Source organism: Drosophila bipectinata, chromosome 3R, assembly GCF_030179905.1.
Source record: "Drosophila bipectinata strain 14024-0381.07 chromosome 3R, DbipHiC1v2, whole genome shotgun sequence".
In the NCBI taxonomy this organism is placed as follows: Eukaryota; Metazoa; Arthropoda; class Insecta; order Diptera; family Drosophilidae; genus Drosophila; species Drosophila bipectinata.
Window position 1 is genome coordinate 18,911,733 of NC_091739.1, and position 272,462 is coordinate 19,184,194.

Consider the following 272,462-nt stretch of genomic DNA (forward strand, 5'->3'; position numbering starts at 1 on the left):
CAAAGGCATTCACCCCTTTTTTGGGAGAGGGCACGGTCAGATGGCAATTAAATAATTTGCGGTCTGTGTTCATCCGAGGCGTAAACTTTTCAAAATGCTTCAAGAAATAAATTAGCCAAGTGGCTGCCTGACCGCCTGAACTGGAATACACAAAGTGCACAAAGTGCCCACTCCATTCAGTGTTTTGTGGCAATTGAAAAACTCCAATTAGCCCGGCCTAAGGGGGTCAGGCTTATCTTTTGCAGCAAACTGAAAGAGTATCTCTACAAAAAAAGCCCACTTTGGACCGGCTCCCACAAATGGCAGGCAATAAATCAATGGGCTGCCGCACCCAGGCCCACAAACACTATCCATATCCCGAACAAGGGCACATGCCCAGATTGTATACCGCTAGTATCCTAGTTGGTCATCGATTTAAAAGAACGAGAATATTGAGTCATGTTCAACAAAAAGGCAAATCTTTTCACATATTTTCTTTCATTCAAATTTTTTAATTGGGAAATCAGTACCTTCTTATCAACGCTTCAAAATTACGAATTTTTAGTTTGTGGGTTTTTTTCTTGGTTTTCGAAAGCTATTCGATTTTCACTTAGACTCTCATTGGGGGTGACTTATTGATAAAAAATATTTTGTATATTTTGAAACTCGGATTGACTGTATACATGACTATATTGCGGTAAGTATACACATATATAATCTATACAATATATGGTATAAATAACAAACAAAACTTCACAGGTTTGCCTAATTTATTTCAGTTGAAAAGATCTTTTAGTGATGGAAGGCACAACCCCAGATCGAATATTATCGCGGACCCTGAACATTCTGTGTGGAATGTGCAGGTCTTTTTTCCAGTCAAACGATGTCATCTATAATATTGGATGTGGGCATTTGTTCCACAAAACCTGTCTGAATACCCGGCCTTTGAAACACCCTAATTGCCCACAATGTGGCAGACCCAGCAATGGATCACAACAAAGGATTTTTCTGGCATTTGAGGAACCCTCCACTGTGGACGAAGAGTGTCTTCCCTACAAGTGGGTGCCTATGAAGCTCGGATCCAACGCTGATGGCCAACTCCCTCCCGGAGCCATAGAATGTGGCACCGACGACGAAGGTCACAAGGCATATGTGGCCCGTGTCATTAAAGGTCAGGAACTCTTACCGGCGAGCTATGTTCCCACAAAGCAAGCCGCCCTGGCAACCACCTGCCAGGTAGCTTATTGGCTTACAGAGGACGTCGAAGTGCTGGTACTGGAGAATTGTTATCACAAATGGGTGGCCGGCCAGTTCGGAAGCTATCCTCTAGATGCCCTTGAAACTGGATATTCTGACACGGGCGATGTAACCTACACGGGTCGTGCATTTTTTAAAGGTATTCTAAGAATGGGAAAAGTTGATCCCTCGTCTAAAACGATGTCTGTCGCCCACAGGTTCTAGTGATCTGAGGTTCTAGTGATCACTGACCAGGAAAACATCGAACAAGCTAGCCTAAACGAAGAGAATCATTCTTATAAATGGATAAGATTAGATGTTGAACCAAACGCACTTCCCTCTTCCAACCAGCTCCCTCCCGGAGTCGTACAGTGTGGCACAGACGATGAGGGTCACACGGCATATGTGGCGCGCGTCATAAAAGGGCAGGAGCTTCTACCAGCGAGTTACGTTCCTGATAAAAAATCCGCTCTAGCATCCACTTGCCACAAATCCTATTGGCTTACGGAAAACGTCGAAGTTCTCGTACTGGAAAACTGCGATCACAATTGGGTGGACGCCCACTCCGGAGAATATCCGCCGGATGCTCTCGAAACTGGATATTCTGACACCGACGAAATAACCTACACGGGATGTTGTTATTTCATGGGTAGCCTGAGAATCGGAAAGGTGCATCCCTCATTTAGATTGATGTTCGTCGCCCACCGTGCTAGAGAAGAATGCGTCTTGCAATACAAAGTTTTGGTCCTCACACCCCGCTATCGTTAATCAGAGCCACTGAACCCTTAAATATTTCATAAACGTGTATATTTTCCAAAAGATTGAATTTTTGAATAATCTTATAATCTAAAAATAGACAATATTGTTTTAAATAAAATTAAAAATGTAATTCCACTTGAAACTGATTGCTAGGCATAACAAAATATTGATTCATTATAAAAAAATTAATAGATGGTCTTGCTTAGAACATTAACATTTTTTATATTGTTTTCTTCATAACATTTAATTTGCGCGCATATTCCACAGGGTGTATCAAGCGCACTGAAATACGTCAACACTAGATGGCGCTATCAAGACCATATCAAGAACGATATCAAGACCACGACTGTCGATAATTCCCGCAGAAAAGCTCAGACTTTTGAAGTTTCAACGAATTGGAATTTAAATTATAAAAGCATTCCGCTTTGGAGTTCATAGGAGTCCATATCTTTGGAGTTGGATGTTAAATGGCAAAGATATGGCCTCATATAAATTCCTCACAAATTTTAAAAGCGAATTAAAAGCATGGAAGGGCCATATGGGCCACCCAGTGGCGGATTTAACAGGTGGGCAAAGGCGCGCTTGCCCACTGGGCCCCCCCGACGAAAGGCTTTCAGGGCCCCTAGTGCTGAAAGTTACACCTTCGGTTTCTTTTCCACAAATCTGCATCAAAATCTGGGAACAAAATATTTTTAAGATTTTTTGTCAAATTTTCTGGGCTGTCCCCTTCAAAATGTGCAAAATGCATGGGGAGCCCCATATGACCCACTGCGAAGGCCATATCTTAGGAAATATTCATCCGATTCTTGAGCGGAATACCTTAAACGATTTGTGGATCGATTCTCCATAAATCTGCATCAAAATCTGGGAACAAAATATTTTTAAGATTTTTTGTCAAATTTTCTGGGCTGTCCCCTTCAAAATGTGCAAAATGCATGGGGAGCCCCATATGACCCACTGCGAAGGCCATATCTTAGGAAATATTCATCCGATTCTTGAACGGAATACCTTAAACGATTTGTGGATCGATTCTTCATAAATCTGCATCAAAATCTGGGAACAAAATATTTTTCAGATTTTTTGTCAAATTTTCTGGGTTGTCCCCTTCAAAATGTGCAAAATGCATGGGGACCCCCATATGACCCACTGCGAAGGCCATATCTTAGGAAATATTCATCCGATTCTTGAACGGAATACCTTAAACGATTTGTGGATCGATTCTTCATAAATCTGCATCAAAATCTGGGAACAAAATATTTTTAAGATTTTTTGTCAAATTTTCTGGGTTGTCCCCTTCAAAATGTGCAAAATGCATGGGGACCCCCATATGACCCACTGCGAAGGCCATATCTTAGGAAATATTCATCCGATTCTTGAACGGAATACCTTAAACGATTTGTGGATCGATTCTCCATAAATCTGCATCAAAATCTGGGAACAAAATATTTTTAAGATTTTTTGTCAAATTTTCTGGGCTGTCCCTTTCAAAATGTGCAAAATGCATGGGGAGCCCCATATGACCCACTGCGAAGGCCATATCTTAGGAAATATTCATCCGATTCTTAAGCGGAATACCTTAAACGATTTGTGGATCGATTCTCCATAAATCTGCATCAAAATCTGGGAACAAAATATTTTTAAGATTTTTTGTCAAATTTTCTGGGCTGTCCCCTTCAAAATGTGCAAAATGCATGGGGAGCCCCATATGACCCACTGCGAAGGCCATATCTTAGGAAATATTCATCCGATTCTTGAACGGAATACCTTAAACGATTTGTGGATCGATTCTTCATAAATCTGCATCAAAATCTGGGAACAAAATATTTTTAAGATTTTTTGTAAAATTTTCTGGGTTGTCCCCTTCAAAATGTGCAAAATGCATGGGGAGCCCCATATGACCCACTGCGAAGGCCATATCTTAAGAAATATTCATCCGATTCTTGAACGGAATACCTTAAACGATTTGTGGATCGATTCTTCATAAATCTGCATCAAAATCTGGGAACAAAATATTTTAAAGATTTTTTGTCAAATTTTCTGGGCTGTCCCCTTCAAAATACCCTTCAATGTACCCTGAAAAAATTTTGCCCACTGGGCCTTTTTCCTTAAATCCGCCACTGGGGCCACCAAATCTTCGCCATTACTGATCCGATTTCTAATGAGAATGTCTTAGACAAATTGTAAATAGATTCTTTATACATTTTAATCAAAATATAGAAACAAATTGGATGTTTATTGGCCTTCGCTGGGGGCCATTACATTCATTATTAAATAATTTTAAACAGGAAGCATCACTCTATGTCCAATTTGTTTAAAAATATAAATTGCTTGATGTTTGCCCCTTAAAAACTTAAAACAAATCACACATGCATAATAATAAAATAAATAAATGGAAATTTCAATAAGTTTTTGTCAGTAACATTTTATTTTTAATCTAAAACTAATGAATTAAATAAAGAATATAAACTATCGATCTATACCCTCCAAATACGGCTTGTTAAAACAATTGAAAACTTATTCCTTTATTGTTCACCCACATAATAATTTGTTTATTCAAATTAGAAAAATTTGCGATAATAGTTAATATTACATTTACAATTATTCGCTTGACTTATGAAGATCATGTTCGATATCTGCATAGTGGAGCGGACCCTGCACTATTTACACATTATTGCATATTTATATACATAGATATATCTGTAGATCGTATGTATTCGTGATTATGCGGAGCCTATACGTATGTTGTATGTGTATATTTATGTATACGATTAGTTAAGTGTAAGTATGTGCAGTTAAATTAAGTTAGTTTGTATGAACAGTTTACAGTTAGGTCTTAGGTCTAAACGTTTTTCTATTCATAGAATTTGTATTTGCTTTTGCATTTGTTAACAAGGTTTGGTTTTTTCTCCTGTGAATTTTAATCAATTTTTAACTTTTAACTGAACCACTTGTTTTTGGGAAACATGAATATATTTTGAAATAAATTAATGAGAAACGAGGGCGTTAGAAGTTGGTTGAGGGCGTTTTGTTGGTGGCTCAGCCACATATAACAATTGGAACTGAGAACTCAATACAAAGCAGGATTGCAACAACTTGAATTCGAGGCGCTTTATTGTTTTTGAAACAATAGCAGCCAGTGCAACAGCAACAGAGCCGCTGCTAATGCACAAAATCGTTGGGAATATAGTGCTGCGGCTCCACGATCACGCTGGTATAATGGGGCGTGGCCACCACCGCCGCCGCCGCAGCAGCTGCATTTACGCTCTTAAAGCTCTCAGCAAAATCGCTGACCACTCGCTGTTGCTGCTGCTGTTGTTGCTGGTGGGGCATCGCATATTGCTGCTGTTGGTATTGCTGGTGTTGCTGCTGTTGCGTCTGCAATCTTTGCTGCTGGTGCTGTTGCAGATGCTGCTGCTCCAGTAAATGTTGCTGTTGCTGATGCTGGTGTTGCTGCTGCTGCTGGGAACTGTTGTCGGAAAAGTAGCTCAATTCGAAGTTGTGGCTGAGATCGCTGTAGGTTGTTTGGGAGGGCGACGTTCCGTTCACAATCGAGGCATTGCCGGTGGACAGCTGGCGCTCGCTCTCCGAGCTGCTTGAACAACTGTTATTGGAGTTGGCCGAGAAAGGACGAATCATTGACGTGGCCACGTCCACTGTGGCATCGTACTCATAATAATAGTGATTATTGTTGTTATAGTACAGGTTTCCCGTGGTGGTATCCGGGTATTGCATTTCCGTGGAGTAAACTCCAGACGACGAGGCGGACGCCGATGAGCCACCGCCCGCACTGGAGGCGGTGCCTCCGCCCACTGAACTGCTGGAGCTCACCACCAAGTCGTTGAGCGGCGGATATAGTTGGGTGTAACTCAGGCTATCGTGATCCATGCTGGCAGATTGCTGGTGTTGCTGCTGCAACTGGTGGTGGTGCCACACTCCACCGCTGTTGTTGTTACTGCTGTTGTTGTTATTCGTGGGCACGGGCGTCACAGCATTCGGTGGCTGCAGTGGCAGCTCCGGCTCGAAGTAGGGATCCAGTTTGGGACTCGCACTGAGGGCCAGGCTCACGGGCGTTCCGGGCGCCGTCACGCCGGCGCATTGTGGCTGGACCACAACCACCTGGGCGGGAGGCGGCACAACCTGAGCCGCCTGGGCTGCCTGGGCCGCTGCCGCCGCCTGAGCCGCTTGGGCCGCCGGCGAAATGGGCTCTCGCTTTACCACGCCCGTCTGAATCTCGTTCAGCACCAAGTCTTTCACCTCTCGTTCGCTCAGCACGTAGTTCACGCTGACGATGAAAACTTCTCGCGAGGATCGCGAGTTGTGCACTAGGGTGGCGTACGACTGCACCCACACCCAGCCGCCCCCCTTGGTCAGGAAGCGGTAGTATTTGGTGGTCACTTGTCCTTTGTACAGCACTGCAGGAAGGAAGGAACAAGTTAGAAAAGTTGGAATATGTAAACGGTTTTTGTTATCTTACGGATTTGATGGGAACAGCGCATTGCCATTATGTCCGCGGCGTGGATATACTGATACAGGGTCTTCTCGATGAGGTCCTGCGGCTCGTATCCGGTTAGCTGCGATACGCTGTAAGCAAATAAACAGACGACATCAGTTTGGGGTTAAGTTTTGTCGGCTTGTGCAAACACTGAATAATGTCCATTGGTGTTGCCTTTTGTCGCTAGTGGTGCTACTGGTTTATTTGCCAGCTTTACTTTTCCCGTCAACTTCAATTCAATTATGCAGAAACAACAAAAATGAATACAGGCGACCAAATCAGCCCCTGGAGTCCTTGCCATTTGGGGTGGCTCGACGACAGCCAGAAGGGGACGGATATATAGACGGCATCATGAGGGTAATTGAGTGACAATAATGTCAGACAAAGTGGGCTGGTTTTTTGGCCCGCCAGGCACTTACACAGCCTCCCCTCCCCCAGGTGGCGTCCTTTGCTTCCTTCCTTCCACACAGGACAAAGGAAAAAATCAAGCTCAAGAGGGAAATGATTTGTTTTTCTTTTTGTCATGTCGTCCCCGTCGTGTTAACCATTTCCTTGTCCCCATTTCTTCCATTTCTCTTTCCCTTTTGTTTTTTTGGTACTTTGAAAACATTATCTTTCCGATGGGGCTGCTGGTGGAACTTTTTATCGTAAAAAACGAATTCTGCGGCCCGTTTAAATATTTGCCTAGTGTCGAATATACAGCAAACAGGCAAGGGATACTTTTAAGGACCTTTCTTGTTTTTTTGATACAGTTAGGAAAATGTTCTGTCAAATGTTTCCCCTTTTAAAAAATTCTAATTTTTACAGATATCTCAACTTACCGAGCATCGAAGAAGATCAGTTTCATGTCCAGCTTGGCACGGAACATGAACATGTTTTGGTGCAGCTTGATTTCTGTGATGGCGGATGAAGGCAACGAGTGTCCGACGGCCACCAGGCCGAGATTCTGGATGAGGCTTCCCTGTCCATCACCGCAGTCGGGATAGATCCGAGCCTTAAGATAGCCAGAACAGTGTATCACCTGGAAGATTTGTTAAAAAATTGAATTAAACTTTTGCTCTGAAAGTAGTGAAATAGATGAAGTTTTTACCTTAAAACCAGAGGTGGTGAGACCGGCATTCCTCTTGGCCAGGACACACTTCATGCGCAGGAAGAAGGTCTTCTCGATTTCGATGGTGTGAGAGCCACGATCGTGGCCATAGGCGGATGGGTGCTGGACGCCATTGGGACTGCCGATGGGCGTGTGCGTCTGAGCGAGCTGTAGGGAGTTGAGAAAGGCGGCCTGTGGCGTGAGTTGTGGGATGGCACAATGGGATAGAGCAGTACAGAAAACAAAGACAGAGACAGAGACAAAGACAGAAAGAGACAGGTGGAAGGCAAACATTTTCAAATGCGCCGGGGATATGTTTTCGAAACTGATGCTGTACTCACTGGATGCTGGTGCATGTGCGGATGCAGCGACAAAATGGCATTCATCTCATCCTGATCGTAGCTGTGTATATACTCGAATATCGAGTTGCCCGTCAGCTCCACCTTAAAAGATACAAATGAAAATATTTAATTGAGATAAAATTATACTTTTAATATAAAGCTAGGCTAAGCTTGCACCGAGTGCCAATTAGTGAAGAAAATGCAAATGAATCCGCCTTTTTTTCGCCAGAAGCCACAACACTTCTGGGTTTCTCCAAACGCCCCCAATTGACTTGCAAATTCAAGTGGCCGACAGGATTCAAAAAGGCAACGTCAGGTGTCACCAGGCACCGCCAAATTATGCGCATAAATCAGGACGAGAGAAAGCCGAGACTCACCTGGCTGAGACCCAAATGCACCGAGGCCGTTTCCGAAATGTACATGATTTTGCCATCCGGAGCCACCACAAAGATGAAGCCGTCCAGTGTTTGCAGGAGATGTGAGCCCAGTTCCTTGATGGTGGCGCCACGCTGCATGGCCGGCGAGGAGCCCCAAGCTTCACCGAGTCCTGTAAGACAATATTTGAACATAAATAATAATATTCGAATTTAAGAAACTTCCCGCCTGTCCTAATAAGTTTGCCAAAAAAAAAACAACTATTGTTTGTCATCTGTCCGGTGTAACTTAATTCGCAAAATTCCCACCAATAAACCCAGAAGCAAAACACGCCCTACTTGCCACTGCTGACGTCTAAATATTATTCCCAATTAAAGTCATCAAGCTCCGTAGGTGGCCCATTCACAGCCCACAGCTCACCCCCGCCCACTGTCACACATCCCTCCCACTGCCACCCGTCCTGGCATGTACTTGTCCCATGTATTGTCCTGTACATACACCGAGCACTTCCTTGGCCCGGCCGGATCTCCTTGTTTGTTGCCTATTATTAAAATAATTATTTCAATAAAGCCAGAAAAGAAAAGCACAAAACGGTCGCTAACAATGGGCTAACACCCACCTCCACCCTCCGGCGAACAACCCTCTTCGCAGAATCGCAGAAAATCTTAGCGGCGCACACTCGCATGGGGAAAATCGCATCCAGGAAAGGGAGAGGACTTCCAGTGAGACTCTCGTTGCTCGTTGCTTTTTGAGTGAAACAACAGCCGCCATTGTGTTTTAACAACTCCACCACCCCACTAGTCAGCCAACCACCCACTCTACCCCCCACTTGGCCCTGTTGTTTATTGTCTGCCCATTGTTGAGTGGTTTTTCCCTCGGTTGTCGGTTGTCCCTCGGAAACATATGCTTTAAACAAACATCGCCGTTTAAACTTGAAAATTCTTTAGTCGCGTCACGATAGGAGTTGCGAAAAAAAAATAATAATAATAAAAAAACAAAGGACTGTGTCCTGCTGCGAGGATATGTCGAGGTTGGATTATAATGAGCGTGGCGGTCGCGTGGCTGTCAAACATTCCGCATCATTTGCCGTAGCCGCAAGGCGTAATTCACACGAGATGAAAAGCCAAGGCGGGCGACAAATTGAGCGGCAATCAAGTGAGTTTTCCGGAAGGTTTACAAGCTACGAGTTATACGAGAAAGGAAAAAGCTTACCATCGGGAAACACTTGGCGCATTTTCAAATAGGATGTGGTCAGCCGGATGACGGAGGCCTTGTCCAGTTGCGAAGTAATCGCCGCCGGCAGTGGCAGTAATTTGGCCAATTCGCAGAATTCCGTATTTTCCTTTTCACGTCGCGTGCGTGCCGCATTTTTGCTTTTCTCCTTCATGGCACACGTTTTGGCTATATCTGTAAATTGAAAACAAAAAATTTGGAATCAGGATTTAGCTTACAAATCAAAAAAAGGAGTATGTTTTATATCGAACTCAACACCAACCATGCAATCTGCTTTCGTAGCAATCCTTGCGAACCCTGCGATGGTTTGTCATATTTCTGGTTTAACTTTTGCGAATAATCCTTAAATTTTTGGAAATGTCCTAGAACAGGTCCTCAGAGCACTTGTCCCTACGATCACCTGTGTGAAACTGAGCTGTTTTCGTCCTGGCCAAGCAGTTTTAACAGTTTCCGCACCTCTCCGAAGAACAGATCCTTCTTCCTGCTTCTTGCTACCTGGCGTGGCACACTAACTGGCTATTGGCTGAACTAAATTTTACCTGTCGATGGCAATTGACTTTTTGCAATGTTCCTAATTCGGTTAGATCCTGAATGCTGAATGGCAAACCGGAAATACAATAGCAGTTGCCATCTCACTCGACCTGACTCCTGCATTCAACAGGTTGACTTTTGCCGACCACAGGAGTTAGCCTTTTATCTGTATATATTTTTGTGTCTGTATGAGTACATAATAGACAAATGATGGCCCACGCACACTCACCCAAATACACACATAAGCATACTGAATACTTATATATATATGCACATCCAGGATGACCCACAGCCAGAATCTTGCCATTGATAGTTTTCGAACGTGATTTTGGCGCATTTCTGGCAAAATCTAAGCCATGGGGTCTCCTGCTGTTTTATTCTCCATGCCGACTTCGATTTTTTTGGTCTGGGAGTTTTAAAGAACTTGGTCATTTACCTAAATTTGCCAACGGGCTAAGAATTTGCACGTAATTACAAGTTTATTGACATAGGTCACGTAGTCTTAATGTTTTTGTCTTAAATTTGAAACTACTGAGAAGAGTTCATGAAAAAAGGTATAAAAGGTATCTTACCTTAACAAAAAATGAACTTTTAACTAGTTAAAAAATTTTAATATTAATAGAAACATCTAATTCTACGTTAGATCTTAAGTATTTCCAACAGACTATCCATATTGGGAAACTAGAAAATTTCGACATTTTTTCATAAATGTTTCCACAAAAAATGAAACATTTGTCAAAAGTCAACATTTGAGTGAATTGCCGGCATCCGTTACGCATTTTCAGGAGCAACAGATTTGCTCAACGATCATAATCCTAAAGAGCGTTCGGTACTAATCCGCAACGCAAATGTGACAACATGCGCGACTGAAGTGAGGTCTCTTCCGATTTCTCTATCTCTAGCGGAATACTGAGAAAGTAGGGGCGAAACCGAAAGGCATTCCGCGATTTATATAAATGCGAACAGGAGTCGAATCCAGGGGGTTGAGCAGCCTGTGATACAGAAAGTGCTGCTAATAGCATAGTTTATGGTCAGTAAGTGGGTCAAAATTATTCAGTACATTTCCTAGTATTTGAAACGACCATTAAAACATTTCATAATGTCATAAATATAAATATATCCATTGATATATCAGCATCATAATTCCCATCGTGAAAGAACGGAAAGAAGAACTTCAATTGGCCTTAAAAGAAATAGGAATAGAAATCCATTCATTATCATAAAAAATATTCTCAATGTATGATTAAGCATAATTTTTGCATTATTTATTAAATCATTTCATTAAAGATATATTAAGAAAAAGTACGGGGAACTTATTTAACAACTGATTTATTCTTTAAAAAAAATCCCCAAAGTTACTCCAAACATACAGAATAACAGAGAACTCTTTTTAACGAGCGCCTTATTGCTCACTTCCCGGAAAGTGAATAAAAACCAAACTCATGCTTTGACTGACGTCCCAATGAACCGGATCCCAAACCAATCCGCACCACAACAATTCCCCTAATCCCTACAGCCAACTTGACCTTAATCTTGTTACAGGCAAACATCAAACTAAAAACAAATGGGTAAAAGTTTAAAAATAAAGTCAACACAATAATTCACACTGAACTTGAACTACAGACCGTTGAGATTCAGTGAGAATTGTCGGGGAGTGAGGGCGAAGTGAAAGAAATCACATTGGGACAGGTAAGCAGATTCCCACGCTTCATGAAACACTGGGAACTAGAGAGTCCATAAAGCAATTAACAGGACACTGGACGCTGGGCCGATACTAATGTGGGTGTTGCGGGCGAGGCGCTGTGTCCTGCAGCCTCCTCTCATGCGGCGAGATCTGCTGCTGCCGGAGTCGGAGCTGCCTTTTCCACAGGGACACGATCCACAGGTATGGATATGCTAAAAACCCGCTGTCGGTTTCTCACGCTTGCGCTAGGGAATTTCCAATCGTCCGATTGATAACTAAACGGGAAAATACAGCACATGTCCGGCACGGAAAGTGTGAGAAACTTCCGAGGCAGTCAGGTACAACATCCGACAGAGACACGGCAGAGATTCCCACACACATTCGGACCGTATCAGGTGAGAAGCTGTTTGCGGAAAACTGGCCATACGTTTTAAATGTGCGCAACATATGCCAGGACCAAAACGATAAGACCTCCGTTGCGCTGTTACTGCCAAAATATATTCAGCCATTTTCCACTCCCACTCCCAGTCCCAGTCCCAATCCGAATCTGAATCCCTACCCCACTCAGCCATCCGGAGTACTCTTTGCTCTTTTCCCGGTGTTTTTCCAACGCACATGAAGTTTTTATCTTGAAACAACAGTCGACGGCGCGACACTGAAGGGGCAACGGCAACAGCAACCTCCCTCAAATGGGTAGCAAATTTTAATGCTCAGCTCGCGCTTAATTTTCGGATTATAACCCGTAAAGCAAACAGCGACTAAGGACCGTATCCGCATCCGGAGTCGGGAGTCCCGGACTCACTGCCTCCGAACATTAACCCAATTTCAATATGCTTTTTGATTTGTTTGCGCGGCACTTTAACATTATCAAACAAAAGTTTATGCAATCCAAGGGGTGTTTTCATTAATATATATACTTTTTGTCTGTGTATGTGTGTTTGGGGGGTGTTGGGCGTACGTTTTTAATTGCCTGCAATAACAAGTAACGACGGTCATAACAACAACAACCAGTGGCAGCACCAGAAATCTCAGCCAAGAACCAACAAAAGCGTTGGCTTTGTTTTCGGTCGCCCAAATCCGCTAATTGCGCACAGTTGTCGTTAATTTTGCTGCTTTTAGCCTTTTATGGCGCCTTAATTTATTCAGGGAACGGCCTATTGATTAGCATTATGGTTCATGGGCAAAGAATTAGATGGCAATGGCTTTTGGGGATCTAAAAATTCTCAGAAATAATCCTATTTCGTCACAAATGCTTTATGCTTTGCTAAAACTTTTAGATGTTTTTTTTCAATTATAATACTTTAAGATACATTATTATTAAGAAACATAAATTAAACTACAAATTTTAAAAGTATTAAAGCAATTAAATTATAAAATTTCTTAAAACCCACGACTGCCCCTATAAGTAGGCAACATTTCATACGTTTTGAGGGTTTCAGAAGGATGTGAAGAAAAATAATAATATTCCTATGTCAAAAGTGCTCAAAATATAAAAAAAATATACATTATGTCAATGTATAGCAAATCAATGTACATATGATTTGGTAAACAATATCATTTTTAATAAAACTTTGACAAATTTTATTTAAAAATATATTTTCTTTTTGTAATTACTTTTTATATTAGCAAAAAAACTTATAGAAGCAAAAAAATACCATCATAGTAAAACTCTTTATTAATAAAACCAAATAAATTGAATACATCAATTGCAAATACAAAAATAAACAGAGAATAAGTATTTAGAGCTATGCCTTTGTAAATAAAGGCTCCACTTCACCGCAATTGCAATTGCATTTATTTTATATTAATCCGACAAATTATTTTGTACAAATTTTTCATAAATCAGAAATAAAACAGCAAGAACCTAAAAGCCTCCGGGCAAACAGTGAGCCATGTGGGAGCTATGGAGTGAAAGCAAATAAATCCCAATCGATCCGTCGGACCAAACCCATAATCGTAATAATAATCAACCAACACATCATAATCATTGTTTTCATTACACTATATTTTCAAAAATAATTATGCATGTATTTTATTTGTATTTGTTCAACAAACATAACCAGAGCTCCCGGTTCACAGCATTCGGTTGGTATTATAGTATGTGGGGAGTGCTATGGGGCTGGGGGGGGATGGCCAAACAGCCAGAGCAAATACGCAAAGCGATGAGGCGTTCAAAATGCGAAAGTAAACTTTCAAATGGAATAAAAAAAAATATCAACAACAGCAACACCAAAAACACTAAAAACAATAACACTAGCAGCAACAAATACGGCAGCAGCGAAATGTGTACCAGCAGCACCAGCAGCAGGAGCGGCGGCACCAGGAGCAACAACAATAGCAACGGCCAAGCTATAAATACGGAAAATCTCGGAAATATCACGTAAAATCGATCAACAATACAAACTTGCAACCAAATGGCCGATGGGCTACGTAGGCCATAGACCGACAGGGTCGGTAGAATGGTAACCGAACTGGTTCCCATTCCATTCCACACTCTTTGGAAAATCAAACAAGTCAAAATGCTGCACGCCGACAATATTCTAGGGTCAAATCGATAATCATAATATGATACCCTGTATAAATAGTTTTAAAAAATCTGCAGACGATTCTATATATAAAATAGTTTTAGTTTTTTCCATTTATCCATTTAAGTATGGATTGAATTAGAGATGGATTTAAGAAGGAACTAACATTCCATCAATTTTTAAAAAATGTCGAATTTGATAAAGAAAGAGTTTATTTAAATGGCAGTTTTTGCAAAAATTAAATTGAAATAAATATGAAGTAGCCCAATTTATAAATTCCTTCCTATAAATTTCATTGTTAATTCTTCAATTAAAAATTCCCCAACGAAAGGAATTAAATAAAAAATACACTATACTATATCAAAAAAAATAAAAAATTTAAAACCTATTTTTCTCACTGGACTAAAAGTGCGATCTCACCTACGCGTAAATACCCAAACACCTCCATTATCACTTACATTATGAGGTGTAGTACATGGAACTGGACTTGCAACCGAGCCGCGTTCCCTTTGTTGTTATTGTTGGGACTGTTGTTGTCGGTACGTGATGTTCACCATAAATTTGAATTTGATTTTGAATTTGGTCTAAAACAGCAGCAATAGCAACAGGGAGCAACAGTAAGTCGAACAACAGTGATGTTGAGCTGCCGGACTTGGAACTCGGGCGAGAACCACTGATGGTGGACACTGAATAAATATCCACTTGGAAACTAGCAAATAGGGCTAGCAGACTGGAACAACAATGCAAATATGTTACAACATGGTAGTCCAGCAAATAAGCCAAGTGTCCCCCAGTCGGGATGACAGGCAGTCAGTTACATAGTCTAATTAAATATTTGAACTAGTTATTCAAAAAATAAAGTTTAAAGTAACTTTTAGAAAATGCTTTTCCTAAACTGAAACTATTTCTATATTTAGAAGCTATCGTAAAAATAAAGATTACTTTGGATTGGCTGTTTCATTATTATTGACTGTTTTAAATCCATATCGAAATGGTTCGGAAGCCAATCTACAGCATATTTATTTTGCAGTTGACGATACCATTTTTCCGCTGCAATAAAAATGCAACAACAATATAATAGCAACTACAACAATGAATACTGCGGCTCGGTCTTACGGCTGGGCGTAAAATGAAACAAAAGTACGGTTGGAGAAAAATCAATACAAAGTCACGTTTTAGAGAAAATCACGTTTCATTAGATACCTATGGGTATACCGAACCAACACACACACACATATACTCTGGAATATATACAAAAAAAATATATATTATATAGTTATTTATGGACAAGGCATTAACATTCCATTGTGGTTATAATTTAATTTTATGTAACCCAGAGCTATAAATTAAAATTAAAACAAATTGTCAAATTGCTTTCGAAACTAGTCAAAGCCAGACACATTAAATGTCTCTATTTGGGAAGTACATAAGCGCAGCACTTTCACAGAAAAAGCTATGAATATATAATATCATTTCTCCTTGGCTCCACAATCTCACCTTGAAATTTACGACTCTTTTCACTTTATATCCAAGGCTGACACCGGAGTGGGTCTGGGGTAGGTTAAAAATAGTGGAAATATCATTTTTAGGGGATGATCAATGGCGTGACAATGGATTTTTTGGAGTTTTCCCCCAAAAAAAAGCGTCCACAGAAAATAAAACCCCTAAAGACTTTAAATCCGGCCAATCAATTGGTTACCCAAAATGGTGCTGAAAAGTCTGAGATTTTCTTATTTTCATCAAGAGATTATAAGATTGGAAAAGAATTTTTAGCAGATAATAAAGTGGTTTGTAATAATTGGGAGTAAAAAACGATATACGAATAAATAATGCATAATTCCAGCCACCATTTAGTCTTTAAATAGCCAAAATTATTTACCCTTAAAGATCTGATTGTGTCTGCTCACTTTAAATATTTTAAAATGATTTACAATATGGCTCTGCAAGTATAAGCTCAAATATTTAAAAAATGCATAATGCATAATTCTCTTAAAAAAAAAATCCCCTTTATTTTAAGGCATCCCCATGAAATTAAAAAATAATTTTCCCATTTACCCAACTCGAAATTGTTACACTATCAAAGCTGACGTGTTAGTTTGAACAATTCTGCAAAATTACAGCATTAAGCGGATTTCCTCACTAGAAGTCAAACACACACATCGACATGCTAACACCCATACTCACACACAAGATAAACACTCACCGATGAGGGGCAAAAAGAAGAAGAGCAAACACCCCTCGAAGACGAAGACCCTGCGTGCAACGTCCATTTGTATGTGTGCATTCATCAAAAAATTTACGAGACAAAAGAATTTAAAAAGCATCAAATCCTAGACGAGACCAGAAATGCACAGGAAAACGAGCACAGGAACAAGCCAGCCACACACACACTCGCACAGAAAACAAACACACTCGGGGAAAAAACAACAATAAGAGGTCGGAAAAATAAGAAAATGGTGTCTCAGTCCCTTTCCCAGTCTCTCAGGTAACATTTGAGAGACATTAGCAGTGGAGCACAGTGGTGCGGTTGCTGTCGATTTTTAGACCAAAATAGATGCGGCAAAGGTCGCTGACACTTAAGAGGATGACAAATGTCTTTGGGTAATGTTTTGAAACTATCAAGACGATCGTGTTTTTGAATGGGATATGTAAATAAAATACCTATGCTTATTATGCATTCAAGTCTTACATGAATGGGGTTTCCCATACATATAACATGTTTAAATATCCTTTTATTCTTTAATTTGATTTCAATTATTTGTAACAACAGTAGCCATGCATTGAAATATTATATTTTTAAACAGGGTTACGAAAGAAATCGAACAACAACAAGATACTAAAGATATTTTTACTACTTATTGTACACCTATACGTATACGTGATATTTATCTACATACTTTATTTTACATTGATGTTTTCTGAATTTTAAGCATTTGAACATTGTTTAGTGATAATATATTTTAAATGGTATATTAAAGATTCTCTTTTTATGCCTTTTTATTGGGATAATGAATCACATCTATTGTTTTACAGATTTTTAGTATTAGGTTATGGGCACAGTGTGTTTTTGTGTAAAATGGTTATAGATTTTTATATAACACTACTTCTTTTAAAAGCAATATAAGAAAGGGCAAAGGTTTCATAAGGAATTATTATAATATAGTCCTAATAATATCCTTCTTCATACACACATAAAAGAAATGTAAAAATAATAGTCCCACCATACTTCATTATCTTTATTTACCAACATCTTAATCCTAATCGTTTCTAATTAAAGTGATTAATAATAGATCTTTTTGGGAAAAACTAAAATGCATAACTAAGAAGATATCTTAAACTAGCCACTGTGCATCTTGCGGTTCATTCACCGACCATTGCAATACGGCTGCGCTACAGCCGCCGCTTTTTTTTTCTATTCTTCGGTGTAATGGCTAGGAAAGGGGCCGGCCTGGGAGATGGGGGAACCAAAACTGGTTTTCCAAGTCACACCGAAACACACACACTGTCGCAAATAGCCACCCTATCCGGCAAACAACAACAGTGAGCCAGAGCGAGAGCGGAAGAGCTGCGAGCATTACACAAATACACACACAAATGCGCAGGCAACAACATTTTCTCATTGGCTGTCTCACACTCACGCACACACACACAACCATCGAACCTGGAACGGCAAACTGGAAGTGTTTTTGTTTGTGTTTGTATTTCAGTTTGAGTTTGTATCGCGCCTCCGCTCCGCCCACACACACAGTGGCACATAATTGTTGTGTGCTTGTCTGGCAACGCCTTAATAATTGTTATTTGAGTTTCATTTTGTTTTTCGATGCCTTTGAGTGTAAGTGCGCCTGTATATGTTTGTGTGTGTGTCTGTGTGCTCCATTAGCGAACATTTCTGTCGTTCACGTTTAAAAGCTTTCTCTTTCAGCCCTTTTTTGTTAGGGGGATTCATTCGCTGTTGAGTCCTTTTTTGATTTCTTTTTCTGACAACCCCCTTCTTTCATGCTCCACCAACACACGCACATTTGGCTCTTCCGCTTGTCAAAATTCAATGTCAGTTTTGTCACTTCCGTTTGTATTGGTGCTTAGAATTTCTACACGCTGCGTGCGAGAGAGAGAAAGGGGCTTTCCCCGTTTTATATGGGCGCCATATTTTTTCCTTCAGCCTTGAGTAACTCGTAAAAGTTTGATCTCGTTTCCCCCTTTAAAACGTTTTTATGCCGACCATAAAAATGTAACATAAATTTATGATCCTTTTTAAAATGTACTCTTGTCCGGCAAATAAATTCATCCATAAATACGCACCCAAGCAAACTAATTAAATGCCACAAACAAATTAAAACTTAATGGGGACTTAAGTCCCAACTTATCTCAAGGATATAAAATAAATATTGACAAATTTCATAAACGGGGTGAATGAATTCAATTCTAAAAACTGAAATCCAAATATTTAATATTACAAAGAAAGAAAATATGTCATATCGCCTCCTTATAGAGCATATCGTACAAATTACTACGGAAAATGTAATTTAATACTTTGCAGGCACCGTACCAACTGCACTTTGCCACAAAACGGAGGCGATTTAGTTTGAGGCAACAAAAAACAGCCAGAGAACGTGGCCAACCTCCTCCCCAAAAGCACCATCCTCGCACTCCTCTCATGTCGCCTGTCGCCAGGGCAGACAAAACAAATCATTTTTGGTGGCTACCGTATGCAAACAAAAAAACCAAGTACCCAAAAAAACGATGAAAAACAACAGAAGCAAAAAACAAGAATCCCGGGCACAGTAAAAACAAATACAGTGCAGCTGCAGAGCACTGACAAAAAAGGATCAAATAAGGCTTATTTAGGAAAGAGTCTAGCCCATTTATGGAAGAATTTATTAAAGATCTTGCCCAACATCCATCATCAGTGTGTTGTGAGTTTTAATACTTCAAAATTTTGAATAATTTGAATACATCTAGGAAATAGTTTTTTCTTCTTTATCTCGGAGAAATAAAATATAGATACTCTCACTTAGGCCGTGAAAAAATATCATGTGGATCATGATCTTAATTTCAAAGAAAAGAGGATTCAATGGATAAAATACGGTCTAACTTTGCCGGGTTTCTGTAAAACTACAATGCCTTCACAACCTCTGTAACACTCTTTGTAAATATCCTGTCTATGATCATATGATATTCATATAATTTGAACACATTTTCTTTTAAGAAAAATATAAAACTGCACAATCACTTTATATCATTGAATAAATATTATATTTCTTACTCATATTAAAAATATTGAGATTTGTAGTTTAAAGAATTAATCCAGAGTTATTTTTTGCCGTGCAATACAAGTTAGTCTGCTGGCTAATTATTACTTTTCGGATCCATCTCATAAGCAGGCTGCTGAAAGTGCAGGCTGCATCGCTTGAGGGAAACTTGAGGGAGTTCGAGTTCAAGATGAAGTTGCAAAACGTCCGCGAGATCGTAAATTATGCCACATAAAACGCGCGCGAACGACAAAAACAACAAAGACGGACAACGGCTTGGTCACTGGGTGCAAGTGCGACTTGATCCAACACTAAGCTGACCGCAACTAAAACGCTCCAACCGCCAGCGACGACGTCGCTGCTCCGCTCGCCACTTCGCAGCTTTTCTCCCGTACTACGATTCAATGGGTTCTCTACCGTCTCCACTGTCGCCGTCACCATTGTCGTCTACCGTCGATTGGATGGAGCTGAGCAAGGCAGAGCAGAGGTTCCAATGTCGCCTTCGCCGCGGACAATGTCACATGTTGGTGAAAATAAACAAACAATCACAACGGCCATGACTTGTGCAGCGTTTGCAAAAAGTGTTGCATTTCACCCGAATCGCAAAGCAGCCACTTTACTTTCTTCGCGACATTTGCTGAGCTCGGTTAAATCGGAGGGCGACGCCAGTGCAGCCCAAAAATAAAAGTTATCCAAGCCCACCGTTGACCCCTGAATCAGATATATCTAAATATATAAATAAGATGTAAGCAAAAGTTTAATCAGCACTTTGTGATGTGCCCTTTTACGTTCTTCATTCATTGATTGACTTACAAATGTGTAATGATTTATGAAATAATAATATAAATTGAAAGTAAAAGATTAAGAGATCGGGGTTTGAATAAAATATTACCCAAAAACAAGTGCATTATAAATATAATTATAAATTTGAAAGATTTTAAAATGTTGTATAAAATATTACGTATACGCACGATCAACCTTTTAAAGTAAAAGTAATACAGAAAAACCACTTGTAATATTATAATCTAGAAACACTATCTGATTCAATGTTTCCTTGGAAAGGTGTTTTCATTTTTTTGGTTCTTATCATAAATATGATATATTATTATTCATGTTTGACCTCTGGATCTCATGTATCGGATATGTAAACAAAGCTTTGATCAGCACATAAGTTATGATTTGCCAATTAGTGTTGTCATCGTATCGTAGTACTTTTGGACTTTAAGCGTTTCATTCATTGATCGATCACGAATAGTACGAGTAGGGAGTATCTTTTGGCGCTTGTCAGCCGGCTCTGTGGCACGTGTTGCCGATAATGCCTTTTTCAGCTGCCCAATGTTTGTCTCTCATAATATTTTGGCTTCTTTCTTTGGCTCGGGTGCGATTTGTTTTCTGTTTGTTTTTTTTTTTTTTGTGTTTTTTTTCGTGGTGTCGATGAGCTAATCGCGCAAGTGACGTTCACAATTTCTTGCACGCGCAGCAGAATTTTGCCCTCAGCTGCAACGCTTTAATGTTGTTGTTTCTACGTCTGTTGCTGTTGCACTTCAGCGGCAGCCGCAGCAGCAACATATTCCACTATCTTCGCACAACGTGCAAAAATTTAAAATATTCTTTTTTATTTAAAATCCCTCCCACTGAAGATAGTTACAAGAAGTGATTCACGAAAGTTGGCGCCTCAACAAACTCAGCAAAATTGGGAAATTTAAATGATCTTGACATAGAATTTGAAGAGTTTATAGAAATATTGGTAGTCTACATTTCTTTAAGATCATAAAAGAAATTTAATACCTACATACCTTATACTTAGCCTGACCTAATCATAATAAACATTCCCATGTAAAGACTGTAATGTGGGATAAAAAAATGATTTCTAGGATACCAGTCTAGGGGCCGAAAAGAATCATCCCTCAACTTTACATGCTTACATGTCAGTCAGGCCCTCAGATCTAGATGAATATCTCAAGACGTTCGCCGATCGCGTCATAATATGCACACATGATTGTGCACATTGGACACACAGAGATTCCCATATTTTGGGCACAAAAATCTCTAACCCCTTTCCCGCAAACACCAGCAATCGAAGGAACAAAAAAACTTACAAGTTTGAAGCGCCAAGGAGGACGAAAACGAACCTTGTATGCGGGCTGTGTTATCCGATAGCAGAATATCAGGACGAAGGACGATGACAAAGGATCGTGGGTCTTTACTATTACCCAGCACCGACCACCGTTGGAAACAAAGTTGCATCTGAGATCGAACAGATTCGATATCGGCACCGAGACGTGATCCAAACAATGGGCACAGGACATGAGACAAGGACTATCCCAAAAACCGAAGACTGTCACTCTTAAAACTCTCACTAAACCGAGGGGATACATATGTGTAAGTGCGAAGAGGTCGTGTTGGTGCATAAATTAAGCCATAAACAAATAGTTATAAAAATTGAAAATTATTTCAAATATATTTATAATTTTGGGTGTGAAAATTGTTCAACTGTTGCTCCAGCTGCCGGCTACGCTTGAGTGCCACTCCGTAGAGCGCCTCCTCCGCATTTACGGAAGCAGGGCGACCGGAAAACCCCCGATCCAATCCCGGATTCAGAGAGTCAACCGATTGGATTTGTGGCAGACATAGTGGCGGCAGTTGGGACACCTAAGCACTTAAAGGAATCGGAACAGGGACGGCTGTGCGGCTCAATTACATTGGCGATTGAGCGTGAAATTGTAATGCATGATTTGATTTCACGTGACAAAGGGACATGGACTAGACAGCCAACAGAACACATGGCCTAAGGGATGCACTGAGGGGAAAATAATCTAATATTCTAATACCTAAAACCTATTACGAAAAATGTATATTAAAACGAATCAAAAGGTAGTTTCTTTAGGTACTTAATCACGAAAGAAAAGTACGTTTTTGATTTTTAAACTTTGCATTTCTTAAAAAGGTTTTCCATAAATTTTAAAGCAAATACTACATAGTTCTGATTTCGTTCCAATTGTTCTTCAAATATGTGTATTACAATATTTTTATAAACTATATATTTTTTTTCCAAAGTGCCTTGAAAACCATACTCTTATGACTTTGAGAAAACTCTGACATCCTCTCGAGACCCAAGGCTCGTTTTCGAATTGGACACACCCGCTAATTTGCTTGGCGCGCGACACCTTAAGGATGGATTGGAGCTAAGCCTGGAGCTGGAGAGCTGAGGGACCGGGAAACGGGAGACCCGTCATGGTCACTTCTTTTGGCCAGCAACCAATGTTCAATGTCCAAAACCGGACCGAATTCTCGTTTGTTTACTTGCCGTGCTTTACGCCCTTCAGTCGGCACTCTCTTTCTGCCTTCCTGGAAGTATTATAGTAAATTTCTCGCATATCTCTCGTGTGTCATTGTCGCCTGGTCAGCGTATCCATCTCCGCATCCATATCCATCTCCAACTCCATTTCCATATCCATCTGCGTTTCGGTTTCCGTTCAGGCTTCTACCCTTTGTCGCCCCCTCTCCCATCCCAGATTATTAGTTATTATTTTTGTCATAAATGCAAATTAGCTATGCGCAATTTGCATATTCTACATTAAACCTAAAATGCGTACTGTCTCGGCACCAACTCTTGTTGGTTATTGTGAAGACCTCGTCTGGAGACTGGTCAGTAGTGTTGATGCCCGGATGTTGGATCCCTGACTTTTGTCCTACATGGGATATATTTTGGGGTTCATGTGATCATTTTTTTCTTAAAATTAAGTTAATATTTCTCAAATAAAAGATATATAGCTTTTCTTTTTAATATAAGCCTTACTTTTCGAAGATTAAAAAGGTTCTATAGGAAAATATAGTTTCTTTATGAAATATAAATGAAATTCTCAAAGTTTCAACGAAAGAAAATCATTTTAAAAACTTGAAAAATTATTTTTAAATTTTAAAAAGTTTCTGTAATAATCCACCTTGAATTCATGAAAAATTCTCTTTTAAAACTCCATTCCTAAAATGGGCCATTGGGGACAAAAATACATCGTTGACTTTTATTTTATGAGAACTGCAACGGATTCTGTAGAAAACTTTGGCTGATGACCACAGCGTCTGGGATTGGGATTGGGATTGGGATCAAGAACCGGGAACTTGGGACCTGAAGAGGGAGTATTTTTTAGTGCAATTCGATTTGCTGCTTTTCCCTTTTCATAATTATAAAAAGTCTTTCAGTTATTTTCGTTGGGGCCCTTGATATTTGCATTTGGCAGTGGGGCGTTACGGGTTTATGTGTTTCTGGGTTTTTTTTTCGGGGCTATATTATTTCGTTTTATTGTTATTGTTGCTAAACAATAATTTCTGATTCTTGGGTCCGGGGCCAGAGCAAAAAGTAACCTCCGCCGACGGCATCGACGGGTTGTGGGAGTCGAGTTACAGACTGTGTGACATGCCCTCGAAGGCTATGACGATTCCATGCTCCATGGGTTCTTTGTTTGCCTTTCATACATATGTTTTTTCTTTGATTTGTATTTCCCATTTATATTTCAAATGCTTTTTTTCCCCCGATCGACGCCTACAACAATTCGCATTGAATTTCACTTGTTCACAATTTTTTTTTTTATTTTACCACGACATAAGATTCCTTGAAGAGTTATGAGTCATCTGGGGTCAGGATTGGGGGATCCTTTTCATCGTGTCACTCACCTCTGGCAGCTATCCGTTTTGCCGCTGGTATTGTTGCACCTTGGATATATCCTAATTGGAAAAGCTCCGGTTAGGCGGGCAACAAACAAAATAAAACGCTTAAACCGAAGATTGTTAATTGCTAGCACATTTTTCTTATAGATTTCGGAAAAAATTAACTAAATGTTCTACGGCCGAGCGATTTTTATATTTTTTAACGGAATGGGGCTGGGTTTTAACGGGCCCGTTTAGTGGAATATAACTACACTCGAGCAATGGGTTTTGATGTTTTTTAAATAGTTATTTGTTATTGGTTGTATTTATTTGTTAATTTTAATTTTTAAACACTTTCAGGCACGATATATCCAGGATGGGATACTTTTATAGGCAGTCGTCGTGGACGCGCAGCTGAACCAGCGAGCGGGCGGCGAGCGAATGAGTGACTACTCAAATGGACCGAGCTCAGCCTGCCTGCAGTAACTGGGGGCAGAAGCAGCCGGAGCCAGACCAGCAACAACAACAGCAGCAGCAGAAGCAGCAGCCTGCCTGCCAAGTGCTGTGGAGGCGCGACGAGTGCGCACGCACACACAGACACAGATACACGACCAACACGACCACAGACACAGATACGAGCGCTCAGATACAGATACAGGGAACCCCTTGACTGGAAGTGGCTGCCTTGTTGGTGGTGGCTGAACATGCAACATTCCAGTCGCCTTCCCATCGGCTAGCCTGTGTGCGTGTGTTATGAATGAAACGCCAATGCCACCGGCCCACCCCGCCTTCTGCGTTCGAGCACCCTCCCCCGCCCACCTAATCATCCACTCACGTTTCCGACTTGCACACGTGAGCCAGAACGGATCTGGCGGAGATAGACGTGCTGCGCATGTGCGTGGTGTTTGGAAAGGTATTAGCCAGAGGGATCTATATTTTAGGCGTGATTCAAAAAGAACACCTTTAGAGGGAACTTATAACATGCCAGGTATATACCAGATATAAAACAATAGATATATTGTATCTTTGAAATAGAAACCTGTATCTTTAGATCCTTTAAATCCTCTCTAAATAAATTTGAATTATTAAGTGATGTAAAAAGATTTACTTTAAAGAATTTAACTATTTTGTCAACAGCGACCTTATAAACCCTAATCTTGTACCAGAATAATCATACAACCCCTTTTAAATACATCTTATATTTAACAACAATTTTGATTGTGAAAATATTTTTGTATTTTATTAAATAAATTGTATTAAATAAATTTAATTCATATTGAAAACTAAAATTTAAACGGCATTTAAGTAAGCACACATCAATAGGTTACCAGACAAATGCCACCAACAAATGCGATGAATTAAAAATGTTTAAGATTTTTATTACATGCGTAACTAAAGCGCAACTTTTAAAGAGCGCCGACGCCCGCCTAAAACAATTTATTCTTTTATTTTCTACATTGTCAATATTTTTCGCGAGAAAACCACACCGAGAATCTCGAAATAGACGGGAAACCAGAGACGAATCAGACTCCGAGACAGTCCTTTTGGGATTAAGCGGGATACATGGTATCAAAGTTTCATGTACAATAGAGAAATTCGGTTGATGACATTTGCTCTTCATATTCATATATACATATGGTATACCACTTCAATGCATTCGCGTAAGGTCCTCAACAATCTTGATGACGTCCTCCACATCAGCACTCTTTCGTTCCCCGTTTAATGTTAGCTGAAAATAAATATTATATTAATTGGATTATAACAAAGTGCCATAGGAGCCGTAAAAAACATACCTCCAGTCCCTGCACTGCGTCGCGCATCTTATCCCGACCCAAGTCTAAGAAGCTCTCAATTAAATCCCCATCGATGAATCCCTCGCTTGGTTCAACTTTGGTGTTAATTTGGAAATTACGATAATATGTGTGCTCGATCTTTCCCACCGACTTAATTATTTTCTTCAGCCGCTCTTCCAGGCCGTGCAGAAAGTCGTAGAAGTCCTGAGGTATCTGAGTTACAATACCGATAGCTCCATTGCAGGTTCCATAAAGTACACATCCATTGATCGGCGTGGTGCGTTCTCCCACATTCTGCATCACCAAAGAGCCGTGGCGGAAAACGTTGACCGTATCTCCCAGATGGAAGCGAGCAAGCTCCGGCAACAATTGGCGCTCCTCGTCAGTTGTGGCCGCACTAAGAGATTTAAATCCTCATGAAATATTTATCATAAAAAGTCACCTAATAATCATACCTGTCCTTTTGGCAAACGAATAGATTACCATTCGTCTCAGATCCCAGGAACGTGTCATCGTCCAGAATCTCTACGGCTCGCATCCATTTGGGTTCACAGTCTCGGGCGATTTCTACGAAAATGCCCTCCATCTGCTTGTGTTGCAGCAGAGTAATGGACCGCATTAGGTCTCCAACCAAAATGAAATCTCCCTTGGCCTTTAAAAATAGAGCAGCGATCATGTTCTGGATGTTGCACTCCATGCGCAGCTCCTTTTCGTTGGTCCACTCGTATAAGCGCACAAAACTGCCAATACCCGCCAGTACTTTGCCATTAAACTCAACCAAGGCGTAGCAGGTGCCATCCACTTTTGTTTCAGCCACCTGGGTAAGCTTGTTGTCGTGGTAGTGGAAAATAATAATCCTGCCCACCTTCGGTTCCGGTTCATCGGGAATCACCAGCGACGTGGCCACGACATAGTAAGTATTCGGATCATCACCCAGCTTAGCCGACATTAAGGACGAAATGGTTTCTGGAGCTACGAATTGGTGGGCATGCAGAACCTCAAACGTATTTTGATCGATCACCAAGAGATTGTGGACATCGATTTCCTGACCCACTTCGGCATTGGTTGCTGTTGAATTTCCAGTACCAGGCTTTGGTAAGATATTCGAGCTGTAGGTAATATTTTGTGCCTGCGTGGAGGCACTGTTTCTCAATGGCTTCGTGCCACCCCTTCCATGGACGTCGATACGTAATGTGGACACTGCAAAAGTTTGGGACGCCTCCTGGTATGCGATTCTCCGCGGTCCCTCCCCCAACGGGACCGTTCGAATGTGTAATTTTTGGATCTCATCAATGGTGCCCAAAATAACAGAGTTTTTGGTGGCCAGCGCCAAACTATCCGGATAAGCTTGAGCATTCAGGGAGCACATGTGGTTCACCTCCTTCAGGTTGACATTTGAAAAGACCAGCTTGTGGTTCGATGAGTAGATCACCGTCGGACGATCTGAGCACGCAAATACATTTGTGGTCGCAAAGGAGCGGAAAGTGCGCAACGTGGTCGGCTGCGTGCCCAGCGTCACTTTCTTTTTGTCCGTCAGCTGGCCGGTGGTCTGGTCCATTATGAAATAATACATGGAGCCGTCACCCAAGGCGCACAGCAAATAGTGGATGCCTTCAAAGGTGGTCATCAAAATGGAACGGGGAATGATCTCTGCAATTAATTAGTTAATAAGCTATTTGTTGATGTCTAAATAAAAATATCCTTTACCTCCGCTTAGCTTTTCGGTATAAATGGTTTCCAGATCGGGTAGAGACAAAATCACTGCCGAAATATCTGTCCACAAACCCACGGCCACTAAATCAGACTTGTTTTGCGACTCATCCAACGGTGTGATGTCCAAGCAGGCAACCTCATAGGCCAGAGTCTTGCGCGACTTTTCCACCAGCTTTCCATCCTCAATGACAATGTAGAATATATCTCTGGCTGAAGCCACCACTATCTGGGTGCTGTTGCACGAAACGACTCCGATGGATCGATCTCCCTCAGGGCGCCACTCGGCCGCCAGATCTTTCGTGGCACTCCTCACCAAACGCACACTATCTGAAGTGACTTGAATTATCTAAAAAGTAAGATTTATTTAGAAATATAAGTTTTTAAGTATATCAATGAAGAACCTACCTGATCGTGTTCCACGTTGGCGCAAAGGAACGTTTGCAAATCACTGGCAAATCCGGGTATTTCGGTTTCCTCCACCTCCTCCCCGGACAGTGTGAGAATTCTTGTATGTCCGACAAAGGCCAACACCAGCGTGTTTTCGTAAGGACTGTCATCGATGCCCACTTTCAAAGACCACATGCCTTTAATTCCTGGCAAATCGATGCAAGCGTGCTCCTGGATGCCAATGCCAATACGGATGATTCGGAGGGAACCGTCTTTAAAGCTTCCTGAGCATGTTATGATCTGGCCTTGACCCTGACGATCCAGATCCACCACTGCAATATCCAGAATCGGCGCCAGATTGGTGAAGTTTTCCACCGGTATGACATAGGAGCCATCGATAGCATCGGAACTCAGACGCACCAGCTGCGAATCGCCATGACGAGCACCAATATACAAAAATCCATTATCCAGATAAGTAATGCACTCCGGTATGGAGATCTCGCCCAGTTGCTCCACTTTTATATCCTTGACAGTAATGCCCTTGGACGTTTCAGAAGTTCCTAAGAAGAGCATGTAAAGTTGGCCATCCATGTTTCCCAAAAGGTACCGCAATCCCTTGCTGTCTACCCTAGCATAGCAGTTGATGGTGCTCTGTCGGAAGGTCAGTGGCGCAACAGCGTGGTAGTTGCTACCATCGTGGTAAACAATTGATTCCCTCCCAATGACAATAACTCCACCGATGGGTGACGGTACTGTGATGAGCATGGTTGCCTCCGTCTCCACGTTGTCCTGTTTCCAGGCAATCTTCATGAATTCCTTCTCCCGTAAGTTGATCTCGTGCGACTTCACATGCCGGCCGTCGTTGTCCTTGTGAATCACAATGACCGTAGGATTCAAACAGCCGTGAAGAAACTCCACATCATAAACGTTCAGTTCGTCCATTCTAATAGAAAATAATGTGATTTCATAAATCTTATAATCTCCGTTATAGGAATGAGTAACCTACCGCAAGTTGGTGGCCTTTAGCTCGCTAGCCTCTTTGTCCATCGGTATAATGGTGAACAGGCCCTGATATAGGCACATTCCGATTACCCTGGCCTTCGGGTCTATGGCAGCAATAACACCTCCTTCAGATGGAATTCCCACAGAATCGGAGACGTTTCCATTCGCTTTCGTCACAACGGTAATTACATCATTAACCATACGGGCCTCCAGGATCATAACATTGTACCGGCGCGTCAGGATGAAGAGCAGGTCCTTGTTACTATCGGGCGGCCGGAAGTGGCGCATAACGGCTATAGTGCCATTTATGTTTATCTCCTTGAGGGGACGTAGTCCCTCCGGAGTGACCAAGTCGATTTCGACCTGGTTGTTGCGGGCAATGACCAGATTGAGGTCCGTGGGCGAGGTAAAATTGCCTGAAATTAAGAATTATAATTGTAGCACATGCTCGTTTGTAACATTCGTCGAGGAAGTTTGTGGAGGGCACCACATTTTCCCCGCGGCTCCCTCACCGGTCAAACATGCAACGACTGCTGTCGGCTTTTGCGCTGTAACCACGTAGTGATGCGACATGGTTGCTCGCTTCCACTTGCCCCGCTAGTTCAAGTAGCCACTAAATAATAAATTAATCCGCTTGTAAGCGTAATACTACTGAATTTTCACTTTTATCTTCCAACGCGGTAAAAATTCCCTGACTTTCGCACTCGGCGTTACTTTACATTTTCCTGGTATCTGGCAACACAACGAGGCAGAGTCATCGCAGATGCATTAACTATCGATAAGTCTGTATACTTATTTCATTATTTTATACATGCAGATTTAGGCATTTTTAAGAAAATATTTAACCATTATAAACAAAATAGTTTTTTTTTATATTTTATGTAAATATAAAAATATCATATAAAAGTGTGCCGATAGTGCCGGTCAGGCCCATCACTACTATCGATAACAGCCATTGATGTTTTGACAACTCTAGACCGACCGTGTTTGACGTGTTTTGTGTCATAGAAAATTGATTATAGTTGATTTTTCGACACTCTAGCCAGGATATATTTGTCTATATTATTTGTTGAACCGTGTAGCGCTGTGTTCCCGTTGATCCCCCGTTTTCCCCGCCCCCGGACCTTTGGAGAAAAGTGTGTCGTAAAGTGCCTGAAATTTGGATTGAATTCGTCGTGAAAGAATCATGGCGAGACTTACTAAAGTCTTCAACACGGATGATGATGAATCCGTGGACGTTGGCCGTAGGAATTTGCCGCTTGTGGCAGGCGATAAATTAATGGTGAGAATCGAATTGAATTAAAAAGATTTCCACCGATTTCCGACGCAGACATATATGTAAGGCCAAGATGACTGCCAGCAGAACCAGCACACACACTCGTCCACATAAATGTCGCTCTGTGCGTGTGTGCACTTGGTCCAAAAACTTTCATAACACGCATATATGTAATAAATTGACTGCTGTCTCTCGTTGCCTTTGTGTGAGCTTTCGTCTGGGCAATAATGCGTATCGTAATTGAACTTGATCCACGATTCTGCATCAGCTGAAATTGCAACTGCCGCACCTGCCACCCACAACTCCCCTCTCGCTCTCCGCTCCCACTATCTCGCTCGTTTGCTGCAGCCGCCATGTTTTGTTGGAAAGTGCACAAAAACAACAATGATGAACATGGAATGGGGTGGTGGAGGGGGGAGTTGTAGGAACCTGTTTGGATGCACTCTCACCGTTTTGAGATCTGATCTCTCTTCGCCCATATTTTTAATATCCTTTTCTTAATAACTAATATCCCCATCTATGCTTATATTATCAGCTGATCTTCCATAAACAAATAAAAGTATTATGTTTGAAATTAAACCTCACCTATTCTATGGAAAAAAAATGCACTTACCATACAGTCTGATCGTGTTACTTTACCATTAATTGAATTCGAGTAGTGTAAACAAATTAATGAAATCGGACCTTGATTGATTCTTGCAGATGCTTATGGACCTGAACAGCAAAGGCCTGGTGATCGACAGCCCCGCCATCCGAGGCAGAGATCTGGAGGAGTTCTCGCGCAAGTTCAAACTGCTGACAGAAGCCGAGCGGCGTCAATCGCTAGAGATCGACTGCCCCAGCTTCATGGCTGTCCTGAATCAGTGCGTGCAGTGTGTCGGCTGTCGGCGGCGAGTGGAAAGGCTTTTCCATCAGTTGACGGAGTCGGGGCATCGCACACTGGATCCGCTGGAGCTGCGACCTACCGCCACGTTGAGCATAGTAGAGGAGAAACTAAAGACTCCGCAGGCACTGGGAACGCTGCTCTATCGGCATCACGAAGTCCTGAATAACCTGCTGGACAACAAACTACGGAATAAAACGCGCTGTGTCCTTCACTCTCTGGATGCCTTTCGGGCCAAGCCCTTTTCGGAGACGTGGCGCGAGGTGTGGTCCGCCATGAAGAGTAACTGCCGCAACGAGCTAACCATCATCGAGACCAAGGAGCTTCACGACGTGCTAGAGAACTACCTCAAGAAGCACAAGTTCTGCTCAGGATGCCGAACAAAGGTAAGCATCAAACTTAACCCATTCCTACACGGTAATAAATTTTTTTTCTTGAAGATTGAACGCGCCTACAAAATACTCATTGGCGAAATCTCGGCCAAGGAGAAGGGATATGCGGCGCAGCTGTACGCCCATATCCGCAAATGCGTGCCTGACCAGCATATCCATGTTAGCACTAGCAAAATCGAGTTCCTGGACGCGTTAATAAAGAGAGCCGAGCCGGAGGTGAACGGAAGCTACTCGAAACTGCGCGAAAGGCATGCCAAGACTCTGGAGATCGCGCAAGAGGAGGTACTTACCTGTGTGGGTATGATCATGTACGAACGGCTGCGACGCATCTATGTTAGCCTGCGGGAGGAGGAGCGCGCCTGTCAGGTGCTGGCCGCCGTAGGCGTCCACGCCCTCTGTCGCAGCTTCGACACGTTTGTGGAGCAGAAACAGGGCATCAGCAACCTGGAGCTACTCTACCAAGAAATTAGCCGGGCTGAGCGGGCAAAGCAGCTCAAGCGCGAGCAGAAGAAGCTCAAGAAGAAGAAGAAGAAGGACGAAAAGAAGAATGCTCTGCACCGTCAGTGCGAGGATGTCAACGAGGAGGAGGAGGACGAAGCGAACGAATCTGATGAGGAGACGGAGCTACAGGTAGAGAAGCTAGATCAGGATCAGGATGAGGAGGAAGAAGAGCACGTGGAAGAGCATTCTGAGGGAGCTGAGCAGCACGTCGATGATGGTATTGTCATAGAGGAGGCTCCTCCCACGGCCAAGCCAACGAAATCGAAACCGAAGAAGCAAGCGAAGAAAAAGAAGTCGAAAGCTACAAAGAAGCCTGGAAACAAAAACTTGAAACTGGGACGAAACCTGAACGACGATCACGATCACCTGGACGTGGCCAGTTGCATCTCGTCGAGCGTCGCCAAGGCAAATGAAGCTGGTGACAACTGCGATGCGTGCCTGGCCCCCTTGCCCAACTGCCCGTGCGAGCAGGATGTTCGCGACTCGGGGTACGGTAGCGATCCTACCTCGCACATCAACTCGCGCACCTCCAGCGCTGTTTCGTCGCCCGAGGGATCAGAGGTCTCGTGCTCTGACGGGTTCTGTAACCACGACGACGAGGAACAGCCACACGGTTCGGAAGCTGTTTCCGACAGCTATGATTCCGAGTTGCTGCTTTACGGAGACCAGTCGCAGTTGGAACACAATTTTTCATTGTTGCAGATGTGGGTGAGTACTTGAAGGGGAAACAGGCAACTTCTTTAGAATTTTGTCTCTATGCTCATCTAATAATTTCTGATTACTCTTCCAGGACGACTTCAATGACTACGACGACAAAGAGGATGAGAGCTATTACATTCCCCAGGAGGTGGTCCTAGCCTTTAAGTGCCACCGCGAACAGGTGCAGCGCCAGCGGGAGCAGCTCCGCGCCACCCTTCGCGCCAACTTCGAGCGCATGTGCCTGCAACGCGGAGTCCCGGCTTCTAAGCTGGCTGCCCCCGCCACGGCTGGCCTTTAAACGCATTAAACCGTTGTAGTTATTCAGTCGAGCGTGGCGATTTTTATAAAAATACGCCCGCATGCATTCAAAGTACATATAATTTTTTGTTTTTGAAATAAATGAAGTATACAAGTTACAACTTAAAGGTAATTCTATTTAATACAACTAGCAATTTCGGCACTCCTCGTGAAAAGGTTCCAGAGTGCGCAAATCCCGCCAAGTGGGAGGCAGTCCGTGCGCTACGAACTTCCCGCACCGTTTACAGGGTTCCAGGAACAATTTGATGTGACTGTTGAGCCACGTTACATAGCTCTTGACAGCCAAATCGGGCAGAGTGGGTGAAAAGAAGTGCAACATGGCGGAGTGGGCGTGCTCCTGCACTTTTCTGAATACCTCGTACCGGGATTCCGCCCAAAGATCGTCGTGGTCCAACGGCTCGTCGAAGCCTTTCACCGTCACCCACTCGATAAGCACACCCTTGAACACAATGGCCGCCTTCATAACGTTGCTAATGGTCACAATGGCTACCACATTCGTACCGAATGGTCGGATAATCCTATACGAAGTATGCGCCGGAGTGTTGATCTCGCTGAGTAATTTCTCTATGTGGCTAAAGAATAAGGGATATGAGATATGTCCTGGTAAAAGTCTTAAGAACTTACTCTGGATCATTGTTAAATGAGGAGAAAGGCAATCGTTGTCTTTTCTGAGAGCAATAGTTGTATGATCGTCTAAGGGTGTTCTGGTTGAGATTATTGAAGGCCAGGAAACTGTGGTCGTGCACCTTGTCAATCCACTTGTAGCTGTTCACTAGCTGCGGATATAGGGCCTGCCGGTCCTGGGAAGTCTCCTGTGCTAGATACGCCGTGTTTCCCAAGGAATAAGGTGTAGGAGGTACTTGCAGTCCATTTATTAGCTGTTCCACTTCACTGAAATTAAGAATAAGACATTTAAAGGAATTCTTGTAGGCTTAAAGTGTAAATACCCACCGCAATTGCAAATTAATAGCTCCAAATCGTTCCTGAAACTCATGCACGAACTTATTACGGCTCTCCTCGCCGCCCTCACCATCTGTTCCATCAGCCAAATGCTCAAAGCACTGTTTAACATTGGAACGCAGATTCTTCACAGCAGTTAGGGTAGAATTTAGCTTGTCCATGGCTCTAATCTATTTATTTATCTTCGGCAAAAAAATGTTTACGTTTTTGCCAATACCAATAGAGATGGTTTTGTATTAAGCGACATAGGGAAAAGTCCAGCCCTATTTGCAGTATTTTACTATCGGCTTCGAAAAATACCGAAAAGTATAAACATCCAGTATAAATATTCCAGTGACGGTCACACTGATATCAACAACCAATAACCAATGCCATTCGATGCTCGTCTGCGATTCTGAAAGATTTTAAACTTTAAACCCGTTGATTAGCGCACAAACACAACGTCATCATGGGCAATAAATCATCGCTGTTCCTGCGTAACGAGGAAATCGCCCAAATACAGGAGGAAACTGGCTGTGAGTACCGTAATTGGGTGACAGTAACCTTGAGACTCCCTACGACATAGTTCACCCGCTCAAAACAAACGCGCACTTGGATATAAATAAACATCTTTTAAAGTAAATATGGCCATGGGCAAATATCAACATAGCACCCAAGTGCTAAAATAATTTCTCCATTAAAATCTTTTCAATTTATTGCCAAAAATATTCCATAGCCTCCAATAATATAAAACCTTCCACATACGTGTTCTTCAAAAGAATAATAACAGTTTATTCAGAACTGCATCTTCATTATATAAACTGGATATGCACAGACATTTTCCAGCTAAAAGCAATTTCATTTTAAATGCACCTGCACTTCCCGCATGACGTCATTAACAAATGTACACATATCGCCCAGGGGGCGGGGGCAAAAGTCGACTGCTATCAACGATAAATATATTGGCTGGCAATTATATTGTGTCCGCGACCGTGTAATTTCAATATTTCGGCCGCGATAAGGTGGCAATTGAAATAGCCACTGCTTTGGAACTTGTATCCAATGTTCGACCAGCCTAGTATCAGCTAAATTGATAAGCCCGCTCTTATCAGGCAGTCTTTATAGCAACTAATTTGGCATGTGTGGGGCGTTCTTTAAGGCAGGAACTTGTTTTTCTTTATGTAATTTAATAAAAATACTTGTTCTATTTTAGTTACTCCCAATCAAATCGAGCGTCTTTACTCGCGTTTCACATCGCTGGACCGTAATGACTGCGGCACTTTGTCACGAGAGGACCTCATGCGCATTCCTGAGTTGGCGATCAATCCATTATGCGAGAGGATAGTGCACTCCTTCTTCGCGGAAAGCAATGACGATCGTGTCAACTTCCGCCAGTTCATGAACGTTCTGGCCCATTTCCGGCCGCTGCGGGACAACAAGCAGAGCAAGCTGAACAGCCGCGAGGAGAAGCTAAAGTTCGCCTTCAAGATGTACGATTTGGATGACGATGGCGTGATCAGTCGGGACGAGCTGCTCTCCATTCTGCATATGATGGTGGGAGCCAATATCAGTCAGGACCAGCTGGTCAGCATTGCCGAGAGGACGATTTTGGAGGCGGACTTGTGTTGCCAGGGCAAGATCTCGTTCGAGGATTTCTGCAAGGCGCTGGACCGAACCGATGTCGACCAGAAGATGTCCATCAGGTTTCTTAACTGAATTGGTTTTGGAGACCAGGGAACTAGCAAAGGAGCGAGCTTTTTAGTCAGTGTTTACCAAATAGATTAGGATGAGGTCAGTCGAGGGTAGTGGCGGTGTTTGAGTGAAGTCTCTGTGGATTTCCAGACATAAGATGCGAAAAAGGTCTTTGCTTTTGGAAATTAAATGGATTTTTATGTAATAATTTAACTAAATATTATTTTGTGGACATGTTGATTGAACCACTTAATATTTAAAATATAATTTTCTAAATGAAGTAATATTTTTTGAAAAAATCTTGAAATAAAAAAATGGAAACCTCTAAGAACATAGTTCCTGGCCATTATTGTTTTATAATCTTTTAAAAGTTAAATGCAATATATTGTTTTGAAATCCGAACAGAAATTTCACGCAAGTGCCGGCACAAGTTGTATTATTTGTTTTTATGGAGAAACGTCCACAATTTTTGTTATCTACTTGTTTTGTTCCAATAGAAAAGTCATTCCGCTATAAATCCTAATGGCATTTTGTGTTTAGCTACTTTTGAAATAAAAGCCAAGATGAGTGACACCTTAATTGTTGAACATAATTTGAATATTTTATTGTGTTTTTTTCAGACGATCATGTGGAATAAATGGGTGTATATCTGTAATTGCATCCAATTCCCGAATTGGTGGATCAGCGTTATAGTTTCTATCTTTATTTTCGACAAAATAGACCGCAGACTTGGCATCCTAACAATTCATGTGGTGGTGGAGACGGCCAACTTCTTGAGATGCTCCATGAACAGCTGAAGCGACACATCATCGGTTAGCACTGGGGCGCCTCCATCCTGTCGGGAAGAGATTCAGAAGAATTAGTAAGATGATGAGCGGGAGCGGGACATGTCTAGGATAGGCTGGAGGAAATGAGCGAGTGGAACCAGCACCGGAATGTAACCAAAACCAAAAGCTTTTAGGAAAACATAGTACATAGTCTACCCATCACAGTACAAGCAAAATGTTGAACAAAGGTACTACCGTGGTCTGACCAATGGACGGCTGCGCATGACAGAGGATCGGTTACGGAAACAGGTCGAAAAACGGATACGGATAATACCATGAGAGAAACAAAACGAACACAAAACGATATTAAAATTGCGATTCAATGTCACCTGAGGACGCGCTGCAAAGATCGATAAACAAAAAGATGGCAAGCTCTGGGCTTTGACCATGGAACTCACCTGCCCGTAGGCGTACATGTTGTTGTGCGTCTGCGAGGGATTAACCTTGGAGAGCAGGAAGCGCGCCTGCGAGCCTCCATGCTCTGTATCAATGTATCGGGGCATGGGGAAACGAGTCTGCAGGATCTCTTGGGCATCGTCCACCGGAGCTTGAAGCAGCTGCTTGAAGTTCTCATACTCCGGCATGTCCTGGTATTTCAAAGCGCGCCATTGGGCGATGGTCTCGCCGTGATAGATCAAGATCTGGAAGAACGTGTCCATCAGCAAGATCCGATCCGCTTGGATCGAAGCCGTGTCCAGCAGAACTGGCTCCGGGGGGCCGTTGAATGAGTAGCTGTAGAGGATCGGCTGAATCATGATTAGCGACTGGGTGAGGTCCTCGCGCATAAGCATGTGTCGGTAGAATGTGGTCTCGTCGGGCGAGTTGTTGAAGACCTGCAGGAACTGCGAGCGGCGCAAATGGTACATGAACTGCGGGAAAAGGCTAAAGTTCTGTGACAGGCGGAAGCTGTTCGGGTCGTCTTTCGAGTACTCGCCGAATTTTTGGCACTGTGAAGAGAAATTCATATTTTAAATAATGAAAATTAAATATTTTATAAAGCTACTTACCAGGCGAATGAGCTGACGATCCACCCAACGCAAAATATCAGGACCTTCGTCTGTCTCGGCGCGGTAGACGACCATGCGGGCCATGAGCACGGCGGCTGCCTCCTGATCGAATCCGGCGCTGATGTGGTGTATGTTTGACGTGGCATCTGCCCAACTATGTATCAAAAATAAAAAGATTAAAGATAACCCAAAAACACTTCACAACTTCACTCACTTTCTTGCTAAAGTAGTGACCCGAATTCGCCTTTGGCCGCTTGGATGCTGATACTGAGTTATGAACTGTATGCAACCGCGTCCGCCTTGTGGTATTGGGGCCGCATGCTGGTTGACCACCTCAAAGAAGTAGGCCACCGTGGAGCTTGGGTTCAAAGTGCACAGCTTCCATTGCACCGTATTGCCCATGCCGATCTCCACATCCGACACCGACGGGCTCTTCACATTCAGCGACACACACGAGCCAATCCCGCCGGAGATCTTTAGCTCGCGCGAGCACTTCACTTCCAGCGTAGCATTAAATGCCATTTTCAGATCGTTCCTACCGTCTCGCGCGAACACGCGCTGGAATGTCTGCTTAAATAGCGACGAGTTAAACGAATCGCCCATAACCATATGGCCTCCGGTGGAGTTGCACAGTTGCTTCATCTCCAGCAGTCCGGTTTGATCCAAAGCACATGAGTATATGTCCACACTATGGCCATTGGTGGCGGCTCTCAATGCCAGAGCGTCGTAGTGCTTGATGGCCTTCTTCATGAAGCGCACGTTGTCCTTGTGGATGTCGTGATGCGAACGGATCGGGTGCTTCAGCTCGTCGTCGACCACCTGGCCGGGGCCCTGGGAGCAAGGTCCACCTACAAAGGTCATTATGCGTCCGCCCGTGTTCGGGTAGGTGCACTCCAGCAGACCTACTGCTATCGAAAGAGCAGCGCCCGTGGAGCGCAGGTAGCGTTTGCCCTGCGGCACCGGCCAGGGATCGCGCTGCAGTTCGCTGAGCAGATCGCCCAATGCTGTATCGCACTGGCCGATCGGCTGCAGGAAGCGATGAGCTGGCGGCACAGGGGCCGCCGCTCCAGCCGGCTGACCGGGCAGCTGCTGCTGTTGCTGCGGCCCCGGAGCTGCTCCGCGCCCGATTCCCAGCATATCCTGCACCTGCTTGGCGGTCAAGTCCTTAGTTCCCCGGAACACGTAGCTCTTAGAACAGCCCTCGGCACCCAACTCATGCACTTGGATCATCTTTCCGAAGGTAATCAGGCCGACCAAAGCATTCGGGGGCAGAAGACTTAGCGACATCTGCAGAGAGTCCTTGAGAGCATCTAACTCCTCCTCATCCATGCAGGTATCCACCAGGAAAATAAAGACTGGCGGCATTGTGGGCGCCCTGGTGATGGTGTACTCTATGGTGCTAAATCCTGGGATAAGCTCCGCAGGCTGGTGCTGCTCCGATATGGCGGCATATTGAGGGGGGAACTGTAAAATCGGTTAATATTTAGATTAATTCCAGGAACTGAAATAGTGAGGATCTGAATCTGACGATTATCACTTACGGGATTCCGCTGGAAGCAAAAGTTGCACACCCACAACTTGGCACGGTAGTCAACCTGGCACAAAGGATTCAGAATGGCTCGGCAGTTGCTCCTGGTGCACAGAACGGGCTCATACTGGATGGGCGGTAGGTCGGGGCGTTCCTTCAGCGGCTGATACAAACAGGCCAAGGGAACTACCAAACGACTAGCGTCAATGCGACTTGATGGCCATACGTTCCACGTCAAACGCACGCCGTCGCGATCCTCGTTCTGTTGGATGAACTCCTCGTAGGTGGTCATCTCGCGAGCACTCGATTATCCTAGGTAAATAGTAAGAAAAACCCAGCTGAGTAGCTGCTTATTGGAAAATCGGTCGGCAGGCCACGTCACGGATTTGACAGTTAGTCGTGACTAAGGGTCGTGATTTCGTTGGCACTCACGCAAAAATAAAAACAAATCTGCACTATGTTTTGTCTAATTCAAATTAACTATGATAACACTACAGCTAAGATATAATTTATCAAAACCTACGAATGTTTAAATCTTAAGCCCAATGTAAAAGTGAATTTTGATTGTAAACGTAGCAAGTCAGAGAAGGTATTTGAAAGCGATACTATCGAGTCAGGTGTTGGACCTATATTTAAATCAATTTATATCAAATTAACAATTTTATTATACGTAGGGATAACATCAATGATAAATTTCCTATTTTTATTAGTATTTAAATAGTAAAAAATTAAATTTTCAGTTAGATTTTTTTAAAAATAAAAAGTTTTTATCACAAACATAAAAATATCAGCTTAATCACTTTGTTTTAAATGTAATGTATTTTATATGTTATATATTTTTTTTGGCTTTTGTTTTTTAAATCTATTTGTTATAAAAATTTAACTTAATTTTTTAATTTAAACTTTAATTTCAATAAAAAATCTGATCGATATATCGATACGTAGTTATCGGTTGCATAAATACATCCCTGGTGCAGCTGTTTACTCGGCGTTGTGTGTGTGTGTGTATTTTTTAGAGTAAGATGGCGACGAAAAAAACGCGTCTTATGTGAAAAATGCAATCATAACAACTCCCGTTTTATGCAAATAAATGTGCGCTAATTTGAAACAGAAACATTGAAAAAGCAGTGCTAAGCGAGTGCCGAGTGCTTTACATGTGAAAGTTTTGGTGCGGACTGAAACACAACGGCAGCATAGTGAAAATGGCCACAAATATGTATCGAGTCGGAGGTGAGAAAAATTTTCCCGTACTCGCTTTTCTATCATCTTTCGTTATCGGCGCCGCCGTCTCACAGTGTGTGTGTGTGTTTTGTGTGTGTTTTGTGTGTGTGAGTGTGTTGTGTCTGAGAAGTCCCTCTACGAAATAATGAAAGTGCATTTTAATTGCCGAAAAATCCTTATCACTCACATGGACCCCTACTTGATCCATTTAAGGGACATCTTTAGTAGCGGAGCTTTACTTTTTCTGAAAATTGAAATGCTCAAAAGTGTAGCAGCTGCAGCAAGTGTTTTTGACATGTTCCTTCCGATAAGCCTGTGTGTATGTGTGGTTGTTCTCCAGGCAGTGGCGTTAGGCAGCATTTTTTCGGAAGGGTCTCCCACAAGACCCGGACCCAGAACCTGGTGCAAGCGTAATGAGAACGAAGTAGCATTGCATTTGCCGAATTGGGATGCCCCAAGCGTTGTGTGTTTGTGTGTGTTTGTGGATAAAGTGTATCTCTCTTTTTTGGGTGAGCCGACCGCTCTGTTGTGTTTTCTTATGCTAATGAGCATTTTGAGCAGCTCTACCCCCATCTAGACCCCCTTCTTACGCACTTTTCGTCTTCCATCCCTCTTGCTCTCATTGCGATGACGTTATTGTACGGTGTCTTCACCTGCTTTTCTCAAGTCTGTGTCTCAGTGTGTGTGTTTGTGTGTGTGTGTGTGTGTGTTAGTGCTTGTTGAAAATGCAAATGAACTTTAAAACGTAAACGGCTAATTAACAGAATCAAAATAAAAATAAAAGTATATCTTCAAGATTTGTATTCCCTTTTTTTAAGAGTTTTTAATGCTCTCAGAATTGTATATAATATAATGTCGCCATCAGCGCTTTTTGTTTGCCATTTTTAATGGCCACGCACACACGTACAACCGTAACCATGCTTTCTCGCTGCGTCCCCACTTTCTTTTTCATCTCTCTCCATCTATTTGTCCCCCCATGCCCCCTCCCTGCATCCCGAAAAACAAAAAAAAAGGACTTTTATTTATTTATTTCTCATTGGATAATGGTTATAGTCATCAATTGATCCAAATGGCCATAAGAATACCATTTTTTTTCTCTGTGTAATGGTCAACTACAGGTTCCGCTGCAAATCTTTTGGATTGCCGTTGTTACTCCTATAGTTCGGTTGGTTGGACGGATGGATGCCCACATTTGTATTTAATTGAGCAACGCGCATAGCTTTAGACTGTATTGGTAACTGTAATTAAGCCACGTTTAAACGCCTAGGTGTGTGTGTGTGTGTGTGTGCGTTTACCTGTGACGTAGGCTTACTAATGAATGGAGTTTTTCTGTTCATCCCCCCATTCGTTCTTCTGACCTCCCCCTCCCATTCTAAAAGCCGTGGCTTGTTTTGAGAAAATTAATTTATGTATTCTTTTATGCTAAACCAGTAGTTTCAAATTTATTTTTTTTCAGACTACGTCTACGTTGAGACAACGCCGAATAGTCCCTACTTAATACGACGCATCGAAGAGCTAAATAAAAACCAAACCGGCAATGTGGAAGCGAAGGTCATGTGCTTCTACCGGCGTCGCGATCTGCCCAATCCGCTCGTCCAGCTGGCCGACAAACATCAACGTGAGTATACCCCTTCCGATCCTAGCTCCAAGTCCCCCTCCTCCTTCCATTCCTCCTGTACCTGTTTAATGGTTTTTTTTTTTTTGGTAACAAAGTGAGGTTAGGTTTCTAAGAGTCGTTGTTGTTGGTGTTGTTGCGGCCTTCAAACAAGTTACAAGTTGAAACCCGATGAGAAGATCTGCTAGGCATACTGACACTCCAGAACACCGAAAATCCAAAAGGTGCAATGTGAAAAAGTCGCCCAAACCATTAGTACACCCAAGCTTCCAGTCCATCCACCCATTCAGCCCATCCAGCCCATTTATCTGAGCAACCACCCACCACCCACCGCAGTCAAACATCCAGAGCAACAAGAACCGCAATGACAACAACTGTAAAGGCGGAGAGAAAACGGATTTCGTCCAGTATCCGTCGCATCCACATAAATAGGCAGTGGAGCCTCCATAAAATGAACTCGAGATTTTAGATTAAATTATAATTAAATATTCGGGTTTAAGTACTTGAGGGTTGTTTTAAATTAGAACTTGTTTTTATTAAAAATAAGATATATTTGTTTAATGAAGTGCCCCTTTTATGAGGTGAGCTGCACTGTACCCCCTCTTGGTGTTGTTGGTGGAATGTTTTTGGGTTGCTGCTAGGCGGCGCCGGCGTCAATGTGAATGTGATACTCTCGGTCTCGGCTGTAGGTAGACTTGCTGTCTACCTCTGAAAAGCTGGCTCACACACACACACACACACATAGCTACGCTTTACTGTACTGCTGTGTGTGCACCAAAATTTTCAAGCCAACATTTTTTGGGGGGGGGGCTGGGGTATGATGGTATGGAGCAGAGTGTGGAGCAAACTCGAGCTACAGCAATGTGGCACACGCAGAGAGGCGCGCTTTGCATTTGTGTATACATACACATACAGCACCTTCACCCCCCCGCCCCTCCCATCCAACCAGTACCCCCCACCCCTTCCACAGAAAAATAAAATAAAAATAAATATCAAAAAAAAAGAACACGCTCTCCACTCGGTTGAGTTTTTGGCTTTGGCCGCCACCCACTCGAATTCGATACGTGACCTAACGAAAATGCGTTTTCCGTGGGTCTGACCTAACACCCCCAACCCCACCTTCACCACCACCCCCAAGCACCCCTCGACATGCGCCAACAATGCCCATTAACGCAACCCCTTTTTGGTCTTTTTGGCCTTAACATCACCAGTCCGCTGTCATCTTGGTTTCCTTTTTTTTTTTTAAATATTATTATTTATTTATTTATATTTTTTTTTTGTTTGGGCTACGAGCGAGTTTTGAATGCGTGTGCCACCTTTTGGCAGGCCACTTGCTAATCAGGCATTCAAAATTAGCGCAAAAAGTCTAGATTTGTGGCACAAGTGTGCCGATATTCCAACCCCGAAATTTTCAACTGTACAGCCACGGTCGCCGAAAAGTATCTGAAAGTATGCCGAACTAAAGATACTCTTTGGAGGACAAGTATGCCGAGTATGCTATATAATATAAGGATATTTTCAAGTTCTATATTGTTTGGAAGTATCTTTATTAATTTATTATATATACTAAAGTATTTTTAGTTTAAAATTCCCCATTCATTGTCGCTTTGTTTGTTTTAAAAATAATATTTTATAGCCCCGCTAATGCCCAGGTGCTAATCGGCAAGTCAATAGCAGGCCTTGAACTTCTCAGGTGAGCGGGCAGGGCAGCAGGGCATTCGATAAACCACAATGCTCCGAAACCGGCCAAAAGCAAACAAATCCCTCTGCAACCGCCCCACCCACTTTGGGTGATAGTGTGTTTGTGTGTGTGTGTCCTATCTATAGTCGCCGAACAGTCATCCACCCGGCCATCCCATTACCCCTGCCATTCAGCTGCTGCCGCTTCCTTTTTCATCCTTCGGCGTCCGAAACAAACACAAATACAGAAAAACACCTACGGTTCTGGCTCGGCTTTTGGCGTTGCCTCTTTTCCTGTGACTCTGGGATGCACCCACGCCCCAATTTCATCTTCTCCGGGAAGCGTACATTTTTTAATCAGCTTCTGTAAACTTTCAGAGAAATCATGAGGGAAACTGCTCTGTTCCACAAATTCCAAAAAAGATTACACATTTTTTAGAGAAGTCATCAAATAAATATGATTATTTTTTTTTAGAAGGGGTATAAATATTTATAACTACAAGGGGTATAACTAAAACTTTGTTTCTAAATAGTTAGCTATTTTTAGTTTTTTAATTTATGACTTGAGCTCTGTCAACGTCACCGCCCCTCTTAGCAAACAGACCTCACTTTCAGCTGTTTTTTATTATTTAAGTTTTATGTTTGTAAATTAAAAATACATTGTAAATAAAACATATATTTTAATCAAATGCATTTAACATTAAACATTAAATCAATATTCATATAACGCATCAGTGGCCACCGCCGAGGACTCACCGCTGGCGACCAAGCTGAAGAAGACCTGGCTCCGCACACCCGTGGGCGAGGAGCAGGCTGCCCAAGCTGTCCTCGACCCTTCAATAGGTACACCCAGCTCCGGCTCGTTTTTCAATCGTAGTCACGTAGTCTGAACTCTATCCGGAATGCCACTCTCTTTCAAGTAGATAGATTCTACCCGTTGTTCTCATTCATATTTTCATTTCAACTTTTTGTTTAACTTTAAGTAGTAATTAATAGATTTATAATTAGTAGTTCTTTTGGTAGATAAATTATGGATAAAAACTAATCCCATCTATCTTGTTACAGCTGCCCTGGATGAGGAGCGCACCAGCCCGACGCAATCTTCTGGAGGCGGCGCGGGTTCAGCGACTGGAAATTCCGGCAATAGTACCAACAGCGGCGGCACCACCAACAACACCAACAGTTCCACTGCCAGTGGCGGTGGAGCTGGTGGTGGCGGAAGCGATGCCGAAAAGGGTGAGGCGCTGACTAGCAAGCAGCGCTATCAGATCAAGCACCGCGAGCTGTTCCTGTCACGCCAAGTAGAGTCGATACCCGCCACACAAATACGAGGCAAGTGCTCCGTCACGTTGCTCAACGAAACGGAGTCCCTGCAGAGCTATCTCAATAAAGACGTGAGTTGGTAGTAGCCTTCTAAAAGTGCAAGGGAATTAGTTAATAATTGAAATTTCTGTATTTATTAAAACCCTATCTTCTCCATTAATTAATTGCAGGATACATTCTTCTATTGTCTGGTATTCGATCCGAATCAAAAGACGCTGCTGGCGGACAAGGGCGAAATCAGAGTAGGCAGCCGCTACCAGTGTGATATACCCGCCAAGCTCAAGGATACCACCACGGACGAACGGAAGCTGGAGGAACTCGAATCGCTGGTGTGGACGCCGGAGCACAGCCTGACCGATCGCAAGATCGACCAGTTCCTTGTGGTCTCCCGCTCCATTGGTACTTTTGCCCGCGCCCTCGACTGCAGCAGTTCGGTAAAGCAACCTTCGCTCCATATGTCTGCCGCAGCGGCCAGCAGGGACATCACACTGGTGAGTAACCATCTTCGACAGTAATCTTCTTAAATATCTTAATTATTTTTCTTTTATTTTAGTTTCATGCAATGAATATTCTTCATAAGCATGAGTATTCGATTGAGGAGGCCATGTCCTCGTTAGTTCCTTCCACTGGCCCGGTGCTCTGTCGCGATGAAATCGAGGATTGGAGTGCTTCGGAGGCAAATCTCTTTGAGGAGGCGCTGGACAAATACGGCAAAGACTTTAACGACATTCGACAAGATTTCGTAAGTACCCCACTTAGGCTTCAAATTATATGATTGAATTGCTGCTAACATTCCCTCTGTTTCAAACAGCTGCCTTGGAAAACGCTGAAACAGATTATTGAGTACTACTACATGTGGAAGACCACCGATCGGTATGTCCAGCAGAAACGTGTCAAGGCCGTGGAGGCGGAACTGAAGCTCAAGCAGGTCTACATCCCGCAATACAACAATAATGGAAAGGGCAACGGAGCCGCCGCAAAGACAGGTAGTGGAATCTACAATGGCACCACCAACGGGGGCACCGATCTCTCCAACAATGGCAAACCCTGCGAATCATGCGGAGCCACCAAATCATCACAGGTAAGTAGAAACAATAATTAAAGAGAGTTTTTATTAAATGTAAACATTTCTTTTTACAGTGGAACTCGGTCAGTAGTGGACACAGTACGTGTCGTCTGTGCCAGAGCTGTTGGGAGTATTGGCGAAGATACGGCAGTATGAAATCGGCGACCAAGGGTGATGGGAGCGATGCTGACTCCAAAAAGAAAGGATCAACGACTGCAACCACACCGACTTCTGCGGGAGCGGGTAGTGGAGGAATGCCCACCACAGTAGTTGACCTTAACGACGATGACAAAATCAGTGATCTAACCAATCGTCAGTTGCACAGGTACTATATTCACCATTATTTGATTCCTGATTCTTTAACTTAACTTTTATCTTCCATGATAGATGTTCGATTGTCAATTGCGGTAAGGAGTTCAAGCTGAAGACCCACCTGGCCCGCCACTACGCACAAGCGCACGGCATCGCCATCAGCTCTGGATCCCCGCGACCCATTATGAAGACGCGCACAGCCTTTTACTTGCACACCAATCCGATGACCCGGGTGGCACGTGTAATCTGCCGCAATATCGTCAAGCCGAAGAAGGCGGCGCGGCAAAGTGCGTACGCGGTCAACTCGCTACTGGTGAAACAAGAATGTGAGTTTACTTTTCAGTCTCTCAATCCACAAATACTTACTAATTTAATATCTTCTGTAGTTACGAATCGTATTAGTGGAAAATCACAGGCGGAAATAAAGAAACTGCTCCTGCTCAAGCCCAAGGATCGTGGCAGCGTCACAAAGATTGCCAATCGTTTAGGTGCGCCGGGCAGCGGCCCGCACGAATGGCTCGTGCTGACACCGAAGGATAAAATGCCCCAACCGGCTGTCGTCTCATTCCCGAAACCCCCGAAAGCAGCTGACGGCAGTCTAGTCTACGACCGAGTGCCCAACAAGTCCCCCGACGTTGTGGCAGTGCCGGCTGATAAGGAGCTCACCATTATTCCAACGCAAGCCACGTCAACGATACGGAAGCGAGCGCACGAAGAGCAACTCAATGGCACAGAAGGTTGTATTCAAGATGGATTTTCTTATAAGAAGAGGTTTGGTAATGGAAGGTTTCCTACCGTTGCAGTTACTATAGTTCCCAGCGGACCGCCTGCCAAGCGACCGAACAAGGACCCCATGCCCTCGCATTGTCCCAGCCCCGAGCAGTTCGCAGCCATGATGGCTGCATCCGGACAACCGCTCTCCAGACATCATGTAAGTTTGGAGATAGTATTTTTCCCTTTTGTTGTTTAATAATTTATTTAATTTTTAGCTTAATGGCAAACAAAAAATTGCGCAAATGGCAAGGGGAGGAAACGGGCGAAAACAGGTCATCAGTTGGATGGATGCACCCGACGATGTTTATTTTAGGGCCAACGAAACACACAAGTGAGTCATTGCACATCCATTTGTGAAAAATTTCACTAGAAAATGACTTTGAATTTTTGCAGAAAAACGCGAAAAATACTCTCTGCCGTGGATCTGCGCCGGGCGGCGCGGAAACCATGGCGCACACTGCCCATTAAGCCTGCTGCCCCCGAGCCTAGTAGCAGGCCCATTGAATCACAAATCGTCATACTGGACTGACCGTCGCCGGCAGACACATCGGTTAAATCTGCGTTAGCAGCAGTAGCAGCAACCAAGTTGTTTTCGTCTTCAGCAAACAGATTCGAGCAGCAACATCCTCCATTTCCATACACCATGGATGCACTGCTTAACTAGTAAGCATTCTCTGGTTTAACGGGCTTGCCATGTACATACTATACATCATAACCCGGAGCAAAAGCAAAACCTAAAATAGAAACAGAAACAGACCGAATAGGCATTCAACTTAGGATCAGTGTAGTTAGGATCAGCCGCACTGTATGACAGCAAGAACCGATAGCAGCCACAAAAACCAACCACTTTATTAGCGCTTAAATAGATGTCTTTTTAAAAAGGAAAACAAATAGTAAGATAATGAGTGTTAAGGTCTGTAGTAAACAGTAAACAGAATGTGGAAACAAACAAACAAAACAAAACAAAATATTTATAAATATTTTATATATTTTTTTAAATTTAAAATCTCAACACACACCGATCGCAAAAACATACACACACCCCAAAACACACTCTAAGTACACTTTTACTTTTAAAGTGTAGGCCTCAAAGCATGAAACTCAAATGTACGTTCATTTATCTTATATATATATTTTTTTAGCCTAGACAGCCTTTGCATTGGTTTGTTCTTTTTAATATTTGTGTGCATGTCGAGATATACATATGTTTTCTGTCGTTTTAAAGTTCCACTTAAAAATTCCTAAGCCTGTATACCTAGCTAAGAACCAGATACGTAATTATGAAAAGGCCTCCGTAAGTTTTAAATAATTTTCAGCCCAGATTTGAAAATGCATTATTAAAAGTCATACATACATGTTTGAATGCTTTAGAATTGAAAAGTAAATAAAATTTTAATAAAAAAATTTGTTAATAAATGTGACGTGCAAAATTATAACGAAAACGAAAGTGTACAGTAAAGGGTAAAGCGTTAAAATTCGAATAAAAATGTATTTTCATAATTTATGTAAACAACAATCGAAAGTGAAAGTTCAGTAATTTAAAATAGCTATCCACGCATACATAATTACAACCCACACACACACCCCAAAATCCACATATAGAATATTATTTACGCATATACATACATTGATAGGAGTCTAAGCCGCAGATACATTTAAAAATGTATCCATGACATGGTGTGTGTCAACTTCATAGATAACAGAGCGTGTCTAGGGCGGAGAACCGGCAGAGGAACATACAATATACACAGAAAACCAATAAAATTAAATGATTATGATGAAGATTCGATTGTAAGCCAACATATTTTTAACTTAAAATATTAAGCAATTTTGTAAAATAAAAAAAAACAACAACTTCAAATTAAAAACAGTTAGTTAAGTGAAAAGAATGGATCGAAAGCTGCAACAAAATTTGTCAAATACAGTCCCCAAAAACAACAACAACATGACCCCTGCTAAAGCCGCGCGATTGTTCTTAAAAAAAAAATCAATTGTTTTTATTTCCCACACTCTTACTAACTCACATACCATTAATTTAAACAAAATATTAGTTTTTTTTTTTTACTTGTGACTGGCAGCGAAAACAGCAATAACAACAAAAAACAGAGAGACAAGCAACAGAAGCAAATCAAACAGAGCTATATACATAATTATATACCTATATATATATATTATATACAGATATACAATATAACAGTACATACAGTGCGCATTGGATAATAGCAATACGCATTACAATTTTTACAGAGCAGACACCGATGACCGATGACGATGATAACGAGACGCGAGACCGAGCAACCGAAAAAAAAGTTTTCCAAATAAAGTTTTAAAACTAAACATTTTTCCTAAAAATATGCAAACATCTAAGGATTTTATTTACGTTTTTTTTTTGTGTAAAATTAGTTAACAAGTTGCGGAGGAGCTTCTATTCCGAGTAGCTGGCAATGCACAAGGAGGCATTAGTGCCCCCAAAGCCAAACGAATTCTTGAGGGCGATGCGACGATTCTGGTTTGGAGACCACTCCACGGACTTGGTTACCACATCGATGTCCACATCCAGCTGCTCTATGTTGATGGAGGGCGGCAGCTTGTTTTCCGCACAGGCATGAACTACAAACAGTGCTTCCAGATTCCCCGAAGAGCCCAGCAGATGCCCGTGGGCTCCCTTCGTTGAGGAAACCCTCACATTTGAGGTATGATCACCGAAGACTCGAGAAATAGCATGGGATTCGATCCGATCGCCAGTGGGTGTAGAGGTGGCATGGGCATTGACATAGGTGACTTCCTCAGCACTGATTCCTGCATCTTGGATGGCCCGCTTCATGGCCAGCGTAGCTCCGGTCCCATCTTCACTGGGGGACGTAATGTGGTAGGCATCGCCCGACAACCCGTAGCCCAAGAGTTCCGCTAAAATGGGTGCTCCTCTAGCGCGGGCATGCTCCAGTTCCTCGAGCAACAGCACTGCCGCTCCTTCCCCCATCACAAAGCCATCTCGGGACTTGTCAAAGGGCCTGGAGGCTACACCGGGGCTGTCATTAAAGGCGGTGCTCAGAGCCCTTAATCTGCAGAATCCGGCGATGGATAGAGGATCTATGCAGGCTTCACCGCTTCCGGCCAGCATCACGTCAGCATCTCCATTACGGATGAATCGCATGGCGTCGCCCAAAGCATGAGCACCTGTTGCACACGCCGTTGAGACTGAGTGGTTCGGTCCTCTGAGACCATGTCGCATGCTGATGTGGCCACATGCCATGCTGGGCAGGAGTCGGGGCACGAAAAAGGGGCTTACTCTGTTGTAACCCCTTTGCAGCTGGTTCCAGGTGCTATAAACTTCCGCAAGATCAAACATTCCCATGCCCACACAGACGCCGAAGCGTTCCTTCTGTTCCTCACTCAACTCCTTGGGATTAAGGCGTCCGGTGGTCAGCGCCTCCTCGGCCGCCAGTACCGCCAACTGGGTGGCTGGGCTCATCAGCTTGATGTCCGACTTGCTCAGGTGTTTGTCCAGTTGAAGAGAGTCCTTTGGTATTTGTGCAGCCACCTGGCAGGGCAATCCCTTAAATTCTGGTCCCAGCTTAGAGATTGCCGATTCGCCGGCTAGGATGCGACGCCAGGAATCCGCCACATTGTTGGCCAGCGGTGTGACAGCTCCACTGCCGGTAATCACCACCCGTCGGCGGTGGGAATGTGTTGAGGTTGAAGAATAGCGCAATGGAGCCGCTGCCACAATCTTAAAATTCTTCAAAAAACTCATGTTTATTTGTTAAAATCTCGCCGAAAGGAACTTAAAAAAAACTGTTAGATAACAGGTGCTTAACAGCGTCACACTATCAGCGACATAGAAAAACATCTGTTATTGAAGATGGCCCATCTGATTGACGCGCGAAAATTCAAACAAAAAGTGCTGCCCATAACAAAACTAAAAAGTTGTTTTAAGAATAATTTACTAACAAAAAACTTTAATAAAGTCGGTTTATGTGTATGAAAGATTTATATAAAGATTGAAAATAATGAATTGATTTTTTATTAACGCAAATATATAAACTTGAATAAGTTTTATAAAAACTTTGTTTTGATTTCTTTCCGCTGTTATCAGCTTTGGAATTATTTATAAAACAAAAAATATATATATGTACATACAATTTAGAAACTATTTCACAATTTTTGTTTACAGCTTAACTTAATTTCATGTCAAAATCGAATAAAGGGGCTATAAAATAAAGGGAAAAGTGGAAAATATCTAATTATCTTTCCTCCCATTTACAAACTTATACTGTTTTTCTTGATAAGAAAGCCGGGCGGACCGGTTTTCTGTGTTTTGTTTTCGAGAGAGCATACACAATCATTTATAGGCTTGTGTATAAAGGTCTTGCTCCGTATCATTCGATTCTCATTTGGTTTCTGTTCTTCGCCAAGCAATGTCCACAAAATGTACGGAACGACGTGTTTAGTATACAAACACATTCCCTGCCCGATCTGAATACGAATTCCAAGCAATTTTGATAATTATTTGTGTTTCTCTCCAGCCTGTTGCCACGGACCGGGTTACGCAACCCCCCTGGATGCCATGAGGAGTGGCCCCCGGGAGAAGCTCCTCTACACTGTCACCGTCCAGCCCAATCTGGATGAGCCCCACGGCGACTATCTGTCCACAGTCGATGTGGATCCAGAGAGCCCCACCTACTGTCAGGTAAATAGAAATCAACACAAACACTTTGCTTAATTGAATTAGTTCTACTCAAGTTGTTTATGTTTTTTATAATAAATCAGTTGCAGATTAAATGGAATTTTAGTATAAAAAAATAATAGATTATAGATTTTTTACTTTTCTTTTCTAATTTTACTTTTTTTAGATTGTTCATCGCACATTTACAAATCGAAAGGGCGATGAACTGCATCACTCTGGTTGGAACGCCTGTTCGAGTTGCTATATCGTGGACGAGAAAGCTGATAAAATTCCCAAGAGAAACCGTTTAATTCTACCATCTCTGAATTCCGACTTTATCTATATCCTCGATGTGGTGAAGGATCCACGCAAGCCGGAAATCGTTAAAGTTATTGACGGCGATGTGCTAAAAAGCCACAATGTTACGGGCCCTCATACCACCCATTGTTTGGCCAACGGAAATATCATGATATCGGTGATGGGCGATGCCGAAGGATATGCCAAGGGCGAATTTATCCTTTTCGACTCCGAGTTCAATTGCATTGGCACCTGGACTAAGGGCGAGAAGAAGGCTTTGTGCGGCTATGACTTTTGGTATCAACCGTATTTCGATGTCATGGTGTCATCCGAGTGGGGAGCTCCCAACAAATGGCGACGGTACAAAATATTTAAAACATTTTAAAATATTATTTAAAAACATGTCATTTTCAGGGGATGGCAGACAAAAGACCTCGATGACATGACCCAGTATGGCTGTCGTCTCAACTTCTACAAGTGGTCCACACAGACCCTTTACCAGACCATCGATCTAGGATCGGATGGAATAACTCCTTTGGAGATCCGGTTTCTGCACAATCCCAAACGAGCTGAAGGATTTGTTGGCTGTGCTTTGAATGCCAAAGTATTCTATTTCAAGAAAAAGGACAATTCCGATGAGTTCGAGGCCAAGAAGGTGATTGACATTCCCGAGAAATTGGTCGACACCGGCAGTGGAAAGGCGGAAAGTATGGGTGGAATGATATCGGATATTATCATATCCCTGGACGATCGATTCCTGTATGTGAACTGCTGGCGTCATGGAGATGTTCGGCAATACGATATTACCGATCCTGAGAATCCAAAACTCACGGGTCAGTTGTTTTTGGGAGGCGCCATAGCCAGTGATTTGCCCAATGTGGTTGTCAAGGAAGATAAGGAACTTAAGGTTTGTATTTTAAGATTATTTAGGAATAATGTTTTGATAACACTATATTTTAGGAAAGACCACCAGCACGTTATGTCAAGGGGCGCCGTTTGGAAGGCGGTCCCCAAATGATGCAGCTCTCCTTGGATGGAAAACGATTGTATGTTTCATCATCTCTTTACTCCCCTTGGGATAAGCAGGTTGGTTTATAAAAGAAGGATATTTAAAGGATATCTTAAACAGAAACTAAATTCCCACTGCTTTCAGTTTTATCCCAAAATGGTGTCTAAGGGAGGTCACATTGTCTTGATCGATGTGGATACTGTGAACGGTGGCTTTGCTCTCAATGAAGACTTCCTGGTGGACTTTGGCAATGAACCCTATGGACCTGGTCTGCCTCATGAAATGCGTTACCCTGGTGGTGATTGCACTTCTGACATATGGCTCGCCAACGATGCCTAAACTGGATTTGTTGAAGAACTCATCTACCAATTTTAAACTGATATTACAATAAATATTATGCCTTGTTTATATGTGTTTCAATTTATTTAATCAACTTAAGGGATATCCCCATGTGATACCGTACTGGCGATGTCTCCAAAGTTTGCGATATCGCCAGTAGCTTCAAAGCAAGCTTTTGTTTGGTTTAAAAATTAATTTATGCACATAATTTATGATAATATTTTGTCAATGCCTAACGAATTGATATTTAAACATAGTAACTTGTTTATCATCGATTCATTTAGTTCAATGTGACATAATTATTTCTTCACAAATTACATCCTTTTTGTAATTAAAACCAAAATGAGGCTTCTGGCGACCTTTTAACGACGGCTGCAACTACCATGTTTTCATCTTGGAAGTTCAATAAATCAAAAAGTCGTTGGCCACTGAAATCAGAAAAGTTGTTAGTCAAAATTAGGTGATTATATTATCTGAACTACTTCTTATCGCATGTGGAGTCAATAAAGTCCCTGGCCAATTCGTTCAGGTATTGGGAATGGTAAAAGAAAATGTGCACCAGATACGCCAGACTGCAGGGTATAAGAAGCTTGGACCAGGGTATCCTTTGAATAGATGCTAGTTGGGGATCTTCTTTGGAATCCTTGGAACAAACCTGCAGCCAAGCAGCCTGGCTGGCTGTGACCACAGCAAAACACATGAATGTCAGGCGATTTAAAGAGGCAAAGGCAGAACCGCTAATAAAAGCCGCCAAAGCGTTGGTTTGTTTTAAATTAAATCTTTCTAAAAGCAAAGATTGCAGCAACTAAAGAGAGATATTTAAAATTAAAAAAATTAAATTGCTTTTAAGGTTAAATGCTTAACCTTAAACAGTCCCATATAGCCGACCAAAAAGGTGGTTGACTTAAGACGTAAACTTCTGAGGCTCCTTTTTCGAATGGGATTCACAAGATCTAGTATTAGACCAACACCCATATAATTACTTATTTCCTTAAGGCTTTGTCTCAGTCGTTGTATCATCGTCCTTTTTTGGTAATCCTTTTGCAAAGCAGCAGGACGTATGAACCAGAAACCAGAGTATTTCTTTTCTTGCTGGTAATGAATCACAATTACAGAGCAGATCATAAACACAAGTGTCTGGCCCAAACGAGAGTGCACCAAGGGCACATTAAAGTATCGCATTAGCGTTTCCATGGCCTTCAAATATAAAAGTTAACACAAAATATAGGTGACTCGGATGTGGACTTACTGCATGGGTGACACCACTCACAAAGTAGAGGAGCACTTGGGGTGGCATCCACCAGCAAAGTTGGGAGGCCAGCCAGCAGGACATAGAGGGAGTGAAAATAAACGTAAAACGACCATAGTATCTCCGGGCCATACAAATCAGATAAAAAGTGACGGCATTGATGAAGGAAGCGAAACTAGTGGCCTGTAGATAGTTCCAAACCACTGGCATTATGGTCTTTCTATCCGAAAGGCGTCGCCATTTCAGAGCCAAGGGGAACTGAAAAGAAAATTAAATATTATAAGTTTAACTTGGGATCTCGGCAGAAACCAAATTAAATCCAACTGAAACCAAATCTCTACCAGACCAGCAGTAGGGGTAGATAGTATTTCCCACTGGACACATGGTTCCGGTACACATTCCACAGAAAAGCCTGGGTGCAGCTCTGACCCGGACGACTGTGCAGGAAAGTGCAGGGCATCCGGTTCATCGGTGGCTCCAATAGCTTGCTAGACGACACCATTTCGCGACGACGTCCCGGAAGAGACTGTTGCTGAGTACCCAGGCCCCAAACCCACAAAAAAAAAACAGCAGAGGTGCGATAGGTTAATGTGCAAAACATTAGATAAGTATATATTTAAAAAAGCAAGCATAACACCTTAATGGATTCACTGCAGTCGGGCAATTCGCTTGCCAATGTTCCGAGCACTATTGAAATGGGCAGAAAATGGTTTAGAAATTATTTTAAACAACCAGATAATTAGTTGGACTCACTAGTTGGCCGTGGTGCTGTCGATAATCACTCCGCTCAGTGCACTTACTCTTTGCCCCTCCATCACATAGTTGTGGATTAGATAGGCCAGCGATAGGGGAAACAAGACGTCACTCCATCCAAATCGAATCTTTGAGTACTTTCGAGGTTTGTGTTTTTTCGGGGATAGAGAACGTATTGCTTCCAGCAAGGCATAGCTCAGAATCGTGAGCTTCGGATAGAACAAATAGCTAAGGCCTCCAAGGAAACCAGCTAAAGGATGCTTCAAGGACTCGTCTATAATTGGTATTCTTCGAAGGTAACAGTGAACTGCCTAGAAAATAATATAGATTTTAGTATTTAATCTTCTAATAGACATTTGAAATAAAATTCTACTACTTTACCCTGTATAGCCCCACGTAACAACCCAACCAAGCAGTGGATTGAAAGTTAAGATGACTTAGGTTCCATTGGTTCAGCTTAGAGCTACTGACCAAGTATCTAAACACGTCCAGAGCAAGTCCTACTAGGAGATAATTGCGTATTCCCCTGACGATGTACAATCCGCAATCCAGTTCCAAATGGGTGCAGGATTTGCTCGGGGAGGGGTTCTCCGGATCTTTAGGAGCATCTGGTGTTAAAAACCAAAAGCCATTGTACCATCTTCTCTGTTGGCCCTCCAGGATAACTGCACTGCAGATCATAAAGATCGCAGTTTGCAAGGACAAGGAGGAAGCAAGGAGCTTGCTTAAAGGATTCAAGTGCAGTAGAAGACTTTCGATGAGCTGATGAAGTTTGAGTTTAAATAAGTCTTGAGTTTTTCGAGTTTGGATAAACTTACAGCCTGAAATATAGCCGTGTGTTGAAGATGCTTCACGCGTTTTGGGAATAAGGCACAGAAGGCTCCTCCGATAGTTGCGGGAATAAAAAGCAATGTATACAAATGAAACTTTCCAAGAAAATTGCTGTTGAAGAGGTTAGTTAACAAGTCTTTTCTATCTATTAAATAAAAACACTATAACTACCGCAAACTGCACATGGAAATGGAAATAAGACTCGCATCCACTACTCCCCCGAAAACCAACTGCGCATAATACCACAGAGTATCCAAGAGAATCTCCTGATTTGCACCTCCAGATCGCAGACTGTGCTTTCCCAGGTGCAGCAGAACCACTGGCAAGTAATACTTTGAATTAGACCAGGCGAAGCGGAACAGATTCTCGAAGGCTGCCCGACGGCAGGAGTGTGGGTGGAGGAGCTCGTTACAACTCCGCCCGCTGAGCCACTCCTGGAACGATTTACTCAGCACGGCCATAGAAACAACACTGGGTAGTTGCGTAATTAAAAAGACCAAACAACTCGCCGCCCAAAGTGGGTTAATTTATTTCTGAAAATTACACATTCAAGAATACAGTTTTTCGAGCGGCGGAATAATTAGATTTGTTTTGGGGTGTCTAGTCCACCTCTTCAACAGTGGGACCGGAGGCACTGCCAGCCGACTGCTTGCCACCACATTTGGCAGAGCCTCCGGCATGTATCTTGGACATGATCGGGCTGCAGATGCGCTGGCACTCCTTCAAATGGTGCTCGTACTCCACCTTCTCGGCGAGGGAATTCTTGTCCAGCCAGGTGGTCTCTTCGTTGCACTTGGTGCGCACCTTGGAACGATCGGTCTCGGAAAGAATGCCAGCTGGGGCTTCATCGATTGCCTGTCGGCATCCATAGATGTACCCCTCGAGAGTGTTCCTGGACTGAACCCGCTCCCGCTGGCGATCGTCCTCCACCTTGTACTTTTCAGCGTCCGAGAGCATTTTATCGATCTCAGCCTTGGACAGACGCCCCTTGTCATTGGTGATGGTGATCTTCTCGGACCGCCCAGTGCTGCTATCCTTGGCACCTACATTCAGAATGCCATCCGCGTTTAGATCAAAAGAAACCTCTATCTGTGGCACTCCTCTTGGTGCCGGGGGAATGCCCGTGAGATTAAAAGTGCCCAGCAGATTGTTGTCCTTGGTCATGGCTCGTTCGCCTTCGTAAACCTGAATGGTCACCGCATTCTGGTTGTCACTGTAGGTGGTGAAGATCTGCTGTTGCTTGCACGGAATCCTGGCATTGCGTTCCACCAATTTGGTCATCACCCCGCCGGCAGTTTCGATGCCCAGTGACAAGGGAGCCACATCAACCAGGAGTAGATCCTGGATCTTAGAGCTACCGACGCCGGTAAGAATCGCAGCCTGAACTGCGGCTCCATATGCCACAGCCTCATCGGGATTGATGGAAAGATTCAGTTGCTTGCCTCCAAACAAGTCCTGCAGCATCTTCTGGATCTTGGGAATTCGTGTGGATCCTCCCACTAAGACCACATCGTGGATGGCCTTTTTGTCCATCTTGGCGTCAGTGAGAGCTCGTTCCACCGGTTGCATTGTAGACCGGAACAAGTCCATGTTCAGCTCCTCGAAGCGAGCGCGCGAGATTTTCGAGTAGAAATCAATGCCCTCGTGAAGGGCGTCTATTTCCAGAGATGCCTCCGTGCTGGAGGATAAGGTCCTCTTGGCCCTTTCACAAGCGGTCCTAAGACGCCTCAAAGCCCTGGCGTTGCCCTTGATATCCGCCTTGTGCTTCCGCTTGAACTCCTCAGAAAAGTGGTTCACCAGACGATTGTCGAAATCCTCGCCACCCAAATGCGTGTCCCCGGCCGTGGATTTTACCTCGAACAGGGAGCCTTCGTCAATGGTCAGGATGGAAACATCGAAGGTGCCGCCGCCCAAGTCAAAGATGAGCACATTGCGCTCGCCCTTAAGATTTTTATCCAATCCATACGCCAGAGCAGCTGCCGTTGGCTCATTGATGATCCGAAGGACGTTCAATCCTGCGATGGAGCCCGCATCCTTGGTCGCCTGCCGCTGGCTGTCGTTGAAGTAGGCCGGCACCGTGATCACTGCATCTTTAACCTTTCCCCCCAGATATACCTCGGCAGTTTCACGCATCTTGATCAGCACCATTGAGCTGATCTCCTCCGGTGCAAAACGCTTGCGTTGACCCTTGAACTCCACTTCGATTTTGGGCTTGCCGCCATCGTTGACCACCTTGAAGGGCCAATGCTTGAGGTCCTCCTGGATCTTCTTGTCGTCATACTTGCGTCCGATCAGGCGCTTGGCATCGAAAACTGTGTTCTTGGCGTTCATGGCGACCTTTAAGGAAAGAAAGGTAATTATTTTCCATCAAGCTATTAAATATATATAAATGGACTACAATGCTCCACCCACCCACACTTTCCGCTGCTTTTTCATTTATTTATAGTATTTCTCCCATTCCTATTAAATCACTCTCATATAAATATACACAGTATATAGCCGGTGATGACCATATCCGTGCACAGGCCACATATTTGGGCAAAAAAATCTGACTGAACCTGATTCATGCTCACCTGGTTTTTGGCCGCATCGCCGATAAGGCGCTCCGTGTCGTTGAATGCCACATAGGAGGGCGTGGTGCGGTTGCCCTGATCGTTGGCGATGATCTCCACCTTGCTGTTCTGCCACACACCCACGCAGGAGTAGGTGGTGCCCAGGTCGATGCCGATGGCAGGTGCCTTAACCATTCTGGTGCTATTGCTGGTGTTTTGTATCTAATATAATTTCTTATTTGGATGCTGCACCGGTCAGCGCTGTTCTCAGACTGAAGCAGCGCGTTCGTTGTCCAGGTTTTTATGGTGCAGCCTTCTCGAATTCTGATCGGCCCGACCGATTTCTGATTTTCTATATATTTTTTCACACGCTGGTTTCGAAATGAGTGTGTTGTAATGTTCGTATTTTTTGGAGATTGTTAAAATTGTTTGTTTGTCGATGACGTTTAATATTGAGCAGGCTACTTTTTTAATTATTTTTCGATTGATGATGACTTGTTATGGTTTTTGGGAAAATACAAATTAGGAACACTACTTAAACAAATCAAAAAGGTAAAACTTAAAGAAATTTTTAAGAAACTGCTCTATCGCTTTCCCTTCTTTTTCTTTTTTTGTCCATCTGGCCAGGCAAATCCTCGTGACTTCAAGACATCCTTTAATAAGATATGGATTAATACAATTTTATAATTTCTAAATAAAAAACTCACCTGTACATTGTGGCACACATAGTAGGCATTTTCCATGGCAGCATCATTAAAGATATCGCATCCAATGGACTTTCCCACGCCTCCTTTCTTCTTGCCACCGCCCTCTTTCTTTTTCTTTTCTTCCCCCTCACCGCTTCCTGCATTGCTCGACGTAGAATCCTTACTATTTCGCTTCTTTTTGCTCTTTACAACCATTTTATTGAATGAAAATTGTCTTCTAAAGCCCTTTTATTGATAAAATAATAGATTTCGTAGGTTGCTCATAGCAACCATTACTAAATAACAACAGCTCTGTACTTTAAGCCAAAAAAGTTATATTTTTCATGCATTTATTAAGATATTTTAAGCTTTTTTTTAATAACTAGTTCATTGCCATATGTTTAAATTCAATTTAAATTTCATATTTTTTAATTACTGATTCGTAAACTCGCTATAATAATTGGGCCACACTATAGAAGCTATCCAGTCAATGTACGATGACACACGCGTATAAACACCTACAAAGGTTTCATTAAATTATTTGAATTAAATATTAAACACTTGTATTTACCTGGAAATTCACTGCGACAGTAGGCTCCATAGGAAGTGATACCCACTAAGTAATATCGGTAATGTCTTCTGCTGCGATGACGCCGGCGACGACGCTCCAAATTCAATTGTAAAGGACCACCAGAATCTCCCTGAATGAAGAGGATAATGTGAGGGAGTAGCTTACTTGACCATCTAGGACAACAACTCACCTGACACGTATCGGCGTTCTTTTCGTAGTCATGAGCACAAATCTGACTCGAGAGGATACCATTCGGTGCACTTTCGTCGGCGGGTAGACTACTATTACACTGCTCCAGTGGCACTTCGGATAGATCCAGCTCCGTCAGAATATTCGTTTGGGGCTGAGCAAATGCTGTCGAGCCATAGCCCATGGTGTGTAGTTTTCCATAGGGAATCTCGTGTCTTGGCCAAAGACGGGCTGGTTTCACAAACCAAGTGTATTCCACCGGCCGATTAAGCTGGATCAGTCCAATGTCGTGGTAGTTGAGGGTGGAATTATAAAGGGGATGTAGGTAGATCTGGGCGACGCGACGTCTTTGGGGAGCCACGTCGTTCTCCCACTCCTTGAGCTTGATGTCGCCGATTTTCACAACATCCGGGTGTTTGCTGGGTGGAAAAAGGGTAATTTTTTTAGTAATATTACTTAGTTATTGATTAAATAATTTACTAAACAGCTACTTAGCCGGTCCAACAGGTTGCCAATTAGCAAACCCTTATTTCACTCAAATCGCTATATTCCACTCGAAATTTCTGAGTGAAAGTGAAAGCTTACCCGTGAGTGGTCAAGCAGTGAGCTGCCGTGAGCACAAAGTTCTCGCTGATCAAGCTGCCACCGCATTTGTAGTCGATCTCATGGTTCTCATTGCGGAAACCTAAAGCGGCCTGTAAAGATAGATAGTGAAAGGAGTAGACTATACAATACTTTGGGGCTTAATAATTAGTAACATAGTTACTAATTAACAGAATTACTAACATAGATGGAAAGATATTTAAATATTAATTTTAGGCATTTTTGATGTTTTAACCTTTTTACATTATCTTTTATGGTTAGTATACTCTTCCCTTTTCTCAGTGTAACTAACCCTCTCATTTAATAAAATGTTTGTTTCAAGGAGAGTATATTATTGTGGCTCCATAACTGTTATCAAATGGTTAGTCTCTCATTTGCAAATCTAGCATAGTCGTAGTCGTCTATTTGTTGTGATCGAAGGTACTTTGGCGTTTCCCAGAGTCTCCGGAATACGGATACCGGTTTTGTGTGATTTTTCTGTGTTTGCGGCTACTACTGACCATGTGGGGATATTGTCCGGGTGCCACCAGTGATCTTCCGTTGAAATCGTCGTGCAAGTCCTCCATTTCGGCAGTATGGTTATAGTTATCCCCATCAACTTTCCGTTCCATGTTGAGAAAAATATTGTGAAAATTTCTGTGGTGATTCATTGGTGGACGACGTGGTGCCCACTGATGATGGTGATGTGGTGGGCGTGGCGGAGGTGGTCCTCCTGGGCAGCCTGGGGGTGGGCCCGGAGGCGGTGGACCCGGCGGCGGAGGTCCAGGCGGTGGCCTTCCGCAAGGAGGTGGCGGTGGTGGTGGAGGGGGCCTATAATATCCGTAGGCGTTATAGTAACCCGGCGGCCATTGACTGTTGAAGCCGTTTTGGAAGCTATTATAGTTGCCATAGTCCCACCTGCTTGGCTCCGGCTGTGGCTGTGGCTGTGGCTGTTGCCACTGCTGTTGCTGCGGCACCTCAGACGGAAACCCAGACCACTGACCCTGGTCACCGTTGTTGTTCCAGTACTGCCCCTTCACCGGAATGGTGTTTATGAGTAAACAAATAGCGAAGCAAACACATTTCACTTTAACCATCGCTGATCTAACTCGCTCGACCGTTTTAACTCGACTGGGATCTTCCAATAAAATCCAATCTGCTTCACGCGAAAAGAAACACAGCGCAGGCAAACAGTTTTATTGAAATTCAGCCGAATTTATAATTGAGAGCCCGCATTAATTAATAAAAATACATTAAACAAAAAATACACACAGACAGACAAGGGTTTGTTTTGGTCACAATGGTGGTAGGAATATTGAGACTGGAAAGCTAATTAGCTGGGTATTTCACAAGTTTTCTTATTAATAAAAGATGTAAATAGAATGTAATCAATATTATACATATGTATATGTATTTAAAATATATTTAAATGTATGCTCACAGAACTGATAAATTTGGTAGCAGTTTATTTTATCTACGTCCGAAACATGTAAAGAACTTTAGTTTAGAAATCAACATTGCTCTTTTTTCTAGGAGGTCAAAAATTTTGACAAAAATAAATAAAAATTATCACAGCTTTTAACTCCAGTTCGTTAGAGGTATTCCGCTCAATAATCAGATAAATACCGACTATACCGTTCCTCCCATGCATTTTCCACATTTTGAAGGGATAAAATGCCCCAGAAAATTTGACAAAATAACTGAAAAATATTTTATCGTCGGATTTTAATGCATATTTATTGAGAATCGATCTACAAATCGTTTAAGGTACTGCGCTTGAGAATCGGATTCGAATTGGGAAAGATATAGCCATCACAGTGGGCCCTATAGGGGAAAACCCCATTTTCAAGGGAACCCATCAGAAAAATGGACAAAAAATCTGAAAAATATTTTGTCTCAGGATTTTGATGCAGGATGGTGGAGAATCGATCTGGAAATCGTTTAAGGTACTCCGCTTGAGAATCGGATTCGAATTGGGGAAGATATAGCCATCACAGTGGGCCCAATAGGGGAAAACCCCATTTCCAAGGGAACCCATCAGAAAAATGGACAAAAAATCTGAAAAATATTTTGTTTCAGGATTTTGATGCAGAATGGAGGAGAATCGATCTACAAATCGTTTAAGGTACTCCGCTTGAGAATCGGAGCAGGATTGGGGAAGATATAGCCATCACAGTGGGCCCTATAGGGGAAAACCCCATTTTCAAGGGAACCCATTAGAAAAATGGACAAAAAATATGAAAAATATTTTGTCTCAGGATTTTGATGCAGAATGGAGGAGAATCGATCTACAAATCGTTTAAGGTACTCCGCTTGAGAATCGGAGCAGGATTGGGGAAGATATAGCCATCACAGTGGGCCCTATAGGGGAAAACCCCATTTTCAAGGGAACCCATTAGAAAAATGGACAAAAAATATGAAAAATATTTTGTCTCAGGATTTTGATGCAGAATGGAGGAGAATCGATCTACAAATCGTTTAAGGTACTTCGCTTGAGAATCGGAATCGAATTGGGGAAGATATAGCCATCACAGTGGGCCCTATAGGGGAAAACCCCATTTTTAAGGGAACCCATCAGAAAAATGGACAAAAAATCTAAAAAATATTTTGTCTCAGGATTTTGATGCAGAATGGTGGAGAATCGATCTACAAATCGTTTAAGTTACTTCGATTGAGAATCGGATTCGAATTGGGGAAGATATAGCCATCACAGTGGGCCCTATAGGGTAAAACCCCATTTTCAAGGGAACCCATCAGAAAAATGGACAAAAAATATGAAAAATATTTTGTCTCAGGATTTTGATGCAGAATGGAGGAGAATCGATCTACAAATCGTTTAAGGTACTCCGCTTGAGAATCGGATTCGAATTGGGGAAGATATAGCCATCACAGTGGGCCCTATAGGGGAAAACCCCATTTTCAAGGGAACCCATTAGAAAAATGGACAAAAAATATGAAAAATATTTTGTCTCAGGATTTTGATGCAGAATGGAGGAGAATCGATCTACAAATCGTTTAAGGTACTCCGCTTGAGAATCGGATTCGAATTGGGGAAGATATAGCCATCACAGTGGGCCCTATAGGGGAAAACCTCATTTTTAAGGGAACCCATCAGAAAAATGGACAAAAAATCTGAAAAATATTTTGTCTCAGGATTTTGATGCAGAATGGAGGAGAATCGATCTACAAATCGTTTAAGGTACTCCGCTTGAGAATCGGAGCAGGATTGGGGAAGATATAGCCATCACAGTGGGCCCTATAGGGGAAAACCCCATTTTCAAGGGAACCCATTAGAAAAATGGACAAAAAATATGAAAAATATTTTGTCTCAGGATTTTGATGCAGAATGGAGGAGAATCGATCTACAAATCGTTTAAGGTACTTCGCTTGAGAATCGGAATCGAATTGGGGAAGATATAGCCATCACAGTGGGCCCTATAGGGGAAAACCCCATTTTTAAGGGAACCCATCAGAAAAATGGACAAAAAATCTAAAAAATATTTTGTCTCAGGATTTTGATGCAGAATGGTGGAGAATCGATCTACAAATCGTTTAAGTTACTTCGATTGAGAATCGGATTCGAATTGGGGAAGATATAGCCATCACAGTGGGCCCTATAGGGTAAAACCCCATTTTCAAGGGAACCCATCAGAAAAATGGACAAAAAATATGAAAAATATTTTGTCTCAGGATTTTGATGCAGAATGGAGGAGAATCGATCTACAAATCGTTTAAGGTACTCCGCTTGAGAATCGGATTCGAATTGGGGAAGATATAGCCATCACAGTGGGCCCTATAGGGGAAAACCCCATTTTCAAGGGAACCCATTAGAAAAATGGACAAAAAATATGAAAAATATTTTGTCTCAGGATTTTGATGCAGAATGGAGGAGAATCGATCTACAAATCGTTTAAGGTACTCCGCTTGAGAATCGGATTCGAATTGGGGAAGATATAGCCATCACAGTGGGCCCTATAGGGGAAAACCTCATTTTTAAGGGAACCCATCAGAAAAATGGACAAAAAATCTGAAAAATATTTTGTCTCAGGATTTTGATGCAGAATGGAGGAGAATCGATCTACAAATCGTTTAAGGTACTCCGCTTGAGAATCGGATTCGAATTGGGGAAGATATAACCATCACAGTGGGCCCTATAGGGGAAAACCCCATTTCCAAGGGAACCCATCAGAAAAATGGACAAACAATCTGAAAAATATTTTGTCTCAGGATTTTGATGCAGAATGGAGGAGAATCGATCTACAAATCGTTTAAGGTACTCCGCTTGAGAATCGGATTCGAATTGGGGAAGATATAACCATCACAGTGGGCCCTATAGGGGAAAACCCCATTTCCAAGGGAACCCATCAGAAAAATGGACAAAAAATCTGAAAAATATTTTGTCTCAGGATTTTGATGCAGAATGGTGGAGAATCGATCTACAAATCGTTTAAGGTACTTCGCTTGAGAATCGGATTCGAATTGGGGAAGATATAACCATCACAGTGGGCCCTATAGGGGAAAACCCCATTTTCAAGGGAACCCATCAGAAAAATGGACAAACAATCTGAAAAATATTTTGTCTCAGGATTTTGATGCAGAATGGAGGAGAATCGATCTACAAATCGTTTAAGGTACTCCGCTTGAGAAGCGGATTCGAATTGGGGAAGATATAACCATCACAGTGGGCCCTATAGGGGAAAACCCCATTTCCAAGGGAACCCATCAGAAAAATGGACAAAAAATGTGAAAAATATTTTGTCTCAGGATTTTGAATCAGGATGGTGGAGAATCGATCTAAAAATCGTTTAAGGTACTCCGCTTAAGAATCCGAATTGGGGAAGATATATCCATCACAGTGGGCCCTATAGGGGAAAACCCCATTTTCAAGGGAACCCATCAGAAAAATGGACAAACAATCTGAAAAATATTTTGTCTCAGGATTTTGATGCAGGATGGAGGAGAATCGATCTACAAATCGTTTAAGGTACTCCGCTTGAGAAGCGGATTCGAATTGGGGAAGATATAACCATCACAGTGGGCCCTATAGGGGAAAACCCCATTTTCAAGGGAACCCATCAGAAAAATGGACAAAAAATCTGAAAAATATTTTGTCTCAAGATTTTGATGCAGGATGGTGGAGAATCGATCTACAAATCGTTTAAGGTACTTCTTTTGAGAATCGTATTCGAATTGGGGAAGATATAGCCATCACAGTGGGCCCTATAGGGGAAAACCCCATTTTCAAGGGAACCCATCAGAAAAATGGACAAAAAATCTGAAAAATATTTTGTCTCAGGATTTTGATGCAGAATGGTGGAGAATCGATCTACAAATCGTTTAAGGTACTCCGCTTAAGAATCGGAATCAAATTGGGGAAGATATAGCCATCACAGTGGGCCCAATAGGGGAAAACCCCATTTTCAAGGGAACCCATCAGAAAAATGGACAAAAAATGTGAAAAATATTTTGTCTCAGGATTTTGAATCAGGATGGTGGAGAATCGATCTAAAAATCGTTTAAGGTACTCCGCTTAAGAATCGGAATTGGGGAAGATATATCCATCACAGTGGGCGCTATAGACAAAAAATCTGAAATCTGAAAAATTCGGCAGAGATGCAGATTTAGTTCGCTCATAATTTTTAAACTTCTTGCATTTTTATTTAAATAATGTTTTCTTTATATTTTTAGCAATTAACCTTGGAATGTATTCCGACAAGCAAAGCAGAGATTTGCATATATTATCAAAAGCATGATAGTAATTTTTTCCTTGATTATACACCTTCAACTGACTAGTTTGCATTTGCTCTTGCTATCCCATCACCTTGAAGGTAAGATTCAATCCCCAACTGAAAATGAAAGCTACTAAATAATATATTTGTATAGCTCTTGATGCCCTTGAAATTATCAACTACCAAACAACAAAATATACAATCCCCGAGAATTGGAAAGAGCATTCGGCGACCGACAAAGAAAATACGGATGGACAGGAAGAGCCTGAACCGGAGGAGAGCTATTTGAAATTCGATGACGAAGGTCAGGTTCAAACGACATCTTCCTTCAAGGAATTGAACGAGGGAGCCTTCTGTCGGCGAAGTTTTGATGGAAGGAGCGGTTACTGTATCCTAGCCTACCAGTGCCTCCATGTGATCCGGGAGTACCGGGTGCATGGGACACATATTGACATCTGTACTCACAGAAATAATGTGCCAGTTATTTGTTGTCCTTTGGCCGACAAACATGTCCTGGCCCAGCGAATTAGTGCCACCAGTAAGTAGCCATATTTCCCTGAAATATTTAAGGTCTTACAAGGTTTTATCATTTTCAGAATGCCAGGAGTACAATGCGGCGACTAGACGACTTAAATTGGGCGACACTTCGAGGACCTTCTCTGGAAAGCAATGTGTCCCTAGTATTCCATTGATTGTAGGAGGGACCCCTACCCGAAGTAACCTCTTTCCCCACATGGCTGCCTTAGGCTGGTCGCAGGGTACTCAGGGTGCCCCGCCCGTGGACATTAAGTGGGGCTGCGGAGGCACGCTGGTCAGTGATCTGTACGTCTTGACTGCCGCCCATTGCGCCACCTCGGGTAGGTAAGTCAAGTTTTCCAGCGAGTCACAACTATAGGGCTTCTTGTTTGAATGATTTCGTAGCAAACCCCCGGATATGGTTAGACTGGGTACAAGGCAACTAAATGAAACCAGTACTTCCCAGCAGGACATTAAAATTCTCATCATTATCCTGCACCCCAAGTACCGCTCGTCGGCTTATTATCATGATATTGCCCTACTAAAACTTACTCGTCAGGTGCAATTCTCAGAGGCGGTGCGTCCTGCCTGTCTGTGGCAGGGACATGAATTGCAGATTCCCACTGTGGTGGCGGCCGGCTGGGGGCGCACCGAGTTCCTGGGTTCCAAGTCCAACTCATTGCGGCAGGTGGATCTGGACATTATTCCCCAACTGCAATGCAAGCAGATCTATCGCAAGGAGCGACGTCTTCCACGCGGTATTATCGATGGCCAGTTCTGCGCCGGCCACTTGCCTGGCGGCAAGGACACCTGTCAAGGCGATTCCGGTGGACCCATCCATGCCATATTACCGGAATACAACTGCGTGGCCTTCGTTGTGGGCATCACATCCTTTGGGAAGTTTTGTGCTGCTCCAAATGCTCCTGGAGTGTATACCAGGATATACAACTACTTGGACTGGATTGAAAAGATTGTCTTTAAGAAGACTTAACCAGAGCTGCAGGTATAGAAATAAATAATTTTTTTAATAAGATACATTGTGAGTCACCACTTATTACCATATTATTTCTTCTTCTTCAAAGATTCTGTCGCAAAAATATATATATATTTATTTAAACTTTAAATTGTTCTTTATTATTTCAAGTTCTTCATAAAAATAATAATTATAAATAAATAGGGTTGTTAGTGGAATAAAAAATAAGAAAGAAAGAGACTATGACCAAACATGTTGCTCTATCCATTGAATGTAGTGCACTATCCGTACGTATATTCCGGGTTGGCCCGAGGCGCAAGCTCCTCCAAAGGATGTAATACCCACCAGGTAGGGAATCATCTGGTGATGGTGGCGCACACGTTCGTAAAGTACCAGAGGGCCACCCGAATCTCCCTATAAAAATCAAAATTTATATAAACTTTTTATAAAATCGGGACATTTATATATCTCACCTGACATGTATCCATTCTTCCGGAGTAATCGCCAGCACATAGTTGCCCAGGTGATAGGCCATTGGTTAGCTTATCATCCTGTTGCATGAAATGCAGACACCGGGTATTATCCAGAGGATAAAGAAGCACCTGAAGGAGCTCGTTCGAATGAGGTCCGGCTGTGGGAAATGAAAATTTGATGATAAAAATAATAAAAGGTAAGTTGTAAATCATTTCACTTACCAAACTTAGTTTGTCCGTACCCCAGAGCAGTCAGTGGTCTCTCTGGGACGGATTCCTGGTTCCACAAACATGCCACGGGCTTTTGGGAGCGTCTCGCCAGCCTTACAATTGCCAAGTCATTGGACATGGTCACCGGATCGAAGTTGGGGTGCTTGATCAAGTAGTGGATTTCATTCAGCTGGCCATTGGAATTGTTCAACTCACCGCCACCAATCAACGCCACTGTCGGGGATTCCCTTTTCGTTTTTAGAAACCCATTAGCATTTCCAGTATTTATATTTCTATATTCGTTATATTTTTCTCTTTTTTCGCTTACCCTCCAATGTTGGCACAGTGGGCGGCCGTTAAAGCGAACTGCGGAGCAATCAACACGCAGCCGCAGTTGAAAACATATCTTCGAACGGCAGAACCACCCGCACGGCCGGGTATCCATCTTTGGCCGTCGCGGGATGGCCATCCGAGGGCACACTGTAAAAATATAGATTGATAATAAATGTTTGCTAAATAAATTGATAATAAACTTTGTTGCCAAACATTTGGGCTTTCAAAATATTTTTGATTATTATTAATAAAAATTGATAGTTCTTGGAAAAGTGAGAAGGGAATTGTATGTATGCAAGTAGTGTTTATGAAAATAACTTTCATTTTTACCACTTCTGGACCAATTTAAAGTAAAAACGAAAAAAAATATAAAAATATTTTAAAATTAATTTTTAATACAACACTCACCATATATGGATACTCATTTTGTAGGGTGATTCTACCGCCCACAACATTCAAAATGCTGTTATTACGTTTCTGGATAATTGGCTCAGTTACCTCCACTTGATCTTTATGAGCGTTAACATCCCGGTGACGTCTGTGCCTCTTGTGGCGGCTTCTGGGATAGGCACTTTTGCAGGCTGCCAAAAAAGATTATAATCCAAGCGATTCAAATACAAAAATAAATCATACGCACCGTTCTCGCTCATTGAAATCCTGGGCGGCTGCATTACGTATCCGCCATGAGGACAGCATACAAAGTTCTCGGGACTTGCGGACGGGCATAGCAGAGGTACCACCTGGTGGGCAGATTGAATAGCACTGATACAGTCCCCGTAACGGACGCATCTGCCAACAAGAGGTCTATCGTAGGCCTGGCAATTTCCATAATTATCAACGGAAACCATCGGAGGATTCCATTGGGTGTACACCAAAGCAGACGATATTAAAATAACTACGATTACGAAAAGCAAAGTTACGCAAAAACCATACGAAGGCATTACTTCCGAGATCTTCGCTCTTGAGCGTCCAATTACCGAATGAAATACTCGCCAAAATCCCGCCTCAACTGACCTGAGTTTCAGCCTCAAACGCTTTTTATACTCTAACAAAGAGCACTATAATTTTCTATATAATAACTATAAGAAGAAGAGTAAAAGAAAAACTATGAGAAAAGAGTACTATAAGAAGGCATTAAGTGAAAGTGACGTTTCAGACCCTAAACAGTAAATATATTCCTGATCAGTATGACTCATTTAGTGGATATGATTCTGTCTGTTTTTTACGCAAACTAGGCTGTCAGTTTTTAAGCTATCGACGTCAAACCTTTCTTACACCCTTCTTTCCTTTTCAGCATATAAGACATGTATAATATTATAAAATAATATACATATATGTATGTAAGTATATGTTAATGTAAGAACGATCGGAAATGACATAAAAAAAGGTTGGCCCTATTTTTTTTTTTAATTTTAATTATAAAAACAAGATTTTTTAAAAAAATTCTCATAAGAATCAGCCAACTAAAACCAATATTTACAATATATGTATATTCGATCCTTTGTGTATTTTACATTAAAACATTTATAATATAATCTTCTTAGTAAATGCAAGGGTACATCAACTTCGGCTCCACCCGAAGTTGGCTCTCCTTTCCGGTTCTTATAGCCGAGAGTGAAATACGTTTAAACGTTTAAAATTTACTACCTTGCGCAATCTCATTCATGATTTTCTATTTGAATTCGATTTCTACGGGAAATTATCTTGCTCAAACTTTTTTTATCATAAAAGTGTGAATCATCCTATAAAAATTAATTTTCGTTAATTATTTTAAAAACCATAAGCTTAAGTTGCAATTTAAAATGATACATATTATTAGGGAAAAACTTACTGGGCAATCGTGACCTAAAAATTGATTTATCGTAAATTAAGTAATAATATAAATTTATAGGTTTTTTTCAATTTGGATGTGTGAATTCTAGGTATAGCTTAATGAAATAGAGGTAAAACTTTTCAATAATGCATACAATTTATTATCATTCCAAGATGTTCATTAATCATTTTTCATCGCATTAGCACCTGGTATTACATAGCGCCACTATTAGTAATCTCCGAATATAGTTATCTTTAGAAGTCAATTTTTAAATTCAAATTTAAGACTTTTCTTGACGCCATATACGCCTATAATAGTCGGTTACATTGTCCCTTCAACAAGGGCCCATAAAAATAACAACTATGAAATTTATACATTTAAATTTTATTACTTAAATAACACCACGGAATATTTAATAAAGGTGATTCATCGAGAAATGTTAAATACTATGACGACAATTGTTGAAGCATTAAACACGATTTTAATATAATTATACGATTTATTTTAAGGGATTGAATCCACAGATGAAGGCAATCAAAAGCAATCAGATATTTATCTAGCTGATAAGTACTTAGTTTAAAAATCTTAGATTCAAGATTTGTGTGTATTTTTATTGGAATAGTTATTGGAATAGCACCAGAATATATAAAGGATTATTTTAAAGCAATGAAAAGCAACTGACCTTTCTTTGAGATAAATAAGTGGGAATTTCGTTGTGGGTAATTATTCTATTACCTTCTTTAACATCCTTTTCATACTTTCCATCTCTATCCTTTCAAGAAATTTTCTAAAATATGATTATTGCATACTTTTTGGGGTAAGGCTGCAGAAAATTGTATACTTACTTGTGGATGTTAAAGGATACACCAATTCGAAAAGCTAAAATAAGGCGAAAAGTATTGTCCAAAACCGTTCGAAAAAATTCTAGTTCCAGGACTAGTTTTAAAAACAACATTTTCGAACGGCTCGAAAGACCAAAAATTAGAAAGGACTTCTTCCTGTGTATATAATCCCATGAAACTTTATCTTTACAATATATTCCATGGCCAATGTTCTATTCTGTTCTATTCTAGAAAAGTGTCTATTCTTCTATGTACTTTATGGTATAGTAGACTTCTATTGGACTCTGCGGGATGCGGCTCGTCACCTACTTGGGCGTGAAATTTGTATTACTCCTCTAACCTTTTTGTATTCTCTTTATATCAAATTTTTTTTTTAATTTTTCCTTTTAGATCGGAGTTATATATTCGACACAATTAATCATGCCATGATGTCAAGAAGACAATGTCCCCACAAAGATAACTTTCTTTTCTTGATTTACATTTATTTTATCTTATAAGTATAAAAAATGGCAATAGAAAAATTTACAATAAAAACGACATAACAAGTTAATTAACTTTTAATAAGAAAATAAACAATTATTAGGGTACAATGTTCCATGGCGTGAATGTCCCATCTTCAGGCATTTTCAACTATAATGATAGATATTTATTGGTCATTTTAACTTATCTTGAAAAAGATTTATCTTAAATTGAAAAACAACTTACCAAATTGGTAAATTTATCTTGACAGGCCATGCGAATTCGTGCCGAAGTAGCGGGAGCTTCCAACGGATAGTCCCCATTCAAGCCCTGATCCTCGCGAGCTGCTGCAATGGCTTCCTTTATGGCAAAGAACGCAGATGATCCAATAAAGAGCGGAGGTTCACCAACGGCCTGAAGGAAATAAATAGGTTAGATCCATCTTATAGAAATATTTAAGAGTTAACTCACCTTGGAGGAGTAGACAGCCCGTGGATTGGGAGCACCTGTCAGTAGGCTCACGTTAAACTCGCCGGGAATGTCGGCGAATCCTGGCAACTTGTACATTCCAGGACCCCTAGAATAGAGCATGCCTTGTGGAGAATACATAAGCTCCTCCAGAGTAAACAGACCGTAGCCCTGCATAAATGCTCCTTCGATCTGACCAATATCGATGGCTGGATTCATACTCGATCCAATGTCCATCACGATATCTGTGCTGAGCACCTGATGGTCGCCGGTGAGACAGTCGATCTCCACGACACTGATACCCACACCATTCGTGTAGTAGCTATAGGTGCGTGCATTGGGATTCGTCTCTGGGTGGTAGCCGATACCTGGCATGGCATAGAATCCTGTGGCCGAGAGGCTGACCCTGTCGAAGTACGCCTTGTTAATCCATTCCTTCCAGGTGCCTTCGGGCAGGGCTTCCTTGACGGGGGCCAGACGCTTGTTTAACTTCTCGCAGGCATCCAGAACAGCCATGCCGTTCAAATCCGATCCCACACTGGCTGCCGTGGGCGATGTGTTGGGGACTTTATCTGTGGCCGTCTCTGAAATGTGAATCAGCTCTGGTGGAATCCCTAAGGCCCTGGCGGCACACTGAATCATCTTGGTGTTGAGGCCCTGCCCGATTTCCACACCTCCGTGGGAAAGCAAAACAGACCCGTCTCCGTAGATGTTGATGAGGGCACCAGCTTGATTCAAGTGCATCACACCGAAGGCGATCCCGTACTTGGTGGGAATCACTGCCATTCCACGTTTCCGCCAGCGGTTCTCCTTGTTGAAACGGGCTATCTCCGATCGCCTTTCGTTGTATCGCGACTGCGTCAGGCAATCATCCAGACAACGTTCGATGGGGAAGTGTTCCAGCTCTTGGTGGTAGTGCGTCCGATCCCCAGTCTTGTAAAAATTGAGTCTCATGACGTCCACCACATTTCGGCCCACAATTCTGGCCACATCGCGTATTATATGCTCTCCGGCGAACATGCCCTGCGGTCCACCAAAGCCTCGGAAGGCCGTGTTCGAGGGAAGATTCGTCTTGCAAACCCATCCACCAACTCGCACGTTGGGAATCCGGTAACAGTTCTCAAAGTGGTACATGGCTCGCTCCAGAACCTTAAAGATTCAATCATTAGGTTCGTAAATAAGAGTAAATTCAAGTAGAAAAACTTACCGAAAAAGATAGATCCATGGACCAGCCCGCGTTGTTGTAGCACTCTATGTCGCAGGCTGTGATAAGCCCCTCCTTGGTGAATCCCACTTTGTATTTGAATAGGAAGGGATGGCGGGTTCCCGTGATGATCATGTCCTCGTCCCGATCCAACATACATCGAACAGGACGCCCCATTCGATAGGCGGCCAAGGCAACGGGAAGGGCCACTGAGATGCCCCTCGACTCTTTGCCACCGAAACCTCCTCCCAAGCGTTTGGCGCGGCAGACCACTCGGTGGGCAGGAAGTGAAGTGACGTGCGCCACTAATTTTTGAACCTCTGAGGGGTGTTGGGTGGAGCAGAAGAGCTCCAACTCGTCACTGTCCCTAGGTACCGCCACAGCAGCATGAGTCTCTAAATAGAAGTGCTCCTGGCCGCCCATGCGACAGGATCCTTCAAAAGTGTGATCCGCCTTGGCAAAAGCCTCCTCCACATCGCCCTTCGTCACAAATCGCGGGTAATCCGGAAAGTAGGAGCCGTGCTCAATGGCCTGCTCGATGGTCACTATCACTGGGCTCAACTCCTCGTACTCCACTTTCACCATCCTGGCAGCCCGTTGAGCCAGCGCCTTATTATCAGCCGCAATAGCACCCACAATCTGGCCGTAGCAGTGAACCTCTCCGGCTGCAAAGACATGCTCGTCGTGGAACACTGGACCCACCTCGTTTTCGTGCTCCGTTAAATCTTTGTAGCTAAAGAACTGATGAACACCGTCCAAGGCCAAGGCTTCGCTGGCATCCAGTTTGGTGATCTTGGCCCGAGGCTTGGTACTCAGGACAAACGCCAAGTAAACTTCTCCGTCCATGCGGGGTATGTCATCCGTGTAGATGGCCTCTCCAGTGGCCTGTTTCAAAGCAGCAGCATGGACCTTCGGCCTTCCAATGGGATCGAAGATGGGTTGGTCGGTGCATACCCGTTCAAAGAGCTGGCTGCTTTTCAGTGCTGATGTGTGGAAGGAATCAGCCCCACTCCGCTCCTCTGGTGGCAGTGCATCAGCAGATACTATTCCGGCATTGCTGAGCTTTTGAGTGATGGACAAAAAGGCCTTGAAGAACAGACTCACTACCAGGGCACGCCGGTAGGCAATCATGCCTCCTGGCGCCGAGGCAGCCAAAGGAAGCTCCACACACAGGCTTTCTGCCACTTTCTCCACCAGCTGGTGGTTCCACTCGCGACCGACCATCAGAGCAGAGGTTTTGGGCGCCAGCACCGTGGTGGGAGCCATGCCACCGAAAGCCACAAATATTTCCTCCACCACGTTAGACTTTGGCTCAAATCGGACATTCACAGCCGCATTTACAATGGCGATGTCGTCGTCCCTTCGTCTGGCCTGCTTGAAGGCCACCATGTACTGGTCGGGAGTGGTCTTCTGAAAATGGATTCCCACCAGAACCTCCTGGGGCTCGATGACGTTCCGACGATAGCCGGTGAAGAATCCGGTACCCATGTGGACCGTTCTCTTCTGGATTTTCCCATCCACAAAACTAGCAACCTCGAGACGAGCGCCTGCTGCCGAAAGTACGGGATTCATGTCCGAGATTGGGCTTCCTGTCATGATGTTACCTCCGAGGCAGGCCACATTGCGGATCTGCTTACCGGCAAAGTAGTGGAGCATATCGACAGTACACTGGAACAAACGAGTTTCCGACTCCGGGAGTTCCTCTATTCGCTGGCGCAGGAGAGCGTCGATCTCCATCAGACTTACGGCAGCCCCAAAGTATATTCCGTCTTCCGACTCCCTGACCTCAAGCAGCTCCTTCACCTGGGTGGGATTGATCAGGTGGGGGTAGAGAAAGTGCTTGAACTTGACCTCCACGCCCACCTCAGTGTTTCCCACCACCAACTTGGCACTTGGATGCTGAGCCTTTAGCTGGAGCAGCTCATCCAGGCTAGTGGGTCTGTACCAGGAGACCCTGTCGGAGCTGAAGACCAAGTTCTGCGAGTCGTAGGCATCGGTCAGTTGCAGCTCAGGTGGAAAGATGGGCTCCTGGCTTGGATCCAGAGGCTGGAACTCACTGCGCTCGAAGAGCGTGTCATCTGTCACTGAATCCGTTCCGCAACCATTCCCCGTGACCTTACAGCACTTTTCACCCATGCCACAGGCGAACTCCTTGGTGAATGTCTTGTAGCCTTCCAGGATGGGTCGGTAGCCAGTGCAGCGGCAAAGGTTTCCCTGGAACGCCACCTCCAGATCCCGCATCGAAGGCTGCTCCGAGTTCCGCAGGAGAGCGTACATGGACATTACGATTCCCGGAGTGCAGAATCCGCACTGAGAGCCATGCGCCTTGGCCAAACGCTCCTGCACCGGATGCAGACGCGTCTTGGTGCTTCCAATGCCCTCCACTGTGGTCACAGCACAACCATGCATCGCGCAGACGGGAGTGAGGCAGGCGTTGACCGCCAAGTGGCGAATGCGGTTGGCCCGCCGATCCAGACGGGACACCATCACCGTGCAGGCGCCACAGCCGCCCTCCGCGCATCCCAACTTGGTGCCGCAGAGCCGCAGCTTCTCCCGTACGTACGTGAGCAATGTGCATTCTGGATCCGGATTAGGATCGGTTATCTGAAATGGTTTTATATGAAAAACTATGGTCATTATATAATTCTCATTAAAACCAACTCAATCTTAAAGATATTGGTATCCATTATAATTAGATACAATTAGAAAATACGCTTCAGCACGCGCCGTACCTCACAGTCTATATGCTGCCTTATCTACCACTATCTAAAGGAACCAGTTATGCATTCTATTACTTTTACTTGCCTAGGGGCTAATTAAACTTATAAATAATATTAATTGCAACCCGCCAACACCTGTTGCGTCAGGGCACTTATGATCTTGGCTTATCTAGATAACACTGAGTATGTTAAACATGTGCTGCAATGCAAACATTGTATATCTCGCTTATATAGCTTAGTACTAGTATAAGCTTTTTATTAAAAAGTTAGCTGCCTGAGAACGCCGCTCCTCCACGCCGCAATTGGCAATCGGCCAGTGGTGCGATGAGGTGATAAGAAGCCTCCAGCAAACAACGACCCTCCCACAAGGGGGTCAATTGTTATCAACACTGTGTGCTCAATAAATAACAACAATTCAAGAATAACATCAATGTTTTCAATTGAGCAAGAATACGAATTCCAAAGATGTCAATTAACTCAATAAAAAATAACACAAAATCGATATGGGGGTACTGATACCGAAAAATATAAGCAATAGAAACACGCAATGTATCTGCAACTTTGTAAGTATCTCAAAGTACCTTTTTTCCATTCACAAAAAACACCAGCACCGAACTCGATTGATTTTCAGACATCGTCGTGTCGTTTTTTTTATTTTTTGATAATCAATTTTATATGCAAGTGCCAGCAATTACAGATTCTGTACATATATGTATCTCTGCCCGCCTTTCAAAGTTGAAACAAAACAAGTTTTTGAATATTTTTTCCGAGTATCTCAAGTGCCCGCGGAGCAATACACGACCACCTCGCGCCGGCAACGAAAACGTAATGAACATGCCAACAACCCGAGCAATCCATCCGAACGCTGACGTTCTGAGATAAGGCCGGAGACTTGGAATCGCCGGACGACAGCAGGATCGTCCGACATGTGCTCACCAGATTTCGTGCTTCTGAGAGAGAGCGACCGATTATTTGGGCACTTCAGGTAGATGTTGAGGCAGTTAATCCAATAAATCAAATCGCTCTAGCCGAGTCAAGCACTTGGGAGAGCTTGTGTTTGTAGAAACTGCCAGCCCATAGATCAATTTATAAAAGATAAACATAAAAGATACATTTCCTAATGTTCCTCTAAAATGAAATCCCTAAGAGTAGGTTTAAAGATAAAACTTTAAAGATTCATCAGGCTTAGAGATGCATCTTACACTTAGAGAAAATATATAAATTTACAACTTTTGTGAGTTTAGAAAAGACTCTGTCAACCGATTTATTATAATTTTGTAAGTGTTTAACTTTTAATTATTTTATTGCCTACTTATTACGTTTGCTCGTACATCTTTTACCTTATAAGCTATCCCCCTAATAAATCGACTGTTTTTTGTCTTTTATAGGTAGTTTCCCTCCTTCTACCAAACAAAATAAATGGCCCATTAAAATGTGGCTAACAGCCCCCAGATCAGCCATAAAGTTAACATATGCAAGAAGTCACCATCAATTAATCAAAAAGGGTTATTGAACTTTAAGGTAAGAATCATCTTACAAGATAATATATTGGCTACAAATAAAGCTGTTCGGTAACAAATATAGTTTTACAACAATGGAGTGACTGTCTTACGTACAAGGATGCAAAGGATACCAGTCAAGTGTGATTACAATTCGTACTTATGCTACGCCGACTTTAAATCTAAATCCCTCTCGACCTCAGTGCCCTCGTATAAAGCTTGTTTCCGCATTGCTTCCCGTAACTGCTGCTGTTCAAACCGTCTTAATGACCATTGATACCTGGAAGAAAACCCATTCAATTAGTTGCGGATCTCGTGGACTAATCCAAGGCATCTAATCCATACCTGCAAGCCATCCAGTAGGCTATTGTGCCGCAAAAGAAGGAGCCGAATCCCACGTGGGTGGAGAGGTGGGTGCGGGAAGTACCAAGAAAGGTCAGGACACCGATTCCAATTCCCCCACTGATACCGTATAGGAAACTGTTACGAAAGCATGGAATCTGAGCAACATCGCGTCCGAAGATAAAAAAGCTCTGAGAACAGGAATGCAAAATTGTTCAGTTATTTTAGATGATTTAGAGAAAGTTTTATTAAACCCACCTTTCCGGGCTCCTCTGATTCGTCCGTCATATTAAAATCCGATTTTAATTAATCAAAAGGAAAAATCAAAACAAGCTATGGAAGCGGTGACCCAAACAGCTGTTGGCCACCAGTGTTGCTCTTCTGAAATAAATATACGCCAAGTCGTACGACAAAAGTCTGACATCATTCTTATTTAAAAGTGCAATAAATTATATCTTATATGTCTTATTATATCTTATAATTATATCTGAGATGAATATATGAGAATATTCTTTCATTTCTTAAAATTATTATGTCTCATACAAAAATACATATATTTAATAACTTATAATTTTTTAATTCGCTGTAACTAAAAATTTATTTATTTTTTATATTATTGTAGTTATTGCATATTTTTTTAACGAATAATATAGGATTTACATTGAGTTTTTTAATTTTTTATTAAAACTTATACTTTCAGCCAGAAAGAGCTAGTTTGGCAATACTGTACCTCTCCATTCGATATTTTCTGACATGCAGTATATTATTCTTACTTCAACAAGTAGACAACACTGGTCGACGCTTGCAGTCTCACAATTTAATTTCTTTAGTTTTTTGGGTTTCCATTAACATTAAGCGCACTCACCGAAGAATAAAGTTACTCAGTGGCACTTTATACCCATTTCGAAAATAAGGAAATACGAATCTGTCAATTAATGAGCTGCTGGAGCGCATAGGCCAGAGCCAAAGTGCAACCACCCACACACATAACAAGGAATACCCCCAAATTTTCAGGTGAGCCACATAAACACAAACTGGGTAGGTGGGAAAAAATGTAAAATAAACAAATACTCAAACTGCCACCTGATGTTCATGTGACTTCATCCAAGCCAAGAGTTTACAGTCAGCCGGATAATAGACACAGAATTCCGTCTGGCAATGTACGACACGTAAGCAGAAAGCAGCACAAATTTGCAGTTAAAGAGAGACAGTAACGCAACCCAGCCATCCAGTCTGTATTATCTTCGCCTCTGATAATCGCTCTTTAATTTTTGCCCCTCAGCACACGAAAGCAGCAGCGAACAGCATACACCAACAGATGTCCGTGAACTGAATCCGAATTTTCTCGCAACCGATTCTTCCACTCCAACTGAACACACAAGAAGCCCTCTATCCAACATGGATGTATCTGCCTCCACGTCGTTTGAGTCGAACAACGGCACGCCGGACAAGAAAGGCCTCTCCTATATTGGCGACAGTACTCTTTACGACAGTGCCCTGGATCACCAGTTGTCCACCACAGTCTACAAATCATGCAATGGTAAGTTCTCCCGGCAGTCTCAATCCTTCATGCCTTTCCCCCCCCCACTATCATACACACCATGCATAGTAGATTCAAAACGATCCAATGATTTGTCGGAGCACCAGCTAGACAACATGTTCCAAAAGCAACGGCAACTGATTCGAACTCTATCGCAAGATCTTCCCACGACTGACGATTATGATCTCTGCATGCGATGGATGGACACACTGCGTCACTGCACTTCGTCAGAAAAGTACGCTAGGTATCGGTTAGTCCAGGAAATGGAGCAACAACTTTCCCGCCATGGCCATCTAGGCCCCCCATTCACGAATCCCGAGAACTTGGATTGTGAGCTGGAACAGTTGTTGGTTGAATGTAGTGAGGGTACCTGCGAAATGGAGTCCAGTGCTCTAAATCTAAACCGGGATCTCAAGGTAGAGCACACGTATCTGCGGCGGGAAGTGAACATCTACCGCCTCAAAGTGGCGGCCCTGCAAATAGAAACCAATCACCAGGAGAACCGAATCACAGAGCTCATCGATGAAGTGAATCAAAAGACCAGCTCGTTCAATAGTATTCGGGGAAACGTCTTGGCCGCGGCTCACAAAAGTCTGAAGTCACAAACCCCTGAATCTTTTCCCAACCGCCTCTTGTCGCAAATTTTTGAATCCTTCACAGGGGATGACCACTTTACAGGGCACTTTGCGGGCTTAGACTATCAGTTGAAGTGCATCGTGCAAAAGATCTGTGCTGACAACTACGAAAGCCAGAAGAAATCTACCGAAGAATCTGTCAAGGAGAAGGTTAGGGCTCTGAAACAAAAGCTAATACACAAGTACGATAAGCAACTGGAGAAACAGGCACAGAATCAACAAGCTGATGCTCTAGCCATGAAGAACAGGTGCTTTGAAATGTTGAAGAAATATTTGCTTGAGAACTTCCAAGGACCAGACTGCAAGCCGGAATTCATCAGGCATCTGAAAGCTCTCTACGAAAAAGAGATCTCGAAACTATAGTTCTATAGAGTTTGTTGGATATATATATTTTTTACTGTTTTAGTTGGAGTTTTTAACATTCTTAAATAATAATTTTAAACTCTTATATCAGTTACTTAAATTAGATGTGTTTTAAATCTGAAAAGGGTGCGAATTCTTAAATCCGGAGATTAGAAATATATATTTTTTACTACCCCTAGTAATCCCAGCTTTATACTTCAACTTTATAAACTTTTTGTTTACAATTCTATTCCAGAGAGCCTTAGCAACGATCAGAGCCAGAATCCGCTGCCCTCCACAAATACTTCAAGCAAAATAATTGCTTCGGAATTGGGCAACGAAGCGGTGGCTTTCAAAGCATTCGGAAGCCCTTCCCCGGCGCAGGCGCCAGCCATTAATGCCAGCATGCTGCTCATCCAATCTGAGAGCACCGACACAAACACCTCCCAGGAAGAGGTCGATCCAAAGTCCCAGTTGGCCAACAAGACAATATTCAAGACGGATAACCCCAACCTGTCAATTATAGAAATTAACGATAACTCCATTAAGGAGCAGGACCTCGAAACGGAGGTGCTGCTGATAGAGGGCGATAGTGTGAAGAACCTGTTGAAGAAGTCGCCAAGCAAGTCACCGGATCCCGCCAACGACAAGCGACGCCGCAAGACCGAGTCACTCCTGCAGACGAGCAAGCAGAAGCTGGACATCTCCATAGCGGAGGCCTCGGCATTAGCGGATGCAGATGGAGATGGAGAAAAGAATGAGTTGATGCCGGTGCCGGCCATCGACCAGCCACAGACCAAGCGGGAAATCAAAATTTACGATACCATTGAAGAGTTCGAGCAGAATCTGCCCTCAACAGTGACGCTTTTAAATACGCCCTTCGGCAGCAAGGTCTATCTTGTAGGAACAGCGCATTTTAGTGAAGAGTCGCAGGATGACGTCTCCTATGTAAATTTTTCAATTCCACTGATTTTAAATAATTGTTCCTAACTTAGTGGATATTCTTAATAGGTCATACGCAATGTCCGTCCAGATGTGGTCATGGTTGAGCTGTGTCCATCGCGTATACATATTCTCAAGCTGGATGAAAAGACTCTGCTGGAAGAAGCTAAAAGCATAAATATTCCAAAGGTAACAAGTAACCGATCCTCATGATATCTTGACTAAAGTTTTCATTGTTCCCAACAGATTCGCGGAATACTCCAGTCTCATGGTTATATTAATGGTATCTTCTTCATCCTTTTGCTGCAAATGAGCGCCCAGATAGCCAAGGATCTTGGAATGGCTCCTGGCGGGGAGTTCCGACGCGCCTTTGAGGAAATACACAAGCTTCCTGGATGCATACTGCACTTGGGCGACCGACCCATTCGCATCACACTGTACAGGGCTCTTCGGGCTCTATCCGTGTGGCAGACCATGAAACTGGTGTGGCGCCTCACCTTCACGGACAGCATCAGCATTGAGGAAGTGGAGGAGTGCAAGCAAAGCGATCTGTTGGAGAAGCTGATGCAGGAAATGGCTGGCGAATTTCCTGCCTTTTCCGATGTCTTTGTACGCGAACGCGATCTATTTTTGTGCCACTCGCTCCAGCTGGCTTCCTTGCCGCAAGCGGCGCCCGGTGCTCAGCAAATCCGCCCAGTGCGCGTTGTAGGAGTCGTGGGCATTGGACATGCCAATGGCATTGCAAAAATGTGGGGAACAGTTGACCCAAAAAAGATTCCGGGCATTCTCGAAATCCCCCCAGCCAGCGTGGGACAGCGCGTCTGTAAATATACGCTCAAATATGGTCTAATCGGACTGGGATGCTACGGATTATTCCGCTTCTTCCGGCCGCGGTTGACGCGCTTCTTCTAGATTTCCGTGGACCAAGTCAGATCTGAAGACAAAGGAGACGGCTATGGCGACTGTAGCCCTGCGTTTGCTACCTTGTTGAATTTATTTTTTAGTAACGAACGAATCGCTGAACTGCGCCTGCAGATCAAGTGAATTAATTGTATTATATTTTATTGTACAATGATGTTTTGATAGACTCGTTTATATACGGAATATATCAAATGATATATATACATGCAGATATCAACAAACGCAGGTACCACACAGACACAGACCATTACACATAATCCTAGTTTTAAATGTTCCGAAATGCAGTCCGAGACGGGCCTGTTGAGGGATCTAAATTAAAATTGTTTATACTGAATTTGTCCAGTTATAATTTTAAAACTAAAATGATTTAAATTAAAAAAGTATATATGTATGAATGTAACCCCCAGACAGGCCTGCTTATGGGCTTAATCACGTTGTTATTGTCCACCTGATTGTTAAAAGAGTCGGATATATGTATACATGAAACTAAGTTTTGGATAATTAAGGCATCGTATTGCATGTTGTATGTACAAGGTTTCCTAGCTTATTTTAAGCTCAATAATGTAAATTCCGGAAGTAAAGTCTTGGTAGGACCCGCCTCTGCAGTATCTTCCATTCCCGCTCATAGTTGTTCATACAATAGATGAAAATCAAAGAAATATATATAAAGTCTAGCTAGTACCGTTGAATATAGACCGAAATCGTGATGGCCCTTCTCATGGCCGAGTGTTATAAATGCAAAACAGAGGAATTTTATAAAAAACAAAACATACCAACCTACAAGTACTTTACTTATACATACTATATATATATATATCTGAACGTTGTAAACGTAAAAAGTGTTAGAAATACGATTCTAGAATCAAAAAAAAAAAAACAAAACCCATGTGGGTATCAGTGTAGATTTGATGTAGCATTTAGAGTAGAAACCAACCACCCGAAAAATAACAAAACCGACTCAAATAAGTGTACTATATGTAAGCCCACGCTGTGTCAATTCCAATTAAAAGTTAATTACAAGTGTTTTTTGTATTCCTTTTTTTTTTATTATTATGTACTTTAAACGTATCTTAGCACTAAACGTCTCTCTTGTGTGTTGCTTTTGTTTCTAGTGTTTTTGTTTTTATCTTTTTTTTTATGCCATAATCTTTCTTGTTTCACGTTATTAAAATTTTCCAACATTTTTGCATTTGTTTTTGCGCTTATATGTAGTAACATATCTTTTCACTTACAATTTGCTGCAATACAAATAAAAATTACTTAAATTGTAACTGTTAAATTACAAATAGTTACAAATTAAATTCTAAATATGTAGTTAATTTTGAGGCGTGTTGTGGGAACCTCTCCTTATCATAATCCTCCTCCTCGACTTCCTGCGTTGCTTGTTTAATGTTGTTGTTGTTTCGTTTTTGAGGCTTGGTAATGCAAATGTGTATGGTATTTTTTGTTTTTTGTTGTTTTTAGTTTTTTAAATAAACACATAGAAACGTGGAAAAATTCAAATCAAGTGCTGGCGCCCGCGTGCAAGGGGAATCTCTCTGCAGATTTAATGTTGGCTATCTGCACCACTCCACTGCACCAGTGTCCGTTGTCATTACTCCATACCAGCTCCTAGCTCAGCTCCAGCTCCAGCTCCCAGATCCAGTTCCTCCAGCTTTATGAAGGTCTGCCTACGGCGCCTCCGTTGACTCGGTCTTCACCTCCGTTTTTATGCTCGACGACAGATGATTATTAGGGTCGGGCGCACTCAGGGGCTAAAAGGCAAAATGGCATGTCAGAGATTAGCAACAGGATCCGGATCAGATCTTTCCAATATATATGTATTCCCTAGCCTAGAGAACACACTCAACTACAGATAGATAGATTAACAGACTAACTAGCGACAAACATGAAGGCCCACACACGATCGATAACACACGGATTACCACAGAGCAGAGTTCTTATTAGTTATCATTATCTGACGCTCCGAAAGCTTCCAATCTCATAAAACTGGCAATCTATATAGCAAACACACAAACACAAGACAACAGAGGTGGTATGGTATTTGGTATTTGGCTACCTACCGATTGGCTACTCACAATTCCCAGCGGCAATCCGGCGACCTGGGGCGACAGATGCGGCACCGAGGGCACGGAGTTCGATGGAACCTGCGGAACCGGCGACGGTACCGGCAAAAGGGCAGCGGCAGCTGCCGCGGCAGCAACCGCAGCTGCAGCAGCGGCCACCGAGGAGGAGGAGGAGTTGCTGCCAGGAGGCGGCGGCGCCAGAGCAGCGGCGGCAGCAGCAGCAGCAGCCAGGTTGGTGGTACTGTGGGGCCCCTCGTGCGGCGTGGTGCTGTGTGCCCGATGATGCAGTGCGCCTGTATAATAGCCGCCATTTAATCCTGTATTTTGGTATTTCGATTTTGTATTTGGTTGGTATTTTTTTTGGTTTTTTGGTAGTTGAAAGTTAGGATAAAGATTATGAAATGTTGCTGTTTTGTTTTGGTATTATGTGGGGGGATTTGGATTGATTCGTTTGCTCTGTTCTCTGTTTGTTTATCGGGTTCTGAGGTCTGACTTGGTGCTGAGGTCTGAGTGGGTGGTGGACCTTTTGGACAGAGAGCCGGTGCAATCTGGGCAGTGGCGACTGAATGAGAGAGATCTTACATGGGGGTCGGGAGACTTGTATCTCCCAATAGTGAGCTCAACAGAAGAGGGACTCCCCACCACAATGTGAAATAGTATTTTTTTTTGGAAACCTTAGATCTATATGTATATTGTAGATACAGAATTTATAATTTCTTGTGCTGACTGGCGCTCTGCTCTGCTGCTTGCTTGCTCAAAAAATGATGCCATCATCATCCCAACAAACGAATTAAAATTAAAACAAATTACAAAAAAAAAAATTAAAAATAAATATTTAAAGGAAAGGAAGGAAAACATTTCAAACAATATTGCAACACTTTCACACAAAAAAAAAATTAGAGGACAACAAACAATCAAAATAACAGCTTCCAATGCATTCTTGCAAGTTAAAACAATAATGGGTTCATTAAAGATTTTGTTTTTATTTTTATCTTCTTGTTTTTTGTTGTTTTTCTTTTAGGTTTCTTTTGTTTTTTTTTTCTGGAAAGGTTTTCTTGGTTTTCAAATTGAAATTTTCTCCATATATATCATTTGTTTCAGTTTTCAGTTTTTTTCATTTTAGTTTTATTTTTGTTGCATCGTCGTCAATTGTTACGCTTTTAATTTTATTTAGCTTTCACAGTTATTAAAAATATCCTTTTTTTATACATTACAAAATAACAGTATTTTATTCTTTTTGTCTCATTATGCATTACTTTTACTTTTTACGTTTACTTTATACTTTTACTTTTAGGCTTATGCTTATTTATGTTTTACTTTGCTCATTTGTTGTTGCAGCTTGCTATATAGGATCGCGTGTGCGTGGGTGTGTGTGTGCGTGTGTACATCCTGCAGGATGTGTGAGTATACTGTATATGTATGCGTGTATGCTTTGTGCTTGTAAATGTTTTGGAAATATTACAAAATCGGAAAAAATTTCGAAAAAGGACTTGGACAGGGATATAGGTCTGGCAATGAAGCATAGTTCCGGTTTTAAGGACTCTTTTTTTTGCAATTTTTCTTATAAGCATGATTAGATAACAAAGAAGGGGAAAAAATCCATCCAAACATGGTCGATAGAAGCCTTTAGTTTCCAAAAATTAATTGCAAAATTGTACAAAATGATAATCTTACAAGATTTGCTCACTTTTGCGTCTATTTATAAGGTAAGTATATATATTCTTGTTAAATAAAGTTACAATATACACGCTAACAACTCGCTTGGATGATGATCGTGTGTCCTTGTGTGTGTCGTCACCTGCCATTATCGTCAGCTGCCTGGCCTGTTTATCGTTAAGGTAAATCTAAGTTCATTAAAATTACATGTTTTATCTGATTTTTGTGTTTCTTTTTTTTTCCGACATTTTGTGGTTTGTTGGTTGGTTGTTATAATTTCTGTTATATTTTTAAATGTACATAGACTATGCGTTAATTTAATTGTAGTTTTCATCTTGTCTCTATTTATAGATGTGGTCGATTCTAACGCGCGCCGTGTGTTGTCATCTATGCATCATATCGTATCGTATATTGGGGTCTTTACTTCTTTGCTGTTTGTTGGTTGTATAGGCCAATTAAAAATACAAGAATGTACGTAAGGCGAAAATAAACTTGGATGATGAGATCATTTTTGTAATATAGAGCAGAGCTTGAGCAACAGAATATATAAACTGAATATTGTAGTAAACTATAGTTTAGTTTTCAATTTTATGTTCTTTTTGTATTTTGTACCAGTCAGCAATAAATGGCGCAAAATCAGAAGACAGAATCTTAAGCTTACAAATGTTATGAGACGTGGGGAGTTCCTCGTATTTATGATACTAATTTCAGATACATTGAATATATATATATGACTAAATACACTGAACATTTAACTCTTTACGCTGATTGTTTCTAGGGTTAGTTCGGATTCGTATGAAGGATAGGGGGGGTAGATGTGAAGGAAGTCGAGTCGCTAGACATTAACAACAATAATTCATCATATTGTTTACTTTCACCTTTTTTTTTTTATCTTGAAACGCATTTTATATGTATATTATGCATGGATATATGCAAGAACTTGAAAGTTTTTTTGAAAAGAAGCTCAATTTTGACAATTTTCAGTTGATATTTCAAAAACGGACTATTTGTTTGGAAAGTATTTTCGAAAAGGGGGCCTCCTAAAGATCGAAAACAATGCATATACATACACACATACATATAAGACGCATCTTTTGGCCAACAGCGGCTGCGTCTAATCCTCCTCATCGACGTCAAACATTTCTGATCTTGATATATATATCTATATATATATACCTATATATATTTGTTTAGCTTAAACTTTGTAACTTATATATCAACTCTTATAGCGTGTGTGTGTGTTATTGAATCTTGCTTCAAATTATACTCTCTCTTGCGCGCTTTCTCCCATCGTCGTCGTCTCTCTCTCTTTTTCTCTCTCTGTATCTCTTTCTCTCTATTTATATATATATATACTTTCGAATGAATCAGAGAAAGAATAGAATTATGTTTGGATGCTTGCTACATCTGTGTGCGTGTGCTTGTGCTTGTGTGGGTGTGGTATGGTATATGGTGTGTGTGTGTGTGTGATTATGGTTTGTGGCTTGTTTAAAGTATATAAAGTATGTGTTTAAACGACTTCTGGTATTTGTATTGTTTATGCTTTTTTGTTGTTGTTTGTTTCAGTTTTTAGTTTAGCTTTTTTTTTTTTTTTTTTTTTTTTGTATTTTTTTTACTTGTAATAACGCTTCTCCCTTTTGCTCGCCTGTCTCTCTGTCTCTCTCTCTCTACTTTTCTTGATTTGATATCATTTGTAGTTTACCTTCGGGATAAACAGCCGCCGCCACGCCCCCAGCGGCAGCAGTGGGCGGCGTGCGCATGAAGTACTCCTTATTGACGCAGTTCCTAAGCACGTCTGGAATATTGCCGACGATTGCCCGCCGGATCTCGGTGGCAGCCATTTCCCGCAACTCGGTGGCGGACGCGTCGCTGAAGAAGGCGGCATGTGGTGTACAAATCAGATTTGGGGCATCCTTCAAAGCGCCCTGCAATCCAAAATACCAATAGGTTAGTAAGAACAATAGCCAACGTTGGTGCGGCGCCAACTCAGATTGCGTAAAATGCCTTGACTTTTACAACAATCTCTTACTTGAAATACATTGTAAGGTTCGTTTTCATGGACATCCAACGCAGCGGCTCTAATGCGTCCCTGCTTCAGCGCCAACGCCAGAGTCTCGTCATCAACCAGACCGCCTCGGGCGGTGTTCACCAGAAATGCACCAGGTCGCATCTAAAAATAGGTCATTAGATTATAATTGCAGTTTTTTTTTTTTTTTTTTGTATAAACAAACCTGTTTAATTGTGAATTCATTAATTAAATGATGGTTGTGCTCGTTAAGCGTACAATGCAGTGATACGCAGTCGGACTGGAAAAGCAGATCCTGCAGCGTGTAGACTCGGGTGAGACCCAGGGACTTGTCGATGCCGTCGGGCAGGTAGGGATCATAAAAGATGACATTGAAGCCGAAAGCTTTTGCCCTCAAAGCCACGGCACTACCGATCCGGCCCAGTCCCACCAGGCCCAACGTATCACCCCGAATGCGTGCACAGCCCTAAAATAAATTAATTTTCATAATTAATTTTAAATATTTAAGAATTAATTTTCAAGACTGAAAACATACATGCGCTGCCTCCCTAACTTGCTCGGGTCCAGTGAACTTTTTGCCCTCTCGCACCATATTCGCGAGCCAGTAGGTCCGCCGGTAGAGGTTGAGGATCAAGCACATCGTCGTGTCCGCCACCTCCTCGACTCCGTAGCCGGGAACGTTGCAAACGGCGATGCCCAGTTCGCCCGCCGCCTTTACGTCAATGTTGTCTGTGCCGCTGCCGATGCGTACAATGATGCGTAAAGCTTTGAACTTCTCCAAGTCCTCCTTTGTGAGGACGATTGTGTGCCACATCAGAGCGCCCACTGCCTCGTTGAGTACCTAAGAAAGTAATCCAAAGATTAGAGACTCTTTTTTAAGGGGAGGTGTGGCATTATTACCTTCTCGTGTATTTCGGAGGTGCTCTGTGCATCGCAAAAGGCCACCGTTGCCACATCCTTTAGGATGGGCATCTCGATGGAGCAATCGCGTCCGTCCAGTAGAGCCACCAGCGGACGAGCCTGTAGCGGTCCGTTGGCGAAACTGCCCTTGACATCGATCCGCGAACGCTTCGGCATCATCAGGTTTTTGTCCATTTTGTCAGAATTTGTATCTGTTTCTTGGTTATCCACTCCTCTACTCGCCCTTAACTATCTCGGCTGTAATTCTTTTTGATTCTCTGCGGGTTTCTGTTGTTGTTGTTGTTATTGGTGTTTGTTTGGAGGGGCGCTGGGCGCAAGCTGGTATGGAAGTGGTACTAACTGCGAGGCCGTCAACCGCTTGCCGTGGCTCTAATTAAATCAATGAAAAAAACGTTTTCAAGACTACGATGCAAACGCTGCAATCATTTTTGGCGCTTCATATTGAAATCGAGAATCCTGCAATGAAAGCAACAATAACCAAAACACATTAAATTAAATGGAAAAACATGAAATGTGATGTAGTCGCCCCGTCAAGAGCAACCAAAATACATGAAAAAAAAAAAAAAAAATAAAAGAAAAAGATGCCAATGTCAGCAGAATTGTACCGATGACAAGTTTCGTTTGGATTTCGTCAACATCAGCAATAAAGCTACATACGTCCCCCTGACCCGGCTTAGGGGTGGTGGTGGGGGGGGAAAGGTGTACATATATAGAAACATAGAAATTTAACGCTCTTCATCGAAATGGCCAGCTGGTTAAAATAGCTTCGTCACCAGGTTTGAAACCTCAACTACTTCTTGTCCAAATCGAGCTTATCGCACCAATGGGGCCTTATCGACTCGGGGATCCTACCAGAGTCCCCGCCGTTCCAGTCGCACAGTTACTGTTACTGTACCCACCGTACACCACCCATCATGGATTACGTTTAGGCTGCCCGGCCGGCCGTATCTTATCACCTCGACACTTCTTGGTTATCTGACGTGGAGGTGGAGGTGGGGTGGGTCCGAGGATCGGGCGGGAAATCCAGTCAAGCGTGATGGCAATGTGACCGATATGTGTATGATAGGCCCTCGAGAAGTGTGAATAAACGAGTAGAGTCATATTAGGAGAGCAAAGTCTCTATATATCTAGTCTCTATATAAATATATATCTCATGAATACTTTCTATAATACGAGCTGAGATTCATTGCATCGCTGGCTGATAAGCGGGAACAACAATAACAAAGCACCCTCCCTGCCTGCCAGTCGAGATCTGGCGGTTAGTTTATATATATTCTATAGAATATTCTCAGTTGTGATAAGCCGTCAATGACTGCCTCTGTGACTGGCTGGCTGTATAGGCTATAGGCTATGTTTAGAAGCACACACCACCACCCTACCCCGCCCCGATTGCGTCCCGCTTCCGACCGTCAGTCAGCCAGTCACTTCCCATCAGCCATGTGTCACGTATTGTGCAAAAGTATGAAATACGTTTAAATGCCCCAACAGCGAGACAACAATAATAATAATACAAAAAAAAAAATACTTGCACAGATACAACAATCGGCTCGAAACCAAAATACAGAAATACAAAAATAAGCAACGCAATTATGACATCGAGCAATGGAAAAAAAATACAAAAAAAAATACATCGCAGCACAATCACATCACCCCGAAATCCCCCCTCCTCTGACCAGACCATTCCAAAGCCATATATTTCATATCAAGTGAATATAGCCAAAGTCAAGTGGGCGCAAGCAGACCCACCATTTCTCTATTGCGAATAATTTTGATTCCGATTTTGTTTACTCGGAAATGATTCTTATAACGACTCGGCTCAGCCAGGATGACTCACTTGGGTTACTTGTTTGAAACCGACTTGAATATTAAGCGATTATGCTATGAGGGTTGGGGTTTAGCTCAGAAATGTGCCACTTCTTGATAAAATATGTTTTTTTTAATACAAGTGACTAACTTGAGGAGTGACTAACTATTAATGCGCGCCAAAAAAAACCAGTTTCAGATCAAGTTGCCACAGGATGTGGCACTCGCAGCGCCCACGCCAGTGGGAGAGGCACTTTTCACTTGCAAGACCAGAAAACCTGTTGATGCCTTTCTGGCGGCAATGAATCGAAATAATAAAAAAAAATCCAAATCATACCGTGCGAGCGCCAGTGTGTACACTGTACAAGTAAGTCGTGGTCGCGTATCTAACAGATACACAGATACAGATACAGATTCGTTGCTACCTGAACTGGCGGCCGGTCGGTCGGTCACTCCGATGATTCCTATTTTTCATTCCGATTTCAAACGAGCTCAGATTTGGCAAAACAGTTCTGACCAGTTGGCTTCAAAATGGCCAATAGAGTTGGTAGTTAAAGCCATAATATCTCAGTTCTGGCAGCTCTAGTGGCTTGAAAATTGTGCAACTTTACTGTAAGAACTGCCAGAACTGCTCCCAGAAGCGAACATATCTTTTATGGACGCGGAACAGCAGCAGGCCCGGCAACAAACCAAGCCAAAGCCAAAGCAAAAGCAACAAAAAAAAAAAAAACCGGTTTATCAAACACACACTCGCCGATAAGAGGAAAAAGGAAAGGAGAGTCGTCGTCACTCGATGGCTGGCTATTCTCGATTTTATTTTCATTTCTTTCTTTTTTCTTTTTCTCTCTTTTTTTTTTTTGCCACAATTTCAGGCAGGAAAAGTCATGTTCGTTTAAATTGTTTGTTGGCTTAACTTCTCTACAGAAACGTGTTTGTGTGTGTGCGAGAGTGAGTGTGTTTGTTAGTGAGTGTGTTTAAAACACGTTTAAATAAAGTCATGCGCATTTGTGCAAAAAAGTCTTAAAGCCCTGGATGCTGATGCTGCAATACTGATGCTGAGGGGGAGGTAACGGCCTGCCGCCTACTGCCTACTCCCCCCGCAGGCTGCACAACTGCAACTGAAACAGCATCTCTACTGCTCATGCGTGGTTTTATTTTTTATTAAAGTTACCAGCTCACTGGTGATAACTTGTTTTTTTTTTTACTGAATTAACGGCTCTGGGTTGGGCTTCCTCTGGGGATACTTTCCCGCGTAAATTAAAGATCCTCCAAGGTAGACACTTGTTTGGGGATTAAAGCTCATGATAACTGATATTTAAAAGATAAACTACTTAGCTTTTCTAGTTAATATTTTTTAAATTCCCCTTTAAATAGCTTATCGGGCACTTTTCCCCAGTACTTCCCCAAGAAACCACTTAAACTGGGTGGCTGACATTGACCAATGTTTTTTTTTATATTTTATTGTTTTTTATATGTCACTCTGCATTGCTTTCTCATTGTTTTCCCTCGATTTTTCTTTATTTTTTTTTTTTTTGCATTCATATTGATTGGTGGTGCGCGCGGTCTGCGAATGACGCAAATTGAAAAACTGCAAGCTAGCATAGCCAGCCAGCCAGCCAGCTAGTAGTGACCAGTGGCCAGAAGTGGGAAAATACAACTTATATATGTATATACATATATATTGCCCTCGCACGCTTACGAATTGCTGATGCTGATGCTATTTCTTGGCTACCATTTGGCTGAGCCATCTGAAAGTGTGTATATTGGATGGGAATGTTAGTTTGGCGGCTGTCTGTTTTCCTTTTTTTTTCTTTTTATTTTTATTTTTATTTAGAAAGGAAAGCAAACAGATTAGATCGTTGCTTCCATTGTGTTTCTACCACACAACAGACTCATTTAAATTTAAACGTTTTGTTTCTATTTTGGTGGCATTTCGCTTCCTCCCCCCTGCCGCTACCTCCACACTTGCACCCAAATGTGTGAAATTCTTTGGGCAGGTGTGCATTTTTTTCAAAACCGAACCGAAATGCTTCTATAGCTGGGTCGGTCGGCAACAAACACAAAACAACAACAAACATGGCACTTAAATTGGAAAACAACAAAAAATGATAACATTGACAATAAATTACCGTTAGTAGTGTGGGGTGTGGGAGGAGTTCGAAACACAAACGGTATTATTGACCAAAAAAGGATAGCAGAACGAGAAAAAAAAAACAAATAATAAACAAAGTTAGAGAGAGAGGAGAGTTATGTACAGTTATTGCAATATTCATCTACAAACTTTTAAAATAAAAAAAAGAAGAAGAGAAATAATATTAATTTGTCATTTTTAGGAAAAACATGAAAGCCCTTAAACGAAAAAAACACAATTTGTAATCCCCTCTAGAAGTTTTGAGAAATTCAAAACAACGGAAACAATTCCGTTGCAAATTCAAGTGGGTTGGGGGTGGTCTGGAGGGGGGATGGGGAAGAAAAAAGCGGGAGCCCAGAGTTGCTTGTCTGTCTGCCTCTCCATGTGTGTGCCCTGGTATACAACTGTGTATTGGTTGTGTATGTGTGTGTGTGCGAGATGGGTACAGGCACGTCGGGCAGTAAAAGGGCGAACGAAAAGAGACGCAGCTACTAAGAGTGAGCGAAGCAACGACAAAAACACGACAAGCGCAAAAATTGTAATAAAACTAGAAACAAGCTTCAATTTGGACGAAACAGAAACCCAAAGAGAAGTAGGGGGAGGGGGATGTGTGCATAAAATATTTATGGACATTGACAATAGAAACTTTATCAAAGTTTTTCTTTTTTCTACTTTGTAAATTGTGAATGTGTGTATATTTAAATCCATATAAACAAAACAATGCGAAAATATCCTATCCATCTTATAAGCAAGTGTAGGTACTTTTAAATCTTAAAGCCATTTTAAATTTGAGGAAGAAGAAAAAAAACCAACTGCGACAGCGCACTTTCACCCTTTAAAGGATTTCAAGCCCAGCCACAGCCAGAGAACCAGAACGAACTAAAGGCCGGTTGAAATGTGTCAACATGGAGAGCTTTGGCTTTAGTTTCCAAACTCGTTGGTTTCGTTCCGTCTCCTTTCGGCTTTCCTTTCCTATATATCCCCATCCCTCCCTCCCTCCTGACACCCCGTCTCTTTTGCGCACTAAATGTGGCGGCGGCGGCAGCGACGGCGGCAAAACAACGATGAGACAGCATGTTGCAGTGGCGTGGGTCAAGGGGGTTTGTGTGGGGGGGTGCCAATTTGGAAGGAGGCGTTGCGCAGTGAACCTTGCGTGTATATTGTCACTAGGCGGTCCGAAAAAAAAAAAAAATCAAATACGAAATAGACACACACACACAGATACCGGATGGTAAATATCTGTATCTGTATCTGTGTGTATGGGGAAATTATTGCACAATTTTATTTATGTTTTGCATAGAATATGGCAGGCGTTTCTCACTCGCACACACACACACAGTCATTTAAAACCGCAACAATAATTCGCCAAGTGTGCGTACACACCCGCACCCACCCACACTGTCACTCATCATACACTCTGGAACATACATATAAAACGTTTTGCGAAAAGTAGTTCCGCTTTAAAATTCATCAGAATTCTGCACGTTTCAATTTTTCTTGTACACGTTTATCGCCCCCACTCGCACTCGCACACACACACACACACACATGAACATACGGGCGTAATATTATAGAAAATGCACAGATATCCATGAAAATCATAAGTAGTCGGGGGTATATTTTTAATTAATAATATTAAATTGCTGCGGCGCACAAATTTATTTTCTTTTTCCCACCGCTTGCCGTTTGCCGATTTCTCGTTTATTCGGTTTTCCTTTGTGGCGGCGGCGGCGTCCGTTCGTTTTTTTTTTTTTCTTCTCTCTATATTTTTGCGAGTTTACAATTGGGATAAAATTCACGTGCAAAACACTGGGGCACACACAATTTTCGAGTGCCAATAAATGGCGCAAGGGTTTAGACGTGGCCCACGCGTATTTTTCACAAATTCTTGACACTTTTTCGGCTAGTTTTTCAACAATTTCTTTACCAGCAACGCGTCCAAATTCCAAACGCAGCTTTCAAAATGGCGGAATACGAGCACGGCGATTTTTAGGTTTTAGTACAGCAATGACGCTACCGCGATGCTACTCGTTTAGCGGCTTGCCGCGCGCTGTGAACGACTTTAGAAGCGGCCCAAGGTGGAGCAGCTAGCGGTAAACACACCTGGCTAAATGCGGGCGTCCAATTTGCCACGAACAGATTCGAATTGCACTCGATATATTGCGGAAATACTGTAATTATATTCGGCACCACTTGCACACATAAATTATTCTCTCTACCGACGAGCCAGGGTTGTGTGGTACCTTGCGTGGAAGAGTGCTGCCAACCCGCTTTTTGGCCTAGGGTTGCCGCCTCAGCCTATCGCATGTAGTCGATATTTATTGATTTTGATATTATTTAAAGTTTGGAGGACATTTAATGGTAAACACCTATAAAAATAAAAGAAAATTATATTTTTATTATGCCAAACAGTCTTTTTTATTAATGCACCTTTATAAAGATAAATATGATTTTTGCTGAAAAAAGTGTGACCGGACAACGATACTACCACCAATTGTGCCGTTATAGCGCTAAAACACTACAGCCTCACTAGGCACCAATAACACAAAGACGAACGTTTTTAGAAGAATAACTGCCAATTATATAGCTTATCTTTTAAAAACTGATAAAATAGTTAGGTACTGCCAACACGATGTCGGCCAGAAGAGCAACTCACGCCGGCAGCTGGTACACGGACTCAGGTGACTAATTTCTATAAAAAAGAGATCGCATCACCCGTTGCATATGCACTTCAAACGCTGTATCTGTATATTGCACCTGTATCTGTGTTGGTGTGATAGCAGTTGTTGTTGTGGGTGCAAAGACCCCAAGTGAACTAGGAAGAACAAATAACTATACGTAAACAATAAAGACTAATCAGAAGTTCTTTTCCGGATCGGAGCCCACGGCAGTCCGGATCTCGTCCATGCGATCGTAGGCGATCTCCGTGGCCCAGCACATTCGCTTCTCCAGTTCGCTGTTGCGCTGCCGCTGCTGACGCAGTGTATCCAAGCCCCGTTCCAGCTGTGAGCAAGCCTGGAAGAAGGTGCTCAGCTCCGGAATGTCGCCAAACTCTCCCGGGTGCCGGCGAAATCCCTCTGTGGCGTCCGACGTCAATTTGTCCAGGCGATTCTGTTGGAAACGCGTGTCGAACATCTTCTGCAGCTCCATGGTGGTCATCTTCCCCATCTCGTTGTTCGAATCGTTCAAATGTAAATCCCGGATGCGATTCTTCAATCCCGTGAAGTTCACAGACTCAAATTTCTCGCCAATTCCCTGGAAGAGCTCGTAGCTCTTTTTCAGCTCCAGCTGCATTTTTTGCAGATCGTCGTCTATGCTCTTGGCGGCCTGAGATTCCATAAAATCGGATCGGAACTTGGGATCTTTTGGAAGAGTCTCGTATTGGCTCATGGATGCCATATTGAACGAAGAAGTCGAGGAGCTTGAAGGGGCATTTGCATCCTTCTGGTTATCGCCCCCAGCTAAACGATCGGTTGAAGCTTCCTCTCCGGCTGAGGAGCGCTTCTCACTGCCTGCTGAAGAGCGTTTCTCGCAGCCTGCTGAGGAGCGCTTCTCACTCCCTGCTGAGGAGCGTTTCTCACTTCCGGCTGAGGAGCGCTTCTCACTGCCTGCTGAAGAGCGTTTGAAGCTTCCCGCCGTGGAGCGTTTATCACCGAACGTAGGCGATGGATTTTCTGTCGTGGTTTTGGATGGCGATTTCTTGGTCTTATTCGTCTTTAAAGGACCAAAGATGGGCAGCGGGTTGGGACTCAAAAGCATCTCGTCTGAGACCTTTTTTTCTGGATTGCCAGAGGCTCTGATTTAAAATAAATATTAGCAAGTTCTTAGGAACCTGTTGGAGTAACTCACCCGCCCTCTAAGATCGCAGTTAGTTCCGTTCGGATGCGATTCAGTAGCTCATCGGTTTTCTTTTCCTTATCATCTTCCATGGCGAAAGGTTAAACTAGAATTTGTCCTCAATATGTGTAGTGAACCTTATCGTAGGCAGGTTTTTGCTGTTTCAGGAGTTTTCGAGTGAATATACTCCCGTGATACTGTTTGTTGATTGGTTGCCAGGCAACGCTAAGCCAACTGTTATAATAAAACTTTTATTTATTTTTATTTAACTATTCTAATACTTTTATTTGATTACTATTAGGCTCTGAGCTTTCCAGGCAGCTTGATCGTTGGCTTGGCGCTGCGGATCTCTCGCATGGACCAGCTCGAGCCATTATTGCCCCGTAAGATACACCTATTGCTTCCGAAGATTCAATCCAATAGTGAATTATTCCTTACAGGCATGCTGGATACACCTACTGCGGTGCCTGCGGGGCATTTGCCTACCGTCAAGTTAGCCCTGTGGTCGTGTAAGAACTCAGAAAATATAGTCTTATATAGGTTGTATAACTCTACCCATCTTTCAGTAAACGAATCTTCATTCTGGGACCCTCTCACCATGTGCGCCTGCGTGGTTGTGCCTTGTCCGTGGCCAAGAAATACAGGACTCCCCTCTACGATCTCAAAATCGATACTCAAAGTATGTTGTTGAGGCTAAAGGTTGTCTAAAGATTTGTTAGAATAACATTGGTGATGCGTTTTAGTCAATGCTGAGCTGGAGAAGACCGGTCAGTTCTCCTGGATGGACATGAAAACGGACGAGGACGAGCACTCCATCGAGATGCATTTGCCTTACATCGCCAAAGTTATGGAAGAGTGAGTCTAATCTGAGATACTTCTTATGGTTACGAAAGTATAACTTGTACACTTTGCAGCTACAAGGATCAGTTCACCATTGTGCCTATCCTGGTGGGCTCTCTGAATCCGGAACAGGAGGCGCAGTACGGCAGCCTTCTCTCCTCGTACTTCATGGATCCCACCAACCTATTTGTGATATCCTCGGACTTTTGTCACTGGGGACAGCGGTTCAGCTACACTTACTACGACCGCTCCTGCGGACCCATTCACAAGTCCATCGAGAAGCTGGACAAGCAGGGCATGGACATCATTGAGTCGCTCAGCCCCCAGGCCTTTACCGAGTACTTGCGCAAGTACAGCAACACGATATGCGGCCGACATCCCATCGGTGTTATGCTGGGCGCGGTTAAGGCGTTGCAGGAGCAGGGCTACGACAAGATGAGCTTCAAGTTCCTGAAGTACGCCCAGAGTAGCCAGTGCCAGGACATGGAGGACTCCAGCGTCAGCTACGCCTCTGGCTCCCTTGTCTTTGAGATTTGAACCCAATCAAGTATTTTAGCCACCTTACTGAAAAGGCATCTAATTTGTGGAATTTAAGCTTAAAGTTTTTACAAAGTACTAGCATCAAATTGAAAATTTTAAATAAAATTAATTATCGCGTGAATTTAAACCTAATTCGAAAGAGCTTTCCTCCATGATTCTCCCAGAATATCAGAAGATATTGAAGTTACATTTAAGTTAAATTTTTTTTTCTTTATTTTTCTCTTTTTTGCTGAAACATCGAAATTGACTTTTAAGCCATTTTAAATGATTTCTTGGATGTGTTTTCTGTTTTTTGTATTTTTATGTTTCGTTCTCCGCCGTAAGCGATGATGAAATGTTTATGAGATGAATGCTTGAATGGGATTCGGATTCGGCAGCAGCAGCTCTTGTCATGTCGCGCCCATTACCACCATGCAGCGGCAGCATTGGCGGCTCCTCCGGCGGTGGCATCCGATGGCAAGGGCGCCTCATTGGGTACACCTCCGATAGCGGATCCCGCTCCCAATCCAGTTCCGTTCAGACGCGAGCACTGCTCGGCATCGCTCGCGATCTGCAGGGCGTTCATGTTCTGGACAAACGTCTCCAGAGCAGCGGCGCTTTCGTCCGGTGGATTGTACGGCGAGGTGCGCTGGCTGTGCGGACTGCGGCGCAGGAATTCGTTTATGTCGCTGGCCACACTGGCCGCCTTCGAGCCACCTCCGGCTCCGCCGCCCACCGAGGGATCGAAGTCGTAGCCAAAGGGATCGGAAGGACGCTGCAGAAGGCTGTTCTGCACAAAGAGGTGGGTATCTGCAGGGGAAGATCAATGAGGTCATTATGGTCAATGATCGATCAAGACTGGTACCTACCACTGTCACAATACGTGGCACCTGGCGGTGGCTGCTGCGGCTCAAAGGCGCTTGGAGCTCGCACCCGTCCACCGAACACACTGGTTATCTCCACATGATGCGGCGATGGCGAGGCGTTGTTTCTCGTAAAGTTCGACTCCGATATATTGTGTATCGAGACCTGCAATATATTTCGATAAGTTTCGATAAACAGGACTGATAAATATTATTGAGATTTATGATCATGCTTTAACTAAATCCGAATAGAAACCAAAAATGAGCTGAAATAATAAAGATAATAACACCCAATGTCCACATATTTATTTTTGTATATCCCTTACAGAAATCCTACTTGTACATATAATTTTTTGGTTGACAAAATGAAAGACAATGGATTTTTCAGGATGAGAAAAACGAAACAAATGGACATGGTTCCACATTGTACTCGGGACACTTGTAGTACGCTTGATTGTTCAAATAGTTTAAATAGGCTTGCTCTTGATAGCGACGCACCTCGTTGTTGAGATGCTGACCAGGAATCAGATTCTTGAGGAAGGCGGCGTCGTCGTAGCGGATGACGCCAGTGTTCGGGATGCCTTCCAGGTAGGAATTGAAACCAGTGATCTGAGGTGGCGGCGAATCGTCGCCGCAACTGTGATGCATGTGACAGTCGCTGGATCCGCCGCCGCTCGAGCCAGGTGCCTGTCCGCCGCCAGAGAACATCTCGAAGCCATTGTAATAGCTCGACTGCTGGTACTTGTCTTGCAGCGGAACTCCTACTCCAACTCCTGGTCCAACTACTCCTCCACCTGCAGCTGCCGGATTATAATCGACCGCTTGCCATTTGCTGTCTTTGGTCTTCTGCTTCAGCTCACTGCCAATGGCCGAGAGACACTTCTGCGATTGCTTGGGACGGGCAATCACCGCCGCCTCGCCGACCAACCGGCCAGGATTCTCGGCATTCGGTGGAACGTTGCTACAGCTAATACTGATATTGTTGTGCGTCCCGTTGTCGCTACTGTTACCGCTGGCCGAGCCGCTGGAAAAGTACGAGAAGGAGCTGGCGGGGCTGCTGTTGGTCTGGCTGCCGCCCAATCCCTGTTGCTGCTTCTGCTGCGCGGCTCTAGCTGCCTCGGCCACAGCCTCCTGCGGAGTATAGTAGCTGACGTTGCTGCCAAACTGCCGGTAGCCGCCCATCGACAGACCGTTGGTCACGGCCTGGTGCAGTGCCGGGTTGCGGATGGTGAACATGCCGTTCTCGTTCTTAATGATCGCCGCCGGTTGGTCCATCGACATGGAGGGTGCGATGGGCAGAGTGCCACCGTAGGTCCGGGCTGAAAGATATATTTTTTAGAGTTAGAACCAGATTAGTTGATGATCTCGATGTGACTACAAGTTTTAAATCCTAGGATTACCTGGCGGCATGGGGTTTGGATTTGGTGGCAACATTCCACCACCGGAAACTGGCCCATTGCCTTGATGGAACATGGGATTGCGCAGAGTTATGATGTTGCCCCCGGCACTGGTCTCAATTGTGGCTCCGCCAGCAATCGGCGATGCAGTTGCTTTTTGGTTATCCCCTGCTCCTCCAGACCTGGCTGGGGCAACGTTTCCTCCACCTCCAGCTGAACGCTGCTTGGTTGCCACACCACTAGAGCCATTAGCACCAACTGCACCACTACCGCTTCCAGACTTTCCGCGGTTACGGCGGCGACGTCTGGAGGACTTACCACTGGCAGTGGCCGCTGAAGCGGCTGCAGCCACATTGGGAGGAGCACTCGGCGCAGCCTGACTGCGGGTGGAGCGCGGATTCGCCTCCACCATGATCACCCCGTTTGGATCCATGCCAGCCATCCCGGCAGCTCCGTAATAGTTGCTCAGAAGCTGCTGTGACGGCTGCTGGAAATGGTGCTGCGGCTGGGTCGGCTGTTGCTCGGCCAATGGCTTCGAGAGCAGCCGAATAGACTCACTCTTCTGGCGTAACTGCTCGCTCTTGGCCGGATCCACCTTGGTGAGCGTAATGCCCGGCGGCAGAGACAGATGCTCCACCTGAACACCCCGGTTCAGTTGGTCCATGATGCTGCAGTTTGGCGACTGACCCGTCTGCTTAGAACTGCCGCCGCCAGATGGCTGACTGATGCGGAGATTGTTCATCTGCTGGGACAAGGTGCTGGCGTAACTGCCCGTCTGCTGCTGCTGCTGCTGCGGCGGTGGTATGGCAACTTCATTTGGATTAAAATAACCCATGTTGTGGGGAATGCCGGATAGGTCCTCTGTGGGTGAAATATTATTATTTGGATGCGACTACCACTCCCTATAACAGCTTACCCTGCTTCTGGCGGTGTCCACGCTTGCCCCGCTGGGATCGCTTCGAATTCGCGTTAGCTTCCAATCGTTCGGGCTGAGCACTTGAGTGCTGCTGCTGCTGCTGTTGGCCACTGGGTGGGGGCTTCACCCGCGGGTTGTTTCCTCGACCTCCACGCAACGACTGTTGCTGCTGCTGCTGTTGGTGTTGCTGCTGTGGGGGATGGACATTATGGACACTACGATTCGATTCGACTGGGCCAGAAGCTGGTTTCTGCTTCCTATTGGAGTCGGACGGGCGCTGGGGCACTTGCGTCTTGCTTGGTGGGAGCACCTTCTCCGGCTGACTTGGCTGCTGCTGGGGATGAGGCTTGCCCCTGGCTTGGGTTTGAACTTTGGGGGCTTCCTTTGACGGCAGTTTGTGCGACGCTTCGGTCTGTTTGTTGGCCTTTTTGGAAGTAACAACCACCGGAGCAACGGCTGGTGGCTGATTCTTCTTACCAATCACTGGAGGTGGGGCCACCGGCTTCACCGACGGAGCTGCTGGCAGTTTAGCTGTCTGTTGTTTAACTGGCGGAGCAGGGACCTCGTCCTCCTCACTGCCCGTTTCCCATTCACCCTCCGAAGAGTCCTGCATGTGCAGAGACTTGAAAGGATTGTTGTCCAGCTGTCCAGGATCCAGACGAGACTTAACACGCTTTTGACGCTTTGGTGGCTCTGGTTCTGGAATGGGGACCTCCTTTTTGGGTGGCTCCTTAGCTGGAATCTTGGCAGCCGGGCCCTTTTTGGGGGCCGTCTTTGGCTTCACACTGCTCACCGAGCTCTCGCGGGTGCTCTGCGGCGTCTGAGACTTGGAGGAGGTGTTACTGGCCGTGGCGCTGTTGTTGGTCACCACGGCAGTAGCCTGCTTCTTGGGCTGCTTTTTGGTTAGCTTGGCCTTGACCTGCTGTTCAGCCAGCGCCGCCGCTCTGGCCGCTGCTGCAGCTGCTTCGGCTACCGCCGCTGCCTCTGCTGCCGCCGCGGCTTCTGCTGCCGCCACAGCCGCAGCTGCTGCTGCCGCTCGCTTAGCCTCTTTCTTCTTCGCCTTGGCGCTCTTCTCCGGAACACTGGGAGCTGGAATAGGAGCTACAACCACCGGAGCGGGAGCCACGGGCACCGGCGCAGCCTCTGCCGAGGCGACCATATGGCCGTTCACAAAAGTGTAGAGCAGCTTATCCTCGTGCGGCGCACTGCCTTTGGCCACCACAGTCACCTGCTGCTCAGCACCAGGATGGGGAAGCTGCACACGCCTAATGGTCACTATGCGCTTGGAGGGATCGGCAGTGATGGAGTTGGCCGCCATGGCGGCGATCACATCGCGTGAGAGCTGCTGCTGAGGAGCAAAGCTAACAGGCGCAACAGGAGCGGCTGAGGCTCCTGGGTAAAAGGAGGAGTTACTATACTCCGGATATCCAGGGGGTTCTGCAGGAGCTGACTGATTGGTAGCTTCGACTGCAGCTGTGGATGATCCTCCGTTTAAGATTTCCTCCAGCTGCGCCATTTTGGCCAGCTGCTGCTCCTTTGTGGGCAGGTAGGAGAACCTAAATTCGCTATTGGTTTGCTTCACGGTGGCAATCAGCTCCAGGATCACTGTCTCCACCTTTGCCTTGGCGCGCTGGAGGTTCTTGATGTTCGACTCCAACTCCCCGATGCGTTTCTTCTCCTTCTTCCGGCCGCCAGCAGCCGTGAGAGTCTTCATCTCGTACTTATCAATGAACTCCTTAAAATATATGTCCAAGAACTGACCGCGCAAATCCTCCAGCTCCTTGATGCGTTTCTCCTCCTCGCGGCGCATCTTTTGCTTGGCTTTTTTGGCCGCCTTCTTTGGGTTGGAGGTTTGCGGCTGTTGGGATTTGCCCTCGATAAAGTTAAGGGTTTCGTTGATCCAGCGTTGCTGGTCCTGCTCGCGCGTGTAGCTGCCAAGGAACTCGGCAAAGTCCTGCATCATTTCCTCCTTGCTGTAGTCAGCTGGAAAACCTGTTCCATTCCCCTTGACAGCCGCTACGGCTGCGGCAGCTGCAGCGGCATTGGCCGCCGCAGTGGCATCCGTGTGCATCTGAATGCTCTTGCACAAGCTGTCCAGGCAAAGCAGACTATTGTCCTGCTCCTGATCCTGCTCGTCGGTCTCATTGGAAGCCCCTGCACTAGAAGCCTTTCTGGAGTTGGCCGAAGAATTCAGCTGCTTGGAGGCAAACATCTTCAAGCTCGGCGGCTGATTGCCGCTCTGACCTTCATCCTTGGGCGGACGCTTTGGTGGGTTGGAGGCTGACTCGGCCGTGGACTTTTCTTCCGTCGATTTGGTCTTGCGATCGTTAACAATCTGTGAGAGCTTCTTGCGAAGGCGGTCACGAGTCTCATTGAAACGAGCATGATTACACTCCTTCTTAACGCGCTTCTTGGAGTGGTTCTCCTTGCAAGGTTCACCAATGTCCGCATAATCAGCACAGCCTTAGGGATAAATGGCATTCAATGTGGATGGGACTTACTATATGAGTGCCTTGCTACTTACATTTGCGCATCTTCTCCTTACTCTTCTTAGTGCCGCTGGCATCGCCACTTCTGCCACCAGATTGTGCCATATTGGGATCACCTGCCTTTGATTTGGCCGACGATGAGCCCGTAGTGCTATCTGGTTTAGTGCGTTTTCTGAGATAACAAAAAAATGTGATTTTAATGAGGATTCTTGGATTCTTTGGTCCGGCAGCTTACATTATTTGAGAGTCGTGCAACATCATTAGCTGGTCCACACCAAACTGCATCTTTTCTATGTTCGCATCGCCCAGTGTAAAACTGCAAGCGAAAAAAGAAAAGAAAATTGAATGCTTATGCTACAATTCAATCCTTTCAAGTCGGAATTCTCAAATGGAATGGTAGTTAGAGCTCAAATGTCATTAGGCAAGTTCATGTGGCCTACTACATTACAAAATTATTTGAGGTAGTTACTCCATCCCGAAGTGTGACCAACATGTGACTTTGATACCTTGAAGTGCATCCCAAATAATATTTTGTCTTCAAAAATATTTCAGAAACGATTATTTTGCAAGCACAAAGCAACCCGAATGTAGAGCGATCAACAATCGATAAATGGCTTCGATAAGTCATATCGGAAAAGTGAAAAATAGGGTTAGGGTCACAGGACGCCACAAAAAAGCTTTACTCCGTTTGGCAGCACTTGTACTTTGTGGCCTTTACCAGCACTATTGTTGGCTTGCCAAAATCGAACATGTTCAGAACATGTTTGGAATCTCAAAGTCACGCCATTTTTCAAATGGTAACCCTGTTAAAAGTTCTGATTTTGGATTTTCTTTGGATAGAGCAACCCTAGCAGGTCCAAAGACCGAAATAAGGTATTTTATAATTAATTTTAAAACTTACTCATCCGTGATTTTGAATGGAGAATACCTGAAATAGTTAATATTGACTTTTAATTGCTGTATTACTCGGTTTTGAAACATCAAACTCACCCAATAACCTGCGCCAAAAACTGCTCGAAGCGACCGTCCTCCTTGTCGCCCATTACACTGTTCATGCGCAGGCGCAAGTCGCCCTTGAGCAACTCCAAGGCGGAGAAGTCAGTGCTGCTGGCATTGAACTTGACAAAGAAATTGGCATAAATGGACAGGACAAAGGTCCAGTAGGTCCTGTAGACATAGTGCTGCTGGCGGAGCTCCTGCAGCTCCGCGGGGCTCGGCGCCAATTTGCGGTTGAAAAACATCAGCGATGGTAAAGTCGAGCGAAGCTCCTCGCGGGTAAATGACAAGGGTTGGAAGCACCGCAGCAGATACTTGGTCAGCGGTGGAGAGAGCTGGTTGGCCAGGATCTTTCTGGCCAGTTGGCATGCAGAGACCCTGCAGTTCTCACCGCAAAAGAACTGCGCCTCGATTGTATCGTGGCGATAGCGCTTTCGGGTGGTCAAATGCTGGAACACTGCCCAGGCAATGTGGTACGTGGTGCGCAGGGTGTCCGTGGGAGCGGCTTCCGCCTGCCTACGGAACACCGTCGATACGCTACCCGAGGGCGCCTCGTCCTCAACTGGCAAGTCGCTGGATCGTCGCTGCTGCTGCTGGGCAGAAGAACTGGCGGCAGCCGTGGCCGCATTGTGCTTCGCCTCGTCACTGGTGCATGTGCTTAGGATCTTGGACTTCATCAGCTTGGCGTCTTTCTCGACAATGCCGAGCGTTGTGCACTTGGCGCAATGGCCCGCTTGTCGCGGTCGCAAAGGTGTGCCAGCTATGGAGCAAGTTATGCATTTGCAGTTCCTGAAAGTCAAGTCACCAATTAGTTTCAAATGTTATTATTTTCGAATTAAGGATCTTACTCGTTGTGGTGTTCGAGGAGAGAATTGCACTTCTTGCAGAGATCCTCATGCACCAGCTTGTTGGGCGGATCGTAGAAGCCATCGGGCCACTTCAGTTTGGTGAAGGCCATTATGTTCTTCCAGGCCAGCTGCCGGTCGACAATGCGCTGAAAGTCTATGAACTCATCATCGCTGATGTCCGGCAGCGAAAAGGAGGTGGCATCCAGGACGACCTTATCGAATATGTTGTACACATCCAGCAGGCCCGCCCGTCTATCGTGCTCTGTCGGCGACAGATTGAACTTGTTCAGCTCAATCCAAATGTCCGTCCAGCGCCGCTCGATGGAGTGCATGTGCTCGTCGAAGAGCATGTAACGCTTTATCAGCGCAATGGTCGGTGCCGACGGTGTTGCCTCCTTCAGCGAGAGGATGCAGGCCAGCATGGTGTCGCACAGAGGTGCAAACACGTGCTGTTGGAACAGACGCTGGCAGAGCAGCACCCAGGAGAGCTTAAACTTGCGCAGAAAATCGTTCTCGAAGGCGAACAGGCTCAGAGAGATCTTCTGCGAGATGCAGTTAAGATCAGAGTATCCATCCAGGATGTCTAAATGGGATAATAGAGAATAAAAGATTATAGATTAAGGTGATATTGAACATTTACATAATGGCAAAAAATGCTCTTACATGTTAGCATCCTCTCTGCAGTTAGCTTCTCGTTCTCCTGAATGTTCTGAGCGATTTCCTTCATGCCCTCAGTGAATGCCTTCACAATGCATTCCACGTTATAGGCGAGTATTTGTAGCAGCAACATCGGATTGTTTGCCATTAAGCTGGTGGGTAGGGAAAGAAATTCAATATTTAATAAACAATACTCGGATTCTGTCTGGGGACTAGGCTCCAGAGGGACTCCACTTACATGGCGCTGAATAACACTAATATCATATTATCAGAGATCGCTGTGTCATCAATAAAATCAAGATATTCGGCATTTTTATCGTAGAGGTAGCCGCTGGTGATCCAATAGATCTCCTTGTTGCACTCCAGCAGCTTCTCAAACTTATTATAGGCAGCATCGTTTCTATAATTTGAAGATGATGTATAAATAGTATCTCATTAAGGTACTAAGGCTAGTATTTCTTACTTCAACATGGGACTGTAGGCCTTGATCAGTACGTCCAACAGCATAACCACCATGTGCGCAGCCTTAAATTGATCCATCATGATGGCCATGATGGTTTCGCGATATTCGAGACATTCCTTGCAGGAACAAAATGTGAAGAACTCCTCCTTCCGGTGTTTCACAAATATGAAGGCAAGATTCTGAAAATAGAGCTACAATGGATTAGGTCGATGTCTCCAAGCTGATTCGTTTAAATAGGAAAACACACCGTAATTGCACGCAGCTGCCCGTCAGCATCCAGGGGATTCGTTGGGTCCTCCGAAAACAGACGCATCTTCTCAATGGCCATCTAAGAAAATAAAAGTAAATGGCCATCCGATTGGAATCCTTGCAAGGATAACCTACCAAATACGAGCGCGTTTTGTCGTTGGGATCAGTGCCCTTTTGATCGCAGGCATGGAGCAGCTTATCGCTGAGCTCCAGTTCGATGGCATTGTCATCCCGCAGACTCCACTGCATCAGCGAGACCACCTCCTTGTAGACAGTCTCGGATTTTGGCGGCGGCGCATACGGATCGAATGGCGGCAGCGCCAGGATGGTGTGCAGCGTATTAATGATGTTGCCCTCGGGAAAGTTGAGCCGCTCCAGTAGCTGGCAGCCCGCCGGCTTCGCCTGGTCAGGCGGTGGCGATGCAGCCGCTTCCATGGCAGCAGCAGAGCAGGAGGAGGAGGTGGCGTAGGAGATGGTATCGGTGGTGATAGCGGAGCATGCCGGGGCATCGCTCGCATGGCAGCAAGTCACCTCCAAATTAATTTCCACCTCCACCTCATCGCCATTTACAATGGGATCTTCGATGGGGGTGGATGGTTGGGTGGTTGACCCTCCCGGTTGCTCCTCCTCCGATTCTTTGGAGGCCATCGGAAGGCTTTTCACTCTAGCACTCGTATCACAGTCTCCGGATAGGATCACTTGTTAGTCCTTGCTGGAGCGACCGAAATTCGCGATTGCGCGACGCATTATTACACAGAATCACAGATGTAGATGCACTTTCACTCGCTTCCGTGTGCGCTCTTGTGTGTGTGTGTGTTTGTGTTAGCGTGTTCGTGTGCGTATGTGTGTGAATCGGATTGGAATGGAAAAGAGCGCAACGCAACAAAACGCGATTTATCCCGCAACACTGCACGCGTCAAGCTTCGTTAGTTGTCGTCTATCGTCCTGCCATCCGACCTCCGACAAAAATTTCTATTGTATTGGCAAATCTCGGGTTTTAATTAGCTGCAGTTTCGCTATAGCATGCAGAAAAGACGCCAGGGATACAAAGTCTCGATTGCACTTGTTAGTTATGAGACTTGGTTAGAGAAGAAACTTTTATACATTTGACAACTAGAGATGACATTAAATTAGGGATGAGACTTTTTGTATAAGCTAGTTTCGCAACCAGGGAAATTTTACCAGGGTCCTAAGGGAAATTTTATAAAAACCACAATTTTATTTATTTGAAAATTGAAATCCGAACATAAAATTTGAAAGTATTTTAGAAATAGCAGAAATGACTTGCCTGCTTGATCATTCTATACTTATTTTGAAATTGTTGCTTTGTTTTTTTAGGGTTTTAAACAATAATTGACCTACTAACGAACTCATTGAGTTTTTACAAAAAAATATTTAAACAATTGTTGTTTTTAATTGTAATATTTTTTTCTTTACATCTAGTGCGACTAAAAATTTAATTTTTTTTAAGTTGCTTAAATCGTCCTAAATTTTTACATTTTGAATTTTGCATAAAAAAAGTACCTAAATTTATTGTTTTAATAAATCACTGATTGAACAAATATTAGCAACAGTATTAGCTTAAAAAAAAGTCGAGATTCGAGAACCGGTTTAAGGAGAGAGCCACCCAACGTTCTTATCAATTTTAAAACTGAACTTTCCAGCTGCTGAGTACGTGGGAATTGTGCAAATTGTAGTCAGTTCTCAGTTGATATTGAAATCTCAAGCTGGCAAGGCGATCAAGCTGAGCTTTAGTCACGGAGCTTACCCAAGCAGGCACAGAAGAACAATGTTATCACCAGCCCTAATCCTCGGGCTAATCGCTGGGCTACATGTGTTGGGGTCCGTTGAAGGCGATCCCCTCATAGAAGTGTTTCGATGGAAGCAGATGGACTTCTACAACCGCGGAGATGGCTACTCCGGTGGGCATGGCTATGGTCATGGTCACAGGCCCGATAGACCCAGTGTCTCAGGTAAAGCTAGAAAATAATGGCTTATATTGTGCCTAGTATTTAAAAGCCTCATAAAATGTAAATTATTTAGAGAGATGTAAATTTTTTCTTGTGATGTAATTTTTATTGATTTTATATAATTTGTGTAATTTAAAATTAAAAATCTTCCATAAGAATATACACTCCTTGTTATTTTAAATATTTTTCTTCAATTTCCCACAATTTCAAAAAATTAGCCTCTTTATTTAATTTTTTAATGTTTTTTTATGTATTATAAATGTTTAAATTTTCGTAAATTTATAAATATTAATATATTTTTTTATTTATGACCAGGTCCCATTGCTTTCCCTGGCAAATATTCACGTGCCAAACGTGAAAGTTTAACGTCCCGCGACACTCCACTCTCCATTGGCAGTCGGGTCAGCAGTGACGATAGCAATGCCCCCTACATTCCGTACAACAACGTCCCCATGGGGGTCACCCACTTCCGGGGCCGGCTGTTCGTAACGATGCCTCGCCGGCGTGTGGGAATCCCATCCACCTTGAACTACATTGACCTGTCGCGGGATGGTCGGGAGCAGAGCCCCAAGCTCCTGGCGTATCCCAATTTCGCGATGAATCAGTTTAACAATAGTGCCGAGAACTTGGTGTCCGTCTACCGCACCAGCGTGGATGCCTGCCAACGTCTTTGGTTCATCGATACAGGAATGCTGGAGTATCCAAGTGAGTATCATGCTAGTTCTGAAAACCAAGACACCCCCACAACCCATGGATTACAGATAATCGCCAGCAGATTCGTCGTCCCAGCATCTGGGTGGTGGACTTGGCCAATGATATTGTCCTGAAACGCTTTGAAATTCCGGAGAACATTGCGGAGACAGGTCGTGGTCTGGCCAGCATCACTGTCGATGTTAAGGCCGGAAACTGTAACGATGCTTATGCCTATATTCCGGACTTGGTGTACCGACGTCTTGGTGTTTATCACCTGGCCACTGACCGCATTTGGGCCTTTGAACACAACTACTTCAACTTTGATCCGCTGGCCGGGGACTTGAACATTGGTGGTCAGACATTCCGCTGGGACGACGGAATCTTCTCAACAACCCTGGGACCCCACCTACCGGATGGCAGCAGGAGCGTCTTCTTCCATCCCATGGCCAGCACCTACGAGTTTGTGGTCTCCAACAAGGTGCTGCAGCAGGAGTCCAATGCAGCTCGCTCCGATCACGGCAACGATTTCCGCGTACTGGGCTCCCGAGGCCCAGCTACCCAGTCCACGATGCACGAATATGATCCCAAGACAGGGGTGATATTCTTCGCCGAGATCCAAAAGAACGGAGTGGGCTGCTGGAAAAGCAGCCAGCCCTTCACAGTGGATAACCATGGGACGGTAGACTCGAATGCCAGGGACATGATATATCCGAGTGATCTGTCGGTGAGATATATCCTTACAATTATATATATCCTTATAATTAATTTCCATATGAATCTTTGTTCAGATCGACGACGAGGGTACCATTTGGGTCATGAGCAACTCCATGCCCATCTTTATATACTCAACGCTGGACACGAATGTGTACAATTTCCGGATCTGGAAGCAGAGCACCCGATTGGCCAAGAGAGGTACGGTCTGTGAGTGATTCTTGAGTGGAATTGCTTTAATGAAGGTTTCGCAAGATCGTTACATTGGGAATAATAATAATGTGTGTATCGAAATTACTCACTGAAACTTATACATAAAATAAATCAAAAAGCATTTACAAATGTACCATTAAAAATTGCCTAAATTTGAGTACTCGTTTTTATCACATCTTACAAATAACGATGCCTTGTGTCTTTTCGCACGAAAAACAAATTAAAAAATGAAATTAATAAACAACATCAATGAACTAAATCAGAGGCACTCCAATATTGCATAAGGATACTAAGTTGCATAGGCTGTGTGTGTTGTGTTGTGTGTGTGTGGTGTGTGGGGTATAGTGTGGTTTTTAATGTAAACCTAAAATACTTCAATTTTTTGAGTTGTAAATTTTTTCTTATAACGTTTTCGCATCCAAACAAATTCGAGGTGTAAATTTGGTAACATTTTAAAGTGTCAGCTATACATGTGTGTTGTATATATATCTAATATATAGGTTTGATTTGTATATATATATGTATATGAGTTTATATAAAAATTTGCAAAAATATATATATATATATTTATAGGTTGCTTTTTGTATATGATCCTCGACTAAACACCTAAGTCCTTTAAGTATTTTCCATCATAGCATGAGTGATATAGTGAAGTGTTTCTACCAGTACTAGTTGACTATATAGCGGTTCTATATGCATATTATGGAATGATTACTGGCCCGGAGCTATTGCAGCATATTACAGTTGCGAGTTACTATATGTATTCGGTTGTAGTTGTAATTGTGGTTGTGGTTCACTGCACCAAATAATCCTTGTAGCCGCGCAGCGACTTTAGCTGCTTCTTCAGCTTGGTGATCAGATCAGATGGCTGCACTAAAATGGATATATCCCGGCCAACGGAATTGAGGCGATCGCGTATCTCCATATCTTTGAAAAAGAGATTCAAAGGACGCCCATTGATTTCGGTGAGCATCCAAAAGGTGAGCGAGTTTCCATCGCATGACTGGGTCTGCAAGAAAGATTAGAGTTTAGTAACTGACTTTGAAACTGATCCATTACTTACCTTGGGAGGAAGCCCGTGTCGTGCGGCCAAGCTGTTCGGCACCACGTCCACAATAGTTGCCGTATTTCCATCGCGAATCAGTCCCAGACATTGCCCTTCGCGGTCACGTCTTATGGCGTAGGCACGTCCAAATGGAATGCGACGCAGCAGAACCTCGACCTGGTAATTAGCCATTGGAGTTATATATTCTACATGTTTATAGAAGAATCTATCTTACAAATAACGTATTCGTATTCCTGATAATCTTATTGGCCTCCGCGGCACTGCTGATGTTCACTCCGGCAATGGTCAGTAGCTGGTCGCCAATGTGGAGGGCATTGTAGAGCACAGGGTGCTCTTTCTGCTTCCAGCCTCCAATCCTGAAAAATAAAATATAATTATTGCCTTGATCTTGCCTTTAAGTCCAATCAGATAGAGGTTAGACTACATACAATCGCTCCCAAACTTACCAAACGCCTCCGAAGGCATCTAACCAGGCGATGGAGCCCACGCAATCCTTGCGCCGCAAATTTAATCGCACCCCACCCGGATGCATGATCTCCCGGCGCAGTTGCATGACTTGTTGCTCCCTCAGGGTTAAACGCTTGTTGGGTGACTGCTGACCGGGATTTGTCGATGCTGGGGTGCTGCTGCTGGGAGGAGCTCCCTGTGGCGGAGGTTGCATCCTAAAGGCGCTACTGCGTGACGGGGTAAACTCGTTATTGTTGGCATTTCTTTGACTTCCCGGCTCGCGGGGAACTCGCTGAAGCGGCGCCTGCGCATCTGAAGTGGATGAGCTGCGCCGGCGCTGCTCCTGGCTCTCACTGGTCGTAACCCGCTGAACTGCTGTTACTTGAGACGAGTTGGATGAGCTGGCAGGCGGCTGATGTTCGATATTGTTGTTTGTTGCGCTGCTGGATTTCTGAGTTGTCTTGGTTTTCAAAGGCGAGTTGAGTAGTTTCAAGTAGTGGAAGTCCCTGCGACTAGGTCTGGAGCTGATCACCAGCTCCGTTAGACCTCTGGTCAACTGGGGTGTCCTTCTAGGAGCATTTTGGGGCACTGGCTGGACTTGGGTTTGCGGCGAAGCCAGCCTTCGACGTGATAGGACTGGACTTCCATTCGCAACAGGCTGGGCACTTCTCGTGGGGCTGGCGTTGCTGCTGATGGGAATGCTGGACGACAGGAACACCTTTTCGTAGTGGACATTGCCACTGATGATGGCGTCACTGCTCTGCTCACTGTTTATACTTATGTTCGTTATGCCCGACGTATTCGCACTAAGTATGATTTTCTTGCTCAGCTTAGGAGTCTGCGGCTTGATGGGATTGGAAGCTGAATTGGAAGTGGAGGGCGATGGATAACATGTTCCATACACGGCCACAGTTGTGGCTTCTCCTTCATTCAAGACCTTCACCTTGGTGGTGCCCGAAGAGTTGGCCGGCGTGTTAGAACTGGAGCTATTGGAAGCACTTTGCTTGATCGGCGTGGTGTAGGAATTACTACTGCCCACTTGAATGGTACTGGTACTGGTACTGCTGCTGGACTGGACATTGGACGGAATGATTTGTACATTGCTTTTATACTCCTGATGGGCCTGTGGTAAATGCTGTTTGCCATTCACTTTCGCCTTGACTTCTGGGAAGCGAAAGACCTCGGCTGTTGTGGTATTCTTGGGCGGCAGTTCTGGCGGCTGATCCTGATCCTGGCCAACGGTGCTGGTGTTAGACACCTGGATGATTGTAACATTGTCCTGAGGTTCCTCGCTTTTGGAGGCTTGGGCTGTTGGTTGGGCTTGCAGGGGCTTGCGTGGGGGCCTCTTTGATTTGTCAGCAGCTCCTGCGGACATCGACCTGGATGTCTGTGGTCTGGAATATAAATTAGGTGGAATATTAGTATGCTAGAACAATGTATTATCTTAAACACATCTACAGCTTGGTTAGTTATTCATTCAGTATCGATCGTGACCTTAGTAGCCGTGTGCTTACATGCAAATCAACTCAGTATCTCTAGAAAACCAGTCAGTCATGTCCAATAGTGAGCTAATCGAAGGCGCGTTGGACGATCTGTTCGTTAAGGAAGTGGCCAGTGTGGTTAAACTGGTCGGCACGCTCCCGGAAAAGTACAAGATCATGCCCACCTGCACTCTCTGGCTCAACATTTTCCAACTGGCGACGCACAGGGAGCGCTTTGGTCGGAACTACATGCTAGTCCTCCTGCACAAGCAGCTGAACACCCGAAAGACTTTGGGCTATCCCTTTACGGATCCCGACTGCGCCCAAACGGACTTGTGCACTCTCCAGGAGATGATGCGACAGTTGGACATCAGGGGAGAGCTCACGGATGGCGACGAGGAAATGAAAACCTTTGAGGATAAGTCTATTTGCTTCAGTTCTGGCGAGAATTTGGAGCTTGAAAACCGCAAACTAATGAAGGTCAATGTAGACTTGGCCTCTGACTTGGAAAACCTTAAGAAGCAGCATGCAGACTTGCAGGAGTTGCGGGAAGATAACGAAAAAGCCCTTCAAATTCAAAAGGAGCAGATAAAAATACTTGAGAAGGAAACGCGCTGCCTAAAACGAATCTTTAGTATCTCGGCCATTACTGCCCTGAAGCAGATGTGTTGCTCCCAACTAAACTCGAAGGAAACCTTCTTCGGCACCCTTTTCAAGTCTCTCTGCGAGAAGGAATCAGATGTTGCGGAGGTTCATCAGTTGGAAAGTCAGTTCAAAAGCCTTCTAATCGGCCATACAAGGTGTTACCAAAAGAAACAACAGGCTCTGCTAATAGAGAAGACTAGTGACAAATACGACAAGCTGCGCGACAAGGTTAGCAAGAGGTACAAGAAAGTAATCTCCATGAAACTAGATGCCCAAGAGCATGAGCTAACCCTCAGTGCCATGCGCTATCTGACAATCTTGCGCAGATTATTCAACAACACCTTTGTCGGTAAAGCAACAATCAAGAAGGAAGTGTCCAAATTCCTGCAACGAAGTCACGACGAATTGGCTGAGATGATGTAGCAGACTCACCTGGGTATCAGACGTTCGCATTGCAGCATGTGCTCCAGATTGAGAATTTGATCTGCAATTTAAAAGTTATATTTTGTTACGAACCTTTATAAAAACTGAATAAATATTTTAGGGTGTAAACTCGATCAAGGAGTTTCTATTCTCACCCGCAGATACTCGCTGAGCTGTAGCTGCCACAACATCTACGCGGACCCCGTTCTCGGTTAGCACACAGGCTTTTCGCAGCAGCGGCGACAGAAATTCGTCATCGGAGAGATTCAATTCAGCATCGTTCGTGTTAAGGGGGTCTGAAGCTGCTGCTTCTTCTATTGTTGCATCCAGTTCTGCCCCAGAAGGCTCCAATTCCTCACTGATCTGTTCGCTGTAGGTACTAATGGGATCCGAGAGCATGTTCAGCAAGTGTTGGGTAAGAGTATTTGACATGGCAGCGGGAGCTGGAGTTGGAGCTGACGTAGGAGCTGTGGAAGCCAGAGCTGTATGTACGGGAAGTGGATTAGCCACAGGAGTGGGGCTGGATGGCTGTTCCGGTAGGGACTGTGGCAATGGTTGTTGACTGGGCGCCACCACACGCTCAACTCCCGGGACCAGAGCTGCTGGGACGGGTGGTGGTGGCGGAAGCGGTGATGTGGGATCCCGTGTGGGTAGCAACGGAGCGCGTACTTCAGGTAGCTTCGTGTAGAGATTTTCACGCGGCGAAAGAATCTTCATTTCCCTCAATTTGGATCGCAATGTTTCCACCCATTCTTGCATAATCTCCCTGAAACGAGAGCGAAAGTAAACGGCGAGCGTGTAATCGAGACTTGTGCAACCGTAATTGGCGTTGCGTGCGAAACTATTAGCTCACCATGAAACGGCGTGGAAGCGGAGCACCTCGTTGCTGAGCGTTACCACAAACTCGAATTCGTGAGAATTGGGAATGAGGGCGTGCGAAATGTGCAGAGTTTCCCGCAAGGACACGGCCCACTCCGGCAAGTGTCCTGCCGCCTGCCGTGGCTCCGCGTAACCCTCAAGTAAAGCTTCAGTATCATCATGAACACAAAACACCACCCAGCTGCACTCAGATTTCTGAAAGTGTAAGAATTCGCATTCCAGTTAAAATTTAGTTCCTTTTTTATTATTTGAACACGCACCTTGGGACCCACAGTCAATCGCTTGCCATCCGCCGTCAGCCGTTTCAGCCATGTGTTCTTGTGAATTTCCCGGAACTGTGCACCTGATCCACCACCCACTCCACCACTCCCTCCTGCAGGAGCAGCAGCAGCGGGGGCAATCCCCAGTGCAGGTGTATTCCCATTGGATGTCGCAGGTGCAGCTGCCGCCGCAGCCATATCCCCTTTCCCCTCAGTGTGGATTAATGCCTCCGGATAGTCTTTTTTGCATGCCTTGGCCACTGGGTTTGTCGATCTCACATTTCATACGCTTTTTCTTGGCGAAATATGCTTCATACGGCAACGCAACTAAAAAACAACGAAATGATAAGCTACGACGCCATGTTTGGTATCGGTAATTGGATATGCTATCGATTGCAGCGATGATTCCATAACGATATATTGAAGATATAAGGAATTTTATTTATGAAATTTAAAATCATATTTTTATTAACATCTTGTCTTTAAATATTTTTAGTTTCTTATAATTTTCCAACATTTTAATCTTATTTTTTAGTGTTTAAAAAATACAAACAAAATAAAGTTTTTTAAAGTTAAGTAAATTACTCAACCTTACAATTACTCAATTACGGTAAAGAAATTGTATTAGTTTTGTATAAAAAATATAAATCAATCTTTCAAATTAAGTAATTTAAGATAATAAAAACAAGTCTAATTAGCTTCATTTTAAATTAAGAAATATTCAATCCTAATATAATTAATATAGACCATTTCAATAAGAAATATTAGTTAATCTGTTCATTCTTAACTCCCATATGGAAGTCCTTTAATATATAATCCTTTATAAATGAATAAGTACACGATAATTTTATGCTATAATACTTCTTTTTATTGAGATTTTTAAAATCATTTTTTGATATTTTTTTGTTGGTTTTTTTTATCTTTATATCACACATAACGTAAGTAATTTATTAGATCTTTTAATGCTGTCTTAAGTCACTAAATCTAAGCTGATTGAAAAAATATTAATTTAGTTTTATCTACATGCCGAAAATGATTTAAACGGTTTGAACAAAAGGGTTTAATTTTTTTGTGCATTTGCTTAGGGCAAACGATTCAAAGAAATTGTCTGCTTAAATTATAAAGGTTTTGTTTTTTTTTGTTACCGTTTTTCTTTGCCATTAATTCTATGTTTAAATAATTATGCAGGTTTCTTGTATAGTGAGGCGTTAGACGTTAGTATCCCTACTGTTTTAGTAGACTAAAGTATTTCTTTTTCAATTACAAGTATTGCGAGAGTCAGAAGGGAAGTTACAAGCGCTCCTTGTGACGTAGGTGTAGAACGTACAACGAGTTAACAATGGTATAAAATTAAAAAAAAAACTAGTAAACATGTAAACATATTCCACAAAAGCGACTAACTTAAAACAAGTTTAGGGACAGTGGGCAGGACGCTAAGTTAAATACAATTTAAACTACGATTAAAGTCTTTGAATAGAATTTCAATTAAACATGACGGCTACAAATTCTGTTCGTTTCTTGGATTAACTTTAGTTACATTGTTTTTTATCTAACACAATCAAGTCTTCTTGTTGCTTACAGTTGCTCTAGCTGGAAATTGGCGTATTTAAGTTGTAGTACATATAAGTTGATTTTTGTTGGCTTCTATAGGACGATAGAAATCGCAACTTACAATTTGTCGCGTGTAAAAAGTCATTTGTTTTCGTTTTGTACGATAATACCAAAGTTTCACTAGCTTCAGCAAGCGCCTGCGTCTGCGATTTTCGGTAACATTTTCATTTTCGGGAATTCGGGGCTCCGGCTCCGCTTTCCTCGGCAAAACAATTCGTTTTTATTTTAACTCTAATTACAATGTACTTTTATGTACGTGGCATAGTTGTTAATTGTTCTTTTTCTTTGTTATTTGTCTGTTTTCAGTTTATAGTGTTTTTTTGTTGTTGTGTTTAGTTGCTTTTCCGTTTTAAACTTTTTATATTTTTTTTCAATGATATTGTACTTTTTTTTATAATGAATTTTAAAAATATGATTCGTTTGCATTTCGGTCGCTAGCATTGGAGTCAGGAACCAACTGAGTTTTTGATTATATTTTTTTTTGGTATCTAGTAGGTAGATGTTCATTGGTAGATGGTTCCTCCGAATGCTCTAGCTGCTCAACTTGGTCAGAATATCGATCTCAATCTCATTGGCGAAATCGTATGGCGAGCCTTTTGCAAAAAGGATCTTTTATGATTTCTTAGGATTTGCGCAAATGAGGTCCACTTGTCATGGGGCGGGGGGTTTGCGAACTTGTGGGGACGGGCAAGCATTAGCTGGCTTTATGATGCGGGAAAATCCATTATATGACTACGGGGAACAAACTCATCGGCCATGGGGTTCAGAATAGACTTTTCCACGTTACACTGGCTCTTTGGCAGTGCGGAAAGCGCCGTGTTCTGTTCTTCCGTTCTGCAAAGGACATTGGTCACATAATTATTAATACTCTGGTAAAATGTACTATTTTGTCCACTCACTTGGCCTTTTCCCACTCGTTAATCTGCTCTTCCAGCTCGTCTTCGATCATGGCTTCGAAGCACTCCTGCATCATTTCCTCCTCCTCAAGGCGTTGAAGTTCCTAATGAAAATAAATTAATTTAATTGAATTGATATCAAGGAGAATGATATTCTTACGTTCTTGTCAAACTCTTCCTCGTTCTCCATCCACATGTATTCGGAGAAATCTGGCTCATCGTCGATGTCTGACAGCGACTCATCGTCGTCCACCACGTAAATAATTTGATCCGTCCAGTCCACAGATGGCACTTTTAACAACATGATTATTGCTTCTGGAATGAAATTAAATGAAAATGTTTGAAGATAAGTTACATGTTCATACGAAGGTAAGAATAGAATAGCCAGGTGAGACTGTATGTAAATTATTGCTTATTTATTCTACCGGCAAAAAGCCGACCAGTTGCGTCGTTCTAAAAAACCGGTTCTCTCGACAATTGCATGTTATAAACAAAACAAAAACCGCACGCATACAGGTGAGCTAATCACACACATACCTATTTGTTTATATAAATAAACTAACTAAACATTTTCTCTTTTCTTTTTGCGCAACGTTTTTTTCGTTTTTTTCGGTTTATACCAGCGATGTCTATTTTTTGCGTTGTGGCCGCGGCACACAAAAATTTGAAAACAAAATGACTCAGCTCAAAGTCTAAAGAGGAGACCCACATAAGTGGACATACTTGTCGCATATACTTAATACATACACCTACTATATGTACGTTTATTTTCGATTGGAAGAATATTGGATTCTTGCTCGTATCAAAGGCACTCATTAAACACTTTATGGCATATACACCCCTGTCGTTATCAACGCTAAAAAATAACAAACAAGCAAACGTGAGAAATACAACAATTTATGCAGAAACGCAATAAGCCAGATCGGTTCATGGGCGTAGCTACTAACTTGACCGAAAGTGTGTTGGCGTATATGGTGCGTATACGTGCTATTTACTTTGTTATTTATAGTGTAATGTTTCAGATTGTGTAATTGTTTCAAAACAGTAATTTTTGTATATACTCCGAGTTTGTTTACAGTCTTATCTTCCCGAATATGAGTTGTTTTGATGTTGTCTACTTCCTATACAAATCTAGCTAATTTATAGTCTCATAATCTCATAAATGAACACTATCAAGTAGTGGAATATTTTTCTGATTTGTTTACCAATTTATTAATAGAAATCAGCTGCTTTTTATCAGCCAAACAAAAAGAACTAAAAGACTTGGCAACTCTGACTGGCGATGCTGATGTGTGTACGTGCCAACACAAACAAGAGGCTAAATACAAACTGAAACAGAATTCAGTTGCCATATTTTAAATGAAATTGCGAAAAATTAAAATTTATTTACTCGGTAGACTTAACGAATTTCATGCATGCATTAAGCGAATATGCAAAAAGTACAAAGGAGGTAAACAATCGTACTAATATATGTGCATATGTACATATTAAATATTTTGTTGTATATATAGTACATTTACACACGCACGTAGGCCAGTGTTGGTGCGACTGATTGAATGAACCTCCCTCAACCCAAAAAACAAAAAAATTATAATAACATTGATAATAATACAACACGTCTGGCTCAAGGTAACAAGTGTTTAAACATTCGACGGGGCATTAATATTCCTCAGGTTAGTGTACTTAGAATCTAGCCTAGCTCACCGGGCAAACAAAATATGTTGGAGGTCAAATGAATAGTGGAAGTTGAACTTTTGCTTGAGTTTCTGAAGTTGATTGACAAATCGACAATATTTAGCTTTTAAAAAGAAACTCCTAACTTCATTAATATACATATTACTTAGAACATGAGGCGTTAATATAAAGTTAATATTCTATGTAAGTTATTGTTCCTCTTAACGGTTATATTTACAGTTTGTTGAGGATTTTTAATTCTAGTGTAGAGCTTTAGGCTAAGGAAGACTAGTGCTAAGTGCTACTGCTCTGACCGCTGCTGTTGTACGATACTTGGCATTTATTGATTTGTCAAGAAGCTGGTTTAAGTGAACCAGCCAAGTGCTGTGGCGGAAGTTAAAAGGCAAATGCAATCAGGAAGCTTCGTTCGACTTCTGACTTCCGCCTTTCCTTCCCGCCACCCTCTTTGCCGTCCATCTTCTATCTGGCTACTAGTGTGATCGCTTCTCTGCGAACGATCTCCCGGTTTGTTGCCATAGCATGTATGTACATATGCAATATGTTATTATTTCTTTTATTTCAATGCACTTCTGGTACTCTCTACTCACATTCAATTCCGTCGAGAAGCTTGTCCAATTTTGCCAACGAAAATATATTAATATTTTTGGAATCACTGCCTCAACGATTCGTTGCTGCTGTTGCTTCTGTTGTTTTAGGTGCGTTTTTTTTTTATTTCACTGAGAATTTTGCGTCGCAAAGGAATGATTAGTAACACAGGCAATTTAGTGTTGCATCCAGATTAGCATCGAATCCACACGGAGAATTTTGATATATGTATTGCGAAAAATATTCGAGTAAGTGCTGTGTGCGGATACACGTCCGTGAACGTCAAGCAAACGAATTGAATTGAATTTTAACTTTTATGATTAAAAAAGCAAGTGGAGGTGCCAAAACAGGGTTGTCAAAACATACGATATATTTTTATATCTACATGAAATACATATTATGTATATATATAAATATACATATTTTAATATATTTTTATATATATATACGATATATTTACATACAGCGTAATATTTATTTAAGTTTAGCTTGAATTTTGAAATTGAATTGAACGTCAAGGGGCAATGATTTAAAAAGCAGGGTTGCATTGTAGCTTTTTTATTGCTAGATTTAGCTATTTATGAAAATCTGGCAGCATCGCGTTCCAAACGATAACCATGATCCAAAAAGTACGTTAAAATAAAAAGATATCGATTGTTTTAGAGCTGCCGCCAATAAATATTTCAAAATATATGTTGAATTTAAAATGGAAAATATATTAGATTAGGAAAACAAAAATTTTAAAACCGGCATTTCAGTTTTTTCTAAAGTGGAATCTGCAAAGTGAACAGGAAAATTTTGCGTAGCTACTCGCATTTAAAAGAGCTTTTAATACACCTTCCAGAAGTAAATATTTTAAATAAAAAGTACTTATTATTCAGTACTTATATTAATAATGTATAACAACGAAAGCCAATTTAAAGTTAACTATTATTTTCTTTGGATTCTCTGTTCTCAGTTGGCGCCTTGTTGCTCCTTGGATCCCAAGGTTGTAATTTCGTACTGCTGCAAAGTCCAAATACCAGCAAGGCCATGATATTGAACGCTATCACAGTCAACAGAACCATATTCCATTCGGATTTATTACCCTGTAAGTTATAAAATGAGTTATGTTTTGTTAATCTTCGTAGTCCTTACAGTATGCACGAGAGAAGCCACAAGAAGTGGCGCCAAAAACCCGGATAGATGTGCTAGTCCATTGGCCATTCCCGAAATTAAGCCGGCAAAGGAGGGTCCAAAGTAAAGCAAGGTGGGCCAGTAGATGCTGAATCCCAAATCCGAGAAGCACATGAGTAGGGTTAACATAAACAGGACCAACATTTTGTACCCACAATCAGACATGATAATACCGATTGTGCAGCATATTGCCACTATGCAACCTGTAATAAATCATAAATTTGATAAAATATTAATTTTAATTTTAGTTATTCGTCATTACAGATGACATAAAAAAGGCGACGCATCCAGTTTTGATAAGATCCCATGCGGCGCTCTAGATAGCTTCCACCAAGGATGCACACGGCCTTCGAGCAGCATGCGCCCAAGAAGGGAATAGATGAGAAAACTCCCACATGCCTTAAATCAAATTCCATTGCCTCCCGCATTAATCGTGGCATTGAAATTGCAAGCACCAAAAAGGTGTAATTATGAAACACATGGGTCATTATGAAGGAGTATACCGGAAGGGAGCTTAGCAACTTCTTCCAAGGAACCTTAACCGTCTGAAATATAAACCGTTTGTGACATTATAGAAGGGAATTAGACATAATGCTAACCTGTGTATTTTGTACTAAAACTCCTTGTTGCAAGTATTCCAATTCCTTTTTAGTTATACGCGGATGTTGATCCAAATTGTCATATATAAGCCAAATGCAGAGAATTCCAAAAACCAAAGATGCGCAGCCTATCACATAGAAAGGGAGCTCCCAGGAAAATTCGCTTAAAAAACCGGCCAGGGGATACACCGTCAGAGATCCTATAAGAATCCCGCTGTAGGCAAATGCAATCAAAGACGTTCTCTCCGTGGGGTGCGCCCAGATAACGAACAGTTTATACAAAGCTGGATTTCCGCCGCCCTGCATAAAATTTCATTTAATTTTGAAAAGTTATTAGCAAAATTTTCCGATCTACCGCCAGAAATCCGCAGATCACTAGGTTCACTGCTGCTGCTTCGAAGCTATAATGAGCCGTAAATGGTAGCAGGATATAGACCAGAGCTGTCAGGATAATCGAGAGGATAAAAATCCTCTTGCTGCTGCATCGATCAGCTAAATAGCCGGAAAGAAAAATGGAAACGACATAGCCATAATAATAAATTCCGGGAAATGTTAGCTCCTGGTTACGGGTCCAACTTAAATCGCCTGTCTAAAAATGTTCATAAATTAAATATTCTCTTCTTTAATATATTTTATTCCTAATTTGCTTTGTTATGGAGAAAAAAACACAAGCTTAATGAACTTGCCTTTGCCACTTGTATGATTGGGTTGGGCATGCCTCGATAGTCACCGCATCGGCCCGCAGTGCTGACATTGTGTCCCCCCAGCTGTTCAGCCACCTGGGATGCAGTCTCCAGGTGATCCTCTGGGTGCGGCATGACCATTTTCAGTATTATCATGCCGAGCATGTTGCGCATGGCGGCGTGAAGAAAACAATTCAAAAAAGCACATAAAGCATAAGTGAGACGCACTGAATTCAGGAGACTGTGGCTGGATGGACCTGATTGCGACAAACGCGGCAGAGTCCACGATTTGCATGACATATTGTAGGTAATAATTAAAAAATTTATTTTCAATACAGACACAAAACACTTATCGAAAAATGGGGGGACGGTCCCAAAACCGCAGGTGACCCGAGCTAAAGAGCGACTGACTTCGACATCGCTGCAAATGCTAGCCGATCGGGTGGGGATGTAAAAACGCGGAATTATTTGCAATTTGTCACGATCTGTCGACTAGTTTATCGTTGTTCTCTACCCCAAAATATGGAGAATTTATCTGGCAACTGTAAACTAGACAGCGAACACATGCTCATTCCAAAAACCCGATAAGAAAGCGCCTCGAAATCTAAGCCCAAGCATAGAGACTCAGCTTTTAGCGGGTCTACGCTTGCAAAAAGTCTTATTGAGTACTAAAGATTTGATTGATTGTCCATTATCTTTGCTTAGAGAACTTATACCCCAATAAAGTCAAATATATTGTAACTAATATTGATATTTATCTTAATTGATATTTATCGTTAAAGCGTTAAAAATTGTAAATTATTTTCCAATTTTGTCTTTTTACTTAAAAATTAAATTTTATTTGACTTAAAGAGTCTTAAAAATAGAATGTTTGTAATAAGCGCCATAAAAGCTTCAAACTGCTTGAATGAAATGATATGAAAGGGAATATCAATACTACAATATTTAATAAATAATTTCTGTTGATTTATGAACTTGGTGAAAAGTATTGGAAAATAAGATTGGAAAAACTACTATAACTATGAGTATTGTATTTTAGCACCCATCTTAGACAGAGATACTTTCTGATGTTTAAAAAAATTTGGAGCAGAAATTCGTTGGATATAATTTCCATTTTAAATCGTCCTAGTCGTAAGGAGTATGAAAAATTCCCTGTGCCATAATTTAATTAAGTCGAGCTGGGTATTTGGACAAGGAGAAGGAGCGACAAGCCCGTTAACCTTTAGACATTTACTAATCCCGGCAATTATTTCGCCGACTCATTTTAAGCCGGAACGGATTCCCCCACGGATTGGTGTTTGGCCAGTTAACACACGTAATAAAAGAAAATGGAAAAAGCAGGTGAAAAAGCAAACAGAGTGAAAGCAATGCCAGTGGTTAAAAAAAAGAAAAATGTAAACAGTGTGATGGTGTGTAATACCCGGCACGCCGGAAAACGTTTTCCACGTTCGGATTTCTGCTATCAGCATTGGCAGTTGCAGGGCGGAGTGGAAAGGTGCAAGGATATAGAGTGCAGTCCAGTCAAAGTGCACGCTTTAACCGTCCTGACAGGCAATTGGCTTTTGCATGTCCTCAGCCAGAGTTCACATGGTATAGGTCTACACTAGGGGAAATAAAAGGCGGGTTAACGTGTAAATTATTAAATATTTTAATAATAACATAAGAATTAAGAAAATATATAACCAAAACGGGACATGTTTCCTTGAAAAATGTAACTGACATACAAATAATAAATAAAACTTATAATATACAAGAAGAAATAGAAAACTAAGAAATATATTTGAAAAACTTCACATTTAAATTACGAATCCCTCTTACGTACTCTTTTTTAAAAGGGTCCAATAAGTAAATGTTATAAATTGTATAATATAATAGATTTTATCCTAGTATTCATTATTTTTATGATATGCTATTATTATAAAAAAATATCCTTCTATTTTAAAATTTCAGTTTAATGATCGATGGTTTAATAACTTGTAATTATATCGAAGAATTGTATCTAAGATAAAGTGTTCTGTAACTGAATGCGATATATTTGGATAACTATTTTTTTTTACATGCACACCATGCATTTGTAGACAAATGCATTTCTGCTTATCTAAATGGACGCATCGCTTATTCTCAATGCACCGTGTTCTATTTTTGCCTGACTTGCACTATGTTTCGATTAAAATTTTGCATTTTTTATGAGTCACACAGGTAGGTTGGTATTGCTTTCACCGTTTTCCGATGTTCGTTGTTAGCTCATTTGGCATGAATATAGCATGGTATGGTAGTGGGGAAGCTCCTGGATGTAAGCGTCCTGGGACTTGAACGTTTTATATATTTACAGACTTTTTGATTGATTTTTTATTCATATGGCACACATGTCGCCTACATTCGGTTGACTAAACTGCTCCATCCACATTCCCCATACATTCCTCATTTTGAATTCTTAAATTTGTCGTTTTGCTGTTTTTTGTTTTTGGCTTGTCATGTGAGTCCTTTGAGCGCATATGTCGCCATCGACTCTCGAGGGCAATGAATGCATTGTTTGCATTTGCATAGCCAACATGTTACCATACTACAACCCACTACATACGACTAGCCGTAGCGTTACCTTGTCCTGGTCGCGTGTCCTGGCCAGCAAAACACTTTGTTATGGGGGCTAAAAATAGCACCGACAGCCGCTGGGGAGCTGAGCCAGTGGGGCGGAGCAAATCCAACAAATTTCCACGCTCGCACTGGCACTCGCCTTCGCGGCCCCCACCGCGTATTCCCGTAAAAGCAAATGTTGTGTGAGTACATGAATGTTTTTTTCTAAAGCTAAAAATGACAAAATTTAACACTAGACAAGAAAAGTAGCCTTCGACACGTGTGTAAACCACCGTATAAATAGTGAATAAATAGAGTATGTTGGAAATACCTAGATATTATTGGTTTCGTCTAGAACATCTTTAATCCATGAGATTAAACATTCAAAGGCAAAACATATAATTAGAGCCCTTGAATAATAAAAAGGGTTGCAAAATAGCCTCCAAGTGGCAATTAGAGGCGGCCCATATGCCATTCTCAGCTCAAGACTGTGGTTCAACACTGTTTAAGTCATTACGCGGTGATGGCCCCATTCGCCATCTGTCGGTGTGTTGGCCACGACCGACCACTACGTCATCACATACACGGTATTGACTCATTACACCAACATTGGTAACAATTGTCATACAAGGATATATGTATATCTTAGTCGTTTTTAAAGCTTTAAAAACTCAAAACCAACTATATTAGTCGTTAGAAGCTGGGCTCGATATCCTGACAGCCAACCTATGTCAGGTGATAGATTGCCCAGCGGATACTATCCTGTCTGGTAGATAGTACCTTTATTGGTATCTCTTTCATGACCCTGTTCTCTTTTTAGTTTATTTTCCTTACCACAGTTTTTTTTAGGATATTCAGAAAGCTTTGCTGTCGAATCCTTTCAGGTCCTGTCGTGCACGGTAGTTGGTTCAATTCCAATGTGGCCACTTGACCCAATTTTTTTTATTTTCTTCCCTCAATTTCTGACAGAGATTTATTGTGGTCTATGTAAAAATACCCTAGTTGCAGTGAGGAAACAATTTTGTAAGCCATACCTGGGCAAAGTGCTTAAAAGTAATTTTATATAATTCAGTTTTTGCAGACCTCGCTAGTCAGTTGGTTTTTCAGTAGTTTTTCAACCTGAGAGAACTTTATAAGCCATTAAATAGTCCATGGCAGTCCTATGACACACTTATTCACCTGGACACTCACCCGAATGTATGTATATAAAGGACATGTTCGTATGTATATTCTTACTATCAAGAACTAACGACGGTTGCAGGGCGGAAAATTGTTGCTCCGCTAGTGGGTTGAAATATAGTTACAATCACATTTACCTTTAGAACCCGAAGACATGAGTCGAATTTGGCCAACTGATGGACTCTCCCTCACTTAGCATAGTCATTCTCACGCTTTAAATACACTTGGAGGTTTACTTTTTCTAATTTAGATTGGGATATAAAATAAATATCTTTATTTTAAGTTTAGTTTTCCCTTAACAGTACATCTTTCCTTAGAGAATCGATGCTTGCTTTAAAATTGTATAAAAAGTTTATATTATTGGTGTTTACTTTCAAATTAAATCTTTCAAATCTTAATCTTATTAAAATCTAAATCTTTATTAAAAATATTTGTGTATCTTTTTTACTAAAATATATTCTTTTTTTTGAGTGCACTCTCTCCTGTTGGCCGTCTTGGTAATGTTTTGGCTTAAACGCTCTCCCGCTTTCACTTTCGCTCTGCCAATAGTGTTCGTGGAGTCTCTCAGGCAGTCGTAAACCCACGAATCGGAGGGAAAAGCCCACAGTAGCGGCTTGAAGCTTGCTACGTAAGGATCGGGCCTTAAAACGTGGCTCGTTCGAACCATTCGTGGCGTAAAAGCAGCTTCGCGGTTAGACGGCGTGCGCGCAAAATTATGCAGTGAATCCTTGACGATTAATTAACATCTTCGAACTAATACAACAAAAAATTAATTAACTAAAACCAGAATTAAAAAATACCTGGATTTTATACGAAAAAGAAATGTAATAAAGCCTAAAATATGTGAAATTAATCATCACGTTATTACATAATTTGTCGCATTAATTTTGTGTTTGGTTCAAAAACTTGAATGAGTATCGATTGGCCAGAAGAATATGGAAACGTCTTGACCACAAAGGACGGGTCATGGAGGTCATCACATTCGGGGGCCAACGCTTAACGTATTTCAATCCATTATATGCATAACCACACCAAAATCACCAGCATACTCACCTACCCCACCGCCATCGACACGGGCGAGGGCTCGCAAACACAAACATTAATAGGGCGTCATTTATTACATATCGAATGTGGAACTCATTCCCTATTTCCCTAGTTTCCTCGATTCCCACAACCAGTCCCATTCCTGTGCCTGGTATCCATTCCCAGGTAACTAACGAGCCCAATCGCATGTGTTCTTGAAATCCACTAATTTAGTTTATTATTGGTATTATTCGTTGATTTCATTGTTGAATGCATTAGTTGATTAAAGATGGATTCCAGATTCTAAACAGCTTTGCAGCTTGGTGTTTAGTGTGAATTAAACTTGAAAGTTTTTAAAGTGGAAACCCCTACCACAGAGTGATAAATGCTTGGGAAAATATCTTTCCAAAAAAAAAAGTGATTTGTGAATAATAATTGAGACCTATCCTCTCATGAATCAACCCACTAAAGGAGTTTCTACTTGCCAACTTTAAGCTGAACATCAAGAAACATGTAAGTATAAAAAAAAATCTGAAATTTAATGGGACATTCCAAGTCGATAATTCTAGAGAGCGTCCTTGCACTTGTGCTAAATAACTTTGGGCATATATGAGTGTGTACATATGTGTATCCATATCTGGGTGTTTATAAAAAGTTGTATATAATGTGTTTTCGTTGTTGGGTTGGAAGGCGGGCCGGAAGGTCTATAATTTCTCTTGCACCTGTCGCTGCTCTTTTCATTTCATCGCGTGCGTGGCATAGTATTTTTATAGCCACAAAATGTCCTTTTACGTTATGTCTCTAAACTCAAAGGGAAAACCAAAACAGTCGCAACAACATTGGCCGAGCGAGCGCGAAAATTGAAACACAATCCAGAGACAAATTAAGGCTTACGCATTGTTGGAGTCCTAGACGCGGGCTTCATTAGGGATTATATTCCACTCGAGTCTCAACAATAGAGTTAATGACCGAATGCACTGTGCACAGATTAAGGGATTAGATAGTCTGGGAGGGCAGTTTTAATTCCTTGGGGGATTCCACTTACTCCAATTAACCCCTTTTAGCTCGATTGGTTTTTCACTTATTCGATAAATTTCAAGGTCATCTCCTGCGACACTCGGCGCCGACGTTGTTACGCTATTTTTAACACATAATTTCATATTGAATTATAAATACAATGCGATTAGTAATTTACAAACTCCACGTACTCGCGACGACACTCGCGATGAGAATCGTAGGACCTTAGGCGCAGGACAAAAATATATATTTTTATATGTACAAGTACATGTGAAGAAATAGAAACACGCAGAGTGGTTTGCTTTGGAAAACGCCCCTTAGAGAGTTTCAAAAACTTTCGTTTTTGGGTCACTGCAATATCGATGGCTATATCAGACAAGAGACAGAACATAATGCTACGGTTATACGATTTAATGACCCAAGGATTCACCCTTCAGAATCTAAGGAACAAAACATCAACTTTCATACCCTTCTTTATACATTTTCTACAAAGCTAACCAATGCCTGGAATTAAAAACAAATTAACAGAGAAATGGGATTTTTATTATACCATCAATTTTAATTTTAGGAATCTGTCTTCGACTATCTCTCATCGCGAGCGGACGTCTCTTATCTCCAAACAGAGCTTTTCGACCGGTCACTGTTCTTTTTGGACCCACGTGGTTCTTATCTTTCTTACTTTTCCATTGTGCTTTTTAAATATTCTTCATTCCATTCTTTACAATAAACAACTAACGTATAAATACCAATAAGACTCATCATGGGCCCAGGGCCTCCAAACCTGGGCGACAATCGGTTCGCGCCGCTTGCCATCAGCCCACCATCAAAAAAAAGAAGACAACCCCAAAAACTGGATATTGCATTCCCAGAACTTCCACCTACCTCAGTTGATAATCCAAGATATATAACAATCGCTTCCATCAATACAGAAAAGACCATTTGTCAATTCTCATGCTTCGCCGTCCACCGCGCCCTTAAAATGATCTCCAAAAACATAATTACCATTTCGAACCTCAGAGACGGAAATTTACTCATACTAGTTAAATCTCAAGCCGATGCTGTTAAGTTTATTAATACTACCGAGCTCACCGGTATATGCAAAGTACAGTGTAAGCTCCACCAGGCACTCAATTTTGTGAAAGGGACAGTCTATGCCCCGTACCTCAGCGACATCCCCGAAAAAGAAATCGTCGATGAACTTAAAGCACAAAAGGTTACGGAAGTTTATAAATTTATGAAATCCTACGATGGTGTCTCCAAGCCCAGCGGAGTTATCCTAATAACCTTCGAGCTCTATAACCTTCCATCTAAAATCGATATTTCTTGGCACTCTGTTAAAGTCCGCGAGTACATTCCAAACCCCATGAGATGCAAGTCTTGCCAACTCCTCGGCCACACAACCAAAAAATGCGTTAACACCCCACTCTGCTCCGAATGTGCCCTACCACCACATTCCCCAAGTAAATGCACCAAAATCTGTTGTGCCAATTGCTCTGGCGAGCATTCGGCCTCTTCCCGACAATGCCCTAAGTACCTAGAACAAAGAGAAATACTCAAAATAAAAACAGTTAGAAAATGCACTATGCGTGAGGCCAAAACAATATTTAAAACAACATCACATAACTCGGTTGATACCGCTTCATACTCTTCAGTAGCCAAAACATCAAATCAACGTAGCGAAAACGCAAACCAAATCAAAAACGACAAAATTAAAATTGCTTCCACCGAAGAAGCCCCGAAAAAAAAACCCTTCCCCCTCCCCTTCTCCCACCTCTTCCCACTCCCCGATCCCCCAGTCCCCTACCCCCACAACCCCTTATCAGCCAAAGAAATCCACTTCACTTGCTCATAACAAGTATAACTTATCTCCTGCATCACATGCATACTTACAAGAAATCCACGCTGAGTACGAAAGTAACAGCCGAGCAACATCTTCAAATCAAAAACCAAAAAAACCAACTACACACAATATTAATTTAAATACCCACGAATCTGACGATGCTATGAGTGATACATACTAGCTCCATCAATCCAAACCAAACCAAATAACACCCCCTCTCTCTCTTCCTACTTATGTCCATTACACTATTACAATGGAACATGAATGGTTACTTTAACAATTACCATGAGCTACAACTTTTGATAAACGATAGCAACCCTGATGTTATTTGCCTTCAGGAAACACATATTAATACCAACCTAACGAACATTGCTTACCCCAAGCAATTTATTGGATATTTCTATAACTTTAGCTCTAATACCTATGCCAAACAAGGTGTTAGCCTACTTGTACGTAAAGACATTCCCCACAAGCCCATACCAATTAACAGTAATACTTGCTCTTTAGGTATTGAACTCCTATCCCATCCCAAAATATGTATTTTTAATACATATATACCTCCATCTCAATTTGTAGCAGCCAACGAAATTCTTAAAATAGTAGATCTTTCTAGCAAGCCAATCCTATATGTGGGTGATTTTAATGCCTGGAGTCCATTGTGGGGATCATCTTTGCATAACTCTAGAGGGTTACAAATAGAAGAAGTCATAAACAAATCAACCTTAACTCTCCTCAATGATGGCTCCGCTACCCATCATTCCACTCACAACTCTTTCACGGCTATTGATCTAACATTAGCTTCCGCATCGTTGTTCCCTTTCTGTAAGTGGTCCGTACTAGACTCTCTTTACGGAAGCGATCACTATCCTTTAAAAACAAAGATTCAATTTCGAACTAATCCCATAAACATACCGCCATCCCCTAAATTCATATTAGATAAAGCCAATTGGGATCTGTATCGTGCCAAATGCAGAGATAACTTCAATTTCCCTACAACTCACGACTTAAATCTGTTTGCCGCCAAAATAATAAAAGGAATCAAAGCCTCAGCCAATTTAGCAATCCCTCAAACCAAACCCTCTCTACATCAGAGAAATGTTCCTTGGTGGAGCAAAGCTCTGCAGGATTTAAGACAACAAAAGCAATCTCTTTGGCACGCATACAAACAAACTCAGAGCACCGCTGCTCTAATTTCTTACAGAAAAGCCAACGCTCTTTTCAAGTACAATTCAAAAAAAGCAAAACGGGAATCCTATGAAAGATTCACCTCTAATATAACGCCTCTATCATCGACCAAGAAAACTTGGGCTGACCTAAATCGCTTGATAGGTAATTTTCCAAGTAACCTCAGGACAATAAAATACAACAACGAGAACCTCCACCACTCCGTAGACATTGCCGATGCATTTGGGAACTTTTGGTCGGACTACTCTAAGGACGGCAATTTCTCCAACCAATACAAGGCCCGTAAAGAAGTAATTCTTTCTCAGGAATACACACCCACCAAGTTGTCGACCGCCTCTACAGACCTTGACTCAAATTTTTCCCTTAGTGAGCTTGAATATGCACTTCAGCATGCGAAAGGAAAAACACCCGGTATAGACCGAATTTCATACCCAATGCTGAAACAGTTGCCCTCCGAGGCCAAACACCGCCTATTAGAGATGTATAACGCTATGCTCGCTAGGGGTACCTACCCTCATGTGTGGAAATCCGCCGTAATTATCCCTATCCTAAAACCTAACAAACCAACACATGAAATAACATCATTTAGACCTATTTCTTTACTCCCATGTTTAAGCAAGACCTTAGAAAAAATGCTTGCCAAAAGGTTAATGTGGTTCGTTACGAAACATAAACTTATCAGCCCCCACCAAACGGCTTTTAAGCAACAGCATAGCACTATTGATTCCCTCCTGCATCTCCACCATTACGCATCGGATGCCCTTTCTACCAAAAATCACGTTACCATATTGGCAACTGATTTTGAAAGGGCTTTCGATCGCGTAGGGGTGCATACAGTACTGGATCAACTTTCACGGTGGGGGGTAGGTCAAAAGACCTTCAACTTAGCGAAGGCCTTCATGATCAACCGTTCTATCCGAGTAAGAGTTAACAACACTCTATCTAAATTCTACACTCTCCACAATGGGATCCCACAAGGATCGCCCCTCTCTGTGGTATTGTTCATGATCGCCTTCCAGTCCTTAAACAACATAATTTTAAGACATAAGCAAATTAAACTGGCAATTTATGCAGACGATGCCATAATTTTTAGCAAATGTAAGAATACTACTGCACTAAATAATAAGTTTAAAGAAGTCCTTAATGAAATCCAAATCTGGGGTAACACCTCCGGTGCGACTCTTGCTGTAAATAAATGTAAAGTTTTTCATATTTGTAAAAAAAAGCGCTGTACATACCCACCATTATCGCACAATGACATAGATATAGAACGCGTTTCTTTTCTTAAAATACTTGGCCTGACATTTGATAAACGACTCACATTTAAACAACACTGTAGCGAACTTAGGAAGAAACTTATTAAGAGACTTAACATTATAAAATTCTTAACATCTAAGCGATCTCTCATCCACCGGACCACACTTATACAAGCGACAAGAGCTCTGTTGTTGTCCATTATTGATTATGGACTCCCCATCTACGGCTGGTGCGCGCCATCGCACTTAAGAAAAATCTTACCTCCTTACCATGCGGCCGTCAGGCGTAGTATTGGCGCATTTCCAACGACCCCAACTAAATGCATCCTAGCAGAAGCAGGTTTGCCGGACATTATAACCCGAGTCACGCAAACTACCTTTAAATTAATACCAAAACTCATGTGCTCAACCAACTCTATTCTGCTGAAGGACTATAAAGTTGCCTCAAAGCACCGTAGGAAATTCAAAGTCCAATCTACGATTCGAAGATGTATAACCTTTACCAAGAGACACAACATAGGATCGCCTTATCGTTGGAACAAAGTCATTCCATCCCCTCCGTGGAAAATACGCTCCACCGCCATTGACACTACACTTCATGATTTTCAAAAATCAAAGACCCCTATCACAACGTTTAAGCAGCTATTCGAAGAAGTTACCCATAAATACTCCGATAGGAAATGGCTTTACACCGATGGTTCAAAGTCCGATGCCACCACCACCTTTGCAGTGGTTGACCAACACGGATTAATTGTCTCTTGGGGTCGACTACCTCACCACTTCTCAGTTTTCGCTGCGGAAGCAGTAGCTATTGTTAAGGCAATTAAATTTGCTCTCGAACTTAAAGGAAGTTATGTCATCTGCAGTGATAGTCTGTCCACCCTGCAAGGAGTACAAAACTTCTACAATAACAATAACCTTTTATCCGAAATTCGTCACCTCTGCATAAAAAACATTAGCAAAATTCAACTGTTATGGGTCCCGGCCCATATAGGAATAACTGGGAACGAGATGGCCGACAATGCTGCAAAATTAGCCGGACGGGCTCCGTGCCTTACAATCATACCTGGAGTACAACAGGACATCTGGAAAAACATCAAAAACATTTTGCGGGACATCGAACTGGAAGACTGGTCGTCGTTTAACCACTGGTATAAACAATCTAACCCTGACAAGAAAGACATCAAGTTCCCTACGTCGCTTAACGGAAGGGAATGCGCCATTCTCACACGATTAAAAACCGGACACACAAATCTCACGCATAAGCACATCCTTAATGGGGAAACTCGGCCAAACTGCCCTAATTGCGGAGAAGAACTATCAGTAAAACATCTACTGGATACCTGTGGTCACTACCAAAACAGCAGAACACACCTATTCGGTCTCACCCCGCCATCAAATCTATTATCTGACCTCACAGCTGCCAACTCCAAACTATTATTATCTTTCCTACGAAATTGTAAAATTACACACCTAATTTAAACTCCCCCTTTTAATTATCTAATATCCATTTCTTTAAATGTTAAATCTCAAATACAAATGTAAACAAACTGTTATCAATTGTCGAGTCGATGGCCATAGTAGCTAGTTACTCTTCCCTCTAAATTAGTTATTATATTGTAAATTCGATTTATGTATTATAGCTAATATTGAAATAAATAAATAAATAAATTTTAGGAATAATCCATTCTCATGATTACCATCATAATGTTATAATATTGTACTGGAACTGGAACATTGTATGCAAACTCAGCCAAATATCTATCAGCTTTTTATTTAAAGATAATTTATAGCCGCAGAAAATTAGCTATTTATCTGACTACTCTCTAATTACCAAAGATATATATAATCTTATAGCTGAGTGATTCATGGATTGATACTTTTCCGGCGATATGAAACAGCTGCCGTCTTAGTGTTATCAGCTTAAGTCTTTCCGAAACTCGTCCAAAGGGGCTAGCATTTTACTACAGCCATTAGACCTAAAACAGGTGTGCACAGCCAGGTGTTGGATGTTGATAAGTACACCTCTTACTGATACTAATACTGGGCTGCCGAAAAGATAGGCCAACAATGTGGGTAATCACTGTACCCTTGGCAACCTACTGCCATTCTGTAGGAATCTGACAACTGCATTTAATATTCTAATGTAATTTTTACTAATTTGGGATTACAAGGAAAAACCAGACTCGAAGAAAAACAAATAAGCTAAGCACTTTCCAATCGCTACTGGTTAATCATCGATTTTTGACTGTATATTTTTATGGGCAAGCTGAAGATAAGATTAACCGGAATCGGCCACTCGATATAGTTGAATCCCCACACTAAATGGCCAGTTGCCTTTCGGCCACACTTGTTAGTAGTTCGGAAAAGTTAGCTCTGCCACCGGAAATGTCAAACTTCCACATTTTTCTGACCCTCAGTGTCCTGTGTGTCGCGCTCCTCAATCCTCAAGGTAAATGGCAAAGAAATAAGAGAAATAAAAAAACAAAAAAAAAATAAAACCAAAAAAGCATGTGGCTAAATAGCATTCCCGAAATGTTGCGAGCAATTTTCGGTAATTGAATTAAAGTCGCGTTTAATCGGGTGTGAGGACATCCAAAGGGCAGCCCAAATTGGTGAACAAATATCAGCAGTCATAACATTAAAGAACCGGAGTAATTAATGCAAACGCAATCAAGGTCAAGTACTTTGCCCTATTGACCCGGCACCCGACCCGTCTAAGGCTCTCACACGATATCCTGGGCCCAAGGTCCTTTGGCTCCTTTGAGAAATTGTTTTGCCGGCCACGGAAAATGCAAATTAAAGTGGCAAGCGTCGAGCGAAAATTTGAGCGTTGATATTGTTATTGCTAATACCTCAGCTACTGCCCCCTAATCCTCTCCGGCTCCAGATCCTGGTTCTTGTTTTCCATTTCATATTTTCCGTTGTTGTTGTGACTGCGTTTATACTGGTTATATGGAAATTTTTTCGTTTGCCGCAACCTCATCCGGAAGTCGTTGGCGTATACGTAATAAATTGCGGCCCCGACACGTTGCGTGCCGAATGAAGTTTTTCAGTTAGGATGCGAGGAATTTCCTACCACAGGATAGTTTTTATATAAGGTTAATTATCAGCTGGACAGGTAGATAAATGGGTGGGGTTTGGCCAAGATTGTCGAGGCTGGACTATCGATTTGGAATTTATTGCGAAATAAGATATAGCGATTTTTATAGAAAATAAATTCAAACAAGTAAATGTGACACATTTTTAAATGATTTAAGATTTTCTTAAATTTTTTAATTCAAGTATAACTTAAGCACTTTTAATGAAATTTTTTTTATTTATTGCAAATGTCTAGAAGGTACTAACAAGTAGGTTTCTTAACTGTGGGAACTGGAGCCGGTATTGAATAATTAAGCCAGCCCAAAAGGGCCTTCCCCAAAAGCCAGTGCCGTAACTGGGTCGACACATCCGAGTGTGGACACAGGCACTGCCTTTGTACTTCCTCCTTGTATTAGGCGTAAATTTTTAATTAGCCAACTTGTGGTTTCAGTTTTGCCTGGACATACTATAGCTGGTATTACTACGGCTTAGAAACTTTCTTACTACCAATTTTGTTCTGTATTGCTTTGTTTTTATTGTTGATATTTTGCAGGCGACGGCGGCGCGTTGGCCGTTTTTTGGCCATGTGAAAGCGAGGCAGACTGCACAGCTGACGGCTCGAGCTGTGACTTAGCCAACGGGCAGTGCGGGTGCTCCACATTTGACTCAGTGCTCGCGGAGAACTTCACGCAATGCCTGGCGACGTCGCTCATTGGTGAACGGTGCGACGATAGCGTCCAGTGCAATCTTATGCCAACGGGAGCCAGTTGTAAAGCCGGGGTCTGCGATTGCGCCGATGGCCAAACCTATCTGCGGGGCAAGTGTCGCCCACTGAACGGACTCGGCGAGTCTTGCGATACGGTAGGACATGCTTTTCTCGATTTATATGATCTTATACCGAACCATATTTTTAAAGGACTTGGACTGCTACTTTGGCTACGATCGTGCATCTGTTAGCTGTCAGGAAAACGTTTGCGGCTGTGCCAATGGCTATTATAATAGATATGGAAACATCTGTCGTCGCAAATCAATGGGTGAGTACATTCAATATTTTGTTTTATTTTTAAAAAATTAAAAAATTCATTTAATGCAGAAGAAAACGATGCCTGCGTCGTTAATGAGGATTGTGATGCACTTGACGCCGCAGCCGAGTGCGTGGGATTAGTATGCACCTATGTCGATGAGATTCCTGCCACAACCGAGGTCCCGGCCACGGACACAACAGGCTGGGATGATGACTCCACCACGGCGGAGGCAGTCACCGAGACGACCGATCAGCCGACTGAAACGGCTACCACGCTCTTTGGCCGCAGGCAGCTAACCAAGGCCTTCGTGCATAGCCCCCCGCCCACTCATAGCGATGCCGCCGCCCAGGTCTCCTTTGCCCCCCTCTCTCCGCTCATCAACGGCGACACAGAGCCCCTCATCTCTCCACGATCCCACGAGATCGCCGTACAGACTAGCATAGAGAAGTATGAGCTTAAGGAAGTGGGGCGCAGTGTCAGGAACGTAGCCACTACCACCATGGGGGGAGGAGGCGCCCACACCGCCTCGACCAGCACCAGCAGCCGCCGCAACTCCAGCCGGAATCACAGCATCAGCCGAAGCCACCGCCGCCGCCTGCCCGCCCTCTTCCGGTTCGATGACGAGGACATCAAGACCTACTCCACACTGGGATCCAGTCGCGAGGATGATGACGCCGATGACAAAAAGTGTGAGTGACTCATACCGAAATATTCAATAACATTAAAGGATTAAACATATTTCTTTTTATGTCTAGATGGCAGCAGCTGTACGGATAATGGCAAGACCTGCACGGGATTGCCCCATTCTATTTGCTCCAATAAGATTTGCCTGTGCCGGCAGGGCTACTATGCACGCAACGGCAAGTGCTTTGCAGGCAAGTCATAAAGATTTCCAATCTGTTTAATTAATATAAAAAAAAATCAAATAAACTTTCTTAGAACTCGGGGAAATTGCCGAGAGCACGGATGAGTGCGAGTACGAGTTTGATGACTTGACGAAGACCTGTAATTGCCAAAAGAATTATTTCTACGAGCGGGATCTCCGAAACTGTAGAAAACGTAGGTTTATAGTTGATTTCTACCCAGAAGTTTTAAATAATTTGTATCCTTTTATAGCCATTCAGTATCATTTGTCCTGCACATCGAATAGCCAGTGCAGTCCCTTTGGAGCTTCTTATTGCCACCCGGAGATTCCCAGACGGTGTACTTGCGAGGAGTATGCCCTGTACGATGCCATCAAGCAGCTTTGTGAATACAAACAGGGTCTGGGCGCCGAGTGCGAGTCCAATGATGGCTGTCCAGTGGATAACTCTGTTTGCTCCAATCGTCTGTGTGTCTGCTCGGAGAACTTCTTCGAAAGGGACGAGACCTGTGTAAGAGGCATCGGTGCCGAGTGTTCCGAGGATGATGAGTGCATAGCCGACAACACCGCGTGTCTGACCAAGAGCACCGATGAGGAGCAAGGACGCACTTGCCAGTGCCGCAAGGGATATGTGCATTTCAAGGATCAATGCCTGAAGGAAGGTGGGTGAGAAGTCTATGCAGAATCTGAGAGAAACTCTATAATTTCACTTTTTAGCTGAGGAACTGGAAGACGAGTGCGTCGAGGATGAGCAGTGCAAACCACTCCTGGCCAGTTGCAACTCGGAGGGCAAGTGTGGCTGCACCGACGAACAGCACGAGAAGAACGGCATCTGCGAAGTAAAACGAGGTACGTTGTTCTTCACCAGCCCCAGGCTTCCTTTATAAATATTTGTCCGATTTTTTTCAGAACTTGGTGAATCGTGCACAAAGGCTACAGAGTGCTTCGTCGAAAAGGATCCCGAGAACGTGGAGTGCCGTAACTCCGTCTGTCAGTGCAAATTCGGATATACAACGAACTCTGACCAAAAGCAGTGTATTAGGGTGATCTCCAATAAGAAAAGTAAGTTCTTTTTATACAATAATAATGTAAAACTAATATTTATTAAAATCATCCACAGATTCTTCCGGCAGACCCAGTGCTTTAAAAATCATCACCTTTGTGCTGATTGGCTCCGCTTTCCTGATCACTAGTGCGGCCATTAAGCAGGCCTACTATTAAGGGCCAACCTAAATTGCTAAATACTTTTAAAGGAGTAACGTTTAAAAGGATAATAATAAAAAGAAGATGGGAAAAGAACCCGCGGGTTTGGGGGAATCAGATGCCTTTACCTTGGTGGACTGGAGAAGCCCAGTATTAGCCAAGCCAGTGGCATGGTCCTAGCCATAAGCATGGGCCATAAGCAACGTGAAAATGAATTAAGTAGTTCTAAGCTGATATATAAGATATAAAGCAATAATCGAAGCAGAGCCTCCCGAGGACCTCCAGCTTATCTAATGTGGCTAAAACCCAAAGACAAACTAGCTTAAGGTTTCGAGTTTAACTGATTGTTGATCAGATTTTAACCAAATTGTAAAATACCTTATAATAAACTAAGGCCAACGGAGAGTTGTATCAAATCCAGAAAATTGTGTGTTGACATTTGAATCCATTTTTTCATTCTCACAATAGTTTTATTGTCAGTTTATTGTCAGATATCATTCCACTTTTAACAACGAATTATTCCGTGTCAAATATATGGTAAAATTTATAAAAAGGCAAAATAAGTGAAAAATTATATGTAAAAATTCCGAAAATTTTAAGCCCACACTATGGCCCCTATAGTGAATGGCTTTATAAGTTATTTATACGATCATGAACGACTATGTCCCGGGATCACCGAGGAAGATGCAATGCGTCAGGGAACTTTGAATTGGAATAGGATGAGTGATATTCATCGAAGAACCTACCGAATAAAGGTAAGGGAATAAATAGAAATATAGGATCTAAGTTAATTTAAATTATGTTTAAAACCATAATGCCTAAGACGACACCAAGGAGAAAAATTAAACGCCTATCTCCCAATGCCCGTCATAACCATAAGCACAAGAAACAAAAAAGGCAATATTTAAAATCGGTACAATCATCCATTGAAGCTCAGGTGAATAATAGATGCTTTAAACCAAAATGCAAAAAGCCGAAGCCCAGGGGAACTTTCCCAAAATGCTCAAGGCCATGTATTTTAAAAAGGCCTGTAAAAAAACGTAAGTCACTAAATCTTTAATGAAGAAAAAACAATATAATAGCTACCTTATATCAAAAGGATTGTGCAAGAGTCGTTCCAGTTTCGTACAAAAGCAAGGGGTAATGGTGAGTTTTTATTTTATTCTTACAACTACTGTCTTTTGAAAAAGTATTTCACTGCTTTGACGAAAAAAACCACATTATTTTAAAGAAATCGCTATAATTTAATTGATTAATTATGACAATAATTTGGAATCGCTGCAGAAAAGCGTTTACAAATGAAGGAACTTAGGATGGCCTTTTAGAATTGATTATATCAATTTTACAGTAAACTCTGTAGTTAAAAAAGGGCATTTTAAAAATAGTAGACTTTGTGAAATACAGAAATCCAGTAGGCTGGAAACATCTGTCCAACCATATGGCACATCCATACGTCTCTATTCATATTCAGAGATTATAGCTATCAGTTTAACAGTGTCAGGCTGTCTCGGGACATTATTTAATATACATCTCTAGGTCAAGTCAGTTGGTCGGTAGACAGCTGTTGAATTGAATTGTGGGTAAATTTAAAGTCTCAAAATGTCGATCACTGGCCAGTCCCATGCCAGGGACTCTGATTTAATTTCCATGTAAGTTATACATGCAAACAAAAAGGGTCTTCTTTTTTGGATTCAATTTGGATATCGTCTATGTTAGTACCAAGTCCGCGGAGACTGACGACAACAAGATTGCCATGTGTGTTTCCCTGGAGTTAGCCAGGTGCCGTGCTGAGAACTGGCAGCTGAAGAAGAAGCTAATCGAGTACGAGGTCACCATCAAAAATCTGGAGAAGCTGGTGGCCACTATTGCAAGCAAGCAGCACCAGATCCTTAATGAGGTGGTGGAGCTACGCAAAGAGAGTCGTGCTGCTTCGATGGCTGACTTATCCATCGTACCAGCATTATCCTATGAAATGGAGAATTCCTCGCTTGTGGAGGATGACGAGGAGGAGGATGGCTACAAGGCCGACTCAGATTCCGGGGGCTCGCTTTGCCCGTCACCGCGTTCCTCGTTGGCTTCAACGGCTTCGGCATCTTCGGGCTCGCTTTGCCCGTCACCGCTTTCCACGTTGGCTTTAACAGCTTCGGAATCTTCGGTCGCCTCTTTAACTTCGTCGGGCTTATCCTCGATCGGTTCGCCGGATAACTCTGACTTTATTTCAGTTTCGGAGAACGATTTCAGTCCCGGCGAAGCCACTCGCTCAGAAGAGGATGAAGAGGTTCTGTATACCTTGGCCACCGATAGCGATGGGGATTAACTACGCTTATCTTCGCTTATCTATTATTAAATGCTTATTCGAGTTGCATAAATATAATGAGTCTTAAAACTCCAGCTTCAAAGAAACTTTTCTTTTCTCTTACTATTATTATAAAGTGTCTGATATTAATAATCTAATTCAAAAGGATTTTTGCTTTGAGAACCCTTTTGTTAACGCTTTTCACGAATGCACAGGGGAAAATATTTTTAATATTTTTTGGACAGCATAAAAAGAAGACAGTGTGACCCACAGCGTAGGCTACATCTTTGCCTATAGTCATCCGATTCTTGAGTGAAATACCTTAAACGATTTGTGGATCGATTCTTCACAAATCTGCATCGAAATCCAGCAACAAAATATTTTTGAAATTTGTTGTAAATTTTTCTGGGTAGACCCCTTCGAAAATGGGGGAAATGCATGAGAGGACGAAATCGCCCACGCCGTAAGCCATATCTTTGCCAATAGTTTTTCGATTCTTGAGCGGAATACCTTAAACGATTTGTGGATCGATTCTTCACAAATCTGCATCAAAATCCAGCAACAAAATATTTTTGAGGTTTTTTGTCAATTTTTCTGGGTCGACCCCTTTGAAAATGGGGGAAACGCATGAGAGGACAAAATCGCCCACGCCGAAAGCCACATTTTGGCCAATAGTTGTCCGATTCTTAAGCGGAATATCTTAAACGATTTGTAAATCGATTCTTCACAAATCTGCATCGAAATCCAGCAACAAAATATTTTTGAAATTTGTTGTAAATTTTTCTGGGTAGACCCCTTTGAAAATGGGGGAGATGCATGAGAGGACAAAATCGCCCACGCCGAAAGCCATATCTTTGCCAATAGTTTTTCGATTCTTGAGCGGAATACCTTAAACGATTTGTGGATCGATTCTTCACAAATCTGCATCAAAATCCAGCAACAAAATATTTTTGAGGTTTTTTGTCAATTTTTCTGGGTCGACCCCTTTGAAAATGGGGGAAACGCATGAGAGGACAAAATCGCCCACGCCGAAAGCCACATTTTGGCCAATAGTTGTCCGATTCTTAAGCGGAATATCTTAAACGATTTGTAAATCGATTCTTCACAAATCTGCATCGAAATCCAGCAACAAAATATTTTTGAAATTTGTTGTAAATTTTTCTGGGTAGACCCCTTTGAAAATGGGGGAGATGCATGAGAGGACAAAATCGCCCACGCCGAAAGCCATATCTTTGCCAATAGTTGTCCGATTCTTGAGCGGAATACCTTAAACGATTTGTGGATCGATGCTTCACAAATCAGCATCAAAATCCATAAACAAAATATTTGTTATATTTTTAGCCAGTTTTTCTGGGTAGACCCCTGAGAAAATGGCACGCCGAAAGCCATATCTTTGCCAATAGTTGTTGGCAATCAATCAATCTGCATCAAAATCCAGGGACAAAATATTTTTTAGATTTTTTGTCATATTTTCTGGGTAGACCCTTTCGAAAGACGTCAATATGGACACCACCGATCACCACTGTCTCCGTTCCACATTCCGGAGGTCGCAGGAGGCCCGATTCAAGCGCGACTCATAGGCGGGCTGTGGAGCTGTACACTTGCTAGGTTTGGCCTGGCAGACCTTGAATCTCATTTTCCATTAGGTTGCGTTGTTCCTGTAAGCGATTGGTGGCTCCTACCTTCCCTTCTCGTATGCTTTGCTATAATCTCCGCGATCTCTTTAAAGATCTTCTCATTAACCACGAACTCCCAAGCCAAGCGCTGTAAAAAAATCATCATTTATAAGAAATACTATAATATATACATTTTTTACATACTTGAAAGTCCTCTGGCAGATCCTCAATGGTCACATCGTGTTCCAGATACTCGCTGAGTACCTCGTCCACTCGGGTCAGCCAGGCCTCGAACTGAACAATGCACTTCTCGGACTGTTCCGCCTCGGTGGCCTTCGGTTCCAGGAGTTCGGTGCGATTTTGGCCTGTTGCTGGAGCTGAGTCCATCTTTGGACAATGTCGTCAATGTCGCGCCTCATGGAGTCGGCCATGAATTCGTTGTCAATAAGCTCGTTGCCAATTTCCTGAATTTTGTCCAGCCATTCCTCAGAGTGCAAGCGCAAAACGTTTTCCAGATCCTTTCAAAAACGGAAAATGTTTGAAAAAAAAAATAAGAAAGGAAAGCTTACTTCTGACTTTAAACTTCTACCAAAACTACAACATACATCATAATCATTTACAAAAACAAAACAAAAAATAATAAATAATCATTTTTAAGATTTTTCGGGTCAGCTTAAGTGCATCCTATGAGAATCGAGGAGGAGGGCACTAAATTTTAATTATTAAAAAAAATAAAAATAAAAAAAAAAAATAATTTTTCCGATTTTTCGGACTTGCTTAAGTGCAACCTATGAGAATCGAGGAGGAGGGCACTAGATTTTATTTAATTAATTTAAAAAAAAAATTAAAAAAGAAAAAAAAAAATAAATAATTATTTTCCCGATTTTTGGAGCCAGCTTAAGTGCAACCTATGAGAATCGAGGAGGAGGGCACTTCTTTTAATTAATTATTTTTAAAAACTTAATTGAATAATTTTTAAATTAAAGCATCTTCTTAAATGTTATCATACTCAAAATAAAGGATACAATTTGGTCCTTCATTACTGTTTGTCTTCTAGGTGCCCAAATAATTAGGCAATGGAAATATGTGTGTTTACATTTTAAGATTTATAATTTATAAACATACTTAAAGAAAGTTATCGTATATCCGATCAATCAGTTATATGGCAGCTATAGGATATAGTCGACCGATCCCGGTCGTTCCGACTTATACACTGAGCCCAAAAGACAGAAGGATGTGTTCAAATTTGTACACTCTATACTTTTAAAACTGAAAGAGTAGGTTAGGTAGGAACAGGTAGACGGACATGATTATATCGACTCAGGAGATGATCCCTATCAAGAATCATGTATGTATATACTTTAAATGGTTGGGGCCGACTCCTTCATTGCTTTGAACACTGACCAAAAGATAATACTCTCTGCTTGGTTTTCAAAATTTTGAAAAATGTTCTCTCCACTCACATCAAGTTCCTCCATGATCTCTTCGGCGTCGGCCGCATTCTTGTTCTCCAGCTTATCCAAGTAGCCCGCCTCGCTTACCACGAACTTCTTGAACTCACCCAACTGGATGGAAATGTGCTCCAGCAGGGCTTTCTTGTCGTAGACTCTCTCTGTGACCTCCGTTCAACGGGCATTCAGGCGGGCGAACTGCTTGGTCAGGGATCCGCACTCGGAGTGCTTGGTTTTGTCCTGCATCTCGTCCATCTGGAGTAGCAACTCTCCGCCCAGTTCGTTCAGTTCGCGGAACTGTGTCGTCTCGTGTTCGCAGGTCTCCTTGAGGGTCTGGAAACGGCACTTGGACTGGAAGAGCTAATTGGAATTGGCGATGTCGTTTATTCTTGATTTGGGGGTATTGGTGGCTCCCAATATGGAGGCTCGGAGGTCATACGAATACGGAGGTCAATATGGGCCACACCGAAAGCCATATCTTTGCCAATAGTCATCTGGTTCTTGAGCGGACTACCTTAAATGATTTGTGGATCGATTCTTCACAAATCTGCATCAAAATCCAGCAACAAAATATTTTTGAGGTTTTTTGTCAATTTTTCTGGGTAGACCCCTTCGAAAATGGGGGAAATGCGTGAGAGGACAAAATCGCCCACGCCGAAAGCCATATCTTTGCCAATAGTTTTTCGATTCTTGAGCGGAATACCTTAAACGATTTGTGGATCGATTCTTCACAAATCTGCATCAAAATCCAGCAACAAAATATTTTTGAGGTTTTTTGTCAATTTTTCTGGGTAGACCCCTTCGAAAATGGGGGAAATGCGTGAGAGTACAAAATCGCCCACGCCGAAAGCCATATCTTTGCCAATAGTTTTTCGATTCTTGAGCGGAATACCTTAAACGATTTGTGGATCGATTCTTCACAAATCTGCATCAAAATCCAGCAACAAAATATTTTTGAGGTTTTTTGTCAATTTTTCTGGGTAGACCCCTTCGAAAATGGGGGAAATGCGTGAGAGGACAAAATCGCCCACGCCGAAAGCCATATCTTTGCCAATAGTTTTTCGATTCTTGAGCGGAATACCTTAAACGATTTGTGGATCGATTCTTTACAAATCTGCATCAAACTCCAGCAACAAAATATTTTTGAGGTTTTTTGTCAATTTTTCTGGGTAGACCCCTTCGAAAATGGGGGAAATGCATGAGAGGACGAAATCGCCCACGCCGTAAGCCATATCTTTGCCAATAGTTTTTCGATTCTTGAGCGGAATACCTTAAACGATTTGTGGATCGATTCTTTACAAATCTGCATCAAACTCCAGCAACAAAATATTTTTGAGGTTTTTTGTCAATTTTTCTGGGTAGACCCCTTCGAAAATGGGGGAAATGCGTGAGAGGACAAAATCGCCCACGCCGAAAGCCATATCTTTGCCAATAGTTTTTCGATTCTTGAGAGGAATACCTTAAACGATTTGTGGATCGATTCTTCACAAATCTGCATCAAAATCCATCAACAAAATATTTTTGAGGTTTTTTGTCAATTTTTCTGGGTAGACCCCTTTGAAAATGGGGGGAATGCATGAGAGGACAAAATCGCCCACGCCGAAAAGCCATATCTTTGCCAATAGTTTTTCGATTCTTGAGAGGAATACCTTAAACGATTTGTGGATCGATTCTTCACAAATCTGCATCAAAATCCAGCAACAAAATATTTTTGAGGTTTTTTGTCAATTTTTCTGGGTAGACCCCTTCGAAAATGGGGGAAATGCATGAGAGGACGAAATCGCCCACGCCGTAAGCCATATCTTTGCCAATAGTTTTTCGATTCTTGAGCGGAATACCTTAAACGATTTGTGGATCGATTCTTCACAAATCTGCATCAAAATCCAGCAACAAAATATTTTTGAGGTTTTTTGTCAATTTTTCTGGGTAGACCCCTTCGAAAATGGGGGAAATGCGTGAGAGGACAAAATCGCCCACGCCGAAAGCCATATCTTTGCCAATAGTTTTTCGATTCTTGAGCGGAATACCTTAAACAATTTGTGGATCGATTCTTCACAAATCTGCATCAAAATCCAGCAACAAAATATTTTTGAGCATTTTTGTCAATTTTTCTGGGTAGAAAATGGGGGAAATGCATGAGAGGACAAAATCGACAACGCCGAAAGCCTTATCTTTGCCAATAGTTGTCCGATTCTTGAACGGAATACCTTAAACGATTTGTGGATCGATGCTTCACAAATCAGCATCAAAATCCATAAACAAAATATTTGTTATATTTTTAGCCAGTTTTTCTGGGTAGACCCCTGAGAAAATGGCACGCCGAAAGCCATATCTTTGCCAATAGTTGTTGGCAATCAATCAATCTGCATCAAAATCCAGGGACAAAATATTTTTTAGATTTTTTGTCATATTTTCTGGGTAGACCCTTTCGAAAATGGGGGAAATGCTTAAGACGTCAATATGGACACCACCGATCACCACTGTCTCCGTTCCACATTCCGGAGGTCGCAGGAGGCCCGATTCAAGCGCGACTCATAGGCGGGCTGTGGAGCTGTACACTTGCTAGGTTTGGCCTGGCAGACGTTGAATCTCATTTTCCATTAGGTTGCGTTGTTCCTGTAAGCGATTGGTGGCTCCTACCTTCCCTTCTCGTATGCTTTGCTATAATCTCCGCGATCTCTTTAAAGATCTTCTCATTAGCCACGAACTCCCAAGCCAAGCGCTGTAAAAAAATCATCATTTATAAGAAATACTATAATATATACATATTTTTTACATACTTGAAAGTCCTCTGGCAGATCCTCAATGGTCACATCGTGTTCCAGATACTCGCTGAGTATCTCGTCCACTCGGGTCAGCCAGGCCTCGAACTGAACAATGCACTTCTCGGACTGTTCCGCCTCGGTGGCCTTTGGTTCCAGGAGTTCGGTGCGATTTTGGCCTGTTGCTGGAGCTGAGTCCATCTTTGGACAATGTCGTCAATGTCGCGCCTCATGGAGTCGGCCATGAATTCGTTGTCAATTAGCTCGTTGCCAATTTCCTGAATTTTGTCCAGCCATTCCTCAGAGTGCAAGCGCAAAACGTTTTCCAGATCCTTTCAAAAACGGAAAATGTTTGAAAAAAAAAATAAGAAAGGAAAGCTTACTTCTGACTTTAAACTACTACCAAAACTACAACATACATCATAATCATTTACAAAAACAAAACAAAAAATAATAAATAATCATTTTTAAGATTTTTCGGGTCAGCTTAAGTGCATCCTATGAGAATCGAGGAGGAGGGCACTAAATTTTAATTATTAAAAAAAATAAAAATAAAAAAAAAAAATAATTTTTCCGATTTTTCGGACTTGCTTAAGTGCAACCTATGAGAATCGGGGAGGAGGGCACTAGATTTTATTTAATTAATTTAAAAAAAAAATTAAAAAAGAAAAAAAAAAATAAATAATTATTTTCCCGATTTTTGGAGCCAGCTTAAGTGCAACCTATGAGAATCGAGGAGGAGGGCACTTCTTTTAATTAATTATTTTTAAAAACTTAATTGAATAATTTTTAAATTAAAGCATCTTCTTAAATGTTATCATACTCAAAATAAAGGATACAATTTGGTCCTTCATTACTGTTTGTCTTCTAGGTGCCCAAATAATTAGGCAATGGAAATATGTGTGTTTACATTTTAAGATTTATAATTTATAAACATACTTAAAGAAAGTTATCGTATATCCGATCAATCAGTTATATGGCAGCTATAGGATATAGTCGACCGATCCCGGTCGTTCCGACTTATACACTGAGCCCAAAAGACAGAAGGATGTGTTCAAATTTGTACACTCTATACTTTTAAAACTGAAAGAGTAGGTTAGGTAGGAACAGGTAGACGGACATGATTATATCGACTCAGGAGATGATCCCTATCAAGAATCATGTATGTATATACTTTAAATGGTTGGGGCCGACTCCTTCATTGCTTTGAACACTGACCAAAAGATAATACTCTCTGCTTGGTTTTCAAAATTTTGAAAAATGTTCTCTCCACTCACATCAAGTTCCCCCATGATCTCTTCGGCGTCGGCCGCATTCTCCGGCGTGTTGCGAATCTTGTTCTCCAGCTTATCCAACTAGCCCGCCTCGCTTACCACGAACTTCTTGAACTCACCCAACTGGATGGAAATGTGCTCCAGCAGGGCTTTTTTGTCGTAGACTCTCTCTGTGACCTCCGTTCAACGGGCATTCAGGCGGGCGAACTGCTTGGTCAGGGATCCGCACTCGGAGTGCTTGGTTTTGTCCTGCATCTCGTCCATCTGGAGTAGCAACTCTCCGCCCAGTTCGTTCAGTTCGCGGAACTGTGTCGTCTCGTGTTCGCAGGTCTCCTTGAGGGTCTGGAAACGGCACTTGGACTGGAAGAGCTAATTGGAATTGGCGATGTCGTTTATTCTTGATTTGGGGGTATTGGTGGCTCCCAATATGGAGGCTCGGAGGTCATACGAATACGGAGGTCAATATGGGCCACACCGAAAGCCATATCTTTGCCAATAGTCATCTGGTTCTTGAGCGGACTACCTTAAATGATTTGTGGATCGATTCTTCACAAATCTGCATCAAACTCCAGCAACAAAATATTTTTGAGGTTTTTTGTCAATTTTTCTGGGTAGACCCCTTCGAAAATGGGGGAAATGCGTGAGAGGACAAAATCGCCCACGCCGAAAGCCATATCTTTGCCAATAGTTTTTCGATTCTTGAGAGGAATACCTTAAACGATTTGTGGATCGATTCTTCACAAATCTGCATCAAAATCCAGCAACAAAATATTTTTGAGGTTTTTTGTCAATTTTTCTGGGTAGACCCCTTTGAAAATGGGGGGAATGCATGAGAGGACAAAATCGCCCACGCCGAAAAGCCATATCTTTGCCAATAGTTTTCCGATTCTTGAGAGGAATACCTTAAACGATTTGTGGAACGATTCTTCACAAATCTGCATCAAAATCCAGCAACAAAATATTTTTGAGGTTTTTTGTCAATTTTTCTGGGTAGATCCCTTCGAAAATGGGGGAAATGCATGAGAGGACGAAATCTTCCACGCCGTAAGCCATATCTTTGCCAATAGTTTTTCGATTCTTGAGCGGAATACCTTAAACGATTTGTGGATCGATTCTTCACAAATCTGCATCAAAATCCAGCAACAAAATATTTTTGAGGTTTTTTGTCAATTTTTCTGGGTAGACCCCTTCGAAAATGGGGGAAATGCGTGAGAGGACAAAATCGCCCACGCCGAAAGCCATATCTTTGCCAATAGTTTTTCGATTCTTGAGCGGAATACCTTAAACGATTTGTGGATCGATTCTTTACAAATCTGCATCAAACTCCAGCAACAAAATATTTTTGAGGTTTTTTGTCAATTTTTCTGGGTAGACCCCTTCGAAAATGGGGGAAATGCGTGAGAGGACAAAATCGCCCACGCCGAAAGCCAGGAAGAGAGGAATACCTTAAACGATTTGTGGATCGATTCTTCACAAATCTGCATCAAAATCCAGCAACAAAATATTTTTGAGGTTTTTTGTCAATTTTTCTGGGTGGACCCCTTTGAAAATGGGGGGAATGCATGAGAGGACAAAATCGCCCACGCCGAAAAGCCATATCTTTGCCAATAGTTTTCCGATTCTTGAGAGGAATACCTTAAACGATTTGTGGATCGATTCTTCACAAATCTGCATCAAAATCCAGCAACAAAATATTTTTGAGGTTTTTTGTCAATTTTTCTGGGTAGACCCCTTCGAAAACGGGGGAAATGCATGAGAGGACGAAATCTTCCACGCCGTAAGCCATATCTTTGCCAATAGTTTTTCGATTCTTGAGAGGAATACCTTAAACGATTTGTGGATCGATTCTTCACAAATCTGCATCAAAATCCAGCAACAAAATATTTTTGAGGTTTTTTGTCAATTTTTCTGGGTAGACCCCTTTGAAAATGGGGGGAATGCATGAGAGGACAAAATCGCCCACGCCGAAAAGCCATATCTTTGCCAATAGTTTTCCGATTCTTGAGAGGAATACCTTAAACGATTTGTGGATCGATTCTTCACAAATCTGCATCAAAATCCAGCAACAAAATATTTTTGAGGTTTTTTGTCAATTTTTCTGGGTAGACCCCTTCGAAAATGGGGGAAATGCATGAGAGGACGAAATCTTCCACGCCGTAAGCCATATCTTTGCCAATAGTTTTTCGATTCTTGAGCGGAATACCTTAAACGATTTGTGGATCGATTCTTCACAAATCTGCATCAAAATCCAGCAACAAAATATTTTTGAGGTTTTTTGTCAATTTTTCTGGGTAGACCCCTTCGAAAATGGGGGAAATGCGTGAGAGGACAAAATCGCCCACGCCGAAAGCCATATCTTTGCCAATAGTTTTTCGATTCTTGAGCGGAATACCTTAAACGATTTGTGGATCGATTCTTTACAAATCTGCATCAAACTCCAGCAACAAAATATTTTTGAGGTTTTTTGTCAATTTTTCTGGGTAGACCCCTTCGAAAATGGGGGAAATGCGTGAGAGGACAAAATCGCCCACGCCGAAAGCCATATCTTTGCCAATAGTTTTTCGATTCTTGAGAGGAATACCTTAAACGATTTGTGGATCGATTCTTCACAAATCTGCATCAAAATCCAGCAACAAAATATTTTTGAGGTTTTTTGTCAATTTTTCTGGGTAGACCCCTTTGAAAATGGGGGGAATGCATGAGAGGACAAAATCGCCCACGCCGAAAAGCCATATCTTTGCCAATAGTTTTCCGATTCTTGAGAGGAATACCTTAAACGATTTGTGGATCGATTCTTCACAAATCTGCATCAAAATCCAGCAACAAAATATTTTTGAGGTTTTTTGTCAATTTTTCTGGGTAGACCCCTTCGAAAATGGGGGAAATGCATGAGAGGACGAAATCTTCCACGCCGTAAGCCATATCTTTGCCAATAGTTTTTCGATTCTTGAGCGGAATACCTTAAACGATTTGTGGATCGATTCTTCACAAATCTGCATCAAAATCCAGCAACAAAATATTTTTGAGGTTTTTTGTCAATTTTTCTGGGTAGACCCCTTCGAAAATGGGGGAAATGCGTGAGAGGACAAAATCGCCCACGCCGAAAGCCATATCTTTGCCAATAGTTTTTCGATTCTTGAGCGGAATACCTTAAACGATTTGTGGATCGATTCTTTACAAATCTGCATCAAACTCCAGCAACAAAATATTTTTGAGGTTTTTTGTCAATTTTTCTGGGTAGACCCCTTCGAAAATGGGGGAAATGCGTGAGAGGACAAAATCGCCCACGCCGAAAGCCATATCTTTGCCAATAGTTTTTCGATTCTTGAGAGGAATACCTTAAACGATTTGTGGATCGATTCTTCACAAATCTGCATCAAAATCCAGCAACAAAATATTTTTGAGGTTTTTTGTCAATTTTTCTGGTTGGACCCCTTTGAAAATGGGGGGAATGCATGAGAGGACAAAATCGCCCACGCCGAAAAGCCATATCTTTGCCAATAGTTTTCCGATTCTTGAGAGGAATACCTTAAACGATTTGTGGATCGATTCTTCACAAATCTGCATCAAAATCCAGCAACAAAATATTTTTGAGGTTTTTTGTCAATTTTCGAAATATTTGTCAATTTTTCTGGGTAGAAAATGGGGGAAATGCATGAGAGGACAAAATCGACAACGCCGAAAGCCTTATCTTTGCCAATAGTTGTCCGATTCTTGAACGGAATACCTTAAACGATTTGTGGATCGATGCTTCACAAATCAGCATCAAAATCCATAAACAAAATATTTTTTATATTTTTAGCCAGTTTTTCTGGGTAGACCCCTGAGAAAATGGCACGCCGAAAGCCATATCTTTGCCAATAGTTGTTGGCAATCAATCAATCTGCATCAAAATCCAGGGACAAAATATTTTTTAGATTTTTTGTCATATTTTCTGGGTAGACCCTTTCGAAAATGGGGGAAATGCTTAAGACGTCAATATGGACACCACCGATCACCACTGTCTCCGTTCCACATTCCGGAGGTCGCAGGAGGCCCGATTCAAGCGCGACTCATAGGCGGGCTGTGGAGCTGTACACTTGCTAGGTTTGGCCTGGCAGACCTTGAATCTCATTTTCCATTAGGTTGCGTTGTTCCTGTAAGCGATTGGTGGCTCCTACCTTCCCTTCTCGTATGCTTTGCTATAATCTCCGCGATCTCTTTAAAGATCTTCTCATTAGCCACGAACTCCCAAGCCAAGCGCTGTAAAAAAATCATCATTTATAAGAAATACTATAATATATACATATTTTTTACATACTTGAAAGTCCTCTGGCAGATCCTCAATGGTCACATCGTGTTCCAGATACTCGCTGAGTACCTCGTCCACTCGGGTCAGCCAGGCCTCGAACTGAACAATGCACTTCTCGGACTGTTCCGCCTCGGTGGCCTTCGGTTCCAGGAGTTCGGTGCGATTTTGGCCTGTTGCTGGAGCTGAGTCCATCTTTGGACAATGTCGTCAATGTCGCGCCTCATGGAGTCGGCCATGAATTCGTTGTCAATTAGCTCGTTGCCAATTTCCTGAATTTTGTCCAGCCATTCCTCAGAGTGCAAGCGCAAAACGTTTTCCAGATCCTTTCAAAAACGGAAAATGTTTGAAAAAAAAAAATAAGAAAGGAAAGCTTACTTCTGACTTTAAACTACTACCAAAACTACAACATACATCATAATCATTTACAAAAACAAAACAAAAAATAATAAATAATCATTTTTAAGATTTTTCGGGTCAGCTTAAGTGCATCCTATGAGAATCGAGGAGGAGGGCACTAAATTTTAATTATTAAAAAAAATAAAAATAAAAAAAAAAAATAATTTTTCCGATTTTTCGGACTTGCTTAAGTGCAACCTATGAGAATCGAGGAGGAGGGCACTAGATTTTATTTAATTAATTTAAAAAAAAAATTAAAAAAGAAAAAAAAAAATAAATAATTATTTTCCCGATTTTTGGAGCCAGCTTAAGTGCAACCTATGAGAATCGAGGAGGAGGGCACTTCTTTTAATTAATTATTTTTAAAAACTTAATTGCATAATTTTTAAATTAAAGCATCTTCTTAAATGTTATCATACTCAAAATAAAGGATACAATTTGGTCCTTCATTACTGTTTGTCTTCTAGGTGCCCAAATAATTAGGCAATGGAAATATGTGTGTTTACATTTTAAGATTTATAATTTATAAACATACTTAAAGAAAGTTATCGTATATCCGATCAATCAGTTATATGGCAGCTATAGGATATAGTCGACCGATCCCGGTCGTTCCGACTTATACACTGAGCCCAAAAGACAGAAGGATGTGTTCAAATTTGTACACTCTATACTTTTAAAACTGAAAGAGTAGGTTAGGTAGGAACAGGTAGACGGACATGATTATATCGACTCAGGAGATGATCCCTATCAAGAATCATGTATGTATATACTTTAAATGGTTGGGGCCGACTCCTTCATTGCTTTGAACACTGACCAAAAGATAATACTCTCTGCTTGGTTTTCAAAATTATGAAAAATGTTCTCTCCACTCACATCAAGTTCCTCCATGATCTCTTCGGCGTCGGCCGCATTCTTGTTCTCCAGCTTATCCAAGTAGCCCGCCTCGCTTACCACGAACTTCTTGAACTCACCCAACTGGATGGAAATGTGCTCCAGCAGGGCTTTCTTGTCGTAGACTCTCTCTGTGACCTCCGTTCAACGGGCATTCAGGCGGGCGAACTGCTTGGTCAGGGATCCGCACTCGGAGTGCTTGGTTTTGTCCTGCATCTCGTCCATCTGGAGTAGCAACTCTCCGCCCAGTTCGTTCAGTTCGCGGAACTGTGTCGTCTCGTGTTCGCAGGTCTCCTTGAGGGTCTGGAAACGGCACTTGGACTGGAAGAGCTAATTGGAATTGGCGATGTCGTTTATTCTTGATTTGGGGGTATTGGTGGCTCCCAATATGGAGGCTCGGAGGTCATACGAATACGGAGGTCAATATGGGCCACACCGAAAGCCATATCTTTGCCAATAGTCATCTGGTTCTTGAGCGGACTACCTTAAATGATTTGTGGATCGATTCTTCACAAATCTGCATCAAAATCCAGCAACAAAATATTTTTGAGGTTTTTTGTCAATTTTTCTGGGTAGACCCCTTCGAAAATGGGGGAAATGCGTGAGAGGACAAAATCGCCCACGCCGAAAGCCATATCTTTGCCAATAGTTTTTCGATTCTTGAGCGGAATACCTTAAACGATTTGTGGATCGATTCTTCACAAATCTGCATCAAAATCCAGCAACAAAATATTTTTGAGGTTTTTTGTCAATTTTTCTGGGTAGACCCCTTCGAAAATGGGGGAAATGCGTGAGAGGACAAAATCGCCCACGCCGAAAGCCATATCTTTGCCAATAGTTTTTCGATTCTTGAGCGGAATACCTTAAACGATTTGTGGATCGATTCTTCACAAATCTGCATCAAAATCCAGCAACAAAATATTTTTGAGGTTTTTTGTCAATTTTTTCTGGGTAGACCCCTTCGAAAATGGGGGAAATGCGTGAGAGGACAAAATCGCCCACGCCGAAAGCCATATCTTTGCCAATAGTTTTTCGATTCTTGAGCGGAATACCTCAAACGATTTGTGGATCGATTCTTCACAAATCTGCATCAAAATCCAGCAACAAAATGTTTTTGAGATTTTTTGTCAATTTTTCTGTATAGACCCCTTTGAAAATGGGGGAAATGCGTGAGAGGACAAAATCGCCCACGCCGAAAGCCATATCTCGATTCGATTCAAATCTGCATCAAAATCCAGCAACAAAATATTTTTGAGGTTTTTTGTCAATTTTTCTGGGTAGTCCCCTTCGAAAATGGGGGAAATGCGTGAGAGGACAAAATCGCCCACGCCGAAAGCCATATCTTTGCCAATAGTTTTTCGATTCTTGAGCGGAATACCTTAAACAATTTGTGGATCGATTCTTCACAAATCTGCATCAAAATCCAGCAACAAAATATTTTTGAGATTTTTTGTCAATTTTTTTGTATAGACCCCTTTGAAAATGGGGGAAATGCGTGAGAGGACAAAATCGCCCACGCCGAAAGCCATATCTTTGCCAATAGTTTTTCGATTCTTGAGCGGAATACCTTAAACGATTTGTGGATCGATTCTTCACAAATCTGCATCAAAATCCAGCAACAAAATATTTTTGAGGTTTTTTGTCAATTTTTCTGGGTAGACCCCTTCGAAAATGGGGGAAATGCGTGAGAGGACAAAATCGCCCACGCCGAAAGCCATATCTTTGCCAATAGTTTTTCGATTCTTGAGCGGAATACCTTAAACGATTTGTGGATCGATTCTTTACAAATCTGCATCAAACTCCAGCAACAAAATATTTTTGAGGTTTTTTGTCAATTTTTCTGGGTAGACCCCTTCGAAAATGGGGGAAATGCGTGAGAGGACAAAATCGCCCACGCCGAAAGCCATATCTTTGCCAATAGTTTTTCGATTCTTGAGAGGAATACCTTAAACGATTTGTGGATCGATTCTTCACAAATCTGCATCAAAATCCAGCAACAAAATATTTTTGAGGTTTTTTGTCAATTTTTCTGGTTGGACCCCTTTGAAAATGGGGGGAATGCATGAGAGGACAAAATCGCCCACGCCGAAAAGCCATATCTTTGCCAATAGTTGTCCGATTCTTGAGCGGAATATATTGAACGATTTGTGAATAGATTCTTCATAGTTTATAGTATAGTTTATGTTTAATACTTTTAAGCTTATCTACAAATAATCTAACTTAAATAGGAAATATAAAATTTTTTGTTTAATGGTTTTTGCTCCTTGAACTTGGTTCAGTGCCTATCCTGCAACTGTACCCAGAAGTCTGGTGGAGATATGATTAGGCCATTCAGGTTTTGGGAAAGATCTGGCAGTTTATCGCCTTTGGCCAAAACGAAATCAAAGTTCTGGCACATGGTCGCCGTCATTAGGAAAAGCATATTTCGGGCAAATGTTTCGCCAGCGCAAAGTCGTTTTCCTGCTCCGAAGGGTAATGAAACGTCCAACTTTAGATTGAGTTTTCCTTCCGAGTCAAGGAATCGCTCTGGGCGGAAGTTTTCCGGATCCTTCCAGACGCGAGTGTCCGAATGGAAGGCATACAGGCTGGGTATAACGATGGTGTCCTAGGAGAAGATACAACAAATAAACATAAATATGTTTTCAGAGTTTATGTAAAACTTACTTTGGGTATTTTGTAACCCAGCAACTCGGTATCCACCAATGCCTTGTGGGGCACATCAGAAGGCACCAGTGTCTCAATGCGTAATCCTTCGCGAATGGTGGCCTCTGTGAAGGGCATGCTCTTGCGATCCTCCAGAGTTGGGAGCCGTCCACATCCAACTACCTCATCTACTTCGCTTTGCATTCGTTTCAATACCTCTGGATAAAGCATCAAATATTGGATCAGCAAGGACAATTGAACCCCTATGGCGGTAAAGGCGGGAAATGAAAAGTCCACAAGGCCCATTATGAACTGATCTCGGTTAAAACCGAAACCAGGAGATTGACGCATCTCCGTTATATAAACATCCATAAAGTTGCGCTCCACGCCCTCCTCATAGGTTTCCAAATGACGGTCCACAAAATCGGCAAAGAACTTGTGAACAAACACGTTGGCCTCCAGCATTTGACTGTAGCCACTCAGTTTTGGCCATAAGTGACGGATCCAAGGAAGGATACTTAACATTCTCCCGTAGTCATCGGCGTTGCGCTGGAACTGCATCCCCAGTTGACAAAGCTTAATCAGTCTACCCATTTCCTGACGTGGTTGGCATTCGTTGTAGACAATGTGGAAATGCGAGTTGGCCGAGAAGGGATTAAAAAGTAGCGGAAGCTGTACGCGGTATCCACCTGGCTTAACCATGGCCTCCTCGTGCGGGTATTTTGGCCCGTTTCGGATCAGGTCCAGCATGTCTGTAAGCTGCTCATGGATCACCAACTCAAGTTGCTGAAAGCGACGCCCGAATCCAAAATCGCGAAGGTATCGAAGGATAAAACGACGCTGTTCCTTCCAGAGGGGTCCGTCTTGGAAGAAAATACCTGTAGATAGGAAAAACATTGTTTTGTTAATATAATAGAAAGTGTTTTTCTCTCAATTTCTTATCAGAAACGAGAAAGAAAGTAAAAGTAGACTTGTTTTTGTGCCAATTAGATAAGATAATTGCGGTGAATAACTTAGAAAATCAGACCTACTAACATTAGCCATCGCGTAGCAATCTTTGCGATTAAAAGTAATTAGTTGGACACTTAAATATTTGCTTGTATTAAACAGAAAATAAAATTAAAAAACCTTGTCACTGATTAGGCTTTAAATAAAATAAAAATAAACCATAAAATACAAGGTACATATTTATGTACATATATCAAGAGTTAATAGCTCACTAGTGATAAGAGTGCTTTGTTTTTTCCGCCTTTTCAATTAATTGCATATTGACCCGATTAATTGAAACAAAGCTATTATTAACATTAAGTTATCAGCATGACTATGACCTGACCAATAATTTCCATGTTACCTCGGATTTCCTCGCCGGGATCCCGCATGGCGGCCACAAACAGTCCGGGACGTCCATCGAACGCCTTGTTGTTGAGGATCTCGCGGACACCCTCGTAGTTGTGGACCACGGCCACGGGAAAGGGACCCACATGGAGTCCAATGATATCCGATTTGTACCATCGACTAAGGGTTAAGGCGGCCTTGTGCAGATACTTGAAATTTATCATCAAAAGGAAAAGGTAGCTCCCAAACAATGGTATCCTTGGGGGTCCTGTTAATTATCCGATTAGCTTATGCAAAATATGTCCTTTGGCTTCCCGACGAACCAGGAGGAAATCCTTTGGGTCGCGCCACTGCATATCGATACGATAGGCACAACAATACCGCAACGCAAGTTACCAGGAGAAGTTCCGTGATCATTTTAAAGTCCGGCCACCGACTGAGTTCATTTCTGGCGTGCAGTTGCGTTTTTGTAGCGTTCCCTTGTCCGATGATAATTCACACACACTCTCTCACTGGCCGCCGGACAGGAGCAATTACACAAAGGCAATCTATGTATATAAATCGGTACTTAGCCGATCGGACCGTTCGAGTGCCATTTCGTCTCAGTTATGACTTTTCTGATTGTCAGTTTAACAGCGGCGGCCAAGAAGTTTAGCCTTTTCATCATTTAAAGACTGTTTTCTAAATATTTTTTTTAGTCTAATTATTATTTAAAATAAAAATGGAATATTTTACAAATTCTAGGACAGTTTCTCTTTGACATAATCTTATATACAAATTTAATAAATCTATTTATAATTGACATTAAATACTTTTAATTATTGAACCTCAAGCAATTAGATTTTCAGTTTGAAATGTCGTTTTTAATATAATAGAGTTTGAGGAGGGTTGTGTTCCAGAGTTCAATATCAGATGTGATTTGTGGGCGAGGTGAGATCAATCTCAATTATGTCCACCTTGTCGTTGTCCCTGCGAGGCGGCGTAGAATAATTCCATTTCATCGACATTTTCTTCGAAAGCGAGACAAGTTGTCGCCATTTGTTTACGTCTATATTGTTTTTTTGAAGTCTTTGGCACAGAGAGTTCAGTCCCTCTGCGTCCGTTTCTGCCAAGTCAAAGGGTACCCATTGGTCGCCATCGGGGTTCCTCAGTACAGTGACACCTTTCACACGTGCCGGCAACGCATCGTGATTTATACTTGTCCCAGTGGCCCGTTTCAGCGCGTGTATGCTATTAAATGTAAACAAAGGAGCATATGTACTCGGGTGAGACATTAATTATATCATTATATAGAAAGAGTAACAGTTAATTTCGGCTTTTTGTTTTATATAAATGTGTGGATCATTGAATATTCCATAAAGGATAAGAGAATACTCGGAGAAGTAAAATAAAATAGGATTTTAATTCAAGATTATTATGAGGTATGGGGCTAGATGATTCTCCTTGATTTATCCTATATAAGCTTTAATATTGTTGTGGTATGCACTAACCATTCCATTAACTCGTTGTTGTGTTCCCGCACTGTTGCTTCTTGCTGTTTGGTGGCCTCCAGTTCCCGTGTCAGCTCCTTCTCCAGTTGCACTCGCTTGTCCAACTCCTGGCGGTTCAAGACAAGCAGCCTTTCGATTCTTTCATGCTCCCGTTGCTGCCAATCTGCTTTTTCCATTGCTGTGACTATTTAATAGGAAATATTTGTTTAATTTAGGTTTTAAAAAACTGTTTTGTTTACAAACTAACGCAGATTGTCATGAAATTTGGAACTAATTTTGCTGATGTTGGTCTCGCGGATCTGCAAACGTATCTGCTTGTTGAACAATTCCTTCAAACGCAGAGAATAGTTTGATTGATCAACTTTATGTGGTCCAACGGCCATATTAACAGGGTTTATATTTATTTTGGTAAAAATTGTTTTAAAATTCAGCGGCGTTTGTTTTGCTTGGCTTCCAGTTAGAGATGATACTTCCAGCGTACATAGTGCTGCCAGACCCTGTTAATTTTTGTCTGTTTCGAATTATCGATAAAAAATAAAGGAACTGTGGCAAGGGAAGGTCTAAAAATATCGATTACCGAATACCATCTGTAAGCCATTGTTTCTCATCTCTAAAAGCCGGCAAGCAATCAGTAAAAAAAAATCAAGTTAAGGAAACTTTAAATAAAAGCCAAAACGCTGCATTTTCCTGAATTTTTAAAATATTCATGCGGTTGTTGCTCTTCACTTGCACTCAACCCTTACGAAATCTTCTCGCCCGTAATTTTAGTAGCCGCGTTGGAAAGGTGAGAACAACAAAAATGTGGTGCAGAAAATTTGCAAGCTTTGTGCCAAAATCATTTTATGCGAACTAAGCAAATCTAAAAATAGTGGTAAGCAATTTTGCATAACGAGTGGACACCATACGTTTGCTGAAGACCTGGAAAAATCGCCCGAAAAATTAATTCCATGATGACACTGCAATTTAGTGCAAAAGATGCTCTACGCATTTTTTCTTCAAGAATTTTGGGAAACGGTCAACGACCCACTTGTTGTTCTTGCTTCGCGGCTCAAGGTCACTCCGTTTCTTTCTCTTTGGGGGTCCCTATATAAATTGATTTTATAAGTAGTAGTCTTATCTTTATATCCAAAGATATCATAAATTGCCAAGAAGCTTTGTTTATTGTCCATTTTTTTGATAACCTTGAACTTTAAAGAAAAAAAGCTTTAAATATTGTTTCTTGCACAAAAAGGAGAAACTTCTAAGGAGTTACTCCTTTATTTTATGTTACCCCCACCAAGACCCGGCCAAACCTTATCTTTTTGAAACCTCTCGTGATTTATGGATGACTGCATCAATTGACGGCGAGTAAAACTGAGAGACTAGCAGTGCTACTGCGGTACAAAGTCGTCGACTGATAAGCATGTGGGGCACTTGGCAAGGTAGTAAATCCGAGATTAGCACGTATATCTTATCGCAATGGCTTATCGCTGGGATTCAGTGGCATTCCCTAAGCTTCGATTCAAAAACTCTACTCATTCTTGTTATTTTTCTCCCACAGATGGCAACAGACCTGAAATTCAACGCTTCGCTGGGGACCAGCGATCCCCAGACCCATCCCGTACTGATTATCGGCCAATTGCGCCATCTGAATCTCGTCAAGTTCGCCGATTTGGCAAGCAAACTGTGTCCTAGAGTGAACGAAGAAACATTCCAGAATGCAGTCGCCTGTTTACATCCGGCACCGACTGATAAGGTTTCTCTCTACCTGGATTCGGCCACTATAGCTGCGCTTCCTTTGAAGGCTTCCCGTCATAATACGGCCTCAAGAGCTCATGCCATTACCCGTCTGGTGAAGACTCACGTGATGAACGTACCGGAGGAGACCGTGGTGCTAGTTTGCGAGCGGGACAACCTTTTTGCCAGCGCTTGTGCGGTGGTTCGTGCTTTCCCGCTATACTCTCGCAAAACCGGCAATGGGCTGGCGCCAACTCCGGTTAAATCCGAGCAAGGTTGTGGCGATGGAGCTAATGACACTAGCCGAAATTTGGTCAACGTGGAGTTTCTGGTGATCGACAAGGAAGGCGGCGTGGAAAGTTGTCCACTGTCGGAGGACGAGATCAATTGCCTCAATGAGACCACCAGGGCCATAAGGCTAACCGCTCGCATCGTCGACATGCCCTGCAACGAGATGAACGTTGACCACTTTATCCAGACTGTCGAGGAGATCGGAGAAGAGCTCTGCATTAAGCCAGAGGTTATCCGTGGCGAGGAGCTAAGGGAACGTGGGTTCGGAGGAATTTACGGCGTGGGTAAGGCTGCTGCGGTGCCACCAGCACTGGTGGTACTTTCCCATCTCCCGAAAGGTGCCCAGGAGACCATTGCATTGGTGGGCAAGGGCATTGTTTACGATACCGGCGGCCTGAGCATCAAGGGCAAGACCGCCATGCCGGGCATGAAGCGGGATTGCGGTGGAGCCGCTGCTATTTTAGGGGCCTTCTATGCCGCCGTGAAGTGCGGATTCAAGGATAATCTGCACGCTGTCTTCTGCATGGCTGAGAATTCTGTAGGGCCCAATGCCACAAGGTGGGTTACCAATTTTAATATTACTCCCAAGTTGTTTGTAAAAATATATCTTTATTATGCAGACCTGATGATATTCATACTTTGTACTCTGGACGCACAGTGGAGATCAACAACACGGATGCCGAGGGCCGTCTGGTGCTGGCCGATGGCGTAGTCTTTGCTAATAGGGATCTAAAGGCCAACATTATTTTGGATATGGCTACATTAACTGGTGCTCAGGTGAGTCTAAAATTTACTCTAATTTAGTCTGTGGTTAACTTTCAACAGAATGCCAGCACATTTTCGAAAGCCACAAAATAATTCTACCAATGTCCAAAGTAATTTCAGTTTCGAGATCTTTACACCTTCAATCCGGGGCAACCAGGTTGTAAGAATGAATTTGTGGGCGGGTGGCCTTGGCTCTACTTGAGCCACAGCGCTGTTGTTATGCGAGAATTTATGCCATGCTTTATAAAAGTCACGAGGTTAATTGGAAAAATAAATTGCAAATTTGGTTTTTCGCTGGCAACTTGGAGGAATAGCAGCGGCAGTATTGGCAGACCAGCAACTGCAAAGGATTCGTCGTTTGTGGCCGTCGGATGGTTGTGCTGGTGGGTGGTTCGGTGGGGTGGGATGGGGTTTTCCCATTTTCCGCTGCAACGGCAGAGCAAACTGAGTAGCTGCTGCGATGGAGCACAATTACCATAAATCTTGACTGCAATTTGCTTAAAATATGATGCCAATTTACGTTATTTGTGGTTCGATGGGAAATAAATCGAAACTGGCCATGGCGTGGCCTGTGCTTGCGTTGTCCTCCTCCACCCACCGAAAGCTGCATTGTTCTCCTCTTATCATTCCTTCTTTTTTTCGGTCCTGAAAATTCCTTGGTCTACTCAGCCTAAAAACATCCAAAAACCCCTGCGTGCTTCAACTGGCTCCAACATTTTGTTATTTTGTTTAGAATTCAGTTTTTGGCGTTTTGCTTGTTGTGCTTAATTTCATTACACCCAGACACACACCTAGACGGGATGCAATAATATTAATTACCAACATTGGCGCAACTGCCACTGCCACTGCCACTGCTAGTGCCACTGCAACAGCAACAGCAGCAACAACAAATGGCAGCCAACACTTTTTCGCTTTTACATTTTATGTTCCTGCTGCTTGTTACACCTTTTGCTGCTGTATTTTCCTGAATGCTGGTGGTATTTGTGCACTTGAAGAAATTTTAAATAAAGAGAAAATTTAAATATTAAATTTAAATATTAAAATAAATAATAAAAATCACTGCCAGTAAATTAAAAGCTTTAAAATGGTATAGATTTATTCAAGGACCGGCTTTAAAAAATATGTAGAAATATTTCCTCAAGTTTGTATTTGATTTCCTTAAGTTTCCATTGATTTAAATATATCCTTTTCGCCTTTATGGTTTTGCATTTTGTAGTGTATTGCTGGTGTTGGGGCCTTTGTTGCTTCTGCTGCCATTGGAGCTGCCTTCATTTGTCCAGCTGCAGTTGAACACGGGCGCCATGGAGTCCTTGCCTGTTGTTTGGGTGTTGCTTCTGCTAAATAACCTTGCACCTTTTTATTGCTGGTCGCGTCGGAAGCTCGCAATTTTCGTGCTTACTCCTCTCAACACCCGGTACACCCCCAACCCTTAACATTGTTAGTTGCTGTACAGTTTTATTGCTGGCATTTTGTTGATTGTTACTTGTTTTCTATCAAACACCTCCCCTAAGTGGGAGTGGGAGTCTATTCTTAAATATATATCTCCACGGCCATGCCGTTGAATATTTCATTTGCGATTACTCACATCCAAAACAATACTATATCTGGTTCCAGGGCGTAGCAACAGGCAAATATCACGGCGCCATATTGACAAACTCGGAGACATGGGAGGCAAAGTCGTTGCAGGCTGGACGCAAATCCGGCGATTTATTGGCGCCTATTATTTATTGCCCCGAATTGCATTTCTCCGAATTCGCCTCGGCACTGGCTGATATGAAAAACTCCGTTTCGGTAAGTACTTTTTCCAAATGTAATAAAATCCAATTGGAAAAGTTGATCCCAAACTTAAGAAAGAATATGGATTAAACAATAAGTCTGTCTTTTAAGTTTTAAGTTATTTATAGGAATGCCTTTAGTATTTATTTTAAATCTAAAAGATTTCCTAGAAATCCTATTGTAGATAAATTCTCCCCCCAAATCTTTTAAAGTTTTCTCAACCCAAATTCCTTTAAAACAAACTATCTACACTTGCCATCTCATCCTGCTTGATTCATCTCCTTTTTTTTGTAGAATTTTTGTAGATTAACAGAAGCATGGCTTGCCCCAAATCAATCCCCAAAAGTAGCTTAATTTATGCATTATCGAAGACACCCGTGCCGAACTTTTAGGGCCTTCCACATCCGAATTTTCCACAGATGAAAAGAGAGTGACTTTGAGAAAGTTTTAATCAAGTTTCGATGTAACTTTATTCATTTGTTTTCAATTCATTTTCCGCTTTTCCCTCACTTTTTTTTTCTTCTTTCTATTCTTTTTTTTAAAGAACTCCCTAGATATTTTACACACACATTTTTAATTAACTTTATCGCTTGCACTCAATGTTGTTCTTTTGTCTTACACACGACCGCACGGTTGCGGAAAAATGATGAACGTCATGTTTGGTTTAAAGATTGATTAGTATTACTCTGATTTATGCCACACACACACACACACACATACACCGGGACGGACACCCTAGCATCGCACTCTCTGGTCCATGTAGCATTCACATGTATCAAAAACTTTGGCGTTCAATCTACGCCAGCAGCCACTTTTGCAGCCATTAGAAAGGCCAGAGGATTGAGGAATGGGCCGAGAGTAGGAAACCCCGACTGGGTCTGGGGCTTGGTGAGCCATAAACCCATCTCTGGGCGCTGGCCAGCAGAGAGCGAGGTGCGTCGGTGCCTCGGTTGCTCGGTGCCCCCAGGCTCTCAGTTCCAGTTCCTGCCACAACAGCCAACCAAATCGAGTTACCTTATTGTACGATGCAAGCGCTTCGGATCAATGGTCATTCATCATTGTCACGCCGTGGGCGGAGGTTCGATGTGGCTTGGCGGTGGGACTGGGATCTGGCTGGCTGGCTGGCTGGTGCGTAGATGCCGAGCGGGTCAAGTGGCATGGCAATTTTGGCCACCTGCCAATCGCCCATCCAGCCCTACTTCGATGGGTACACCTAAAAAAAAAGGGTCTGAAACTAGAAGTTATTCTTAAATGGCAATACCAACTAGATATTATAATATTTTTTAATTAAATTAATTTTTTATAAGTTCTTTAAATTTTATAATATTTTCTTTTCTGTTTGTTTTTGTCAGTTATGCCTCCATGTTTGGATGTTTGATTTTTCGTCAGGCTCCCTTCGGCCTTCCTCACACCGGTTGTGTGTGTCTCCTCTCGAAAAAAATGGGAATCAAGTCAAAATATCACACCATTGCAGGTTGGCCATGCCACACACAACACACCCTCACCATCACACACCCACACCCCCTCCTTCGTCCTGCTGCAGTTGATGTGACAGCGCCGCGCACTTTGTCATTGGTGTCTGTGATAAAGTGTTTTAAATTCCAAATGCATTCAACGTTAAATGCGAAAAAGGTGAAATACCTGCCCACTAAGCCACACCCTCAACGCCAAACGCCATCACCGTCCGCCCGTGTCTCCCATTTTTTTTTGTGCCACTTGGCGGGATGGTTTTGAGGCAAATTCCCACGCGTTGCGTTTAAATTACATGAGCTCGCTTTTTTTCGGACTGCCTTCTGGTGCCTTTTATTTTTTTGTTTGTGCCTTGGGGGAGTCTTTTCCCCTAGTTTGCCACTAAATGGAGGGATTATGAGTGTTGTTAGCGGTCGCCAGGGCATTTTGTTGCCCGCTGGCTTTGGCTTTCGTTGCCTGGCTTTCGTTTCAGCTCATTTTGGCAACCGTCAGCAGGTAGCCAGCCAGCCAGCTAGGGGGCTGGGCAGATGGTCCTGGTCCCCTATCTGCCATCCATCTGGCTTTTAAATAACCGATTCCCATTTGTTCCGCACCATTTTCGAGTTGTGATCCCTGCTCTCGTGCGGCGATATTTGTGGCTGTCTGCCATCAGGAGCGTTGTCCTTGCCGCCGATTACACGCTGCGAGTTCGCGAATTAAATGAAACCATTTAAGCCGATAATTAGGGGATGTCTCTTGACGTTCGAAACTCCACAAATCGATGTGGAAGTGGGGTTTTGGTTTTCCGTCTGACCATTCCGGAATGCTGCTATTTATGAAACAGTCTCTTTGTGGCTTACCCTTTTGAAATTGGAGCCGAAATCGAACAGAAAGCTTAAAGTTGGGAATATATAAATCAAGTTCTGTTTAAGAAAATAATTTAAAGGAAAAATTCCAAAGAAAATGACCGAAAAACGTATTAATTTTCGATGAACAACCATCCCCAATCTGTTTCGTATCAAGGGCAGCAGAAAGTTCTCATTAAATTACCATGTTCTGCGAATTACTTTCCGTTTTTTCCTTTTAACCTTTGGGCCTTTCCTCGCTTCGATTTTAAAACGAAATTTCGTCTTCCAAGCCACTAAGCAGGAGCAAACAAAAATGGAAGAAAGTAAAAATAATATTATCCCAAATTACGGCAACTTTATGACCGCGACTGTCCGACCTAGAAGCCATTTATGCATCCAACCACTCATTCATCCGTCCACGGTTGGCTTTTCCCAGTAAATCAGTCTTAGACTTTTCTTTGTCTGTGGCTTTGGTGGTAGTAGAGTAGAGTAGAGTCGAGGGGTGTCATAAGTAAAACATAAGCAACACGACGGCGGGACAATAAAATTTGCTTAAACATTTCCAATTGTTTCTCAATTTCCGGCGGCGACGGTGACGGTGGCGGCGGCGCGTAGGAATCCAAGTCGAAAGTTGCTCGACGTTTTATGACTGGGAAATTTTCCCATTGTTGGTAATTGATTTTTATGTTAAATCGTAAAAAGCTGTGCTCGCTTTCAGAAGACGAGCATGAATTTTAGATAAACCCATTCCATTTCATTTGGATTCGTGTGGCACAAGCCAAGCAACGTGTTGCAGCGTTTTGCGGTACAAGCGGCACACCCGGCGTATGCGTAATTTTTTTTGTTTTCAGGTTCAACCCAAGTTCAGTTCATTTTTATTGGGCGTCGACATTTTAAATTCAATTGTAGGGCGACTTTTTACGTGGTTTAATGAATTAAATTGAACTTTTTATGTGGAAAAAGTTTTTTTTACGGCCCGACCTCCAGGCGCCTAATATTTTGCCAGCCAGAGGCTGGCTCGGCTCTTTTGCGGTTATGCTTAGCATGGGTTAAGTTTTTTGATTAAAGTATGCCGCAACAGTTTATAAATAATGCCCCAGCTCAGTGGTTTAAATGCAGATTTCACCAGGGGGAGAGCCAAGTCCAGTTTGGGTTGAAAGTTAAAATGGTCGGTCGTTGGTGGAGGGGAGGTGGGAAGTCACGTAATTTGCGAAATGATCCCCATTTCCGTTGCCTACTTGAGGGGGCGGCAACGAATACCGGCGACTTTGTTAACACAAATCTTTCCGCTTGTTATGCTTGGGTTTCCGTTCAACTTTATCCACCCAAGGCACTGGTGTTGAGAGTATTTCTTTTTTTTAAAGAATTCAAATTGTTTGAAAAGCGTTTCTTACAAAAATGGAATTTAAAAAATCAGAAAATCGATAAAAGTAATGCATTTAATGGAGTTTTTTGAGAAAAGTTTGACACCAAAACTAAGAGTCTTTGTGTAGCGAATATCTTCCATCGTCATGTTTGGCTTTGTAAATTTTTTCCGACGTTTGGCCTGCGGCGGTAAAGTTTTTAAAGTGCTGACTGCGACATTTTGCGAAAATTGAATAAAAATTGTAGTCGCCTTCGGGGCAAATCGTTCGATGTCGTCGATGGCAAATCCTTTCAGAGATCGCGCCGCTTATTCAATGAATGAGTAATTGATACTCGCAACCAGTTGATGGCCCGAGGGCGTGAATCTGCCATGGATGAAATCCCAACCCCGTCCAATATTCTCCCCCCGCGTGCGCGTATTTAGCCCAGATTGAATATCACTAACCATGGCTTAAATGTGAGACAATGTCGCCAGCTGGCTAATTTCAATTCAAGTTAATCGCAAATGAATCGCATCATCGCCGATTGCATGGTTGTTGAATGCGCTTAGCGGATGTTGGGGCGGATACAGCTTCGGATGGTGTCAGGATTGGACCAATCTATGGGTGACGGTGTGGTGACGGCGGTGTCGTCGGATGGCGGTTTCGCACGGCGGTGTTCGCCGGTCACGTTCCCAACCGCAATTAGTCGGCGACCCATTGTCAATTTCTGGGGGAGATGGCGGCGAAAGGGACGCGGGCAAGGAGATTTGATGTAGCTTCGTTATTTACAAAAGGCCTAGAGAGATACAAACACAGATATACGCACACACAATCAGTCCAGGGCCTAATGCAATCAATGTTAATGACATTATGTTGACAAATGTTTGCCATTATTGATGAAAGCCCGATTCGATTCGATTCGATTTGGCCATTCGCTTTTCAGGGCTTACATGGTGCCCTTCTATGTCAAATGTGTACCATAGAGGATGTGCGTGATCTGACCTCGCTGTCAGATTTGTAGAATGTTAATTAGAAACATTTAATTAGCACCAAAGTTACAGCGAGACCTCGTCGGCTATTCAATTTGAAAAGAAGCTTATAAAGCGTAATCGCATTTATTACAACCAATTTGTTGTCAGGCGATGTAGTATTATGTTTGATTTTACGAGGGCCTTTGTTCAAAATTCAATGTCTTTTATAAAGGAAGTACGTATTAGGAGCTATGTTGTTATCATTTCGTTTAAAACATATACATAACTCACAAGAAACCACGATAAAAGTTTTCTGACAGCAACAGTCTGGCTTACCACTTCCGTGTTCATCTTCAACTGAATTGGTTCATTGGTAGATTTTCCATTTGGAAAGTTTTGATGCCCACATATGCCCCGGGCGAATAAAACTGTTTTGACGAAGCGTTTGAAAATTTAGGAGTACTAGACTTCGCAGAGAAGGCCGCAAGTTTCATAACAAAAGCTGGCTATTAGCTGCAAAACCGCCAACAGCAATTGCTAGTGCTGCATGGCTAGAAAATGAAATGCAGTTTCGAAAGCAACAGGAAGCAATGATACACAGAGAAAAGACTTGGCCATAAATATTAAAAGTACATATATTCATTGTTTCAACTAGATGTGAATTTAAAGATATCTGTCTGAAATCTGCCCTGTTCTTAAATTTTAAAAAAGTTAATAAAGACATCATTATTTGTTGGCCTGTGAATCCTTAGTGCGATTTTCGTCTAGTGGCTTCAATGGACTTTTGACTTCCGATGTTTGCCAATGTGTGTGTTTGCCATTTTCATCTTGAGGCGGAACCCAGCACGCTGTCATGTAATTTTCACTGCTCGTCCGTTGGTCCTGTCCGCTCTATTCTGTAAGTCCTGCTGCTGAAGTCTGGTAGTAGCTGTTCCTTTCTCTTCTTGTTTTTTTTTTTTTTGGCCAACTGTCAGCAGAGTGTTCTGCCTTTATTTGGCTGGTCTTCCTTCCATATATGGGTATATGTATGTATGGGTGCACATGTGTAAACTGTACTTTATGTTTGGCATTTAAGCGCTGCAATTTCCGCTAAAGTTAGTAGAGCGACTGCTTCCGTTACGCAGCTGCCAGTGCATGGCATATAATTTAGGCATTAGCACACCCAGACCTGCCACTTTCGAGAGGGAAGTCTGAAGAATAAACGAAAGATGGCTCTTTCAAATCATTCAAAAAAGTATTTTCAAGTTGGTTTTCTGGTTTCTTTTTTAATTCAACAAACATTTCTTTATTATAATTGGAAGTTATAAAAAAAAACTGCCTGAACTTTTAAACTGCCCTCGTTTTTTTCCATCTATCTCTATAAATATACATTCTTGTTGGTCGGCACGGCAGGACGCTTTTTTAATAAAGCGCCGCCAAGTTTTGCTTGTTGCATGCTTTTACAAACACCCATACAACATATATGTGTATAGCCGTTGGATATAGACCACATAGGGACACGCACACATCCGATTGTATATGTCATCATGTCTTACTGCGATTTTTCCCTTCCGCTTGCAGGATCGACAGAATGCACAATCGTCCTGTGCAGGGCTTTTCATAGCCGCCCATCTGGGCTTCGACTACCCGGGCGTCTGGATTCACGTCGACATGGCCACGCCCGTTCATTGTGTAAGTGATTCGACTTTATTTTATTATGTTTTTTAATATTTTCATATTTATTTATTTTCAGGGCGAACGAGCCACTGGCTATGGAGTGGCATTGCTGCTAACGCTCTTTGGAAACCACACAAATTCTAAGCTGCTGCAATCCATCGCTCCATCCCAAGAGGAGCCGCCAACCAAACGGATGTGCCGCGATTAAGTGCCCCTCTCCATGTGCCTTGCCAGTAATTGTGCATTTCAAGCAACTATTGTCTAAACAGCAGCCAGTTTTTGTAGCCAAAAGGCCTTAAAATTTTAATTATTTTAGAAATACAAGAAGTTTGCAATGTGTGGTAATTTTCTTTGAGATTTCTTATAATGAGTATTGAATGCATTAATTTTTAAAATAAAGAGATATTTGAGAATTTTAAAATGCCTGAAAACTAAACAATAAAATCAAATAAATAAATATGAAACGTTTAGAGTTGCTTATTTTATTTCTTAAAGGTTGAAATTTTATATAAAATGGAATATTCCTATATCTAAGGTAAGTGGAACCTTTACATTTGATATAATTGTATTTGTTTTAGCCTTTTCTCTTGTTTAATTAATACATGTCCAAGTGCCGTTCGCCAGTTTGGTCCTTGACTTTTATTTCATCCTTTGGCTGTTCAATTAAGCTACGCTCTGCATGTCGCTGTCGCATTTGCTGATGTTGCTGTTGCTGTTGCAGGTTGCTATTTCTGTTGCATATATTTCTCTTGCCTGGTGCCCGACGTCTAAGTGGATTCATCACCATTCGCCATCACCGACGCCATCATCATCATCGTCAAAATGATCATCGTTAGAAATGGCATTCTCTTTCTGGCTGTGATAGTGCAATTGTGCTGGCTGGTGGCAACCGTTCTCGCCGACAGAACAAATTAAATTGCAACATCATTGTGTTACGTCGTCGCATCACATCGCTGCCGTCTTTGTTGCCTACTTTTCTGCGCACCAGAGTTTCATACTCTCGCGTTTGTCAGCTGTCAGGGATCCCCCCGGAGAGGAGGCGGGCACACGCCCCTGGCAACGCCCACGACTAATGCCAATGCCGTGCACTTTTATTTTCTACCTTCTCGTCTCCACCAATTTGCCTCAATTTTTATTTGCTTTGTTACGCCATTTGCTTTTCGGGGCGCTTTTATTGTTTAATTAGCTTGAAATGCGTTTATTTTCATTTGTAAGTGCTGTAAACAGCGCGTCGGGTGAGTTCTCTAGTATGTGTGCTCGGGTGTTTTTGTGTTCGTGTTCAGGTGATTTGTTAAGCCCCGGACCGGAGTGGAGTATGGAGCTGTTGGCCCCGCGGGGATCACTCGACCTTCGCACTTGTCTCCCCCACCATACTCAAGATAGGAATTGCGATTGCTATTGCACTTGCCATTGAATGGTGGCACATGCTGCCAGTGCATTTAACATTCCAGAGTGGATTCAAAGTGTTTTGCTACCATGGGGGTTATCCTAATAGGGCATTAGGTTGAGTTTGGGGAACGGAAGATTTCAAGGCCGTAAAAGAAAAACTTTGAACTGGGATTTGTGGAGCGTACTCGACAAAAAGTAGTATTTTAAATCAATTACTCTAGAGACATAAACATTTTGCTTAACACTTTGTATGATTTAATTTGTTCCCGGTAGATTATTTACATAAGTTACGCATATTTTGATAAAACATATAAAATGATTTGCATAATTGAATTACTACACTTAAACCTGCTTTCAGCTTAGCCGGTGCGATTATTTGCGCTCTGCACACAAGCGAAAATTATAGCAGCTTTGGTATTTGCGAAGCCAACACAAATATTTGACAGATGCGAAAATATTTTTATTCGTGTTATTCTATGATTAGTAATAAACCCCACCCCACCACCGGAAGCGAAAGGTAAAAATGTCCATAACCAATATTTAAATTGTGTTTTTTGCCTTTCACAAATTATGATTTTCCTCACCATTTAAACTGGGAAAACAACAAACGGCCGGGAAATTGGTTTGTTGACTGCAAACATATCACTCATACGACGCGTTGGCGGCAAGCGATCGACCTCGACCCCCATAGAGATTGAACCCTAAACGGCTTACCAGCTGGACTCAAGCAAGTGTTTTATCCTCGAAGGACGATGGCCGGAGCTGCAGCCTCTGGCCAGTGGCCATAAATATCTTCACACTGCGTATTGGTCAACAGACTGAAATGCACTTAAAGAAAATATAAGAAACTTCTCGAAATTTGAGTTTTAAAAATTATTCTTAAATAAAAAAATAGTATACTATTCTATTAGGACTATGATTAAAATGAAGTAAGTATATCTGTGTAGTAAATATATATTTTTGACTTTTAAAAACCTTTGTTTTCTGTGGGTCATCGTTCATTGTCCATTGCCTCTCGTCGGATGCCTCTGCAGCAGTTGACTTTTGCCGCATTGTCGCTTGCCCCCAAGAGCATTTGCTCGGTTTTTTATGCTCACAACTCAATTTGAAGCTGAAACAGAGACTAAAGCTGTGAGCTGAAGCTGAATCCGAAGCTGAAGCCAAACGGATAGAGTGCGTGCCATGGCACTGGAACAGAAGACGGCCCTGAAAACACAAGAAACAAAAGCAATATTAGAATTTGTTGCCGGGCCGTGTGGCTTTTGTGGCACTTTTCATTGTTTTTTCTCCAACATCCAGAATCCAGCATCCTTGTTTTTGTTTTTCGGTTTTGTTGCTGGTGTTGCTGCCACACGACAGCTTAACCCCAGCACAGCATTTAAGCTGCACAAGTTTCGAACAAATCCCGCCCAGATCCATAATTCTTTGCCGCACCTAAAGTGACAGAGATCTCGGCTTAGCGTGCCGTAGCCATCTTAATGTTTAATTTTTATGCTCTGGCCAATGAATTATGCAGGGTGCCAGCGAGCCACGGAGATTTCCTCTAATTCCCACTGCTCGATATGAAAAATAGATCATAATTTTTTCAGCCACTGAGCCCTGTAGAAAAAATAACAGATAAATAATAGAAAACGATGAGAGGGACACCGGACAAATTGTCAATTTATAAAGTGAAAGTTTCGGTGGGCTAATGGATGCCAAAAGTTTAATAAATAATAAATTAACCAAAGACTTTTGCGGTTAGGCCTGAATAAGAGGGAAAACAATTCGAGGCTTTCCGTTCTCCGAGGAGCAATAGCTGTCATAAAGAAAAACCCAACAACAGTTGGAAAACGTGAAAAGTAACCGCAGAGCAGGTGGTGGTGGCGATGGGCCGTGAGGTCGAGTAGGGTGGGGATGGCCTCCCTCTGGCGGCCATGGGGCAATAGCTTAAAATTAGCTATAAGCAAAATTACTGTAAAATGGTTTAAATGAGTGTAAGGGCAGAATATAATAAGCCCAAAGGCAGCGCATAATAAAAGAGCTAGCAGCCAGCAGCAAGCAGCCGGCAGCAGCGAGTGGTCGCCGGCGAAAAGCGAAACAAAAAAGGACGCAATGGGGGCCAGGACCTTGGCCACCTAACCAGCCCATACAACCGTCCATGATCCTCCCAGGGGGTGCTCTGTTAAATGAAGAATAAAGCAGCAAATACAAATACAAAATGCGCCGCGTTGTCTGTCGAAGTGCACAAAGGAAAATTTTACAAAGGAATATGAATATCATACAATTTTTTAAAAATGAGAGTTTTTTATTTGCTCAACTACAACCTCTTATTAAAGCTTGTAATACTTTTTTTAAAGCAGCATTTTTGCATAATTTTTTATTTGAGTGTAAGCCTTGCAGTCTGATGGCAAACATATTTTATGAGTTTTATTGTTGGTGCTGGTGCTCCTTTTTCTTGTCTCCTGGCGAGGCTGATAATAAAACTTGCCCGATGGCAGGCGGCAGAGCCCGCTGGGAGCATAATCGAGCCTTTTACTTTGCTCCTGGGTGGCTGAATGTAAAAATATGTCGGGTGTGGAGTGTGTGCGAACAAAAAATAGAAAATATTTAAAAGTCAATACAAGAAGAGAATTTTAAACATACTTTGTCTGACATAAATTTTTAAAATACGTATTGTTTTTAATGGAAACTAAGAAGGATTCCTAGAGATTGATTTCAGTTATTTCTTATATGATTTCAGTTATTAACTTATAGTCTCTTCTAAGCTAATATTCTTTAACTAGTTTTATACTTATTACTTCTTCAAAAAAGTTTATTGAAATCCAATGCTTTGAAAGAAATAAACGTTTTGTTCTTTTCTTTACATATTTTTGCAATCAAGACCTTGGGAAAAAAAGAGTCATAAAAATCGCTTAAAGGCGTCAAAAAAGGACCTGCACCAGGATTGACAACAACATGAGCATATTTAAATTGCTTTTGGGTAGCTAATAAAAAGCTTGTAATCAAGTGGGACGGTCATGGAGATGGGATGGGGTAAACTTTTAGCTTCAGCTTCAGTCGAGTCACAAACTTGGACATGTCAGGCACAAAAAATATATAAAATAAGAATGAAACAAAAAATAAAATGCAAAAAAAAAAAAAATATGCCACTAGGATATGCATGAGCAGGAGCTTATGCACAGCATAGCTCATGAGTTTTGCATGGAGTTGTGCAGTTGATAGTTTGTTGCCATCTTCCTGGCAGCCGGATATGCAAAAGGACCAGCAGCAGGGAGTAGAAAAGTGGGGGAGCAAGACTCACAGCAGCCAGGGCAGTAGCTGGAGTGGTAAGGATCCCTGCACTTATCCAAGTGCACAAAGCAACTAAGCAAAACACTCGTTGCAGCCAACTTAAGGCTAATTTAAGTGACTGAATCTGTATCTTTACCCGAGTGGGCTGCTGGATGTGAGAGTGTGTGAGAATGTTCAGGGTGCGTGTCTTTTGCTCCTTCGGCAGGACCCTCCATGGATTCGAGGAGCAGCTACGACTTTTACCTGGTCCAAAGTGTCCCGGGTTAAGCTGCTCATCTGCCTTTTCCGTTCAGCTTGCCATCATCAATGAAAATGCTCGTAAATTATGCAAGCCTAGGAAAATAAGCTGCACTCAAGTGCGTTCTCTTTCCTCGCCTTTTCTTTCATCTTACTCCTTTACTCCTTGCCTCCTTGGCCACCTTTTTCCGCCTCTTCGTCGAGCACTTTGCTCTTCTCGGCATGCACTTTGAGACGGTTGAACGGGGCGTATGCGTGATATTAAATTAAATTACACAACGGCCACGCAACGTTGCTGCCAGTAAACAGCATCTCAAGTACAGTCTTAATGCTTAATATCAGCTGAGCTTGATTACTTCCTATCAGTGTTTTTCCCACATAGCGTATGCTTTTAGATTGGCAGTTTTTTTGATTTTTTGGTTTATCAATCAATATTTGATTAAGAAAGAGGTTTCTCTGAGAAGCTAAAAAGCTGCTCATTTTATGCCATTTATTTGGGGCTTACAGAGCAAGAAGGTGATTTTTTATGTATTGATTAATTCAACAATAACATATAGTTTAGTTTAGACAATATTTAAATATCTGATAGAAAATATGAATTTTCAACTTGTAAATAAAAACTTTAATATAGTTTTTTTGCATTTAAAATTCAGAATGAATATAAACTTTTTAATTGGACCAACAAAGTTTATGGGAGTTTAATGAGATCACCCGTAAAATGCACATAACTCAGACGTAAAATAATTAAGGCGGGAAAATACGAAATAACAAGCCATGAAAAAAAGGCTTTTGGGCTTTAGTTTGTGACTTAAAGCGTCGTTTTTTGAGTTATAAAAAATAAGAAAACGGTAGTGCAAGTTGAATTCAAAGCGGAAAGGAGTAACAAAAGTAAAAGCAAAAGTTGCACAAGGCCCTGAAGATCCTGAAAAGGCCGGCAGACACGCATACATGCAAAAAATAGAGGCGTTGCACGGTCGAAAAACTTGAGCCTGGATGAACTTTGGCCTACGGAGGTTGGCCGTGTTTACCTTGGCCGTAAACTTGCCCGGCGACTTGCTGGCAATTAGTGCACCTTTCACAACGCCATCGCTGTATGTATGTGTATGCTTGTACAAGGATGTGTTAGGGAGTGGGTGTGGCCATTTAATTCATTTGAGGTGTAGGAAGCAACGAACACTGTCGCTTTTGCACACAATTTCTCATTCAGCCAAGAAGTTTTGCGCGCTCACAAGTTTGTAATTCTTGGCCTGTTAACAAAGTTCATAAATACTTGAGAAACTTGGCCGGGTTTATCCTGCAAAGGATGAGCGAAGTAGCCTTCTGAATCCACCGGCTCGTAATTGTTATTGTACTGAATTTATGGCTGAAAATGGGATCTTCGACTGGAGTTCATTATCAGTTGATTGGCCATAACATATATATCGGTATTAAAACGAGTTTAAAACTCTCTTTGCCCATTCGCAGTTCGTTTTATGGCCAGATACCAATCCTAATGGCTAGCAACTATTCGGTAAGTGCCTGACGATAAAATCGAATTGAGCATATTGAATACTTAGTAATATATTGCATGGCGTCCAGAGAGCCATATTCTGGCATCCACCGCAATTTTAGCTTCGAGCTGGATTGCAATTGAAAAGCGCAGCGGGAAGCGGGGAAAAGTGCTGTGTAAAGCCAACCCGACGTTTGCCAATATCAATGAGATCTCCGGAACCCGGGACTCAATTCGCTTTTGTTGCTCAGCTGCTGCCTGGTTCGTCTCCTAGTTCCCGGTTCGTTTGCTTCCCTCCAGCGAACATTTGAAATTTTAATTATAAAATATTGCCGGCAAAAGTTCTCAGGTCTGCGGCGCTAGACTGTGCTGATATGTTGGGGTATGTGCTACCAAAGACTATGACCGACACTACAGTAGAAACTACCTTGAATTACCTTTTACTTAATAAAAATATAAAAAAAGTTTATATCGCAGTTTTGTGAAAAGAAATTATTGAAGTTTAAGCAGAGAGTTTTGTAAAAGCCCACAGGTCGTATAAGTAATTTCTATTGTTTTTTCTTAAACTTAACCTAAACATACACTAAGATTTACTTTGACAGTCTAGCATTGTTTCACTGTCCTGACGAGTCCTGACTCTTTCATCCCACACACTCCGTAATCATGTTACACACACTGTGTCCTGACAGAAGTTCCAGCTTCAGGCGTTCCATCGATGGTTCGTTATCTGGCATTTGGCATGGGCTAGATCAATGTGGCGCAGGTGAGTGGCACAGGTGATGCTGCAGAACTGGAGAAGGATTCCTGAATGGCAGTGGCAGAGGCAGCAACAGCGGCAACGGCAGCGACTGTGGAAGTGGCAATGGAGTGGAGCGGCATGGAGTGGGCGTCTGCACTACTTCAAAAAGTAATTGTTTGCGATTTGGAGAGTGTGGCGTATGTCAGAAGATGCAGCTGAGGCTGGGGCTGTCCAGGCGGAGGCGGTGGATTTGGGATTGGGATGCAGTCAGGCAGCCATGGATGGCGAGACTCTTGAGACATTTGAGTGGCCAAATGGGCGAGCTGGAGGATTAAAGGGAGGGCATAACGATGACAGCAAACGAGTCCCAGTTAAAGCTGCCCCCGAACAGCCTTGGGCCAGAGCTGCGATTCCCCCTTGTCCTGCCATCTTCATCCTTTTGTCCCTTCTCTTTCTAGTTCTCCATTCTTGTCCCTGTCTCTGGCAGTGACTTTCGTTTTAGAAACGAGTTTATTTGCAGTCGAAATATGTCCCCAGACGGCAACAATAGCAATTAGTTCATTGTCAATAGTTTGCTCGTTGAAAATTTCAGGACTACCAAAGACAAGGACATCATCCTGGGGAGCGAGGCAGAACGAAGGGAGAGGAGGCTGCAAATTTAACTAAATTGTAATCGGAATATGCGCATGCAAATGGCATTAGCCTGAAATGCAAATTACTTTACGGCATGCCAGTTGCAAATTCAGACGAAGGATGAAGCCAAGGACAACAGTCATGAAGATGATGATCATGATGATGACGATGCTGGAGGACGATGACGATGATGTCGAGCAATAGGATGCAGTCAAATTGCTGGAGCTTAAGTGAAGTAAGCTAATTAATTTTGCATTGTGTGCTGACCCTCGTGCCATTCACGAACCACCTCCCGCCATCGCCGCCCATCCCAAGCCATGCCATTTTCCACTTGCCAACATCCGATTGGGGGATTGAATTGCGAATCCTTTGTCCCCGCCTGTTTACTTTTCATTAATTGAGTTGGCAAAAGTCGTCCATAATTTCCATGCGCCTGTCGCGGCTGCTGGCCATTAAACAATACGACAATACAGGCAAGTTTTCCCCGGATTTTCCCCCGGTTTTTCCTGCTTTTTTCCGGCACTTTCCCATGGCGCCATGCCTTCTCGTTAATGATGTCGTTGAGCTGTCTTGGCAGCAATTGTGCAAACTTTATGTTATCATCGTTGACATGGCCCAAAGAGCATTTCCGGGCTGGAAATCCTTTTATTTCCGCCGTAATTTTATGTATTCCCAACTGGGAATCGGAGTTGCGTGTGAAGGCTTACGTACTTACTTGAGCTTTACTTACTCGGCCATCTCGGCCATACATGGACACTGCACTCCATCGATTGCCTGGATATGCCCTTTGGGATAACGATGTCGATGCCGATGCCTTAATGCGCAATTATCCACTGAAAACTTGTTAATTTTGCATATTGTTATGCGACGTAGCTATAATCCAATAATTGAAAGGATGCTATTGTTTTGGAAGGTGTAGACACAACCATCCGATTTCAATATTCAGTGCGTGTTCTGTCTAATTACAATGTGTAATTGGCTAATTAAGTTAGGTAGCATCGACCTGTGTAGTATTTTACAATTGTTCATTGCCAAGATAGATATTTTGAGTAAATGTTACAATTTTGTATTTTCCTAAGCATGAATAATTAGTATTATTGAGTAAAAGGCAACAGGGCGTATGAGTTATTATCTTAGCTAGTTAGGTATTAATATATATATTGTTTTCAGGCAATATCTGATTTTACAAGCCACGAATAATTAGTATTGTTAAGCAAAAGATAACATGGCGTATGATTAATTAAAGTGGTTTATTATTTTGCTTGAAAGTTAAATTCAATTAGTGATTTATTTTGATTTCCCTATTTTTTATAAGGATTATCAATGTCAACATGACTTCGGATAGAGTCATTTGCCTGGCTGACTGGATACGGTGTCTCGTGGCACTTGGCTGACTATTACCTGGAGGGTCATCGAGTGAATTCTGATTTAATTCTCCTTCGCTTGACATACATATGCCATCCAGCGAATTTCCGCTTCATTACATTCGCAAACAATTTGTGGAGCGACTGCTGGGTGGGTCATGGGGATATATATGGGAATCTGTTACGCAAAAAGGAGCAGAGCGAGTCGGAGCAAAGTTCGAGTTGCTTTTTCCTGGTCCCGTATTCGCATTCTCAGTGGCTGATTTTGTTTTTGCCATTAGATTGGCAAACTAGCAAAAATGGAATGGAAGATTACGGGCTGCAAAAAACGGCAAGGAAAAGCGAAGAAAAAATTGGAAAAAGAAATAAGCGAAACGGTTTCTACGGCATTTGTGTAACCAAGCATAAAGATGCTCCCAAGCAAGTGGGCGGATGCATGCATACGAGAAGGTGGGCGTGACAGCCCTGAGGGTGGGTGGATCTTAGGGTGGGTGGTGGTGTTCGGGGGTCGGGGTCGCGCCCAAGACGACAAATTGAGCGAATGGATGAAAATTTCGATTTGTGTTGTAAAAACTGCAGTAAACTGCAAAAAAACATCAAGCAATATAACCGAATGGAATGTCAGCGGAACGGTGGGGTGATATTTGGTGGGAAAATTGCAAAGCAGGATGCGGCTAACATCCACCCATACACAAATACACTCGCATAAAAATAGATCTAGATTGGGTTAGAAAAAGAGACAGCGGCAGGAGGCATGTGGCATGGGGCATGGGGCATGATGGCCACTCTCGCATGTGCATAAACATTCGCTTGTTATATGTTTAACTTTTTCGTCGGGCAGAAAAAACATTTTTATAGAGTTTTGTTTTCATTTTATTTGCCATGTTTGTTTATTTTTATTTGCCGCTCGTTGCCGTTGCCATTGCCGTTGCTGATGCCGATGTCGTTTGTTGTTGGTTGTTTTCCCCCGGATTTATCCCCTCATACTAGCAATTTCTACCCAAAAATTTTCCTGCTGGTGTTTCACTATCTCTTCAGCTATTTTTCTTATATTTTGTAAATTTTTTGTTTGCCCTTCTTGTTTCGGCTGCACATTATGCTGTCTTGCCTTGTCCTGGTCCCTGGCCCTGGTTCTGGTTCTGGTCCTTCGATATCCTTTTTTGTCGTGCGGCGCAACGAGCAAATGAAAAATAAGCTTTGAAAACATTTTGCCCCATTTAAAGAACAACATTTCGTTATTGTCGTCGCCGTCCCCTTGTTTGTCTTATATTACAAGTTCTGGTCACCCAACATGCTGGACATTCTTGGTCTTGTTTTCTTAGCTTTTTTTTTTTGTTTTTATTTTTGTTGTGTCCTCTGTCCAATTTGATTTTTATATTCCTTTTTTTTTTGTTGTGTGTGGTAGTTTCTATTTCGTGTTGTGTCATAGATGAAATGAGTTTCTCGGCATTTTCCAGTTGATGTGCTTAATGGTGTTTGCTTTTACAACTTTCTATTTGCCAGTTGTTCTTTTGGCCACATCTTTATGCTAATCTCTGTCACACTTTTCCAGACGTATGCGGCCAAGGAAATAGTGTTTAAATATACTATTTTTAAAACAAAAACTGCACAGAATAAGATGTTCGACATCCCTTAAATATCTATTACCTTTTGAATAAATGATTAAATTTTTGGCTGTAGAACTGATAGCCTTCATTGCTTAAACCTACATAGTACATAGAAACCTTTTTCAATTGACGAGAAGAGATGTGAAATGATCTGAAGAAGGGGCCAAAACCAAAAGAACAGTCATTCACTCGGCTCCTGCTTGGTTGCTTTTAGTGTAATTAAAAATGCAGTCTACAAATCTCTTACCACTTTCTCTGCTTTTCTTTTTACATTTTCCTTTTTCTATTTTTTTCCTCAAATTTTTTTTTCCATTTGCAGCATACTTTCTTATGCGTTCTCCTTTTACTCCGCTGCGGCTTGTTGTTGTTCGATGTGGGACCTTTTGGCCACCGTTGCCGACAGGACTTTTTTCCTCTCCTTAAAGAGCTTTAAAACAGTGGCATGAAAATTATTTAATTCACCACAGTTCGCATTTAAACGCATGGCGGGCAAAACGAATGCAACACTAATTGCATTTTTTTTCACGCCATTTTCCGTTGATAAAGGGATTTGGACAACCTCGGTGACTGCCACTGATTTCGATGGGTATGGTGGCAACCAGAAGACGTCCTCCGGGGCGGTGGCACAAACTTAATTAAGCCCCAATGCCAACTGCCTACGGGTATGGGTGGGTGGTTGGCAGGCAAGTAAATGGCAGTTGGCTGGTGCAGCGTCTTTAATAAAGCGTGACCGAGAAGCCAACTTGGCCGCAGGTAATGAAAAAACCGATGACAATTTTTAGTTGCTACCATGAAAACATTTCAATTGCGGCTGCCAGGCTTTGTCGTATATCCTAGAGCATGGTCAGGATCAGCAAGGATAACAGTTGAAAGGAAAGCCAATATACTACTATGGTTTCAATATATTATATTTCTATGCACATATATCATCGCTAAAAAGTACTATTTATTTTGAAATAAAAAACGTAGATACTAGTGTAAGATTTTGCTGAAAAGTTGAACTCTACTATGTTCTTTTTCCATACCCTGAGCATTAGTTTCGTCTGCGTTTAATCACTTTGGTTGTGTCAGGGATTGGGAATATTTAGATAGATTTGGCACATTCCGCCACAAGTACACTCAGCTTCATTAGCTGCACTCGCCAAAGAAGGAGAAATGTGCTGCCAAAGCAGATTGCATGCAATCTCAGCATCTCAGATATTCTCTCATCTTGCATCCTGCATCCAGCATCTAGCATTCGGCATCCAGTATCCAGCATCCTTCAGGGCCAAATTTCTCTTTTCCCACGCAGGAAGTTCGGCGAGTGTGTGAGGCTTAAATAAATAATGGTCGTACGTCTTGCACTTTGATGCAGGGCATATCGACTCGCGATGGATGTGTGTTTTCTTTGTGTGTTCGAGGGTGTTTTTAAAGCGCTTAATTCTCATTTTGGTCCTGGCCATTTCTGCCGGCTTCCCCCCCGCATTCTATTCCCCTTATTTGGGCCACACTATCCCTCTGCTTGGTTGGCATAAATGCATTTAAAACAATAAATGCGCAAAGTGGAGCGCCGCAGGAACGCTCGTAAAGTGGAGCAAGCCAGACAAGAAGCCAGCCAGGATGTGCCAGCATGCTCCACTGGTTTCCAGTCCCGTCTCCCGTCCGCCCACTCCTCCTGATTCTCCTCCGTCACGGTCATTGCAAATTAATGGCCTTCAAAGTGGTTAAGCAGCAGGAGATGCAGTTCGCTGGACGCTCCGCTCGCCTTTCGTTTGCTGGCCACCGGGCAGCTCATCGAGTCCACAAAGAGCGCCGGCAAATTTTATGAGTTTCAACGGTGAAATAAGAAATTTTGCACAAAATAATATTACCCAAAGTGGGTAAAAAAAGGAAAGAGACAGAAATAATGGCAGAGAGAGAAAGAGAGAGAAAAGGGATATAGCTCCTGCGTTGCCTTTTTCCGTGTTGCCATTAAGTGCAAAAGGATTTTCATTCTTATGCGCATCCTGTGCATAATACAGCGGCCTCCGCACACGCAAAACTCATTGCCATTGTATTTGTTCAGTGGCTTAGGTAGTATTGCAACAAAAGGGGATTTAAGTTGACTAGAATTTTCATCACATCCCATTTTTATGTCTTTTGTTCGGCTTCTAGAACACCTTAAATGAACAATCTTCATAATTGAAATGAGTTTAAGCTTTAAAGTAAATGTATACTCTTCTATCACTTTCTTAAATCAATTTTGAAGCCCCTTTAAAACACGCCACTGTGTATATGTGTGTCCCTATCTGTGTTTGGCTGCTACCATATCTTCCTCCATCTGCCGGTATCTGCGTGTCTGTGTGAGTTTGCAAGGATATGCCAATTTATTGCACACACGAGTGCATTAGAGTACCAGAGTCCTTTGGCAGTGTCTCGCTCTCTTGTGCTTCCCATCGTCTTGTCTCTTTCGGGCGCTCTGCTACCCGTCTCTTTCCCTGGCCCGAATGCTGGGCCAGGCCAAAGTTTTTGTGTTCATTTGGCGATTGCGGCTGCTGCATGTCTGGCAGAAATTACTTAATCCTTGCGGTTTTCTGGAGCAGCAAGTGCATTCTGTGACCATTTCCCTCAATCCTGGATCCAATTCCCTCTCCTTGGTGCTGCCCCCTTCCGCATCCTCATTCGTTTTCCCATTAAAGAAATTGTAATTGGCATTTGTTGTTATTTAAGCAAGCTGGCAAAATCATTTATTTGTTCCTTTTAAAGTTCGCTGGTCCACATTGTAGAGCATTTTCAACTGGATTCCCCACCCTCAAGTGGCAGCTTCCTCTTAGCTCCCCTACCCGGAAAATTCTGCTCGGCACGGCGACTGTTGACTGGTCCGTCTTAGCGCCTTTAAATATTTGCCAGGACCCTTGGAGGCCTTTCCCCGCCAGAGCTCCCGCTGCCATTGGCTTTATTGCTCCCCGAATGGAGCGGAATCCCTTCCATCTTATTTTAAGCAGTGGGAGAAATAAGCAACATTAGAATTAACTAATTTTTAATGGTTTCTTTGTAAAAGATTTATTTAAAAAAAAAATTTGTTTTTATCCTATTTATTGTTATTATTTTTTTATAATTTTCCCCTTTAGTTTCTTGGATTTTTTTGCAGTGCATTGTTTCCTTCTGGTCCTTCGAACTCGAATGCATCCGCCTGAAGAAAGCTGTACCCTCCGTCCACATTGCAGATTACAAATAAATTATCGCTTAATAGTCTTTTTGCGTTGCCTGTTGTTGCTGTCGTTTCTGGCCAGGAAACTTAAGTCGCTCCTTTTTATTTGTTGGGGTGAGGAAAGTCCTGCTTCCATTGGGATGTTTTAATGTGGTCGTACCCTTTGATTCATTTTTAAGGGGCGTGTTACCAAAATGTAACGAAATAAATTAAATTTAACTGAACAAATAATTTTGTTTAAGTTCTTAATCAATTGCAATCAAGACAGTAAATGTGGGTACATTAACGTAGGGGATTTATAGGCCCAGTCCCAACGACAAGGTCTTTGAAAGTTAGGAATAACTAAAATCCAAATAGTAATGTATAATAAAGAGCAAATTTATTAAAAAAAATGTTGGTTTTAAATGTTACTTTATTTTTCAGTGTAGAAAAAAGAATCCTTCGGAATGAGTTGGCATTTTAACTGCCACAAACTTGCATATATATATATATGCAAAGGGGGAATTTCAATTGAGTTCATTGAATTCGATTTAAAAGCGAAATGGAAACGGGAAAAGCGTATGCGGAATGAATGCATTTTTTGGCATGGGGCACATGTCTGCCATGTCCAAAAGAATTCGAAGAGCGCCCAAAAAATAAGAATGAAAAGTATAATATTCAAAAATAAATGAATAAATAAAGGAGAGAAGGGACCACCACAGAACATATTTAAGGGCACTTTTGTGGTTGTTGACAAACCAAACGTGAAGGAATGTTAAAAAATATAAAAAAGAGAAACACATTAATTTATTTGTTTTCTCGTTTATTGATGATGATTCTTTTGTGTTCTTAAATTTCCATTGCACACTTAAAGGCTATTTACAATATCCGCTTGCCTAGACTAAAGTTAATTCCCTTTGTTTTTTACTTATGTAGTTCTTTAAACTCAGTGACATTTAATTACAATTATACATTCTTGTTACATTGCATATTTATTCTGCTGTGTTTTTCATTAAAGTTTTTTGTTTGTAAATTCTCACGTGCATTTCAGTTGCTTAGAGCTAGAAAAGTATTTCAACAAACGCAATAAAAACCGGAAAACAGAAAACACGCAATTCATCCTGTCGCCGCCATTTTGTAGCGGGCCGACTTCCGTGCGCCATATTGAAATGTCAGCGGCGTCAAAAGTCGCGCTGCGGTCATCCCAGCAGCCATTACCATTGCCCGGAGCTGCAGATGATGCACTTTGCCATCCGGAATGCTGGCCACTGGAATTTCACATGGGATTGCGAGGGCGAGTAAAAGAGATGGAGAGTGGGAAAGAGAGAGAGAAAGAAAAGAGACCACGTTTTTATTAATTTGCGTTAAAATTGTCAAAACAAGCAAGCGACAGTGCCGCGGTGTGTCATTCTGTCTGGAATCGTATTTATTTTTAATTAGCGGCCATTGACATTGCGGTCAAGTGCATTAACAGCCACTCACAAACATGGTTTGGCTTTTAATAAAATTAAAAGGAAATTTAAGAAAACTCTTGAAACAGATTAAAATCCCTAGTCATTTCCTTACCCGATCTGGAGTTGGTTAGCTTCTGATTCTTGAGGTCGAGGTCGTCGCGAAAGAGCTGGGCCGTCATGCTTGCCTCACGTTGCAAGTCCGGATATCGATCTATTTCCGCCACACATCGCAGATCCAGACCTAGGCGAGCTGGCGATATGGTTCGCTTTTGCTGAACCAGCTTGTTGAGTTGCAATTGATGATATCGCTGCTCATTGGCATAGAAATTCAATTGGGATACCACACGACGCATATTGTAGTCGTGGGCAGCGATCGTAGTTTCTATGCTGGGCAATAGATCCACTAGAGAGACCTACAAGGAATTATTTTTATAAAAATTAATAATAGTATAAGGTTGTGCCTTACCTTCAATCCATTTATATACCAGGTTATCCGGGTATAAAGGCTAGAAAAGTCAGTGCTGCAATTAACTTGGACAAAATCGTCGTAGCGATACATGGAGTGGAAACTGCTTATAAGAGGATTGTTTTGCGGGAGAGCTAAAATTATAAAAAAAATAATTATTTTAATCAAATAAAAAAGTAATATTGTATAGAGTTACTGTAAGTAAACAATATATTAATCCCTGATACCTTGGTTTTAAGAACAAAAGCTATTTTATCATGTTTGTGACATAAAATTCCACTGAAAATTGCTCAGAAAGATTGCAAAGTTGGGACAGATGACTTTTCCCTTGGCTGACTGCATCTCAGTTACGTCCTTAGCTAATTTTAAACGCACATTACACATGCAAATGGTGCACCTTATTTTTTTTTTAGCTGCTCACGGTGCTTCTGGTTTTATGGTTGTTTTTGTTTGTTTTGCGCAAATTCTCTATTTGCTTTTGATAAATTTTTAAAAATATTTTAACAACAGTAGTGCCGGGAAATGTAACAGCAGAGAGACTGCAGAGCCAGCGGCACAGCTACCCCGCATCTACAAGATATTTATTTTATATCAGCGGAAAAATAGATGATCATAAAACACATGCAGAGAAACATCCTGTGGAGCAAAAGTAAAAGCGAAAATAAGAGGAAGGCAACACGCACAAGCTAAAAGGAGCATGGACGGCGGGGGTAAGAAGTAGAAAAAAGGACGAGCCAGGAGGACGGCACAGTGGAGGCCCAGGCTCTGTGGCAGTGGCGGAGCTTTTCATTTTAGCGATATCCTTTTTAAGCATAAAGTGCTGCCGTAAATCACAGAGCCGCACACAAGCTCATGTACATGTTGGAGCGTAGGAGCAGCTAGGGTGCGCTGTGCGGGCGCTGTGGGTGTCTGGGTGTTTGGGTGTGCGGATGCGAATCACATGCATCTCTTGGTTACATTTTATGAACGCGCCGCTGTTCCTCTCGCGAGCACATCCTGAATGGCTGGCTGACTCGCTGGCTGCATGGCTCGCTGCTGCTTCACAGCTTATCCTGTGCGTGTGCGCCACCCAATCACCCGACCGCCTTGTAGCTTCCTCACCTCCATACCCCTCTTTGGCCACTTTGCCGGCTCGTCATATATGCAAACGGCGTTGTATGTTTCTTGCAGTTTTCTTCTCCCGTTGTTTACTATTAAAATATCACGGAAATTACACATTTTACTCTGTTTATGCTGTGCTGCAGCAAAAGAAGCAAAGCAGCAGCAGTCCGTGGAGCATTCGCTGACGCAGTAAAGGCAACCAGGAGTATACACCTGTGCACTGAAATAATTTCCTTTTAGTTTTTAAAATCTGGATAAACTTGTTGTCTTTTTAATGAGTAAGAATATTAAAGTCTATGTCTATTAATAATTTTTGTATGATATTCTGTATTTGTTTGTGTTTTAAACCCAGTTTAACTCAGCTTTTTTGGCTTAGTGTTGCCGTATTTGCATCACACTTCCCAGGTAGTTTTTAAACAAGTATACGTACTTGTAGATGGTTTGGTAGATATATATATTTTGCCCATTCCAGTTAATATAAGACTAACAATTGGAATTGCATTTCATTACTCAAGCACTCACCCTCGACGCTCATGTTGGCATCGCGTGCTGTTAGCTGGAAATGGGGTGCATCTCCGGACACTTCGCACCTGTAAACGCCCGACGACTGGACGCCCAATAAATTGAGCTCTACGCGACAGGAGTATTCGTTGCAATCGTTGCCGCCATCGATCAGCCGCACCCCCTCCACATCGAAGGGTATGTAGGTGGGCGGTGTGAGGGGCGAGTATCTGCGGAATGTGAAAGACAAAGATTGGGTGAGTGATGGATTCTGGATAGTGGTGATATATAATATTTAGCTTACAAAATATTTTATATTTGGTTGTTAGAAAAAAGTAATTTACAAATTTCAAAATATAAGAAAAATCAACAATTTGTCTTTATATTAAGTTTTAAATATTACAGTTTTTTCAGTAAAATTTCAAGAGAAAATAGCCAAAATGGCAACACTTGCAAAGTGGCTGAGAGATGAGCCGGCAAAGTGGCCGCAAATTGCAAGAAACCCTTCTCCCTTTCGGAAGCCAACTGATAATCTGCAGATGTGTGTCGTAGGCTTGGGTTAAAAGCTTTCAAACCCATCAACGCAAACTGGCCAGGAAATGGAGGAATCGTTTCTCTTTTTCGCCACTCGCAGACAAGTGGCTTACATGCACTCAACCTTAACTGATTGCCTATGTGGGTTCAACGTGTGGAAAGCCAGTTCGGAATACGGGGGGAACGCCAATACGATGGGCTAGTGGTAGCCAGAAGAGAACTGGGAGCCGAGGGCAGCCCTTTAATTTGTTTGGTATTGTGGATTGATGCTCATTAATCTCACAAATGCCTCAAAACATGTAAAAAGCGGAATCCACAACAAAAAGTGTTCAAGTGGAAAACTTGTCCAACACACAAACACACACACGCATACAAACAGATGTCAAGTGGTATTTTCTCAACCCCTCCCAAGGACCACATAAATAAAACCCTGGCCGAAGCAAACAAAAAAGAATCGTTGCCTACTTTTCTGCGCTGCCGTTGTGTTGATAAGTCGCCTTTGAGCGCTACTTGTTAATAGCCTTGATAGGAATGGTGTGGTGAAAGGGGGTCCAGGGGGCGGACAGAACCGATTTCGCATTATTTGCGGCTTAGGCGGTAACTGCGGCAGCAAATCAACAAATTTGATAAGCAATATAAACGCCAACCACTGCCGCCCCATGCTCGTAACAAGGGGATTTGTTTTGGGCCAGAAGCCTGCTAAAGTTTTTTTGTTTGTTTGGAGGGTTTTCATGAGAAATATAAACTAAACAAGACTATGCCAGATATAATAATTTTAAGAAAGATTTAACTTAAAAAAGTATTGGCTTTTTCAAGGAATTTATATAATTCACGTCTAATTAGGTTGGTTTTTCTTTATTACTTTCCAAGCTGACAACAAACAAGATGAGAATTATATAAAAAATATTAAAAAATAGTTTCGGAAGGCATGCGCAATTACCCGGTTGAAAAAACTTAAAAGTGGCCAAATGTTGCAAGTTTTTTTGTCTTTAAGTTGAAACTTGTTCTTTTGTTTGGTGCCCTTTGCGAGCTGTGTTTGCCTTAATTTGCATTCGGCTGGCAAGTGCAAGTGGAATTGCAATTGCAATTTGCCTCCAGTTGACTTTTACGTGCTGCTGTCTAATTAAAACTTTCGTTTTGCCCCCTAAGGACCCGCTAACTGTCTCGTTGCCTTTCTCCATTGCCGTCTCCGGACTTTTCCCTTCATATATTGCAGCTGTTAGTATGTGAACCAAAGTATCTGAGCGCGCTGCTCATTTTTAATTAAGCAAAATGCGAGAGGCAACTACTCGAGATTTTTCATTATACCGCCCTCACCCTCACAACACTCAAAACCATCAAAACCGCGGCGGCATTCTAGCTGAAACCTGACAATAATCAAAGCCCGCCCCCCCACAACGACCAACTGCCACTTGTTGTGGCCAAGTTGCGGCCAAATGGCCTTTTAATCATAATATTTGGCCACCACTACCGATATGTGCGCACTTTTGGCAATTAATTTGTTGTTTGTTTCGCTGGAAACGATGTGTGTGCATAAATAATAAATGCGAGATGAACGGCTCGAAGCTGTTGGGAAGTCGGTGGTTCTGTTTGGTCAAACATTTAAATTAATTTGCAAACACAAATTAATTTATTTAATAATTAATTGAGCAAGAAACTTGGTCTGACAATCAACATATTTGTGCGCTGGAGCCCAGCAAGGGCAGGAAATAGCGCTGGGGGCTCAGAGGTCGGCGGGGCACCATGACACAGATTCCCGTGCATCTGACAGCTGCGTGTTGAAATAAATATCATAAATTATGAACAGAGACTGTGCGTCTCAAAACGATCAGGTTGCCCTCATAATTATGTAATAGCATTGCTGAACAATTTAAGAAAGGATATTCCAATGATTAAGTTATAATTCCTTGATGAAGATTCCCCAGTTAATTAAAATGCAATTGTTCGATAATTGATTTATTGCATGATTAAGAAAATTAAATGAGTTGGCTTATTTGGGAAATTTAATTGAAAATAGGATTTGTTTTTCTTTGAAAATTGTTATTGTTGTTCCATTATTATTTTTAATCTGTGACGCACTGTATGTACCATTTATAAATATGTTACGATACAGGCATGTCCCTCAAAAAACAAACATTTGTATATTCGCACCCACATGGGCTTACACTTCGTACTTACCTAAAAAACTCTCTTCCGTTTTTGTACCACTTAACCGAATTTAACGTGTGACCACTTATGTCATAGCTGCAGGATAATGTCACGTTATCACGAAAATCAACAATTTGTGGCACATTGATGTCAGTCACACGTAGACACTGAATGCGCCGCACAACTGTGCCACAGCCGGATGGAATCGGACCCAGAGTTGGAGTTGTTTGGTTGTTGTTGGATGGTCGGTGTATTCGGGTTGTCGGTGGCATATTCCGATAGCAGCGTGGTGGCAAGGATGAGAGCAGAGCAGAGAAGTGGTGGTAGAAGGTTAGTCTCGTGCAGCGAGATGAAAAACGTCAGATAAAATGATGAGAAATGCCATAAAAATGCTGAATAAAAAGAGTAAATACGAAAAAGTGGCAACGAAATGAAAATGTTTTGCATTCGTCTGCCTTAAATTGAGGCATTAAACCAGCCCCACAAAATCCTGATGCCATGTCATAGATTGTATGGTAATAAAAATTATTATTTGAACCTTTTTTTCAAAAACCATTTGGGCAAGAAATCTTATTCCCAAAAAAAAAAAAGATTAAATTAACGAAGATTGTTCTTTTTATATATTAATCTATGTTGTAACCTTTTTTGGATCACTTTAATTTAAGAAAACTGAAAATAAAAGCAAATATTCAGGAGAGAACTTTAAGAAGCAAGACTACTAATTTAATTTGTAGAAAGTCCCGACACTAAAACTCAGACAGAATCTTAGGGAACAAAAAAACTCTCTAAATGCTGCCGCCAACAACAATGGTAACTACAACTGGTAGTCACCGCGTTCTGGTTTTTACAATTTCCAGAACGTTTTTAAGTGCAAACAGTGAAAGCAAAAAAAAAAAAGTGCCGGAAAGAAAATGCCGGAAAAAATGGTTAATATCATTAGCTGCAATGGGTTTTTGTCGTTGGTGCTGCGGTGATGGTGCTGGAGCTGGTTCTGGTTCTGGAGGTTGGTATGCTGTTTTTCCACTTTCTTACATTTTTCGCTAAATGCCGAAGTTGCTGCTGCAAATTTCCATAATCTTGGCCCTGTCATGCCGCAGTTGAAGTTGCAACTTGCAATTGCAACTGGAGCACACTGCCGCATGATAAGCAAGCAATCCGCGAGACGACGCCAAGTGGATGCCGACAACTTGTGCATAATTTTCGCAAATCGCATTAGGTAAAGCAACAGCAGCTACAACACTAGCAACGCAACAGCAAACAGTAACAGCAATAGCAGCAGCAACATCAACAGCAACAGTTGCAGTGGCAGCACTCGTGAATTTAATTTGTCGCAGTTTACAGTTGAAATAACTTGCAAGGATGTCAAAAGTTACAATTGCCGAAGGCAGGACGAGCAGTGTATTTATTTTCGGTGTGCTTGCAGCCGAAAAACTCTTTGAGTTGCTTTATGCACTTGAGGAAAATAAGTTTTGTTTAGGCCTTGGGAAATTAGCATGAAACATACAAGCTATCTGAAGAGATTCCATTCCAAAAAAGTAACTAGTTATGGTAAAAACTATGGTAATGGTAGTATTTACATACTATCTGAATTCCTTTGATTTTATCCTTAAATTTAAAGTGTATTGGGATTTGTAGTAGGAGGGAAATGGGGTAACTGGTTTAAACTTTCAATAGACAAACAGACAAAAGTGACTGGCTGCGATTGCAGGCGGAGCCTGATGCTGATTCCTATTCTGACATGAGTTCTTTGAAGCATGTCAAAGCAGCCGACAAACAACAAAACAGCAACAGCTACAGCAATGGCAATAGCAACTGTAAGGGCAATAGCAACAGCAACAGAAACAAGGACAACAATGGCAAACACATTTGCAAATGGCAGCGGCAACCGCAGCTTAATGACAGCCGTAGAGGAAAAGTAAATGGAAAACTTCACCTGCGCGACTGAGAACAGGACACAACTGTTTGCGGTTGTGCGGGTGTGTGCGTTGTCTTTCGCTTGTTCGTATGTATGTATGTATGTATGTAAATAATAAAAAAAATAAGTACATCAAATACAGACAAAACGAAACTTTTTTGCACGGCAATCAACGCACTTGAGTGAACTTTGCTGCCTAACAACCAGAACCAGCCTCAGACTCAGAATCAGATTCTGAATCAGGACCAGAGGCTCAAGACCAGGATAAGAATGGGAATGCGTCTGAGGCAGGGAGAGGTTCAGTCCAAGACCGAGAAACAACTAAGGCAGCACATCAATTTGTACTTGCTTATGTGCACTTAAAAAATAGGGTAATTTAAAAAAAAAAAAGAACTAGTTTTCTATACCATTATGAATCAGAAACTGGAAATTAGGAGCAAATTAAGGTTAGATTATAATAGAAATGTTTAGGGATTTCTTCTTTCAATGCATATACATTTTTTTGTAGTGTATTCTGCCTTTCTCCTTAATATTCGCTCTATTCCCTTTATATGTCTGTCTGGAAGCATCTGTTCGCTTGTGGCTCATGAAGCTACGCAAACAAAGAAGACATCTCAGCCAGTTCTAATGAAAGTCAAGGGCCAAAAACAGTTCAATAAGCTCTTCTGCTCTGAAGACTTCGAAGGCTTCTCTTTAATATAGGAAAAAGCAAAGCCGAATAGTTGCTGAAGATCCTGAATTTTGCCTATTTTATCTAGCTGAGGGGAAAATCCGCTTTAAGCATTTGCCGCCAACAAACGATAAACGCTCGAACAGACAAATCTGCAGTAAACCAAGTAAAAAGTAAGCAGCCCAAGGATCTAAAGGAAAAACGATGGAAAAACGAGGGGCCAACCGTCTATAATTTGCATACAAATGCGGGGCCAACAAGGACAACGACAAGTGGGTGACTTCAAGTCCGGGATTGGATTCCGGGCTCTCACTCCCACTCCGAGGTGGGAGTTTGTTTTAGTTTGGCTCTGGGCTGCGTTGCGGCAAACAAACACAAATAAAGATGCTAATCTCAGCAAAGCGCACTAGCTCCATCGAATCAAAAAAAAAAAAAGGGAAAAAAAAGCCAACTTCTAGCATCTAAATGGCAAGCGAAACGAGCAACACGAGCTTGGGCTAGTTGGCCACAAAAAGCATGGCCGAGATTCTTCAGCTGATGTGCGTGGTTCTCTTGTTTATTTATTTTTTTATTTCTTTTGCTTTTATTTTGGGCAAATCCCATTTGGTATGCAGCTGCAAACGCGTGAACGTTTAAACTTGATTTCAAGGACCTAGATTCAGCTTGAACTTGAGTTGCAGCTTGGAGCTTGGATTTGGATTTGGCAAGAGGCTTTGTCAGTATTTTTCCCCAACCAATCTGTCCGCCCAATTTCAAATTGGGGGAGTGTAATTTTTGTGTGCAAACATGGCTGAGACATCACATCGTTTACCCAGCCTCGGGGGGAAGGGCAGGCACAAAGGCGGAAAGACGACAGGATGGGAATCCGAGAAGGCGGAAAGAGAAGTCGACATAACGCACACTTACTAAAATTGAAGACACTTATAAAATCGGCAATTTGTTTAAATAAACTTTATGGCACTTGAGGCAAGCAACTCCAACCAACAGCCTCTGTTGTAGCCAAATATTTATTTTTGCAGCAGCCCCTCCGACCCATATTTTGCCCAACTGTTTGCAGTGAGTTTTAAGAGCGTCTATAAATTTTAGAAAAGTGCAAATAAAATATAGCGCCCGAGACTTCCTTGCCACAGTTTTTATTCGGTGGTTCAGTGGTTCGGTGGGGTAAATCCTTTAAGGCTCACTGCGGGATGAAATTGTCGCATTTATGTTTGGTTTATGCAAATGTCATGCCATCGCAACCGAGTGTCATGGCATTTGTCCTTGTCCTTGCCATTTGAGGTTGCTCTCACAATGCATGAACTCGTTAAAGAGTTCAGAGCTGTGGAAACTGTGTGCATTGTTTGTCATTTTTTACTGGTTCATTTTTGTAATAAATACCATCTGCATATCACAAATTTGAATAACTAAAAATAGTTCAATAAATTGAAAAATAGTAAATGTGAAATATTCGATGCAAATTTGATTTTTAACGAGTGCGAAATAAACATGGTAAATTGATTTTGTTGATGGAATGCATATTTCGATTTAGGACTCGGTTCCTGAATTTCAATTTCATACTATTGTGAATGCAAAATACTCATATTTGACAATGTTTTCCAGCTGGTTGCTCTGTGAACGTGGGAACTAATTTGTATTTCAATTATCATCCCAGGCTGGACCATCCGTCGTCCTGTCCGTACCACAGTCGACATGGACTACTACAGAGTTGGTAAAGAAACTTTCTGTTTATCTCCGGCAGACACATTAAGGCTAATTGAAATTATTATTTTTATTTCGATGCCAAGTTCTGTTCTCGTCTCGGTTCACTTTGCCTTTCATTCGGCCATAATTAAAAGTGTATTTAAAAAACAATTTCGGAGGCATAAAATTAACATAAATTGATGCGGTCGAGGTCGGGTCAGCTAAGAGAGAGAATCGGGTCGAAAGGTGGCGACACCCAAACAAACACATTTATTGCTATGCTAATTCGTGTTCGGGTCACACAGAAGCCAAATGCACAATGGCGGCGAGCGGAAGCGGAAATGCCTAAATGACTATGCCGCCGCTGCCGTTGTGTGTGTGCGTGGATGCCACAAAGTTGCCGAGTTTGCCGTAAAAAAGGTTCGTTGCCATCTTTTCATGGCACTCGCAAAAGGATTAAAAGCAAAAGGCAATAAAATGAAAAGTTTCAAATATTTTCATTATTATAACCGGCCGCAGCTTTAACTTACCCAACAGAATGTGCACGACCAGCTGCAGCAGCCAGTGGCCCAGGTCCATTGTCCTTAAAGCTCCCGGCTTCCGGATGCGATCCTTTGCCTGGTCCCTGGCCACATGGAACGGTATCGGGATGGGCGAGGCCTTGGCGTTGGCGTTGGCGTTAGCGGTAAACTTTGCTCTTTGGCCAAACTCAATGGCCGGCCATATTTTCTATTAGTCGAAACTTTTATGGAAAACTTTTTCGACCCTACGCGACGTCTCTCATGATTACATCGGCGTGTATCTACATAGATATAGTTTCGATATCGATAAATGCCATTGACAGGTCAGCAGCGGGCCATTGAGCTAGAAAAATAAATGGAATGGAGAAGCCTTGTTACTAAAAAGAAATCGATGGCTTTTTTGTTTTAAGGTTATTAAATTTGAAAACTTTTTTGGCGTCAAAGTCCAAAAAACATTCATCTGTTCGCCTCGCTTTCCGCCCGCACGTGTTCGACTTTTCTAAAGTTTTCCGTTTGATTTTTTTTTTTATTAAACTTCTCTCGGTTTTTGCTTTTTGTTATTTTTTTGCCACTGCATTTGTTTATTGTCATTGTCAGCGTTATTTAAACGTTGACAGTTTTAAAAAATTCACCGGGGTCCAACATCATCCAACCAAAAAAACAAAAAAAACAAAAACTCAAAAAATAGCAGACAACTTTGTCTGTCACGGAAGCCAAAAAATTCCAATAGCTACTGGCCGAGGTCCAGGACCAGATATCTCAAAAGGCTGAGGCATAGACTTCCGAGAGTCCGAGGTCAGGACGCTTTTGCTTTCTGCTTCGCTCCAGGCCCTGGGCTTCGGGCTTTGTGGCACAAAGTCCTTTAATGCTCTAATCAAATTGTGGCTTCTTTTTTGTGGGCTTCCCCTTGCTAATGTTGTTGTTATTGTTGCTGATGCTGTCGTCATTGTTTTGGTTTCATTGACGCGTTTATTAAAATTACCGTGGCAAAGTTTTTGCTGCGGAACGGCATTTTATTTTTAAAAACAGACAGACAGACAGCTCCCGTGTGCGGTGGAGTGTTGGAATGGCGGACATCCAAGCATCCGGATGTTTTTGTTACTAAAAATATTCGTTAACATTGCACGAGCCAGAGGAATCTGAACGTACAAATTACAATGGTGATTGGACTAGACAGGATGAAGGAAACAAGTGCAGAAGGGAATAATGAAGGTAAAGTGTACGAGCTAAATATTTGACTATTATAGCCAAAAATAGAACCTTCTAAAATAGCAGTTAAGAATGTCAGGGCCTAGAATTTGAATCCATTCTGTTGCTATTTTAATTGGTTGAATGAAATTTACTATTTAATATTTAATTTTGAAACATTTTAATTTAATAAATATGCAATCATGAAACTACAACTGTAAGCTCACATTTTAATCAAATTATTTCAATGAATTGCATTGTTAAATGGTCTGATCCTCCCTGACTTTGAGTTCATGGCAATCACATGAGACAATATCAACATTTTGACTGAAAAATGATTGGCCAATCGGCTGCAATTCCCTCTAGTAGAAAATGCCAATCAAACATGTACATAACAGATAACGAAATCAAATCAAAGACAAATATGTGAATTCTTTTCCCAAGTCAATGCCAAGTCAGAAACGAATTCCTTTATTCGACTTTCGGCCATCCAGTAGAATTTTCAATTGAATGCTTCAGGATGCAGCAATTCCTGACAATTATAACATGTATTCCTGGGATAGTGACTTTCTGCAAGACACAAGAACCTATCCCGGAGGCGTACAAATTTGCATGCCGTCCAATTATATTGAAAATATCAAATTAATGGCAATTTCAGTTCGCTCTTGACATTTGCATTGCCCCAGCCGTTCCAGCTGCATTTGCAAACCCAATTGCCTTTTGCACTTGTTTGGCATATCAATTTGCTCTCAATTTGTTGTGCATTAACATGGCGTATACGCAACATGTTTCCCATCGACGGAGACAATGTCAAGTACTCACACACACATGGCAATAATTGGAGCACACACACGCACAAATACCAAGATAGAGAGAGAGAGGAAGTGAAAGAGGGAGACGGACTTAAACAGCTTTGCTTGGAGCCCAGTTAATTACTTAATGGCAATGTAATGTATACACATACATAATTAACAAACATTTCATTGACTGGCTTAAATGACATACACACACACACCACACACACTCTTCCTCATGCATATACCTCACTCTGTCGCTCCGCTGTCTAAAACCTACACTGTCTGTGTCACACGATTTGCTGGCTCCTGAAATATTTATGAGCATTCGCCGGCCGCTGCAGTTTGTGTTTTGGCCATATAGCCTGATTTGCATAAATGCATAATTCTACCGATGCCTTCCACTTTATTTCTTCCGCAGTTTCCAGCTTTGGTTCAGAGATTCAGATTCGGACTCGGTTTGGCGGCTTGCCTTGTTGGCTTTTTTGTTTAATATTTTTTTGTTTGGTTCACGTCGAACGGCAACAACAATAACAACTACACCGTACCGCTCGTCCCGCAAAGTTTCGTCCTTCGTTCTGCTCCGCACCAAAGTTGCCGTAAAACTGATTCTGGCCAGGCTATTCCCGATTCCGGCGCGGATGCTGCCGCTAAGCAACTCTTTGATGGCTTGGCTATATCCTCGCAGGACCTTCGGCAACACGGCCGCAGCATCGTTTTACGCTCGCCTTTCGCTCGGCATTCTCAGCCAGAAGCAGGCAGAGAAATTTCCATTCGAAAAGAGAAAGCACAGAACAGCAGCCGAACCTTTTGGGCGCGGTATGTCTCTTGTGCTTTCTCCTGTTCTCGTTTGCTGTTCCAGTTTATTTGTTTGGATTTGTTTGGTCGCCTTGTGGCGCCTGTTAAGGTCCTGTTATCCTTGAAACTAACAGAGTGGAGACTTTTAACAGAGCAACGATATGCCACAACAGACTAAAAATTGTCTTATTTATGAAACACTTTTCAGGTACTTGAATAATAATGTAAATAAGCTTTAATAAAATGTATTTTTATAATATGATATAAGAATCTGCTGATTATTGGCATAGTCATCGATGTGGGCCAATTGTCCATCCCAGGCATTTTCCATATTTTGAAGGGGACCCTCCAGAAAATTTGACAAAAAAACTAAACAAAAATTTCCATCCAGATTTTGCAACAGATGAACAGAGAATCGATATACAAATCGTTTAAGGTATTCCGCTTAAGAATCTGATGATTATTGGCAAATATATAGTCATCAATGTGGGCCATATTGTCCATCCCAGGCATTTTCCATATTTTGAAGGGGACCCTCCAGAAAATTTGACAAAAAAACTTTAAAAAAAATTTCCATCCAGATTTTGACGCAGATGAACGGAGAATCGATATACAAATCGTTTAAGGTATTCCGCTTAAGAATCTGATGATTATTGGCAAAGATATAGTCATCGATGTGGGCCATATTGTCCATCCCAGGCATTTTCCATATTTTGAAGGGGACCCTACAGAAAACTTGACAAAAAAACTAAAAAATATTTTCCATCCAGATTTTGACGCAGATGAGCAGAAAATCGATATACAAATCGTTTAAGGTATTCCGCTTAAGAATCTGATGATTATTGGCAAAGATATAGTCATCGATGTGGGCCATATTGTCCATCCCAGGCATTTTCCATTTTTTGAAGGGGACCCTCCAGAAAATTTGACAAAAAATATGAAAAATAATTTTCATCCAGATTTTGCAACAGATGAACAGAGAATCGATATACAAATCGTTTAAGGTATTCCGCTTAAGAATCTGATGATTATTGGCAAAGATATAGTCATCGATGTGGGCCATATTGTCCATCCCAGGCATTTTCCATTTTTTGAAGGGGACCCTCCAGAAAATTTGACAAAAAATATGAAAAATAATTTTCATCCAGATTTTGACGCAGATGAACGGAGAATCGATATACAAATCGTTTAAGGTATTCCGCTTAGGAATCTGATGATTATTGGCAAAGATATAGTCATCGATGTGGGCCATATTGTCCATCCCAGGCATTTTCCATATTTTGAAGGGGACCCTCCAGAAAATTTGACAAAAAAACTAAACAAAAATTTCCATCCAGATTTTGCAACAGATGAACAGAGAATCGATATACAAATCGTTTAAGGTATTCCGCTTAAGAATCTGATGATTATTGGCAAAGATATAGTCATCGATGTGGGCCATATTGTCCATCCCAGGCATTTTCCATTTTTTGAAGGGGACCCTCCAGAAAATTTGACAAAAAATATGAAAAATAATTTTCATCCAGATTTTGACGCAGATGAACGGAGAATCGATATACAAATCGTTTAAGGTATTCCGCTTAGGAATCTGATGATTATTGGCAAAGATATAGTCATCGATGTGGGCCATATTGTCCATCCCAGGCATTTTCCATATTTTGAAGGGGACCCTCCAGAAAATTTGACAAAAAAACTAAACAAAAATTTCCATCCAGATTTTGCAACAGATGAACAGAGAATCGATATACAAATCGTTTAAGGTATTCCGCTTAAGAATCTGATGATTATTGGCAAAGATATAGTCATCGATGTGGGCCAATTGTCCATCCCAGGCATTTTCCATTTTTTGAAGGGGACCCTCCAGAAAATTTGACAAAAAATATGAAAAATAATTTTCATCCAGATTTTGACGCAGATGAACGGAGAATCGATATACAAATCGTTTAAGGTATTCCGCTTAGGAATCTGATGATTATTGGCAAAGATATAGTCATCGATGTGGGCCATATTGTCCATCCCAGGCATTTTCCATATTTTGAAGGGGACCCTCCAGAAAATTTGACAAAAAAACTAAACAAAAATTTCCATCCAGATTTTGCAACAGATGAACAGAGAATCGATATACAAATCGTTTAAGGTATTCCGCTTAAGAATCTGATGATTATTGGCAAAGATATAGTCATCGATGTGGGCCAATTGTCCATCCCAGGCATTTTCCATATTTTGAAGGGGACCCTCCAGAAAATTTGACAAAAAATATGAAAAATAATTTTCATCCAGATTTTGACGCAGATGAACAGAGAATCGATATGCAAATCGTTAAAGGAATTCCGCTTAAGAATCTGATCATTATTGGCAAAGATATAGTCATCGATGTGGGCCATATTGTTCATCCCAGGCATTTTCCATATTTTGAAGGGGACCCTCCAGAAAATTTGACAAAAAATATGAAAAATAATTTTCATCCAGATTTTGACGCAGATGAACGGAGAATCGATATACAAATCGTTTAAGGTATTCCGCTTAGGAATCTGATGATTATTGGCAAAGATATAGTCATCGATGTGGGCCATATTGTCCATCCCAGGCATTTTCCATATTTTGAAGGGGACCCTCCAGAAAATTTGACAAAAAAACTAAACAAAAATTTCCATCCAGATTTTGCAACAGATGAACAGAGAATCGATATACAAATCGTTTAAGGTATTCCGCTTAAGAATCTGATGATTATTGGCAAAGATATAGTCATCGATGTGGGCCAATTGTCCATCCCAGGCATTTTCCATATTTTGAAGGGGACCCTCCAGAAAATTTGACAAAAAATATGAAAAATAATTTTCATCCAGATTTTGACGCAGATGAACAGAGAATCGATATGCAAATCGTTAAAGGAATTCCGCTTAAGAATCTGATCATTATTGGCAAAGATATAGTCATCGATGTGGGCCATATTGTCCATCCCAGGCATTTTCCATATTTTGAAGGGGACCCTCCAGAAAATTTGACAAAAAAACTAAACAAAAATTTCCATCTAGATTTTGCAACAGATGAACAGAGAATCGATATACAAATCGTTTAAGGTATTCCGCTTAAGAATCTGATGATTATTGGCAAAGATATAGTCATCGATGTGGGCCATATTGTCCATCCCAGGCATTTTCCATATTTTGAAGGGGACCCTCCAGAAAATTTGACAAAAAAACTAAACAAAAATTTCCATCCAGATTTTGCAACAGATGAACAGAGAATCGATATACAAATCGTTTAAGGTATTCCGCTTAAGAATCTGATGATTATTGGCAAAGATATAGTCATCGATGTGGGCCAATTGTCCATCCCAGGCATTTTCCATATTTTGAAGGGGACCCTCCAGAAAATTTGACAAAAAATATGAAAAATAATTTTCATCCAGATTTTGACGCAGATGAACAGAGAATCGATATGCAAATCGTTAAAGGAATTCCGCTTAGGAATCTGATGATTATTGGCAAAGATATAGTCATCGATGTGGGCCATATTGTCCATCCCAGGCATTTTCCATATTTTGAAGGGGACCCTCCAGAAAATTTGACAATAAATATGAAAAATAATTTCTATCCAGATTTTGACGCAGATGAACGGAGAATCGATATACAAATCGTTTAAGGTATTCCGCTTAGGAATCTGATGATTATTGGCAAAGATATAGTCATCGATGTGGGCCATATTGTCCATCCCAGGCATTTTCCATATTTTGAAGGGGACCCTCCAGAAAATTTGACAAAAAAACTAAACAAAAATTTCCATCCAGATTTTGCAACAGATGAACAGAGAATCGATATACAAATCGTTTAAGGTATTCCGCTTAAGAATCTGATGATTATTGGCAAAGATATAGTCATCGATGTGGGCCATATTGTCCATCCCAGGCATTTTCCATTTTTTGAAGGGGACCCTCCAGAAAATTTGACAAAAAATATGAAAAATAATTTTCATCCAGATTTTGACGCAGATGAACGGAGAATCGATATACAAATCGTTTAAGGTATTCCGCTTAGGAATCTGATGATTATTGGCAAAGATATAGTCATCGATGTGGGCCATATTGTCCATCCCAGGCATTTTCCATATTTTGAAGGGGACCCTCCAGAAAATTTGACAAAAAAACTAAACAAAAATTTCCATCTAGATTTTGCAACAGATGAACAGAGAATCGATATACAAATCGTTTAAGGTATTCCGCTTAAGAATCTGATGATTATTGGCAAAGATATAGTCATCGATGTGGGCCATATTGTCCATCCCAGGCATTTTCCATATTTTGAAGGGGACCCTCCAGAAAATTTGACAAAAAAACTAAACAAAAATTTCCATCCAGATTTTGACGCAGATGAACAGAGAATCGATATGCAAATCGTTAAAGGAATTCCGCTTAAGAATCTGATCATTATTGGCAAAGATATAGTCATCGATGTGGGCCATATTGTTCATCCCAGGCATTTTCCATATTTTGAAGGGGACCCTCCAGAAAATTTGACAATAAATATGAAAAATAATTTCTATCCAGATTTTGACGCAGATGAACGGAGAATCGATGTACAAATCGTTTAAGGTATTCCGCTTAAGAATCTGATGGGTATTGGCAAATATATAGTCATCGGTGTGGGCCATATTGTCCATCCCAGGCATTTTCCATATTTTGAAGGGGACCCTACAGAAATATTGAAAAAAAATCGTTCTTGTATAATTTCTTGTGTGTTTTATGCCGATTGATTATTTTACCCTCTTCATAGTTGTAATACTAAATAAAATTGAGTTGCCAGTTAATTGTTTATTTCTAGCTGAAAATGTTGGCCAAATCCATGGCTTAAACGTAAACCCTTAGCTGCTTAGTGCAGCATTAATGGCGGCGGCCTTGTGCATCGAAGTAGACAATTGAAAACTGAATTGTCCGCCCACTTCAGCAGTTGTGGCAGCCAAATCCTATTAGCCACATGCCATTCTTTGTCGCTGGCCGCATTTTGGCCGGCAGACATGGCGGAATGCATCGCATAAGCCGCAGCTGCAGTTGCAGACTCCACTCGAAAAGAAATGGAATTTCGCCGGCAAGCCGCTTAGTTTCTTATCGATTTCATTTGTTGTGCTTGGAAATGGGGTGCAGAATGGGAGCAGGAAACAAGCGGCAAATGGCTGCAGTTATCAGTCACTCGCAGAGACAGAGTCCCAGATGCTGCACATGGCAAGGCCATATCAAGGGTTATCCCATTCCTTTTAGTCCTGTCTGATCCTGATTTCGAGTCTGCTGCTCCTGCAGCTGACAGGCATGCTGATGTTAATGCTGGGTTGTGGTTTGCTGGCTTGCTGTGCTCCTGCCAAGCTGATGAAACATTCAGACGGTTTCTGCATTAATTCAAATCAGAGCACTTTAATTTAAGCCTGGATTAATTCCAAAAACGGAAATAATATCACTTAAAAATGTTAACCGTTTCCTCTTAAATGGCTTGCGAGTTCTTAATGAAATTGAATTATTTTTTTAATAAAATCCACTCAAATCAATTCAAATGCATTTTCCACTCAGCCAGGCGGTCTGGCAATAATTAATTTTTGTAAATTGACGTCACAGCCATTGGGAGCTTGTTAAAAATCAATAAAGCTTATGGGCTTAATGAGCTCAATGAGCGTGCTAGGTGGACTCCGACACGCCTCTCCGCTTCGCGTTCTGGCCTCTCAATTGTTCGGTGCCCATTAAGCTGATTTAATATTCAAGTATTTATCGAATATATTTCACACACTTTACTACCAACTTACATGGCCATAAACTGAAAATATTCGAGCATATTTATTTAATTTCAGGCATTAATGTCGCCTGTCCTCTACAGGGATTTGTGCTAGGTCACGAGGTAGGCTTGTAAACTATTCGAAGTGTGGCTCAATCCGCCTATACGGTGGGCACAGTGAAGAACTGGGGCATAATTGGCAATAAACATTTTATTTAATGGCTTAAAAGTAAGTTCCACTAACAGCTTTGATAATATATATTAATTTGTGTTAAGAAACCTGTTAGAAACCCTCGGGCTTTAATGTGTGAAAAATTTATTAAAATGTGTACCAGAAAGTATGCCGATGCAATGGCATATGTATGACCACAGAGAGTGCCCCCCGGAAAATGGTCATGTTCGTATTTTTCCCGTTGTTGTCCCGCCGAAGCTCCTGCGGTAAAGTTTTCTGTTTTTTTTCTTCCCTTTTTTTTTTTGGCAATAGCTGCATATCGTAGATGGCACGTGAGTTTTCCGTACCCAGAGCATGACCAAGGGACTAATGGCACTCTCACACACACACGCATACTTGTCACGTGTTTAGACTGCAACAAATATGCTAAAAATGTTATGCCAAAAGCCATGGAACTATGGAAAACGGAGCTGGGGCAGCGGGGCATTTGGATTTTGCATTTTACAGCGCCCGAAAGACATCGGAAGCGGCTGTGGCAGTGGCAGTGGCAACGGCAGTGGCAGCGCAGCTGCTAAACTTGGCGCCGTTTGTTGCCATTTGCGAAAATGTGCGCGAGTATTTTAAAAATGCATTCCCACCCTCTTCAGCAACCGCCCAACACCGAAGCCAACCTCTGCATCACGTGTTAGCCAACTTAACCGAGCTGGGGCACAAGCATTTGCCACTTATGGTGGTATGATACTGACCCGAAAGGTGAGTGGATAGTTTTTTGAATCTCCATTAAATATTTACTTTATATGGTTTTTACTTTCGTTTTAAAAATTTATATTTTATTTAAAGATTTTTATAAAAAAATGCTTAGTACTTCACCTGGGGTTTGGTGATATGTGGACCCGTGTCATATGGTTACAGACGTTTGCTTGAAGTTCCGCTATACGAGCTTGCGGTGTCATTTTGGTTCCCACCGGGTTAATGGAGTCAGAACAGACGTGTTGTGTAGGTGGTCCCAACGTGGCCAAGAATTTTGCTTCGCTTGCCCCAACTCCCACTTTCTTTTCTTTGGAATCTTCCATTTTGGATAAACTTCAAACATGATCTGGGCAAATTTACGGCGAGCTAAAGTTTGGCGGCTAAAAGTTCTTGGCTCTTGATTTTTCATGAACTGCCGTCGTCTGCCGGCGCTGGTGGCTCATTATGCGGATGGCCGGTCGTTGGGGTAGCGGGGGGCGGTGTAGCTGCCACTTGGCAAGACGCTTGCCACATTCCTAGGCAAATACTCGTAAATAAGCAGCCGCTGTGGCAACAATAACGGGACTATTGTCGCTGCGCCCAAAAGTATGCAGCGCAAAGCGAGAAGCGGAAGACGAAGCCAAAGGAAGGAGCCTCGGCAAGTTTATTAAAAATCTGAGTTTTTACCCCGGCCCATGCCTCCTTGTACCAACGCCCCCCCAGTGTATTATTATTGTTTTCCTACTGGCCTTTCTTGTGCCTGTTTTATTTCATTTCTGCTGTGTTATTTTTGTTGCGTTTTTCTTCGTTTTGTGATGTTTTTCGCCGACGGTTTGTTGTTTCTTTATTTTACTTTTTTTTTTTTGACTATGCCACTTGGCCGGGCCAGCGCTACATGCACTTGAGTTTCATTTGCTTGTTCGCCAGAATGCCCCTTCCATCTGCACCACCTTCGCCGCCACTCCACCACTCCGGCCGATCCCGAAAACCATTGCAATGTCAGAGAGTGCATTAAAAATTGTAGTGGCCCGAAAAAGTTTTATGTACATTGCCAGAAAGAGCGCGAGCGGGCCAAAAGGAAAACCACAACAAAATGAAGTCGAAATGTTGCTGCCTGCTGTTGTTCCGCCCTCCCTTGGTCTGGTTCTTGTTTTTGCACTTGTTCTGGGCCATTATTATTGCCCATGATGCTGCCTCTCGTCTGGTTGTTGTTGCCGCGCTACAGTACACTTTGTTAAATTATGTGCAGCATTTGCGGGTACACTTTCTATACGCGCCGAATCAACTGGAGACCCCTTTGAGTGACCTTTGTAAGAATAGCCACTCCACAGTCCACAGTCCACTTCTCCACCACTGCCCCTTTTCGTTCTAAATTTCGCGGGGCAGTGAACAAAATTAATTATTATTCGCATAAAAAATCTGCCCTTAGTGCAAGTTTTGAATACCTACAGTTTATAATGACTTTCATTTATGCATATTCATTAAGGGCAGTTCTTCAACTATTCAATCTGGGTGGATTTTCTTTTATAGATGAATTGGTTGGTATTTTAAATTTAATCTTTCAAACTCAAATTTTAATAATACATATGTCTTGGTTTTAGTGTTCAAATGATCTGTGTTATGTGTACTATTGATTATTGTTATGTAACCAAAGCCGAAAAAAATAATATTCTCCACCACCTTTAACACAATATAGACCGCCACCACCCACTAAAATGAACTTAAACTAATCACGCGGCACCTCACGCGTGTACACGCCCGCCACTAGGGCAAATCCAGGCATGAAAGGATCCAAGAGTACCTCCTCAAGCGGCTCCAGTTGATGCTGCTTGAGACGTTCTTTCTCCAGGGCCAAGGTGTTTGCTACATTCGGTTCCAAAATGTTTGCTCGCACGAACACCAAAAAGTATCCTCCAATGGAAAGATAATGACGAGCGTTCAGCATCAGACATCGCACCTGATCCGACAGCGGCAAGTCACAAAAAATTATGTCGATACCGGCGGGCACTTGATGGCGGTACTTGTAAGGCATGGAGGCATCTTCCATTACGGGCACGACGTTTGGCCGGCGATTGGCTAGGGTTGTTAGCTGGCGTGCAGCCCAAGGACCCTGCTCCACGGCATACACCATTCCCGATTCTCCAATAATGTCCGACACATACGACACTGTATGGCCAAAGCCGGCGCCCAAATAAAGCACATTGGCTCCACTCTTCAGATGTAGATCCGAAAGACCATTCATTATGCCGGCAGCCAGTTTGGACTGGAAAGGTGACCAGACCCGAAATTCGCACAGGTTGCCCCCGAAGTCACCAACGAATCTCTTTTCGCCAAAATCATCACCTTCATAGCGAATAAGAGCCGTAGTGAGCAATCGGATGGGATGGGTGCGACTTCGGTTCAAGAATACACCCCAGTGGCGATGTGACTCAACGGTGTTATAGGGGCTGACAGTGATCTCCCTTCCTGGAGTCTGCTCTTGTACTGATCCTGGATTGTCCTGATTGGCTTGTTGGTTAGAAGGACCTTCGATGTTGTCTCCTGTTAGTCGAGCTGCGGCCTTGGCCAATCGAGCTTTTGCACGGCGATATCTGCGTCTGGCGATCGGCATAATTAACTAATATTAATATTTTACAAACTTAATACAATTTTTCTACTATTTCAAACTAATATATTTTTGAAGTGAAAGGAGCTCGAAAACTTTGAAGTTGATCTGAAGGTTTGGAGATCTGATTTGATTTTGATTATAAAACCCTATGACCTCAAACATATGTCCTACTATGATAGGTACATACACTCTCATTTATTTATTCTACTTTTTTGTAATAGTTAATAAGGTAAAATTTTTTACAATAATTTCCTAATAGAGAACATGCGAGTCACGTAGATTGAAAAAATATAATCGCTTATTTGTATGTTAAATCATTGACTTATAAGCCAAACAAATTATGGAATGGCGTTTATACTTTTTAAATATTAATTATTTGCATTGAATTGCACACTGTTCTCAGAATGGAATTAATCATAAATTATTTATGCCTCAGTTGGTAGTGGAAATTTATCAGCATATTAATGAAAGTAGCTGGAATGTATTTAATAAATTAAACGAAAGAGTCCGACAAATAAAGAATCTGACATTCAAACAGATAGGAAATGAATCTATTTTGAATTTCCATAAATTCAGAAATAAACCACGCGTTTTAAAAAAAGATTAGATTAGACTGATTATTCAACTAACTCTTTTTGTGAATTAGACATTAAAGCCAAGTTAGCATTAAAAATATTTTCGCAAATGATTAATGAATGGCAAGCCAAAAGCTTCGCTAATAATCTAATTCAACATTCATCATATATCACGCATTAGGCCCGCATTTAATTAGATGGTACAGTTTTAATTTAATTAGGGATTACAACTAATAAAACTTTTTCATTTCGCTGACTCGGCTGGATTCGCACACTTCTTCGAGCACAAACACCATTTGTTCAAACAAATGCATGGCAAAATCTTAATTAACCTCAGGGTGCAGAGCATAAACCAGCACACATACAACCATGGATACATATATATATCCTAATGTATATATGGTATATGTGTTGAATGTCTATTGCGCGAGGGTCTCAAATGAAAGAAGGCAAGCTGAGCAAATAAAACTATGTGCCGGCGTGGGGCGATGTGTGTCTGGGCGCAGGGTACATATTCATTTTGTATGTTGCGCACTTTATTCCATCTATCTCAAAGACAAAACCAGTCAGTTAACCAGCACACACAAGCCACTCATACTCTATATCTATATCCATATCCTGTACGTATGTATGTAAGTACGTTTGTATATATATCCGCACACATCCTGCCTCAGAATCCACATTTGAAGCGAAAATTTCGCTGCTCGGGAATTACATTAAGCGTTGGGCATAATAAATTATTCCGTATGATATGATTCTGGTACATGATAAGCGTTTGTAATTTTAACTGTCAGTTAAATGAGTAAATGGCACAGAGTACCATTCGGGGAGTTACAGGAGCTTCGTGGGGGAGCTGGGAGCAAGTGGGAGTACGACGAGCCCGGCATGGCAACGATTTAGAATACTTCATATTTATCTTTTGTTGGAAACTTGAACATTTGTGTGCGTAAATAAAAGTTGAGCGTCAATATTTGCCAACCTAATATTTGCCAACACACACATATACTTATATATATACCAACCAACTCCCTGTCTACACACACATGTGTAATTACAAGCCGGGATTTTTGGGGGAGTGGCAGTACGGTGGTTGGGGTGACAAGTACGTGACTATAATCATCGCGATTTTGCTGCCTCCCAACTGCCACCTCATAATCTGCACAAGCTACACGCCCACCAATCCTGACTGACCCACTACTCCCGCCCCCCTGATGCCACGCTATTTGCTTTGAAATTAAAAAAGTTTCGCACTGAGCTCTGTTAGATTTTTCGCTTTTGCCACTGCCTTGATTTACATGTTAAATAATTTCGTGCTGCTCTGCTAGTATCCTCTTATTTTTGCTACCACTCCGCCCCAAAATTTCTGCCACCTCCCCGGCGCAGTTTTTGTGAAAACTGTTTGAAACGCATAGCACAAAAGTTAAATATGAGCGAGATGGCAGATGGGACAGAAAGGGACAGAGGAAAGGGGGGGCTTCGTAAATATGTGCGTTTCCATTGCCGGATCGCGCATTTGCCAAATCAACAGTTCATTAAATCACGTAGCTTACGGGGGGTGTGTGGCTGGACATGCCCCCAAAAAAACACAAAAAAGTTTATAAAAAAAAAAAAAAGTAAAACAGATGGATATCCAATACGGATATGTATGTATAAGGATAAATAAAAATATTTACAAAATATTTAATGTATGTGAAATTTAAAACATGCATTTAAAGACATACTTTCATACTTTTTTATACCCAAAACTTGAAGAATACAAGAGTATTTTGTATTTGTGAGAATGAATCTAACAGGGTGTAAGAATTATCTCCGATTCCATGAGGTATTTGTACCATGTATATTTTACGGATTTTTAGAGGAGTTATAGACTTTTCATTATGTTTCCCTACTGGATTGCTTCATTGGCTTGCTCCAAAAAAAGTATGCCATTTCTTGATTTTTTTTGTTAATACTGAGTACTGAGTACAGATTAGTACCGGGTATCGTATAGTTAGGTCCTGTCTTCCTTTTGTATTTTGATCATGTTCGGTATGATATCTAAACATAATATTTTCCTAAGTACTTCAAACATAAAGCATTTTCTCTTCATTGACACAAAAAATGTGTTAATTAAATACTTTTACAACTCGTTCATATATTAACATGAGATATATCAGTTTCAAACCCCCAACTTTATTTATATTTTAAAAAGTTTAATTTTTCAACTTGCTGTTATGTCTAATAGTCGTTGTGTAAAACACAAATTTAACATTTTGTTAAGTTTATAATTCAATAATGAAACGTAATCTTTTTTTTCAATTTAAAAAAGCTAATTAAGTTAGGTGCTAAAAATGCAGTTGAAATGTTTCAGGCTCTGCCCCCGAGACGTCAACATGTGTTGCAACAAGCTCGTTATAAAATTCGGCACTGTCAGAGTTTTTAAAATGAATTAATTAATTGAATCGAATTTAAAACAAAATAACGTATAAATAGCTGGCTCCTGGGCACAGAACTGATTACGGGCAACGTGCAGCTTGTTGGTGGCAGCCTCCAATAAGCAATAAGCAACCATGCTGGAGTGTGGGTGGCACCAGTCGCAAAAAATGAAAATCTACATTTTAGCTGAGCCATAAAACGATAAAAAAAGTTCAAATAGAACAATACAGATCGGGTGCGGAAATATTGTGCCCCAAAGTCACAGAAATGCAATGCACAAAGGGCTGTCGAGTCGAGTCGGGGATTTTTTGCAGTTGAAAGCAAATCGCTTCGCATTTGGAGCTCTGGCGTGGCATGGCGTTTTGGGGGCGTGGCAATGCAAAACAACTTAAAATGTCATATGAAATTTGTAGCGTTGCTGATTGCGCGTGTTAAACAGTCAAAGAGGGGAATTGGGACTGCATACGGATGTGGATATGGATGTGGCGAATAGAGGACTCTCTCTCACCAGTAAAAAAACGGGACATCGCGTAAATCCAGTCACGCCCCATACCCATACACGCCTCGAAATGAGGGCGGTGGGTGGTGAGTGGTGGGCGTTTCGAACTAAAACAAAAAGTAAGCTTCAGCCGCAGGGAGAAACGTGCAAAAATAAAAAGTAAATGCAAGAAATCACAAATTCCAGCAAAATCTTTAAATCCCACGGATTTATGCATTTTTACGTTGCATTTTCTGGCATTTCTTTTCCACGGCCATTGCATGTGGGCTGTCTCTGATCTCCTGCTGCAGTCCTTCAGTCCTTTGGTCCCTTCACCCCCCACTAGGACCCTGTGTGCACTCCAATGTGCTTTATTTTTTTTTCGATTCTGCGAATGCGGGCTGGATCCTGGAATTTTATGGATTCGACGACGAGGGGAGCGGAGACGGGGCGTTTATGTGATTTCTATAGTTTGCCAACAGCGCCTCAAGGTGTCACTGCACTGTGCTGCACTCGTATCTCCATCTGTCTCATCCCCAGCAGGCTTCCCTTTGAGGTGGTGCCAAATTTAATTATTTTTAATATCCTTATTTTGAGCTTAAAATTTGGTTTTAAAATTTATTGATTAATTTCATGTTTTATTTAATAAAGTTTAAATTTAATTACAATTTTTGGTAGTTTATTACTCGAATCGTCAAAATCAGTGTAGAATCATGTAGAAAACCCTATATAAAGCCCCATTTAGAGGTCAATATCGTTTTAAGGACCAGCCTAACGTATCTACCCAAACACATAGAACAACCATCGACGACGCTACTGCGACTGCTTCCCCGCGGCTCTCCAGGATTGTTGGTGCAGTCTGTCTGTGCCCGCTATCAGGACGACGACAGCAGCATTTTCGCCTGCCCCTCGGACTCTCCCCCCCTTTTGCTGCAACCCATTTTGCCAGGATCCAACACTTAACGCCACCAAAAAAAAAAAAGATGCACACAATCGATTGCCGCTGCTTCGAATGGCGCCCACAATCACTGGCAGTAGCAGGAAAAGCAAAAGCAAAGGCACAAGCCGGAGCAGTGAGGTATTTTCGAGGTTGTAGCTGCTGCAAACTATCTGGCGCTTTTGTTTTACGATTCCTTTTGGTCCTGATGATCGACACGGTCCCCTCGTCTCCCTTCTCCCCTGTCATCACCGGCCACCCTTCATGGCCATGGGCATAATCGTGTTACTGTTTGCTGCATTGGATGTTTGTTTGTCTTTGTCGCTCCACCCCCTCTGTCTCTTTTCCTCTGCATGCTATCTCACTGGCCCCCCTCCTATCCGGGAGCCCAACTGCTGCAATCTCTGTGTAATATTTTATTTTCAATTCGCATTTAGTGCAGCCGTGGCAGCATCTAGGGGCCCGGGAATAAATTGTATCTGACAATTGGCAATTGGCCTATCCGACCGTTTGATAGTGTCCCGGTGTCCCTGAAACTGGAACAAGGACCCGCCATCTGCCAGCTCTTGCTAGCCCTATTGATATCCTGATTTAGACATCGTAGGTAAATTAACCTCTTTACCTTTAGGTACTTGTGGGTCTTGATACATAAAATTTAAAACAATTATTAAGGTTGAAAAAAAACTATGTAAAAAAATTTATATTTTTAGTTATTTCCAGTGCATTATAGTACTACTAGGACTTGCCAATAAATCCATTCGGGGTGGTGTATGGGCGTTACCACCGGCAGTTTATGCTGAATCACGAATTACATTAGACAAGGCCTGGCTTTGGCACTGTGCGTCACACATATAGCTCCGATTCATAGCCACTGCCAGAGGGCATGCCAATTGGATTATCACATTTGTTTGGGCCATACCGGACATTGGGCTTCCACTAACTAAGAGTGGCGCATTCGGTGACAATTTTCATTAAAATTTTCGCAGCCAGCTGGTGACGCCAAGTGCGTTTGGCATGTTTCGAATGGTTCCATCAATGCCAAATCCAAATCCGTTTTCCACTCCTATTGCTCCACGGACGGCGGTCGACGGAACATCGAATGTCGCCAGTGCAGTGATAAATGTCAAATCAGCTGCCGAGTGCCCTGGACTCTTTTCCAGAGCCCGGGACCCAGTATGCTGGTTTCCATCCCCCTCATTTTCAGTCTCGTTTGGACGGCGTGAAACGCTTTTTGAGGACTCACATGGCTTCCGACGCACTTACGGGCCTTCTGAATGAATAAGGCCCGTCCTTCCCTGGGATGGAATGATGCGGCGGGGCGCAGAAGTCCGGGTCCGTGTCGAGAGCACATTACGAGCAAACAAAAATTTGCGCTGTCAACTAAATGTCAGAAAAATGGTTCGCCAACGAGTTCCGTCTTGGAGCATCCTGCTAGAGTTCGCTCTGTGTTCTTACAGTGACAAAAATTGGCTTAAGCTTTTAAATAATAACCAATTTTGTATAAAACTCACAGGAAAATCAAAGTTTGCCTTTAACCTATGTCTTTTAAAATGAAGGTTAAATAGACCCGTATTTTTTCTCAGTGCAGCCACCTTGCCAATGTCCCTGGCACGCACGCACTTGATCAATCATGCGACGCCATCGATGTAGCCAAGTTGGAGGATGATGAGCATGTGGATTTGGTGGAGACTATGGCAGTGGATGAGGATGTAGATGGTGCTGACAAGTGCGCTGCATGGTATTTGCATTGATGACAACTACACGTCCGCACACGATTATGGAGCACCTTCCCCAGCCACGCTAGCCTGCCCCTTGCCGCAAAAAAATCTCGTCACCTTTGGCGTCGCACCGTTTTAATAAACCGCTCCGCCAGACATCGATAATAAATCGACGGCCATTCATCTTGGCCTGGATATCGGGCGACAATAACCACCAGCCGAAAGAAATGCCACCAAATAAAAAAAGTAATAGCGAAAAATTATGTCTATGAAGGAAATATTGGAAAGCGACAAGCAAATCCAAACAAATGTTAGAGCTTTTAACTGGGATTATCGGCAAGTTATTTATGCATCATCATTTTTCTTGGCCCGAATCCGCGACGGAGACATTGTCTGACCGCAGCATCTGCTCCCGTTTCACCCTCGAAATTGTTAATTTAAACAAATTTCTTGAAAGCCATAATCCTTGGTTGCTAAATAGGTTTTTATGCCCCAAGGGTGGGGTTTCCAAGGAAGGCTACTAGACACAATTAAGATAAAAATGTTAAATGGAACAAAATTTTTCATATTTAAGGTTTTTTTTTAGAACTATTTGTTTTATTTAAATAAGGTTGAAAGGTTGAAGAGCTTTTTCCGGCTATAAGGACTTATAATCGAAAGTGGATTATTCGCTTTTTATGCTTCGGCACGCTGTTCAAAGTCTGTCTTTTTTTTTTGGTGTGATCCTATGCTACCCACTAATACATTGAAAATTAATTAAGCCACGAAATGAGTTCATGTTAACAAGAAGCTTAAAATAAAATGTTTTTCATGGAAACAAACAAATGCCAAACTCCGGCCGCACCTCCCATATTCAACTTTTCTGCTATGCGGTTACCTAAGATTAAGCATACGCACCGTGGCGCGTGTGAGAAATACTTTGCGAAAAAGTTTCATCCAAGAGGCTGTAAGGAAATTGTTAAACCTTCATTTTCCCAGCCTCATTCTTTCTAATAGGTTCACAAAAGCCCTTTTTCCATTAAGGTGAAGGCTACACCGAATCTCCGGAGGTTACTCTGAGCTGAGTGGGTGTGAAAAAACGGACCGACACTTCAGCTTTCTTTTCGGAGCAACTTTATCAGACACCCAATTAAAAGGGCTTTATAACAATTAGAGCTAATAACACGCTTCAATTGTCCCAGAAACGCCAGAGGGCAACCACACCCTTAGTCCTCAATGTTGAATCCAGAATCCTTGATAGCAACACCAACACCACCCCGTCCTTTTCGGCTTTGCATTTTTATTGGTCACTTTTTTGGGGGGGATTTTTATATATTTTGCGGAATTGCGGTGGCAATTAAAAGGCAAGCCCACAGCAATTAGCAAATTGACAACCGGATTTGTTTATGCATTTCCATGGCTTAGGGCTGTCGGTATAGCGGCTGACACTTAAATAATTGAAATTATTATGGCCATTGTTTCGGCCTCTGCCGCTAGATCTGTAATCCAGCCCGGCCAACTCAAACAGAGGAGCCGAAACGAATCTCTGAAATTTGATAAATTAGTTGCGAAACTAAAAAAGTTGTTCCCCATTTTTGTTGAGCACTGCATTGGCTGCTTGCGTTCTGTGAGCGGCTTATCCCGGTCTGATCCGGTGGGTGGAAACTTTTTCGTCGGCTAGCTCTAAATGCAAAATCCAATTTTTCGAATGAAAAGTCAAACAGGAATTTAACTTTTGATCCGTTTTGGCTGCAAGAGTCAGCAATCAGTGTTGGAAACTCTTTGCTCTTGCAGCTCTTTTCCATTTCCCGGCTAACAGCTAATACATTTTCAGGCCCACAAAATCAATATCTATCTATATGTACTACCTGTCTATTCGTATGCCTATTCATACGCATGTATGAATATTTCAGATGAAACACAAAAAAACAGCATCAGATCGATAGCCATTTCAATTTGCCGCCCATTCTCGGCAACTAATTTGCAATCATGAGAGTTTTTGTTAATTTTAATTTGATTATACCATATTACCCAGACACGGCATAAGCCCGCCAGCTTTTCTCTGGCCATTTCCATTTCGATTCGGGCTGTCACATTTGATGGGAAATAGGAAATGCGAAATCATTATCATTAGAAGCACATAAAAATAATATTTGTCGATTTGTGTTTGCGCTTTATGCTGGCGCACTTTTGTCACTCAATGCACAGGCATTGTTTTCGCATTTTATTTGCTTTTGCTTTCGGTTGCGAAAATATTCCAAATTCAAATCTAATTAACATTTGGCGCAAAAATGTTTATAATGGCCGATGGATTTGGATGGCGGCGATTTTGGGCGGCGGGGCTTTTGAATTTTAATGAGCTTCGATTGGCATTTATTGTCGGCGGCCTAATGACAGACGGCATGCCGTTCCAATTATTTACAAAGCGTGTAATTTAATAAAAATCAGCAGGCCCGACCACGTGGAATTCAATACATTCATAGAATATATTTTGTGCATACTCCCTGGCGAGGCGAAGAGTTCGATTTAAATCGATTTTGATTATGGACAAAGCCGCTGTAGATCCAGTATCGTTTTCAGCCCATAAGTGACAATGCAACAAGCGAAGCAGCAAGAGAACACCAATCCAACAATGCCCCGGCACCCACAACACATCACGCATACGCACTGTATGCACCACTCACATATCGACACAGTTGGAAACTTAGGAGCATATGGATGTGCCGTTGCAAACACATGCTCAATTGAATTGAAATTGAATTTGCAATTCTATGCGCTGCAGCTAACGCCATTTTCTTTGCCGTGCGGGAAGCCCTAGCCCAGTTACTCTTACTCCTGCCCATATCTCTACCATTGGCACCCTGCGTCTCGGAGCATTCATCGTACTGTGTAGCTTTTATACTGTTTTTATTTTATTTACCCTAGGGTGGGAGTCTCCTGGCATGCTTATGAGCTTGGTATGCAAAAAGTTATATCCACTTTTTATTTTGCGAACTTTCAAATAGATATGAGTGCATATGGCATAGATGTCTATTTATAAAGTTTAATAAAATAATTTTAAATTTGCAGTTTTGTAGCTACTTTTTGTAGTTAAAAATTCTAACTAAATTTAGCTCATGATTAAGATAACATTTCCAAATGAATCGTACACTTTTAGAGTATTTCTGTTTATGGTGACAATTTGTAGCTTCCTTTTTTGTAAGCCTGCTTGCCTGGTCGGGCACTTGGCAGCTTTCTGTTCGTCTCTTTGCCATTCGATTTGCCTTCCTGCCGCCCCATAGTCGTCCTGGCACTTTCCTTCTTTTGCATGCGTATTTGTGTGTTTGCTTTCGCTTTTTTCCGTATTTGCATTTCGTTATTGAGACTGAGACAAAGCGTCGCAAAAAATGCCGAGGATCTGGTGCTCCGGTGGTGCTATTGAATCCCCTGCTCTAGCGGCATTCAATCATCAATGAGATTTTGCATTTTACACTTTTCACTCTGGTTACGCCTTTGCCGATTCGTATTCGTATTCCTATTCCGATTTCGATTCCCTTCGCCATTTGCTGCATCCCTTTGTTTGGTTTTGCCAGCTGCAGTTCCTTTGAGTCCTTCAGCCAGGACTGAGTGCCTCTTGAGCCGTTCTCTGCTGGTCTGCATAATTGCTGCCCACACTTAGTTTTCAGCAAAAGCCCTCCTATTTCTTCGGGGGGAATCTTGATTGAGAAGATCCTGGCTACTATCTCTGATTCATTGATTAGTTGCTAGAGTAATTTCCAGACAAATGGTGTGATCAAAGCAATTAAAATGTAAATGTCAGGCATTTGTTAAGATATAGCATTTAGGCTCTTCCATTAGTTGTTCTTCCCTCTGGGTTGGGCCGGTTTTTTCAGTTGGTTTGAATATTAATATTTTATAGATTAAGATGTTTTGGTTTCTCAAACATGTGTCTCAAATTTGTATACCACGTTTCCTTATTATCTTCTAGATTTAAAAATGCAAAAAAAAAAATATTTCACAGTGCTCCTTGCGGCTTTTATTTCAGTTACATTATGGCTCCCCACTCGACACTCGAAACTGGGTTCTAGGCACTCGGCAAAATGATTTGTATGTCAGACGGGGGACCGAATGCACTATGGGGTTTTTGAGCTGTTTTTGTGGCATTAATTAATAACTCGGTCAGTTTTGGAGATATCGACATGAAACTTTACCAATCGTTATTATTTGATCCTAGGCACATATAGTATGAAAATCGTTCGGATCAGGAAACTATATCCTATAGCTCCCATAGGAACGATTTGGTAAAAGTAAAGATAAATTAATGAAATTTAAGGAGCTGATATTTGTTGCTATTTTAATACGATTTAGCAATTTTGAACCAAATCGGACAACGCTTTCCCTGAAAACTGTTAGTTTAAAATACCGGATTTCAGTGTTCTTCCATACAAATGCATATAAAAGTTGAAAAAGAAAAATTCCTTCATACAGTAGTACTAATCTTATTATTCTTTTTTTTCATTTTCTATAATATATCAATATTATCTAAAAAAAACAAGCTGGAATCGTTAAATTCGTCATCTTCGAGACAAACATTATTTTCGTATTCGTACGAAAGCATCTCAATTACCTCAATTGGAAGTAAAAGACTCTTAAGTTTTTTATGCATCTCGATAAATTAAGGACGAAATAATTGGATCTGATGTATCCATAGCTCTGTTGAACACATCAGCGATGGAATGTAATCGGTAGTGTTTTCTTGAATGGTGACGCCTGTCTGATTTATACAGCTTGTTTCAGGACTCAAACGCTTCTTTTCCAAAATAGCCGACTGAAAGCACCGTATTTTCCATTACTTCCAATAAGAACTGGTGGCTTTTTTTTCAAAAAGGCATTATCCACATTGTTATTTGCATGGCGTTAAAAAAAAACATTGTACAGCCATTTGATGCTCAGCCCGGCCCCTTTCGCTGTTCCAAGCAGCGACCAAGTCGGCTTTTGGAGAAAGTGAGGTTATCTAAGAAAAATTCAAATTGCACCAATAGTGGAGAAAAGTGCACAATAAAACTAACAGCCTTTGCTCAGTATTGACAACGCTACAACATACACTTGGACGCATTGAAAACTTTCTAGTCCTTCTATTTCAAAACTCTTCCCAAAGTTGAAATTTGTTTCCCAAAATTCAGCTTAAGGTGCATCTATAAAATGACAAAATTTTAGTATAGACACGCACAATTTAAACAGTTAATACATTTAACATGTAGTACAAACCTGTGAAATCAGTTTCCATTACTATTTTTCTTTTTAAATGGAGTTTTAAACAAATAATCTAATTTCACAAATCACTATGTGAAAATTGCAAACTTAGCGCACGTGCTTTCGGATGCAACAGCTGACTTTGCAGCTGTTATGCTAGCATATGGTGCTAATAATTAATATTTTGAGTATGAGGCATAATAGTTTGATGTTTTCTTAATACATTCCCATTAATTTTTTTTAAATCAGAGAACTTTCAAAAAATGATTAAATGCCACATAAAGTGGTCAAAAACCCCATAGTGGAATGGGAGCCACATGTTTGGCATGCCAAGCGCCACAAAGTATGCCGCACTTTTGTTTGACTATTGAGGTAAGTGTGTTGCTTTCTTCTTGCTGTTATGGCTCTGCGGCTTTCGCTGTGCTTTTGGCAAATGCAAATGGCATTTTGCAAGGACAAGTAGACCGGCAAAAAACATCACACAGAACACAGAGAACAGAACAGAGAACCGAGAACAAGAGCAAATTGCATGTAGCGAAACTTTTCCTCATTACGCAGGCCAAAGAAAAACAACGTTTCGTGTTCCATCGCCGAGTATTCTTTCATTTTCCCTTCGGGCGAGTGCTGTATTAAAAATTTAAAATGCCATCGGCAGGAGCTTGCCACCGGAGACCTTTTTTTTTTGGAAGGAGAAGTAGAGGAAATTGTTTGGGAGGAGAAGAAGGTGAAATAGAGATTACTTCTCATTCAGGGGCAAGTGAAACAGGTCCATATAGATTGCCAAAGATGGTGAAAAACCATCAAAGAGCGTAGCCATTTCCTTATGCAAATTATCTAGCTGAGTGGCATTAACTTTGTGGACCAAGGCCGACACCCGGACCAGCTACTTTTCGCCGCTGCTTGCCGCGGTTCACCCCAAAAAGAGGCAAAAGATTTTTCGCAAAGGCTTCTGGTGCACAAAAGTTTTTTACGTGCGCCGTCATAGTTTGTCAGCTACTTTCGTTGGCAGTTTATGCAGCTGCATAAATGTTACTTCTACTTACGTAAATTACAAAATAAAGTTATTACGAAAAGTAATTTAAGTTAAAAATTTTCGTGTGCCGTGGCAAATGTGCAGCCACGTGGCAACTGCTAACCGGTAGCTCCAAAGACTGGTGGGTGTGGTCGAGGTAAAATCAGTTAACAAGTTGCACGGCCCTCTCAGCGGGCTTAATTGTAACTTAAAGCTGTTGCAAATTCGCTTAAGCAAAACTTGCCAAAAGCTTTCCATTGCTGTTGGTGAAAAAAACTGAAAACAGAAGCGGCTAAATCAATTTGCATTAAACATTCAAAGGTAGTGGAAAAAAATTCAGAGCGTGCAACAAAAAGGAGCACCACCATCCCAGAAGCACTCATAAAGAATGCAAACTGAGGTTAAAACCGTAGAGCAAACTTTTAGTTTGCTTTGATTGAGTGAACGTGGCCAAAAGAGTAGGGTACACAGGGATAGGGGGACATAGCTTTCACTCACCCGGCCACGCTTAATCAATGGCCACAAAAACAGGATGGGGAACAACTCGATCGCCTACCTGAAATCACAATCATGGACACATTCAGTTGCCCATCGACAGCAATAGCAACAGTAACTGCAACTGTAAGCAATTGGCAATCCCATAATGTCGTTGCTGCTATTGCAGCTGTTTGTTACTATTGCCCGGGAAAATCAAGTTGAAAGTTCCTGGCAACTTGAGGTGCAAGTGTCGTGTTTTTGTCAACGGGCCAACAGCAGCAATTTCCGTTTCCTGTTCGCAGCTGATGGAAAAACGAGGCAACGAGTCAACGAGTATAAAAGTTTAGATTACAAATTCACATACGTAACTGCAGCCGTATAGTGGTCAGCAGTTGATTTACTGCCCAGCTCTACACTGAAAGAAATGCCTTTCAATTTGAAACGACTTTTCTCCATAATACTTTTTGCAAATACTGCCAGTGTATTTACTGAGTTTTTATCTCCTTCTGCCCGTTTCGGAATGCAATGTTTTCTTTTTGGCCTGCCCTGGCTTGGCTTGGTTTGGTTCGGTTTGGTTTTCGCAGCCGGGCGCATGTTTTGTGGTCAACTTGGGGCAATGCAATTGGGGCTGGCTCGTCTCGATGTTGCTGCTGCTGTTGCTTTTGTTGGTTTTGTGTTGCTCCTGTAGTTTTTGCCATTGCCACTCATGCGTGCCACGTGCTATGCTTTGATGTGGTGTTCGCCCAGCCTCCGTTTCGCCGTATCCGGCTCCTAAATAAACTTGGAATAATAAGAGGCAACAGGAAGAAGGCAAAAAGATGGAAAAGAAAGAGAATTGCCACACAAGCTCGCCTCGAAACGTTACTTCTGCATTTGGGCAAATTGGACTCGGCGAAAGCCACACGGAGACACGAAACTTTGTAAATATTTTATGCATAAACACATACAGAGGAGGCACAGCCATGGCTTCCGCCACTAGCTGGGCCACTGCCACCTGGAAATGGCTTTCAACACAGCATCAAATAATATTTACTTAGTCGGCGCACACAAGCACACACACTATACACACATGTGGCAGGGTTCGGTTCATTAGGCCCAAAGAGCAACTTAGGCCACAAAAGCTGCAGATCAACTTCAGCTTGCGGCAGCTCAATGAATTTACCAACGATTGGCCGCCTCACCAGCATACCGCCTTTCCGGCCAACTGAAGGATGCGAGTATCCCTCCGAAGTTTCAAGCTGATCCGAGGCGAGCCATAAATATAGCAGCCTAATCAACACAGCCATTGGCAGCATTATTGTCACGTATTATTTTACATTTGTCTACGTTTGGCTTTCCTACTATTCTCTATTTTTTCCGCTTTTCCATTGCCATTGTTGTCATTGTCGTTGCCATTGCCGTTGCCGTCGCCGTTGCCCTTTCCCGGCAAGTGCATCCATAAATTGTGAGCTCTGTACGGGCATCCTTTTTATTTATTTACTCCGTGTAAGTGAAGTTCACTTTGCAATGCAATGCGCTGAGTGCAGCTTCCGGTCTTGCTCGCCTCCAGTACAGGCTGCTTCTTAGCTTTTCCAGCAGCAGCATCATTATCATCAGCATCATTATCGAGACACTGCATTGGCTGACAGGTTCTCTTTCGGGTCGATATAAGGTCGCACCTGACTGCCACGAATTTGTGCTTAAATTTGGTTATCCTGCGAGGAGTTTTTTGGATAAATTTTATCAGGCATGTCGCATCAAGAAAGAATATTCGATTCCCTTTTCTATTAAAATTTAAAATTTAAGCTCGACATAGAAGAAGTGCAGAAAACCTCTTATGAGTCTCAAAAGTTAGATATTTTTGTGACTTTTGTACTTTCTTAATAAGCTTAATCATGCATGTTTACACGCAAGTACGAGTGGCAAACTCAAACACCCAGGCACAACAAAGTAAATGAATTCCACGGGGTGAAGGATCTGCCCTCCGCCCCCATTGTTATTTGCATACCCGAGGGCGTGGCAAGGCAGTCGGAACTCGTTCCACTCGGTTAATCAACGAGCGCCTGCCTAAAGTCAAACATTTAACTAAATTAAGTTTGCTTGGCAACAATTTTTGCATAAATAATTACAAGTTCGAAATTCTTAGGCGGCAATGATCCTTTTTGGGGGGTGGATTAAAAAGTGAGAGGTACTTTGAAATATCTTAAAGATTTATATATAATAATAGGCCTAATCAGTTTTGATTTAAAACATATATTTTTCTATCTTAGTTTAGCAATAATTAAAAAACTGGATTTAAGTCAATAAAAATTGATTTGAATTTATTTGTCTTCTGAAACCAACTCTCTAGATAGAGTATAAACGAATCGAATAATCTGAAACTTTGTCCGACTCCTCTCAAAGAATTTCAAGACTTTTGTTTATTTACTTTTTTGTTTCACGTTACACTGACTCGTTACGTTGTGTTTCTGTTATGCAAATGTGCCCACTTTTCTATCCATTACCTCGTTTTTAGAAGGAGCTCAATTAGCATTTCCAACAGGCTTGGCAAGTCATTCTGGATTTTCTAATTAATCTCAGCAAATACGGGTTACGAATTTTTTTGAGCTTTTTTGTCTGATATTGGTATATTCCTGTGAGATTTGAAATATGCACAAAAGTTTCATTTGTTTTTAATATAAGCTGGTACTTTTAAATCAATGTCTATTTATTTTCTGTTTGCAACAAAATATATTTTTCCCTTAAGAAAATATTTTTCTCTGTCAATTATTTACAATTAAGCTATAAATATTTCCAATATATCTCTATTAAAATACCCAAAAGCAGTTCGATAAACAAAATGTGAATTTTATTTCATAGTAATTAGAACAAACCGAGTATTGGAAGGACGTGACTGCAGCTGTGTAGGATGTCCCGACAATGTAGAACACCATCCATCAAATGTCAATTGTGTGCCAACTGCCAACAAATCAAGCTGTCATCGGGCAATGGAGAAAGGCAGTCGACGGGCCAGTGAAGCATCCAACCGGGCCAAAGTATTTCTGGAGCTGTGCTCCATATTTAAAATTATGCCACCGAAGTCAAAGGCAGTTCCACTCGCTGAGAGGCAGCTGGTCTCCCATATATGGCTATATATATCCCTCCATTCATCTATCCAAAGTCTCGTTGCAGCTGTCAGCGCTCTATTTTGCAGTTCATCATCATTGTCATTGACATTTTCGAGTGGCTACAATGGCAGAACAGAACAGAACAGACCAGAACAGAGTCGAACCGAGTCCAAGAAGAGGGAAACGCGGTGCCAAGAGGCACTGATTTGCATTGCTTTCGATTTATTTGTGCCTGAAAGATTTATGCGACAAGGGTGTCCTGGCGAATTGCCAGCTCCACGGCACACACACTCCTCACAAACACCCTATATGTTCATATCGGGAATGTGGGAGTATATGGCCGTGCAGTAGGCGATCACCAGACGCGCCTCGTCGGAGGGGAATATGGGGCCGAGAAACTCGAGCAGGTGCGGCTGGTGCCGGACGACTTTGCTGTACTCCTCATATGTGATGACTCCATCCTGGTCTTCATCAAATTTAAGGAGTAGAAACTCGACCATATCCTAAATGGCATATTTTTTGTACATATAATATAGAGGTGAGAAATTTGAGAAAATGCTCACCAGTCGCATCTCAAGAACTTCGTCATCGTCCCCAGGGAAAAACCTCTCGACCGCCACTGAAATTAGCTCGCGATTGATGCCCAATCCATTTTTGTCGTATACCTAAGTAATAACCCGAATAAATTATATGGGTAAGAAAATAATTGAAGACCCCTATCTTAAGATTTCACAGAGGAGCAGAAGGACCTCGGTCTATTTTAGGATATTTTCTAAAACAAATATCTGAAATCCCCCCAATCCGTATTACCATGAAAGCAAAGTTCATTTTTTGCTCCATATCACGGGTCATAATGATGGTTATGTAGTTGACAAACTCCATTGGTGTGACCTGTTTCCGACCTCCGCAGATAAGGGTAACGATGCGATGTACCACATCCATGTCATAGAGCTGTTGGAAGCCTATGACGATATTCACCAGCTGTGAGCTGGTTATCCTTCGCGCTGTGGGTCCATTTTGGAGGCTATACTTGTAGTAGATCATCAGGATACAGGTGACTTCCGACTCATTAAAGGGCACCAGTCGGGCAATCTGGGGTACCAGACTACCATAAACGGACTGAAACCTCAGATTGTGACGGTCGTTAAGGGTGAGGTCCAATTTCATCTTTCTGGCAATGTGTTAATCAAACAAACCTAAAAAAAATGATTGTCAGTGTAACAATGCAACACAAATAGTAGGGATACTTTAAACTTTAAACAGAATTTAACTTTATAAACAAAAATTGTTAAAGCCAGTGTTTTGTGTTTTTAATGATAGGTAAACAAAAGGGCATTCGATCGGATTAATATTATTATATTTTATCTTAAGAATCCAAGAACTGCAGAAAAAAATAAAAATAAATTTCCATAAATACTTGTCCGTACAGTTGATTAAACTGATACTGAAACCAAGAAACCCAAATTTCAAAGCTAAAATTAGAATTTTAAGAAGGGGACATGCCGAGGTTGCCATGGCTCCTGGCACTCGTCAAATTTAAATTTTGGCTGCAGGAAATTGATGCCATTACGCTCTTGTCTAGGATTTTAGTGCAGTCGCCGGAAGTGGCTGGGGGTGTCGATTTATTTGAAGGAGAGAAATCAAAGAGCAGAAAAGTGAAAGTCGAGTGGGCCGAAGGGCCCTTCCCAGGGCAGTCACATACATCAAACTGGGCGGTAGACTGACAGGCAGACAGAAAGCGGGACAGACCATGGCGGCCCACAACATGCACATCAGTCAATTTATCTCCAATTGTGTGTGCGTGTTAAAAAATTACACATTTTATACTGGGACAGCCAGGGGTCCTGTACGAATTTCTGTGTACATACACGGGGAGACCCATTGAACTTTGCCAGGGAAATTTACATATTGATAAATGACCCCAGCAGCCAGTGAGGCATAAAAATCGATGGACACACGCCACTTGACATTTAAAGCGCCCCAGTGAATTTATGCGAATTTATATTGCCATCTTCTGGATTGTGTTGGCTTGGCTTTGATTTCATTCAATCAGCTGACGATAATTGCTGAGTCCGAGTTTGAGTCCCCCAGCCGCTGACTGGACACTGAAAAGTGGGTCACATTACTGGGTGGCATGGATTTAACAAACTTAAAGTAAACAATATTATGCCGAGGCGACAGATGGAATGACCAACGGCAACTGAGAAGGCAAGTTCAACTGACCGGTCGGGTCGGGGAAAAACTTCATAAAAATGCAGCTGTGGCGGCGGGCGAGGAGAAAATGGGTTGGAAAATGGTTGAAATCGCAGCCAGCGACAGCGGTAGCGAAGTGTAAAATAATTACTCGGCTTTTTCTGCATTACTTGGGCGCTTTTTGACGCACTGTTTCCAGTAATTAATTGAATAAGCGCCTTGGTTCGAAATTGTATTAAATTGCCCGCTGCATTCTCACTGATTGACTTTTTGCCTCTGCAGAGTCCGCCGTACAGCGCCAATAATTATTCAAAGTGGCATCGCAGGCCCACATCCTGCTGAGAGTTCCACGCAATATAGTTTAAGGCCTCGGCCCAATTGATTTTACTTTAATTCGATACAGAGTTCACAGAGAAATATAGTTTCTTTTTGAACGTAAACGGCTTAAGAATTAAATATTTTTTTGTAAATCAGCGAAGATAAACTTTAATTCGAGCTTTTTTTGTTCTTAAAATATATGTTTTATCTATTTTGAATAAAATATAAAACATCATTAAAGCTTTTAACACTTTAGGGTTATGCATTGCCTGCTGCTTTTCCTCATTTCGTCCAAATATTAAGAAAAACTTGGTAAGTAGTTCGCAACTTTTATTGCCTGTCCAGCACTTGGCGAACTCTTCCTTTAGTCATAAAGACAAGGAGGTGGTCGTCTTTTTCTTTTTGCTTGATGACCATCAAAAATACATGACTCGCTGGGAATCTTGGCAAACAAGGACCTTGTAATTCATATTTGCTTCCAGCTCCTTCCATCGAAAGTTTACTTGTAACTCTCAACAAGGCACAAGGCGAGGCATTAAAACTGCAGTCTGGGTGGCAAAAAAATCTGAGGCGGTATGGTCGGGTTGAATAATTGTCTGTTGCCACATAGCTGGGAAATAATTTTTAACCAAATGGATAAAGCCGCTCGGCAGCACACATAAAATTATAACATTTAATTTTTAATTATGAGTGTTATTAACATGCCTGAAACTTTTCGCCGCAGACACACGACTGCCACACGGCTACCGAGGCAACTATGAAATAAATGAAAGCATAAAAAACCGCAAAGAGATATAGGGAAGGCCAGCGGCAAGGATGCAGACGTGAATGTAATTATTTTGCATTTAAAAAACGGTCACGACCTGTGCGGATATAAAGCTCTTGAATGCTGTTTGCCACCTAATTATTTTGCCTAATTGTGAGGCAACAAAAGACCCAACATCTGCTGTAATTATATTACTCTTTTTTCATTGGTCATCTGAATGGCATTAAACCGAATTAAAAGTAAGAGGACACAGATTATAGGTATGATAATGATTTTCGGTTTTAACACTGTTTACTCTGACTTTAATTCAATTAAAAATTGAACCTAGCAAAGAATAAAGGTTTAGATCCACTCTTAATAATAATAGTTAAGCCTCTGTTTATTATGGGCATTTACTGATTCACAGTCGTATTAAGAGTTTAATTCCGGAATCATTTTTTGCATTTACACGCCGTAAAAGCCATAAATATGATCGAACGCCATTTGTTTGTGTTTTGTTTAAAAAGTAAACAAGGCGAGGCTGGTGGCCACTGATTTATGGCCGGAGCACGAGTCAGGTCGTGTCACTTACAAGTCGAACAGCAGCAGTTAGTGCGCCTGGTGTTGCAGTTGCAGATGCTGCTGGTTGGGTGTTGCATTGCGTGTCGGAACGCAATTGCAGTTGCACCAACTGGAGCTGTATCTGCGGTTGCATTGGCTTTGTTTCCAGGTCGCGTTCATTATTCATCAATAGTTTTTTGGCCAGACCGTTTTAATGCAAAGTGTGCGGGCTTTTTGTGCATGTTTATTTAAGCGAGTGTGTGTACTGCAGGTGTTGATGCAATATTAATGGCATTTTAAATGCCACAAATGCCGGCTTGCGTAGAAAGTCTTTTTGATATTTTTCACCAATTAATTTGCCATTTAATTTTTAATTATATTATTGCCGACAGCGAATGTCCTTGTACCGCACGAACATTGCGCATTTCATATGCAAGTTTTCACCGAATTTATTGTAATTTACTTAAGAGTCACTCACCCTCTGAAACAGCGGCCCTCTGAACTGCCCACTAGTGTACGATGTAAAATGCAATTTGCTTGTTATGTGCATTTTTAATGGCACGTAAATAAATTGCTGCCTCGCCTTATTAAGCCCGATGCTGCAAACCCAATTAACATTGGCACAAATAGCTTGTCGATGCCGCTGCCAATGAGTTAAGCCAACTTTAAGCGGACAACCGCTTCCAGCAAATTTACGACAAACTATTTACCGATTCTCTTGTGTCTCGTTAGCTGTTTCGGTTAGTTACGGGGCGTATGCGCAATATGGCCTCTTCCCAATCATCATCGAGAGCAGCTAATACTGCCCTGGTGTGACGTTTGTCTAGCAATCATCATTATAGATACCCAGAGGTCTAATTTCTTTTCGGTTAATTTATTCAGACATTCCACAAAAATCTGCACTGCTCTGATGAGGAAAAATGTATTAAGAAATGGTTTTCTTTAAAAGGATAAGCCTCAGCTTAATAGCGGCTTGCCAAAGTAGATTACTACTGCAAGGGTCCTTTGTCTGAAAATGCAGAAGAGGCTTATTCAATTTAGTTAACTCAATCTGGAACAATCGCCGACAGCTGGCCCAACTCCCTGACCCGTTTTTGTCTTGTAATTTACTTGGGCTAATTAGATGCAGCGACTGTCCCCGCCAAACAAGGACACGCCCACCCAAATTGCAGCAGGACTTAATTTGCATAAATTTGGAATGCAACTTGAAGGACCTCGTCACATTGTGTCCGACATGTTGGGCTCTGCGAAATTTGTCAGTCGCTATGTGACAAATATAGTGCCAGCACTTTGAGGCGTTCAGAGCCCCGGAGACCTTAATTTAAATGTTAATTTGTTTATCGCGTTTTGTCAACCCATCGCTGTCCTTGTCTTAATTGCCAATCGGCTACGGGGCCACGCCCTCTTCATTTTTTTGCGGCAGACTCCACAGTCCATTTATGGTCAGAAAGTCAATTAGTCTTTATTAAGCTGTAGGTCGTCGACTCTACGGACCAGTAATGCAAATGTTGTGTCTTTTGACCCCATAAAAATGCAGCTCACAGATACACCAGATTCGGATACAGATACTGGCGCAGATACAGATACACAGATACAAATGATATGGCAGAGCGTTAATAATAAGTAACATTCACAAACAACAAAAGGCAATTTTAATGAAATAACCATGTGCGTGCGAGCAGGACTCACATCCTGGACGAATTCACTAGCAGTGCGCGTACAAGATGGAATCATTAAAGGAAATGAGTTTTTTCCCCATCGGGTTATGACAAAAAATGCGTTAAAATAAATTATTTTAATGTAGTTCTCATGTCAGTTTCCCATCCCTTAAATGTGTGTTCGAGATCCTCCCCGTGGTAGCCCTTACCCCATCCTCGCTTTTTTTTTTACCTTTGTGCGAGTGCGCGCTTTTAAAATATTCATGTAATCACAAAAGTACACATGTAATAAAAAAAAAAGGCAAAAGAAGGTGTATGATATGAGCACACTCGAAATGGGACCGAGTTCCAAGAGTGTGTGCGCAAATGTTTGCCCAGCCTACGGAGGCCGACGGTAAGGGAGATTACACAGAGAAAAATCAGAGACTCAGCTTTACCAAAGTAAACTGTGCCTTTTCTCATTTCCTTCAGTGTAAAGCTAGTCTTACTGGTAATATGTCCAGCGACTCGGAAATATGGGCCAGGGCTAGCGCCTTTGACAGACGCAGCCACAAAGCCTGACCAGAGCTTCGTTCAATTTGTCTCGCATCCTTGTAGGTCCTTCTGCGAGTATTGGATTTATCGGGGCCATAGGCCTGGCCTGTTGTCGCCTGCAATTTGTGCAGCTGCTTGGCCCGAAACTAATTGATTTCGACCCTCACCTGGCCTATACGCACGCCGTTCACCTGCAGTTCGACTTGCACTCGCCACCGCATCCATAAAACAATGTCATTCCCCAGGGGGCCGAAACGGCTAAATTCAAATGAACGGTTCGAGCCAAATTGGTAAGCTTTGGATACATGGATACAAACACAAATTAATGCTAATAGCTCCATCAATTTGAAATAAATCTAGTTAAGTCAATGGCAACTAAAGAAACTATAATTTATCAATGGTACTTTTGTTTATAAAAGGAAGTTAAATAAATAATTTTAAGTTTCTAAAGAACTCAAGCATTAATAATTAGCGTATGAGAATTAATTTCAAAAAGGAGTGCACAGTCTAAGCTAGGTTTCATAAGGGTCAGTTGAACCTTTGAAGGGCAACGTGGCGTATGATTTATAAATAGAGTTATACTCACGCCATGCCACAAAAACACAAATCCAGGAAATTGTTTTTTGTGCGGATGCTGCCATGCATTTGACATATGCGGCGCAGCATCAAAACTGAACTGAAAAATTAGCCTCACATTTCGGGGCAGCGACTCGAACGCGGCTAGGTCAAAAATAACTGACCCCACCCAAACCAAGCCGCATTTATTGAAAGCATTGCGGGTTTGCGGCTTGTTGCAGCTGCTGCAGTTGAACTGCCTTTCCTGGCCGCTCCCCTTCTGCCACAGGGAACTCGGTTAGATAGCCATTATGTGTTTAACATGTTTTAATGAACACAGACTAAAACGAACTGGAATAAAATATATGTATTGCACCTTTATTGACAGGTATGCAGATGGGGAGACATTAATTAAATACTACTAATTAAATGAATAAGCTGAAAAGGTATTTCGATACAAAAAACAAATAATTTTAAGTGTTGCAGAACATCATATCCCTTCTATTAAAAAAAAAAAGTGGATTAAAATAAAGAGGTTTTTTATGATATTTATAAAGTGTTCTGCAAAAAAGGTAAATATTTTTAACCGTTAGATTAAGCTTCTTCAATCCCTTAAAATAGTTTAGGATAAATATACATAAATTCATTTGAATTTTTACCTTGAGTAGCTGTCAAGTTCCAAGTACCATTGATAATGAACTGTAATTGAATTAAATATCTCCATGATTTCTGACAAATTCACATTCCACTTTTGATAAATTGAATTCAATTGTGTACAATTTTTAACAAGCGATTGGCAGTGTAAATAAATTAAAGTCTTCTGTGTCAGAAAAGTTCCCCCACAAATCCAGTATGTGCATCCATCAATGTTTGCCAAGGATTGTTCATCTTGATACGGAAGGGCTGTCAATTGGTGTTTTGAAAAACTTTGACATCGCTTGACTTGTTTGGTTTGATTTAAAATTCAATTAAATGCAATTTAATTTATTGCTTTTGCTGTGGAATGCAAAAAGCTCCAATTAATAATCTGCTGGCAAATTATTTGTGCATTAATTCAGTCTAGCAGACATTACACATGTAATGTTATAATAATTAAATGCCGTGGCCCGACAAATCAAAGTGTATAATGACTAATATCCAACAAAAATAAACACAATGTTAATTAAATTTTGAATTACAATATGATGGTGTGAAATGTATTTTTTAATTTAAGTTACTTCTAGCTACTTCTGGGAAAACTTTAAAAAAAGCTTCAGGAAAAATTCAAGGCGTAAGCCCATTACCACTTTACAGCACCACCGACAAGTTGGCTTTTCTTGTTTTTTGTTTGCTTGCTTTAAGTCCTGCTGCTAAAAGCTTTGAGAAAGAAAAAAATTAATTAAATTAAATAAAAATTAAATTAATCAATAAAAACAGCACCCTCCTCCTTGATTCTCACAGGAGGCACTTAAGCAGCATCAAAAAATTAAAATAAAAAATAAATTAATTCGAATTTTTTAGAAAAAATAATTAATAAAAAACATTTGTAAGCCACAGGGCCCTCCTCCTCGATTCTCATAGGTGGAAGCTAAGCAGGGCTCTTTTTATGAAAAATATTTCATAAAATAATAAAAACAAGTTAAGAAAATCAGCGGCCTCTTCTTCGATTTTAATAAAAAGAACACAAGCAACGACAAAATAGAAAAAGAAATGCATAATGTCAATGGTAAATAAAGTTTTAAGGTTTTTTTTGTTTGGGTTACTACTAGCTTGTATAACACACCTTTCTACCCGTTCTGGAAATCCTTTAAGAACAGGTTCAGGAGTTATTCAAGACTTAAGCCCATTACACACTCCACCCCACCACTGACTAGTTGGCCTTGCTTGTTTATTTTACACAGGAGTATTTTTAGTCCTGCTGCTACTGCTGCTGCTGGGCTCGTAAATATATTTACTTTCGCTTTTTCCAGTTACGAAAACTTGGCCGCCGCCGCCGCCTATTCCTTTGGTTGCAGCCACAAATCTTGCCCGAAACTGAAACAATGGCCGCGCTAGCGGAATGACATCGACAACAACTTAAATGACAGTTTATAGCTCCCACGTTGGACACGTTTTAGGTTCCTTGCTGCTGGCTTCAGTTGGACAAAGGTTATTAAGCGGCAGTGGGAACAAGATCCAAAATGTACAAAAAGAAATGGTCCCAAAGGTGATTCTTAAATCTGGACAATGATCTTGGCAAATAAAGAAAGTAAATGCTTTCATTTCTGTAGCAGATGATGCACAGATCATACTCGAATGCTGTCTAAGATGCTGTTTTTGAATTGATTTCATTTTTTCAGTGTAATTTCGCCAGCGTAGAGCAAACCCAAAACGGCAATGAGCGGATTTGTTGGCACAAACAGCCGAGGCAATTTATTTTCCAAGCCGAAAGCATAAAATGAACAACCAGTGAGGAAGGTAGCAAATCAACGCCAGCGAAATTCTTTGCCTCTTTGTTGTTTTTCCGGTCGGTATGTGTGTGTGTGCTTTGGTTGTGTATCCATGTATATGTTGTGTGTGTGCTAGCGTGATTGTGTTGGTTTTGGCGTCCGCAGTGTCAATTTGATGTATCGATGCGTGTGGTCACCTCATCGCCCCCTATTGCCCCATGCCCCATTCCTGGGTCCCCCTATGAAAGCCGCACTCTTCATATTGCCGCGTTCTTGTTGGCAATTGTCCATTTCATTTGCAGTTGATTAGGCAAGACTCATGATATTCATCATACGCCGTGTGGGCAACAAAACACGGCTGGCACACTTTCAAAAATTATTGCGAAAAATAAAGGATAAAATATTGAAAAGTATAAAAAATAGGTAAAGAAAAGGAAGTTTTTTAGGCATTAGCCTAGCTACAACTGTTTAAAAAAATGTTCAAAGTGCATCTTTGTTGAGTAAGTGTGTATTTAAAACCAAAAACTATTCTCATGTGGCAGTAGCCGGGATCAACATGCCGAAACAGAGCCACCACTCACAGCTAAATAGGATACAGGCGCCCAAGGGGATCAGCGGCGTTAAATAACTTGAAAATTGAGTCCCGTCCCAAGATGGGTTTCGCCACAGAATAATGGCAATATATAGCAGCTGAGAGAGGCAAATACGGAAGCACTCCGACAGGACCGGAGTCAACCGATTAGTTTGCGACGGGCCAAGGACATCAATTATAATCCAAATGAGCCGCACACACAGGCCCACGCACAAACACAGCCATCAATTGGCCGGCTCTGGAGTAATCCGCCTTGGCAATAAAATCAAACAAACTTCTGCCCAGCCCGCAATCTTCCCCCATCTCCGATAGACTTGCAGACTCTGGCTTAGCTCTTCAATCGCTTAATCGTTTTGTTATTTATACATCTAATTTGATCTGTAATCGATGCGAGTTCGAACCGCCCATTCGCCGTTGTGGGAGTGTTCCTGCCACCACACATAACATATACAATGTTGTCCCATGTCCTTACTGCCCTCCTTGGCAGGCGGAGGATGTCTGATACATGACACTTGTAAGCGAGCGTTTTGTAATGGAAGCCATGTTAGGCCCAGTATCAATATGTCGGCGCAAAGCCGGCTACGTAAAATGACAAAAATTATTGAACAGCGATTACAAATGCCACAACAATTGTGTGGGCTTATTCTCTAACAACATGGATTTAATTGTTTGGCAATTTTGGGTTTATTGTCGACTGGATTTTTCAATTTATTGACATTTGAACACTGAGGGGGAAAGCATTAAATATAACCACAAAAAATCCTCTTTAAGAGGAGTATGGTATTAGTTTAATAAAACACGTTTTATATTAAATTCGAATATTAAAGATGGATCTGAAGTTTCCCGCCCATTTCCGTGCTCTAGTTACGCACTAATCAAATCTTGGCATACACATGTGGCCGCCATTAAGATCCGCATTAACCAAACCGAAACCCATCGCAAAACCTGCGGCCCAGAATGCTTGGTTAATTCGGGAGGTGGGTAACGGATGGCGGGTGGTGTTCTATTCCGGCTCCAAACGCATAATTCAATAATAATACCACATCAGAGACGCTGGGCTCTAAATGAAGTTGCCAGTTTGCCGGCTGGATTTGGAAATCCAAGGACACCTACTGATGATGTCTGAAATTCCCCAGGATGCTGGGGATGCCAGGACCTGCCCCTTAACCGCTTCACCCACAGCATTGTCATCGAGCACAGCACGCATTTAGCACAACTTCATTTATCTCTTGCATTTTCTTTTAGCATTTAATTAAAAAGACAAGTTCCATTGTCGGTGGCGGCAGTCAGCCTGCCTTTTATCCTCGCCTGCTCCAGACATCCTGTTGGCTGCTAATATGTGTGTTCGTGTGTGCGAGCGTGTGTCCTTTGTGGCCCAACAACAACAACACATCTAGAGCGACATATTTGCGGTTTCTGCGCCAACATTGTCGCCCCTGCGACTGTCACTGTCACATATGCTAGTCCAACCCTTGTGGGTCTCTGTTGTCTGCTGTATGTCTCCCAGCCGTGCCTCCCTGCAAACGCCCACACCCATGGCCACGCCCTGCCTCCTCTGCCCTTCAAAATGTCCTCGCTTATCTCGGGGACTTCCGCCCACTCACCTGCCCATTAAAAGCATAATCGTGTAGCTGTGATAAATGCCTAAATGCCCGGTCAGAGCCAGTTTTCTTCATTCAATTAAAGCTGCACATGGCAAAAAATAAATTAAAGTGATACGTTCGGAATTAACTCTGGAAGTTCAAGATTATTTGGAGGAAACTAAATTAATTAATTTATTATAAAGGGAGTATAAATTAGAAAAATAATTTTTAGTTAAGATAAAGCCTTCAAAAGCCATTTCCAAAAAAATATCCTTTGATGGGATTCAAGCCACCACCACAAAAAAAGTCTATAAGGACATTAGGCTTTGTAAAATTCATAATGCGACGTTGATGGTGAAAAACAGCAATTAAAGTTAAAGAGTGAGAGTGAGAGCGGGAGTGAAAGGACCCGGCTTGAAGTGCTTTCTCTTTAGAACACTCACACACACTGGCTACCATAAAAGGCAAAAGCTTATTAACATTTCCACAAATCTGCGTCCGCATGTGTGCGAGAGTGCGAAATTAAATGACAACATATTTGACACTGATTCTTGTCACACGACAGTGTGCAGCATGTCATGAAAATTTATCAGCCGGGCCTAAATACCCCCCTCGACCCACAGTACCCCACGGGACCCCTTGGCGTGCCCTTGGCAATTCGCGCATGTAATTTCTTTTAAGAGTGGAAAAAAAAGTTTTTTTACTCTTCGGTCGCTCACTTCACTTCATTTCAATAAAATTACTACGAGTGTCGCTTTCCTCCGTTTTTCCTCCCGTTTTACCTGTGTCCTTGTCACCTGGAAAATGTTGAAAAATTGTCTCACATTCATTTGCTGCGGCTTTGGGATTACGGGGCGAATTCTTTTATCATTTCTGTGGCATGTCTTTAATTACAATTCTAATGCCAGAAGAATTCGCCTTTAACTTGATTTAATTATTATTTAAATAAGATTAATGCGTAAAGGAAATTCCTAATGCATACCTTTTCAATTCTAAAAGTGTCTTTAATCAAAACCTCAGGATATTGCAGGTAGAATTGAATATTTTAAAGAGCAGCATGAAAGAATCAATGAAATTAATTAAATTTATTGACAATAGAAAGCTCCTATGATATCTTACCAATTTACAGAATAGGTATATCCTTGCGAATAAATTGAAATAAATGTCACATGACATGAAATTTGACATGGGAGCCTTATATATTTTTATGGTAATTAAATATTTCTCTGTGGAATAAAAAGTTTTCTTTCAGTGCCGCATTTTGGGAAATGTAAGGATAACAATGTGTGCAAGTGTGTGTGGAGAGGAAGCACCTTAAAACATTTTCGTGTGATTTTGAAAAGATGTCAACAGAATTTATGCAAATGATATGTTAACGCTACTTATATGGAAATTAGTATAAGGAGTCAGAATGCGCCAAAGGCAGCCGAAAGCAGTCACCGAACTCCGAGCCGGAAAATTTCAGAGAAAACAGAGGGAGACGGAGAGAGGGAAGAAAGGAAAAAGGGGTCAGGGAAAGGGGGCTCGGAAAAGTGTCGACTGGCAAGGAGCAGACATGGCGAGGCCAACAACACTTTTTGCACTTTTTAGTCAAAGTTTTGATTTCGTGTTACATGTGTCAGAATTTTAATGATGCTGATAAAAGTTGCCCCAAAATTGCTTATTATGTGCCTTAGTTTGTGTATGCATATATGTATCTTATGGGTGAGCAAGAAAGTCAGTATCTGAGAATGTGTTTAAGTTCCTGTAAAGGTGTTATTATCCTTTGAGCTGCCTTTCTTGCCCTATTTTTGGGTGAACTATTTAATTATAAGCCTCCCTAAGCCGAAACTAAAATTGTAAGCTTCTTTGAGTTTCGGGCCTAAAGAGAAACCAATTTTGGGTAATGGGGCCAGTCGAGTCAGCCAAGTTAAGAGTCTTGGCTAGAAGGCTAAGTAATCCCATCTCTTCCCAACCAGATAAGGCAATAAGCATAACGAAAGTTGCTCGTTGAGTTAAGCTTCCATTGTTCCTGTTTTCGTCCTGGCTTTGCATGTAAATCGGCAACTTCATGACGTTAATAAAACGCGAAATTTTAGAGTGAATAAACAAGGAATAATTATCATGATAATTACCATCTAGCCAAGACGATTTTAAAGCAGTTAGATGCCATTATTTACCATTACATTTCGGCAAAGGGTCCACTATTCTTTTGAAGACAAGGTTGACGGAAATACACTGAGCCATAATATTTGTGGGAATAAATGTAGAGTATGGATAAAACAAATATAGTTTAAAAATTTGCATTTGTTGTGTTAGCTCAAATTAACTTTTAACTTTTTTAACTATAATTCAACTTGTTAAATATTTTTGGTATGAGAACCAAAATGAAGCAAAGATTGGGGAAAAGTACTGGAGGCGACATCTGAAGCTCAAACACTCGCCAAAGGGCCAACTGAACAAAGCCACTTGAGGTGCGCTCGAGCACTTTAACGGCTTCATGTCAACACATATACACACAGCCCCTAGCCAACCGCCAACCACCCGTCCTTACCTATAGAATTTAGGTGGGGCAGTGCGGCTGAGTGTGCGTTTAGGGCTGTTTTAACACCTTCCGCCAAGAGGGTAACTGGGAATGGGAATAGGACTGGCTGCGGATGGCGAATGCTGAGGGGTTGGGGCCATGAAACCGGGGCTGCCGCTTAGCGTTGCTGTTTAAAATGTTAATGAGCTCTCGGGGTGGCATTTTCTCTTTCGGCCGGATGTGGTGCTGCCAGCTTCCGGTTAGCTGAGTCTTAAGCGCCCGCTACGTGAGTGGTGTGCAAATAGTTTCAATTGCGGCTTTTGCGCCGTTTGTTTTATTTATTTTTATTAAAACATAAAGAGCCCGGCATAAAGAATGACATTGACTTTGCTTTTCCTTCTTCTGTTCCTTTTGCAGAGTCTCTGTTTCAGTTTTTAGCCAGTGGCGTTGCTTTTGCCCACCTGGCGGTAAATTGCTTGGCGGGCATTCATTAAAAACAAGATGTTTAAGCAAACAAAGAACACTCGACACAACACTTTCTTTCAACTCCCACTTGCACTTTTTATCATCTGTAATTTCGCCATGGCCAAGACAATGGCACTGACAGTGACAATGGCTGGCAAAAAACACACAATACACAAAAGGCAATCCTCAATAGTCGAAACTTGAGCGGTTCGAGTGCGATAAGGAAACAACTCAACTTCCACTTTCCCACTCCGGCGAGTTTTTTGCAACAAACTGTTGGGACTCGGGGAGAACTAATCACAGTGCGGCAATTTTCAGACAAAGGACGTTTTAAAGGCACTTTAAACAGAGCCACTGTAGCACTTACTCAGATCACGCATACGCCCCGTGCACCCAACTCCATGCTCGATGCTGGCAAGCAACATAAATAAATTTCAATGCTTTGCAAATGATAATAAATGTAAAATAAACTCAAAATTCTAGGGGCAGCAGCAACTGTGGCAGTGGCAGCGGAATAGTGGAGTATACCAGAATTAAGAGCAAAGTTTTGCACAAGAAGTCAAAACAATAACAAGGACAAACATTTTGTGTGTCCTGGCCAAGCGAGGGATGATTGAAAATTATAAAAAAAAAATATGATCAATTAATTTAAAAAGTTAGTTTCTTAGAATCTATTGCCCTGGCAATTATTCTTTTAATTAATGGAAGAATTTATTTAATTAGGGTCTTTTTCTTCAAATGAATTTCCTTTTTATTTCACTTTATATCAGTAATTAAAATGCTTTACTCTCCAAGTCAAACAATTAACTGTCAAATAGATACAAGTGCCGATGGAAGAATGAAAACTTTTCAAATCAACCCCCTTGCTGGAGCTGTGCTCCGCTTTGTGCTTTTTGCACATGATTTTTACCATTGCCAGTTGTGATAATGTTTATTTTATCGGCCACGACACATTCTGCTGCACTTTTGGCAGCACTTAGCACAGAGACCAGACCAGGGTCAGAACAACAGAGAACAGTTTTTCGTACAGTTTGTCCATTAAAAGTTAATATCACTTTGCGAAAGTTGCCCCACCCAACTTGCATGGCTCGGTCTTTGGGTTGAACTTTAACTGGAGAACTGGAACTGAGGCTGAAATGCAATTGTGACTTTCAGTTTCAGTTCCAGATTTCGTTTGAGTTTGGTTTCGTGTCCGTAACTTTGTGCCAGCGACAATCAAGGATTTTCATAGTCAGTTGCACATGTAAACCAAACAGACAGCGATTTGGTTTGCTTAGACCAATTCCCGGCTAGAATTTATTGTCTTTTACAGTGTTCACTGCCTAGCATCCACACATTTCAGATACAGAAGATCGAGAAAGAATCACGCACATTCATTTCGCATTATGACCATTGGCTATGACATTTATGGTGTTTTTCCAGCAACGCCTTATAATTCCCATAATCTTAATGCCTTGCAGAATAGTGAGGCAATGCACTGAAAATACTGACATGAACTTACTTTATTTTTCTGATTTTAATTTAATTTTTAGGGTTTAAAAAGGAGTAGTTAAAAGTTAGTTGTATAATAGTGGTTAGTCCGCTAACACCTTTAGAATATTATGGTCTATTTTCGAGTGTCTTTTCCGTAAACATCGAACGCTGTCCGGTAGTAAAGAAGGCATCCCAAAGTGAAGCTCACCGGTCGCTGAGTGAATGATAAGGCGCTTTAATGCCCTTATTGCCAACGATTGTGGCGTTGGAAATCTCTTATAATCCACACCAAGTGACAGTAAACGAATTGTTTGGAAGGGAGCACTATAGGAAAGGTCGGTGGATGGACAGTTAATATACAAACTAGCACCTCGTCTTAAGCATTTCTGTTCGCAGACCCAATATTTGCTTTTGAGGATCCTAAATTTGCGGTGTATTATTGCCCATTGACTAACGATTTTGTTAGGCCTCTTATGCTTTAAAACAAAAGGCCGAAATATACCGGCCGTTAATGAACAATGTGTCTTTACAAACTTTCTAATCGACATCCTAGCACCAGGAGTATTAAGCATTTTTGATCCACCTCACATAATTGCTTTTGAGGATCTTAAATTTTCCATGTATCGTGTTCCATTGTCTAAAGATTTTGTTAGACCTTCTTATGTTTTATCACCAAGGGCCAATGGAAACAGATTTTACCACAAAATTTAATTAACTCTGATCCTTTACTTTTCGACACAAACTTTAAACTGCTTTAAGACGGTATCTGCCTTTTTGACTCTGGTTGTTTGTCTGTCACTTTGAGGCACGTTTCTCCATTTGGCTTAGCACGTTTTAGCCACCGGCCCACTAGGCCATTTCACCCGCTCCAGCCGCCTCACCCACCCATCGGTCGACAGGTCCATGACTTTATTAGTTCACGCATAATGACAAAAATGGGTCGGCACGTAATGCGTGTGCGTTGCTTATTTTGCTTTTGCTGCCAGGATTTTTATGCCCCGCAGTCATAAAACGGGTGCCGAACTCAAAGGAACTCTCAGACAGTCGTCAACTCAAAATCGGAATTGAATTAAGGACCTTAAAGCAGGGACTTCAAAACAGGGATGGATTATAAAATGAAATTTTACAGAGACTTGCGGGAAATATACGTTATTAATTATAATTTCCAAAATTTTGAAGCTTAAAGCAATAATGTGAAAAAGTCCTTGAAATACTTTCAAGCTTATTACGAATTTTGAAAGAGTCCCTTTAGGTGTGTATGGAAAAACACTTCAGTATAGTATATTATCGATTGACGCTCCCTTTTGCATTGGAAAATGCACTGCCGGGGGGTCAGAGGCTGTCACTTTGTGCCACGTTTTCATTTTTTATGTTTTTTAATGTGATATCATGATTTATTGTACATTAAGTTTCCGCCAACCTCCTCAGTGTTTTTCCCACCCCTTTCGAGCCACGTTTTCCACTTTTCCGACCTCCGATGAACACGGACAATGCATTGGATATGATATTGGCACAGCCATCGGTCCCTTTTGTTGGAAATCAATGGATGCGACTGCGATGCGTTGTGTGGCATACATCAAAGTGATGATCCAGGGGCGAGGCATCCAAGGGGGCGCATGAATCGCACCAGCTGTGGGTCGGGAAGTGAAAGAGAGTTACTCGACTCTGACGCCTGAGATGTTGTTTACGTATGCGTGACGCATCATGCGGCCGCTAAGCTGCAAATCTCTTTAAGATGATACTTTGCAACATTTACAAATGTTTTAGTGCCTCCCAATGTACAAGTATGGGTGACTGTGTGTGTTTGAGGGCGTTGGAGGTAGTGGGTGTCCTCGTATCTGTTATGGTATGCGTATGTATGTACTAGTATGCGTGGTATTCCGTGCTGTGTGTCTTCGTCTGTGATTACCATTCCAGGCATATCTTACATTTATGTTGGATGTTTCCGTTGCAGCAGATATACGTATATATGAGTGGTAGCCGGGGGGACAACTTAAAGGGCGCTGGGTCTGGGGGAGGTCCAAGGATGCTGCAGCCGTATAGGGAGTCGTGTAATGTTACGGTTATGGCTCGTTATCCCCTTTTGCCAACATTAAGCTGTTACTGCTGGTGTATACAGTTCACTGAGGAAAACAAATGTGGATTGTGGGTAAGAAGTATATTATAATAATATGTTGAAATAGATAACCTAGAAAGAAACTTCTTTCTTTGAAGTAAGATACCTATAAGTCTTCTTTATGCATGTATTCAGTTTTCTTCCAGTGTTTCAACTTGGTGTCTGTTGCTCAGCCTGTAGCTGATGTATTCCTCAGACACAGATCCGTATGAATACATGTAGCGGCAGCTCTCTGTCAGTCCATTTATATTTGATTTTGATGTTTATGCTAGCTGATGGCTCAATGCAGACATTCCCCTCCCTTTCCAAGCCATGTAAATAATTTCAAATTGTTTGCACTCCTTGTGTGGCTAACCCATTATGTGCGGTAGAATCCTGATTTGCAGTCACTGCTCGGAGGCGTCCCAGGAAGTGAACTGAATTACATATATGGACTGCTGCTCGTCACTGCTCGTCCAGTTAATCAAATTTAGTGCAGCAGCACAAAGGATAACTGTCTGAGACAGCAGGAACACGTCCTTTTGGCTTCTGACAATCATTTGTTGGTATCTCGTTTCTTGGCACGCCATGGACTTATGCCCATGTGTTGTACATTACTGCCTTGACGGCTCCGACTCCTGGTTCTATGGCTCCTGTTCCAATTTCTTTGCACGCTGCCATTATGTATAGCTCCCGCCACGCCCCCTAACACATCGCCAGCCCCCGGGGGCTGCTTGCGGCTTTTAACTTTGCGCTTTCTTGTTGCGTCCAAGAGCTGTGAAAATGAGATAATGTATATGTGTGTCACATTTTTCGCCAACCACCTCCCGCCAACGACCTCCTGCCCCCCAGATACTACCCACCTCTCTCCATATCCTTGTATTTCTCCTCCCCTGCTGCTCTTTTTGCACAGCTTGCTATTGTTTTTTGCCAGAGACTTGAAATATGTTACCTTCACGTTGAGCTCATAAACTAACACCAACACCTTGACACGTGCACTTTTTGTAGCCAAACGCACACACTCTCACTTGGCTTATGCACCCACCCACCCGCACATATACACCCGTACATGTGAGTGTCATTAAAATTGCAGTAAGAGGATGGCCCGACTTGGCTTGGCTTTAGTTTTAGCCAAAGCCATAGCTATAGCTTTTCTTGGCAAGGACGAATCTCTTCCTCCTGGATATTCTCTGCTGGCACACTTCATCCTTTAATATTTGTAATGGATTCCCTAACTCAAAGTATAATGCCATCATATAGAAGGATGGTCTGTGAAAGTTTATGGACATTAAAAAAAGAAGTTTATTAAATTTTAGTGTTTAGCTTAGATAGTAATATACAAATTTGTAAAATAGTAACTTATCTTCTTTAACCTTTTATGTACTAAAAGTATTTATTAATTTCATATGAAGAATACTGAATTTTTTTGGTTTTGTCCTCCGATCAAGAGTAATTTAAGTTCGTCCTTTATGAATTGTAAGAATTGCTTATTTTTATTTTCCTGCTGGCTTTTCAGACCCACTTTTTATTTTCCGCCTTTGCACCCGCAGCCATATAGACGTTTATTTTGTTGGTTCGTTCGGATGGGGGGTACTCATACGGGTGGTCTGGGCCGGCTGGGTGGTGGGCGACTCTACTTTTGTTTGTTTGGATTGCCTGGCGCGATGGCAGTTGGTTTCATAAACGCGCTTCCCGCTCGCCACTTGATTTATTTGTCAGCTAAAAACGTGCTTAATCATATTAGAGTGCATTTGTGAGATTAAGTGTGAAGCCGAGAACGGAAGAGAATTGCAGAAATGGGGAAACATTTATACGCCAATCCCGAGAAGCGAGCAGCTTAAACTGTCTTTGATCTTTTAATGTGCCTGAAATGTTTGCTCACCTCATTATCGTCATCATGAGAGAATTTCAATGGCTCCTATATATAAACTGGTAAAATATGTTGAATCTGCTACTGTACTATCCTCCATCTTATTCCTATTCTAAGAGGTAAGCATGGCAACGTTTAGGCAACTGAGATTCCCAAAGATTATGGTTTTGCCAAACCGATGATGACTAATTGTTCATAAATGAAACGAGCATTTGCTCATTAGTAGTTGAAATCGGACTCTTCCTTTTAGTTATTAAAATATGTATGAAATATGGTTGAATTCTGAATAGCCTTAGCAGCACTGAAAGTTACTAATTATATACAAATTTAATACAGAATTTCACTTCAAATTCTAGTTCTTTAAAAGTCTTCATATCTTTCGTATTGCAAGTCCATTTTGCCGAGTGTAAGTAGGGGGCTTGGATGTGGTTGGGCTGGAGTACAACGCGAATGGTGCCGCCGAGACTAAGCCTGTCAACGTCCAACCCAGAACCTGGCTGGACCGCACCTCACCACAGTCCGCCGTCGGAGCTTGCCTGCCATCCACCCACCGCTGTGACAGCAACGTAATGCACAAAGTGGTGCAATGGGTAGCTGCAGTGAGGTGGTTGTGGGGCGTAAGAGGCTTCTACTTCTGTCTCTTGTTCTTCTTGTACGCTTGTGGCATGTGTGAATTTTTCATTAAAATTCAAGTGACATCAAAAGGGTTGACTGTGGCCATACCCACATACCTACTCTCGCATTCGAATCCCGGAGTGTGGGTGTCGATAGTGACAACTGTGACGACATACTTGTCGCTTGTTCCCTGTCAACCACACACACCCAGCACCACCCCTGCCACCCCCACACATACACAATCCCTATTACTGCCAGACTTGCATAAGTAGTTGGCTGTCATCGCTTAGTTGGCTGTCAACTTTGTCACTAAGCCCGGTTGATAGCCAATAATTGCCAGGCGCTTTAAAATTGAAATTAATGCTGGAGCACACAGGAGCCTGCCGGAACGGGCAGATGACATATAGCCTTCAGCCCGAGGCTCATTAAAGGCGGAGATCCCGGATCCAGGAGCCCGGAATGCCTGAATCCGGAATGCCGAGCCTGGAAGCCGGATGTCGCTCGACGCTCATCTATTAATAAGCGTAATTTATGGCCAGCCATTTATAAGACACAAATGGAGCGAGCAGCGGCGAAAATAATTAAATTTAAATATTAAACAGCTTACGCGTATTTGTCAAAAAATACTCACAAATACTCACGCACGCACAAGGAAGCCATAATTCACCTAGGAACCGCTTACCGCAAAACTACGCTAGGAGCTGGTGAAGGCAAGGGTTTTTCATACACACTCGTATAATGTGGATATATAACCTTCCGAAGATAGATATACTGGGTGGGTGCTTTGTCATGTTTTTGTTTGCCACTCACCGACATATTTAGCATTCAAGTTTTTGATGAAGTGCTGGCGAAACAAAAACAAAACTCCGAAAGAAAACTAAAACGTGAATAAATGTTCACCCTGCAAAGGTTGACATCAAAGTGTTTATACGCTTTTTCTGCTTAGTGGGATAAGACACTGAAAAGAATGCTTAAAGATCTTAAAATCAAAGAAGGTTTTCATGAGTAGATATTGGGGCATCATTTCTGTCAGTGCTTTTAGCCAAGGAACTGCCCTTCTTGACTTATGAATATGCAGGGCTAAGGTTGAAGGGGGAATCCTATTTTCCTCTTCGACTCGTATTCCTTATCAACTAGCATAAAAAACTTGGCGTCTATAGAAACACAAAATCCAACCAGACAGTCAAGGCCAAAAACAAATGGGTGTGGGGCGGGTGGAGTATTGTTGTGGGGGTGAGGCTGGGGCGGCACAAAATAGACTTTTGGTTTTTCGTCTTTGGGCCAAATTGTTTATGCAAATTTTGAATAAATAAACAAGATTGTTAATTTAGTTAAATATTTCATTTTTGTGCCGTTTTCATCAGCACGTTCGGAGGTCCCTTCCATCAAATGTATCTGCAACAGTAGCTGTAACTCTATCTGTATCTGTATCTGTAGCACTGCCAGTTTTCGTATCCTTGTGAGCGATATACGTGTACGTGTGTAGGTGCTGCCATGAATTTTGATGCCGGCTCTCATTAGCAAGCAAGGATGTTCGGGACTCTGGCCTGCAAAGGATTGCCAAGAGGATCTGGTGGTCCTGCCTGGATCTGCTTGCGATGGATGTCGATGTCTGTTCGTTTTGGCTTTTTTCCACCCTGACATTTTGTTGTGTTTTTGGGGCCCGGTTTGTTGTGTTGTGCTTATGTCAGGGAAGCAATAAAATATTGTTGTATTTGCTGTTTGCATATCTCCCCAGCACCCCTCTGGTCACTGCCTTTTTCGGCCACCCCTTTTCCTGTTCTGGGCTGTGTTGTGTTTGTGTTTCTGCACTTGTACAAACACATGTTAATTGGCCGTAATTGTAAGTTTTCCTAACGCAACAACAGAAATGGACAAAGTAAGCAAGTTTTTAAAGCAGAAACAACAAGATGTCCGGCCCGAAATTATCATAAAACTTCTGGCAAATGTTTGCCATAGTAATAAAAATTTAAATATGCCCTGTCCATGCCATTGTCCAGTAGCAAGAATTCACTGCCAATGCTCCTTTGGAAGAAGTCCTCCTCTCTCATGCCGCTCCCATTCCCTTGGAGGCTGAGGGTCACAATATTTATGGCGACGCGCGCCACATGACGTTGAACTATGCGTATGACTAACCGGCACGGGGTCCTGCCCAGAGTCCTGTTCCCGGGCACATCCATATCCACCTCCTTCAGCCGTCATTTTAATAAACTTCATATGTCGCATGTCGCCATTTTTTCTTCTTTTTTTTGCACGTTGTTCACTTGGAGGTTTGTTTGCCCTTACGAAAGGGTAAATGCTTTTCCATTTGGAGATTGTTAAGCGTTTATAAATTCAAACTCCAAAAATCTAAGCGTATTGGAAACATACATAGAAAAGAGGAGCTTTGTAGGTAAAGAAGTTAACAATTAACTATTTATTTACTATGAATTTGTTTTAAATTCTTTTTGGAATAAAGTATTTGATTTGCAGACAATATGAATTCCTGTAGCTTAAACTATTTATTTTTGAAATAAGTATTACTATTACTATTAGTATTACTAAGTATTTAAATACCTGGAAACCCATGTTCTTTTTAAAAACCAAAGTGTATTCAAACTTCAGGCGAGTTCCTAAACCATTTCCTTTTATTTTTTTTTCCATACTACATTCAGTCTTGCGGCTTTATTAGTCCGTGATTTATGTAGTCAAAGATAGCGGAGAGCTGGTCCAGGCTCCAGCTGCTGGGCTGCTCGGCTGCCCGGCTCCTTCCGTGGGATCCTGGTCGGGATGTCGTGGCGGGAAATTTATACATGCGCCGCAAGAAGTCGGGCGTGGACAAATGAATGACATGGCACCGCTTGGCTGGTAGTAGTTGGTAGCTGCTGGTTTCTGGATTCTGGCCCAATGCCGCTTTTTAGGCAGTTAAACTCGAACTAATCGCCACGCCGGCATCTTTGCCGTTGGCCAATCTGCTATGCAGCTTTATGGCTGGCAGGGCCATTTGAAGGGGAACCGAATTATGAACTTGCTCTCGATATTGACTGCATATACACAGTATGGTGGTGTAGTGGGGCACTGACATCCCGATCCTTTTCAGGATGTTGGCATTGAAGTCACGTATTTGACGCAACGTTTGCGCCTTTAATTCGTTGCGCTAACTCGCGGCCCGGACACGTCCATGTAATTATTTACGGGTAGCGGCGAAATGTGTATAAAATATTGTATAATAACACATCACAGGCAATGCATATGTGTTATTTATGGCCATAACGATGCCAACATATTTATTTATTTTTTCGCATGCACATCTTTATTGGCTGTCAGGGCAGATGTATGAATATGTTATTAGCTTGGGATTTAGGATTAGGGATTTGGGATACAAAACAGAAGGAATATTGTATGTAGTCTCCCTTGCCGCCAATATAAATACATTTTTCAGAGTACTAAAGCCACAACAAATATTAAAAATGGCGCAAAAAGTCAACAAAAAGAATGTAAACCGACAATTAGTTTAAATTTGAAAGCCTTTAAGTAGGTGAGTGACTCGTTGATATTTGAAATCCTTATAATTTCGGCATTTAATTAAATTGAAGCACAACCAAAGTTATGACTTGGCGGCGGTTAACCAATATTTATACTCAATTAATGGACTCGGCCACAAAACTCATATGTGCCGGTCTGCGGTTGGGTGCCGGTTACCTATCAAAATATGCCCTTGGAAAAGCACACAAATTCCCCCTGTTTTTGCATTGAAAATCATTGCATTCTGCCGAGCTTGGGAAAGCATCAGCATCAGCCAGAGTTGGAAAATCAGTAGCAGGAGTTGCAGCAATAGGGTAAACATGGCAGGCCGATGAAAAATATTTTCAATTTCCATTACAAAGGGGAAGTGGGTGGAGTTGCCATGGGATTGGTATTGCAGTGTTCTTCGTCAGTATTATGAAAATTAAATTTTTCATTTCAGTGCACCGAGTCTGGATTGCAAATGAATAGAACTGAGCCGATTCCCCAGCGGAGGGTTTTGGATCGGTCATGGGTTATAAGTGTTCGGTTCACAATCAGAGAGGGAAATTGTTAGACGTTCAATGGCCAGGCTATAAGTGCGTTACATTTCTGACAGGGCTATAATCTGAATATAAGTCGGTGTGGAGTTCTGGTAATAAAATTTCAATGCAACAAGCCACGAGATGCGGTCTAAAGCTCTTTAGCTGAACATTTTGTTGCATTTTTTAAGCAAGCTCATTTGTTTTAAGGTTCTTCCATTAAATTTAATACAAAGATTATTCCCATGACTCTAAGTTGCTCTGATTTGGTTAAGTTAACAATGAGACCTTGAACCAAATGGGAAACGTTTGCCTGACTCTCAAGCCTGTAGGTCAATTCGGTTAAATGAACCTCTACATTGTAGTATATTGCATTGCGTTTGCTCGGATTGAGTTACCTCCGGAATCGAATTATTCCACTAATGGGGCACACTCCGGAGTAACCGTTAAGCATTTGCTAATTGCTCGGAGGCTTGGCGAGGCCTTCGCTTTCTATTCGACTTACGCATACAAATGGCACTTCAAGAAATTGGATTTTCATTCCGCAACGAACGGGAAGCCAGAGGGCTGACTGTGTGTCGTGTAGTTATGGCCACGCCCCATTGACCTCGCCGCCTTCAACGATTCTGTTGAACTTTTATGGTCCGCCATAAGCTGCGCACTTTATCCTCCTGCAATGTTTATTAATGAAACTGTTTGTGATTTGCATTTTAATTTATGCAAAAATACAAAAATATATTTAATATGTGCAGGAGCTATAGAATGTAGAAGCGTTCTGCTCTGGGTAGCTCCAATTGAAATTCAAAGGCAGCAATTTTTAATGTTCGCTGCTCTGGTATTTTACGACTCCGGCGATGGCGGCGATGTCTGCTAAACTGAATTGATAATTAACAAGGCAAATGCGCGTGTAATTAGCATTCAGTGGAGCAATGTTCTACAAGGACATTGCCATCGAAGGCAACTAAGTGGAGATGGTAATAAAACTTTAAGAATACCCTGTCTTTGGCTATCGATAGTATTTTCTCTACAACTTTTGAATTTGTTACTCCTTTTTATAAAAAGTAAAAGATTTAATTACTTCAACTTCAATTTGTACAACATTTTCTTAATTGCCTAAAAATAAAATTTCAACTTGATTTCTTAGAATAATTTCCATATTTCTCATGACAGCTTGGCACACACCGGCAGTCAGCAACAATTCCTTGGTTTAGGATGCCAGAAAAAAATTCCCCAAAAATCTGCTGAATTCTCTGACACTCGCAAATCCTGAGCCAACAATGCTTATGTATGTATTTATTTGCATTTATGTTTCAGCTCGAGGGCCGAAACAACGCCAACCAGCCCCATAGCCCCTAACCAGTCACCAATCCCGACTCGTGCCATTGTCTAAGCCGTAATCCCAGCGAGTCGGGCTGTCAGTCAGCTACAAAGTCACTCACTGGATGCGTCTGAGCGTAAACTTTATGCGCTCGAATGCACCACAGTCTGCCAACTGAGGGCTAAATAGAGTTTTACAATTCGCCAGGACCAGAACCAGGACCAGGATCAGAACCAGAACCAAAGCTAGAACCGACTCCGATTGCAATTCGCAATACAGCCCCCAGATGAAAGAGTGGCTTATTGCCGTTGCCGTTTCCCTCATCGTTTCTATTTCTATTGTTATTGTTAATAATTTTCCGCCTTTGTTTGCAGAAATTACAATTCTGTCAAGCCGGTGCTGGAGCAGGAGAGTCCTTCTATAGATTTTCCGCATTTTCCAATTTACCACCGCTGCCACCGATGCAAGTTAATTAGGTTGCTTGAGTCTATAGTGAGTGGTCCCTCTAATGTTTCCAAGGTCTGATTTATTACATTCTGATCAATAGCATCGACTTTGGCAATTAAAAGTCACTTAAAATGTTTCAATATTAAGCATTCGCACTGTGCACCTGGAATCATCTCAAGCAGAACTTAATTCGATTTCCTATTTTGGTAGCCTATGCAAATTCGATTCACACCCAGAGCAGTCAATTCACTCCTAAAAGTCATTGTATTTGCATTAATTAAAGTTTATTTAAATGACAGATTTCTGTTTTAATTGAGAAATCTGGCTTTTGATTGTAGTATCGGATTAATTGGCTCGAATTAGCAAGCTACTGCTTATTGCTTTCCAAAGTTCCAACCAACTACAGTTTTTTTTTTTTTCATCCATCTTTAAGACTTAAATTTTCTGTAGTTCTTATTTTAAAGACTTAAAAGTTAATCTTGTTAATGGAACAAATCTTTTAATATTTAAGTCAAATGTGAGTCAAGTGGGTCCCAGAATTGCTAAGTATGCAGCAGAATGCCACAAAAAAAAACAAATTTTTCAACTTGTCCCAGCTGCAACCAGAAACTGCAACTGCATTTGAAACTTTTTGACCAACCAACTAATTGTCAAGTGGAGAGCCAATGCCGCTGGCCTGCCACATAAGTCACCCACCATCACTAGACCATCACCATCACCCTTCCCCCAAAAAAAGGAAATATGGCCCAAAAAAATCGTTCCCTCGAAATTCTTTCAGAGTAGAAAATGCAGTCGGGCACAGTGCGGTTGCATTTGTTGACTGATTTCCAAAATGCCAAGCGACGCACAAGCGTGTGGCAGATGGATGGGGGTGGTACTAGCTTGGCAGCAGCCAGTGGGCCGTGTGGGTGGGCGGGTTGGAACGCAGCTGCACGCATCTGACAATAGGAATTGGCCAGGGACATTGACTGACTGGCTGAGCAATAGCATTTGGCCAAAGTGCCCGAGTCTGTGTCCCACATACAGATGTTTGGATACATTCCCTTCCAGCCGCCGTGTCCTCCATCCTATATCCTATAGGATATATCCTATATCCTGTCTCCTGAGCCTGCTGCATTGCGTTTTCCCTTTGACAATATGCTCAACATGATGCTCCGAAAACTGTAAACTATGCGCCAACACACACTCTCACACTCGTGCGCTCGTATTATGCACGTGGGAATTGTTGCTTTGCGTGTATGCCTGTGTGTGGTTGTGGGTGTGTGTGTGTGTGTAAGGGAGTTGCAAAAATAACGTTGACAACTTTTATGCAGAGTGCGGGGGTGGAGAAGTGTCAGGGGCTTAGTGGTTCAGCGGCAATGGCGCTGCGGGTGCGACGAATGTGGCTGTGGTTATTTATGGCAATTAAAGGACTAATGATGTCCCAGCGCTGCTAGCCGGTACATGATGCTGCCAAAGCTGTTCCTGCTTGTCCCGACTTTTCCAACCATGCCACCGCACCCCCTTTCTCTGCCTACAATATACTGCTACCAATTGCTTCGGCCAAAACTTTTTGTGGTCACTTAAAAGCAACTATTAGCATACCCTTACACGATAGTATAGTGAGTTGTAACTCGTTTGGACATAATTTATTCATTTTAATATTATAAATATATATATAATTAAACAAAAGTTAAATATTTAGATAATATATTAATTTTAAATCATACCAAAGGGCATGACATAATAATTTCAATTATATTTTTTATTAAGCTAGTTCCTAACCTCTGTTCTTTTTTTTATTTTTTATGCAATTTTGTTGTTTGGTTTAGTTAGTTTTATTTTATTTGACTTTTCGTCGGTTTACTGGATAAATTTGACAACAAGTTGGGAGGCCGATGCGAAAGTTGCTTAAAATTCAATTAATTTGTGTGTGTTGTGCAATGAAAAATTTCGTGAGCTGGAACTTTTGTGCGTGCCAGACGCGATGGCGATGTCAATTTTCGTTCGCTCCCCAAGTTGGCTCTTGGTTTCTGTCACATCAGCCAAAGGGAGAGGAGCCTGGCTGCCTCTGTTTTTGGGCTAATTTGGCCACCGGCTGTAGCTTGTGCCGTTGCATTCACAGATAACCAAGGCAACCGAAGAAAAGTTCCACGAATCAAGCCCTGTGCCCCAAGTTAGGACAAGAGAAATTTCGTTTGTGTGGCCAGTAATTAGATTCCAATTTGGACTGGCGATGAGACGACGCTCACTAATTATGACTGCAGCTTTTCATTGATGCACAGTGAGTTTGCTAGCTATTATACGATAAAAATAATAAAAAATGTTTTTAAGTTATTTCAATGGAAAGCTTTGGTATTTTAACTTTTAAAAATGGGTTTCCAATACATACAATTTTTGCTAATAAGGTCTTTAAATAAATTTGCCTTTCTCTTCAAGAATACTTGACTCAGATCAATTAAATACATAGAAGTTGTTCGGAGCTCAGGGACTGAGTTGTGGCCAAAGCTGATTGAATTATCAATCCGTTCGAAGCAGTCCAAGTGGCAAATCATCTGACCAGTCATCACAACCATAACTATAGCTCTATGGTACAATAATGGATTACACTGATGATAATTCTAAGCGTGACTAATATTTGTTCAAGCGTAGACAAAAAATATAGTTCTAGTTTATCTTTATTACATTATAACCCGATTAATTCAATATTATTTAATAATTTAATATCAATATTATACATTTTTTGGAAGCTCAAATTTCTCAGTGAACGATTGGGCGTGAGGCTCGGATTATTGGTGGGCGCATCTCATGACTGCACGCTCGGATGCTCATTTTAAATTGACTTCAAACGCTGCTGCGTGACGAGCTGCATGGCCACGGACAGAGTCCGCAGGATGCCCGGCAGGATGTCAGATGCCAGTCCACCGGGACTGCAGGACTGCCAGGCGGCTGGCACGCACGCATTCTGATGCCATGACGAACGTGGCGAACGTGGCCCCAAAACCTGGCCGAGAGCTGGCCAACAGCAATATGGTTAACAGTACCAGCACAGACCAGACGACGGAAGCGATGCTCAGGCCAGGACGGGCCTTTAATTGTGCCACATCATTTATGAGCCCGGGCCAGACAGATGAAGTGGGTTTTTGGGATCGAGTCCGGTATATTGAATGCACCCCTTGATGTCGGAACGACTTGTTGTGAATGTCTGCTACAGGGCACTTAAAAAAGGTGAAAATATTTCTTATAGCTCCTATGATATTTAAAACACTAAGCTTGATAAATATATGAATTATTAGGGTCGCATATCTTTCCATAAACTGGTAAGGATTCTTTTCAGTGTACTTGTTTGGTTTTAATATACACGACTTTAATTGATTTCGATAAAATATGCGGGATTAAAAGCGAAATTACAAGACCTGAAAAAGCACACAAAAAAGAATAAGCAAATAAAAAAGTTGCGGCGGCAACTTTGCACGAAGCATCCAAAGAAATATCACAAAATGAGAAGGTGAGAGGTGAGCGGTGGGCCAGGATGTGGAAGGATATTGGGGTGGCAAGCGGATGTTGGCGGGGTAACAGGTACTTTGTAAATGCGTGTGTGTATGTGCAAGAAATGGCAAACTTTTTGATGCTTCAAAAAACTCATTAAAAAGGATTTGACACGTGAAGTGCGAAAACTTTCTATTTTTATATTATTTCCCTTTTACATTTTTATGGCAACGTGTGAGGAATTCTCTCAGCCCCTCTACCAGAGGAGGGTCTGGGTGTGTGTGTGTGTTTGATGTGTGCTGATTGCCAGTGCCCATCAAACTGGGAGTGTGTGAGTGTCGTCGACGCTCGTTAGAATTTGCGGATTGAATTTCAATGGCGATTGATGACGGCTTCTTGAGTGTATTCGTGTGTATGTGTCGGCTATAAGCCAGCATGTGTGTGTGCTCGTGAAGGCCAAGAAACAAGTTTGGCAAGAACTCTCAGACACCGAAAACGCGACTCCGATCCGAGTTTCCTGGCTCATTTTATGATAATGTTCAAACCTGGCGTTAATGAGCTCTTAAGCTTAAATAAGAAACGTGATTTAGTTACTAAGTAAACTAGGAAATAAACGCCAGCAAGAGAGAGCGTGCAAGCGAAAATCTTCGCTTAATTTGAAAAGTTTGACATCACAACCCCACAGCACCCTATCACAGAAGCAAAAAAAAAAACTAAAGAAACCAACACCTGCCAAGCTCACCAGGTGTAATGAGCACACAGCTATCAAATCATGTTCAGCTATTGGCAATCGCCCTGGGAACTTTTTGCATACAACATTTCACCGATTAATTGCCAACTGGTTCGGCCGATGAGCAAATGAAAAAAGTTTACCGATTCACGGGTGTCCAATGCCTACCACAGCACTTTTATCATTCGAGGCTGTTTTAATAATTTCCCATTCAACCGCACCTAATCAAAACCCAGACAGAATCGGGTCCAGACCCAAAGCAGACTTGGGTCCAGACAAGATGACAGTTCAGCAAGGACAAAGTTCAAATTGAAAAAGAAGACAAAATTCACCGAAACAGCAATACACTTGAAAAGGATAACAAATTAAATTACTCTTAAGTCTTAGGATTTTTATATTTTATGAGGAAAGTAATAAAGTAATTTAATTTACTTTTTATAACAATTAGAATTTACTTTAAGGCCCATGTCATAAACTAAATATCCATTTCGTACTACCCTCCTGGCTAAGAGCTAGTAAACCCTTTTCATGAATAACTCAATTCAACAGAGTTCGGCTTATGAAATTTATGTAAATCTGCTGGAAATTGAAATATGCAGATGCTCATTTCGAAAATTAGGACAAAGCTAGAAGAGTTCAAGCAACAAGAAATGTATTAAAATGTATTTCGCATTTTATTAAATTTGCCAACATGATAAATTCTTTGGTGTCTCGCTGCTGCCAAGTTCGGGACGGACCCAACTTAAATTAAGTAATAAGTTTTATGCGTCTTGACCTCAAGGGTTCACACCACACAGAAACCATCTCAGGACACTGACAACCGCTTTCCCAAGGATACAAACAGAGCATGTATTGACACACTCCTGGTAGACTTTTGCCTTTTGTGGTGCAAAGGTCGAGTGCGTGTGGAAGGCAGACAAGCAGATTTTCTTATTAAAATTATACAGTTCTTGGGGGCAGTCGAGGCACAAGGAGTCGTGCCACATTTAGGGTTAATTTCGGCACCAGTCCCAAACCTACACAAGGCACAAAAGTTAATGTGATTAATGTTTACTTAATGAAATGAAGTTATCAAGTTGATTTTATCAATTTACACACTGGCAGGCGTCGCCACAGACAAAAACCCCAAATTTCTCGAGCGCCTGTCAAAACTGGCGCCGGTGTGATGAAGGTGCTCCATGGGATTAGGTGAGAGTCGTTCTCGCTTTTTGATGGAAAAGTCAAGGGAGGAGAAAGCTTCTTCAATGCACTGAAGCAAAAATATTAAGGATAGAAGTGGCAACTAATATAAAAATGAGATACTGATAATCTTTCTCAGTGGTTTAATGAAAATTTTTAAGTAAGATTTTAGATAGATTTATAACATAATTTTTTTGGTTAATAAGGATACATTTATTGGGTTGACTAGCTTTAAGGCATATTAGTTAAATGTGGTTGACAAGCGACTGCTCAACTGTTTCCTTGGCAAATATTTGACACTGTCTAGGGAGGCTTGCGGCTGCTGGAGGAGGAAGGTAATTCTGTGGTGCAATCAGTGGACGTGGCAAAGGAAAGGCCGTGAAAAACAAGTTCAATTAAATCCCAGTCACGCCGTATCCTCTGCGTCTTTTGGTAATCAATGCGTTTAACGTTTTCAATCAAGCAACCAGCAAAAAGGCAACAGCAAAATTATTGAGCGTGTGGGGTGGAAGGAGGGGGAAGAGGCATGGAAGAGTCAGTCAGTCACAGAGACAGCTCAAATTCAGTTAAGCATTTCACTTATTTGCATATAAATTGATTAAAAAGAAAATACATGCCAGCCAGACAGACACTCGCACACAGTCGCACACTTTTGACTGTGTCAACATGGCAAAGGACGAAAGGGTCCTGCTCAGCTCTGTGTACCCCTTGCTCCGCCTCTTTCTATCACCATCTCTGTCTCTTTCTGATGTGCTTCAACTTGCCCTTTTCTGGCCATCTCTCTCTGCCTTACCCAGCTGAGGCTTTTCCTCTTTGGCAATTTCTGACACTTCAAATGCGTATGATTGTTTTCCTTTTGATCAGCGAATTGTGAAGTGATTCACTGATTGAGTTCAGACTCAGTTGAAGCGTTGACAACATCAGTGCACACATTCTCCCAATCTCCCCTTGGTCCAAGTCACGCCCACCTCTTTGAACGCCCTTTTAGCACACACTCACAACCATACTGTCAGTCAACTGGTTAACAACCATCCTGACATGAAGGTTGCAAATCGGTAGGTCAGTTGGTAGGTCAGTTTTCTTCGAAAAGGAAAATGAAGTTTTCTTCCCGAAAATATCAAATTTATTGAAAAATTATGTATTTTACTAATTTTTTGTATCTGAAATTTCCTACAAGAGAAAATAACTTGTTCTTAGCCAAATTCTACTGATTTCTAGTGAGTCATTTACAAAATGGGTCAATCGTGGCTTTTTTGTGTTGTGGTTCCCCTTCAGGTGTTGCCTAGTTCCATTTGCTTTATTGCCTTTTTTATTCTGCCTAAGTGAAATGGTGGCAGGTTGGTTTAGTCGAGTTTTCCGTCGGTTGAAGGAATGTTCTTGAAGGCCATTCGGACAAAGGGCTGGAGCCTCAAGGTTAGCTCAATTATTTAATTACCAAACAAAGCCGTGAACTTGAAAAATTGAAAAATTTCAAAGTTAATAAGTACATTACGTATACGCAGTGTTAGAGACGGGCATTCATTAAAGTGTAACAAAAAGATAACAAATATTATTGTCCTGTCGTATTACCTTGGCTTAATTCCCTTTATGACTGAATGACATGGAAATGCATTTGGAGGGAATACTTATTATATGGGACACATGCGATGCGTGGTTAAATGTTATTCAGCAATTTAGAAAATTACAGGTATTCCCTCACAACAAGCGAATGAATAAAACAAGACAGTCAAAACAAAAAAAACCTTGGGAAGTACGAAAAATCAATAATACGGATATTACCTGGTCACTACACTGGACTACATGAATTGGAAAAATAATAAGTTCTTCATTGAAATTTAAGTGAAACTCGAAGCCTGATGTTGATATAAAAATAAATCCCAGAAAAATCCATAAATTTAGTGAACTTGTTTAAAAGCCATTCATCAAAGCCATCACAGATATTTGCCGTTGGCCCTTTTGGGTGGTTGGCCGCCATGGCAGGGGCAATAAAAACAAAATGAATTCCATAGTCCATAGTAGTGGACTCTTTGAATTGCATACTTTTAGGCGCTTTCATTTTTATCTAGATACATTTGACAGACTGCGCTCCATTCGTATTTCTCTTTTTTCTGGCTGAATTTATTTGCTTCGTAGGTAAACAAGCCGCCAGTGGGCGACGCATCGGGCTTTAATTGAAGTAAAATGTTTAGAAAAGCAATGAGTGTAGGAGGGGCCAAGGGGCCAGACCCGAGAGTTGTTTGCCGAATGAGCCATGTGAGTCAGGTGAATGAGAGAGCAAGCTACTGTTTCCGTCTGCGGCGAACTGTCTGCTCCATATGCCCGTATATGCTTTTTAGTAACTAGTTTTTTACTCTCCCCACATCAGCCGGCAGAGCTTATAATTCATTCGCTGTAGCTCGCTTACGCTTTTATCTCCCTCTCTTACCCCACGCTCACTTGGCTGTTTATTCATTGCCGCCGCTTTATTTTTCGCTTTCAGTTTGCATTTCAAAGCCGCCAAAGTAACAAGTATCTTGCAGTTATCCATTCAGTGGGGCGACTATAAAGACCGAAATAAAGCGAACAAGACACCACTCAAAATTTTATATACAAATAGTGAAAAAGGCTTTTTAAAAAACAAGTTCACCAGCATGGATGTAAGTTTTTTCTATTTTTCTTGCACTTATTTATTTTATTTTTCCTGTGGGCCAAACTGTGGCGACCTTCACCTTGGACTCCAATTAGAGAAATTGCTAAAAGTGCTTTCACCAAAATGAAAACCTTTTCCATTTTCTCTGCTCCCTCTCATGCCGAAATCTGCTAAATTGAAAGCATCTGATTAAAGCTTGTGGCGCAACATGAGCGGGCGAACGTCTTCTGGAAAAGATCAGCTGAGGCGAACGGAGTGATTCATTGTGTTTCCTCAGATCTGATGGGTTGTTTTTTTTTGGGTTTACACACCAGCTTTAATTACTTGATCCATAAATGGAGTTTTTTGTTAGTCACTTTGTGTGCGTTGGCTTTGTTATAGTGCTTGGAAAAGTCATAAGACATTTAACAAAAATAAACTGGATTCGATTTGCAGAAGCTTAGTTATTTTCCGTTGAAAGGTTTTATTATCTTTTAACTGAAAATTCAGTATGTGGATAATAAATCGTAATAACTTTTAACCGCAATAGGCACTACGCATAGTCTATATTGTAATACTATAATTATGACAATGAAAATGAATCATGCAATAAAAGCCCTTACTACTATAATTGCGAAATTTCTCACATAAATATTATACAATATTTAGTGCGTAAGCCATTTACTTAAATGATACTTTGTGGTAAAAAAAAATCTATAAATTACTAATCAATAATATTCTGTGAAGTCTAACCAAGTAACCATTTTTATTAAATGTAAAATAATGATTTCTTGTTACCCACAGTCACCCAATGGCGACCTATACACCCTTGAAGCGAACCTGGTCAGCAAGGCTATACGGGAACTAACAGATGGCGCTGACAAGGACCCCATCACCAAGCTACGACTTTTATGCTTTAGCCGCGGAGCAACAGGCATATTAGGACTGGGCAGGTAAGAAAAGTCATTTGATTGACCTAAAACGATATTTGAATCGGACCTAGGAGCTGTGACCCCGTGGCCGATGAATTATGCAAGGAAACAGTTCAATTTTAAATTATTCATTAAAGAGCCTTCCGGGCGATGGACGACGATGGCAGCAAAGCGCTTAACGAGGAGGAATTCATCACCGGGATCCGGGACACGGGACTAGATGTCACCGAGGAGGAGATCAAGCAGATGTTTCAAACGTGAGTGACGGGCGTGAAATCGGGTCCAGATAAAAATTTAATTTTCGTGGACACCTTGTTTAGATTCGATGAAGACGGCAGTGGATCCATCAATATGACAGAGTTCTTGCTCAAGCTAAGGGTAAGCGGCTATTTATATTCCATTATTTGTGTTTTTAATGAAAATCAACCAACAAATCAGAAACACATTTATCAAACGTTTGTTATTAAATTATGATTTAATTTTTAATAAATATGAATTATTTTTTTTATTTATTTGTAGCCTCCAATGCCGCAGTGTCGGTTGAATATTATCGATCAGGCTTTCGACAAAATGGATCGTGATGACGATGGTGTTATTACCATTGCGGATCTAAAGAATGTTTATTCTGTAAAGGAGCATCCGAAGTTTCAGAGCGGTGAGAAAAGCGAGGATGAAATTCTTACCGATTTTCTGCACAACTTTGAGGGAGGTCGTGGCAATCTTGATGGCAAGGTTAGCTATTAGCAGTTCGCTTAAAATAAATGTATTTCTAATTATCCATTAACAGATAACTCGCGAGGAGTTCGTGAACTACTACGCCACAATTAGTGCCTCAATCGACAACGATATGTACTTTGACCTGATGATGCGACGGGCCTATGCAATGTAAATATTAGCAACATGCAACCACTTCACTTAAATCTCAATCACGACTCATGTATAATTTATAAACTGCTCAGCAAATAAAATAGAATCCTTTTTATGCAATTAAATAAATCTTGGAGAACATTTTTCGGGCAAAGTTCCAATGGCAAAGAACTTGACTATTTGTGCTCTTAATTCAAATCTAAAATGCTTGGCCAAGATTTGTGATGACTTTCGTAGTTTCGGCTTTTTAGGGTTTAGATATCGGGATTCGTTAGCTGTCAGAGCATATGAAGTGTTTGTCAAATATGCAGAATAACAAGAAACAAGTTTTCTCTAAACATTTGTTCGTAGTTTACATGCATTTAAAGTCTGGCTGGATATGCTATATATGTATGTGCATAAATGGGCGGTTGGGGCGTGGCCCATAATCAAGGCAGAGCGCCAAAGACGGCAATCAGAGCTACAAACACGGACCCAAGCCCAAAATGCTTGCCGCACTCGGCAAATTGTTTGGAATTGTCAGCAGCAGCAGTAGCAGTACCAGCAGCGAACTAATGTCATCTGTATGTGAGTGTGTGTTAGTGCTAGCGCCCTGACTGGTTGGCATTTATCACACAGCCAGGACCGGCAGCCTAAATGTATGCTTTAAATTATGCAGACACCAGCTGAGTTTGTCGCCACATGCAACTGTGCGTTTCTGTGATTGTGTGTATGTGTGTGTGTGCATCTGCGTCTGTATTTGTTTGTGCGTGGCAAGTTTGTGCTCTGATTGCAAGCAACTCATACAAAATTTTAATTGCCAATGTTGAAATTACGCACTGAGACAAAGGACGGGCGGGAGCCAGACTTTCAGACCGAAAAGGGTGAGAAAATTCGGAGAAAACTGACTTTACTAACAAGTTGTACACCTAACAAAATGAGGCGCAAAGAAGTGCACATAATAAGATAGTTAAAAATAAAATTTTTTTAAACATAAACATGTGTCAGCTAGCATTAGTTATTTATTAGCAATATTTTACCTCATTTTTGGTTTATTTAATCGCTCAGTGTTTATGCAATCGAGGCTTACTGCGTGTAAATCACACACTCCCAACTTTATCGTATCATTTCATTAAATTTTATTTACAGCCTGGCAACTGTCGTTGGGTTGCTCCTTCTCTTTGGAAAGATGTTGGCCAACGACAACTCTGAATTTGTGGCAGTTTTCATTTGCCACAAAAGTTCCCGTCGAAGTCCCAAATGGCTCGGCTAATCAAAAAAAAAATTCTCATGCCACAAAAACATGTTGAATACATAGGCATTCGTTTTCGTTAATCAATTTAAAACTTTAAAAGATAGTTTTTGATAAAAAAATTCAAAATTCAAATATTTTCTCCTTTAAAAGAAAATCATTTTGTAAGTTAATTTTAATATTAAAATTATGGCATCCAGATATTTCGTGTGACAAGAAAGTGACATGGACATTTTTCAAATATCGAATCCTCGAGCTGAGGACGGAAACGAGGGCGACGACTAATGCATTATTTAAATCTAGTTAACACTTGGCCATTTGCCGTTGATTGAAAAGGTCGAGGAGCAGCAGTACGGAGGGGGCGAAAGGTGAAAGGACATCGCTGGACGGCAGAGAGTGTGTCGGACAGGACAAATGGAAGAGCAGCACATGAAAATAATAATAATAAAAGGCAGCCGCAGGCGAATGGTCCTTGGAACCTCATTGACGGAGTATTGAATACATTTCATTGCATGCCGAATACGAGGCAGGAAATGGAGAAAGGATAATGGAGAACGAGTGGCGGGCGAGTAGGCGGAATGGTAAATGGCGAAAATGTATCCTTCTGTGGTAGGCATCGAAGTGACGAAACTGCAAAATATTTCAGTCACGTTTTAAATGTAAAAATCTCAATCACGTGCTCGAAATGCGCGCATTCACAATATGCACAAGAAAAAAGTTTAAGCAACAAACTAGAGACTCAAAAAAAGAAGGAAGTATACACTAAAAACATAAGTTGTTTTATCCTAATCATGTTTAAGTCCAAGGAGCAACACATGGAAGTATTTTTGGCGTCAAGAGTAAGCGTCAAACCGCCCTTTTCTTGAGGTGTAAACATATAAACGATATTCCAGAGTGTCGGGCATTTGGCCAACTGAAAATCGGAACGAAGCCGGGTCCGTGAAATGCGGCAAAAGCCCTTAACAGGTACTTGTTGGATCGATGATTTAATGTCGCTATTGGCGGGATTGCGAACCGAATTCGATGAGCTGTCGCGGTTGCATCTAATGATGTTATTGTTGCTGCTACCACACCAGCCGTTGCATCATTTGTGGCCGCTCAAATTGCATAATGTATGCAAAAAGCTTAACTAACTGTGCGCATTGCTGATTGAAATATTGAAATCAAGTGGCATTTATAGTTGGCCAAGCACAAGCAGCCAATCCAGCACTTACACACAGACGGATATGTTTACCTGTGGACAGCGCACAATTCGCAGCAATTTCCTTTTCCTTTCAACGCAGCTCGTATGATCACACCATTCTCGGTTTTTTTATTTGAGTTTTTTCTTTAAATTTAACCATTCAACAGGGTGTTAGGTTTTTTTTTTTTACGATTTTTCATTATTATCGGTTGTAGGATTCAATAGATTATAAATAGATTGTAAGATAGTTGTACACAACAATCTGTTTTATGATGCTGCTATTATTTACAGAAGTTCCACTCTTATTGAATGACTTGTTTACCCATTACCCATTATGTTTTAATATTGCTTTCACCTCTTCAGAAATAATGTTACCTTTATTTTTTCAAGTTGAAACAGGAGGTTTTGTTGCCTAATAACGTAATCTAGCTAACATTTTTCAAAGGTTGTTGTAATACCTACTAAATTCTGTGTTCACAATTTCACAAATTTGTAAAGGGAGTAACATAAAACAAAATAAAAATATGTAAAACAATTTTTATTATCAATTCATATCTACGTAAAACTATTTATTTTAAATTCTTTGTCGATTTAAACCCTTTTTAAGGTACAAGGTATATATTTAAAAAAAATATATAAAAAGAGCGAGTGCAGTAAGTTGCGCGCTTAATTGGTTATCTTAGTTATGAAGTAATTGATTGGGTTGATAAATATAAATTGAAATACGTAAACAAATAGTTTTTAATATGGAAACCATTAATTTGTATAAATTGTATGCATTTTCGTAGGTAAAATGTAGTTTTAAAGCCATTTACCCGGGAAATATATTTTATCCAACAAGCATGTGTGGAAACATTAATTTCAGCCGAGCTCTTTTGAGTTTAGTTTTACCAAACTCACTTGTTAGCATTTGGGGTTTTTTTTTGCAGAGAAATGAACATGCAAATGACCATTTTATTACGAACATTTTATTATTTCGCCAAAATGTGCCATTAAATACATCAGGTTATGTTCGAAACGAATGGGTATGTAGGTGTTCGAATGCGTTAGAGTGTACGTCCCGTTGCGGCTTCGTGCACAGCCATTTATATGCCAAAAATATATATTTTGAACATGACAGCGGCAACAAAAAATCAATTTGTAAATGTTTTTAGAGTGCAAGCGAGATAGAGCCGGGAAACTTTGACATTCCGACGCACAACTTTGGCAGCTGCTGCGGTGGCAATTGCTGTTGCATATTTTCCGATATGGTTGCAACACGAAACGAAACGTAACGAAACGAGACGCACGAAATGCTGCCAAGTGACCCCATTGGCAGCTGCAATGTCCGTTTTGTAATTAGCGCTCGATTCGTTTCGAAAGGTCCAAGGGGAGTTTTCTGACCTCAATTACTTTGTCACCATTTCAATTTGCAATTTCAGCCATTAACTAGTTACGCTCAATGCAATTAAACTTGCACTTTTCCACTTTACCGTTCAGCAAGGTAAGAAGAAATTCGCCAAACTTGCCACGCCTCCCGCTTGGTCATCAAAACGCCCCCGCTTCACACCTTGCTTTGCCTCCATTCACCTTCTACATTCCCACGCCCCCAGGAATGATGTCAGCGGCATTTCCCACCGCAAAGTGTTGTTATTGCCACTATTTCGTACCGTAGCATCCGCAACTGTTGTATCGCACACAGTGAAAGTTCTCACTATCCCACAGATACAGATACATGCACTCGCCGAGACACAGATACAAATACAAACACATCCATAGAAACCCTTCGCCGTCCAGCTGCATGTGCGTTCCATTGGAATAATTTGAAATTGGAAAAAAAAGTTGCCGTTGGTTGGTTTTTTTTTGTTGCCATCTTCTCGTTGAGTTAATTGCAAATTGGATGAAATTGTAATTTTACACTTCATTTGATTCAATTCATGGCTGATTGACAATTTAGTTTTTCATTAAGGTAACTGCATAAAAATTCATATTTACACGGGAAAATATTTTAGCAATTGTAATCACATGTATTTACTTTATGAACTGTAATCAGCTTACACATATTCATTAATTAATCAATAATCAAACTACTGCTATATCTTATTGTATTTTTTGTTTAAACAGCTTTCGTTTTTTCAGTGTTTAATGTCATCAAGGAGGTATCCCAGGCTGATCCAAGCTATTGCGGCCAAATATGGCGGCTGCTTGGATTGCAGGCATCTCAAGGAGGAAAGTATGTCAAAGCAAGGAAATGTTTTAGGAATGAAAATGGCCCACAACTTGAGGTACGATGGCTTAGATTTCGTTAAAATCCAGTTGATGATGCACTGCCTCACATAGGTTGATAGTTTAATAGATTTTTTTAAAGTTCTTTTCATTAAAATAGGTTTTATTTAAATAGATAGAAAATAGAAATAAGCTTTGGGACAGTCCTTAGAGTTTTTCGTGAAAAATAATTCCCGACCTGCTCCTCCAGGTTTCGGATTTTCCAATTGACTTTGAGTCTGACTATTGTTAAAATTATCAGCTTTGTTAAAGAGTGTACTTCATCAGAAGAAGGCTTTTTAATATATACGCAAGAGTAGAAAGAAAGAGAATACGGCTTTTCTTTTTTATATTATAAAAAACAAATTTTAGTCCAGTTTCTATTCAGCTCTATTTTAAAGTAAGCCACATTAATTATTGAGAGCCTTGATACCACAACCAAGACAAGTTTCAGGTGTCTGCATTTCAGGTGGGGATTTCGGAGAGCGAATACATGGCTGGCATTATGCATACGCAGTGTGGTAACACGTTATAAACAAAAGTCATAAAGCAAACTTAAAGTTATGAATTTTTAAAATTCCTGATTTATTTGCAGGAAAACTTTCTATCCAACACCCCCGAAACATATCCACTCCGTCGGATCACAACGTGTGCTTACGCGTGTGTGTATGTGTATAAGGATATGCAGTGTAAAAGAAGTTGGCACTTTTTTTGTAGCTCCTGCATTTTTTGGCAAGTTTTTCTGCAGAATGTTTGCCATTTTTTTTTTTTTATTTATTTTGCAGCTTGGCATAAAGTTTTAGTTGTCACGTGACTTGAGAACGCAGACGAGCGAAATTCGCATAAAATAAATACCTGGCAGGCAGAAGGTGCTACAAAAATTTAGGGGAGGTGCGGGGACCGGAAACGGAAACGGTATTTACAGCCACAGAAAGTGTTGCATATGCTCAGGCGCACGTTGCTTTTGTTTTAATATTCATATTCGGGCATCAGAAATTATTCCCCGGAATTAAGTTACGCAGCAAGGGAAGAAGGGAAATGGAAGGAGGCGATGAGACAAGCAACGAAGGCAGCTTAAAAGGGACAGCGAGGAAAATGCTTTGAATTTAAAATCTGCAATTTTCTGTTGATTGCCGCACCCAGCAGAGTGCAGTTATAGAGTAACATGCTGCAGCGGCAGTAGCTCTGGCAGCACTGGCGGCTGCAACAAAAATTACAACAATGGCAACAACCTCAAAGTGTTGGCGGTTGGTAAAAGAAAAAGAAGAAGAATCAAAAGCAGAAGCAGCATCAGGAGCAGCAACATCATCACAACTTTTGCGTAAAATTCCAGTCATGTGTCCCTAACAAATCCCTGCATTATTCATGAAATGATAAGATGACTTTGTGCTGCCGTCGTCGTCACTCGCTCCTGAGACCCGCCCATACAACCAGACCTCAGATCCATCCCCCACATCCACGTCTATATCCCAGACCCTGCCCCACACTTTGCCCCATGCACGTAATATTTTTACATGCAGCTGCAGCACGGACTTTGCTTGTGGCCTGCGCTGTTTGTTGTCTGCATTTAACTACCAAGGATATCCGTTAGCTATAAAACTCGCACGCTAGCAGCTAAGTCCAAGGAGGTGGTTTTGATTCAAAAGCCAACTTATACACTTTTTGCCATTATTGACAGTTTTCTGTACATTTTTATGCAGAAAACCAGGCTAAAAAAACTATGTTTTAAAATTTAATTAAATACTGAACGTTAAACACTTTCAGAAAAAATATCGTTAATTTAACATTATAAGTATTTTTTTAAATGTTTTCTTACAAACTTACTAATACCTGTGTTGAATCATTTCAATATCTGAATTTAACCTCTAAAAGTTCAAACAGAAAAACCTCTTTACGAGGTACAATAACCTGATATCCATGTTTTTAATAAAATTTTATATGGATTTATAAAACTAACAATAAATACTATTCGTTTATTTTCTGTTTTGGCCGACAAAAATAGCAGACATTTTTTAGTCTTATATACCATTGTACAATTTTTTAATCAGCGAACCCAGAAGCCACTTTCCTTATTCCAAACATGACTAAAATATAGTTTTTAAATTTTTTGAATTTTTTCCTAGTGGTACCCCTATAAAATGGTGGGTTTTCCAACTTTCGCCATTTTGGTTCGCTCCGATGGCCATAGCTCTGCCAATTTGCATCCGATGAGGAAACAAAGTACCATTTTGTAATCAGCGAACCCAGAAGCGACTTTCCTCATTTCAAAAATGGCTAAAATATAGTTTATAAATTTTTCGAATTTTTTCCTAGTGGTACCCCTATAAAATGATGGGTTTTCCAACTTTCGACATTTTGGTTCGCTCCGATGGCCATAGCTCTGCCAAATCGTATCCAATCAGAAAATAAAGTACTATTTTGTAATCAGCGAATCCAGAAGCGACTTTCCTCATTTCAAAAATGGCTAAAATATAGTTTTTAAATTTTTCGAATTTTTTCCTAGTGGTACCCCTATAAAATGGTGGTTTTCCTAATTTCGCCATTTTGGTTCGCTCCGATGGCCATAGCTCTGCCAAATCGTATCCGATCAGGAAATAAAGTACCATTTTGTAATCAGCGAACCCAGAAGCGACTTTCTTTATTCCAAACATGGCTGAAATATAGTTTTGAAATTTTTCTAATTTTTTCCTAGGGGTACCCCTATAAAATGGTGGGTTTTCCTACTTTCGCCATTTTGGTTTGCTTTTCCAACTTATGGCCATAGCTCTGCCAAATCGTATCCGATCAGGAAATAAAGTACCATTTTGTAATCAGCGAACCCAGAAGCGAGTTTCCTCATTCAAAACATGGCTGAAATATAGTTTTGAAATTTTTCGAATTTTTTCCTAGGGGAACCCTTATAAAATGATGGGTTTTCCAACTTTCGACATTTTGGTTCGCTCCGATGGCCATAGCTCTGCCGAATCGTATCCGATCAGGAAATAAAGTACCATTTTGTAATCAGCGAACACAGAAGCGACTTTCCTCATTTTAAAAATGGCTAAAATATAGTCTATAAATTTTTCGAATTTTTTCCTAGTGGTACCCCTATAAAATGATGGGTTTTCCAACTTTCGACATTTTGGTTCGCTCCGATGGCCATAGCTCTGCCAAATCGTATCCAATCAGAAAATAAAGTACCATTTTGTAATCAGCGAATCCAGAAGCGACTTTCCTCATTTCAAAAATGACTAAAATATAGTTTATAAATTTTTCGAATTTTTTCCTAGTGGTACCCCTATAAAATGATGGGTTTTCCAACTTTCGACATTTTGGTTCGCTCCGATGGCCATAGCTCTGCCAAATCGTATCCAATCAGAAAATAAAGTACCATTTTGTAATCAGCGAACGCAGAAGCGACTTTCTTTATTCCAAACATGGCTGAAATATAGTTTTGAAATTTTTCTAATTTTTTCCTAGGGGTACCCCTATAAAATGGTGGGTTTTCCTACTTTCGCCATTTTGGTTTGCTCCGATGGCCATAGCTCTGCCAATTTGTATCCGATGAGGAAACAAAGTACCATTTTGTAATCAGCGAACCCAGAAGCGACTTTCCTCATTTCAAAAATGGCTAAAATATAGTTTTTAAATTTTTCGAATTTTTTCCTAGTGGTACCCCTATAAAATGATGGGTTTTCCAACTTTCGACATTTTGGTTCGCTCCGATGGCCATAGCTCTGCCAAATCGTATCCAATCAGAAAATAAAGTACTATTTTGTAATCAGCGAATCCAGAAGCGACTTTCCTCATTTCAAAAATGGCTAAAATATAGTTTATAAATTTTTCGAATTTTTTCCTAGTGGTACCCCTATAAAATGATGGGTTTTCCAACTTTCGACATTTTGGTTCGCTCCGATGGCCATAGCTCTGCCAAATCGTATCCAATCAGAAAATAAAGTACCATTTTGTAATCAGCGAACCCAGAAGCGACTTTCTTTATTCCAAACATGGCTGAAATATAGTTTTGAAATTTTTCTAATTTTTTCCTAGGGGTACCCCTATAAAATGGTGGGTTTTCCTACTTTCGCCATTTTGGTTTGCTCCGATGGCCATAGCTCTTCCAATTTGTATCCGATGAGGAAACAAAGTACCATTTTGTAATCAGCGAACCCAAAAGCGACTTTCTTTATTCCAAACATGACTAAAATATAGTTTTGAAATTTTTCGAATTTTTTCCTAGTGGTACCCCTATAAAATGGTGGGTTTTCCAACTTTCGCCATTTTGGTTCGCTCCGATGGCCATAGCTCTGCCAAATCGTATCCGATCAGAAAATAAAGTACCATTTTGTAATCAGCGAACCCAGAAGCGACTTTCCTCATTTTAAAAATGGCTAAAATATAGTCTATAAATTTTTCGAATTTTTTCCTAGTGGTACCCCTATAAAATGATGGGTTTTCCAACTTTCGACATTTTGGTTCGCTCCGATGGCCATAGCTCTGCCAAATCGTATCCAATCAGAAAATAAAGTACCATTTTGTAATCAGCGAACCCAGAAGCGACTTTCTTTATTCCAAACATGGCTGAAATATAGTTTTGAAATTTTTCTAATTTTTTCCTAGGGGTACCCCTATAAAATGGTGGGTTTTCCTACTTTCGCCATTTTGGTTTGCTCCGATGGCCATAGCTCTGCCAATTTGTATCCGATGAGGAAACAAAGTACCATTTTGTAATCAGCGAACCCAAAAGCGACTTTCCTCATTTCAAAAATGGTTAAAATATAGTTTATAAATTTTTCGAATTTTTTCCTGGGGATACCCTTATAAAATGATGGGTTTTCCAACTTTCGACATTTTGGTTCGCTCCGATGGCCATAGCTCTGCCAAATCGTATCCAATCAGAAAATAAAGTACCATTTTGTAATCAGCGAACCCAGAAGCGACTTTCTTTATTCCAAACATGGCTGAAATATAGTTTTGAAATTTTTCTAATTTTTTCCTAGTGGTACCCCTATAAAATGATGGGTTTTCCAACTTTCGACATTTTGGTTCGCTCCGATGGCCATAGCTCTGCCAAATCGTATCCAATCAGAAAATAAAGTACCATTTTGTAATCAGCGAATCCAGAAGCGACTTTCCTCATTTCAAAAATGACTAAAATATAGTTTATAAATTTTTCGAATTTTTTCCTAGTGGTACCCCTATAAAATGATGGGTTTTCCAACTTTCGACATTTTGGTTCGCTCCGATGGCCATAGCTCTGCCAAATCGTATCCAATCAGAAAATAAAGTACCATTTTGTAATCAGCGAACGCAGAAGCGACTTTCTTTATTCCAAACATGGCTGAAATATAGTTTTGAAATTTTTCTAATTTTTTCCTAGGGGTACCCCTATAAAATGGTGGGTTTTCCTACTTTCGCCATTTTGGTTTGCTCCGATGGCCATAGCTCTGCCAATTTGTATCCGATGAGGAAACAAAGTACCATTTTGTAATCAGCGAACCCAGAAGCGACTTTCCTCATTTCAAAAATGGCTAAAATATAGTTTTTAAATTTTTCGAATTTTTTCCTAGTGGTACCCCTATAAAATGATGGGTTTTCCAACTTTCGACATTTTGGTTCGCTCCGATGGCCATAGCTCTGCCAAATCGTATCCAATCAGAAAATAAAGTACTATTTTGTAATCAGCGAATCCAGAAGCGACTTTCCTCATTTCAAAAATGGCTAAAATATAGTTTATAAATTTTTCGAATTTTTTCCTAGTGGTACCCCTATAAAATGATGGGTTTTCCAACTTTCGACATTTTGGTTCGCTCCGATGGCCATAGCTCTGCCAAATCGTATCCAATCAGAAAATAAAGTACCATTTTGTAATCAGCGAACCCAGAAGCGACTTTCTTTATTCCAAACATGGCTGAAATATAGTTTTGAAATTTTTCTAATTTTTTCCTAGGGGTACCCCTATAAAATGGTGGGTTTTCCTACTTTCGCCATTTTGGTTTGCTCCGATGGCCATAGCTCTGCCAATTTGTATCCGATGAGGAAACAAAGTACCATTTTGTAATCAGCGAACCCAAAAGCGACTTTCTTTATTCCAAACATGACTAAAATATAGTTTTGAAATTTTTCGAATTTTTTCCTAGTGGTACCCCTATAAAATGGTGGGTTTTCCAACTTTCGCCATTTTGGTTCGCTCCGATGGCCATAGCTCTGCCAAATCGTATCCGATCAGAAAATAAAGTACCATTTTGTAATCAGCGAACCCAGAAGCGACTTTCCTCATTTTAAAAATGGCTAAAATATAGTCTATAAATTTTTCGAATTTTTTCCTAGTGGTACCCCTATAAAATGATGGGTTTTCCAACTTTCGACATTTTGGTTCGCTCCGATGGCCATAGCTCTGCCAAATCGTATCCAATCAGAAAATAAAGTACCATTTTGTAATCAGCGAACCCAGAAGCGACTTTCTTTATTCCAAACATGGCTGAAATATAGTTTTGAAATTTTTCTAATTTTTTCCTAGGGGTACCCCTATAAAATGGTGGGTTTTCCTACTTTCGCCATTTTGGTTTGCTCCGATGGCCATAGCTCTGCCAATTTGTATCCGATGAGGAAACAAAGTACCATTTTGTAATCAGCGAACCCAAAAGCGACTTTCCTCATTTCAAAAATGGTTAAAATATAGTTTATAAATTTTTCGAATTTTTTCCTGGGGATACCCTTATAAAATGATGGGTTTTCCAACTTTCGACATTTTGGTTCGCTCCGATGGCCATAGCTCTGCCAAATCGTATCCATTCAGAAAATAAAGTACCATTTTGTAATCAGCGAACCCAGAAGCGACTTTCTTTATTCCAAACATGGCTGTAATATAGTTTTGAAATTTTTCGAATTTTTTCCTAGGGGTACCCCTATAAAATGGTGGGTTTTCCTACTTTCGCCATTTTGGTTTGCTTTTCCAACTTATGGCCATAGCTCTGCCAAATCGTATCCGATCAGGAAATAAAGTACCATTTTGTAATCAGCGAACCCAGAAGCGAGTTTCCTCATTCAAAACATGGCTGAAATATAGTTTTGAAATTTTTCGAATTTTTTCCTAGGGGAACCCTTATAAAATGATGGGTTTTCCAACTTTCGACATTTTGGTTCGCTCCGATGGCCATAGCTCTGCCAAATCGTATCCATTCAGAAAATAAAGTACCATTTTGTAATCAGCGAACCCAGAAGCGACTTTCTTTATTCCAAACATGGCTGTAATATAGTTTTGAAATTTTTCGAATTTTTTCCTAGGGGTACCCCTATAAAATGGTGGGTTTTCCTACTTTCGCCATTTTGGTTTTCTTTTCCAACTTATGGCCATAGCTCTGCCAAATCGTATCCAATCAGAAAATAAAGTACCATTTTGTAATCAGCGAACCCAGAAGCGACTTTCTTTATTCCAAACATGGCTGTAATATAGTTTTGAAATTTTTCGAATTTTTTCCTAGGGGTACCCCTATAAAATGGTGGGTTTTCCTACTTTCGCCATTTTGGTTTGCTTTTCCAACTTATGGCCATAGCTCTGCCAAATCGTATCCGATCAGGAAATAAAGTACCATTTTGTAATCAGCGAACCCAGAAGCGAGTTTCCTCATTCAAAACCTGGCTGAAATATAGTTTTGAAATTTTTCGAATTTTTTCCTAGGGGAACCCTTATAAAATGGTGGTTTTTCCAATTTTCGCCATTTTGGTTCGCTCCGTTCGGAAGGAGGAATTTAGGAAAATCCACAAATTGATTGATTTGATTACAAAATGGTACTTTATTTCCTGATGGGATACGATTTGGCAGAGCTATGGCCACCGGAAGAAGAGAAAGTGTGAAAATTAGGAAAATTCGCCATTTTGCGGTACCCACCATACCCCTTCGGAAAAGGTAAGAAAAATTAAAAAGCTATATATTGTTAAATTTTTGTTAAATAATTTTTTTTTATCAAACAATTATTTTTTAGTGTTCTGTTTCTGTTAGCACCATTAACAGAATATTTTGTCGCTGTTTTTGCTCACTGAAGCTGTTTGCCTTCATATCCTTGCTGTTAACTGCTAACAGTGAGCGACAAAGCTACAAAATATTCTTTTCGTATCGTTGTTTCTCTTTGACTCTCTTTGCAGTAAGTCCCCGTGGACCAAAGGTCCTTTACAGGTTCAGCTCTCGTGTAACCGACTTCGTCAGCACCCGAGGCCACAGTTAGATGCTGAGCGGTACCATTACACGAGAGCCGGACACGAAGTCCTTTG

At 41.7% G+C, this 272,462-nt stretch overlaps 41 protein-coding genes and 1 long non-coding RNA gene across 79 annotated transcripts; 16 read left to right on the plus strand and 26 right to left on the minus strand.

Moving 5' to 3' along the window:
- Positions 1–662: 662 nt before the first annotated feature.
- On the plus strand, positions 663–1,983 carry LOC122321535 (uncharacterized). The gene is made up of 3 exons (XM_070280688.1): positions 663–676; positions 957–1,344; positions 1,567–1,983. Exons 1-3 carry the CDS (start codon positions 663–665, stop codon positions 1,981–1,983), a joined length of 819 nt encoding a protein of 272 aa, XP_070136789.1.
- Positions 1,984–4,377: 2,394 nt separating this feature from the next.
- On the minus strand, positions 4,378–24,597 carry sim (single-minded). Of its 4 annotated transcripts, none has more exons than XM_070281749.1 (8): positions 24,166–24,597; positions 9,485–9,679; positions 8,275–8,444; positions 7,898–7,999; positions 7,557–7,724; positions 7,288–7,487; positions 6,449–6,555; positions 4,378–6,386 (listed from the first exon to the last, which is right to left on the minus strand). In XM_070281749.1, exons 2-8 carry the CDS (start codon positions 9,657–9,659, stop codon positions 5,134–5,136), a joined length of 2,175 nt encoding a protein of 724 aa, XP_070137850.1. In that variant the 5' UTR covers positions 9,660–9,679; positions 24,166–24,597; the 3' UTR covers positions 4,378–5,133. The 4 variants fall into 4 exon arrangements, with proteins under 4 accessions (XP_070137850.1, XP_043068189.1, XP_070137849.1 ...); XM_043212254.1 differs by lacking the exon at positions 24,166–24,597 and adding an exon at positions 19,603–19,805; XM_070281748.1 differs by lacking the exon at positions 24,166–24,597 and adding an exon at positions 19,509–19,805.
- Positions 24,598–25,424: 827 nt separating this feature from the next.
- On the minus strand, positions 25,425–29,770 carry pic (DNA damage-binding protein pic). Its single transcript, XM_017249223.3, has 7 exons — positions 29,546–29,770; positions 29,038–29,449; positions 28,050–28,974; positions 27,639–27,990; positions 26,387–27,581; positions 25,932–26,328; positions 25,425–25,867 (listed from the first exon to the last, which is right to left on the minus strand). Exons 1-7 carry the CDS (start codon positions 29,604–29,606, stop codon positions 25,787–25,789), a joined length of 3,423 nt encoding a protein of 1,140 aa, XP_017104712.1. The 5' UTR covers positions 29,607–29,770; the 3' UTR covers positions 25,425–25,786.
- A 214-nt stretch (positions 29,771–29,984) lies between these two features.
- On the plus strand, positions 29,985–33,209 carry LOC108130563 (gametogenetin-binding protein 2-like). The gene is made up of 4 exons (XM_017249085.3): positions 29,985–30,315; positions 31,012–31,578; positions 31,633–32,793; positions 32,876–33,209. Exons 1-4 carry the CDS (start codon positions 30,220–30,222, stop codon positions 33,080–33,082), a joined length of 2,031 nt encoding a protein of 676 aa, XP_017104574.2. The 5' UTR covers positions 29,985–30,219; the 3' UTR covers positions 33,083–33,209.
- Positions 33,145–34,354, minus strand: MED27 (mediator complex subunit 27). Its single transcript, XM_017249086.3, has 3 exons — positions 34,054–34,354; positions 33,727–33,993; positions 33,145–33,674 (listed from the first exon to the last, which is right to left on the minus strand). The coding sequence occupies exons 1-3, from the start codon at positions 34,221–34,223 to the stop codon at positions 33,230–33,232; spliced, it is 882 nt and encodes a 293-aa protein (XP_017104575.1). The 5' UTR covers positions 34,224–34,354; the 3' UTR covers positions 33,145–33,229.
- Positions 34,355–34,390: 36 nt separating this feature from the next.
- elm (calcineurin like EF-hand protein 1 elm) lies at positions 34,391–36,312 on the plus strand. The gene is made up of 2 exons (XM_017249088.3): positions 34,391–34,577; positions 35,255–36,312. The coding sequence occupies exons 1-2, from the start codon at positions 34,511–34,513 to the stop codon at positions 35,755–35,757; spliced, it is 570 nt and encodes a 189-aa protein (XP_017104577.1). The 5' UTR covers positions 34,391–34,510; the 3' UTR covers positions 35,758–36,312.
- Sec23 (transport protein Sec23) lies at positions 36,313–39,715 on the minus strand. 4 transcript variants are annotated; one of them, XM_017249083.3, is made up of 7 exons: positions 39,619–39,715; positions 39,109–39,407; positions 37,782–39,031; positions 37,568–37,721; positions 36,959–37,507; positions 36,756–36,776; positions 36,313–36,568 (listed from the first exon to the last, which is right to left on the minus strand). In XM_017249083.3, the coding sequence occupies exons 2-7, from the start codon at positions 39,385–39,387 to the stop codon at positions 36,479–36,481; spliced, it is 2,343 nt and encodes a 780-aa protein (XP_017104572.1). In that variant the 5' UTR covers positions 39,388–39,407; positions 39,619–39,715; the 3' UTR covers positions 36,313–36,478. The 4 variants fall into 4 exon arrangements, with proteins under 4 accessions (XP_017104572.1, XP_017104571.1, XP_043068015.1 ...); XM_017249082.3 differs by having other exon boundaries at positions 39,528–39,668; XM_043212080.2 differs by lacking the exon at positions 39,619–39,715 and having other exon boundaries at positions 39,109–39,489.
- A 375-nt stretch (positions 39,716–40,090) lies between these two features.
- Positions 40,091–48,975, plus strand: MTA1-like (metastasis associated 1-like). 2 transcript variants are annotated; one of them, XM_017249136.3, is made up of 13 exons: positions 40,091–40,325; positions 41,773–41,934; positions 44,347–44,454; positions 44,677–45,005; positions 45,105–45,425; positions 45,488–45,676; positions 45,746–46,015; positions 46,075–46,325; positions 46,388–46,638; positions 46,699–47,049; positions 47,116–47,243; positions 47,302–47,417; positions 47,480–48,975. In XM_017249136.3, the coding sequence occupies exons 1-13, from the start codon at positions 40,298–40,300 to the stop codon at positions 47,613–47,615; spliced, it is 2,640 nt and encodes an 879-aa protein (XP_017104625.2). In that variant the 5' UTR covers positions 40,091–40,297; the 3' UTR covers positions 47,616–48,975. The 2 variants fall into 2 exon arrangements, with proteins under 2 accessions (XP_017104625.2, XP_017104626.2); XM_017249137.3 differs by lacking the exon at positions 44,347–44,454.
- Positions 48,976–49,425: 450 nt separating this feature from the next.
- Positions 49,426–50,911, minus strand: LOC108130594 (3-oxoacyl-[acyl-carrier-protein] synthase, mitochondrial). The gene has a single exon (XM_017249138.3). The coding sequence runs from the start codon at positions 50,838–50,840 to the stop codon at positions 49,512–49,514; it is 1,329 nt and encodes a 442-aa protein (XP_017104627.2). The 5' UTR covers positions 50,841–50,911; the 3' UTR covers positions 49,426–49,511.
- Positions 50,912–51,345: 434 nt separating this feature from the next.
- LOC108130703 (methanethiol oxidase) lies at positions 51,346–53,468 on the plus strand. Its single transcript, XM_017249293.3, has 6 exons — positions 51,346–51,517; positions 51,613–51,776; positions 51,940–52,409; positions 52,464–52,956; positions 53,010–53,135; positions 53,203–53,468. Exons 1-6 carry the CDS (start codon positions 51,505–51,507, stop codon positions 53,395–53,397), a joined length of 1,461 nt encoding a protein of 486 aa, XP_017104782.2. The 5' UTR covers positions 51,346–51,504; the 3' UTR covers positions 53,398–53,468.
- A 226-nt stretch (positions 53,469–53,694) lies between these two features.
- Positions 53,695–55,150, minus strand: LOC108130704 (uncharacterized). The gene is made up of 5 exons (XM_070281371.1): positions 54,993–55,150; positions 54,647–54,904; positions 54,262–54,594; positions 53,880–54,202; positions 53,695–53,825 (listed from the first exon to the last, which is right to left on the minus strand). The coding sequence occupies exons 1-5, from the start codon at positions 55,146–55,148 to the stop codon at positions 53,729–53,731; spliced, it is 1,167 nt and encodes a 388-aa protein (XP_070137472.1). The 5' UTR covers positions 55,149–55,150; the 3' UTR covers positions 53,695–53,728.
- An 81-nt stretch (positions 55,151–55,231) lies between these two features.
- On the minus strand, positions 55,232–56,714 carry LOC108130536 (transmembrane protein 135-like). The gene is made up of 5 exons (XM_017249035.3): positions 56,402–56,714; positions 56,218–56,341; positions 55,781–56,161; positions 55,400–55,710; positions 55,232–55,333 (listed from the first exon to the last, which is right to left on the minus strand). Exons 1-5 carry the CDS (start codon positions 56,689–56,691, stop codon positions 55,294–55,296), a joined length of 1,146 nt encoding a protein of 381 aa, XP_017104524.3. The 5' UTR covers positions 56,692–56,714; the 3' UTR covers positions 55,232–55,293.
- Positions 56,715–56,733: 19 nt separating this feature from the next.
- On the minus strand, positions 56,734–59,198 carry Hsc70-2 (Heat shock protein 70 cognate 2). The gene is made up of 2 exons (XM_017249026.3): positions 58,804–59,198; positions 56,734–58,567 (listed from the first exon to the last, which is right to left on the minus strand). The coding sequence occupies exons 1-2, from the start codon at positions 58,975–58,977 to the stop codon at positions 56,831–56,833; spliced, it is 1,911 nt and encodes a 636-aa protein (XP_017104515.2). The 5' UTR covers positions 58,978–59,198; the 3' UTR covers positions 56,734–56,830.
- Positions 59,199–59,270: 72 nt separating this feature from the next.
- On the minus strand, positions 59,271–59,693 carry LOC108130537 (small lysine-rich protein 1). Its single transcript, XM_017249036.3, has 2 exons — positions 59,490–59,693; positions 59,271–59,435 (listed from the first exon to the last, which is right to left on the minus strand). The coding sequence occupies exons 1-2, from the start codon at positions 59,682–59,684 to the stop codon at positions 59,367–59,369; spliced, it is 264 nt and encodes an 87-aa protein (XP_017104525.1). The 5' UTR covers positions 59,685–59,693; the 3' UTR covers positions 59,271–59,366.
- Positions 59,314–68,106, plus strand: snk (snake). The gene is made up of 5 exons (XM_043212079.2): positions 59,314–59,334; positions 66,499–66,638; positions 66,694–67,077; positions 67,136–67,400; positions 67,461–68,106. Exons 2-5 carry the CDS (start codon positions 66,560–66,562, stop codon positions 68,044–68,046), a joined length of 1,314 nt encoding a protein of 437 aa, XP_043068014.1. The 5' UTR covers positions 59,314–59,334; positions 66,499–66,559; the 3' UTR covers positions 68,047–68,106.
- LOC108130533 (venom protease) lies at positions 59,886–61,989 on the minus strand. 2 transcript variants are annotated; one of them, XM_017249029.3, is made up of 6 exons: positions 61,729–61,989; positions 61,332–61,641; positions 60,814–60,923; positions 60,230–60,647; positions 60,040–60,169; positions 59,886–59,986 (listed from the first exon to the last, which is right to left on the minus strand). In XM_017249029.3, exons 1-6 carry the CDS (start codon positions 61,905–61,907, stop codon positions 59,901–59,903), a joined length of 1,233 nt encoding a protein of 410 aa, XP_017104518.2. In that variant the 5' UTR covers positions 61,908–61,989; the 3' UTR covers positions 59,886–59,900. The 2 variants fall into 2 exon arrangements, with proteins under 2 accessions (XP_017104518.2, XP_017104516.2); XM_017249027.3 differs by having other exon boundaries at positions 61,332–61,989.
- A 126-nt stretch (positions 68,107–68,232) lies between the features above and the next one.
- Positions 68,233–70,101, minus strand: LOC108130535 (serine protease snake). Its single transcript, XM_017249033.3, has 6 exons — positions 69,682–70,101; positions 69,453–69,625; positions 69,040–69,191; positions 68,724–68,959; positions 68,502–68,659; positions 68,233–68,442 (listed from the first exon to the last, which is right to left on the minus strand). The coding sequence occupies exons 1-6, from the start codon at positions 69,983–69,985 to the stop codon at positions 68,269–68,271; spliced, it is 1,197 nt and encodes a 398-aa protein (XP_017104522.3). The 5' UTR covers positions 69,986–70,101; the 3' UTR covers positions 68,233–68,268.
- A 2,075-nt stretch (positions 70,102–72,176) lies between these two features.
- Positions 72,177–77,380, minus strand: ry (xanthine dehydrogenase rosy). The gene is made up of 5 exons (XM_017249221.3): positions 77,132–77,380; positions 73,834–76,434; positions 72,630–73,775; positions 72,405–72,572; positions 72,177–72,329 (listed from the first exon to the last, which is right to left on the minus strand). The coding sequence occupies exons 1-5, from the start codon at positions 77,183–77,185 to the stop codon at positions 72,279–72,281; spliced, it is 4,020 nt and encodes a 1,339-aa protein (XP_017104710.2). The 5' UTR covers positions 77,186–77,380; the 3' UTR covers positions 72,177–72,278.
- Positions 77,381–78,056: 676 nt separating this feature from the next.
- On the minus strand, positions 78,057–78,778 carry l(3)87Df (lethal (3) 87Df). Its single transcript, XM_017248755.3, has 3 exons — positions 78,650–78,778; positions 78,395–78,582; positions 78,057–78,329 (listed from the first exon to the last, which is right to left on the minus strand). Exons 1-3 carry the CDS (start codon positions 78,677–78,679, stop codon positions 78,215–78,217), a joined length of 333 nt encoding a protein of 110 aa, XP_017104244.1. The 5' UTR covers positions 78,680–78,778; the 3' UTR covers positions 78,057–78,214.
- A 380-nt stretch (positions 78,779–79,158) lies between these two features.
- LOC108130454 (traB domain-containing protein) lies at positions 79,159–84,231 on the plus strand. Of its 6 annotated transcripts, none has more exons than XM_070281144.1 (5): positions 79,159–79,405; positions 79,674–79,931; positions 81,165–81,856; positions 81,920–82,039; positions 82,097–84,231. In XM_070281144.1, exons 2-5 carry the CDS (start codon positions 79,790–79,792, stop codon positions 82,760–82,762), a joined length of 1,620 nt encoding a protein of 539 aa, XP_070137245.1. In that variant the 5' UTR covers positions 79,159–79,405; positions 79,674–79,789; the 3' UTR covers positions 82,763–84,231. The 6 variants fall into 6 exon arrangements, with proteins under 6 accessions (XP_070137245.1, XP_070137247.1, XP_043068257.1 ...); XM_070281145.1 differs by lacking the exon at positions 79,159–79,405 and adding an exon at positions 79,440–79,560; XM_070281143.1 differs by lacking the exon at positions 79,159–79,405 and adding an exon at positions 79,461–79,601.
- CtBP (C-terminal binding protein) lies at positions 83,793–95,634 on the minus strand. Of its 12 annotated transcripts, none has more exons than XM_017248874.3 (8): positions 95,478–95,634; positions 89,420–89,896; positions 89,055–89,360; positions 88,725–88,985; positions 88,523–88,663; positions 88,196–88,418; positions 84,835–85,154; positions 83,793–84,525 (listed from the first exon to the last, which is right to left on the minus strand). In XM_017248874.3, exons 2-8 carry the CDS (start codon positions 89,612–89,614, stop codon positions 84,442–84,444), a joined length of 1,530 nt encoding a protein of 509 aa, XP_017104363.2. In that variant the 5' UTR covers positions 89,615–89,896; positions 95,478–95,634; the 3' UTR covers positions 83,793–84,441. The 12 variants fall into 12 exon arrangements, with proteins under 12 accessions (XP_017104363.2, XP_017104370.2, XP_017104367.2 ...); XM_017248881.3 differs by having other exon boundaries at positions 84,835–85,130; positions 95,302–95,625; XM_017248878.3 differs by having other exon boundaries at positions 84,850–85,154; positions 95,302–95,625.
- A 252-nt stretch (positions 95,635–95,886) lies between these two features.
- On the plus strand, positions 95,887–98,723 carry LOC108130462 (protein MEMO1). Its single transcript, XM_017248890.3, has 6 exons — positions 95,887–96,055; positions 97,513–97,594; positions 97,652–97,720; positions 97,778–97,890; positions 97,955–98,066; positions 98,126–98,723. The coding sequence occupies exons 1-6, from the start codon at positions 96,007–96,009 to the stop codon at positions 98,586–98,588; spliced, it is 888 nt and encodes a 295-aa protein (XP_017104379.1). The 5' UTR covers positions 95,887–96,006; the 3' UTR covers positions 98,589–98,723.
- Positions 96,100–97,433, minus strand: LOC108130460 (micronuclear linker histone polyprotein). Its single transcript, XM_070281147.1, has 2 exons — positions 97,224–97,433; positions 96,100–97,170 (listed from the first exon to the last, which is right to left on the minus strand). The coding sequence occupies exons 1-2, from the start codon at positions 97,301–97,303 to the stop codon at positions 96,231–96,233; spliced, it is 1,020 nt and encodes a 339-aa protein (XP_070137248.1). The 5' UTR covers positions 97,304–97,433; the 3' UTR covers positions 96,100–96,230.
- A 52-nt stretch (positions 98,724–98,775) lies between the features above and the next one.
- On the minus strand, positions 98,776–108,747 carry LOC108130452 (pneumococcal serine-rich repeat protein). 4 transcript variants are annotated; one of them, XM_017248868.3, is made up of 16 exons: positions 108,631–108,747; positions 107,584–108,561; positions 107,447–107,527; positions 107,200–107,390; positions 106,975–107,136; positions 106,743–106,888; positions 106,080–106,662; positions 105,226–106,020; positions 105,137–105,163; positions 104,471–104,551; positions 104,271–104,407; positions 101,747–104,209; positions 100,834–101,691; positions 99,932–100,752; positions 99,440–99,599; positions 98,776–99,380 (listed from the first exon to the last, which is right to left on the minus strand). In XM_017248868.3, the coding sequence occupies exons 2-16, from the start codon at positions 108,094–108,096 to the stop codon at positions 98,995–98,997; spliced, it is 7,404 nt and encodes a 2,467-aa protein (XP_017104357.2). In that variant the 5' UTR covers positions 108,097–108,561; positions 108,631–108,747; the 3' UTR covers positions 98,776–98,994. The 4 variants fall into 4 exon arrangements, with proteins under 4 accessions (XP_017104357.2, XP_070137242.1, XP_017104358.2 ...); XM_070281141.1 differs by having other exon boundaries at positions 108,617–108,727; XM_017248869.3 differs by having other exon boundaries at positions 107,200–107,378; positions 107,584–108,715.
- Positions 108,748–108,979: 232 nt separating this feature from the next.
- LOC108130458 (L-dopachrome tautomerase yellow-f2-like) lies at positions 108,980–111,192 on the plus strand. The gene is made up of 4 exons (XM_017248887.3): positions 108,980–109,421; positions 109,734–110,123; positions 110,180–110,835; positions 110,900–111,192. The coding sequence occupies exons 1-4, from the start codon at positions 109,238–109,240 to the stop codon at positions 111,038–111,040; spliced, it is 1,371 nt and encodes a 456-aa protein (XP_017104376.2). The 5' UTR covers positions 108,980–109,237; the 3' UTR covers positions 111,041–111,192.
- LOC108130453 (uncharacterized) lies at positions 111,032–116,609 on the minus strand. The gene is made up of 8 exons (XM_017248870.3): positions 116,237–116,609; positions 115,951–116,171; positions 115,253–115,863; positions 115,107–115,158; positions 112,548–113,942; positions 112,316–112,457; positions 112,099–112,257; positions 111,032–112,044 (listed from the first exon to the last, which is right to left on the minus strand). Exons 1-8 carry the CDS (start codon positions 116,432–116,434, stop codon positions 111,829–111,831), a joined length of 2,994 nt encoding a protein of 997 aa, XP_017104359.2. The 5' UTR covers positions 116,435–116,609; the 3' UTR covers positions 111,032–111,828.
- On the plus strand, positions 114,051–115,231 carry LOC108130459 (uncharacterized). Its single transcript, XM_017248888.3, has one exon. It carries the CDS (start codon positions 114,063–114,065, stop codon positions 115,095–115,097), a length of 1,035 nt encoding a protein of 344 aa, XP_017104377.2. The 5' UTR covers positions 114,051–114,062; the 3' UTR covers positions 115,098–115,231.
- Positions 116,610–117,081: 472 nt separating the features above from the next.
- Paip2 (polyA-binding protein interacting protein 2) lies at positions 117,082–121,369 on the minus strand. 2 transcript variants are annotated; one of them, XM_017249204.3, is made up of 4 exons: positions 121,026–121,369; positions 118,904–119,055; positions 118,747–118,847; positions 117,082–118,681 (listed from the first exon to the last, which is right to left on the minus strand). In XM_017249204.3, exons 2-4 carry the CDS (start codon positions 119,045–119,047, stop codon positions 118,552–118,554), a joined length of 375 nt encoding a protein of 124 aa, XP_017104693.1. In that variant the 5' UTR covers positions 119,048–119,055; positions 121,026–121,369; the 3' UTR covers positions 117,082–118,551. The 2 variants fall into 2 exon arrangements, with proteins under 2 accessions (XP_017104693.1, XP_017104691.1); XM_017249202.3 differs by having other exon boundaries at positions 118,904–119,058; positions 121,026–121,361.
- Positions 119,377–122,588, plus strand: LOC138926535 (uncharacterized). Of its 4 annotated transcripts, none has more exons than XR_011443087.1 (4): positions 119,377–119,717; positions 121,982–122,113; positions 122,154–122,404; positions 122,464–122,588. It is a non-coding gene; the product is annotated as an uncharacterized lncRNA (long non-coding RNA). The 4 variants fall into 4 exon arrangements; XR_011443089.1 differs by having other exon boundaries at positions 122,163–122,404; XR_011443090.1 differs by lacking the exon at positions 119,377–119,717 and adding an exon at positions 120,073–120,193.
- On the minus strand, positions 121,927–123,983 carry LOC108130638 (sialin). Its single transcript, XM_017249200.3, has 6 exons — positions 123,485–123,983; positions 123,154–123,387; positions 122,799–123,098; positions 122,462–122,744; positions 122,161–122,402; positions 121,927–122,111 (listed from the first exon to the last, which is right to left on the minus strand). The coding sequence occupies exons 1-6, from the start codon at positions 123,779–123,781 to the stop codon at positions 121,947–121,949; spliced, it is 1,521 nt and encodes a 506-aa protein (XP_017104689.2). The 5' UTR covers positions 123,782–123,983; the 3' UTR covers positions 121,927–121,946.
- Positions 123,984–128,567: 4,584 nt separating this feature from the next.
- On the plus strand, positions 128,568–140,151 carry LOC108130555 (prion-like-(Q/N-rich) domain-bearing protein 25). 2 transcript variants are annotated; one of them, XM_070280938.1, is made up of 10 exons: positions 128,568–128,770; positions 137,190–137,497; positions 137,553–137,670; positions 137,730–138,350; positions 138,417–138,536; positions 138,601–138,720; positions 138,778–139,185; positions 139,241–139,372; positions 139,433–139,585; positions 139,644–140,151. In XM_070280938.1, the coding sequence occupies exons 2-10, from the start codon at positions 137,387–137,389 to the stop codon at positions 139,742–139,744; spliced, it is 1,884 nt and encodes a 627-aa protein (XP_070137039.1). In that variant the 5' UTR covers positions 128,568–128,770; positions 137,190–137,386; the 3' UTR covers positions 139,745–140,151. The 2 variants fall into 2 exon arrangements, with proteins under 2 accessions (XP_070137039.1, XP_017104565.2); XM_017249076.3 differs by lacking the exon at positions 128,568–128,770 and adding an exon at positions 135,879–136,007.
- A 59-nt stretch (positions 140,152–140,210) lies between these two features.
- Positions 140,211–171,457, plus strand: grsm (granny smith). Of its 3 annotated transcripts, none has more exons than XM_070280939.1 (8): positions 140,211–140,481; positions 140,550–140,766; positions 140,826–140,872; positions 161,712–162,736; positions 162,799–162,955; positions 164,558–164,734; positions 170,894–171,004; positions 171,066–171,457. In XM_070280939.1, exons 1-8 carry the CDS (start codon positions 140,335–140,337, stop codon positions 171,195–171,197), a joined length of 2,013 nt encoding a protein of 670 aa, XP_070137040.1. In that variant the 5' UTR covers positions 140,211–140,334; the 3' UTR covers positions 171,198–171,457. The 3 variants fall into 3 exon arrangements, with proteins under 3 accessions (XP_070137040.1, XP_070137041.1, XP_017104567.2); XM_070280940.1 differs by having other exon boundaries at positions 140,826–140,866; XM_017249078.3 differs by lacking the exons at positions 140,211–140,481; positions 140,550–140,766; positions 140,826–140,872 and adding an exon at positions 160,778–160,955.
- LOC108130559 (uncharacterized) lies at positions 141,173–142,117 on the plus strand. The gene is made up of 2 exons (XM_017249080.3): positions 141,173–141,375; positions 141,443–142,117. The coding sequence occupies exons 1-2, from the start codon at positions 141,326–141,328 to the stop codon at positions 142,041–142,043; spliced, it is 651 nt and encodes a 216-aa protein (XP_017104569.2). The 5' UTR covers positions 141,173–141,325; the 3' UTR covers positions 142,044–142,117.
- LOC138926684 (dystrophin, isoforms A/C/F/G/H-like) lies at positions 147,680–148,052 on the minus strand. The gene is made up of 2 exons (XM_070281663.1): positions 147,870–148,052; positions 147,680–147,811 (listed from the first exon to the last, which is right to left on the minus strand). The coding sequence occupies exons 1-2, from the start codon at positions 148,050–148,052 to the stop codon at positions 147,680–147,682; spliced, it is 315 nt and encodes a 104-aa protein (XP_070137764.1).
- Positions 153,236–153,608, minus strand: LOC138926686 (dystrophin, isoforms A/C/F/G/H-like). The gene is made up of 2 exons (XM_070281666.1): positions 153,426–153,608; positions 153,236–153,367 (listed from the first exon to the last, which is right to left on the minus strand). Exons 1-2 carry the CDS (start codon positions 153,606–153,608, stop codon positions 153,236–153,238), a joined length of 315 nt encoding a protein of 104 aa, XP_070137767.1.
- Cyp304a1 (Probable cytochrome P450 304a1) lies at positions 156,914–159,304 on the minus strand. Its single transcript, XM_017249079.3, has 4 exons — positions 159,005–159,304; positions 158,698–158,949; positions 157,368–158,224; positions 156,914–157,308 (listed from the first exon to the last, which is right to left on the minus strand). The coding sequence occupies exons 1-4, from the start codon at positions 159,096–159,098 to the stop codon at positions 156,979–156,981; spliced, it is 1,533 nt and encodes a 510-aa protein (XP_017104568.2). The 5' UTR covers positions 159,099–159,304; the 3' UTR covers positions 156,914–156,978.
- Spc25 lies at positions 159,440–160,635 on the minus strand. The gene is made up of 3 exons (XM_017249081.3): positions 160,419–160,635; positions 160,172–160,355; positions 159,440–159,911 (listed from the first exon to the last, which is right to left on the minus strand). Exons 1-3 carry the CDS (start codon positions 160,552–160,554, stop codon positions 159,590–159,592), a joined length of 642 nt encoding a protein of 213 aa, XP_017104570.2. The 5' UTR covers positions 160,555–160,635; the 3' UTR covers positions 159,440–159,589.
- Positions 171,458–185,674: 14,217 nt separating the features above from the next.
- Positions 185,675–196,013, minus strand: beat-Vb (beaten path Vb). The gene is made up of 6 exons (XM_017249305.3): positions 195,868–196,013; positions 191,103–191,256; positions 188,412–188,620; positions 186,789–186,922; positions 186,435–186,735; positions 185,675–186,136 (listed from the first exon to the last, which is right to left on the minus strand). Exons 1-6 carry the CDS (start codon positions 195,914–195,916, stop codon positions 185,985–185,987), a joined length of 999 nt encoding a protein of 332 aa, XP_017104794.2. The 5' UTR covers positions 195,917–196,013; the 3' UTR covers positions 185,675–185,984.
- Positions 196,014–206,818: 10,805 nt separating this feature from the next.
- Positions 206,819–208,042, minus strand: LOC108130431 (rRNA 2'-O-methyltransferase fibrillarin). Its single transcript, XM_017248846.3, has one exon. The coding sequence runs from the start codon at positions 207,904–207,906 to the stop codon at positions 207,022–207,024; it is 885 nt and encodes a 294-aa protein (XP_017104335.2). The 5' UTR covers positions 207,907–208,042; the 3' UTR covers positions 206,819–207,021.
- Positions 208,043–224,013: 15,971 nt separating this feature from the next.
- Positions 224,014–225,118, minus strand: d-cup (davis-cup). The gene is made up of 3 exons (XM_017248835.3): positions 224,623–225,118; positions 224,376–224,477; positions 224,014–224,315 (listed from the first exon to the last, which is right to left on the minus strand). The coding sequence occupies exons 1-3, from the start codon at positions 224,977–224,979 to the stop codon at positions 224,118–224,120; spliced, it is 657 nt and encodes a 218-aa protein (XP_017104324.1). The 5' UTR covers positions 224,980–225,118; the 3' UTR covers positions 224,014–224,117.
- Positions 225,119–257,622: 32,504 nt separating this feature from the next.
- LOC108130360 (calcyphosin-like protein) lies at positions 257,623–259,683 on the plus strand. Its single transcript, XM_070281443.1, has 6 exons — positions 257,623–257,783; positions 258,560–258,708; positions 258,825–258,944; positions 259,008–259,065; positions 259,207–259,419; positions 259,475–259,683. Exons 1-6 carry the CDS (start codon positions 257,778–257,780, stop codon positions 259,574–259,576), a joined length of 648 nt encoding a protein of 215 aa, XP_070137544.1. The 5' UTR covers positions 257,623–257,777; the 3' UTR covers positions 259,577–259,683.
- Positions 259,684–263,947: 4,264 nt separating this feature from the next.
- Positions 263,948–266,069, plus strand: LOC138926629 (uncharacterized). 4 transcript variants are annotated; one of them, XR_011443214.1, is made up of 4 exons: positions 263,951–263,992; positions 264,087–264,232; positions 264,667–264,753; positions 264,808–266,069. XR_011443214.1 is itself a non-coding variant. In XM_070281444.1 (4 exons), the coding sequence occupies exons 1-4, from the start codon at positions 263,986–263,988 to the stop codon at positions 264,888–264,890; spliced, it is 303 nt and encodes a 100-aa protein (XP_070137545.1). In that variant the 5' UTR covers positions 263,957–263,985; the 3' UTR covers positions 264,891–266,069. The 4 variants fall into 4 exon arrangements, 1 of the variants encoding a protein (XP_070137545.1); XM_070281444.1 differs by having other exon boundaries at positions 263,957–263,992; positions 264,667–264,733; XR_011443213.1 differs by lacking the exon at positions 264,667–264,753 and having other exon boundaries at positions 263,948–263,974; positions 264,808–266,065.
- The last annotated feature ends 6,393 nt before the right edge of the window (positions 266,070–272,462 follow it).

Bases quoted from the DNA above. Each gene is read 5' to 3' on its own strand.
- LOC108130704 (XM_070281371.1), bottom strand. From the start codon at position 55,148: ATGGTGTCGTCTAGCAAGCTATTGGAGCCACCGATGAACCGGATGCCC. The intron at 54,905-54,992 runs GTCTGGTAGAGA...TTTTCTTTTCAG, and splicing joins ACTATCTACCCCTACTGCTG to TTCCCCTTGGCTCTGAAATG. The intron at 54,595-54,646 runs GTAAGTCCACAT...TTATATTTGAAG, and splicing joins TGAGTGGTGTCACCCATGCA to GCCATGGAAACGCTAATGCG.
- sim (XM_043212252.2), bottom strand. From the start codon at position 9,819: ATGACAAACCATCGCAGGGTTCGCAAGGATTGCTACGAAAGCAGATTG. The intron at 9,680-9,767 runs GTTGGTGTTGAG...TTCAATTTACAG, and splicing joins CTACGAAAGCAGATTGCATG to ATATAGCCAAAACGTGTGCC. The intron at 6,556-7,287 runs GTAAGTTGAGAT...ATTTGCTTACAG, and splicing joins CTGATCTTCTTCGATGCTCG to CGTATCGCAGCTAACCGGAT.
- Sec23 (XM_017249083.3), bottom strand. From the start codon at position 39,387: ATGACCACCTACGAGGAGTTCATCCAACAGAACGAGGATCGCGACGGC. The intron at 39,032-39,108 runs GTAAGTGATAAT...CCGATTTTACAG, and splicing joins TTTGCTTCCAGCGGAATCCC to TTCCCCCCTCAATATGCCGC. The intron at 37,508-37,567 runs GTAAGTAGCTTT...TTCTCTTCACAG, and splicing joins ATCGTCAGCTCATTCGCCTG to TGCCAAAAATTCGGCGAGTA.
- LOC138926629 (XM_070281444.1), top strand. The intron at 264,233-264,666 runs GTACGATGGCTT...GACAAGTTTCAG, and splicing joins AAAATGGCCCACAACTTGAG to GTGTCTGCATTTCAGGTGGG. The intron at 264,734-264,807 runs GTAACACGTTAT...ATTTATTTGCAG, and splicing joins CATTATGCATACGCAGTGTG to GAAAACTTTCTATCCAACAC.
- LOC122321535 (XM_070280688.1), top strand. The intron at 1,345-1,566 runs GTAACCTACACG...TCTTCCAACCAG, and splicing joins GATATTCTGACACGGGCGAT to CTCCCTCCCGGAGTCGTACA.
- LOC108130638 (XM_017249200.3), bottom strand. From the start codon at position 123,781: ATGTCATGCAAATCGTGGACTCTGCCGCGTTTGTCGCAATCAGGTCCA. The intron at 123,099-123,153 runs GTAGATCGGAAA...AATTTTATGCAG, and splicing joins TGATCTGCGGATTTCTGGCG to GGCGGCGGAAATCCAGCTTT. The intron at 122,745-122,798 runs GTTAGCATTATG...TTTATATTTCAG, and splicing joins TTTTAGTACAAAATACACAG to ACGGTTAAGGTTCCTTGGAA.
- LOC138926684 (XM_070281663.1), bottom strand. From the start codon at position 148,052: ATGGACTCAGCTCCAGCAACAGGCCAAAATCGCACCGAACTCCTGGAA. The intron at 147,812-147,869 runs GTATGTAAAAAA...ATTTTTTTACAG, and splicing joins ATCTGCCAGAGGACTTTCAA to CGCTTGGCTTGGGAGTTCGT.
- LOC108130559 (XM_017249080.3), top strand. From the start codon at position 141,326: ATGTCGATCACTGGCCAGTCCCATGCCAGGGACTCTGATTTAATTTCC. The intron at 141,376-141,442 runs GTAAGTTATACA...CGTCTATGTTAG, and splicing joins GACTCTGATTTAATTTCCAT to TACCAAGTCCGCGGAGACTG.
- beat-Vb (XM_017249305.3), bottom strand. From the start codon at position 195,916: ATGGACCTGGGCCACTGGCTGCTGCAGCTGGTCGTGCACATTCTGTTG. The intron at 188,621-191,102 runs GTAAGTACGAAG...CACATTCCGCAG, and splicing joins AACGGAAGAGAGTTTTTTAG to ATACTCGCCCCTCACACCGC. The intron at 186,923-188,411 runs GTGAGTGCTTGA...TTATAATTTTAG, and splicing joins TGCCAACATGAGCGTCGAGG to CTCTCCCGCAAAACAATCCT.
- LOC138926686 (XM_070281666.1), bottom strand. From the start codon at position 153,608: ATGGACTCAGCTCCAGCAACAGGCCAAAATCGCACCGAACTCCTGGAA. The intron at 153,368-153,425 runs GTATGTAAAAAA...ATTTTTTTACAG, and splicing joins ATCTGCCAGAGGACTTTCAA to CGCTTGGCTTGGGAGTTCGT.
- CtBP (XM_017248874.3), bottom strand. From the start codon at position 89,614: ATGGACAAAAACCTGATGATGCCGAAGCGTTCGCGGATCGATGTCAAG. The intron at 88,419-88,522 runs GTAAGAGATTGT...TTTGGATTGCAG, and splicing joins AACCTTACAATGTATTTCAA to GGCGCTTTGAAGGATGCCCC. The intron at 85,155-88,195 runs GTAAACTACAAA...ACCAAAATACAG, and splicing joins GGCGGCTGTTTATCCCGAAG to GATTAAATGGCGGCTATTAT.
- LOC108130594 (XM_017249138.3), bottom strand. From the start codon at position 50,840: ATGAGTTTTTTGAAGAATTTTAAGATTGTGGCAGCGGCTCCATTGCGC.
- LOC108130360 (XM_070281443.1), top strand. The intron at 258,709-258,824 runs GTAAGAAAAGTC...TATTCATTAAAG, and splicing joins GGCATATTAGGACTGGGCAG to AGCCTTCCGGGCGATGGACG. The intron at 258,945-259,007 runs GTGAGTGACGGG...CACCTTGTTTAG, and splicing joins ATCAAGCAGATGTTTCAAAC to ATTCGATGAAGACGGCAGTG.
- LOC108130563 (XM_017249085.3), top strand. From the start codon at position 30,220: ATGGCGAGACTTACTAAAGTCTTCAACACGGATGATGATGAATCCGTG. The intron at 30,316-31,011 runs GTGAGAATCGAA...TGATTCTTGCAG, and splicing joins TGGCAGGCGATAAATTAATG to ATGCTTATGGACCTGAACAG. The intron at 32,794-32,875 runs GTGAGTACTTGA...TTACTCTTCCAG, and splicing joins TTTCATTGTTGCAGATGTGG to GACGACTTCAATGACTACGA.
- d-cup (XM_017248835.3), bottom strand. From the start codon at position 224,979: ATGAAATTGGACCTCACCCTTAACGACCGTCACAATCTGAGGTTTCAG. The intron at 224,478-224,622 runs GTAATACGGATT...GTTATTACTTAG, and splicing joins AAATGAACTTTGCTTTCATG to GTATACGACAAAAATGGATT. The intron at 224,316-224,375 runs GTGAGCATTTTC...TATGCCATTTAG, and splicing joins AAGTTCTTGAGATGCGACTG to GATATGGTCGAGTTTCTACT.
- LOC108130536 (XM_017249035.3), bottom strand. From the start codon at position 56,691: ATGGCCGTGCTGAGTAAATCGTTCCAGGAGTGGCTCAGCGGGCGGAGT. The intron at 56,162-56,217 runs GTAAGTTTATCC...AAACTTCATCAG, and splicing joins ACACGGCTATATTTCAGGCT to CTCATCGAAAGTCTTCTACT. The intron at 55,334-55,399 runs GTGAGTCCAACT...CCATTTCAATAG, and splicing joins GACAGCACCACGGCCAACTA to TGCTCGGAACATTGGCAAGC.
- MTA1-like (XM_017249136.3), top strand. From the start codon at position 40,298: ATGGCCACAAATATGTATCGAGTCGGAG. The intron at 41,935-44,346 runs GTGAGTATACCC...ATAACGCATCAG, and splicing joins GCTGGCCGACAAACATCAAC to TGGCCACCGCCGAGGACTCA. The intron at 45,677-45,745 runs GTAAGTACCCCA...TGTTTCAAACAG, and splicing joins ACGACATTCGACAAGATTTC to CTGCCTTGGAAAACGCTGAA.
- LOC108130453 (XM_017248870.3), bottom strand. From the start codon at position 116,434: ATGGCTGCGGCGGCAGCTGCACCTGCGACATCCAATGGGAATACACCT. The intron at 116,172-116,236 runs GTGCGTGTTCAA...TTACACTTTCAG, and splicing joins GATTGACTGTGGGTCCCAAG to AAATCTGAGTGCAGCTGGGT. The intron at 115,159-115,252 runs GTGAGAATAGAA...TTTAAATTGCAG, and splicing joins AGCTCAGCGAGTATCTGCGG to ATCAAATTCTCAATCTGGAG.
- LOC108130535 (XM_017249033.3), bottom strand. From the start codon at position 69,985: ATGCCTTCGTATGGTTTTTGCGTAACTTTGCTTTTCGTAATCGTAGTT. The intron at 69,192-69,452 runs GTGAGTGTTGTA...ATATTTTTACAG, and splicing joins AAAATGAGTATCCATATATG to TGTGCCCTCGGATGGCCATC. The intron at 68,660-68,723 runs GTAAGTGAAATG...CATTTCCCACAG, and splicing joins GTACGGACAAACTAAGTTTG to CCGGACCTCATTCGAACGAG.
- LOC108130460 (XM_070281147.1), bottom strand. From the start codon at position 97,303: ATGGAAGATGATAAGGAAAAGAAAACCGATGAGCTACTGAATCGCATC. The intron at 97,171-97,223 runs GTGAGTTACTCC...ATTTTAAATCAG, and splicing joins ACTGCGATCTTAGAGGGCGG to AGCCTCTGGCAATCCAGAAA.
- LOC108130555 (XM_017249076.3), top strand. From the start codon at position 135,881: ATGGCCAGTTGCCTTTCGGCCACACTTGTTAGTAGTTCGGAAAAGTTA. The intron at 138,537-138,600 runs GCAAGTCATAAA...AAACTTTCTTAG, and splicing joins CAACGGCAAGTGCTTTGCAG to AACTCGGGGAAATTGCCGAG. The intron at 138,721-138,777 runs GTAGGTTTATAG...ATCCTTTTATAG, and splicing joins TCTCCGAAACTGTAGAAAAC to CCATTCAGTATCATTTGTCC.
- LOC108130703 (XM_017249293.3), top strand. The intron at 52,410-52,463 runs GTACAAAATATT...TGTCATTTTCAG, and splicing joins GCTCCCAACAAATGGCGACG to GGGATGGCAGACAAAAGACC. The intron at 52,957-53,009 runs GTTTGTATTTTA...ACTATATTTTAG, and splicing joins AGGAAGATAAGGAACTTAAG to GAAAGACCACCAGCACGTTA.
- elm (XM_017249088.3), top strand. From the start codon at position 34,511: ATGGGCAATAAATCATCGCTGTTCCTGCGTAACGAGGAAATCGCCCAA. The intron at 34,578-35,254 runs GTGAGTACCGTA...GTTCTATTTTAG, and splicing joins AATACAGGAGGAAACTGGCT to TTACTCCCAATCAAATCGAG.
- LOC108130462 (XM_017248890.3), top strand. From the start codon at position 96,007: ATGTCGGCCAGAAGAGCAACTCACGCCGGCAGCTGGTACACGGACTCA. The intron at 97,891-97,954 runs GTATGTTGTTGA...GATGCGTTTTAG, and splicing joins TCTCAAAATCGATACTCAAA to TCAATGCTGAGCTGGAGAAG. The intron at 98,067-98,125 runs GTGAGTCTAATC...TACACTTTGCAG, and splicing joins ATCGCCAAAGTTATGGAAGA to CTACAAGGATCAGTTCACCA.
- pic (XM_017249223.3), bottom strand. From the start codon at position 29,606: ATGTCGCATCACTACGTGGTTACAGCGCAAAAGCCGACAGCAGTCGTT. The intron at 29,450-29,545 runs GTGAGGGAGCCG...TCTTAATTTCAG, and splicing joins AGTCGTTGCATGTTTGACCG to GCAATTTTACCTCGCCCACG. The intron at 27,991-28,049 runs GTAGGTTCTTCA...CTTACTTTTTAG, and splicing joins CCAACGTGGAACACGATCAG to ATAATTCAAGTCACTTCAGA.
- LOC108130533 (XM_017249027.3), bottom strand. From the start codon at position 61,907: ATGGTTAAAGTGAAATGTGTTTGCTTCGCTATTTGTTTACTCATAAAC. The intron at 60,648-60,813 runs GTAAGCTTTCAC...TTTTCCACCCAG, and splicing joins CACTGCTTGACCACTCACGG to CAAACACCCGGATGTTGTGA. The intron at 60,170-60,229 runs GTGAGTTGTTGT...CTCTTCATTCAG, and splicing joins AGAACGCCGATACGTGTCAG to GGAGATTCTGGTGGTCCTTT.
- grsm (XM_070280939.1), top strand. From the start codon at position 140,335: ATGGCCCCTATAGTGAATGGCTTTATAAGTTATTTATACGATCATGAA. The intron at 140,873-161,711 runs GTGAGTTTTTAT...TTTCTCCCACAG, and splicing joins TACAAAAGCAAGGGGTAATG to ATGGCAACAGACCTGAAATT. The intron at 162,737-162,798 runs GTGGGTTACCAA...TTTATTATGCAG, and splicing joins GTAGGGCCCAATGCCACAAG to ACCTGATGATATTCATACTT.
- ry (XM_017249221.3), bottom strand. From the start codon at position 77,185: ATGTCTGAAAATCAATCGAGTTCGGTGCTGGTGTTTTTTGTGAATGGA. The intron at 72,573-72,629 runs GTGAGTTAACTC...TATTTCCTTCAG, and splicing joins GGGCTGTCTACTCCTCCAAG to GCCGTTGGTGAACCTCCGCT. The intron at 72,330-72,404 runs GTAAGTTGTTTT...CTATCATTATAG, and splicing joins AAGATAAATTTACCAATTTG to TTGAAAATGCCTGAAGATGG.
- snk (XM_043212079.2), top strand. From the start codon at position 66,560: ATGATAGTAATTTTTTCCTTGATTATACACCTTCAACTGACTAGTTTG. The intron at 66,639-66,693 runs GTAAGATTCAAT...ATATTTGTATAG, and splicing joins GCTATCCCATCACCTTGAAG to CTCTTGATGCCCTTGAAATT. The intron at 67,401-67,460 runs GTAAGTCAAGTT...ATGATTTCGTAG, and splicing joins CATTGCGCCACCTCGGGTAG to CAAACCCCCGGATATGGTTA.
- Cyp304a1 (XM_017249079.3), bottom strand. From the start codon at position 159,098: ATGATCACGGAACTTCTCCTGGTAACTTGCGTTGCGGTATTGTTGTGC. The intron at 158,950-159,004 runs GTTCGTCGGGAA...GATAATTAACAG, and splicing joins ACCCAAAGGATTTCCTCCTG to GACCCCCAAGGATACCATTG. The intron at 158,225-158,697 runs GTAACATGGAAA...TCCTATCTACAG, and splicing joins TCCCGGCGAGGAAATCCGAG to GTATTTTCTTCCAAGACGGA.
- LOC108130537 (XM_017249036.3), bottom strand. From the start codon at position 59,684: ATGGTTGTAAAGAGCAAAAAGAAGCGAAATAGTAAGGATTCTACGTCG. The intron at 59,436-59,489 runs GTGAGTTTTTTA...ATCTTATTAAAG, and splicing joins ATGTGTGCCACAATGTACAG to GATGTCTTGAAGTCACGAGG.
- LOC108130454 (XM_070281144.1), top strand. From the start codon at position 79,790: ATGGATGTATCTGCCTCCACGTCGTTTGAGTCGAACAACGGCACGCCG. The intron at 79,932-81,164 runs GTAAGTTCTCCC...ATTCTATTCCAG, and splicing joins AGTCTACAAATCATGCAATG to AGAGCCTTAGCAACGATCAG. The intron at 81,857-81,919 runs GTAAATTTTTCA...TATTCTTAATAG, and splicing joins CGCAGGATGACGTCTCCTAT to GTCATACGCAATGTCCGTCC.
- Paip2 (XM_017249204.3), bottom strand. From the start codon at position 119,047: ATGTTGTTAAAAGTGCCATCTGTGGACTGGACGGATCAAATTATTTAC. The intron at 118,848-118,903 runs GTAAGAATATCA...TATTTTCATTAG, and splicing joins AGGAAGAGTTTGACAAGAAC to GAACTTCAACGCCTTGAGGA. The intron at 118,682-118,746 runs GTGAGTGGACAA...TGTCCTTTGCAG, and splicing joins AACGAGTGGGAAAAGGCCAA to AACGGAAGAACAGAACACGG.
- LOC108130452 (XM_017248868.3), bottom strand. From the start codon at position 108,096: ATGGCCTCCAAAGAATCGGAGGAGGAGCAACCGGGAGGGTCAACCACC. The intron at 104,408-104,470 runs GTAAGCTGCCGG...TTGTTATCTCAG, and splicing joins TTGCACGACTCTCAAATAAT to AAAACGCACTAAACCAGATA. The intron at 104,210-104,270 runs GTAAGTAGCAAG...TTTATCCCTAAG, and splicing joins TAAGGAGAAGATGCGCAAAT to GCTGTGCTGATTATGCGGAC.
- Hsc70-2 (XM_017249026.3), bottom strand. From the start codon at position 58,977: ATGGTTAAGGCACCTGCCATCGGCATCGACCTGGGCACCACCTACTCC. The intron at 58,568-58,803 runs GTGAGCATGAAT...CTTTCCTTAAAG, and splicing joins GCGATGCGGCCAAAAACCAG to GTCGCCATGAACGCCAAGAA.
- LOC108130431 (XM_017248846.3), bottom strand. From the start codon at position 207,906: ATGCCGATCGCCAGACGCAGATATCGCCGTGCAAAAGCTCGATTGGCC.
- MED27 (XM_017249086.3), bottom strand. From the start codon at position 34,223: ATGGACAAGCTAAATTCTACCCTAACTGCTGTGAAGAATCTGCGTTCC. The intron at 33,994-34,053 runs GTGGGTATTTAC...TCTTAATTTCAG, and splicing joins GCTATTAATTTGCAATTGCG to TGAAGTGGAACAGCTAATAA. The intron at 33,675-33,726 runs GTAAGTTCTTAA...CTTATTCTTTAG, and splicing joins TCATTTAACAATGATCCAGA to CCACATAGAGAAATTACTCA.
- LOC108130459 (XM_017248888.3), top strand. From the start codon at position 114,063: ATGCAAATCAACTCAGTATCTCTAGAAAACCAGTCAGTCATGTCCAAT.
- Spc25 (XM_017249081.3), bottom strand. From the start codon at position 160,554: ATGGCCGTTGGACCACATAAAGTTGATCAATCAAACTATTCTCTGCGT. The intron at 160,356-160,418 runs GTTAGTTTGTAA...CCTATTAAATAG, and splicing joins CAAATTTCATGACAATCTGC to TCACAGCAATGGAAAAAGCA. The intron at 159,912-160,171 runs GTTAGTGCATAC...TACATTTAATAG, and splicing joins AACAACGAGTTAATGGAATG to CATACACGCGCTGAAACGGG.
- LOC108130458 (XM_017248887.3), top strand. From the start codon at position 109,238: ATGTTATCACCAGCCCTAATCCTCGGGCTAATCGCTGGGCTACATGTG. The intron at 109,422-109,733 runs GTAAAGCTAGAA...ATTTATGACCAG, and splicing joins CGATAGACCCAGTGTCTCAG to GTCCCATTGCTTTCCCTGGC. The intron at 110,124-110,179 runs GTGAGTATCATG...CATGGATTACAG, and splicing joins AGGAATGCTGGAGTATCCAA to ATAATCGCCAGCAGATTCGT.